This window comes from Sorex fumeus, unplaced genomic scaffold (genome assembly GCF_029834395.1).
Source record: "Sorex fumeus unplaced genomic scaffold, SorFum_2.1 ptg000131l, whole genome shotgun sequence".
NCBI classification, from domain to species: domain Eukaryota; kingdom Metazoa; phylum Chordata; class Mammalia; order Eulipotyphla; family Soricidae; genus Sorex; species Sorex fumeus.
In genome coordinates, this window is record NW_026606188.1 from 39,478,275 (window position 1) to 39,728,901 (window position 250,627).

The 250,627-nt window shown below is 52.1% G+C and overlaps 8 protein-coding genes and 2 non-coding genes across 13 annotated transcripts; 5 read left to right on the top strand and 5 right to left on the bottom strand.

The window, feature by feature from the left end:
• Positions 1 to 17,162: 17,162 nt before the first annotated feature.
• TAF13 (TATA-box binding protein associated factor 13) lies at positions 17,163 to 31,505 on the bottom strand. 2 transcript variants are annotated; one of them, XM_056139054.1, is made up of 4 exons: positions 31,433 to 31,505; positions 30,188 to 30,266; positions 25,851 to 25,948; positions 17,163 to 18,767 (listed from the first exon to the last, which is right to left on the bottom strand). In XM_056139054.1, the coding sequence occupies exons 1-4, from the start codon at positions 31,457 to 31,459 to the stop codon at positions 18,597 to 18,599; spliced, it is 375 nt and encodes a 124-aa protein (XP_055995029.1). In that variant the 5' UTR covers positions 31,460 to 31,505; the 3' UTR covers positions 17,163 to 18,596. The 2 variants fall into 2 exon arrangements, with proteins under 2 accessions (XP_055995029.1, XP_055995028.1); XM_056139053.1 differs by lacking the exon at positions 31,433 to 31,505 and adding an exon at positions 30,943 to 31,013.
• A 9,404-nt stretch (positions 31,506 to 40,909) lies between these two features.
• TMEM167B (transmembrane protein 167B) lies at positions 40,910 to 48,001 on the top strand. The gene is given in 3 exon segments (XM_056139090.1): positions 40,910 to 41,053; positions 43,628 to 43,841; positions 45,206 to 48,001. Coding segments are annotated over 3 exon segments (387 nt in total). The 5' UTR covers positions 40,910 to 41,043; the 3' UTR covers positions 45,369 to 48,001.
• A 484-nt stretch (positions 48,002 to 48,485) lies between these two features.
• Positions 48,486 to 48,902, top strand: LOC130015822 (small Cajal body-specific RNA 2). The gene has a single exon (XR_008791150.1). It is a non-coding gene; the product is annotated as a small Cajal body-specific RNA 2 (non-coding RNA).
• A 1,781-nt stretch (positions 48,903 to 50,683) lies between these two features.
• CFAP276 (cilia and flagella associated protein 276) lies at positions 50,684 to 59,786 on the bottom strand. Its single transcript, XM_056106548.1, has 5 exons — positions 59,551 to 59,786; positions 53,349 to 53,462; positions 52,698 to 52,813; positions 51,208 to 51,344; positions 50,684 to 50,796 (listed from the first exon to the last, which is right to left on the bottom strand). Exons 1-5 carry the CDS (start codon positions 59,626 to 59,628, stop codon positions 50,726 to 50,728), a joined length of 516 nt encoding a protein of 171 aa, XP_055962523.1. The 5' UTR covers positions 59,629 to 59,786; the 3' UTR covers positions 50,684 to 50,725.
• Positions 59,787 to 60,831: 1,045 nt separating this feature from the next.
• Positions 60,832 to 150,101, top strand: ELAPOR1 (endosome-lysosome associated apoptosis and autophagy regulator 1). Its single transcript, XM_056139052.1, has 22 exons — positions 60,832 to 60,988; positions 110,688 to 110,808; positions 111,531 to 111,723; positions 118,300 to 118,447; positions 118,862 to 118,942; positions 119,553 to 119,658; positions 119,773 to 119,922; positions 126,816 to 126,904; positions 128,919 to 129,096; positions 130,237 to 130,365; positions 130,699 to 130,789; positions 137,320 to 137,425; positions 137,676 to 137,813; positions 138,925 to 139,188; positions 140,342 to 140,515; positions 141,942 to 142,122; positions 142,368 to 142,464; positions 143,145 to 143,246; positions 146,060 to 146,186; positions 146,274 to 146,452; positions 147,657 to 147,822; positions 149,773 to 150,101. The coding sequence occupies exons 1-22, from the start codon at positions 60,857 to 60,859 to the stop codon at positions 149,839 to 149,841; spliced, it is 3,021 nt and encodes a 1,006-aa protein (XP_055995027.1). The 5' UTR covers positions 60,832 to 60,856; the 3' UTR covers positions 149,842 to 150,101.
• On the bottom strand, positions 109,487 to 109,590 carry LOC130015862 (U6 spliceosomal RNA). The gene has a single exon (XR_008791179.1). It is a non-coding gene; the product is annotated as a U6 spliceosomal RNA (small nuclear RNA).
• Positions 150,102 to 154,989: 4,888 nt separating the features above from the next.
• Positions 154,990 to 175,805, top strand: SARS1 (seryl-tRNA synthetase 1). Its single transcript, XM_056139059.1, has 11 exons — positions 154,990 to 155,211; positions 162,014 to 162,084; positions 162,830 to 162,910; positions 164,827 to 164,985; positions 166,112 to 166,255; positions 166,902 to 167,057; positions 171,833 to 172,054; positions 172,521 to 172,650; positions 173,381 to 173,538; positions 174,747 to 174,876; positions 175,524 to 175,805. The coding sequence occupies exons 1-11, from the start codon at positions 155,076 to 155,078 to the stop codon at positions 175,679 to 175,681; spliced, it is 1,545 nt and encodes a 514-aa protein (XP_055995034.1). The 5' UTR covers positions 154,990 to 155,075; the 3' UTR covers positions 175,682 to 175,805.
• Positions 175,806 to 187,063: 11,258 nt separating this feature from the next.
• CELSR2 (cadherin EGF LAG seven-pass G-type receptor 2) lies at positions 187,064 to 209,856 on the top strand. Of its 3 annotated transcripts, none has more exons than XM_056106562.1 (34): positions 187,064 to 190,584; positions 194,650 to 195,297; positions 198,245 to 198,467; positions 198,695 to 198,810; positions 198,908 to 198,996; positions 199,211 to 199,368; positions 199,683 to 199,846; positions 199,957 to 200,082; positions 200,345 to 200,511; positions 200,920 to 201,207; positions 201,286 to 201,460; positions 201,574 to 201,715; positions 201,983 to 202,103; positions 202,637 to 202,820; positions 202,947 to 203,048; positions 203,452 to 203,546; positions 203,749 to 203,958; positions 204,363 to 204,546; positions 204,619 to 204,747; positions 204,824 to 205,004; positions 205,085 to 205,252; positions 205,683 to 205,809; positions 205,929 to 206,129; positions 206,309 to 206,483; positions 206,595 to 206,707; positions 206,795 to 206,874; positions 206,956 to 207,082; positions 207,176 to 207,298; positions 207,747 to 207,874; positions 208,091 to 208,179; positions 208,279 to 208,464; positions 208,549 to 208,719; positions 208,819 to 209,053; positions 209,253 to 209,856. In XM_056106562.1, exons 1-34 carry the CDS (start codon positions 187,263 to 187,265, stop codon positions 209,278 to 209,280), a joined length of 8,775 nt encoding a protein of 2,924 aa, XP_055962537.1. In that variant the 5' UTR covers positions 187,064 to 187,262; the 3' UTR covers positions 209,281 to 209,856. The 3 variants fall into 3 exon arrangements, with proteins under 3 accessions (XP_055962537.1, XP_055962538.1, XP_055962536.1); XM_056106563.1 differs by having other exon boundaries at positions 209,660 to 209,856; XM_056106561.1 differs by having other exon boundaries at positions 208,279 to 208,719.
• Positions 209,857 to 212,368: 2,512 nt separating this feature from the next.
• On the bottom strand, positions 212,369 to 217,586 carry PSRC1 (proline and serine rich coiled-coil 1). The gene is made up of 5 exons (XM_056139011.1): positions 217,555 to 217,586; positions 217,419 to 217,476; positions 216,399 to 216,834; positions 214,040 to 214,136; positions 212,369 to 212,409 (listed from the first exon to the last, which is right to left on the bottom strand). The coding sequence occupies exons 1-5, from the start codon at positions 217,571 to 217,573 to the stop codon at positions 212,369 to 212,371; spliced, it is 651 nt and encodes a 216-aa protein (XP_055994986.1). The 5' UTR covers positions 217,574 to 217,586.
• A 392-nt stretch (positions 217,587 to 217,978) lies between these two features.
• On the bottom strand, positions 217,979 to 244,698 carry MYBPHL (myosin binding protein H like). Its single transcript, XM_056139012.1, has 9 exons — positions 244,523 to 244,698; positions 232,338 to 232,426; positions 231,755 to 231,950; positions 230,070 to 230,209; positions 229,779 to 229,938; positions 229,565 to 229,701; positions 227,884 to 228,070; positions 218,195 to 218,260; positions 217,979 to 218,121 (listed from the first exon to the last, which is right to left on the bottom strand). The coding sequence occupies exons 1-9, from the start codon at positions 244,659 to 244,661 to the stop codon at positions 217,979 to 217,981; spliced, it is 1,257 nt and encodes a 418-aa protein (XP_055994987.1). The 5' UTR covers positions 244,662 to 244,698.
• Between the last annotated feature and the right edge of the window lie 5,929 nt (positions 244,699 to 250,627).

Genomic DNA, 250,627 nt, shown 5'->3' on the forward strand with positions numbered 1-250,627 from the left:
AAAAGAACGAGCTTCACTTGCAGAAACCCAGGCTTTGCATGCAGTGGGCCCTGGTTACACCCACAGCACCTCTAGCTAAGATACTGGTATGACCGAAAAAGGAAAAGAAATCATAGGTTGAGGGAAAGGTTCTAAGAAAATATACATATATGCATATTCAGGTAAGATAATTTAAGCACAAAAGCTTTGTTGCAGGGCTGGAAGAATAGCACAGCGGGTCAGGCGTTTGCCTTGCACGCAGCTGACCCGGGTTCAATTCCCAGCATCTCATGTGGTACCCCCCACACACACACCACAAGCACTGCCAGGAGTAATTCCTGAGTGCATGAGCCAGGAGTAACCCCTGTGCATCGTGGGGTGTGACCCAAAAAGCAAAAAGCAAAAAAAAAAAAAAAGCTGGGTTGTACACCAGGGCAGCAGAGGCATCTAACAGAGGCACTAGTATTGAATGGGGCCTGGTTGGTGAAATATCATCAGAAGTGATCCTGGACCCTAAGCATGGTTCAGGAATGGATCCTCCTAGCCCCTTGCCCCCAACCTGAAACACCACCACCGCCCCCAGGAAAAAAAACAAAACTGAACTGCAAAGCTTCAAATTGCCTAATCCAGATTAACAACTGGAAAAAAAGTCTTCATCGAGAATTTAGAGGGTGAGAATGAATCTGCTGAAAAACCCAAGTCTGAGGGATTTGTGACTGAAATCTCCAGGCTCTCATGGAGTAGGGAATGAGCAACCTTCCTCCATTCTCTCTGTTCTTCCTGAAACCTGGTAGTCACACTCACAAAATTGCCTCTGGTGCAATGTAAACTCATTAACGGCCATGATTCCAGAGACTCAGAATTAAATCTAGGAAGAGAGTCACAAGCTGCAGAGATGCCTTAAGAGCCCAACAAAGTCACCAACCAGTTAAAAATTCAACTTTAGGGGCTAAAGTGATAGCACAGCGGGTAGGGCGTTTGCCTCGCGTGCAGCCAACCCTGGTTAATTCCCAGCATCCCATATGGGCCCCAGAGCACCGCCAGGAGTAATTCCTGGGTGCAGAGCCCTGTGCATCGTCGGGTGTGACCCAAAAAGAAAAAAATAAATTCAACTTCAGCTCTATCACCCTATTTAAAATTTTAGAATTCCTGGAGCACTGCACAGACACAGGACATCTCATTCAGCACGCCACATTTGATGGGTTGTAAAGTAGAAGACAACTAATATTGATAAAAAAAAATACTAGAACACAAGGCCCTATAAAGCTATAACAACATGTCAGTAACATTTTATACAAGAGTTTAATGTCAGGGCTAGAGTCATAGCACAGTGGGTAGGGTGTTTGCCTTGCACGCGGCCGACCGGGGTTCAATTCCCAGCATCCCATACGGTCCCCCCAGCACCGCCAGGAATAATTTCTGAGTGCATGGGCCAGGCGTAACAACTCCTGTGCATGGCAGGGTATGACCCACCCACCCCCCAAAAAAAAGACCTTAATGTCTGCAGGATGAGATACAACAATCTTCACAGTTTTCTCTAAGGAAACTTTTTTGGATCATCTTTAGTGGATTATTCGTAACAAGCAATATAATATAAATTATTTAGGATCTGTCTCTGGGGCAGGCCTGGGTGGTGGTGGGAAAATTCAAAATAATGGTGGTGGGATTGGTGTTGGAATATTGAATGTAATAAATAACCACTGAAAGTATTAACTGTAAAAATAAAAATTTCTTTAATCTTAAAAATGAAAATATGAAAGTAAAAAAAAAACGAATTTAGAGGGCAAGGGACCGAAATGATAGTACAGCAATAATACAGCATATAGGGCATGTGCCTTGCACTCGGCCTACTTGGGTTCCATCCCCAGCACCCCATACGGTCCCCTGAGCCTGCCAAGAGTTACCCCTGAGCATCCAGAGTATGGAACAAAAACAGAAATTTAGAGGGCCTGGGAGGTGGCTCAGCTGTAAAGCCTCTACCAGCCTCTCCCTGCAGGTAAGAGATTTCCATCAAAAAAAAAATTAAGAGCTTGGTAAATGATAAGGAATTGTCAAATAGAAAAATATAAACACGATCTAGAGTTTTCTATTTTAAGACCACAAGATGAGTGTTCTTAAAATAAGAAATTGTTGATGAAAGGAACTGGACCAATAGAATAGCACAAAGCAGACCCAGGTTTGACCCTCGGCATCTGATAGGGTTCCCCAGAGTGAATCCTGAGCACAGAACAGGAGTAAGCCCTGAGCATCTCTGGGTGTTCTCCTCACACCAATTCCCCAAGAAAAAAAGAAATGTTGAAGAAAATGGACAGACATGACACAGACTGTACATTTCAACTATTTTCCCAGGAGAGTTCACATGAAAACCTGCTTCTCAATCCTGATTACTCACACAACAGCAGTTTCGAGGATCAGCGCTATTGGAATAGTTCAATCTTCAATTGGTTTTTTCAAAGTGACCCATCCTCAGAGATGATCTGTCAAACATTTGATCATTCACTCACCACAGAGTGCTTTAAGGGAGATTCTGACCTTCTGCTCCTGGATTTGTTTCAGCACTCATTAAAACCTCAAATGAAAGCACTTACCCTCTGTTCCTCTTTAAGTCTCACAAACCTATTTAAATGCCTCTTAATTATTGCCACTTGAAGGGCCAAAGAGACTCCTGGGTGTGCCTCTCCCACGCCCCTCCCCGCCAAAAAAAAAAAAGTCTTGTAATTATTCCTATTTTAAAGGAAAAACTTGTTCAAATTCAAAGATTTAATTTGTAATTGAAACAAAATTCTGTTTGGTTTTTGGGGGATTTTTTTTGGGGGGGGTGCAGAGCTTGGAATCAAATCCAGAACTTCATACATATAAGTGCTCTACTACTAAGATACAGCCTCAGTCCCCTTATTATTTTATTCTATGTGTTTATATTGGGGGAGCATACCTGGCTGTGCTCAGGACTGACTCCTGTCTTTGTGCTCATGGATCAGGCTAGGGAGACCCTATGTGGTGCCAGGGATCAAACCTGGTCCATTTCATGCAAAGCAATCTCCTTAAGTCCTGTGTTATCTCTCCAGCTCACCCATCATTTTTTTTTAAATGTATGGGATTGGAAGCTGGAGCAATAGCACAATGGGTAGGGAGTTTGCCTTGCACGCATCCGACCTGGGTTCGATTCCCAGCATCCCATATGGTCCCCCGAGCACTGCCAGGTGTAATTCCTGAGCGCATGAGCCAGGAGTAACCCCTGAGCATTGCTGGGTGTGACCCAAAAAGCAAAAAAAAAAAAAAAATTAAATGTATGGGATTGAAGCTGAGAGCTAGCACAAGGGTTAAGGTGCTTGCCTTGTACGCAGCCCATTGGATTTGATCCCTGGCACCACATAGGGTCTCCCTAGCCTGCCAAGAGTGGTCTCCGAGCACAGAGCCAGGAGTCAGCTCTGAGCACAACCAGGTGTGACCCCCTCCCACCAAAAATAAAAAAACTGGAGGTCAATACTGGCAGTGTGAAGGGACCATGTTGTGCTGGGAATTTAACTCAGTCTCACTGAATTAAAGGCATGTACTTTGAGCCAAATCCCCAATCTTTTCTTTTTCTCTTTGAAATTTCAGTTATATTACAGCTTTTTCTCTCTAAATCAATCCTTTTTTACCTTTAACTTTTTAATTGAATCACTGTAAAATGGACCTTACAAAGCTGTTCATGATTGGATTTCAGTCATACAGTTTCCCAACACCCATTCCTCCACCAGTGTACATTTCCCAGGACCAGTGTGTCCCCAGGTTCCCTCCCATCATCCTCCACCCCCTACCCCTGCCTGCCTCTATGGTGCTTTCTCTCTCTCTCTCTCTCTCTCCTTTTTGCACATTCCCAATTTTTTTTTTCTTTTTCGGTCACACCTGGAAATGCACAGGAGTTACTCCTGGCTCTGCACTCAGAAATCACTCCTGGCGGTGCTCAGGGGACCCCATAGGAATCAAACCCAGGTCGGCCTGCATGCAAGGCAAATGCCCTACCCGCTGTGCTATCACTTCAGCCCACATTCCCAATCTTGAAACGTGTTTTTCTCACTCTTTCTTGCTGTGGAGCAATGGAAATTTTAACTTGAAGAAAAAGGACCTTACTACGACAAGGTGGGGGAAATAAGAGGCTTATCCAGGTTAACATTCCCCCATAGCTTATGGCATAGTGTTATTTGCATCTAAATCTTCAGTAGTCATCAGAATTTTTAGAAGGAAATATAAAGACATTACATTTCCAGAAACAGGAAATGAGAGGAAGAAATGAAGCAGATACTGAAACACAAGACATATGAGACACCTAGTACATCTTGTACATTGATAAATACATTGACTGAATATTTTCTTCCTAATGTCACGTCCAGTTTTACACTGCAGCCTTCATAGCTGTTAGCCGAGATATCACCTTTCCTTCTATACTGAGCCGCACGGGTTAAGATTAGATCTTCTTGTGTTTCACTCTCCATGCTGCTTAGCGGTGAATTGTTGTGAAAGACAAGGCTTTCTTAGATGAAGGAGTGTCCTCAGAGCCCAGGTACTGTTTTAATCACTCACCAGATATTTATTGAGTGCCTTTTCTGGATCAGGAACTAGGTTAGGCATCCTTTGAAAATACAGGTTCCAACTTGACAGTATGATTCACGGGACCTAAAGACTTAAATGCCTATGGGCTAAGGTGGGTCTCGTTTAATGTGATTCTTAAGTTTCCCTTCTTAAAAAGAGAACACGAACTTTTGATTTTCTCCATATACAGGAAGGAATCTGAATCCAAACTTAAGTTCAGAAATCTTGCCTCTAGCTCTCTAAGGCAAGTTCAGCGGGGATAAGGAAACTCATTTTAAAAGTTCCACTCTAGTTAGAACTCATGCATATAAATGCCTACACCGAAGATCTGTGTAATTAAGAAGTCAGCTGTACATAATACACTCGCTCTTGGAAAAGTGTCATTACTGCTTCTCCTTCAAACGAGTTTAATGATTCTATAGTTAGAATACCTGGGATTACCAAGGGCTTATTTAGTGACCTAAATAATAATCTAAATTATTTGATTGTGGTTAAACATAGTAAAGAAAAATAATTCTTTTTGGGAGATGAATAGGTACAATATCCTGTGGTATTCAGGGTTTAGTCCTGGCTCTGTGCTCAGAGATCACTTCTGATGGGTTATCTGGGATTGAACCCACCCGTACTATCACTCCGCCCTCTCCCCCAATTCCCCAATATATTCTTTAGTTTGTTTTTGGCTTTTGTTTTATGTCATACCCAGTGTGCTCAGGACTTACTCCTTGCTCTGCACTCAAGGGTCAGTCTTTTTTTTTTTTTTTTTTTTTTTTTTCTTTTTGGGTCACTGTCACTGTCCTACTGTTGTTCATCGATTTGCTCGAGTTGCCGAGCAGGCGAGATACTCTCGGTAGCTTGCCAGGCTCCCCGAGAGGGGCGGAGGTATTGAACTCGGGTTGGCCATGTCTGCCGCATGCAAGGCAAACGCCCTACCCGCTGTGCTATCGCTCCGCACCCGGAAATGTACAGGATTACTCCTGGCTCTGCACTCAGGAATTACTCCTGGGAATCCTGGGGGATACTAGGGATCAAACCTGGGTCAGCCACATGCTAGACAAACGCCCTACCCGCTGTGCTGTTGCTCCAGCCCCTCAAGGGTCACTCTTGGCAGGGTTTGAGGGACCATATGAGTTGCCAGAGATCGAACCCAGGTGGGGTCAGTGCAAGGCAAGTGCCATTCCCAGTGTAGTATCACACCAGTTAAAAAAAAAAAATACTTTCGCACTTTAACATAAGCAAAAGGTCTAGGTTTGATCCTGAGCACTGCAGGGTATGGCCCAAAGTCCAAAATAAAAGAGATGTATTTCTATATATTACACTAAAAACATTATCTTATACTAGATATCATACTAAAAAATAAAAACTATTCTTCTTATTTAATTATTATTTTGTTTTGTTCTGGGGCCACACACGGCACTATTCTGGGGTTATTCCTGGCTCTACATTCAGGACTCACTTCTGGCAGGACTCCCACTTGGGGGATCATATGGAATGTCAGGGAATGAACCTGGGTTGGTTACATGCAAGGCAAGAGCCTTACCCACTGTACTATCTCTCCAGGCCTATTTTTACTTTGGGGGTTTCATTTTGGGGTCCTACTTCACATGCTCAGGGCTTAGTCCTGTCTCTGTGCTCAAGAATTTTAATGACAAGGATCAGGGGATTGTATGAGGTGCCAGAGATAGAACCCAGATCAGTCACATGCAGGGCAAGCACTTCACATACTGTCCTATCTCTCTAGCTCTCCAAAATTATTTTTAAGAAAGTTGATGGGGATGTAGCTCAGGGACAGAATATTTGCTTGACATGTGTGAAGCCCTGGTTCCTGTCACTGAGAAATAAACAAAACCTAAACAGAAAAAATTTTAAATGAATGTTTTAGGGCCTAGGAAGATCACTCAAAAGGGTAAAGGGCTTGCCTTGCATGCTGAAGGTCCTGAATTTGATCGTTAGCATCTGATGATCTCCCAGTGCTGCCGTATGCTGTCCTGATGGCCAGAACAGTACCACATACCTCCATTTCTGAGCCCAAACCATTAGTCCTGCTCTGCTGGGCTGAATATTGCTAGAAATGGTTCCAGGTCTTCAGTACAGAACTCCAGGAGAGAAGAGAACCCCATTTCTTTTTTTTTTTTTGCTATTTTGGGGGGATCATACCTGGTGTTGCACAGGGGTTACTCCTGGCTCATGCACTCAGTAATTACTCCTGGTGGTGCTTGGGGGACCATATGGGATGCTGGGAATCGAACCTGGGTTGGCCGCATGCAAGGCAAATGCCCTACCCACTGTGCTATCGCTCTAGACCCCGAAAACCATATTTCTTAAAAATATATATGCTTATATTTTATTTATATATATTTTATGATGTCATTTAAATACTTTAAAGAGCTGGAGAGCTAGCCCTTTGGGTTGAGCACATGCTTTGGATGCAGGAGTTCTGGGTTCAATCCTTGGTCCCCAAGTACGGCTGGGAGTGGCCCCTGGGCAGTGTTACAGTAGTCCCTGAGCACCTCTGGGTGTGACCAAACAAGCAAAACCCCTTAGATTAAACTTCAATACTAGGAGAAACAAAATTAGTGTTAGGAAATATTGATAATACGTATACACAAAGTACATTAAGTATCATAATTATTGGTGCTATCTCCAGGGCTGGACCGATGGCACAGCAGGTAGGGCGTTTGCCTTGCACATGGCCAACCCGGTTCAATTCCTCCGACCCTCTCAGAGAGTTCAGCAAGCTACTGAGGGTATCCCGCCCGCACAGCAGAGCCTGGCAAGCTCCCCATGTCGTATTCAACATGCCAAAAACAGTAACAAGTCTCACAATGGAGATGTTACTAGTGCCCGCTCGAGCAAATTGATGAACAAAGGAAGGACAGTGCTACAGTGCTACAATTAGTGGTGGGTGTTTTAGGATAAAGTAAATTTCCAGTATAAGCTTGAGATCATTTAGTAGAACTTGCTGTAATAAAGGAGGTAAAGCAGAAAAGTTCACAAAAATGAGTCTGGATGATTTCCAAAAACAAAATCCAGATTGGAGAGACAGTTCAAAAGACTGGAAGCCAGCACACAGGGTCCACCCAACACTGCTGAGAGCAGAGCCAGGAAAAAGCCCTGAGCACCACCCCCACCACCACCATCGCAGAGAAAAAAAAAGAATTTCAAAGCAGGGACTGAAAAATTAGTACAGTGAGTAGGGCATTTGCCTTGAATATGGGAGACTAAAATTTAATCTCTAGTACCCATAAGGTTCCCCACACATAGCCTAGGTCTGAGTGCAAATCCTCTGCACAGCAAGTGTGGCCCACTCACTTTTAAAAAAGACAAATTTCAAGGCTATTTGAAAAGCTTTCAATGTAATGAATAATAAAATTACCTTGTGCATATGAATCTCCCCCAAAAAGGTAGATTGAAACTCATCAACCTACTATAACCTTGAAACTCATCACTACTATAACATATTTAAAATTTGTTATTTCTATAACTTTAGAATTCCATTTATCCAGATAACATAAGGCAAAATGCTATTTATGTTCTATCTCAAATACAAAAGCTACCGAATCAGACTAGAAGAGAAGAAATAAGCAGTTGCATTTACGATTACAGAGACGAGCGAGCCAGTTCAACACACTTGGGGTGCAAGATTTACATGCAAGAGGCCCAGGTTTAATCCCTAGCAGCACTGAGCACCACTGGGTATGACCCCAAATACCCAAATTAATTAATTAAATATAATAAAACAGCAGTGCTTGGAGGGCAGTGTGTGGTGGTCACGGTCACGGTCCTCCCGTTATTCATCGATTTGCTTGAGCGGGCCCAGTAACGTCTCCATCGTGAGACTTGTTGTTACTGTGTTTGGCATATTGAATATGTCAATACATCACAGGTAGCTTGTCCCTAGAAATGCAATCTTGACAATAGCTTACATGTCACACAGTCATGGCTTTATCCCTGTATCTTCACTAAATTTCTAGGCAAGGCATTTATCTATATCCCTCCATTTTTTCTTTGGCAGGGGGGACTGGTTTGGTGCTCACGGGTTGCTCCTGCTGGTGCTGAAGGAATCAAGTGGTCCCCAAATTTCCCTCATCCTGCTAGGGATGCTTCATAATTACGCTTTCGTTTCCCAGGTATCTGCCTAGAAAGTAAAGAATTTGCTAGTCATGCAGATGGGAGTTCAACTCCGCTTTCAGACTTGGTAGCCATTTTCATGTGAGCTTGTTTTTCTGAGTTCCACCCTAAAAATATGGCTCTGTTCTCCTTTCATGGGAATTATAGAAATATATTAGATGCTCTGCTTAAGCATCTTTTAAATACATTGGCAACCACATAAAAGCTAGCTTTCTTGCTTCCTTCTTTCTCTTTTTCTTTCTAGAAAGAGGAGAGAAAGAGCTTAAAGTAGGGGAGGGAAATTAGTATCTATTAAAAGAAATGTAGGAGACAGAGAGATTGTACAACTGATAAAGCGCTTGCCTTGTACAAAGCTGACTAAGGTTTGATCCTAAACATCCCATAGAGTCCCTCAAGTTCTGTCAGAAATGATCCCTGAGGGGCTGGAGCGATAGCACAGTGGGTAGGGCCTTGCACGCAGCCCACCCGGGTTCAATTCCCAGCATCCCATATGGTCCCTTGAGCACCGCCAGGAGTAATTCCTGAGTGCAGAGCCAGGAGTAACCCCTGTGCATTGCCAGATGTGACCCAAATAGCAAAAAAAAAAAATCTCTGAGCAGAGTCAGGCATAAACCTGAGCACTTCTACGTGTGCCCCCTATTAAAAAAAATGACCCACCAAAATATGTGCACTCCCAGTCCCTGTACCTGTGAATACTACTTAGCACAGAAAAACAAAGAGCTGTGGAATTAAGTACCAAAAATGGGAGTATTTTCCTGGTTTATCTAGGAGGGTCCAATACAGAGTCACCCTGAGGCAGAACCAGTAATAAGCCTTGGGCACAGCCCGGAGTAGTCCCCAAAACACAAAAGAAAAAAAGCAAGAAACAGGTGAATCAGATACAATTATATAAGGTAAAAGGTAAAGGCCCTCCCGTTGATCGTCGATTTGCTCGAGCGGGCCCAGTAACGTCTCCATTGGAGACTTTGTTGTTACTGTGTCTGGCATATCGAATACTCTCGGTAGCTTGCAGGGCTCTCCGAGAGGGGCGGAGGAATCGAACTCGGGTCAGCCATGTTGGCCGCTTAGTAAGGCGAACGCCCTACCGCTGTGCTATCGCTCCAGCCCTTAATTATATAAGCCCTTAAAAGCAGAGCCCCTTTCCCAGGCAGGGAGGTTGGGGGGTGAGGACATAGGTCAGAAGACATATGAGAGAGAAGGGTCAGAGAGATACACATAAGCAGCTTTGAAGACAGAACAGGCTCCAGAATGCAGCCAACGGAAGCGGAAAAGGCAGGTGAAGCCTCTCCCCTTGAACATCCCTCGGGAAGAAAGGCAGCTATCCAAAGACACAGCAGAAAACACCATCTGCACTTCTATGCTCATTGCAGCGCTCTTCACAATAGCCAGAAGTTGGAAACAACAGGAATGCCCAAGAACATATGTACGGAAAAAGAAACTATGGTACGTCTACACAATGGAATACGATACAGCGTTAGGGAAAATGAGGTCATGAAATTTGCCTATAAATGGGCGATAGCTATAGAATGACTATTTATTTGTGATATATGTTCATTCATTCATTCATCATCCTGTTATTCGTCGATTGCCTCGAGCAGGCCCCAGTAACGTCTCTTTCATCCTAGCCCTGAGATTATATTCAAGGCTCTTTAGGAGAATGAGACCCATCATTGTTACTGGTATTTGGCATATTGGGTACGCCACAGGGAGTTTGCCAGACTCTGCCCTGTGGGCAGGCTACATTTGATAGCCTGCAAGTTTGTCCAAATATGTATATGAAAAAAAACAGTATGACACGAATATCCAATGCCAGGGAAAACAGGCCAGAAAGACTAATCAATGATCAGTCAATGGTGTGTGAGGTGGAGGGTAGTTAAAATAGAGGACAATACTAGTTAGAAATGATCACTCTGAACAAGAACTAAATGTTGAAAGCAAGTAAAGGGATACACATGATAACCTTTCAGCATCTGTATTGCAAACCATCACTGTATCACTGTCACTGTCATCCCGTTGTTCGCTGATTCACTCGAGCAGGTGCCAGTAACTTCTTCATTCCTCCCAGCCCTGAGATTTTAGCAGCCCCTCCCTACTCGTCTTTTCTCAACGATTGTACGCTCTTTCAGAGTCAGGGGAATGAGACCTGTTGTCGTGACTGGTTTTGGCATATCGAATATGCCACGGGGAGCTTGCCAGGCTCTGCCCGTGTGGAGAGGATACTCTCGGTAGCTTGCCGAGCTCTCCGAGAGGCATATATTTATATATTTCTCTTTATGATTTGTTGCTTACTGTCTAAACACCATTAAATATGGTGTGGCAATTATGGAAAATGGGTAGAAAGTGTCCTATAATGTGTCTCGCGTGGCTGCATGGTTCGGAAAGTAGCCTGGAGTGTGGTGGTAGTTGGGTAGTGGAGGTTGGCGGCCGGGGCTGGGTCCTTTAGGGTGAGGAGGGCTCTCACCCGCCGCACTCTGGGGCACCCCAAGTGAAAACAACCTGGCACGGAGTCCAGTGGCATGGCCATGGGGGTCTCGTTTTATACTTCTGTTTGGGAGGAGCAGCTGTGAGTTATTGCAAACCATAATATCTAAAATGAGAGGGAGAAAGAAAAAGAGAGATAGAGAAGTGCCTGCCATAAAGGCAGGCTGGGATGGGGAAATTGCTTGAAGGGGTGGGAGAGAAACTGGGGACATTGGACATTGGGAAATTGCACTGGTGGAGGGATGGGTGTTGGAACATTGTATGACTGAAATGCAATCATGAAGAATTTTGTAATGGTCTGTTTCACAGTGATTCAACTAAAAAAATCAAAAAATTAAAAATAAATAGATTTTAAAACTTAAAAAACAAAGTCTTAGATGACTTGTACTCTGCCAGCCCAGGTTCAATCCTGCTCATCCCATACAGTCTCCATCTCCCCAGGAGTGATCCCTGAGATCAGAACTAGGAGTAAACCCTGGGCACCGCTGGGCATGCCCCTGATTAAAAATATATATATATATATATATATATATATATATTTTTTTTTTACCTTCATTAAAAAAAACTTTTAAAGGCAGCTATGTTAGTACCTTGATTTTAGCCCAGTGAGGTCAATGTTAGATTATGGGGTCAGAGAGATAGCATATGAAAAATAGTGAGGTAATGGAGTCAGAAAGATAGCACAAGGGTAAAAGCACCTTGCACATGGCCGACTGGGGTTTGAACTCTGGAATCACATGCGATCACCTAAACCCCACCAGGAGTGATCTTTGAGCTCAGAGCCAGGGATAAGCCAAGAGCACACCCAGATGCGATCCCCAAATAAACAGAGTAGGATAACTGTGTTGTTACAAATTTTAGTAACTTGTCATCACAACAAAAGGAAAAACAGAAACTCAAAAATGATTATTTGGGGGCCAGGGAAATAATACAAAGGGCCAGTGGACATGTTTTGCAGGCCATTTTGTAAACAAAATGACAATAAAAAACATGGGGCCAGGAGATAATACAGCGGTTAGCATGTGGCTGAACCCAGCTCTATCCCTGGCCTCAGATGGTCCCCTGAGCATCATCAGGTGCAGCCTTGGTGATCCCAGCACCGCAGGACCAAAATAGCATGGCCTAGGGTCCTAGCAGTATATTGCCATCCTGGTTGCTTGAGTATCACCAGGAGGACGCTCCCCTCAACATTCAATGGAAAATAGAAAAAAATAAAATAAAATTTCCTCAGTTCTTGGAAACCAGTCAACCCTGAATTTGTTTGGAGGTCACACCTGGGGGTGCTCGGCGATCACTCCTGGTGGTACTTGGGGTGACATGCAGTGGCAGGGATTAAACCCCAGGTCAGCCTGGGCAAGGTAAGCGCCTTATTCCCTGTACTATCTTTCTGGCATCTCAATCCTGAATTAACACGATCTCTTCTTTCACACGTTAGATGGTAAATCCTTTTTTGTTCATGCTGTTTTGAAAAAAAAATTTTTTTTATGGCCACACCATGCTGTGTTTTAACTCTGGCTCTGCACTCAGGGATCACTTCTGGTGGTACTCAGGGGACCATATGATTGCTGGGCATCAAAACCTGGTTGGCTGCATGCAAAGCAAACATTCTACCCATTGTGCTATTGCTCCAGCCTGTCTTTAAAAAATCTTTTGTTTAGAATTTTTAATGGGCTGGAGCGAAAGCACAGCGGGTAGGGCGTTTGCTTTGCAAGCAACCAACATGGCCGACCCAAGTTCAATTCTTCCGCCCCTCTCGGAGAGCCCGGCAAGCTACCGAGAGTATTTCGCCCACACGGCAAAGCCTGGCAAGCTACCCGTGGCGCATTCGATATGCCAAACACAGTGACAAGCTGTCACAATGGAGATGCTACTGGGCCCGCTTGAGCAAATCGATGAACAACGGGAGGACAGTGACAGTGACAGAGTTTTTAATACCCTCTCCCCTCTCCTTGTAGTGACTCCCAGGATCACACAGGCTTGGTTGTGGTGCTGTGGAGGTCACAAGTGCTTGCACACATACCAACCAGGGGTCACTCACTTGTGGTGCTTGACAGTGGGGAACGAGGAGGCCACTGTGGTGCTCACTGGGGAACTGCAGCCCTGATCCAGTGTCCCAGCATCTTTTCAATTTCAGTGTTTGCACACATCTGGCTACGCACTCATCTCACACCTGATTGTGGTACCAGGGGGTCCCAGATAGCAAAGCTCCCATGGTCATGCTTACAAGGCAAACGCTTTTAGCCACTCAGCCACCCTCTATCACTTTTTTCCTTTTTTTTATATTTTTTTATTTTATAAGTTACTTCACAATATTTGATTACATTTGATATTCAAACACCAATCCCACCACCATTACACCTTCCCACCACCAAATTCGGGATGTTTCCATCCCAAGCCCCAATCCCTGTCCCAAAACACAAACAAAAGAATATATTTTGTATTGTCTACTATGGAGAACTGCTAAACAAGCTTACAAGAAAGTGTTCATATAGGAAACAGTGTGAAGATTGTTCTATTTTGGCAGGAGCCATTAAGACATTCTATAGGATATCACTAACATGTTGTTAAAGTTTGGGTGATGTAGGCTCTGGTATATATGTCTGAAAACATGTATATATGCACATATATATTTCCCTCTATGATTTGTTGCCTACTATCTGAACCCGATCAAATATGGTGTGGTAATTATGGAGAATGGGTAGGGGGTGTCTTATATGTCCAGGAATATGTTTACTCATATGTGAGGCTCGGCCAGAGCATGTGGGGAGTGGCGTGGAGCATGGCGGCAGTTGGGTAGTGGAGGTCAGCTGCCAGGACTGGGTCCCTTGGGGCGGGAGGGCTCTCACCCACCCCCCTCTAGGGTGCCCCGAGTGAAAACAACCTGGCGCAGAGTCCGGTGGCATGGTTTTGGGGGCCTCATTTTATGCCCCCTTCTGGGAGAAGCAGCCGTGAGTTCTGGAAGGTGACAGATGAGATTATCTATCACTTGTTTTAATTGAAGTCCTGGGCTAGAGATTTTGCAGGTAAGGCACCTGCCTTGAAAGTAGCTAACCTGTCGCCTTCTCCTCTCTGGAAAGAAAGATGGCGGCCGCATGGGAGCCTTGTGGACAGCAGGTATGAGCCGGGGGTGTGGGGGCGACTAAAACCTCATGGGAAGGGGGGCGTTCCGGTCCGTCCTTCACGCCCTACCGAGGTCACCAGTTGCCCCCCACGAGCGGCTCTCCAGCACGGCCACGGCCCCAGAAGCACAAGGACTTAATGCAGAACCCGGCAGCTTGGAGCAGAAAAGTGAACGGACTATGCGTTAACCCAGGCCATCAGGTCTGTCCGGAGGGGAAAAGGTGTTGCCCCAGTCGCCTTCTCCTCTCTGGAAAGAAAGATGGCGGCCGCATGGGAGCCTTGTGGACAGCAGGTATGAGCCGGGGGTGTGGGGGCGACTAAAACCTCATGGGAAGGGGGGCGTTCCGGTCCATCCTTCACGCCCTACCGAGGTCACCAGTTGCCCCCCGCGAGCGGCTCTCCAGCACGGCCATGGCCCCAGAAGCAGAAGGACTTAATGCAGAACCCGGCAGCTTGGAGCAGAAAAGTGAACGGACTATGCGTTAACCCAGGCCATCAGGTCTGTCCGGAGGGGAAAGGGTGTTGCCCCAGTCGCCTTCTCCTCTCTGGAAAGAAAGATGGCGGCCGCATGGGAGCCTTGTGGACAGCAGGTATGAGCCGGGGGACTGGGGGCGACTAAAACCTCATGGGAAGGGGGGCGTTCCGGTCCGTCCTTCACGCCCTACCGAGGCCACCAGTTGCCCCCCACTAGCGGCTCTCCAGCACGGCCACGACTCCAGAGCACAGAAACCAATTTCTTAACTATCTGACTTTCAGTAGAAATACTTCCAGGGTCAATAAGTAAAATAGCAGAAATCCAAAACCAACATATAATTCTTGAACCCAGCTATAGAAAGCAAATCACTTCACAATGCTTTGTCAGCATGTCTGATTTGGGGGTGGGGGGGGTAAACTCTATATAATAGTGGTGAATCTTTTATTGAAACAATGAATCTAATCAAAGCAGATAGAGTGTTAACTAGAATTCATCTGCCCCACAGGGACTGGGAGGGGTGGGGGGTGGGGTTTTATTGGGGTTCTTCATGGTAAAAAATAAGTATTGGTAAAGGGAAATGTGCTTGATATTTGCATGACTGAGACCTAAACCTGAAAGCTTTGTAACCTTTCCCATGGTGATTCAATAAATAAATAAATTAATTAAAAAAAAAAAAGAAAGTAGCTAACCTGGGTTTAACTCCCCAGCCCCACAGACTGTCCCCCAGCACAGGCCAGGGTCGCTCCTGAGCAGAGAGCCAGGAATAGCCCCAGCACCAAAACGTGTGACCCCCAAACCAAACCAAGATAAAAAAAAAAAAAGTCTCATTTAAAAAAACAAAATCCTATTATCCAGCGTTAATAGCCAAAAAGTAATGCTAATGCCAGTAATAGCACTGCGACCAATTTGCTTGGGAATTACTCCTGGCTCTGTGCTCCTGACAGGCTCGAGCAAACAGGGTGAGTGTGCAAGGGCCCAACCTGTTGTACTACCACTGTAACCCCTTAAACTCTAATTCTTAAAAGACTTCCTTTCTTGGCATGCTGGGGATTGAACCAAGATCTCACACTGAAAGGTAAGTGCTCTACCACTGAGCCACATGGGGGTGCAAGGGGGAGGTCACACCTGGCAGTGGTCAGGGATCACTCCTAACAGGACTCAGGGGACTATAAAAGGTGCTAGGGATCAGCCCAGGTTGGCCCCGGTTAGGCAAGCACCTGCCTACTGAACTATCTCTCCAGCCTCTCTGCATCTGCTTTTATTAGTGATGGACACTGAGAAGGCAGCCAGGGACAATTTGGGGAGAGTACTCCAGCCTCTGACCACAAAAACACCACATCTGACTTTCAGCCTCCAGAAGTGTGAGATTTACATTCTATGGTTTAAGCCCCCCTGTTGAGGATATTTTGTTAGGGAAGCCTGAACAGTCTAATAGATATATGAGGATGAACCCACAGTGCCAATTACTGCAAGTTTCTTTCAAGGAAAAGCCAAGCCTGCTATTTTATTCTCCTATTCCCTTTCCTATTTTCAGCTTACATACAAGAGTTTTTCAATTTTGTTTTTGCAAAAGATTTTTTAAGATGTCACAAAATAGAACATCCAGACCCCGCTCCAGGCTGTCTTCACCAGCGCAATATGGAGGAGGGCAGGTGAGTTTCCCTTCCCCTCCCCAACAGAGCCCCAGTAGCTGAAAACTTCCAGAACTCAACCGCCACCATGCTCACAGCCACTGTCCACAGGCTCAGACAAGCGTCACCCATGAGTGGATCTACAGAAAAACCCAGATATGTGGGACCTATGACCGAAATCTCCAAGTTCACTCAGAGTGGGAATGGGACTCCTCCCCCAATCTCCCAAGTTTACCAGTAGCTTGGCTGCCACACCCACAAACTGCCCCTGGCACCACATCATCTCATCAAAGCCAAATTCCAGAGACTCAGAAATAAAGCTGCTGGGCTGGAGAGATAGCACAGCGGGTAGGGCATGTGCCTTGCACGCGGCCGACCCGGGTTGATTCCCAGCATCCCATATGGTCCCCTGAGCACCGCCAGGAGTAACTCCTGAGTGCAGAGCCAGTAGTAACCCCTGTGCATCGCCAGGTGTGACCCCCCCCCCAAAAAAAAGAAATAAAGCTCCTGAAAGAGAGCAACACAGGCCTCACCCATGAGTGAATCTGCTGTAAATCGTATTCTGAATTTTAGAATTCCTGGAGTGCGTGGCAGTGAACCTCTCATACTCTATCCCACTGATGTACCAAGAGTAGCACACATACAACGGGGTTTAACAAACATGTTAGTAATCTTTATATAAGGGCTTAAGGTTCCATGATGAAATACAACAATCTTCACACAGAGAAAAAATAAAAACAAAAAAGCTATCCATTAAATTTTATGATCACTTCAGAAGCATTATGAGAATAATTAGAATGTTTTTATTGAGATTAAGCAACTTTTTAAAAAAGCTGATAAATCACATATTTAATTTTGCATCATTATTTGTATCAGAAAGTAAAAATTTTCTAGGTACTGATTTATAATGTCTATAAGCAAACAAAAGCATTCAGTTGTACAATTAGTAATCCCTTTAAGTGAATTTTTAATCCTCAATTTAAACTGAATGCAATAATTTAGTATAATGAGCTGAATACACGCTTAACCTGTAAATCCTGAACTACAATACTGGTTTCCATAGCCACATATGGTTTTAATCAAGCACACATTTCCACACTGAACAAGTACTAACAAATGTTAATAAAAATGCCCCAGATGCTTATCCTGCCATCTGCTTTTTAAGCAATGCAATTCCTATTACACAAAGCATATATTTTTAGAAATCAGAAAAAAATCAGTTCCACTAACACTTAACAAATAGCATGTTATAAACCCCAAAGGGTTTAAATTAAAAAAGCCTTCTACAGTCTACCACTGTTCAGTTCTTGGCACCACATGGTCCCTCAGGCATTGGCGGTACTGCCCTGAAGCTCACCGGGGCACTGCCCCTGCTCCCTTCCAGCGCTGCTGGGTGGCCTGAACAATCCTCAGCACCACAGGGCCCAAGGAGCATGGCCCTCACACAGCACCGCAAGCCCAGGGTCCAAGAATCACAGAAGGAGCACCCTGAGGACTGTGAGGCCAAAACACAAAGGCCTTTTTTCCAATAGGGAAGCAGTCAAATGAAACTTCTGGTTTCTCAAAAGCAAATTACTCATGTCATCTGAAGAATAAAGTATATTTAAGATGGAAGCATTCCCACATAAGACTGTTTTAACTTCTCTCAGAAGAAGCAAGAAAAATCACTCACTACCTTTAATAAACCTCTCAACCCCTACTATTAAGATGGAAGCATTCCCACATAAGACTGTTTTCTTGTAACTTCTCTCACAAAAAAAAAAAACAGTCACTATCTTTAATAAACCTCCGGACCACTACTGTTTAAAAAAAAAAAATCAAAGAATGATACACATGTCTCAGCTATCATAGTTAATGGTATCATTTATAATTTACATATTAAGGAGCTACAGTAGTTTACAATGGCACAATAATATCTAATAAATATTACATTATCATTCAAAATAGTGATAAGTCAGGAACTTCATGGTTTCCAAGATATTTCAATGACACATCACTAAAACTTGCTAAGTAATTCAAGTACAGTCATATATAAAGGCAGGCAATTAAAGGCTTGATGATCACTGTAAAACTGAAGACATGAAAATAAAGGCTGAAAATGCTTCACTTCAAATTTCATTTACATAGCTACATACCAAGACCTTATGAAAAATACAGTTATTAGATATGGCTTCCCAAGAAGATAATGAAGCGTCAGGCAGTACAAGGCGTCAAGATCCATAGTTCGCTTCATCAAATGCTTTTCTAGCTCGTTTTAATTCTTCATTCATAGTAAGCAAGTCTTTAACCCTAGCAAACTTCCTTGGATCCTTTCGGATCAAGAAGACAATATCTTCAACTTGGACTCGACCTTGTCTTCCAATTGACATTGCCTTGTGAGTCTGTTACAAAAAAAAAAAAAGAGTATTTAAATCAATGAATTTGGAATAAGTAGTATAAAATAAATTTGTTATGTGCCAAAGGGAGCAAGTCAGGATTGGGAGGGAAACTGGGGATATTGGTAGAGGGAAGGTCAAACTGGTGGTGTTGGAACATTAAATTCTTGAAACAACTGTATAATGAACAACTTTATAAATTATGGTGCTTTTAATAAAAATTGGTTTTGAAAATCAATTACTTTTTTAGGAGGGTGTCTTTGGGTCAAACCCAGTGGTGGGATAATTGTGCCAGGAACTGCTCCTGGCAGTGTTTGGGTAAACACGCGGCACTGTGGACCACAATGGGGTCAGGAACATGCAAGTAAAGCACCTTAATCCCCATACTATCTCTCTGGCCCCTATGTTTAGTTCAATTTATATGTTGGGGGTAACACCCAATGGTGACCAGGGGCTTCTCCTGGGTCAGGGTTACTCCTGCCAGTACTTCAGTCTCCCACATGTTCCAGCTCGCTATTTCTGCTTTATTGATTTAATTTGTATTTAATTCTGGTGGGCTGGAAGTACTCTAATTATTATAGCTACTCATTTGTAAGTCACCTTTCTATTCATGTCTTTTGATAACTTTCTACTGTTTTATTTTGGTCAATACCCTGCATTTTTAGGGATCCCTCCTGGAGGTGCTCAGAGGAACATATGTGGTGCTGGGGCTCAGAGTGGGGTTAGCTGCAAGCAAAGCAAGCATCCGTATGGAGAGCTCAGGGGTGAGCACCGTCAGGAGCGACCGAGAGCACCGATGGGTGTGGCATGTGCACACACAATATAATGAAAGTATTATTTTTACTCAGAGACAGTGAATATCAAGATTCTGGTGACTGTTCGGGGGCCATACCCAGCTGTGATCAAAGATCACTCCTGGTGTACTTCAGGGGACCATATGTGGTGCCAAGGATTGATCCTTGGTTGATATGATGCAAAGGAAGTGCGTCACACACTGTACATTCTCTCCAACACAGACAAAAAAAATTTAATGTGTACACTTGTAAAATCTTATCACGCCGAAGGTTGTATGTTCACGGGCTCACTGGACGGCACTGTTTCACCGCCTGCGTTCGGTGCTCTTGAGCCACTGTGTGTGGCCTGGATCGGAACGGCTGTTGGCCAAGGGCAGACGGAAGAAAAAACGGGGGCCAGGCCGGACTATATCAATAGTAGTTTATTCCAATCCTCTTCACTCCTGTCTTTCTCTGCCTCCTTCTCTCCTGGGCCCCAGTCTTAGAAGCTCTCTCCTTCTGGCTCTGACTCTGGATCTCTGGAGCCCAAGCTCTCTCGCTTCTGACTCCCCTCTCCGAGCTTACGTCTTAGTTTATATAGCAGTCACATAAGGCGGTGACATAAAGGTGGGTTGAATACTGACGAATCAACAAAGAGAGGTAAGACCACTCCTCCAGGAGATTAACTCAAGGATAAAATCTCATCTACAGAGATTACTTCAGATTACTAGGAGATCCGCCCAAGGGTGGGATCCCAACAAGGGTGTGTTCTTCCTTCAGTTAGTAATCTACTTAAATAGTTGTAATAAATCTACTTCTAATATTTCTAGCAATGTCATTCTGTATGAGCACAGTAAGGTAAAGGTAAAGGTAAAGGCCCTCCCGTTGATCGTCGATTTGCTTGAGCGGGCCCAGTAACGTCTCCATTGGAGACTTTGTTGTTACTGTGTCTGGCATATGGAATACTCTCGGTAGCTTGCCGGGCTCTCCGAGAGGGGCGGAGGAATCGAACTCGGGTCGGCCATGTTGGCCGCTTGTAAGGCGAACACCCTACCCGCTGTGCTATCGCTATCACTGTGCTATCGCTATCGCTGTGTTATCGCTCCAGCGTTCACCTTATAAGCGGCCAACATGGCCGACCGGAGTTCGATTCCTCCGCCCCTCTCGGAGAGCCCGGCAAGCTACCGAGAGTATCTCGCCCACACAGCAGAGCCTGGCAAGCTCCCCGTGACGTATTCGATATGCCAAACACAGTAACAACAAAGTCTCCAATGGAGACGTTACTGGGCCCGCTCGAGCAAATCAATGATCAACGGGAGGGCCTTTACTTATGAGCACAGTAAGAGATATAAATTTAGTTTGGTTCTTCCTGAGAACATCTCACTATACATTTCGCAGTCCTCAGGCCAGGTTAATCTTCCTAGCTCCAGCAGGGTCCTAGTCTTGTCGTTACTTACTTTTGGATCACGACAGCATTTGTCCATGATCATGCCCTCAACTTATAGTTGAGTATCGTGGCTCTTTGGCCTGGCCCATTTCGATGCCAGGGTAGCTCACTGCTTGCCCTGGGTCCATTCAGTCCCTCGTCGGGACCCTGCTTTTAGGGTGCTAGGAACTAAGGGCAACTGAGTCAAGAAATCAGATGTCCAGGAGTAAATATTATTCGGAGTCAATCAACTCCCAAGTTACAAAGCATAATATTAACTATCTTCCTGTGTCCACACAGAAAGGACATTGCTTACAAGTTCAGTGTTCTTAGATGGGTGTGACCTGACAAACCTAAGCTACCTGAGGAAGGACAAAAGAGTGTTATCCTACATACATTGAGCGATAGCACAGCGGGTAGGGCGTCTGCCTTGCACGCAGCCAACATGGCCGACCCTAGTTCAATTCCTCCGCCCCTCTCGGAGAGCCCGGCAAGCTACCGAGAGGATCTCGCCTGCACGGCAGAGCATGGCAAGCTCCCCGTGACGTATTCGATATGCCAGACACAGTAACAACAAGTCTCATGATGGAGATGTTACTGGGCCCGCTCGAGCAAATCGATGAACAACGGGAGGACCGTGACCATGACATTAAGCTGGTAATTCTTTTATTATTTTGTACTAAGCAACGAATTCAGAGGGAAAATTGTTATAAAAAATGAGCACAGCCAGGGTTGCAAGAGCAAAGCAGGTAAGGCACTTGCTGGGCACATGTCCAACAAAGGCTCAACTGCAAGCACTGCATATCCCTAATATTTTGGGTGACAGGGATTTTGATCCCCATTCCCGGTGCAGCTTGAAAGCCACCTCATGGGGCTGGTGGGGCATTGTATAGGTGATAGAGGTGCAGGTTTTAGTAGTCCTAACTCAATCCAGGAACTTCCCCAGGGGACGAAGTGGGTCACACAGAAAATGAGAGCATTAAAACAATCATTCAAAGGGCATATGTAAGCCATTACTCATTGCAGCACTCAGCACTATAGCTAGAATATGGAAGCAACTAACAGTTCAATGACAGATGAGTGGATACTAAAGGTATGGACATACACACATACACACACAAATATATATACACAATGGAATACTGTGCACCTGCAAGGAATGATAAAATGATGCAAGTGGATGGATTTGGAAGACACCACGTTAAGTCAGGTGGAGGACAAAAATCAAATGATCTCACTTATCTGCAGTATACAGAGTAAGAGGATGAAGAATGCAAGGTTGCAAAGGGGGGATAGTGACTGGCAGGCTCTCCGACCAGCATGCACAGGAGCAGCACTGAGTATGACCTCCTGCCACTGCAGCCACAGAGATGGAAAGGGAAGGGAGGGAGAGGTAAGGAAAGATAAGTGCAGGGGCCAGAGAGTCAGTGCACTGGGGAAGGCGCTGGGAGAGGCGCCTGCATTGCACACAGATGAACAAGTTCAGTTCCCCGGCACTGCATATGGTTCCGGTTCCCTAAGCACAGAGCCAGGAGAAAGTCGGAGTACAGCTGGGTGTGGGCCCACCTCCCCAAGCTCCCACCCACTCCCACAAAAAAAAAGTACTTAGACACATACACACTCAGAGACAAATAAATGCAAATACATTCAGAGTGAAATACATTTACTTGCTGAAATACTAGTATTTCTGTAAGTTGAGTCAGTGTTCATTTAAAAAAAATTTTGGTCAAATTGTTGACCAATATAGAAATAGATTATAGAAATTATAGAAATCTTGACCCTAGATTATAGAAATGAAGACAGGGAAGGAAATAGAGGGAAGAAAATAAGAAGCAATAGGGGCAGGGGCCTAGGGAACATTGGTGGTGTAGAAGTATGGCATACCAGGGCACTGGTCTTGCACACAGTCAACCTGGGTTCAATTCCTGACACCCCATGTAGTTCCCCAAAGTCCCCTAGAAATGATCCCTGAGAGGAATAAGGCCCAAGCACCGAGAATTACCCAGTGTTAACAACCAAACACAAAACAAAAATAACTAAAAAGAAGTGTGGTATATCTGTATTACTAACCACAGAGCCAACAATACTGAAAACATGACACCTAAACAACCAATCTTAAAGCTGTGCCTGCCAGGAGGCTGCTGGGAGGAACCTGTGGTATGGATGCAACGAAGCTGACACTGCTGATGGGTTTGGTGCTGAAACCCTGGATGCCTGAAACTCTCTTAACTTCGTAAATCACGGTGCCCTAATAAAATTTTAGGTGCTGAAACAGCCACCCCGAGTGATCCGTGAGTGTAATGACAGGAATAAGCCTTGATCACCAGTGGGGGGTGACATTCAGCATCAACCCCGCCCCCCTATAAAGACAAAAAAAAGATAAAATTTTAAAAGAAAACGGGAGTACTCTTCTCTTGAGGCGAAATTCATTTTTATTAAGTGAATCACTATTAGATTTCATACAGTGTTCTAATATACATGCTTGCACCAGTGTACTTTCCCAGCACCAGTGTCCCCAATTTCTACCCATCACCTCCTACCCCACCCCAATGTCTGTCTGTCTGTCCGTCCGTCTCTGTCTCTGTCTCTGTCTCTCTCTCATTGTGGTTTGCAATACAGATACTGAAAGGTTGTTTTATATATCCTTTTACACACTGTTAACACTCAGTTCTTGTCCAACGTGATCATTTCCAACTATTACTGTCATACTGGTGCCTTCTCTATCTTACCTATCCTCGGCCCCACACACATTTGTGGTAGATTCCAACCACTGACCAGTCCTCCTGAGGCTAAATTCTCTACACCACACTTCACGCAAATGCAATACTGTTCAAGATAACCCAGTGTGTCAGGTGATCTGCAACTTAATTTGTAAGCCACCCACTTTTTGGTCCCAACTTTTTAAGGCACGGAGCTCATTCTTCGTCTTGGAGATTCACACCATACATCTCAACCTGAGGTGTGTAACTTTTCCTTTACAATTCCTTCTCCACCCTGAAGATTTGCCCACATCTCACTTGAGGTGTGCATGCTCAGTTTTCCCCCGGGAGTCTGTATTTTCTCTTGAACATGTATCTCTCTCCCCCTCATAGTTCTCTAAATAAAAACTTCACTTTGCACACACAAGAGAGATACATATATAATACGTGCAGACACACATGTATCTCCATCCCTGTAGGATAACACTGGTTTGTCCTTTCTGCCTTGCCAGAGAGCTTAGGTTAATTGGGTTACTCCCACCACAGTGCTTCCATTCCTGTATTTGTAACTTCTTTCTTTGTGCTCTGTTAACTTGTAAATATTGCTTTTCTCTTCGCTTCTCTTAAATTCTCTGCATAGTTAATTCAGATCAATGTCCTTTTTGTCTGGACACAAGAAGACAGTAAATGCCATGCTTTTGTAAAGTGGGAGTTAATTGAGTCTCAATGATATTTAGCCCCTGGGCATCTGTTCTCTAGAATTAAGCCTCAGCTGCCCTTACATTTTAGCATCCCAAAAGCAGGAACTGGATGGACCCAGGGTAAGCAGTGAGCTATGTGCTACCCTGGCATCAAAATGGGCCTGGCCAAAGTGCCAAAATGCTTAACTATAAGAGCTTGGTCATGGACAAATGCTGTCATGATCCAAAAATTATTAACTAGATTCAGACCCTGCTAGAGTTAGGAATGATTTATCTGGCCTGAGCACTGTAGCCTGAGTCTGTGGCGAGATGTTCCCAGGAGAGCCACAACACAAGCCTCAATGTATCTCTTACTGTGTTCATACAAAATAACTAATATTAAGAAGTAGAACTAAGATGTTAATTAAGATGTTAATTGAGTTATTGGACTGAGGAAAGGAGAAAAACACCTTAAGTGTTATTTTGTCCTTGAGCAAAGAAAGGGCTTTCTTATGTTGATTTTGCTATGGAAATGAGTGCATAGCAGACTGGGTATAGGTCTGCCTCCAGGGCTGGGAGTTGGGGAGAGGGGAGAGGGGAGAGTTGATGGGAGAAGAGAGAGCAGGGCAGCAAGATGGAGCACAGAGAGATGAGCGGGAGACGGGAGACCGAGAAGGGAATGAGGGGAGGTGTGAGAATAGAATGGGGGGCTCAGAGAGACCGGAACAGGCGTGTGGGGAGAATGGGATAAATGGCAACTGATCCATCAACTGGCTTGGTCCTCGTTTCCTCCTCCATCTGCCCCATGGCCTGGGCCGCAGGGCTGGGGGAGCAGCCTGAGGACCCCCCTTAATGTGGGTGGTCCTCGTCCCTGGGGTCTTCCCTGGTCGCCCTTGGAGATTAAACACATCCTTAGTAATATTTACTAACCAATCATTTCCACAAAACAGGTATTGAATTAGGTCAATATTCTTCACCATTTTCACATTTGCAGGCTAGGAAAAATAAAAATATTCCATAGGCCAGCTGACAGCTAAAACAGAAACAGAAATCAATATAGATAGTATTTTATTTATTAAGCCCAGTGCTATAAAGTTGTAATTCTTAGGTAGTATGTCTGTTGCTTTGACTGGGGGGAATTTGTGTGTGTATGTGTGTGTGTAGGGGGTGTGTACACACATGTGCACATGATTTTAGATCATATGTGGTGTTGCTCAGGGCTTACTCCTGTGCTCAGGAATCACTCCTGGATGGGCCCAGGGGACTCAGGTGACACTGAGGACTGAACCAGGGTCAGCTACAATCCAGGCAAAGCACTTTATCTGCCATACTATCTCTTCGGCTCCAAGGTGGAAAACTTATGATGAACCTCAGGATATTTCCATAGACTGGTACTGGCCCACAGACCACAGGATGAAGTAGAGGAAGGTACAGTATTTTTAAAGGAAGCAATAATTCTAGTCTTATCTAAAAGAACTTTAAATCTATTTATTAATTATAAAGAACCTTACCATTTCAGTGATGAATTCTATGACAAGGTCTTCAAGAATATCCACTGATTCTGTATAGGGATTCTGGTCATCGCCAAACCCGTACATCATACATCGCACTGGAAAAGAAAATTTCAAGTCTTGTTTACTTAAACATTATTAACAGCCTGATCAACTTTTTTTTCTCAAATTAACACTGAATCAACTTACAGAAATACTGGTATTTCAACAAGTAAATATATTTCACTATGAATGTCTTTGCAGTTATTTGTCTCTGAGTGTGTATGTGTGTAAGCACCTTTTTTTTGTGAGGGGGTGGGAGTTTGGGGGGCTGGGCCACACCCAGCTGTACTCCGAACTTTCTCCTGGCTCTGTGCTCAGGGAAACATATGCAGTGCCGGGGAACTAAACTCGTTCATCCGTGTGCAATGCAGGCGCCTCTCCCAGCGCCTTCCCCAGTGCACTGACTCTCTGGCCCCTGCACTTATCTTTCCTTACCTCTCCCTCCCTTCCCTTTCCATCTCTGTGGCTGCAATGGCAGGAGGTCATACTCAGTGCTGCTCCTGCACATTCTGGTTGGAGAGCCTGCCAGAGTTGCCGTACGTTTCCTGGCTGTGGAGTTTGTACATATTTTAGGGGTATTCAACAGGAGTCCCCTGGTGAACACCCCTAAAATATGTCCCAAAGTGTCTTCAGTTGTGGAGCTCAACACATCTATCTGTGGTGTGGCCGGAAACCATCATGGCACCAGGGATTAGAGAGCAGAGCTGCCGGTGCCGGGATGTGGTGGCACCAGGGATTCTAAGACCTGGCTTTTGCCAGGAAAGTGTTTGAAGCTACTGGGCTATAGCCACAGGCCCCTGGTTTGGGAAAGAAAGAACACCTGAGCCCATTATCAAAGGTAGGAGTTTTATCCTTCTTACTGCTGCCCAAAAGAGTCAATCCTGGGGCCAGAGAGATAGCACAGGGGTTAGGCACTTGCCTGGCATACAGCAGACCTGGTCTGATCCCCAGCACCACATATGGTCCCCTGAGCACTGCCAAGGATCACTATAGAGCACAAAGACAGAATAGCCCCTAGCACCCCTGGACATGGCCCAAACCCCCTCTCCCCCCAATCCAACCAAAAAGGTCAATCTTGTAGACTGAGTAGAATAGACAAAAAATCAGAATCTTTATGCCATCTCGTATCTCACTGCTCACCGTCTTCCTGCCTTGTCCATTCCCTTTATCCAAAGCTCCAATTTCATTTTTACTCCAGCTCCTGGGCAGGACCCATGTAACTTTTGGATTTTAGCTACCCTCTGCTCCTACTGCTACAGAGCAAGAAAGAGTAAAATTAATGGAGACAGGGCTGAAGCGAGCACAGGAATTTAGGCACTTGTGTTGTATGAGGTTGAATCCATTCAATCCCTTGCACCACCAGGAGTGATCTCTGACACAGAGACAGGAGTAAGCCCTGAAAACTGCCAACTGTGATCCCCCCAAAAATCCAAAAGTGTAATACACACACACACACACACAGGAAAATATGTGCTTCAGTCCCAGAATTACTATCACTATCACCCCGTTGTTCATCGATTTGCTCAAGCGGGCTCCAGTAACGTCTCCATTTGTCCCTGTCATGTGCTAGTGTAGCCCGATGACATATTGGGGGCTCTTTCAGGGTCAGGGGAATCAGGACCATCATTGTTACTGTTTTTGGCATATCAAGTACGCCACGCGTAGTTTGCCTGGCTCTGCCGTGTAGGCAGGATACTCTCAGTAGCTTGCCGGGCTCTCCGAGAGGGATAAAGGCTTTTGGAGCAGCCTCTAATCACCTTTACAAGTGATCCCAGTCAGCATTATTTGTGGGCATGATACTCTCAGTAGCCTGCCGGGTTCTCTGAGAGGTGAGAACTAGAGAATAAGAGGTTCATGGCTGCATGCTTTCAGGAGCTTGGTTTTATAGTCTCTGGATCCTGGCCATTGATGGGGTTACATGGCAGTTGGTGGGTGTAACTGTCTAGCTACTGGAAGATGGGGGATCTGGGTGGTGGAGGCCCAGTCCCGAACTGAGCAGGCTTGGAGATCTCAGCCCCAGGTCCCGCACACCTGGGTTCCTCTGCCGGTTCCTTCATGCGTGAGGCTCATCCAAGCGTGTGCAGAGTGGCCTCAGCATGGCTGTGACTGGGTCCAGGAGGTCTTCAGCTGCCAGGGCTCTGCTCGGGCCGAAGGGGAAACTCAAGGGGCCCCGGTGAGGACAGCCAGGCACGGGGGGGCAGGAGACTCTAACTTGTTCTCTTCCGGAAGCTTGGTTTTATAGTCTCTGGATCCTGGCTGTTGATGGGGTTACATGGCAGTTGGTGGGTGTAACTGTCTAGCTACTGGAAGATGGGGGATCTGGGTAGAGGAGGTCCAGTCCAAAACCGAGCAGGCTTGGAGATCTCAGCCCCGGGTCCTCTGCCAGTTCCAGAATTACTGTCACTGTCCTCCCATTGTTCATCGATTTTCACGAGCGGGCCCAGTAACGTCTCCATTATAAGACTTGGTTGTTACTGTGTTTGGCATATTGAATACACCACGGGTAGCTTGCCAGGATCTGCCATGCGGGCGAGATACTCTCAGGAGCTTGCCAGGCTCTCCGAGAGGGGCGGAGGAATCGAACTCAGGTCAGCCATGTTGGCCACTTGCAAGGCAAATGCCCTACCCGCTGTGCTATCACTCCAGCCCTAATTAAAGATAAATATCTAAGTTCATTGCTTTAAGAAAATATCAATCTCTGGGCCAGGAAGTAACTCAGCATACTAAGTACACACTCTGGATGTGTGCAGTGTCTGGGTCTGATACCCAGAACCACATGGTCCAGGCAACTTCCTGCCAAAAGCAAGTGCTGCAAGTAGCCCCTGAGCACCATGAGGTGTGGCCCAAAATTATAAAACTAAAGTATCAGGCTGGAGCGATAGCACAGCGGTAGGGCGTTCGCCTTACAAGCGGCCAACATGGCCGACCCAAGTTCGATTCCTCCGCCCCTCTCGGAGAGCCCGGCAAGCTACCAAGAGTATTCGATATGCCAAACACAGTAACAACAAAGTCTCCAATGGAGACGTTACTGGGCCCGCTCAAGCAAATCGACGATCAACGGGAGGGCCTTTACCTTTACCTTAAAGTATCAGGACCCAAAAAAAGTCGAGCAGATATTATGAATTTGTCTTACATGCATATAACCCGGGTTTGGCCACAAATGACACACCGGCTCCCCCGAGCACTGCCAAGAATTATCTCTGATCTTTGGCTATACCTGAGCTCAGCTGGGTGTAGCCAAATCCAAAAGATGAATAAAATCTAGTTCTTACTTTCTGCATTTATGACTTGGGTGAGTGGGGGTGGGGGGATGGGGGATGGGAGACAGGCTGATCCATACCAGCAACACTCAGGGACTTTTCCTAGCTCTGTGCTTAGGAATGGCCCCTGATGGTATTCAGGAGATTGTAAGTGGTGCCAGGGATAGAACCAGGATCAATCACATGTGAGGCAAGTGCTTAAATCCTGATACTATCTCTCCAGCCCTGCATTTTTGTGACTTTCTTTTTCGGTACCATAAACTAAGATTTTCACATAACATTCTAAAGGGTCCCAATTTTTAAAATGACCACGTTTTTCACATGAAAAAGGTACATACATATATAAACTCAAATGTACACATAAATATATCCATATACATGGGCTATGATCACTAAAAGTTAAATACCTGGGGCTGGAGAGACATTACAGCAGGTAAGGCACTTGCCTTGCATGTGGTTGACCTGGGTTCATACCCCATCATCCCAAAAGTACCTCCAAGCAACTGCCAGAAGTGATCCATGAGCACAGAGCCAACAGTAAGCTCCCGAGCATGGCTGGGTGTGTATGTGTACCCTCTCCGCCCCACACACACACACAAAAAAGGTTAAATTTTTTGTACGTGTGCAGTTTCAGGGATCTAACTCAGGGCCTCAGACCTGCAAAGCAAGAACTCTACCATCATGGAATCATGAAATCATGTCCTTTAACTCTAAACAGCACTGAGAGAACCTCCCAAGCAGAGTGCAGAGGCCCCAGAGTTCGGGGGAGAAGGAGGCCACTCTCTGTGACCAGGATTGTTCAGTGCTTGGCTATGATGTGGAGTCACTCTCTACAGTGCTCGGGTGACTGTGGGGAACCAGGAGCTGAACTCTGGCCCTCTGCAACGCAAAGCCCTTGAGCTATTTCCCTGACCTCTAGAGGATATTTCTCAGTTTGAGGATACTGTCCTCATAAGGGAAACATATTCAGGACATAAATCTACTTTGAACAAACATGACCGAAAATGACTATCATAAAATTTCCGTCAGACTTACATTCTTTAGAAAACAGTCTTTTTCTTTTACCCTGTCCACCTTCAGCACCTCCTCCGATTTCTTCATTTTCTTCTTCAAACTAGAAGATGCACATACAGAAATGTCAAGAATTGTATTTGATTGCGCGCGACTTTATTTATTTATTTATTTGCTTTTTGGGGTCACATCCGGCGATGCTCAGGGGTTACTCCTGGCTCGTGCACTCAGGAATTACTCCTGGCTCGTGCACTCAGGAATTACTCCTGGCTGTGCTTAGGGGACCATATGGGATGCTGGGATTTGAACCAGGGTCAGCCGTGTGCAAGGCAAACGCCCCACCCGCTGTGCTATCACTCCAGCCCCTGCCCTCGACTTTTAAATACATATGTGAGTATAAAAACATACACATAGGTGGCATTTTCAACACTAATATCTCAGGAAGCCCAAAGAAAGTGGCAAAAAAGAAAAAAATCAGGAATCTGGCATTTCAGGGGCTTTATAAACAATGTCCCTAACAATCTGACAGCTTGCACAGTGGTCCCAATGACCTTACTTTTTAAAAAAAAAAAAAAAGAAAGAAAACAAAAACCGTGGTTGAGAGAGAGAGCAGAATCTCGGAGGCTTGCCTGGCACGCTGCCCACAAGGTTAGATCCCCGGGATCACAAATCGAATCCAGCCAGGAACGACCCCACGGGACGGAGCCAGGAGTAAGCCCGGAATAACGCAGGGTGTGGCCCAAACCCAAAAGTCCGCCTGTTGCCACTTCCGTTATTACCGTGCGCGGGTACCGGGCCGAGGCTGACATTTACTAAAACACCCCCTGATGCAGTTCCAGGAACGTTCTCGAACACCCCTCCTCTCATCCTCAGAAACCCGAGGCTCTTAGAGCAGAACTACGGGCTGCGATGCTTGGCTCACGGCCGTGTGACCAGCCGACGTTACAAGGCTGAAATGCAGCCGGCGAGTACCCTGTACCCGAGGGAATCCTACTCTGATCGCTGCTGCCTTTCCTTCCGGTGGGGCTCCAGGTGGTATCGAAGCAACGCCAGGGCGAGGGGGCACCTTCCCAGTCGTGCTTCGCGCCCCGCACTCCCCGCACTCCCCGCACTCTGGAAAGAGGCATCCCCGGGCACGGGCGAGCCCGGCGCGAGGTCCCCGCGCTCCCGCGCCAGAACGCGCCCCGGAAGCCGCCTCCGACCTCAGCGTCCGCTACCGTGCGCGAGGGGACGGAAACAGGGCGGGTGGGGACAGCGGCGCTCACTCACAGTAGGGTCCTCCTCCTCGTCGGCCATGGCGGCCTGGCAGCCCGCCCGGACTGAAGCCCCGCGCCGCGCGCCTGCGGCCTTATACCACTTCCGCCGGCGCGCTTCCGGTGACGTCAGATGTGGGCGTGGCCCGGGCGTGGTCCGCCTCCGCGAGAAGCCCGGTGCCGGGCTCAGTGGCAGTTCGTAGGGTGAGCCCTGTCTGCAGAAATCCCTTAGCAGGAATTAAGAATTAGCCAAGGTTGAAACCTTCAGGAGTGGGCCCTGGCTTCCCTGAACACCGCTTGGAAGGCCAAAAGTTAATCGATTAAAAAGACTTTGCAGATCATCAAGAACTAATCATCAAGAACACTAAAGTGTTTAAATAAAGTGTAGAGGGGGGATGTTTTACATACATAGACCTTGCCTATTTCATGTCACTGTCACTGTCACTGTCCTCCCGTTGTGCATCGATTTTCACGAGCGGGCCCAGCTCCAAAATATATTAGCACAGAGTTTTTTAAAGTTTTATTAATGACAGGTAAGACATGATTATTGCCGTAAAGAGATCCAAGTATAAAAATTTAATGCTATGTATTTTTAGATCCAGAGTTGAAAACTTGCTTATGTAAATGAAAATAGGTATTTTATACTGTATTAAACGCTTGTGGGTTTTTTTTTTTTTTTTTTGCTTTTTGGGTCACACCAGCCGATGCTCAGGGGTTACTACTGGCTCTGCACTCAGGAGTTACTCCTGGCAGTGCTTGGGGGACCATATGGGATGCTGGGAATCGAACCCGGGTTGGCCGCGTGCAAGGCAAACGCCCTACCCGCTCTGCTATTGCTCCAGCCCCTGTATTAAACGGTTTTAATTTCCTTGTTTACATAGCTTAAAATCATAGAAAAATCACATATTGGCTCTTACTGATTTCTTTTCTGATCGTTCTATTTGCCATGTCTTGAAGTTTTGTTGGAGCAAGCAAAATAAAGTAAATTTATTATGTGTCGAAAGGGCAGGTTGGGACTGAGAGGGAAACTGGGGACATTGGTGGAGGGAAGGTCACACAGGTGATGTTGGGAACACTAAATGCCTGAAACAACTGTATTATGAGCAACTTTGTACATCGTGGTGTTTTAATGAAAATAAAATATATACAAATAAAAATTATTTTGCAAAGAGATGCAAGTTACTGGCTAGGCACTGTGTATCTTGAAATTTTGTGGGAGTGTTTATGCTTGTAGGCTGGGGCATTATGAACCAAAATCTAGGGCTGTAAGAGGTTTTGTAAACGGGCGATGATGACACACAACAGAAAGCTATCCCCAAATACATTGTTCTTGAATGTTCAGCTTAAATAGTAATGTGAATGAAAAGTCTGCTTATAATTATCTGAGCCTAGAATCCATCTTTATTAGCATATAAACACAAAGCATTTCCTATGTTCTTAAATTACATTAAATTTTCTAGGAATGGAACTCTCCTGAAGTTTGCTGAGATAATGTACTTTATTTTATTTGGAACGTGCTAAGAACTGTTAATTATATCACAACATTAACCCACAGTAGGATACTCACTGAAACCTGTGTGCATTTGTAGCTTCTCTCTGATCAATACTACTTATAGGTACAACCATCTGAAATTGTTACTATACCTCTGCATTCCTAAAAAAAAAAAATGCTGAAATAACTGAATTAAAAAGAGGGGTTTTCTTGGCAGGAAAAACTGCTTAGTGGGCCAGAGAGAAAGTACATGAGGTAAAATGCCTTTGCCTTGCACACAATTGACCTGGATTGATCCCTGGCACCACATATCAGAGTGATACCTGAGCATAGAGCCAGGAGTAAATCCTGAATACTGCTGGATGTGGCCAAAATAAATTAAAAAGTAAATTTGTGAGGGGATGATGAAGGGTGAAGTTGCAGAAAAACCTTTGACACCCCCTAATATTGTCATGTCTGAACATTTACATAAAAGACATTACATTTTATTTATTTTACTTTTTAGTTTACTGCTGTGCAGAGGAAAAAACCCAGGGTCTCATCAAGGCCCCACCACTGAGCTACATCCCCAGACCTTTATTTTACTTCTAAGTTACATTTAGTCCACTATCTATTTTTATTTGATTTTAATGGGAGTGGGTTACACCAGTGATGCTCATGGGCTCTGTGCTCAGGAGTGATCCCTGGCAGTGCTCAGGGGATTTGAACTGGGGTCAATGGGAGGCAAGATAAGTGCCTTAACTCCTGGACTATCTCTCCAGCCCTAGGGTATTATGTGTTTTTAAATTATGTGTGTAGTTAAGTATATTAGTTAATCATATGTGATAAATTATACCAAAAACATAGCTTAAAACAGTGAAACATTTCTCCATCTCCCATGGTCCAAAAATTGGTACAGATTAACTGGGCACCTCGAATCAAGCGCCTTGAACTTCAGTTGGGGGTGTAGGATGGGATCCTGGTCTCTTTTGAAGCACTGATGGCTGAAGAGCCTCTTCCAGAAGTGCTCCCACAGCTGTCAGAGGGATTTTTGTTCCTTGTAAGTCCTTCCAGTTGTTGGACGAGGGCTGTGGTTCTTTATGACCATCATCAGAGGCTTGTCTCTATTCTCAGTCCCTTGGTATTCTCCACAGGGCAGATTACAACATGGCAGCTGATTTCCTTCTGAGCAGATGAACCAGAAGCCCAGGAAGAACACTCAAGACAGAAGCCACATTTTTGAGAAAAAAAAAAGTTTTTTCCATTTTGTGTATCTCTGCCTCAAATGTGACATTCCATCCTTTCTTTCCCATCTACTCACAGAAGTCAGTAAATGCAGCCCACCTCAGGGAGAGATGACAGAAGGGCACCACTATTCAATAGCAGAGATCAGTTAAGGCTGTCTACTCACCAGAGTGGGCTGCACTCCCTGAATGTCACTCACAATAACAAAATAACAACACGTGTATTTGAAGGACTGTTAAATCTGATAGGCCGGAGAACAGCACTATTAGATTATAATGAAGTGTTAGCTGTGTGACAGCAGCCGGGACAAACCCCCACAGTGCCTAGCAATAGAGGAGCAGATATCAGGGGCTCCCAAACTTATCTGACCTACCACCTTTTCCAGAAAAAAAAAACTATCTAGAGCACCTCTAAAAATGTATCTTCTTTAAGAGAGAATGAAGTGCTCCCCCAATTGCATCCGAGGCTATTATTATTCCAATGCCCCTGAGGGGTTGTATCACCCACTTTGGGAAAGACTGTTCTAGATATATATCAAGGAATACTATGCAGCCATCAGAAAACTAAGATGCATAGAGCTTGAAAACATGGATCTGGGGCAGGAGTGATAGTACAGAGGGTCGAGGTGTTTGCCTTATACATGGCTAGCCCAGATTCAATCCCCAGCACCCCGTATGGTCCCCCCAACCCTGCCAGGAGTGATTCACCACAGGGTGTAGCCCCCAAATAGGACAAACAAATGAAACATACAGCTGTTTAAAGAAAGACAGTGAGGGGCTGGAGCGACAGTACAGCGGGTAGGGTATTTGGCCTGCACACGGCTGAACCGGTTTGATTCCCAATATCCCATATGGCCCCCCGAGCACCGCCAGGAGTGATTCCTGAGTGCAAAGCCAGGAGCAACCCCTGTGCATCGCCGGGTGTGACCCAAAATGCAAAATAAATAAATATTTAAAAAATAAAGAGACAGTGATAAAGATGAGACAGTATATATATATATATATTTATACATATGTATATATATTTACACTAAATATGCAAACTAAAAACATACAACAGTGCACATTTGATAGGAACATATGAAAAAGCATAGACATTTGATACATTAGACAGGTTGAGGGGTAGTAGAAATGAAAATAGGGATGAAAGGAATGCGTGAATTGAAGGACTTTGGATGGGTCCATAATAATAATAATATTTAATCAACTTGTGTACAATGACAATAACTCAATCTTCAAACCTGAGGTTCAAAATTAAGTGCAAAATTACTGCAGTGTTGCCGCTGGAATTGTGAGTCAGTGTGAAGTACATGCTTGACATGCAGAAAACCTGGGTTTCATTTTCAGTTCCTTACACACTTCTTACTTGCTATTGCATTTTCTGGTTATTTACATACACACTTTATCAAGTCTTCGAAATTGTATTGAGAACAATCTGTTTTTCATTCGTCTTTGAGTTCCCAAAGGCTATCTCATTCCTGAGTCTGAGGAGTCCCTGCAGCAAACAATGGTAGCATAAATTAATGCCTGTTTAACATCCCTTTTCAATATGTTGTGATTCAAATGAAGCTTCTTGCAAGCTGTGCCTTGGGGCTGAACTTTCTCTTTGGTGAAACCAGAATGCCACAGTCCTGATCCCCATGACTGATCAGCATTAGCCACAGTGACCACAACCCTAACAAACAAGCCACTGTTCTTGGCTGATTGGCATTTGGCAACAACTTCCCGTTCCCCAGTGGAAGCAGAAATGAATCCAGAAAGGACTATCTGAATTGTGTCCCCAGTCAGTGGAACTTAATTTATTCCCTGTAGTCGAGCTACAAGAGCCAATGACCCACACTTTGGCCTCGTGTGAGGTTATGGGCTTCTCCAGGGTGACAGAAACACAGTGCTTGGAACAAAATCAAGGCAGATCACTGTTAGTGGAGAGTTTCCTAATTCTAGGTGGTATGAAAATAGGAAAGTGAGCTTTGAAGTCGGACAGACCTGGGTTTGGATCTTACAGCTATGTAACCTCATCCAGGGGCCTTCTTTAGGCATCAGATTTCTTATGTAATTAACATTTTTAATTTGGGGGGTTTTGGACCATACCCCCAACTCGGTGGTGCTCAGTGATTACTTGGGGATCATTCCTGGCGGGGCTCAGGGGACCATATAGGATGCCAGGACTGACAGGTCAGCCACATGCAAGGCAAGTGTCCTACTCACTACACACTCTCTCCAGTCCCTTGAATGACTCCTTCCTTCCTTCCCTCCTTCGTTTCCTTCCCTCCCTCTCTTCCCGCCTTCCTTCCTTCCTTCCCTCTCTTTTCTTTCTTCCTTTTTGGTTTTTGAGCCACACCCAGCTGTACTCTGGATTTACTACTCCTCACTCTGCGGTCAGAGATTACTCATGGCAATGCTCACGGGAACCGTATGGGATACCAGGGATTGAACTTGGGTCAACTGTGTGCAAGGCGAACATCCTACCCTTTGTACCATCACTCTGGCCCCTGGATTTCTTATTTTTTAAAATCCTGCAAAATATGAGGCTGGAGATGTGGCTGAACCATATAACTAATGCCTTTGAGTTTATCTGACCTGGGTTCAAATCCTGGCACCACCACCACCACAAAATAAAATAAAATAAAAGTCTTGGTAAAAATACTGTCAGGGACCAGAGCAGCAGCACAGCAGGTGGGGAATTCATTTGTCTCACATGCAGCTGATCTGGGTACACCCCCGGGTGCCCCAAATGGTCCACCAAGTCCTGCCAAGAGTAAGACCTGAACACTGCCAAGTGTGGCCCAAATATCAAACAAACAAACAAACAAACAAACAAAAGTAGATAGAAAAGGGTATCTGTTGCCACTCTGGTTTTTAGGTCACGCCTGCTGTGCTGGAGTTGGGGGTCCCTCCTTTATTGGTGCTCTGGGGAACATGTTGTGTCCTGGATAGAATCTGGGGTTCCTGCTGCAAAGTCTATATTCCAGCCCTATAAGCTTCCTGTCTGACCCCAAAAAGAGTAAGCTTTTAAAATACTTTTGTTGGGTATTGGGCACTCCTGTGGTGCTCAGGGGTTACTTTTTGTTTTTGTGTCACACCCGGCTGTGTTCACAGGTTACTCCTGGCTGTGTATTCAGGAATCACACCTGACAGTGCTCTGGGGACCATATGGGCTGCTGGGGATTGAACCTGGGCTGGCAGCACGCAAGGCAAATGCTCTACCAGCTGTTCTATCTCTCCAGCACTCAGGGGTTACTTCTGTGGTAATTGGGAGAGCTCAAGGTCCAGGGATCTGGCCTGGGCCTCCCCCATGCAAAGCCAGCTATTGACCTATCTCCCTGGCCCCTTAAAATTATTTTTCTTTTTTTTTTGTGAAGTAACACTAAATTACAATATATAAATTTCAGGTGAGCATCACTGAAAATCAGAATGTGCGTATACTACATTAAGGTCTCCACTGAAAGGCTAACTACACACACACACACACACACACACACACACACTCACTCCATTCATTACTCTCCATTGTTCTGCTCTACCCAGCCATCTTCCTGCTCCAGGATTACTCCTGGAGGGGCCTGGAGGACTATATGAGGATCAAACCCAGATGGACCATGTGCAAGGCAAGTGCCCTACCCATTGTATTCTCACTCCAGACCTGTTTTAGAGTTCTTTTTTATTTTGGCTTTTTGGGTCACACCTGGCAATGCTCCTGGTCTCCTGGCTCTGCACTCAGAAATTACTCTTGGCGGTGCTTGGGGGACCACACGAGACGCCGAGGCTTGAACCCAGGTCGCCTGCATGCAAGGCAAACGCCCTCCCAATGCACTATTGCTCCTGTCCAGTCTTAGGGAATTCTTGATGAAAGGTTCCAATGCCAAGACAATTAGGGAGTTTTGTTTTTGAGCTCTGAGCAGTTCTTTTTCATTTTCCATGTGTATGTTAATGCTTATATCTGGATTTGTCTTGTGTCCTGCTGCGTATATCTTCCATTTTTTAAAAATTATTTCTGGAGGCTGGAGCGGTAGCACAGCGGGTAGGGCATTTGCTTTGCATGCGGCTGACCCGGGAGTGATTCCCAGCATCACATATGGTCCCCTGAGCACCGCCAGGAGTAATTCCCTGAGTGCAGAGCCAGGAGTAACCCCTGAGCACCGCTGCGTGTGACCCAAAAAGCAAAAAAAAATTATTTCTGCATCTTCGTTTGTTCTTGGGAGGGCGTCTATCTTCTGCATCAGCCCTTTTGGTCACATTTCTCCATCCTAGCTCCAAGGAGGCGTTAGCAGCTTTTCTTCTTTTGAGTGTAGATGCGCACTGCGGCCAGCAGAGGACACTGCAGCCGGCTCCACCCCCCCACCCCACCCCCGCACCGTCCCCTCCCCTCCCCGCCCCAGAACCTGAGCCACAAAGGAGAAACCCCTGCAACTGTCTCAGCCTGAAGATTGAAGCAGGTGGGGCTGGGCGTAAGGAGTTCAGTGTATTGGGATCTGTGGCTTGGCTTCCTCCACCTGATGCAGGCAGGTAGGTTAGGGAAGCGCCCCCCCAACACACATACCACCACCACCATCACCATAATGGCAAAAAAGAAAATGAAATTTCTGGGATGAATAAAGCCACTAGTCCTAAGTCTGACCCACTTTATGGATACAGAAAGCCAGACCTGATAAGACCTTCTCCAGCAACAGACCCCTAGGAAACTGGGCCCCTCCCTATAGAAAGAACCTGAAGGAAATTACTGGAGAACCCTTAATTCCTTCTTTTAATCCAATTACCCCGCAGCTAGCCCAGACCAGAGAAGTCTTCCATCCTCTGAGAAAAAATCCAGCAAAACCAAAGGTGAAGAAAAGGAATTTCGGGGGCTGGAGTCATAGCACAGCGGGTAAGGCATTTGCCTTGCAGGCGGCTGACCCAGATTCAATTCCCAGCATCCCATATGGTCCCCTGAGCACCGCCAGGAGTAATTCCTGAGTGCATAAGCCTGGAGTAACCCCTGTGTAGCGAGATGCGACGCCCCTCCCCCCCAAAAAAAAGGAAGAAAGAAAAAAAAAGGAGTTTCAAAGGTCACATCCAACTCTACCCACTTAGCAACAACCCTAGCAATGAACTCTTGTCTAGGTAGAAACCCCCTATGTAACAAGTATAATTAGCCACCTTGAACAAAGAAAGGGTGTGCATAAGCTGCCTTTTTTTGGGTGGTCAGGCCCAGGATGCACAGGGGTTACTCCTGGCGGTTCTCAGGAGACCATATGGGATGCTGGGAATCGAACCCAGGTCGCCTGCATGCAAGGCGAACGCCCTACCCGCTGTGCTATCACTCCAGTCCGCATCTCCCCTCTTGCAATGTGTACTTTCATACTTTTGTGTCTAATGCTGAGATACCTGTCGGGGCTCTCTCTGACCTTGGAAAAGCCCACTTTCTCTCTTGAGCAATTACTCTCCAGTCTCTCCCACTTTCTCTTCCTCCTCGCCTTCAAAACCTCCAAATAAAATCTTTTACTTCACTGCTCGTCTACTCTTGAAATTGCTTTCTGTGAGGTAAGACAAGAACCCAGTTACCCTGGGTCCTGGGTGGCAGAGGATTGGGAGAAACTGACTTTCTCCTCGGAGCTTCACATAGTCACCAGAGAAACCCACCGACATCAAACCCACCTCTCCAGCTGTCAATCTCCGTTCATAAAGCGTTGTCGTGAACCGGTGTCCAAATACCGGCATTCCCGGTAAAAGTTGAAAGTGACCCTGTTATTGGTCGATTGGCTCGAGCAGGCCCCAGTAGGCCCCAGTAACGTCTCCTTCATCCTAGCCCTGAGATTATATTCAAGGCTCTTTAGGAGAATGAGACCCATCATTGTTACTGGTATTTGGCATATTGGGTACGCCACGGGGAGTTTGCCAGACTCTGCCGTGTGGGCAGGCTACATTCCATAGCCTGCAAGTATGTCCAAAGTAGGAATGAGATAATAAGATGTCATAAAAAATGACCCTAGTGTCAGCTAAACACAGGAGGGCATCAAGGCTCTCCTTAGAAATACCCATGCAAATAATCAATTATCTGACGACTTCCCGACGGGACTGGTTTTAAAATCTAAGATAGGGCATGTGCGCGCTCCCTCCCTCTTTGGGGGGCAAGAGCCGGGGGTGCTCAGGGCTTACCCAGGCTCTGCACTCAGCTCGGGGCAGCAGACAGAGTGCTCGGGACTGAGCCTGGGCCGGCCACGTGCAAGCAAGCGCCCCGCCCGCTGCTGGGTTCTTTCCGACACGACGTTCCTTACTCCATCCCGAGGGTCAGGCTCGGTCTGACTTTTCAGCTTCCCGATACGCGAGTACGACAGGCACCCGGGCTTGCTCCCTGGACGCGGGCCCGCACCCCGCCAGCACCAGCGCACTAATAAACGACACAACTGCAATTTGCGAGCGCCAAGACGCAACCGGTGCAGGCTGCACCCCGGCACGAACTCCGCGGAGCGGTCCAGAGCGAGACCTCGGAGAGAGAGTTGCAGGGGGTCGGGCGCTGGCTTTGCAGGCGGCTGACCCAGGTTCGATCCCCGGCGCCACTTGTTCGATCCCCGGATCCCCCCAGGAGTGACCCCCTGAGCACGGCCGGGTGACCCAAGAGAGAAACTTGGGTGCTCCGGCCGCACAGAAAACCGCTCGGACCCCAGACGCCCCAGTCTCGGCTATCCCGCCGCGCCTGAGCGCGCTCGGGGGCTCGGCCCTCTGCTCGCCGCGCCTGAATGCGCTCGGGGGCTCGGCCCTCTGCTCGCCGCGCCTGGCCCCGCCCCGCCTCGCCCCGCCCCGCGCCTGCGCACTACGGCCCCTGCCCGCCGCCGCTGCCGGGATCGGGAAGTGTCAAGCGGCCACTGGGCCCCCCGCCTCCGCCCGGACCGCCGCGGACCCCGGAGCCTGTCGTCGGGCCCGGGCCCCGCCGCCATGACGAACGGTGAGCGCTGGTGCCGGGGGCGCGGGTCGGGGCGGAGACGTGGCGGGCGGGGCCCGCTCTGACGTGGCCCTTCCCTCCGCCCCCTCCAGCCCGGCCCCCCTGGGCCTCTGGGCGCCCCCGGTCCGGGCGCCCCCGAGCCTGCCCGTGCCCGCTCGGCGCCCGCCGGCCTCGGGGCCCGAAGCTGGGCCTTTTCTTTCTGGACCTTCGTCCTGGGGAGGGCAGTGCCCACTGGAACCGGCGCAGAGAGAGCGCCTGCCCCCCCCCCCAAGCCCCCCGGCGATCTCAGCCCTCCCCAGCGCGGGCTCGCTTCCGGGGCGCCGGACCTCGGGGGGCGCTCCCCGGCCCGCACTCTCCGGCCGCAGCGAAGGCGGAGCCCAGCATAAGTTCTCCTGGTTTTGCAAAGTCTCGCCTGAGTGACCCGGCCCAGACCCCCTCGAGGGGTGTAAGGGGGGGCTGCTTTTCGACGCCGCTTTTCCTGCGGAAGGGCAGTTACTGGGGCCCGTGGGGGAGGACGCGCGTGCCCCGCACGTAGCTGACTGGGGTGCCACCCACCCCACCTCCGAGTCCTGCCAGGAATGATCCCGAGCACAGAGCCGGGAGTGAGTCCGGAGCGCAGCCCGGGTGTGATGCAAAAACAAAAATCCACAGAACCAGGACTTGCCAGCGGTCACGGCCACGGCCATGGCGCTCCCGTTGTTCATCGATTTGCTCCAGCGGGCCCAGTGCCGTCTCCATCGTGAGACTTGTTGTTACTGTGTTTGGCATCTCGAATAGATCGCAGGGAGCTTGCCAGGCTCTCCTGAGAGGGGCGGAGGAATCGAACTCGGGTCCCCCAGGTTGGCTGCTTGTAAGGCAAATGCCCTACCGGCTGTGCTATCGCTCCAGACCCCCTGGCTCTGTTCTTGGAATGTCACTCCCATCAATACTGGGGGACCATGGAGTAATGGGCATCAGACCTGTCGCACCCACATCTACAGCATGTGATCCAGCCTGTTACACTACCTTCCTGGCCCGCTTTTTTGGGGCAGGAGCAATAATACAGCGGGTAGGTCGTTTGCCTTCTACACAGCTGACCCCAGATCACTCACTGGCACCCTGTATTGTCCCCTGAGCCTGGCCAGAAAGAACCCCTGAGTATACAGCAAGAATTAGGCCTTGAGCACTCTAGGTGTGACCTCAAAACCAAAAATAAAAATAAACGAGAATCTGTGGACTGAAGAGATAGTAACAGTAGGTGAGATTCACCTACTCATTGGCTCAGGGGACCATACATGGTGCTTGGGATTAAGCCCTAGTAGACCACTTGCAAGGCAAGCACCCTTCCTACTGTACTATGGCTCTTTTGGGGGAGGCCATCTGTGGTTGTTCCCAAGGGCTATTTGCTGAGGGATGCCCTGATGGTGCACAGTTATTTCAGGGACTGTGGTGCTGGGATTTAATTCAGGGATTCCACATGAGCTGAAGCCCTTTAAATCATCTCACCAACCTCACATTTTTTTTTTCTTTTTGACCAGATTCAATGCTCTCGGAGGTCAGTTTTGGGGATATGGGAGTTCCATGCAGTGCTACGGAGAGAACACAGACTCTAGCATCAAAGCATGTGCCCAGCCCTAGCTCTTTGCCTTAACATATTTTCACGAGCAGATGAAGATCTCAGATACGTGGTGAAAATGCCAGACTTTCCTTTATCACATGAGTGATTTACAATAAGAAGAATACATAGTTCACATCCGAAAGGTGTTTTTGTTTTGTTTTGTTTTGTTTTGTTTGCATAGGGAATTGGCAGAGAGTCTTTGGACCTCACCCAGCTGTGCTCAGGGCTTTCTTCTGGCTCTGTGCTTAGGGATCACTATAGGGAGCTGGGAATTGAACTGAGGTCAGCTGTGTGCAAGACAAGCACCCTACCTATGCTGTACTATCTCTGCAGTCTCAATTCCAAAAATGCGTAGACTTCTCAATCTTTTCCCATCCCTAGCTGTTCTTGGGCTGGAGCGATAGCACAGTGGGTAGGGCGTTTGCCTTGCACGCAGCCAACATGGCCAACCCGAGCTCAATTCCTCCACCCCTGTGGGAGAGCCCGGCAAGCTACCGAGAGTATCTCACCCGCACGGCAAAGCCTGGCAAACTTGGGTCAGCCAGGTCGACAATATATACACAATATATACACTATATACACTACCTGTGACATATTCGATATGCCAAGCACAATAACAACAAAGTCTCACAATGGAGACTTGACTGGGCCCGCTTGAGAAAATCGATGAACAACGGGAGGACAGTGACAGCTATACTTAGGAGACTGATTTCACTAACTCCTAGCACTTTCCCCAGGATTATAGTTTTTGAAAGGTACAGACACACAGTGAAATGACTCGACAGATATCTGCAAGCAGTTTTGGGGAACAGTCATTTAAGCGGATAGCCCCAGGGCCTTGGCTATGTGCTGTCAAGGGCTGGTACGCAGGCAAGTGTCCCATCTTGCTAGTATCACACACTCTTCTTTCCTTGGTGCTCCCATGTGGGTTTCACCTGTCCCAGCCAGACCCCCAGCAAAGATTTTCTTTTTTTTAACAGTGTACTCCTTGGATGGGATTCTGGTGTTTGGTTTGCTCTTTGTTTGTACCTGTGCCTACTTCAAGAAAGTACCTCGTCTCAAAACCTGGCTGCTATCCGAAAAGAAGGGAGTCTGGGGTGTGTTTTACAAAGGTAAGGTAATATCAGGATAGGACAGGGGATTTCCATCTCCGGGTGGGGAAGTACAAAGGGAGGTGTGGGGGGGGGGGAGAAGGTCTATTTCTGGGTCTGTGCTCACAGGTCACTCCAGGAGGTGCTGAGGGGACCAGGAGGTGCCAGGGAAGACTCTTTTTAGTTTTAGTTTTACTGTCTCAAATGCTTTTTAACCTTTTATTTTGGGCAACTTCAGCTGAAATCCTATCTTCTAAAATTTTTCAAAATACGGCATAATGTAAGCCAACAGCATGCTCGCCTGGAACTTAGAGATTAAAGGTAGTATTTTTTGGTGGGCTTTGGGGCCACAACGTGATGCTCAGGGCTTACTTCTAGCTCTTGGCAGGGCTCAGGTGACCACATGCAGAGCTGGGGAGTGAACCAAGGCAGCTCTGTGCCAAGCAAGCGCCTTACTTGCTCTAGCATCTCTCCAGTCTTCAAGGTGGTATTGCAGTTCATTTGTGGATAGGTTTTGCATGTGGGGAAGGAGCTCCCAAACAGTACTTAGCAACCCAGGGCTGCTCCCAGGGATTTTCAGCCAGTCCATGTTATGGTTCGATGCTAGGGCCCCACAGTGCAGTAGTGTGTGAGCTGCTCAGATCTGGGGTGCCCAGGACCACCAGGGCCATGCCAGCAGTGTGAGGGGCCCTCACTTGAATAGATTCTTGATTAAATATATATATAGCACTGTAGCATTGTCCTCCCATTGTTCATCAATTTGCTCGAGCGGGTCCAGTAACATCTCCATTGTAAGACTTGTTGCTGTGTTTGGCATATTGAATACGCACAGGTAGCTTGCCAGGCTCTGCCATGTGGGTAGTATACTCTCGATAGCTTACTGGGCTTTCCGAGAGGGGTGGAGGAATCAAACTTGGGTCAGCCGGGTCGACAATATATACACAATATATACACTATATATATATATGTATATACAATATATACACTATACATATATAGATAGATAGATAGATAGATAGATAGTGTGGATTTTGGACCACATCCAGCGGTGTTCAGGGCTTACTCCTGGCTCTGCACTCAAGGATCATTCCTGGCTGGTTCAGGGGATCATCCAGGGTGCTGGGAACCAGCCCAGGTTGACTGCTTCCTAGGTTTTGTCATCTTTGATCTTACTTTAGCTTGGTGCTTGGGCCACTCTCTGCAGTGCTCAGGGGCTGCTCCTGGCAGTGTTAGGGAAACGTGGTGTGGGGAATCCAACAGCAGCAATCTGCATGTAAAGCATGCACTCGGCCCCTTGAATTCTTCTCTGGCTCCCGTGACTAGAGATTTTAAACTATCACTTTGAAAATGGAGACTCTTTTCAGTGTGTGTGTGTGGGGGGGGGGGGGGGGCGGGGGCCAGAGAGAGAGAGAAAATGAAGACTCCGAAGGACAAGATATGATTTTTCTTTCTGCTTCTTCCCGGCAGCCGCAGTGATTGGAACCAGACTGCATGCTGCCGTGGCAATTGCTTGTGTGGTAATGGCCTTTTATGTCCTGTTCATAAAATGAATTCCAAAGTGTCAGTCTCAACAACCGCCAGTCAAGGGGACAAGAGCAAAGAACCAGTCGACGGCCAGAGTGCAGCCTAGAAGAGTTGAGATAAAATCCTCATAGTCCCCAGGATGATGCCGCAGCACCTGCTCCTAATATTTGTGGGGGGAAATTCCTCATGGTTACATTATTATTTATGCTTCAGGGGATCCCAGAAAGCCAGCTTCCTTTGGCCTGTGTATAAATCCTTGGCAGAGAGCATAAAATGCCCAGATAAATCACATCATCCGGTGATAAGATTGCATACTTCCTGCTTAAAAACCTGTCACCTGATTTTGTTCTTTCAGCTCTTCTTCAGAATCTTTGTAAACTGAGGCTCCTTAGGGAAGGATATAGGTGTGTTCAAACCTTTTGAAAGGAGAGAGAATTTACAGGATAATTTGTGTGTGTGTGTGTGTGTGTGTGTGTGTGTGTGTATGTGTATGTTTGATTTGGATTTGGCACATTGGGAGCTGGGGGTGGAAAACAAGTTAGGAAGATGCCAAGAAATTTTCTGGCTTTGGAACTTGATGCCATGTGGGAACATAAGAGGCACAGTGCTCGCTGCCGGAAGAGAACAGATGACATGCTCTGCTGTGTGCTGGCAGTCTATAAGTTGTGCAGAAAGAACCTGGGCCTCCATAAGACTGGAAGTTACTTTTCTGTAATGAGACCAGAAGGGAAAAACTTACAAAGACAAGGTTCACCAGTCTCCCCCCAAAGATGACTTCAATCAAACAGTCTGAGGAAAATGAACCTACTCTTTATTTCCTTTTTCTAAGTTTTCTGAATTACAGAGTTCTGAATACAGTCAGTTTTAAATGTCACCACTCGGGAAAGAGAAAGTATTGAAAAAAATAATTGTCTAATATATTTGCTTGTAGAGTAGTGGAAATAAATATACTAGTATATTAATTCATATACTAGTAAGTTCATCTAGTATAAAAATATTGTGTTGTAAGATGTTTTTCAAGATACACACTTAATCTTTGTTTAAATTGGTTTGTTAAGGCAATTTTTAATTGATGACTTGTTTTTCTAAGTGTACTTTTTCTTTTCTTTTCTTTTTTTTAAGGAGAGAGCTTAGGGGCCACAGCTGCCAGTGTGCAGGGGCTACTCCTGGCTTTGTGCTCGGGTAGCACTCCTGGTGGTGATCAAAGGCCTGGGTATATGTGGTGCTGGCAAATTGAATTGGGGTCAGTGGCATGCAAGACAAGCGCCTTAACCCCTGTACTATCTCTCTGACCCCTAGGCCAACTCTTAGTTCTCTTTGATGACAATACTCTTTAAGAGCTGTTGAAAATAGAAATTCTGTTTGTTTTAAGAACATGAAAAAATCAGACTGAGCAAGAGAAGTCACTGATATTCATAGGCATGATTGCACAGGTCATAAAATCCATAAATAAAACGAGGACAGAGAAAAATAGAGGCTTGCAACTGAGATTGAAACATTTGTCCAGAGAGTATGATAACTCCTAGACAACTCACTTTAGAAGGAAAGACTTCTCCATTTCTTCCTATACTTGCAAGAGGTTGTTACATTTACAAAATCTAGAATTTTTTTTTTTTGCGGGGTCGGGGGGCACACCTGGCTCAGGGCTTACTCCTGGCTTTGCATTCAGGGATCACTCCTGGCAGGCTCAGGGAACCATATGAGGTATCAGGATCAAACCCAGCTTGGCCACGTGCAAGGCATGTACCCTACCCATTGTGCCATCTCTCCAGCCCTTAAAACGTAGAATTTTTTTTAAGAGTTGGTTTCATATCAGATTATTATGAAAAGAAAACATAGACACAGGTCTGCCAATAAAGTTCCTGTCCATTAAACTTGACTGAGGACTGTTAGCTGCGGCTAGTACCTGTGGCAATAAACTATCTTTTGTCTTACTCTGAAAGAAGAAAACTGCTCCAAAGTTTAGATTCTGACATAGGCAGTTTAGTGCCTTGAGGATTCCTAGTAGCATAGAAAGTCACCAAGTAAACACTACATGTTTAATCATCTCTTCAGGAATTGATCCACAGGGTAAAGTTGCCACAATTCACTGTTTTCCATGGTCATGTCTAAGGATCTTTCACGTGAGAGAAAGGAAGTTGAAGGGGATGGAAAGAGTTACACTTTGTGGGTGTAAATTTGGGACCTGGTGACCAAAGGGAATGTAACCCCCTAAAAATGCAGGTTTTGCACTTGTTATTTTGTAGCTTTAAAGACTCATTTTCTAATAGAGCTGATATGATTAAGCTGATGCTTAGGACTGTTTGATATTTTTAAATGGACACCATTTCACAGTTCTAGTTCAAACCAACTTCAAGTTTCTTGGGTTATCGTGACTTACACTCTTGAATTGTTAAATTTTAAGATGTTTTCATACCAAACTACCAAAACGTGCAGAGTGAAGGTAATTTGAAGCAGGAAGCTGTTTCATTTCTTGACTTTATGTAAGCAGATAACCTGTTTTAACTCATTACTTCGATGTGTCATATACTTTTGACTGAAAGTATAGGAAGTTGTTCCTTTGGGGGAGTCTTTTAGGAGTAGAGAAATGGGGACAGCAATAATGCCTCGGATTCAAACTGGCATCGTCATAAATCTTGTATGTCAGGGTAGAATGAAGTGAGCATTTTATAGTTGAAATACAATTTTTATTCCTCATTGTCTGTACAAATCCTTGAAAATAAAAATCTGTTTTCCCTATTATTACTGTCCATTTGTTGGTCATGTGCTGAATTTATTGAACTTAGTTCAGTACTTTGGGTTCTGCCCCCCAAGTATACCTTTATCCACATTAAGTGAATGCCATCAGGCCTTACGATGGTCACACATTGTCACTACGAGGTAGTTGCTTCTTCGTTCGGGGGAGCCGGTGTGTGTGCATCTACCTGAAAACTCTGTAGACGGAGTTACCTTATGCCTAGAACTTGTATCGAAGGTCAAAGAAAAACGAGATAATACACTAAAGAGGCAGTTTAGCTACTCGGATAAAAAGACAGCCTGGACTCCAGATTGGAGGATTTGTCCCACCTTCCTGTGCGTCCCGAATTCCCCTCTGAGCCTGGCGGGGGCGCTCTCGGTCAGGTTGGTTGTGGGGGGGGAAAGGAAGCGAGCCCGCGCTCTATGGTTCTTCCCAGAGTCCTTTGCGGGGCGGACGCAGGGGCTTTAAAGGCGGGCGCGACTTCCGCTTCCTGCGGGGGAGCGCGGCCTGGGGCGCGGCGGCTGTGCTTGGTCCCGAGGTGTGGCGTGGAAGGCGCGTGTGTGTGTGCGCGCGTGTGTGCGTGTGTGCGCGCGAGCGTGTGCGTGCAAGGCGAGTGCGTGCGCCCGCCCCTGCGCCCTTCCCCCGCCTACACCTTGATCTTATTTGATCGGGCCGGGACCCCCGCCCCGCCGGGCCCGCCCGAGATGAGAAGCCGTTCCTCCCGCGAAGCCCGGCCGGGCGCTGTGCGGCGAGGCCTCTGTGGGCGGCGGCGGCGGCGGCACCGCGGCCCGGGCGCTCCCGGAGCCGCCCCGCGGGGCCCGGTGCTCAGACGTGATGAATTGATCAGATAGACGAGGCCGGGCGCGTCCCGGGCCGCTGAGTATCGAGGCGATTCTGATCTGAGCGGGCCGCGGGGGAGGCAGAGGCCAGGGTGACCGAGGCCTGTGCGCCCGCCGCCGCGAATTCGTCCTCCCCTTCCTTTTCGCCCTAGGTCGGGCTCGGGTGATGAATGCATGGTGCCAACATTGGCACCCGCGGATGGGGATGGGCATGGGCATGGGGGAGGGGAGGGCGGTCAGTGCACGCCCGGCGGGGCCCAGAGCTTACTCCTGGCTCTGGCCCCTAGAGTACCCGTTAATGTAAAGGCAGTAACACTGCGTGCGCCACTAAGGTTATATATGTTCGTGTGTGTGTGTGTGTGAGAGTTTGTAGTAGTTCACATTCCGGGTACCCGTCCCAATTTACTGATTTAGGATCACCCGGTAGGTCTAAGAACCACTTTTTTTTTGGGGGGGGGGGAGGGTATTGTTTGGGTCACACCCGGCAGTGCCCAGGGGTTACTCCTGGTTCTGCACTCCGGAATTTCTGCTGGCAGTGCTTGGGGATCCATATGGGGTGCTGGGACCCGGGTCAGCTGCATCCAAGGAAAACTCCCTACCTGCTGTACTATCACTCTGGGAACAAAGAACCGAGCTTTTTTTTTTTTAAAGCTGCACTGCATGCACCCTGATACTTTTTGATGTTCAGTATTTATTCAATAGTGCATATGCTTTCCAAACTTAATGGGGATTTAGCTAGGGATATAGCTCTGCAGCATTGTACTTGTCTTATGTATGAGTCCCTGGTATTTCAAAAAAACTGGGGACAAGGGCAAGGCAGTGGTGAAGCTTCTGGTTCACTGTGAAGCCCTTGATTCCACGGCACACTGCACCCAAAGGGAACGTAGAGAATGTTGTAAAAAGTGGGCTACCTCCCCCTTGTCCATTCAAATAGCAGGTTCTTATTTCCCCCTTGTCCATTCAAATAGCTGGCCTTTACAAGAACTTGGCCTTACTGAGCTCTCTCTTACCCTCATCTACATGTTATTTTTTTTTTTTGCTTTTTGGGTCACACCTGCCAATGCTTAAGGGGTTACTCCTGGCTCTACACTGAGCAATTACTCTGGCGGTGCTGGGGGGACCATATGGGATACCAGGGATCAAACCCAGGTTCACCACATGCAAGGTGGGTGCGCTCCCCAACTGTACTATTGGCTCTGACTCCATCTGCATTCTTTTAAAATGTATTTTCAACTCCAGGACCTTACTATTGAGTCGTTAATAAGAAACAAGGCTGATTGGGGCAGGAGCCATACCTTGCATGTGGCCAACCTAGGTTCAACCCCCGACACCACAGAGCCCCCTTCAGCCCAAACAGGAGTGATGATCCCTGAGCACCACCAGTTGTGGCCCCCCTCAACAAGACTGAACGGGAAAAGTCTGTATAGGAGGATCGACTCTGGTAAAATAGAAATACCAGTTTCTTGGCTCAGTGCTGTTACATTTCTAAGTCCTGATATTTTCAGCAAGATGACTTTCCAACTTGCAAATAATGCCCAACAGGACTAGTTCTTAGAAATTGGAAAACTTGGGTCGGAGTGATAGCACAGCGGGTAGGGCATTTGCCTTGCACGCGGCCGACCCAGGTTCAATCCCCGGCATCCCATATGGTCCCACGTGGCCCCAGCACCCCAGCACCACCAGGAGTAACCTCTGAGCATCGCTGGGTGTGACCCAAAAAGCAAAAACACGGAAATTAAAAAACTTCCTATCCATATTATAAGGGTAGTCAAATGACAACGTGTAGTCCGTGAGAAAGATACTTGGGGCTAGGTCCCACGGGTCAGTTTAATGGAAGGGGCAGCAGGATATGACATTGCGGTTACTTAGTCCAGGGACCCGTCAGCGCTAGGTGGAGAAGAAGCCGCCATCATTTTTTCGGGAGTAGCCTCTGTTTGTGGCTGCAGTGTGAGGGGACACTGGAGGAGAGAGAAGGGAGCAGGCTGTGAATTTCAGATCCTTGGCTTTGGGAGTCTGATCACTCAGGCTGATGAGTGGGCACGAGTCATTCTTTCTGGACACTTGGTGAAGGTTCTTAGAACAGCTGGGAATCGAACTGACCGTGGACTGGTGGGCAGGAGCTCTGGGCTTTCAGCCTCCAGTTTTCTGCCCTGTGGCTGGCAGTTTTTGTTCCCTGGACGTAAGCCTGCTGGAAGTGACTTCATTTCATAGCTCTGCATGTCCCCTGGTATAAGGCTCGTATGTGTCTCTTATCACTGCAGTTCTAATCCTCTTACGTGCCCTATGTTCCCCATCAGCCAGCTGCCTGTTTCAGATTCAGTTAGACAATCTTGCCCAATCCGTCTGCCCTCCAGTGTTCTGACCCTTACCTATGGACCCCTGGATACTGTGGATGCATTCCTTCTTGGGGTTCACCCACTGTCTGATGTTATCTCGGGTAGTGACAAAGGCTTGTGGGGTCTGGACTGGCTGTTCTTCAGGGGCTTGCAGTCTAGATGACGGTGTGCTGAAGGGGAAAAGGGGAATAAAGTCGGAGAAAAGACAAGGAGGAAAGTGGCCACATGAAACCCCATGCTTACAAAGGCCCTTTGCAACCTTCTGGAATTTATGCGAGAGTGTTTCTGGCACAGTCCTGGAAGATTTTCAGTTTAGACAATAAAAACAAGATGCAGAGGATCTCAAAACCTTAGGGCTGTGCAGAGCCCCTTAGAGTGAGGCTGCCTGGGTCACTACAACATACATGCCTTGAGACCACCTGGACAAGAGTTTCCCAACAGACTTGTCCCCACTGTGGCTCCCTGGAGAGCCCCTATGGGGAGCGGGACAGACAAGCCAGGTGGTCTCCTCTCGCTGGTGCTCTTTTCTGCAGTGTGGTGGGAACTGAGTTCAGACACGGGTGCAGCCACCCAAGCTGGCTCCGTGTTCAAGTAGTTTTTAATCCAGGGAGCATCTGCCTACTCAGTTTTGTGCGGAATGACCCACTCTGGGTCCCCCCTCACCTTTTCCCAGGCTCTGCCCCACCCAGAAGCCCTTGCTCCGAGCTGCTTCTCTGGTGGTCTGGGAAGCTGATGGTTGAGACCCTTTGGCTGTGGAGGCTGGACACCCCGAGACTCACTGCCATGGAGCTCCAAGTTGGCTGGTAGTGCCCCCGTCTACCCTGGGCATCAGGACCTTTCCCCAAAGGGATGCAGTCCAATGGTTTTCTGGGATGGGAATGTGGGAGAGGGACTCATCACTCCCCACCCTCACCTTCAGGACAGAAGAACGGAATGAAAGCATCTGAGCATTGAAAGACCAGAGCTACAGGACAGGAAGTAAGGTGCTTGCCTGGCATGCAGCCAAACAGGGTTCAATCCCAGCACTGAATATTAACTCCCGAGCACCCCAAGGCAGGGGGCCGGGAAAATAGCTCAAAGAGCTAGTGTGAATGCATTGCATGCTGGCCTTCTGGCTTGATCCCCAATATTGCATTGTCCAAGAATCACTGGGAATGACACCCCCACCTCCCCATCCTGAACAAGTAGCTCTTGAGTATTATGTATGATTCACAAAAATGAAGCAGGGCCAGGGAGATAGGTCAAAGGGCTGGAGCACATGCATGCTTGCTGGAGGCCCAGGTTTGGTCCCTGGCACTACGTGGGCCTCTGAATGGGGATGTGAAACCCTACCCCCAGTCTCTTGCTGGGAATAGCCCCAGAGTGAGTACCGCAGGGTCAGCCCCTCCCCATCAATGTATAAGTGTGGGGGGGGGGGGAGGGGGCGGGGAATGTACCTGTTGATTTGCTATTTCTCAGGTGACAGTTGATCTTATAAAATTGAGGGGGAACTTCCTTAGGGTGGCAAGGCTCTGGCTTGTTACCTTTGGGTACTCTGGACAGTCTCCTTTTGAAGAAGTATCTCACATTTGTTCTTGAATGCCCCAGAGTGGTGATCATATAAGGCTGCTAATCGGAAATCCAGGTCATCCTTTGGTACCTGTAAAGGAAGTCAGCCTCTCAAGCCCCACCTTCTCCCAGCTCTCATTAATTTCTATTGGGCTCTATTCCTTCCCCAAAGGTAGAGTGAACCCCATTTGGTCCTCAGATCCACCATACCCCATACTAAATTATCCATAGATAGTGATTTCTTAACACTTGTCAAGAGCGTACTACCTCTCGGTTGGATCAAATCACGTGAGCTTCACTGGAGGTGGCGGAATCACCATGTGGTCCCTGATTTGGACTTAATTGGGCCTTACCTCAATCACGGTTGTCATCAGAAGAGTGAGGAGTCCGGTGAGAAAATGATTTGTTCTAGATAACTCTGGAAGGAGCAAACTCCTGTCTTCCCAGAGGCCAGAGAAATTGATACCTGGTTTTACATTTGGTAGATTCTTGGATTGGGACGAAAGGGAAGAAGATGCTGAAGCAGTCAGGGACAGACTCTTGCAAAAAGGATATTAGCAAGTCCTAATATCCTTTATTAGGATGCAAAGAGAGGTAACGGGAAGTAGCATTTCAATGCTAGGTACCTCGAGATCAAAAAACCAAATACCCCGTCGCATGGAGGTGATTGTGGGAGTAGAGTTGAGCCGGTCCCATGGTTCCTGGTACTGAGTGAAGTGAGTTGGGTTCTTAGGCGTTTTCTGCAAAAGTGAAACCACATTCAGAATGGGATTGCAGGAACACTTGCTGAGAAGGTTCCTTGAATGTCATCCATCCCTGAGGCCCATTGTACCATCGTTGAATGTGAGAGGAACATCCATGAAGAGAAGGCAGGCAGGAGACAAGACTCTGCAACAGCTGAGCTCCTAAGTCTTCAATCTAGAACTTTCAAAATGGGCCAGGAGGAACCAGTACAGCATGTTGGGTGCTTGCCTTGTATGTGGCTGACCTGAGTTCAATCCCCAACATCCCCTATGGTCCCTGAGTGATCCCTGAACATCACCAAGTGTGCCCCCTCCCCCCAAACAAAATAAAAACAAAAGAAATGGGCAAGGAATAAAGAGAAAGGGTGGAGTGGAACAAGAGGCAAAGCCTGGAGGGCAGCTAGGAACTCTGGCAAATTCTGGCCTAGGTGTCCTGAGTTTGAGAAAAAGATAAGACATCCTTTTGACTGGCACTGCCAAGGACTAATAAGATATCCTAATGCAAGTAGATAGAAAATCAGGTAGAAAGTAGGAAGTATACATACAAATATGGCTTTTATTTGGTTTGTGTTTTGGGTCAAACCTGGTGATAAGAAGATGCTTCTTGCTCTTTGGGGTGGGGAGGAGGGAAACCATGTGGTGCCAGGGCACCCCAGAGGGGATGGACTCACCCACCCAAAGAGACCCAGCAGCCCTGAACCTCCAGAAAATCCCCAGAACTTATGCTCAAGGTCGATCTTCACAGTCCTTTAAATAACTCCCCCAAGCATGAATATGAAAAGCATACGATTGATCGCTTTGTTACAGTGAAATTTCATATTGCCTTCCCTATACCTATCATAGTGACCCAACACATGGGACTCAAAAATGAAATATCAGTTGAATCAAAGAGTGATTGAATCAGATTAATGGAATTGAATCAGTTGAATCAAAGTTCCAGTGAATACAACTACAACTGAGTGAAAATCTCAGCAAACCAACCTCATAACAGAACCCCTAGATATCAGAGGGCTGGATGGCTCTGTTCAAGTAAACATTGACAGGTTTTGTGCTACCACCAAAAGAGATGAAAAGAAAGTGTTAAAAACTCATGATTCAGAGACTCACAAATAAATCTCAGAAGCAATCATCAAGCTGTACAGATGCCTCCAGACCCTGTGCCAGGCTGAATCTCATTTCTGGAGCATCCCAGAGGGGATGAATGGAGGATTCACCCAGCCAAACAACCTGCACAGCCAAAACTCTCCAGAACGCAATCATCGCCATGTTCACGGCTGATCTCCACAGGCTTGAACAAGCCTCATCCGTGAATGAATCCATTGAAAACCTCAGGTATGCAGGTTTTGTGACTAAAATCTCCAGACTCTCACGGAGTCAGGGATGGGAGACCTTCCCCCATCCCCTTGTTCTTCTGGGAGTGTGGCATTCATGCCCACGAATTGCCTCTGGCTCCATATAAGCTTAACTGGCCATGATCCAGAGATTCACAAATAAATCTTGGAAGAGATCAACAAACTTCAGAGATGCCTCCAGACCCCAAAGTCAACGTTCAGTTAAAAATTTACCTCCACCCACATCCAAAAGAATAAAAGCAACCGGTGTTGGTGCAGATGTGGTGAGAAAGGGACCCTCCTTCACTGCTGCTGGGAATGCCGACTGGTTCAGCCCTTTTGGAAAATGATGGATGTTTGGACGATTCTCAAAAAATTAGAAATTGAGCTCCCTTTTGACCCAGCAATACCACTCCTGGGAATATATCCCAGAGAGGCAAAAAAGTACAGTTGAAATGACTTCTGCACTTCTATATTTATTGCTGCACTGTTCACAATAGCCAAAAGATGAAAAAAAAACCCGAGTGCCTGAGACCAGATGACTGGTTAAAGAAACTTTGGTACATCTACACAATGGAGTACTATGCAGCTTTTAGAAAAGATGAAGTCATGAAATTTACATACAAGTGGTACTACCTGGAAAGTATCATGCTAAGCGAAATGAGTCAGAAAGAGAGGGATAGACATAGAAAGATTGCATTCATCTGGGGAACATAAAGTAACAAAATAGGACTAACACCCAGGAATAGCCGAGATAAGTACCAGGAGTTCACTCCATGGCTTGGAGGCCAGCCGCACATGCTAGGAGAAAAGGCAGCTCAGATAGAGAAGGGAGCACCAAGTAAAGGGTGTTGGGAGGATCCTCCCAGGATAGGAGATGCATGCTGAAAGTAGGCTATAGACCGAACGTGATTGCCATTCAGTGCCTCTTTTGCAAACCTCAGCAAACAAAAAGAGAGAGAGAACAAAAGGGAATGCCCTGCCACAGAGGTGGGGTGGGGATGGAGGGGATGGGGGGTGGGAGGGATACTGGGATCATTGGTGGTGGAGAATGGGCACTGGTGGAGGGATGGGTACTCGATCATTGTATAACTGAAACCCAAGCACAAAAATTTATAAGTCTATAACTGTACGTCATGGTGTTTCACAAAAATTAACTCCAGCTGAATCACCTAATTTAAAATTTTAGAATTCCTGGAGCACACAGCCACATTTGTGGCTACACAACTTCTCATACTCTTTACGAGTTGATGTACCAGGAGTAGCACATCACATTGGGTGGGATGTAGAGTAGAAGGTAGCCAATCTCGATTAAAAAAATATTAACACACAAGGTCAACCTGTAACAACATGTTAGTAATCTCATATAAGGGCTTAATGGCTCTAAGGTGAGCTGTAACAACCTTCACACACTTTCTTCTAAGGAAATCTTCTTTGATCATTTTTAGTGAGTTATTCATAACAAGCAGCACAAAAAAATAAATTATTTTGAGCCTGTTATTGGGGCAGTCTTGGGTGGTGGTTGGGAAAATTGTAAATAATGGTGGTAGGCGTGATGATGGTGGGATTGGTGTTGGAATATTGAATGTAATGACTTATTGTGGACAACTATGTAAAAATAAAATAAAATTTCAAAAATCGTGATTCAAGCAGAGGCAGCTCTCCTCCTCTTCCTCAAAGGTCCCTGAATGTCCCTGTTTTAGCAGCAGATTGATTTGATTGTTTTTTTTCTCAGAAAGTTCAGTTAAGTACAAAAATCTACTTTCCTTCCATCTCACACGAAGGAAGCATACTCCTCTTTCTTTCTCTCTCCTCTTTCCCTCTTTCCTCTCTCTTTTGTCTCTTCTCTTGTCTCTGTCTCTGTCTCTCTCTGTCTCTGTGTCTCTGTCTCTGTCTCTGTCTCTGTCTCTGTCTCTGTCTCTCTCTCTCTCTCTCTCTCTTCCCCTTCCCCTTATATCCCATAAGCCCAATCTTTTTCTTGTATGTCATCATCAGGCTGGTCCTTGCGGTCCTCAGTTTTTCTCTCTTCCTTTTTTTCTGTTTTTGATTTTGTGTCCCATTTGGCAGTGCTCAGGGATGACTCCTGGAGGGACTCATGTAGTTCCAGGATCAGACCCAGGTTAGTTGTGTGCAAGGCAAGCACCTTACCCCATGTATTATCTCTGGTGTTCTCTCTCTCTCTCTCTCTCTCTCTCTCTCTTCCTTCCTCCCTCCCTCTCTCCTTCTCTCTCCCCCCCCTCATTCTTTATCACTGTCTGGCTAGAATGGATCTTTCCCTACGGTGTTAACCTTATTCTGCTATGTCCAAATTCTGCTATTATCCAAATTCTGCTATGTCCTCTACCTCCTCACTGTGAAGTACAGTTACAGACTTTCAGACTTTTGTGATTCCATTTCAGTCATACAATGATTGAATACCCACCCCTCCACCAGTGCCCATTTTCCACCACCAATGGTCTCAACATCCCTTCCACCACCACCACCCCATCCCCCTTCCACCCCATGCCACCCCGCCTCTGTGGGAGTGCATTCCCTTTTGCTCTCTCTCTCCTTTTGGGTGTTGTTCTCTACCTCCTCTTGCCTTCTCCTTCTACCTTCTCCTGCCTATACAATCCGGCCACTGAGACCATTCTTGGTGACTCAGGGTCTTTGTGGCTAGGTCAGGTGGATCCTTTCCAGACTTGACCTTATTTTCCCTTTACAATTTCCGGCAGTGATTCTGGTCCATGAAATGTTCTCTCCATCCTCTGTGGGTCTGACTCCTGGTTTGCCTCCTGCTGTTACTTCTCAGCTCTGCCTTCTCTCTGCTCTCAGACAATGATTTTTTGCAATTCCTTCATTTCTGCTTTCTTGCTCTCATAATAACTGGATGGACTCATTTCTTCCTACTGCTGCGGGCCCAGAGCCTCCAGACGGACATCTTCAAGACAAAACTCTAAGCCACTTGCCCTTTGTCTGCCCGCAACATGTTGTTCTCAACATCTTTCTCCCCCAAACTGTTTCCACTGACTCTTCATTCAGTAAATGGTATCAATAAGACCCCCAGAATCCTAGGAGTTATCCCAGATTCAGCTCCTCCCTTAGGCTCACATCCAATCGCCAAGTCCCATTTATTCTGCCCTCTGTATCCTTCTCCCATCTGCATGGTCATTTCTTGCATTATGTTAGATCCATTATCATTCCTCCTGAGACAACTGCCTCCGGAAGCCCTGTTTCCTCGTCATCCCTCTCGTTGCACTTCCATCCTAGTCAATCCCCTGCCATTATGCTTTCTAAAATGTCCATCGTCTATAACACCCAGGCATCACTCCAGTGCTTAAATTCCTGGCATGGTTCCCAGTACCTGCAGAATGAAATTTAGCTCCGTTGCACTGGTGTCCAGAGCACACCCAGCCCATGAATGCTCTGCCAGCTCCCGCTCTCTCCATGGATGCTCCATACTCCAGCCATAGGGGATTCTGCCCCCAAACAAGGCTTTTTGTTTTGTTTTGGGGACACACCTCATGGTGCTCAAGGCATCTTCCTAGCTCTGTGCTTAGGGATCACTCCGGGTGTTTGGGGAACTATATGTGGTGGTAGGGATCAAACCAGGGCTGGACAAGGCAAGTACCTTAACGACTGTAGTATCTCTCCATTTCTCTTTTCTCCTACTTCTCCTTGTTTTTTTTTTGGGGGGGTAGGGGATATTAGGGCACATCCAGTTGTGCTCAGGGCTTCCTCCTAATGCTTAGGGATCACTCCTGGTGGGACTCAGATGACCATCTGGGGGTGCTGAGAACTGAACCTGAGTCAATCTCCTGCAAAACAAGTGCTGTACTCATTGTACTATCTCTCTGGCCTCTGTTTCCTTCTTTATAAGACACATTCCATCTTTTTCCTTACTGCTAATTCATATTTTCAGGTTGAGACACACATGTACTAGAAATTTTTCTTTGAGGTCCCAATTCTCAGAATATACTACTTAAAGTTTTTTCATAAAACATGAGTTATTGGGAAGCTTTATTTGGTGGGTGGGGTGGGGATTCACACCCAGCAGTGCTCAGGGGTTACTCCTGGCTCTGTACTCAGGAATCACTCCTGGAAGTGCTCGTGGGCCCATATGGGATGCTGAGATCAAACCTTGGTGGGCCACGTGCAAGATAACACTCTATGCTCTACCCACTGTACTGTCACTCCACTCCATGGGCAAGCTTTTTGCTTTTGTTTTTGTTTTGAGGCAATGTTAAGGGCTTACTCCTGGCTCTGTGCTCAGGCGCATCACTCCTGGCAGGGCTCGGGGGACCATATGGGGTGCCGGGTATCGAATCTGGGTTGGCAGTGTGCAAGACAAGTGCCCTATCCACTATTATCTCTCTCTGGCCCATGGGCAAACAATTTTTGCCGGTGCTGTAGTCCGTCCATCCCTTTTACGAGGATTTCTTGAGAATATGACTGTATCTGATTTGCTATATTTCTCAGTCTCTAGCAGGGAGTCTGGCATTATTATAGTGAGTAATAAATGAAGAAACAAAAGGTAAGCAGCAATTGTGATATGCGTAGTGAAAGTCCCCTGTGCCTTTGCACTAGAACTCGACTTCCCTCTGCTCAACATCCAAGCTGCGTGGAGATACAGAAGCAAGTAGCGAACAGTCATCTTCAGGACCTAACAGAGCGTCATCACCAGGGTTAAGTCACCGTCTCCGCCCATCTCGCTGCCAGGAAGAACAGCAGAGCGGTCCATCCTGCAGGGAAACCGGGAAGAAACCACACAATACCTTGGAAGTCTGCAAGTGAACCACATGGGCATCGCTGTCCTCTGTGGGGCGCTGGGATGGCTCTCGGGTGTGTGGCATGGTAAAACACACAGTGGGAGGCGCTCTTACAAGGCTGATGGCAGGCCCACACAACCTCACGCGCAGGGCCTAGGACCCCAGATGTTTGCGACGCCCAGAATGGGTTGCCAGGCAACTGCGATGCCATCTGTGACTGAGCTGAATTCCCTCGGAGAGGGGCTCCCTCTGGCGGTCCGACGCGGAAGGGCCCTTTGGGGACGCAAGGAGAGAGCGCGCGGGCGGCCAAAGGGACTCCCGAGCTACTGTAGATTTACACGCAGGAGCCTGAATTGCAAAACGTCGGCTTCCCGTCGCATAGGAAGACTTTTGCAGAAACTTCAGTGCAGGAAAGAAAATATCATAACATGACTCCAAAAGTTTTCTTGCATGGAACAAAAGGATTCTCCCCTCCCCCCGTCTCTCAAAAGTCACGACAGATGTCAAGAAGAGCCCACGTGCTGTGCTTGCAACGGTGCCACTTGCTTACACCTCGGTTTGTACGGACCCCCGAGCTTCGCCCAGAACTGGTTGTAGAGGCACGCATGGATTTAGCAGGACGGAAGTCAGATCTGCGACGGGGGGACCTCCAGTCGCTGAGGTATCCCCTGCTGGGGGTGGAGGGGGGGGGTCTTTCTTCCAGGACCCGGACCTCTCACTTCTAGAGAGGCGGCGATGCCAGTCTTCTGTGCCACACAGGAAGCACTTCACCTTTCTTGGGCGAACGCCACGTCTGCAAAACGAGGAGCGCTCCCGAGAAGTCCACGGCCCCGGACGGGTCGCGGGAAGATATGCACTGGACGGCGATGGCTGGGAAGAAATTTCTAGCGCCTTCTGGACGCGAGCCCCCGTTCGGACCCGTTGGGGGCCGGTGGCAGAACCCCCCGCGCGCGTGTCCTTGCACGGCGCCAGCGCCCGCGACGGCGGCGGCCCGGGCGCCCGGCAGGTGAGCGGCGGGGAAGCGCGTGGTCCCCGCCCCCGCCCCCCGCGCGCACCCAAAGGGGAAGCGGTTGCCAAGGCGACGTGGGTAGGAGGCGGAGGAGAGGCGAGAGGAGGGAGGCGCAAGGATGGGCGGCCTCGGCGGCGTCCCAGGGAGGTGACCGAAGCGAGCCCAGCCCCTTGCACCCACCCCCACCCCACCCCGTGAACCTCCCTCCCTCTTTCCCGTCCCCCACCTCCCCCATCCCCGCGCCTGGCCGCCGCCGCCGCACCTGAGCCGCCGCCGCCGCCGCCGCCCGCCCGGGACCGCGCGATGGCCCAGCCTGGGCGCAGCCTCCGTCCCCGAGCCGGGCGCTCGCTGCGGCTCCTGCGGCTGCTGCTGGGGCTCGGGGCCGCCTTGCAGGTGACCGGGGCCGCGGAACCGCAGCTCCACGCCTGCAAAGAGGTAATGTCCACGCCGCGCCGACTCCGCGGCGGGCGGGAGCGGGCAGGGCCCCGAGGCACGAGCCCGCGGCAGGGGCTCCGGAGTTGGGGTCTCTTTGGGGGGTGGGAGACCTGAGGGTGGGAGAGGGGGAGGCAAGAGGAGCCGAGGGGCGTCACGGAGGGACCAGCCCACTGCCAGACCCGGCAAACGGGTGCGAGAAAGGCTCCGCGGGAAGGGTCCGGCGCTCGGGCGCTCAGCGGGGACCTGGGTCCCCGGAGTCGGGAATGACGGAGGAGGAAGACACAGCTTGTTTTCCAGCATGGGTGGGTTTAAATGAACCCTGAAAAGTGGGTCCGAACAAACGAGAGGGTGTTCGGAGGGGCACAGACGAAGTGGCAAGTGGGGAGAACTGGGATGAGAAGGGAGTTTGGGAGGCTTGGGACAAGCGGTGGAGTCAAATCTTTGATCAGGACTTTTGAGGGGTGTGTGTTTGTGTGTGTGTGTGTGCGCCCCCCCCCCCCCCCCGCGCGGACAGGTGGCAGAGGGCAGGGGACCTGATCGATCATCTCTCTTCGCCCAGTGTCAGACACCCACCTGCAGGCCCAGGGCCAAGGGGGGAGCCTTTCCTACTTCTGCCTCCTACCTGGGCACTTGATTTAATGTTCGGGTGGGCTCACCACCCGTGTTTTCCTTTAAAACTTTATTTCCCACCAATCTCGACCCCCCTCCCGGGGGTTTCCACTGACATATGCCTTGAACTTTTTGCAAGGCTCTCCAGATAGGGGCTGACTGTCTTCCCATCGCAAATGCCTTTTGAAATGTTCTCTTTGGAGGGACATAGACAAGAAACAGAACCTAGTCGTTTTCCACATAATTGAAACAACTCCTGGGCTGTGCTCTTGAGGATCTTTTTCCTTGACCATATGGCAGAGGCAGCAACTCAGTATTTATGAGAATTACATCGGAGAAAGCAACATAAAAGTTGTTCTTGGCTTGGAGAGATAGTACTGGAGGTGAGGTAAGTAATGCGCCTTGCGCGATTGGTGGCCAGTGGTTTGAATCTCCGGCGTCGAATAGTCTCCTGAGCACCCAGCCCAGAGTAAGCCCTGTAATGTCCAGATGCAGCCCTAGTATCTCCGTCTCCCACCCACAAAAATACAAGTTGTCGTTTATCTCTGTGAAATGTGAAAGACCTGTGAATATATCCAGATCCAAGATCCTGCTTGGCTAGATTTTGAGCAGTTGAAATATTTTTTAAGTGAATGTGTTGTCAGCATGAACTGATTAGCCATAACTCTATTCCATGTGGAAATATATTATTTATACCGGTGCTCTAGCCAATAGACTGTTTACAACATAGCAAAGCATGAAAACAAGGAAGGGAAAGGGGGCAAAAGGAGAGAATTGTTATGTGGATGAAGATGTTTGACTTTATTCATAAATGTGGTACAAGTGACCCCCATCATCCAGACATCTGATGACTATAACCAGCCCCCAGAGAGGACCTGCTGTGGGTCACTGCATTTCTGCCGCTGCCCATTCCCCAGCCACCTGATGCTGGGGACAGAATGACTTTCATCAATGACTGTGGCCCACTGTGGCCTTCCTGTGGTCGAAAGAACCAAGATAATCCTTTCAAGCAAGTCCACTTCCCTAAGAATCCAATTTGGGAATATCCTGAGTTGTGAGACTCTCACCATTCAACTCCCACTTTTACTGACATCTTTGTCAACTAAGAAAAATAGGAAATTAAAAAAATACTTTGTATCATCTTGCTTTGGAGACCAGGCAGACTACTGAATCCTGGAGAATTCTAATTTGTTTATTTTGTTTCGGTGCCCACTCAGAGGTGCTCAGGGTTTGCTCCTGATTCTGTGCTCAGGGGTCACTCCTGGTGGTGATCAGGGGTTGATAGTATACCCTGCCTGCTTAATTATCTCTCTGGCCCTGATAATTTTAATGTGTTTATAATTTTACCTCATCTTTTTGGCTTTTATTTACTTGTTTTGGCTTTTGGGGTCACACTCTTGGCTCTCTGCTAAGGGATCACTCTTAGCAGTGCTGGGGGACCATGTGGTGCCAGGGACCAAATCCAGATCTTTTGCATCCAAGCATGCCCTCAGCCTTTTGAACTCTCTCTCTCTCTCTCTCTCTCTCTGGATCTCCTTTTTGTCCTTTTACATTTAAATGACTGACCTTGGGGCTGGAGCAATAGTACAGAAGGTAGGGTGCTTGCCTTGCATATGGCCGACCTGGCTTCGATCCCTGGAATCCCATAGGACCCCTAAGCACTGCCAAGAGTGCAGAGTGCAGAGCCAGTAGTAACTCCTAAGCATCACCAGGGTAGCCTGCCCCTAAAATAAAATAAAATAGAATGATTGAACTGGGGCCAGAGAGATAGTACAGGGGGTAAGGCCTTTGTCTTGCAAGGCCAACTGGGATTTGATTTCTCGTACCCCATATGGTCACTGAGCCCTTCCAAGAGTGGTCTCTGAGCACAGAGCCAGAAGTAAGCCCTGAGCACTTCCAGGTGTGGTCCAAACACACACACACACACACACACACACACACACACACACACTTATATAAACAAAAGACTTTACTGCGAGTATGATCGTGGGCCAGAGCAAAGCTATGGACTCAATGTACCAGGGACCACCCAGGCCTACCCCACCACTTTTTTAGACCTGGAGAATGGGTACTTCAATAACATCTTCCTCGAAAAAGATTACTTTGAAGATTAAAACAGAACGTAGTAATAAAATATAACTAGGCTGACCTAATCCCCTTCCCCATTGAGTTATTTTACAGTCGGATTCACACCTCCTGCCAGAATGAAAGTGGTGTAGGAGCCGCACAGCAGCCGAGAAGCACCAAGTCCAGTTTACTCTCTTGAGCAAACAGTCACTGCTGATACCTCAACCCCAAAACAATAAGGAAGAGAAAAAGAGCCACCATTTTTTAATATTCTTCATTTGGCTATCTGCACTCACCCAACAAGTTTGGGACCCTCTAACCCTATGCAGTAAAAACCCCATTCAGGGTAGACCAACCCCTTTTCTGTGCTAACTCTTCACATGCATTTCCAGTGAGCCACGGCTGGGCGGCTGGGCTTCCTCTTCATGCCAAGGCTGGCTCTGCTAGCACAGTGCCGCTCCCATCCCCATTTCTGCACGCGGACCTGGCCCTGGATATCACTGGGAAGCAGAGGGCTATAGGTTGCACTGAGTGGCAGAGAGCTGGGAGTTCTAGATTATTAAATGTGTGCTGGGACATGGCGTTCCTTTCAGAGTTTTATGATGATCATGGTCTCCGGTGGAACTAAAAACATCCTGGATGGTGTTTGTCTTCATGAATCATTTTTTTCATCCTATGGAGCCCAGACTAAGTGCTGACCGACAGCCCAAGGAATGGTTCCTATCGCACAATGGGTCAAATCAAATATGAAGGGGCAGAAAGCTGCATTGAAAACTGCCTTGTCTGGAGACTCCTGTGCTAATTATCCCCAAAGGGACTTCCCAGTCTCTACTGGAAGACCCACGGAGGTTAGCAATCTGGCAGACATGGATTGGAATAAAATATGTTCCCACTTAGGTTGCTTCTCCAAGCAATGCTAATTAGTTAATAATTAAACTCATGTGACAGACCCAGATTCTGGATCTGTACGGTAGGGGTGGTAATACTTGTCTCATAAGGCTAGCGTGAGCATAAAATTGAATTACATAAAAGTAACTAGCACAAGCAGCGAGGGAATACCACAGGTGAGGCACTGCCTTGCAGATGGCCAGCCCCGGTATGATCCCCAGCACCCACCACATACGTTCCCCTGAGCTCTGTCAGGAGTCCCTGAGCACAGGGCCAGGAGTAAACTCTGAGCAGCACTGGGTGTACCCCCCAACAAAAGATTTTTAAAAAAGTGTCTAAGAACTGTTGGGAGGGACCTGAGCAATAGTATAGCGGGTTGAGTGCTTGCTTGCATGTGGAAGACCTGGGTTTGATCCCTTACCACCACATATGGTGCCAGGAGTGATCCCAGAGCACAGAGCCAGGAGTAAGCCCTGAGCACTTTCAGGAGTGCCTTAAAAAGTACGGGGGATAAAAGAATTTTTGATAGGCAGGGCCCAAGAGGTATTAGAGCAGGTAAGGTATTTGTCTTGCATGTGTCTGACCTGGGTTTGATTTCTGTTACCGTATAAATATGGTCCCCTGGGCACCTCATTAGGACTGTTCCCTGACACACACACACCCCCACCCCCCAAAAAAACTACTAATAGGCATGGGTGGATCGATAGTATAGCGGTAGGGTGTTTGCCTTGCGCGCAGCCAGCTTGGCTGAGCCGGGTTCGATTCCTCCACCCCTCTCAGCAAGCTACCAAGGGTATCTCGCCTGCACGGCAAAGCCTGGCAAGCTCCCCGTGACGTATTCAATATGCCAAACAACAAGTAACAAGTCTCACGATGGAGACGTTACTGGGCCCGCTCGAGCAAATCGATGATCAACGGGAGGACAGTGCTACAATGCAGTGCTACTAGTAGGCAGAAAAGGGAAATGGGCCAATAATGACACATGAGTAATGTCATAAAGTTAACATGTGCTGAGCTACACAGGAGTGGCTACACAGGAGTGGCTGCACAGAAGTTGATAGGAGAAGAGGTGCATTTATTTAGTGGTTGATATTTGACCTGCTTCTGGAATAATCAGTAGTGTTTCACTGGGCAGCGCTGGAGGAGGGTTGCTTTCTAGACGGGGGAGAAGCCTGGGATCATAGGGGGGAAACATGGAAGATCCTGGGAGTACAAGCACAGAGCAGTAGACTGAAATGCAGAGTTGGGGCTGGGGTATAGCAAAGGCTGGAATGGGAAGCAGATATGGGGCGCAGTGGATCTCAAACCTGGGAAATTAGAATGAAGCCGGGGATCCCTGGGGTCTCCTGCAGAGAGTAGCCTGCTCAGATGGGGTAAGCGTCACTAGAAAGAGAGCACAGTGGGGTGGAGGGAGGCCAAAAGTGAGAGCAGAGAGCTGGGGGCATAGAGACCTGCTGAGATTTTACTGGTGTCCAGGAGGAGAGTGACAGATGAGTGGCAGAGGGGTGAGGGCAGCAGTGCCCAGGAAAGGACACAGATGTGGGAAATATGCCGAAGGTTAAGGTTAAAGGATTTAGCAATTAAAAGTACCCGGTGTTGGGGCTGGAGTGATAGCACAGTGGGTAGGGCGTTTGCCTTGCACGTGGCCAACCCGGGTTTGATTCCCAGCATCCCATATGGTCCCCTGAGCATTCAATCATCATCATCATCATGCCAGGGGTAATTCCTGAGTGCAGAGCCAGGAGTGATCCCTGTGCATTGCCGGGTATGACCCAAAAAGCAATAAATAAATAAATAAATAAGTAAAAGTACCTGGCTAGCCGAGGATTCTGATCAGGTGTGAGAATGATAAAAAGAAATCCTTAAGGAGCAGAATGTCGGGCTGGAGCAATAGCACAGTGGGTAGGGCATTTGCCTTGCACGCAGTCAACCCGGGTTCGATTCCCAGCATCCCATAGGGTTCCCTGAGCACCGCCAGGAGTAATTCCTGAGTGCAGAGCCAGGAGTAACCCCTGTGTATTGCCAGGTGTGACCCAAAAAGAAAAGAAAAAAGAAAAGGAGCAGAAGATCTTCCTTTCACGGCAGAAACTGAAGCTCTGGGAGGCAAAGGTTGGGAGATGTTGGCCTGCAGCTTCACCCGGCACAGGCGCTCACACTGGGTCCTCCTCCTGCAGGGAGTTCTCAGTTCTCACACACCATGCAAGGTTCAGATACCACAAGGGAATGGGCAGATCTAGAAAACACAAAGAATCCTTCAGCTTTTCATAAATATTCCATGGAAAAGTATAAGATTCCTTTTGTTAGAAACCAGCGAGCTTGGGTGTTTAAAATATCCTACCATGTTTGATGAGGGGGAAACAATTTAAATCTTCATTATGCTTGACAGGGTAGCAAGATACTCTGTGTTAATTTTATATAAGGGGGGTAAGGAATAATTGATTCTTGGACTGGGGGTGTAGCTTAGTGGTAGAGCATTTGCCTTGAATGGTGAGGTCTGTGAGATCTGAGTTTAAACCCCTGCACAATTAAAAAAAAAAAAAGAGCAAGAGGAGCTGGAGAGATAGTACAGCAGGTAGGGCTGACCTGGGTTCTGTCCCCAGCATCCCATATGGTCCCCTGAGCACCGCCACGAGTAATTCTTGGGTGCAGAGCCAGGAGTAACCCCTGAGTATCACTGGATCTGGCTTCAAAACAAAACTAAACTAAACTAAAAAAGGAGAGAAGAAGGGAAAATGGATTCATTTTGTTTTTGGATTTTGGGGCCACACCAAGTGGTTCTCAGGGGCTATGCCTGACTCTGTGCTCAGGAAGGACCCCTTGCAGTGCGTGGGGACTGCATATGTGATGCTGGGAACTGAGCTGGGTCAACCGCATGCAAGGCAAGCACCTTCCCCACTATACTCTCTCTCTGATCCCCAAAGAAGTAGATTTTTGGTGAAAGTCAGTTAACATGGTATTGTAGGAAAAATTATTAAGAATTTAGTGGTGTAAAGTGGATTGAATTAAAAGGAAAACGAAAGTGTGAAAGTGTGATAAAAAATTGATGTAATTTGACATAAAGAAGCAGGAGAACATAGGAGTTAACAGTCAGGGAGATAGTTCAGCGGTTAAGGCACTTGTCTCGCATGCTGCTGACCCTGGTTGGAATCCCAGTACCACATGATGTTTTAAGCAACTTTAGGAGTGACGTTGAGCACAGAGCCAGGAATAGTCCCTGAGTACTTCTGGGTGTGGCCCCAGCCCCAGAATTCCCTGCAAAGAGTCTGGAGTTGTGCTGTCCAGATACGGTAGCCAGCTACCGCTTGTTGGCCATAGAGCACTTGTGAATGCAGCTAATGCAGAAAGAAAGAGAATTTACTTAAATATCAATAATGTAAAATCTATCAAAGTTGAAATAATTATTGGGAAATTATTACCTGTGCTTGGGACAACTTGAGTTCATGAATTTTTTTTTAATCTGAAAGCCCTTAGAAATCTTAGAGTTAAGATAATTGAGATGGCATGCGGCTGATGCCGGTTTGACCGACCCTTATTCAATCCCCAGTTCCACATTTGGTCTCCCAAGCACTGCCAAATTAATCCTTGAGCACCACTGAGTGAGGTCCAACAACAAAGTCAAGCAAAACCAAAAAACAAAAAAAATATACCTAGTGGAAAGTAAAACAGTCTTGTCTCTGGCTTGTGCTGTTTCTGTGGAGCAGTTTTGGTCCGGGAGCAGTGGCTGTGCACGTTTGGAGCCTCTGACAGAATCGAAGTGACCATTTCCGCTCCATTGTCTTTTTGTTTGTTTGTTTTGTTCCAACTACAGTGTCTTGAGCAAGATGCTCATCTTTGTCTGCCTACATTTTTCATGGGACTAATTCATGGGGAACCTGGGAATAATTTCATTCTTTAATGAATTGGTGAAAGAATTTGGAGATCTTGCTTAAAGTGCTTTGCAAGTGCAGGCATAGGCTTTGCTTGCTACTACATTGTGATCCATTTCTAAAAACCCTAGCAGGAATATCAATCTAGATCTCTAAATTCTAAGTCATTAAATGCATCATTTTAATGGGGAACTGGATGAACTTGTCTGGTTAATCTGTTTTGCTTTGGTCCTGAGCATTTGGCCCATCATCTCTGGAGTTGTCTCTTCCCCTCCTCTAAAGCATTCCAGTCTTCATGTGTGCTGTGAGTTCTCCTATCTTGAGAGAGAGAGAGAGAGAGAGAGAGAGAGAGAGAGAGAGAGAGAGAGAGAGAGAGAGAGAAAGAAAGAGAAAGAGAGAGAGAGAGAGAGAGAGAGAGAGAGAGAGAGCGCCTCGGGGCCAAGGCTACCTTGCAACAAAGTCTTGTTTAGTTTTATGTTGACCTTTACAAAAATATCATACTGCATGTCTTTTTACAAGATTGGTACTGTAATGCAGCATTACCGGTTTTAAGTCAACAGAATGTTTTTTCCACTTTTAGTGTTATAAAATGCTCTTTTGTGTGACTATTTACAATTTTAAAATCATTCTTGGGCCAGAGAGATAGTAATGTGGTTAAGGAGCTTGCCTTGCACATAGTGGACCCAGGTTCAATCCTGACCCCACACGTGACTCCCTGTGCCCCACCAGAAGTGAGTCTGGGGCTGAGGCAATAGCACAGTGGGCAGGGTGCTTGCTTCACACGCAGCCAACCAGATTTAATCCCCAATACTCCAGATGATCTCCCGAGCTTTGCCAGGGCTCATTCCTGAGTGCAAAGCCAGTGCACAGCTTTGCCAGGTATATCCCCCAAAGAACAAGAACAACAACAAAAGAAAGAAAAGAAAAGAAAAGAAAAAAGAATAGAAAGAGAAGTGAGCCCTGAACATAGAGCCTGGAGTAAACCCTGAGCATTGTGGATGTGGCCCCCAAACTGGGGGGAAAAAACTTTTTTACAGCAGCTTAGAGAAGGAAACACCAAGTAAAAGAAACAGCATGTTCGGGATGGGAGATGCATGCTGAAAGTAGATTATAGACCGAACACGATGGCCACTCAATACCTCTATTGCAAACTACAACACCCTAAAGGAAAGAGACAGCAAAAGGGAATGCTCTGCCACAGAGGTGGGGTAGGGGGGATGAGGGGTGGGTGGGAGGGTTATTGGGTCATTGGAGGTGGAGAATGGGCACTGGTGGAGGGATGGGTACTCCATCATTGTATAACTAAAACCCAAGCACGAAAAGTTTGTAAGTCTACAACTGTACCCCATGGTGTTTTACTAATAAAAATTAAATTTAAAAAAAAGAAGAAAAAAAAGAACTTTTTAAAATAATACAATTTTATTCTTCTGGCAGGGCAGCTGGTTCAATTGGAGAGACTTATCTAGCTGTTCCAGACTTGAGTTCAAGCCCTATGTTGCATTACTGCCTCCCAAACACTGATGGATAGTTCTAGTAGCCCCCTCGCCCCTAACTCTGAGCTCTGAATTGTTAGCTCTGCAACATGGGACAGAGAATCAATGGGAGTGACCACTAGGTCTCCTGAATATACTTGGGGGTATCCCCTAAAATTTTTTCAAATAGGGGCTAGAGAGAGCAACTTACTGTGCTCTTGGCCAACCCAGGTTTGATCCTCAGCACCATTCAGGGTCCCCCAAAAGTCTCCTGGAGTGGTCCCCAGACACTGAGGGACTCATTTCAGAAAGCAGAGCCAGAAGGAAGTCCTGAACACAATATGGCCCACCCCAAACAAAAAAAAACAAAACAAACACCATCCTCCGGTTGTTCGATCGGGCCCAGTAACGGCTCTCCGAGAGGGGTGGAGGAATCAAACCTGGCTTGACTGGGCTGGCTGCACGCAAGACAAATGCCCTACCGCTGTGCTATCGCCCCAGTCCCAATAGCACAGCAGTAGGGCATTTGCCTTGTGTGCAGCCCACCCCCAAATTAAAATAAAAAATTCCTGAGGCGATGACTCAGAGGAAGCTAGCACGTGCTCTGTATGCGGGAGCCTCTAGTTTGGCCCCAGCACCACGTGACCCTGCAGACACTGTCAGGAGCAACCCCCAAGCACTGTTGTGAGTGTGACCCAAAACCCCAACCTCCCCCACCCCAGTTCACCCTTCTGTTGATAGACGTTTGGGTTTCCTGTGTCTTGCCATTCCCAACAATGTTGTGGGGTATATACATGCTTGTCTTTACAGAAGAACATCAAACAGTCTTCCCGAGTGAGGGAACTATTGGTAATTTGTTCATGCGTGCGCGCGCGTGTGTGTGTGTGTGTGTGTGTGTGTGTGTGTGTGTGTGTGTATTTGGGGCCAGTCTTGGTAGTGCTTGGGAGCTCATGTGGTGCCAGGGATCAAACTTGGCTCTTCTGCATGCAAAGTACCTGCTCCAGCTCTTTACATGCACTGCACGCTCTAGCACCTGTAACTTATTCTTTATTTTTTATTTTAATCTTTGTTTCATTTTCATGTTTCCCTAAGCAAAACTCTTTTACCGGACTGGAGAGGTAGTTGAGGGGGTAAGGCCTCTGCATTGCACATAGTCAACCTGTGTTAGATTCCCCAATACCCCAGTTGCTCCTAGCTCCGCCACAAGTGATTCCTGAGCAAAGCCTTGTGCACTGCTGTGTGTGCCCCCTCCAACACACAAACATTAAAAAAAAAAAACAACTTTAAAGAATTTTTTTATTTTATAAAGTAGTTCACAATGGGTTGGAGCAATAACACAGCGGGTAAGGTGTTTGCCTTGCAGGCGACCGACCTGGCAGACCCAGGTTGGATTCCTCCGCCCCTCTCGAAGAGCCTGGCAAGCTACCGAGAGTATCTCGCTCCCCGTGATGTATTTGACATGCCAAACACAGTAACAAGTGTCACAATGGAGACGTTACTGGGCCCACACGGGCAAATCGATGAACAACAGGAGGACAGTGACAGTGACAGTTCACAATATTTGATTACATTTAATATTCAAACACCCATCCCATCACCATTACACCTTATTTTGGATGAAAAACCATCTGTTTTTATAACTTATCAAAAATAAATAAAATAAAATGAGTGAGGGGCATAAAACTGCCTTAGACACATTTCAGAGGCAGGAAGATTCCCAGACACTGTCCTGTAGAATTTAGATACTTCCTGCAAGTAAGATCTAGTTCATACTGACAGTCCAGTACTGGAAGTCATCTTCTTCTATGCCCACGTCATCTTCATTTTAAAGAGTGTAGATAATCTGCATCTAGTTTCTTAACTATGGAGTCATGTAACTGACCTAAGGGTTGTGAAAAATTTGTTTAAAATACATTCATGGTTGGGGCTGGAGCAATAGCACAGTGGGTAGGGTTTGCCTTGCATGCAGCCGACCCGAGTTTGATTCCCAGCATCTCCTATGGTCCCCTGAGCACTGCCAGGAGTAATTTCTGAGTGCATGAGCTAGGAGTAACCCCTGTGCATCGCCGGGTGTGACCCAAAAAGCAAAAATAAATAAATAAAAATACATTCATGGTCAATTATCAGTAAATGTTTGATTTGTTTACCTGGAATTGTATAAACATTTCTGAGACAAAAAGGGGACATGTGTAGAAAAAGTGTAGAAAATCCTGAATTTGATTAGTTTACCGGTTTGGGATAAATAGCATATAAAAAGCATATATCAAAAGCAAAATAGTATATAACATACATGCACAAGTGTAGTATATGAAATACAGTAGCACTGTAGCACTGTAGCACTGGTTGTTCATCTAGTTCATGTTTTGCTGGAGCGGGCCAGTAACACTGTGAGACTTGTTGTTACTGTGTTTTGCATATCAAATACATTACAGGGAGCCTGCCAGGTTTTGCCTGCAGGCGAGATACTCTCAGTAGCTTGCCAGGCTTTCCTAGAGGTGCGGAGGAATGGAACCTGGGTCTGCCAGGTCGGTCGCATGCAAGGCAAACACCCTACCCGCTGTGCTATTGCTCCAGCCCTTGAAATACAATAGTAGATTGAAATCTGGAGATAGTTTTAATAAGTAATATAAGGGGTCAGAGATAGTATAAGGCTTAAGGCAAGTACTTGCCAAGCAGGTGGCTTACCTGGGCTCAGTCTCCGGCACCCCATATGCCTTGGTCCCTGCTAGGGTCATTCCTGAGCTCCGAGCCAAAAATAAGCCCTGAACACCCTTGGGTGTGTCCTAAAAACAAACAAAAATCAACCACTTTGAACTGCACAATTGTGTAGATTAAGCGGGTAGTCTTCTGGTATTTTCAGCTCAGTGACCCCTTTGGGGGCTGCATTATGCTACTGGGGTCATCTCACTACAAGCTAGATGAAGTCAAGAGGGCCTCGGGTGTCTGGTAGTGAGTGGCTGTAGATTGGGCTTGCCAGATCTCTTCCGAGAGGAAGTTTCTTTTTTCTCATTATCCAGCACACTAACCCAGATTCACTTGTGCCTCCATGTAAATGTGCAGTAAGAGACAAGCTCCACAGTGCAAGCTCTAGGGGGCTGGTGAGATAGGACAGGGGCTCTGGCCTTGCATGTGGCTGATCATGGTTTGATTTCTGTGATCAGTGTGGCCCCAAAATTGAAGAGAGAAACAAGATGCCAGCTCTCGTTAGGGCTTTGTCTCTGTCACATTTGCTAGTGTTGGATGAGCTAAAGAAAAGTACATGGTCAGGCCATAAATTTGATGCCACCTAAAGCAGGTTGGCTACGTGCAAGGCAAGTGCCCTACCCCTTGCGTTATCTCCCCAGCCTTCTCTAGACACTTTTTGAGTTTGCTTCTGTGAAATGCAAAGTTGATGTTCACAAATAACCACTTCAACCAGCTTATGGACATAAATGAAATTTCATAGCATGTGGAATACAGCCATGCTATGAAGAAGGAGAGGACGGGATGAGAAATTCCTCCAAGGAGACCTTGGGATCTTTTCTCTATTTTCACCTCCTTGAAACATCTTATTTTATTTCCCCCCTCCCTCATTGGAACATCTTGCTGATGACATGTGAGACTTTTAAATCACTGCATTTTCGGTATGTAGGTCATTACTTTCGAATACAACAAGAAAACCATAGCACAGTAGAAAAGCATCACACTGCAGGCAAAGCATATTAAATATTGATTTTACAATAGATTGAATTCCAGATTGCCTTGTTCCCTTTTGATCTACTGAATATTGAGTTTAAATAACTTCATTATCATTATTTTAACAATGAAGCATTCGTATTGTAAAAACTCAAGATATACAGAATCCCCCCCACCCCACCCCCAGGACTCAGAGAGAGCGCTTGTTCTCTGAGCTGAGGGGTCTCTCTGTTTCTTGAGAAGAATCTGCATCTCTAGACAGAGTATTTCTGAAACTATCACGGCAGCAAAGACATGGAATGCTTAATTTGTGCCTTAGCAAACACTCTAACAGTCTCTGACATTAATCCTTATCTAAATCCGTATTTCAGGTTTTGGATGTTGGACCACTCCGGGCTGTGCTCAGTTAGTCTGACCGCCTCTCCCTGCCCCTAGCCAGGCCTGCAGGGAGAGGCGGTCGGAGTAACTGAGCACAGCTGGGAGTGGCCCAACATCCAAAACCTGCTCTTCACTATGCTCATTCCTGTCTCCCCAGTCTCTCTCTCCCCTCTAAGGTGGGTCAGGGGAGGGGAGAAATTCCTCTGGCTGGAAGATTTAGTACTCACAAATAACCACTCCAATTGACTTCCAAATTTGGTTAAGTGCTATGAAAGAAAAGTGAAGGGTTTGCTGAGTGCTTATGACAAGGAGACCTAATTTAGACCAAGAAGGTTAGCAGAGGCCTCTCTGAGGAGCGCGTTTAAGTGGCTAGTTAATGGATGTGGAGGAGCTGGGCAGGGGGGCCAGAGGGGCCAATCAGACAGGGCATGGAGGTGGACATGAGTGGTCTACCACTTTACACATATTAAAGTGAACGGATGTTCCATTTCAAAGCTTCAACAACTATTAAGATGTAAAGTTTTAATCAAAGGTACCCGGGGCTGGAGCAATAGCTCAGTGGGTCGGGCGTTTGCTTTGCATGCAGCCAACCCGAGTTTGATTCCTTCACTACTCTCGGAGAGCCCCTGGCAAGCTACCGAGAGTATCCCGCCTGCACAGCAGAGCCTGGCAAGCTACCTATGGTGTATTCGATATGCCAAAAACAGTAACAACAAGTCTCACAATGGAGATATTACTGGTTCCCGTTGAGCAAATCAATAAAAATGAGAGGACTGTGGACAGTGGACCTGGGGTTTCTTTTTAAATTTTATTTTTTAAAAAATTTTTTATTAGTGAAACACCATGAGGTACAGTTATAGACTTATAAATTTTGTGCTTGGGTTTCAGTTATACAATGATCAAGTGCCCATCCCTCCACCAGTGCCCATCCTCCACCACCACGGGTCCCAGCATCCCTCCCACCCCCCATCCCCCCACCCCACCCTGCCTCTGTGGCAGGGCATCCCCCCTTGTTCTCTCTCTCTTCTTTTGGGTACTGTGTTTTGCAAGAGAGGCATTGAGTGGCAATCATGTTTGGTCTATAGACTACTTTTAGCATGCTTCTCCCACCCTGGGAGGGTCCTCACAACACCCTTTATTTGGTGCTCTCTTCTCTATCTGAGCTTCCTTTTCACCTAGCACGTGTGGCTGGCCTTCGTGTCATGGAGCAAAATTCCTGGTACTAATCTCAGCCATTCCTGGGTGTTAGTCTCCCTTTTTGTTGCTTTATGTTTCCCAGATGAATGCGATCTTTCTGTGTCTATCCCGCTCTTTCGGACTCATTTCGCTTAACATGATACTTTCCATGTAGTACCACTTGTATGTAAATTTCATGACTTCCTCTTTTCTAACAGCTACATAGTACTCCATTGTGTAAATGTACCAAAGTTTCTTTAACCAGTCATCTGTTCTCGGGCACTCAGGTTTTTTCCAGATTGGCTATTGTAAAGAGTGCTGCAATGAACAAACAATTGCAGATGTCACTTCGACTATACCTTTTTATCTCTATGGGATATATTCCCAGGAGTGCTATAGCTGGGTCAAATGGGAGATCAAATTCTAAATTTTTGAGAATTGTCCATACTGTTTTCCAAAAGGGTTGGACCAGCCGGCATTCCCACCAGCAGTGAAGGAGGGTCCCTTTCTCGCCACATCCGCGCCAGCACCGGTTGCTTTTGGGCTGGATAGGTAGTACAGCAGATAGGACGCTTGCTCTACACATGGCTGACCATGATTTGGTTCTCAGCACCACTTAGGGTTCCCTGAGCACCACCAGGAGTGGAGTGATCCCTGAATGCAGAGCCAGGAGTAACCCTTGAGCATCGCCAGGTGTGGTCTCAACTTTCCCCTCAAATAAAAACAAAAATAAATCTCTCTTTATATATATACACACATTTTATATATATCCATTTATATATTTATCCTTATCTTCTAACTAAAGTATAAACTTTTTTTTTTTTGCTTCTGAGCCACATCCAGAAGGGCTCAGAGGCTACTTCTAGCTCTGTGCTTCGGGTTCATTTGGGGTTCACTTAGTGTCCTCTCTGGCCTTACAGAGTAAATTTTTAAAGAAGTTATTGGTAGGATTGGCAAGATAACAGTGTTTAAGGCACACTTGGCTTGCACATGACTGGCCCTGGTTCAATCCCCAATACTGCATCCTGGTCAGTAGTGATCCCTGAGCCCTGCTGGCTGGATGTGGCCCTTTGATAGACCATACCTGGCGGTACTCCGGAAGTCACTAGGGCTGCATCTGGCACTGCCTACGAGGTTCTGGGGTTAGACTTGAACCCAGGGCATTGCCTGTACTCAAGCTGCATCCCTGGCCCTCAGTATAAACACTTTGAGGTCCTGTATACTTTATGTTTTATTCACTTTTATATTTCCATTGCCCGGCACATGGTAGATACTCAGCAAGTTTTCTGGTGGATTCCCATTTTGTTGACCATGAAACAGACACCAAGCGACTAACCCAACTGAGGTTTCTTGACTAGTGAAAAACTGCCAGGTTTTAGGCAGGGGGCACTTTCAGCCACCTTACTGCTCACCTTCTCTCTGCACTAAAACTTCAAACAGTGCAAAGATAAGTGGAAAATAAAAATGTCTCCTTCCCTGCAAAGCTCCAAAGCCTAGCCTCTGTCAACACTTGCTTGAATATCCTTCTTGAGACATGTCGTGCCTTTCCAAGCACATCTGTCTATTCACTTCTACGTGCTGAACACATTAGATCAGAATATTTATCTTTTCTTGTAATTCCGTTTTCAATACTTATAGCTCTATCCAGTTAGTCATCTGTTTAGGTTTTGAGGCCACAGCAGGTGGTGCTCAGGGCTGACTCCTGGCTCTGTGCTCAGGGATTATTCCTGGTGGGACTCAGGATACCCTATGGGCTCTTGGGGATCAAACCTAGGCTGGCTGCGTACAAGGCAAGTGCCTTCCCACTCCATTTTTGTAACAAATTTTAGTAAAGTTGGGATGTATTATATGCATGTGTGTTAGTATTTAATTTATTAGAATTGCTACATATCTCTATGTCCAATTAGTCATTTCTTTGAATGGCTATTTTATAGAAAATACAGAAATGAGTCACTTCAATGAATGAGCAGATTCTAGTCTGGGGGGAAGTTCTAAGGTGACACCCTGCTGTGTGTGTAGGTGCAGACATTTGTGTTTCCGTCTCGGAAACACAGTTACAGCTCCCTCCCTAGTCTGTAGACCAGCTGTGCTGAGCAATACATTTGGCAACTTGGGGTGGATCCAACCCAGGTCCTTACATGCGCCAGGTTTACACTGTATCCACCCTGATTGATTCCCTGCAGGATAAATCCTTCACTGGAGAAACAGTGGGTCAGGGTTGGAGGGAGGTCAGTGGGCTGGAGCACTTGTTTTGCCTGCAGGAGGCAGACTCAGTCCCCAACACTGCAGAGTCCCCCCCCCCCAACACCACCAGGAGCATTTCCAGACAACTAAGCTGGGAGTAGACCCTGCGCACCACTGGACCTGACCCCAAAACAAAACAAAAAGAAATAATGACTCAAAGAATCTATGTATTTATCTTTTCAGTGGACACAGCAAAAGTGTGTCAAATTGGTAACATGGAGTTTGCCTTTGGGATTCTTTCATTCCCTTTCCCTCTTCCTCCCTCCCTGTGTTGGTGGTGGTTCAGGTGATGATGATAATGATGATGATGATGATGGTGATACAGTGAAGAAGGGCTCACACACTTCTGGTTGTGGTGTTCGAGGGGGTTGAATGTCAGGCTGGGCTCCTTTGGGGTTTATACCTCATTACTGGGGTGCTGGTCCATGTGCTCACCTGGACTTACACTCCTAGTTGAGGCTCATGAATTAGAATCAACCATGGTGCCCAGGCAGTGCTCGCTGGACAGTGCCCTTCCCGACGCTGGAGCTCACATGCATTTTTAGTTGTGCTCCTCACTGACTCGCCTCTTTATTTGGTGCTCACACATGTCTGACTGGGCTGTTGCTGCCAATCTTGGGTCGCAGAGCTGCCTGTGTGTGTGGAATACCGGAGATTTGAACTTGTGACCATACACTGGTAGAGCAGGTGATCTACGTCACAGCCTATTCCAATGCCTTGTTGCAGTGACTTGGGATCCCCCAAAGTGGGGCTGCTAGGATTGTCCCCAGAGGTGGGGGTGCAGGGGTTCCAGGGCCAAACCTGAAGCCCTAAGCTTATGTAGCAGCCAGGCCATCCCCTGCCCACCCCCTCACCTGCCACTCAGCCTAGTGTGGAGTTTGGGGGGTTTTGTTTATTTGTATTTGGGGGCAGTAGTGCTCAGGGGACAGTTTAATGCTGGGGATCAAACCCTGGGCCCCCTCTGTAGAGCAGACCGTGAGCTGTTTGAGCCATCTGCCTGGCCCCCAGCGTGGGATTTTAGAGGTGACCTTTTCCATGTGCAGTCAGGGAGGCTGCAGCTCAGAGGGATGGAGGTTCAGAGGCATCTCCCTGAGGCATGGAGGGCCTGGCTGAAGAACCTGCTCATGTATCAGGCTGTCACCCTCTGCAGCAGGGCCGTGGGCCAAACTTTCTGAGATAAATTGGTCAGACTCTTCGCTTTCCCTTCATCTGTCTAGTCCCTCTGGTAAGCAATACAAATTGGATTGGTTCAGAGATAGCACAGCAGGCAGGGCACACGCAGCCGACCCAGGTTCGATTCCTGACACCCTGTATGTTCCTCCAGCATCACTAAGAGTGATTCCTGAGCACAGAGCCAGGAGTAGGTGCTGAAAAAAGTCAGATGTGACCCAAATCCCCCAACCCCCCCTGCCGAAAATATTGTGCTGTTTGTCACATTTGTTCTTAAGTTTTACTTCTGTGTCATATCGGATAAAGCACAGAACAGATAATTATAGTTTGTGCTTGACAGCTGCTGAAAGGAAATGTAGCTCTTATACTTCCTGTCTCTCCACTTTTCAAAATATCAGAAGTCTGAGATGCCTAATAGGAGGTTCTCAGCCATTTTTCTCCTTCAATTTGTCATGTGCTATTGAAGGCCTTTTTAAAAGACCCTCAAAACCAAGCAGTGTGAAAAAAAAATCAGAGTTTCTTAGTCTTGGTATGTGATTGTCTAAATCTGGATCTCACTGCTGATACAAAATGAAAGACAAAAAAATAAAAAAGGCAGGAGGGGAGCTTTAACATAAAGAAGCCCTGCATGCGAATTTAATCATGGCTCTCTTTTACCCTCCCTCAAAAAGATGAAAAAATGTCTATTTCTGGGGCTGAAGAGATAGCTACAAGGGCCTGAGTGTGTGGGTTTTTTGTTTGTTTGTTTTGGGTCTTTGGACCACACCCAGCAGTGCCCAGGACTTACTCCTGGCTCTGCACTCAAGGTTCAGTCCTGGAGATTATAAAACTGGGGGAACTTATGTGGTGCCTGGGATCAAACCCATACTGGTCACATGTAAAACAAACACCCTACCTGCTGTCCTATGGCTCGGCCCTTGGAGCAAATGTTTTGTAGGTGCAGGCAGGGGTCCCCCAAGCACCACTAGGTGTGGCCCCAAAAGAAAAAAAGGCTATTTCTAAATTAGAAAACAAGTTGGCTAACTCTTGCTTGAAATGGAAGCGCGTGGCTTCCAGTGTCAATCAGAGGAAAATAAAAAAGATGTTAATAAGTCACCCAGAGAAAAGATACAAGGAGCATGAGTTTTATCTGTCTGTCTGACTTGGTTCAGCTTCTTACAAGGAAGATTCTGTTTTTGTTTGTTTCTGTACCATCACTCTGGAGCGATAGCACAGTGGGTAGGGCATTTGCCTTGTAAGCCGCCGACCCGGGTTCGATTCCTCCATCCTTCTTGGAAAGTCCGACAAACTACCGAGAGTATCCTGCTCACATGGCAGAGCCTGGCAAGCTCCCCATGGTGTATTCAATATGCCAAAAACGGTAACAAGTCTCACAATGGAGACACTACTGGTGTGTGCTCGAGCAAATCAATGAACAACGGGAGGACAGTGCTACAGTGCTACCATCACTCTGGCCCCTCACAAGGAAGTTTCTGGCTCATAATAGTCCTGGGGAAAAATTAGGAACATCAAACTCATTGCTCCACACAGATTAGTAAGCTTTGAATTAATGCATCAACTTCTTCTTCTTCTTCTTCTTCTTCTTCTTCTTCTTCTTCTTCTTCTTCTTCTTCTTCTTCTTCTTCTTCTTCTTCTTCTTCTTCTTTTGTAAAAACATACATAAAAGATTAGTACTAGAGTCTCCATGTGCAAATCTAAATTCAACTGTTTGTACCATCTCTGAAAGAAGAAGTCAGGGGTTGGGCCCAAATATAAACAAATTGGCCAGAGCACAGCCTTAAGCAGTATGCAGTAGTTTTGTTCTGTGTCTCATAAGGAGGCAAGCCTTGGGGGTGAGAAGAAAACTTGGGGCTTTGGTGGAGGGAAGGTTATACAAGTGGTGGTATTGTATGCCTGACACAACTGTATTATGAAAAACTGTACTATGAACTTTGTAAATCATGGTGTTTTAATAAAAAGAAAATTTAAATTTAAAAAATAGTACAACCTTGCATGCAGCTGACCTGGGTTCAGCCCCCCCAGCACCACATTTGACCCCCCCAATCCCTGCCAGAAGTGATTCCCTGAGCACAGAGCTAGAAATAAGCCCTGAGCACTGCTGGGTATGTCTGTAAAAGAAACAAAACAACCCAGATATCAAGTAGCCATATTGGTATTTACCAATATCAACGCAAATTCCGTGCCACAGGAAGTCTGATACTATGAAGGGCAGAGCCTAGAGCAGCGGGAGGGCGTTTGTCTCGCACACTGAGGGGTTCAATCCTTGGCACCCCGTGTGGTCCCCTGAGCATTGTCAGTACTGATCCTTGAGTGCAAAGCCAGGAGTGAGCCCTGAGCACCACCAGGTGTGGCTCAAAAAAAATTTTTTTTCTTTAAAAAGAGCAGATTTGGGTTTGGGAAATAGTGTACCAGTCTGAGGCATGTGCTTTGTGTGCAGGTGGCCTGGGCCGGTTCCCATCATTGCATGGTCCCCTGAATGCTGTTAGACGTGAACCTGAGCACACAGTCTGAGTCTGAGTCAGGGGTGTGTCGCGCAACCCCTCCCCCCACCAAGGGCAGAATGTTCATGAAAAGTGGTGTCTAGAAATCTATTATCTAAAAGGCTATCTTTGGGGTTGGTGTTGGGGCTTAGTGGTTGAGGATATGCCTTACACGGTTTATTTCATTCCCTGCCCTGCAAAAAAAAAAAAAAAAGAAAGAAAAAAAAATTTTTTTCTCCCAAGCTGAAGGAATATTGCAATGACTTCAGATGCTGCCCTGAAAACTTGTACTCACAAGTTCAAATCCTTGGTGTGCACTTGGCAGCCAGCACCAGGGCAGCAGCTCTGCTCTCTGTGAGCCCCGGCTTTGTGGGCAGCTCACAGCCAGGGGTGTGTAAGACACACAAGGGACACAAGCCACCAAAAGGGAAACAATGCAGCACCATGGCCAGGAAGTGTGACCCTGGTGCAAACCTCGGGGAGCACTGTAACTGTGGGGCAAAGTTCGGGGAGCACTGTGGCTGTGGGGCAAACCCCAGGGGTCACTGTGGCTGTGGGAGGGATGGAGAGGGGGGAGAGAAATGGAGAGAGAGAGGGAGATAGGGATGGAGAGAGAGGGGGGAGGATGCAGAGAGAGAGGGAGAGGGACAGAGAGAGGGATGGAGAGAGAGAGGGAGAGGGACAGAGAGAAGAGATGGAGGGAAGGGGAGAGAGGGGGAGGATGAGGGGGAGGGGATGGGGGTGGGAGGGAAGGAGAGGGAGGAGAGAGAGAGGGAGATAGGGATGGAGGGGGGGAGGATGCAGAGAGAGAGGGATAGGAACAGAGAGAGGGATGGAGAGAGAGAGGGAGAGGGACAGAGGGAAGAGATGGAGGGAAGGGGAGAGAGGGTGAGGATGAGGGGGAGGGGATGAGGGTGGGAAGGAGGGGGAGGGAGGAGAGAGAGAAGACCCGGCCATTGAAAGCACATCATTAACAACCAAAGGAAGGAAAGGGGAAAGAAACAGAAAAAGAATGGAAGATGACAGACCCTGAGGCTTGAACTTGCCTGCTGGTTTTTCCCATCTGAGATGATTGTGTATGATTTTAGAGAAAAGCATGAGTGCGGCCCACACCCTTGGGCTGTTTTCACTGCAGGCAAGTGCTTCCACATCTTTAGTCAGATGCTGCGTGACCTGGAGGAAGCAGGTGTGAATGAGTTCTGAGCCGATAAAGGTGATAGCATTAGGAGCAGGCAGAAAGAGTGTTGGGATCTATTGGCAAAATTTAATTTCTAGATAACTTGTGAAAGCACTAAGGTTTGCGAGGGAGGTGACTCAGAAGGGCTGGAGCACAGGTTTTGCATATGGAAGGCCTGGGATTTGGGCCCTGGGACGGCGAGTTCCCAGAATACCAAGCTGACAGCGACCCTGAGCATTGCCAGGTGTGCACCAAAGCCCAAAAAACAAAAGAAAGAAAAGTCTGAGGCTTTTAAAAAGTCACTGATATTATCCTTTCTTAATTAAGATCTTAATTTTAGACCTGCAGAAACTGAGAACTTACGGAGATGAAGAGATTGGTTCATTCTGCGAAGTGTCTTTTAAATACAGAATTGTGTCCCAATCAAGGCGCAGGACCAGGGTAGAACTCAGTGCTCCTGGCCCACCACCCAGTATCTTCACCAGCCCCTCCCTACAGACTGTCCTCAGTGGTCTCCTAGTTTTGTTTTTTCAGGGTTTACTCCTGGCTCTGTGCTCAGGGATCACTCCTCCTCTCCTGGTGTGCTCAGGAGACCATGTCGGCATGGAACCCAGGTTGGCCTCATGCAAGGCAAGCGCCCCATCTGCTGTGCCATCTCTCTGGCCCTTCCTGTTTAACAAAGACAAATGGTCTGGGCCCAAGACATGGCATAGGAGGTCAGGTGCTTTCCTCACATGAGCTGATCCCAGTTTGATCCTCAGCACCCAACTGGTCCCCTGAATACAGCACAATTGGGTGTGGCCCCTTAAAAAAATGAAAATGGCTAAAGAAATAATACCTTTTACCCTGGGTATGGGCTGGAGCGATAGCACAGTGGGTAGGGCATTTGCCTTGTGCGCAGCCAGCGCGGTCAGCCCAGTTTCCATTCCTCCGCCCCTCTCAGAGAGCCCAGCAAGCTACCGAGAGTATCTCGCCCGCACGGCAGAGCCTGGCAAGCTACCCGTGACGTACTCGACAGGACAAACACAGTAACAAGTCTCATGATGGAGACGTTACTGGGCCCGCTCGAGCAAATTGATGAACAACGGGAGGACCGTGACCGTGACCGTGACTGGGTCACCCAATGGCCCCCATTATTTCTGACATTCATTCCCTCCACGTTTTATCCTTTCTGGCTTTCTCCCTCATGGGAATATTGACAAAGATTGTTCCTGTTGCTAACTGGTTTCAGAGAGCAGACGTCACTGAATTTCTCACAGTTCGAAAATATTGAAGACATTTCCTTGAGAGATCACAGCCAATTTCATGCTTGCTTCACCATTCATTCCTTAGAAGCCGACATCATTTTACTCCCCTGAACTCTAAAATAATTTGTTTGGGGGCAGGGAAAGAGCTCAGGGAGCTGGAGTGTGAGGCTCTGCATGCAGAAGGCTCCCAGGTGCAGTCCCCGTACCCCCTGTCCCTGAGCTCGGCTGCGAATGACATGCCCCCCACTTCAGCAAAAACTATTTACTTACAAACATAAGATCAGGCCTAAGAGCACTGGAAGAGGGAACGGACATTCTGGTGTGAGACCAGCCCTGGGAACATGCAGGCACAGCCAGAAATCAAGTGCATGATGGAGCGAGGCCAGGGAGGAAGGAGCCATGGGCCGTGGCTTGCTGGGGCCTGAGTTCAGCCCAGAGGAAGCCGTCCAGGCTGGAGAGCCGCTTACCAAAGGAGCAGGTCACATTTCAGAGGACAGGTGGTGGGACAATGAGAAGTGCACGTTGTTGGGGAGCACGACGATGACTAAATATCCTAAGCAGGACGTAGTGAATCCCTTCTAGTGTGTTCCCCCCAATTCTGGGGACTGCAGGTCCTCTGAGCTCTGGAAAGTTCTCCTTCTCCACCTCTTCCAAGCTTCCAGTCGCTGCCAGCAATTCTTTTTTTTTTTTTTTCTTTTTGGGTCACACCCGGAAATGCACAGAGGTTACTCCTGGCTCTGCACTCAGGAATTACTCTTGGTGGTGCTTGGGGGACCATATGGGATGCTGGGAATTGAACCCGGGTCGACCTTGTGCAAAGCAAACACCCTACCTACCTGGTGTGCTATCGCTCCAACCCCAGGCCAGCAATTCTTGATGTCCCCAGACTTGCTGATGGCTCCCCTCCTGTCCCCCCTCCATAACCCCACCCCTCAGCCTTCCTCTGGGTCTTCTCACAGCCTCCCTTTTCCCCACCACTCCCTGCCCTCCACTTTCATGCCACCACGCCTCAGCACCTTCTCCAGGAAGAGCACAAGGGTAGAATTCTGGCTGGGGTCTTGCAACGGGCCCTTTTTGATCCCCTGGGGATCCAGGCCTGTCCCTTCTGCCGGTGTCCAGCTGCCACCCTCACTTTCCACCAAGACCCTCAGAAAGCAAAGCGTCTGCCTTGCCGGGGGAGGGGAACCTTTTCTTCTGCAAGGACTATTTGGGTATTTATTCTTGGCCACACATTACAGGCAGCTGGACCAAAGTAGTCAGCGAAAAGCTCGCTTGTCTGCCTGGTCATATACCAGGGCCAGACCCCAGGATTTCGCAGGTGTCATATGGTCTGTGGGCTGGACGTTCCCACCTTTGTGACAGTTCTCTCTTACAAAGGTTTCCTGGGGCCTGGACCTCTGCAGTGAACAGCTGGCTTTTATGACTGTTTGCTCTTGATTCCCAGATTAAAAAGAAAGGATATCTGTTTTTTTCTGTTCTGTTGGTTACTGCACCTGCTTCTCTGAGCTTTTTTTTTTTTAGGGGAAGGCTGCATACCAGATGGTGCTTAGGGGACCATATGGTGCTGGGGATCAAACGAGGAGTTCCCATATGCAAACACGGGCACCAGTTCTTTGAGGCATCTCCCTGCCCCTGTTAATGCCTCTTAGCTTCTCTCTCTCTCTCTCTCTCTCTCTCTCTCTCTCTCTCTCTCTCTCTCTCTCTCTCTCTTTCTCTCTCTCTCCTGCCTCAGGGGTTACTCCTGGCTCTATTCTCAGGAATTATTCCTGGAAGTGCCCAGGGGACCAGATGGGATGCTGGGGATTGAACCTGGGTCAGCCACGTACAAGGCAAGTACTATTTCTCCAGCACCCCGTCTCACCCCTTAGCTTTTCTGTAATGATCGTGGAGATGTGCTTCAGCAAAGTCATCTTGGTTCTACCTTTTTCATCACTTCGCACAAGCAGCTTTTGAAGCCTCTGACCCAGAGAGGATCTTCCTTCTCTCAGAGGAAAAGCTGCCTCTGAGCTCAGGGGCTCTCAGTGAGGTTTTCAGCAGCACTTCTCCTGGGGGGGGGGGGGTGGATCAGAAACTGGGAGGAAGAGTTGGAATCCCTGGTTGGGCTGGGACCTCCGGATACATCTGGGCCTTCACTTTATACAGTTCCTTGAACACCACAGGGAGTGGGCCTCCAAAATGATCAATAATAATTACCCCAGAACTCTCTAGCTTGACTTCTCTCTTTAAAAAAGCTGGGGGCCATCAAAATTTCAGAATTCCTGGAGCACGTGGCCACTTTTGCTGCCACGTGATATCTCCTACTCGGCATCACCGATATATCGAGAGTAGCACACCACATTGGATGGGAAGTAAAGTAGAAGGCAATCAATCTTGATTAAGGAAATATTAACACACAAGGCTTAACTTGTAACAACATGTTAGTAATCTCTAGTACAAAGTCTCAATGACTCCAGGATGAGTTACAACGATCTTCACACACTTTCTTCTAAAGAAGTCTTTTTTGATCATTTTTAGCAAATTAATTATAACATGCAATACAAAATAAATCATTTTGGATCTGCTATAGGGGTAGACTTGGTTGGTGGTTGGGAAAATAGGAAATAATGGTGGTGGGAAGGTACAGCGGTGTTGGGAATGGTGTTGGAATATTGAATGTAATAAATCACTAAGCAATTCTACAAAAATAATTTAAAAGAAATGGAAAAAATAGAGTCAGGGGTGAGAGAGGTAGTACAAGGGTAAGGCACTTGCCTTTCATGTGGCAGACCCAGTTTCAATCTCTGGAATTACACATGGTTCCCTTGGCACTGTCAGGGATCACTCCTGAGCACAGAGCCAGAAATGGCCTCCAAGCACTGCCGGTGTGCTTCCCAAATCAATCACTATATAAATAACATTTTAAAAATAGTGGGACCCTGAGGTAAGAGAGTACAGTGGCTCAGGTGCTTGCCTTGTATGTAGTGACCCAGGTTTGATCCCCAGCACCCCATATGGTCCTCGAATTCTGCCAGGATTAATCCCTGAGCATAGACCCAGGAGTAAGCTATGAGCACCTACGAGTGTAGTAGAATCAAAATAAAACAAAAATAATCCAGTGTGACTCATCAAAGAGGTAAATTTGCACACACACACACACATATGTGAAAATGGGAGTTATATTGCCAGGGACCCTGGAGAATTGCTGCCCATTATGGGAAATGAAGAGAGATTCCTCTCAGCTTCAGAAGGGATCAACCCAATGTCACCTTAATCTCCTCCCAAGAACAGCTAAACTAGAAGTTTATATGGTTTATGAAGATAACTTGTACCTAGTTTGTGGTATCTTGTCACAGTGGTACCAGAGCACAGATCATTAGCAGGGGCCATGGAGAAGGGAACCCTTTTTAAAATTTTTTTATTTTCTTTTTTATTAGTGAAACACCACGAGGTACAATTATAGACTTACACATTTTTGTGCTTGGGTTTCAGTTATACAATGATCAAGTACCCATTCCTCCACCAGCGCCCATCCTCCACCACCATGGGTCCCAGCATCCCTCCCACCCCCCATCCCCCCCATCCCACCCTGCCTCTGTGGCGGGTCATTCCCTTTTGTTCTCTCTCTCTCCTTTTGGGTTCTGTGGTTTGCAAGAGAGGCATTGAGTGGCAATCATGTTTATAGTCTACTTTCAGAATGCTTCTCCCATCCTGGGAAGATCCTCCCAACACCCTTTATTTGGTGCTCGAGAAGGGAACCCTTTTTAAAAAAATTTTTACATCTTCTCCATTACATATCTTTATTATCTGAAATTTTTCATAAAGTGCTTGTATTTAAAACCTCTTCAAGGGAGCCTGGAAGATCATTTGTCACTTAAAGCACGTGTCCAGCAAGCACAAGGGCCATCTAATTGCCCCACAGAAAAGGGACGATTGACCAGAGGGAATGTTGACTTAAAGGTCAGGCGTCAGTACTGCTGAACACGCTTCAGAGAGTAAACTTCTATCCTCCTGCATCTTCTCATTCCTCAATCACTCACCAGCTCTGACCACATCAGAGCTCCAGGAATTCTGCATTAGGCTGGAGCTTGTATTGGAAGACGTTGCCCCAAATCTAACATAATACGAAACTCCAGACATCTCTGCGAGATGCCTTGCCAGGCAAATCTTTAGACATTTGGGTGTTGCCACAAATATCTGAGTCAGAGTTTGCCATCAAGAGGGAAGCAGAACTTAGAAGGAAAAATAGAGCAAGATGGATCATCTCCCCATGAGTGGTGGAGGACAGAGGTCTTATCTTCCAGAAGGATTCGAGACCTGAAGAGTCAGAGAAGGGTATTCCATGTGGCTAGAGAGACAGTAAGGGGAGGGCGCTTGACTTACATGCTGCCAACTTGGGTTTGATCCCCAGTATGCCATATGGTCCCTTGAGTCCCGCCAGGATTCCTGAGTGCAGAGCCAGGAGTAAGCCCTGAGCACTGCTGGGTGTGACTCCAAAATGAAACAAATAGAAAAGAAAAGGGTGCAGGGGGCTGGCTAGGCGTGCAAGTGGGGAGGACTCTCTGGCCCGCTTACCCAGAGGGCCGGTCACCAACACCCATAACCTGTCTGTGGGGGTCGCTGGCAAAGGTAGGCTCTTACCCTCAAAGAGATATATTCTCCTTTGAATTTCGTCTCTAAACAGGTACACGGCTGCATGAGAAGCCATCCAAAAGGCTTGCAGGGCTCATGAGAAAGCCATGCGGTCTGCCCCTTTGCACACGTTCAGACTTCCTGGAGGTTTTAGCTATTTCTAGAATGAAGATGACATTCGTTGAGGCCCTGCATGACAAGATTCCAGCTCAGTGACAGGACTCTACCAGTACCGAAGTGACATCGGGCTGAGAATCTTCTGGAAAAGCACCTACTCAAGCGCTATTAGGTCTCAGGCAGGACTGCATCCAAGCCTGGCAGAGCAAGAGCAGGGCACAAAGATGAGAATTTCAGCCTGTGACAGGAGGCCAGGGCCAAGGACAAGACTATCCTAGTATTGGACAATGGCTTAAGTGAGACTATCTCTTTTTTTTTTTTTTTTTTGAGCCGCAGCTGGCCTTGCTCAGGGTTGACTTCTGGCTCTGTGCTCAGAGACCACTCTTGGAGTGCTCAGGAGACCATATCAAACCCAGGTCAGCTGCGTGCAAGCCACGTGTCCTCTCCCCTGTTCTAGCACTCCGGTCCCCTGTCTGGAATTTTTCATCTACCACTTTCACAAACCCCACTCAGCCCTCGGCAGCTCTGCCACAAGGTTCTGCCGGTTTCTTTTTTCTTTTTTTTTTTTTTTTTTTGCTTTTTGGGTCATATCTGGCGGTGCACAGGGGTTACTCCTGGCTCATGCACTCAGAAATTACTCCTGGCAGTGCTCAGGGGACCATATGGGATGTTGAGAATCGAACCCGGGTCCACTGCTTGCAAGGCAAATGCCCTACTCGCTGTGCTCTCTCTCCAGCCCTGCCGGTTTCATCTTATGTAACAAGTCCATGGCCTTCATAAGTGCCGGGAGCTGATAAGATCCCTCGAGGCACGGATGAGAGACACTGAGAAACTGTTTCTGTCTCACTCCCTGCCCCTACCAAGCCAAGATTCTTTATTTCCTCTGCTCCACCTTGTCACCATAGTTCAGTGTCACGTGAGAGAGACAATGGCCCCATGAGCGCCCACTCGTGTCATGTGGGTCAGAGAGATGTTGTTGCTACTGCCCTCCCCACGCCCCCAGCTGTGAAAAGCCTTCTCGCAAGAACAAGAGTTAAGCTTCCAGAGGGACACAAGCTCACACAATAACACGTGATTACAAAACTACTTTTCATGCATGTGCTAATCAATGAAGGGAGTATAAGGCGAGGGCCAGGCAGATGGCTCCAAATGCTGGGGTTCTTCCTCTGCGTATTTGATTCGCAGAACCCATTGGTCCCCAGAGCACTGCTAGGAGCAGCCTCCACGCACAGCCCTGAGCCTCGTGTAGCCCCTGAGTCATGCCAGTTCTGTAGCTCAAACTTTAAAAAATAAAAAGTGTCATGCACAGGGTCCAAGTTCAGTTCCTGGCTCTGCCGGGATGGCCCTGGTGGCCTGCAGCTTTTCATAGCCACAGCGAAACTGAATCACCTAGCATTGAGCATCCAGCCAGACAGACACCCTGAACACTGTTAAGAGGCCCCTCTCAAAAGAAGTCTGGGGTGCGGATGGTTCAATGGCCAAACCTCCGTGGCAAGCCCGAGGACATAAATTCAATCCCCAGAGCCATCTACTGCTCCAAGTCCTGCAAGCTCTGTTATCTGCTCTCCTAGTACAGCGAGTTATTCCTCACCATTCCTGCCCAGGTGTAGGTGGGTGCCATAAGTATAGGTGAAGGTCCTCTTTGAGCACCAGAACCTGAATGTCCCATGAGTATCGTAAGAGGAGAAGAAGAATGAGAAGAAGAAAGAAGAGGATGAGGAGAAGGAAAAGGAGGAGGAGGAGCAGCCCTCAGTTGAGTGTGTGAACACCACAATCAATAATAACAAAATGGGTGATGGGGCTGAATCCATAGTATTGCAGGCAGAGTATTTGCCTTGAATGTGCCAACTCTGGTTTGATCCCCAGCATCCCATATGGTCTCCGGAGTCCCACTAGGAGGGATCCCTGAGCATAGAGCCAGGGACACTGAACACTGCTGGATGTGGCCCCAAAACAAAACAAAACAAAACAAAACAAAAAAGTGTGAACCTGGATCAGCAGAACAACATCAGCAGAAGGAAGGGGTGGGAAAGAATGAACAAAAAAGAAATACGAGGAAGTGTCCTTTAGCAAATATGTCCTTTCACCTCTGGACCGGTCACTAGGTCTCTGAGCAGGAAGCGGCCCCTGCTGCCTTCAGGCTTCCATGAAGTTGGTTTGCTCTGGGGATTCTCCTGTAGACCTGGGGTTGCACAGAGCTCTAAGTGGCAGCCCTCACTGCAGGTGTCTCTCTGGGAAAACAAAACCAGAGGCAGGAGAATGCATGGAACTGCAGACTAGTCACGAAAGCATTGCAAATCCACAGGTTAGGAGGGATTCTTTATTTTAGTGTGTGTGTGGGGGCTACGCCCAACCTACCTCTTGACTCTGAGATCAGGGATCACTCATGCCAGTGCTCAGGGGACCCTGTGTAGTACTGGGGATCAGACGGGGGTCGGCCACGTGCAAGGCAAGTGCCTTAACTCCTGTGCTATCTCTCAATACTCTTTTTTCAATCAATTTATTTTTTAATGAATTCCATGAGATACAATGATAGACTTAGATACTTTTGGTGATTACGTTTCAGTCATACAAATGATCCAGTACCCATCACTCCGCCAGTGCCCATTCTCCACCACCAATGATCCCAGTATCCCTCCCGCCACCCCCCCACCTCTGTGGCAGGTGCATTTACTTTAGCCTCAATACTCTTATTCCCTTCTGTCTTTGGGGGAGGCTCCCAAAAAGTGCTCAGGAGGCCCAAGAGCCCAACCTGTTGATAACTGCCAACTGGGTCAGTTCTACGGCCCTGGGATGTGGCACTGTTCTGACCCATAGTTTCAAGGCCCACCTGGGCCAGACCAGTGGTTCTTAGTGGCCTCCAGGGTTACACCCGGCAATGCTGGGGATTGAATGGAGGGAGACCCGGGGCAGGTAAAGCATGACCTCTGATCCCTATGTTCTTGCCCATCCTATATGAGGAACTATTACAAATTGAGTTCAGTTATTCATATTGGGATAGGAGGCTGAATTTTAACAGCATCTCTAAGTCAGGAAATTGTAGATATGGACTGGAGGCCAAATGAAAACTCGAGGATACTGAGAAATAAGAAATAATTCATTCTTTTATTTAAAAGGGGCTGGAGCGATAGCACAGCGGTAGGGCGTTCACCTTACAAGCGGCCAACATGGCCGACCGGAGTTCGATTCCTCCGCCCCTCTCGGAGAGCCCGGCAAGCTACCGAGAGTATTCGATATGCCAGACACAGTAACAACAAAGTCTCCAATGGAGACTTACTGGGCCCGCTCGAGCAAATCGACGATCAACGGGAGGGTCTTTACTTTACTTCATTTAAAAAATTGATTCTTAACACTTAGAAAGTATAAGTTTTTTATCTTTCACTTTCTACCTGATATGTTTACCTCGTAGCGTTCTTATTTTATCACCTAGCTTATCAAATTGTCCCTTGCATGCTGTTGTGTTAATTGTGTTCCTAGGGATCATGCAGGGCACAACCTACACAGCTGCCAACAGTGGTTCTTGGACAAGCCAGGGCTGCCTCCCATCTTCCTTGTATTCCCACGCCGTATTACTTAGTGAATCTCTCTCTATTGAATTCCTTTGAAGTAAAATGAGCCGTATCTTGGAGTGGGGCAAAAGGTGGGGATAAAGTGCAAGAGACTGGGGAAGCGAGGGGGGGGGGGGGGGGCGTCAAGCCATGAAAGTCAGCCCCTGTGAGCCTGGCCCCAGGCTGGTGCTTCCTCTGAAGGCTACAGCTGGAACGTGAGAGCTTCCCTTTATGGTTCCTACGGGTGAGTCAGCTGGAGCCTGGAGAACCTCCTGGCGTTTGGTGGCTCCTCCTTGCTCTGTGCTGCATGAATCACAGCAGTGCTCAGGGGACCATGTGGAGCTGGAATCTGGGTCTCCCACATTCACAGCATGTCAGCAGCCGGTTTAGCTTTCTCTCAGTTGACTTAATCGGCAGTGTCAGTGTAGAGCTACCTTGGAGGTCTTGAGGCTGGAGAGAGAGCATAGGTGTTCGGGTGTGTGCTTTGCTCGGTGTGGCCCTAGAGGTGTCTGAGTGCTGGACTGGCCCTGATGGTCCGTGGCACCACGTCCTCAGGAAATTACTCCTGGCTGTGCACTCAGGGATCACTCCTGGTGGTGCTCCGGAAACCATATGCGGTGCCGGGCTCAAACCCAGGACAGCTGTATGCAAGTCAGATGCCCTACCTGCTATACTATCATTCTTATCCCTAAAATACTAGTTTTGACACTGCTCTTTTAGCCTGATGTTTCATTTAGCACCTGATAAATTCAGGAATAGTGTCTTGTTACCTATTTCTCTTAGGTCCTTCCTCAGCCTGCAGGAGGGTCCAATTCTAGAACCCAAGCCCAGCAGTGTTTGAGCTCTGGCATGCAAATAAAAGCACGTGTCCCAACTTTCTGGGCTACCTCCCTGTCAACGAACAGTTTTTATTATTATTATTATTATTATTATTATTTCTCTTTTTGAGTTATACCCAGTGATGCACAGGGGTTACTCTTGGCTCTGCACTCAGGAATTACTCCTGGCTGTGCTTGGGGGACCATATGGGATGCTGGGAATCGAACCTGGGTCAGCCACATGCAAGGCAAACGCCCTACCCGCCATGCTATTGCTCCAGCTCAAGAACAGTTTTTAAATGTTGGCTCCCAGTTCAACTCCTGCCACTATATAGTTCTCTGAGATAGAGCAGGTTATGGCTACAGAGCCCTGGCATGTGACCCAAATCCCTCCTCCATATGCCCGCCCTACAGAAAAATAGCAATATTGGAGCCAGTAGGTCTGAAGAATCCCCTAAGGGCGCTAACATAAAAGGGTTGTCCCCCTCCCTCACTTCTTGATTGTGAGGACAGGACTCGGCGTCAGCATATAAACTTGAGATCATCTCGTCATGAAGGCAGTTCAAGCTGGGAAGTACCTTTATGTAAGAGGTTCTGTGGATTTTTAAGATTGTTTTTGTTTTGGGGCCACACTTAGGCCTTACTCCTGGTGCTGTTTTCGAGGATTACTCCTGGCAGCCTCCAGGGACCGTAGGGTGTACCAGGAACAATCTGGAGTCTGCCACGTGAAAGGCAAGTACTCTACCCACTGTACTATCTCTCTGGCCCTTGCGTAAGACATTTTGAGCAGAACTTTGGAAAAGGCAAGGATTGTCACTGGGGAAGTGTTTTGGTGGAAGGGTGAATTTACAAATTAAAGAAAAGAGAAAACAAGATAAACTGTTGAATCTAGGACACACTCAGTGCCAGGTTGGTGAATGAGAGGGTAAGCTGTGCTTTATTGTGGTTGCTGGGCCATGACGTGTTGTGGTGTGAGTACCCCATCATAGTCAATTTCAAGCTCTCAGTGTCACTGAGCATGGAGTTGAGAAGAGGTGAAAACTCGGGGCACCCCAGAGGGGGATGGGTGAGAACCCTCCCCTCCCCAAGGGACCCAATTCTGGCAGCTGGAAACCTCCAGAACTCCACTGCCGCCCTGCTCACAGCCCCTCTCCACATGCTTGAGCCAAGCCTCACCCACGAGTGAACCCCCAGAAAACCCAGATATGTGGAACTTTGTGACTGAGAACTCTGTGTTCAATACGACCGGGAAAAGAGATCCTTTGCCCATATTCCACCCCCCCCCCCACCCCCCCCCCCCCCCCCCCCCCCGCCCAGTGCCTTCCTGGAGCCAGATAATCTCATCATCTGCCACCATCCAGATAACCCGTCCTTTTCTCCTGGAAGAGAGCAACATGACGCATGCCATAACCATGCAACCATGCCGCTGGACCCCCGTGCCAGGCTGTTTCACTTGGGGCACCCCAGAAGGGGGGGGCGGGTGAGACCCTTCCCCTCCCCAAGGGACCTAACCCCGGCAGCTGAAAACCTCCAGAACTCCGCCCTGCTTATGGCCGTTCTCCACATGCTCGGGCCGAGCCTCACCTACAAGTGAACTTTTCTCTGGACAATTTATAGGACACCCCTGCCCATATAGTCCAAGAGTACCACACCACATTTGATGGGATTCAAAGTAGGAGGCAACCAACCTTAGAGGGAAATGTTATATTATTTTGGTTCTGCTTTGGGGCAGGGATTGGGGTTGGGAATGGAAACACCCGAACTATGGTAGTGGGAAGGTGTCATGGTGGTGGGATTGATGTTTGAATATTAAATGTAATCTAATATTGTGAACTAACTGTCACTGTCACTGTCCTCCCGTTGTTCATTGATTTGCTTGAGTGGGCCCAATAACGTCTTCATCGTGAGACTTGTTACTGTGTTTGGTATATCAAATACGTCACGGGTGGCTTGCCAGGCTTTGCCCTGCGGGCGAGATACTCTCGATAGCTTGCCGGGCTCTCCTAGAGGGGCAGAGGAATCGAACCCGGCTTGGCTGGGCTGGCTGTGGGCAAGGCAAACACCCAAACTTAAAAAAAAAAAAAAAGAAGAAGAAGAAGAAGAAGAGGTGAGCACTTGTGAGCTCATAAAAACCACAGTTGGAAACTGGGCTTTGAGTCAGCCACAAAACGACCCAGTCATGTGGCCATAAAGACAGAGTTGGCACGGACGTGGAGAAATGGGAACCTTCATTTATTGCTGGTAGAAATCTAAAACAGTGCAGCTGCTGTGAAAGAGAGGTTTGGCAATTCAGGAAGTTCAACACCGACTTACCATCTGACCCAGCAAATCCTGAGTATATTCCAAGAGACTGGGTAACATATGTCCACACAAACTGTACAAAAAGGTTCATGGGCTGTTGTTTTAGAATAGAACAACAGAGTGATAGCACAGTGGGTAAGGTGTTTGCCTTGCACGCAGAGGGACAGAGTGGAAACAACCCCAGTAGAGTTTATTTGGTGGATGTAATAATAAATGTTAAACATCCATACATGGAATCTTGTCAAGTCATAAAAAGAAATTAAAAACACACATCCTGCCATACACATAATGAAAACATTATACTAAGTTAAAAAAAAACAGATGCAAAAATGCCATAATCTATTCGATTTCGAGGAAATGGAGCCAGAGCTAGCAGAGTGGCTAAGGCACTTGCCCTGCATGTGGCCAACCTGGGTTCAATCCTTTTTTTTTTTTTTTTTTTTTGCTTTTTTGGGATCACACCTGGCGATGCACAGGGTGTTACTCCTGGCTCTGCACTCAGGAATTACTCCTGGCAGTGCTCGGGGGACCATATGGGATGCTGGTAATTGAATCCAGGTTGGCATCGTGCAAGGCAAACACCCTACCCACTGTGCTATCACTCCAGCCCCTGGGTTCAATCCTTGGCAGCCTATATAGCACCCCACCTTGAATAGCACTAGGACTGATTCTCTCTCTCTCTCTCTCTCTCTTTCGGTGATGGGTGGTGGTGGGTGGTATGGGACACACCTGGCTGTGTACCCAGGGATCATACCTATCGGTGCTCAGGGGACCCTGTGGGGTCAAACCGGTCAGATGCATGCCAGGCAAGCTCCCTCCCTGCTGTACTATTGCACCACCCTGTCAGGACTGATTCTTGAGCACTGACCCAGGAGTAATCCCTGAACACCACCGAGTGTGGCCCTCAAACAAATTAACAAATAATTTCTAGGAAATGTCCACAATCGGTAAATTCAGAGATGAAAAGTGGGTTTCTGGTTACCAGGCAGCAGGGCAGGAAGAGACAGTGAACAGTCGCTGATAGATCGCTCGGAGGACTTCTAGCACCCTGTTTGAGAAATGGTGTTCAGGAGGTTGTGGTTTTGTGTCACTCAAATATATTTGTTCCTACTGCCCCAGGCCTTCTTGGCACAGCTTGGGAGCCTCCCTGCCTTGTCCCCACCCCCCAAAAAGCACCTCTGATTATTTCCTCCAGGGAGATCGGAAGCGCATGTGTTGACTTGGAGCTCCAGGCTCTGAGCACATCCTTCCGTCTATAAGCAGCTAACACGGCCAGTCTGAGCCATCCTTGCAGGATTTTGCAGAGAAGGACCTAGTTGACCAGTTCTTTCTTGTATGATTACAAGTGCAGAAAGTGCAAGTGAAAAAAATTAATGGATCATTTTAATCTCCTTAAAAACCAAGAAAAGCACATCTTTTGAAACACAGTCTCATAAAGCCCCGCCTTGTAGACAGATGTGTGTACTTGAACACTGGCCTATCAGAAAGGGATTGGGATTTATAAAGGGACATTTTGTCTCCCAGCTACAAAGCCATTATGGATATTTACAAATCCTGGGGATATTTACAAGCCGTACCTCAAGGCCCTTGTACCAACTGCTCTAAATGTCAGCAAGCCCCAGTTCTGCCGAAAAGATCAGCTTTGGGGGAGAAAAAGTGGGAGAGAGGGACAGATGATATTCCATATGTATGAGAAGATCCAGCTCAGAGAAGAGCGCAAAAGAGGGTGGACAGTTACCAGCAGAGAGGCCGCCTCACCCCCGGCCACCTCTCTCGCTCCACCAGGCTCCTTTCTGCCCCATCCTGTCACCAGGAAGAAGAGAGAGGGCTACTGCTAACACCCTGAGCCCCTTCAGGCCAGTCAGCACCAGTAGCTGCTGCTGCTTTAAAAAAGAAGAAGCAGGGGCCAGAGAGATAGAGCAGTGGGTAGGGCCCTTGCCGGGCATGCAGGCAATTGGGGTTCGATCCCCAGCACCCATATGGTCCCTCAAGCACCGCCAGGAATAATTCCTGAGTGCAGAGCCAGGAGTAAGCCCTGAACCCCGTTTGGCCCCCAAACCAAAACAAACCAAAACCAAAATAAAACAGGAAACAAAAGTAGCTTATGAAAAGCTTTCTTGAGCACGCTCTCCTAGTTGTCCTGAAATCTGCTCTTCTATTAGCAAGGGAGCCAGAGCATGCGATCGAAACATTGGTCCAGAACCCTTGAGTTTGGCGATGGCGGGGCCCTGACCCAGAGCTGCACTGGGGTCCTGTCCTTTCCCCCCACTGCACAAGCACTTGTGGGCCCTGCTCAGAGCCAGGCTGGGTTCCAGAAACTTGGGCCAAGCCAGCCTTTCCAAGCTGGGAGTGCAGCAGAGGCAGCAGTGGACATGGACAGTGCGTCCAGTGACTTGCCAAACTGTGGGCTTGTAGGTGCACTGGGCAAACCGCCCTTCTGAGGGCCATGGGACAGGGAAGGGATGACAATTGTCAACCTGGGGGCAAGGTGCAGGGACAGCAGGACAGGCTTTTGGAGGCCAGCCGGGCGACACGCTCAAAGCCCAGCCCAGCAGTTGGCCTGCACCTCTCAGGGCTCCCCACCACTCATGGAGGCCCTCATATCTGCTTTGTGGGGTGTGCTCATGACCAAGGCCTCGGAAGGGTGCTGCTGGGGTCACTAAGCGCCATCCCTGCTGTTCCAAATCAAAGCGGAAGCTGGAAGGAGGGATGTGAGTCTGGGCTCCCCCATTCTGCCTCATGCGAGGTATCCCAGGGCTTGGTAGGGGGGTTGCTAGGTTGCTAGGCAACAGCAGAGGGCTTGTGTTGCTGGGGCCGCTGGTCTGGACTCTGTTTCTCTGGCCTGTTGCTGCCTCTGGCGCCTGCTCTGAGGGTGATGGAACAGCTAAGGGGCCAGGAGAGAAAGGTCCCAGCAACATCCTTTGCCCCAGAGCTTGCAATTCGACCATTAGTGATTTCTTTCAAGTAAAGACTGTGGCATTAAACTGCAACCTCCCACCGTAAAAAAATTTTTTTGAAATTTTTAAACTGTTCATAAAGTTGTTCACAACAATTGTTTACATTCAATATTTCAACACCAATCCCACCACCATTGCAAAAATTCTAAAATTTTTAAATATCTGGAGTTCAGAGGCATCTCTGTGGTGTGCCGTTCTCTTCTGAGATTCATTTGTGAGTCTCTGAATCATGGGCCTTCACGTGCTTAAATGATGCCCAGAGGCAGTTCTTGGGCATGACTGCCAGGGAACCGGAAGGGCAGGGAGATGGAGGAGGCTGCCCATCCCTGAATCCGTAAAGTCTGCAGTTTCAGTCACTGTCCCACATATCTGGGCTTTTCAGCAGATTCATTCTCATGCATGGGGGCGGGGGGCGGGGAACGGGGGGCTGGAAGTCAGGATGAGCCTGTGAAGGTCAGCCATGAGCTTTGGACCTGGCCAACCCAGGTTTGATCCCCACTATCCCATATGGTCCTCTGAGCACTACCAGGAGTGAATCCTGAGTACAGAGCCAAGAGTAACCATTGCCAGGCATGGTCTAAAAACAAAGGAAAAATAGTCTGGAGTACACAATTTGAAATGTCTTAGGCTAAAGCATTTTATTCCCTGTCCAAAATGGAACAGTTTTTTTGTAAAATAGTTCATTTGAAAATATGAATACATTATGGAAGATTTTAATGTTGGTTTTTTTTTTTTCTGTGCAGGTATGGGGCAGGGTGAATAACAGATTTTTTTAAGGATCCAAAGGAAAGCTATGAACTTTCTACCTAGAAAAACACACATACCTGAAATTCTGGGATCATGGGCCTTAAAAAACGCGTGGATTAAGGACAAGGGTCTTACGGGCAATTTGCTTGTCTGATTTACTTCAAAAAGGGATAAATATTTATGTCTTAAAGCCTAATGTGAGTTGTGTGTGTATGTGGTAGGGATAGGGATGGGGGTGGGAGGGCAGTACCAGGGATCTAACCCAGAATCTCACACATGTGAGTCAAGTGCTGCTCTGAGTCCTGCCCAATGAGAGGTTTTGGTTTTTACTTTTTTGGTGTTTTGTTTGGTTTTGGTGTTTTGAGCCACACCCAGCTATACTTAAGGTTGACTCCTCGCTCTGTGCTGAGGGATCACTCCTGGCGGTATTCAGGGGACCCTATGGGGTGCTGGGGATCAAACCTGAATAGCCGCATGAGGGCAACCATTCTGTCCTCTGTACTATCACTCGGGCCTCAGTGAGAATTTCACAAGAGGGAGAAAGGGAACAAAGATCTAGAATCTGGGGTGGGCTGGAGCTCGCTGGGGCCAGGAACCTGCATACGCCCACAGGCCACAGAGCACGGGCACCCATGGCTGAAGCCTTCTGCGTCTGAGTCCGCAGTCTTGGATGGTGGGAAAGATCGGGGAGCCCTGCTTTATGTCTGGAAGCCCTGGGTTCCATCCCTGACGCCACCTGGTCCCCTGAGCACCACTGGGAGTAACCCCTAGTACAGTGGGGCATGGCCTAAAAACAGCAAAATCTGAAATAAGGTGGGAACATCCTGGTCCTCTCCTAGGCTGGAGAACAGTAGAAACGGCCCCATGCTTCACCCACCCTTCAGGAGGGGACCCTGTGAGGTCAAGGTTCCCCTGAGCCTAATCAGGACCCCAAATCTACATGAGGGCACTTTGAAGAAGAAAGCTCAGACGATGGGAGTTTAGGAAACTGTTTATCTAGGGTGGGGCCTAAGAGAAAGTTTTATTTGGGGCCCAGAGGTTCACAGTCTCATAGTTCTGGGCCAGAGGGATAGTATAGTGGGCAGGGCACTTGCCTTGCAAGTAGCGGACGTGGGTTTGATCCCTGACATCCCATATGGTCCCCTGAGCATTGCTAGGAGACCTGAGCACAGAGCCAGGAATAACCCCTGAGCATCGCTGGGTGTTGGCTCTCACACCTCTTCTCAAAATGCTTCTTTCTCCCTCCCAGCTAAAGACCCTTCTCTCCTTACCAGCTCTGATTGTCTGCTGGGTCTGTGTGCCGCCCCCCTGACCCCCCCACTAAGTATTTTCCAAGCAATAAAGCAGTGTAACAGAATCAGCAATCACCTGTGGATCCCACTCAGCTGAGCTCAGCTCTCCCTGCCCCCAGCTGGATGGTCGCCCCTAAAGTATCTGCTTTTCATTGGGGATGAGAGCAGGGGGGAGGTGGGGCGGGAGAGACTGCAGCTGGGGGAGGAGCAGGAGCCGTTCCCCTCCTCCCAGCCCCAAAGCCTCCAGTCAACATTTGGCGCTAATCAGAATCCGGGTTTGCTTAAGAACCTGTTTCTGGATGCAGGCTGGGGCCCTGCCAAGACAAACCCAGGTGTAGCTGGGCCCCTGCTAGCTGGTGACTGTGACTTTAGGCCACAGAGGCCCTTAGTGATGCCAAGATTCAGGCTGTGAGACATCGGCTTGACTGTGGGATGGCGGTAGGCGGGGGAGCTGTATTCCCTCCCCCACAGGAGCCTTCGGCTGTGCCAGAGTTTTACTCAAGTGTATCATGCAGTGAAGATTTGTACGGAAGATGCATCTCAATGTATGTGCATTTTACCTTAAAGGAGGAAGAAGAGGAGGAGGAGGAAGAGGAGGAGGAAGGTACAAGTGGCAAAGGCATTTGTCTTGCATGAAGTTGACGAGGTTTTGATCCTTGGAACTGTAAATGATTCCCAGGCCCCAGCAGGAGCGATCCCAGAATATAGAGTCAGGAGTAAGCCTTCAGCACTGCCAGGTGTAGCCCCCAAACCAAACAGAAAACACCAAGGCCTGGACTAGAGAGTTAGTACAGGAGTTGAGGGCCAGCCCTGCGTCCTACTCACTGAGGTTTGAATTCCTGGACCTCCAGATGGGATCACTCCTGAGCCCAGAGCACGGAATAGCCCCTGAACACCACTGGGTGTGATCCCCAAACAAACAAAACATTTTAAGAAGAACTTTATTAGGCCACAGGGATGGTAAAGAGGTTAAGGTACTTGCCTTCAGTGTGCCTGACCCGGATTGGAACCTCAGCATCTCATAGGATTTTCAGAGCACCTCCAAGAATGACTCCTGAGCACCTAGCCAGGAGTTATTGCTGAGCACTTCTGGGTATGACTCAACAACCCCCCCCCCCAAAAAAAGAAAAATATATAAATAAATAACTAGCAATGTAGCACTGTCCTCCCATTGTTCATCGATTTGCTTGAGCGGGCACCAGTAACGTCTCCATTATGAGACTTGTTGTTACTGTTTTTGGCGCATCGATTACGTCAAAGGGAGCTTGCCATAACCTTGGAGACCAGGGAGTTAACTCGAAGGATTAGTGCATGCATTTTTCTTGCTGGAGACCCTGGTTTGATCCCTAGTACCACGTGGTTGTCTGAGCACTGCAGGCAGTGACGCCCTCCCAGAGTGTGTCTGGAGTAGCCTCTAAGCACCTCTGGGTGTGGCCCCCAAACCAAAAATAGCCAATTAAGTCAATACATCGCCTCCAGTGAAGAAAAGTGGGTAAAGGTAGAAGACTAAGAATGGCAGAAATTGATCAATATTGAAGGAAGATTATGGATATGTATATGTATTTTTTTAACTTGTCCTAGTGAAAGGTAAAATAAAGGTTTATTGATGTCTGTTTCCTCTTAGAAACCCCCTTTACTGATTAAGACTCTTGAGGAAACTCATACTCTTTAACCTAGTAATTCCACTTCTGGGAAGCTGGCCAGAGGGACTAATCAGCAACACACTGAGAGCTCATTGTGGTATGTTTAAAATCAGGAAAAAAAAAAAAACGGACAAAAGCAATGTCCGATGACAGGGGAACCAGGATGCAACGGCTACAGACATGGGAAAGTGGCATTACAAAATGTTGTTCAATCACCTGATCTTTGTTCTGTTTTTAAATGCAAATGCATGGGGCTGACAAGGTTGGAGCACAGGCTTTGCATGCAGGAGCTCTGGGTTTGATTCTGGCTCTGCAGGGTCCCCTGAGCGCCACTGGGAGTACCCCAAACAAGCAAGCAAAAACCAAAGAACATGCATCTGCATGGGGCCAGGGAGAGAGCTCAAGTACAAAGTGGGCCTGAGCCCAAGCCCAGGCCCCACAGGGCCCCAGAGCTCTCTCATGTGATCCCAGTGACACTGTACCTTCACGCCACCCTGCTAGCCAAGTGTCGCTGAGAGTGACCCCCAACACTCTGGACTCTCCTTGAGAGGATTCTTCCCTTCAAACATTTTTTTGGAAGAAAGGGAGAAAAGGCTAGAACAGATTTCCATGCAAGTCCCAACCATCCATCTTAGAAGGTACTGAAACTGGAAGGAACCTCAGACATTAGAAATGGCCCCCGCCCAACTTTCTCACTGAGCTGAGAAAGCTGAGCTGGGGAGTCAGAGATAGGAAGCCCAGAGGAGTGACTAATGAGGTGACCTTAGCACCCTGACTAACTCTCACCTCCTCAAGGACCTGTGCAGCTGGAGGAGTGTCCTGTGTGGCCCCTGGAGGTCCCTTTTGGGGAGCAGCCCCTTAATTCTCTAGCCAGTCAGGGCTGACTTGAGCAGTGAGCAGGAGAAACATCCCTTAGGGGAAAGTGTGACCTCTCCCAGAAGCTGGCACGCCTCCCTCTGGTGCTCCTCCCTCTGGAGCTCCTCCCTCTGGTGCTCCTCCCTCTGGAGCTCCTCCCTCTGGAGCTCCTCCCTCTGGTGCTCCTCCTTCTGGTGCTCCTCCCTCTGGCGCTCCTCCCTCTGGCGCTTCTCCTTCTGGAGCTCCTCCCTCTGGCGCTCCTCCTTCTGGCGCTCCTCCCTCTGGCGCTCCTCCCTCTGGCGCTCCTCCTTCTGGTGCTCCTCCCTCTGGCGCTCCTCCCTCTGGCGCTCCTCCCTCTGGTGCTTCTCCCTCTGGAGCTCCTCCCTCTGGCCTCCTCCTTCTGGTGCTCCTCCCTCTGGCGCTCCTCCTTCTGGCGCTCCTCCCTCTGGCGCTCCTCCCTCTGAAGCCCCTCCATCTGGTGCTCCTCCCTCTGGTGCTCCTCCCTTTGGAGCTCCTCCCTCTGGCACTCCTCCCTCTGGTGCTCCTCTAGAGCTCCTCCCTCTAGCGCTCCTCCCTCTGGAGCTCCTCCCTCTGGCGCTCCTCCCTCTGGAGCTCATCCCTCTGGTGCTCCTCCCCCTGGCGCTCCTCCCTGGATAGACCAGACCACCTGCTCTGAGTCTCAGCTTTGCTATTGCAGAAGTGACTTCCTTCTAAGGTGTCAATTCTAGACTAAATGTGCTTTTCAAACCATCATTCGTTGAAAAAGAAACCATGTGTTCTGTGGTTAGTGCTGGGCTGGGAGGGAGCAGTGTTTGGTTCCTGGCACCGTCTGGTTCCTGAGCATTACCAGGTGTAGGTCTGATGGCCGCTAAGAACCGCTAGGGTCACCTGGTAGTCTCTGGCGCTGCAGGGTCTGAGCAGCATCAGATCTTTGGGTCCTTGCTTTGAACCCCCAGTTAACTGTCTCTGGAAGTGCCTGCCCCCTCCAATCCCATGCCTCTGGGTACAAAACACTAAAGTCAGCTCACAGTGAAGATGTGGTACTGGCCTCCCCAGCATCCTACAATGGTCTTTGCTCATGCTGCTGACAGGGAACCACAGCCAGGGAGTCTGAGACACGGTGCTGCAGTGATGATGCAGTGATGGCAGAGAGCGTCTCCTGCAATGCTGGCGAGGGTTCTCTTGTTGTGACCACGTGTGGCTGGGAGAGGGGCCCACGGATCCTCTGAAAGGATGTTCCCCCCATCCTCAGGGCTCTGCCAGCCCTACCACCTAATTACCTCCCAAGGAAGCCACCTCCTGGACCGTCCTGTTAAGAGTTCAGCACAGGAATTGGGGGAGTGGGGAGGGGGCACATATATGCCATCCACGAGAGACATCAGGATCCTCCAGTGGGTGGCAGGAGCTTGCAGCGATGCCTCCTGGAAATTTGCTTATTTGCAGGTGTGTGTGTGTGTGTGTGTGTGTGTGTGTGTGTGTGTGTGTGTGTCATCCTTCCCCTGCCACAGACACTCCTGAGCGCCTTGACCCAGGGACTGTCTCATATATCCCAGCTTACCCAGGACCTCTAGGCCCTGCCTAAATGCTGTAGGTAGAAGGACCAGCCTCAATTTCCTGAGGCAGAGCCAACTGACATGGCCTGAGTTGATGTATCTAGAGTGTAAACGCTTTTCCAAACTAATGTTTTATACCTTCCTGTGCCTTGGGAGTGGTGGCGGAGACAGAACTGCACACACGCCTGGCTGTGATGCTCCCTCCCTCGGCCCGGTGCTCCCTGGGGTGGTGGGGGCAGCCCCTCCCCTTTGGTTGTGGTGCTCACACACCAGAAGGTGGCAGTGCTTGCCAGGGGGCCCTGTGGTGTTCGCCAGGGCTGGTGTTCCCTGACCAGGATGCTCCCACCTCTCTTTTAGCTGTGTGCCTCTGTGTGTGTGTGTGTGTGTGTGTGAGAGAGAGAGAGAGAGAGAGAGAGAGAGACAGAGACAGAGACAGACAGAGACAGACAGAGAGACAGAGAGAGAGAGGGAGAGAGGAGAGAGGCTGGAAATCTCTCTTCTTAGCTCTGACCTCACGCCTGACTGCAGTGTGACTGGGGGCAGGTCATAGGCAGACAGCTGCCAGGCACCACCAGCAGGGCCCAAAGGAGCAGAAGGTTTGACAAAAATCCTTGTAGCACTTAATATCTATTTGCACAACAGCTTTCTAGTTCTATTATCTCTGTTTATAATACCTGTTTGCACAGCAGTGCTTTTAAGCAGCTGTCAATGGCCAGCTCACGGTTGCAGGGGCCTGCCGTGGGCAGTGACATGGGCAGCCCGTCTGCTCTGCGCTGTGCGGGGCCCTTTTCTTCTACTCTCCTTGAATCTGGCGAGTCATTTGGATTATCATTAATTTTTTTCCTGTTTGTACAAAATATATTTTATATACAATATCAAATACTTAGCATATATAGTTGCCAGATGCGTTTATTCTTATTTGGGAAATATTTCTTTTTATTCCTTTCCTTTTAAAAATGTGTTTTGTTTTTTGGGGGGCACAGCTGGCTGTGTTCAGGGCTGACTCCTGGCTCTGTGCTTAGGAATCACTATCAGTGATGCTCTTGGACCATCTGAGGTCCCAGGGACTGAAGCAGGGTCGACCATGTGTAAGACAATTGCTTTAAACCCTATGCCATCTTTCCAGCCCATATATATATGTATATATATACATACATATACACATATTATATATACACATATATAAAATATGTATTTTTGCTTTTGGGGTCACACCTGGCAATATACAGGGGTTACTCCTGGCTCATGAACTCAGGAATTACTCCCGGCGGTGCTCAGGGGACCATATGGGATGCTAGGAATAGAACCCGGGTTGGACACGTGCAAGGCAAATGCCCTACCTGTTGTGCTATGGCTCCAGCCTCATATATATATATAATTTTTTAAAAGTTACTTGTGGTGGTGCTCAGGGGGTTCTCCCCTTGTTGCTGGGGTACCATGTGATGCTGGGAAGGAAACTTAGGGTTCCTGTTTCAGAAATTTCACTCCAGTCTTTTGGGCATCTCCCTGGATCCTCGTGCTTGGTTTCTTAAACATAAATGATGAGCCTGTCAGGTTTCCGCTCTCTTGGATTCTTAGTAGGATGACTCAGTAATTGCACGTGCTCCTTTAACCTCTCTCTCTCTCTCTCTCTCTCTCTCTCTCTCTCTCTCTCTCTCTCTCTTTCTCTCTCTCTCGGCAGGGAAGGTTTACATCTTGGAGTGCTCAGGAATCACTCTTGGCGCTACTTGGGGAACCATATGTAGTGTTAGGTATCAAACCAGGGTCGAGGGGCTGGAGTGATAGTACAGTGGGTAGGGCGTTTGCCTTGCACCCGGCTGACCCAGTTTCCATTCCCAACATCCCATATGGTCCCTTGAGCACCGCCAGGAGTAATTTCTGAGTGCATGAGCCAGGAGTAACCCCTGTGCACCACCAGATATGACCCAAAAAGCAAAACAAACAAACAAAACAAACCAGGGTCGACTGCACACAAGGCAAGTGCTTTAACCCCTGTGTTGTCTCTAGCCTGAGCATAAACATTTTAAATTTGGGGGAGGGGAGTAGTACACACTACTACTTTTAACTAGTTTTAGTTTTAGTTCTGATTTTGGGTGACCCAGCGCTGCTTAGAGGCTACTCCTGGCTAAATGCTCACTCCTGCTGATACTCTGGAGACAATACAGGGCCAGGGACCCAACCTGGGGCTCCTACAAGCAAAGGATGTGCTCCAATGATTTTTGGTATCTCCTTGGCTGTCTGGTAATTTGGCAGGGCAGGGGGTAGGGTTGGTGGTCTCCCAAGCAGTGCTAAGTGGGCCTAGGGGCCACTCTTGGTCACCTTGGGGCAGTGGTTCAGTGTGAAGGCTGAGGTTCCCTATGGAGCCATAGCTGGCTGTGCTTGGGGTTAAATAGGGGGACGTTAGTTTAGAGAAGGGACCAGCATGACAGTGATGGTTGGAATTGATCACTCTGGACAAGACTGTAAGTTGAATGATGGCCTTTCAGTATCTGTATTGCAAACCATAATCCCAAAAAGAGGGGCGCCGGGGAGAGGGGGAAAGAGATGGGGGGAGGGGGAGAGAGAAAGAGAGAGAGAAGGAAAAATACCTGCCATAGAGGCAGGTGAGGGCCAGATGGGGCTGGAGGGAAATGTGCATTGGTGCTGGGAAATGTGCACTGCTGAAGGGATGGATGTTGGAATATTGTGTGACTGAAACCCAAATATGAACAACTTTGCAACTGTGTATCTCACTGTGGTCCCATTTTTAAAAAAAGTGTGTGTGGGGGGGTGGGGGTTCTGGGGATTAAATCAGTCAAGACATGCACTGTAATCCCTGTACGAATCCCTGGCCCTGTCTTGGCAATGTTTTGTTTGATTTTTGAACCGTCTCCAGTGCCCTCAGGGATCACTCCTGCCAGTGTTCAGGAGAACATATGTGGTGCCGGGGATTGAATTAGGGGAGGTCACATATGTGCAAGGCAAATCCCTTAAACTGTACCATTTCCCAACCCTGTCTCAGCAATTGAAAAGAAAAACAAAATCATTTCAGCAGCCCTCTCAGTCCCTAGACAGCAAGGACTTAGACGGTCACGGTGTGCAACGGAGTGAATCCTTCTCCTGGACTGGAAGAGCTCCAAAAGCTCTTTGTGACTTCAGGAACTCATGACTTGCCAGTGCAGAGGTCAGCCTCAGGCCAGGAGGGTCCCAAGCTCCAGGCTTCCTCCGCTTCATATTGCCAGTAGCATTGCATGGGGTGAGAGGAGATGGGCCGAGGTGTTGCCCACCACGTTCCAAACCTTTCCCTTCTCCCCCGATACAGAGGCCATGGCCATGCCTACCGGGTGAGGATGTGAAGGTGTCTGTGTGCCTCCCTGGGGGCTCTGCGGCCTGTGGACCGAAGTTCAGACAGAGCCCTGGATGGAGGGAGGGAGGCGCTCTCAGAGCAGGGAGACGTTCGCTGAATATCGTTGAGGGGGCTGCCAATTCCGTCTCTGTTTTAACTGTTGTCGTTTGCTTGTCTTGAATGGGAAAATCTCAGCATGGCTCAGAAATGAGACAGCCGCTGCAGAGCCAGCTGCCTGGGACGGCGTAAATAGTCCCTAGTGACATGAAGTCAATTAGCACATATTGAAAGGGAAATTTTCTAAGGGAAATTTTCCAAGGCTTCATGGAACCACCATTTCCCCCCTGCAAAACTCCCATCCAAGGGGGCTGGAGTGATAGCACAGTGGCCAACCTGGGTTCGATTCCCAGCATCCCATATGCTCCCCTGAGCACCACCAGGAGTGATTCCTGAGTGCAGAGCCAGGAGTAACCCCTTAGCACTGCTGGGTATGACCCAAAAAGAAAAAAAAAAAAAAACTCCCACCCAGTGGACCCAAGGGAGCCGAGGTGAGGAAGAGCCCTAGATCTGAAAGGCCACAGTCCCCGAAAGACCACAGGCCATGTGAACAAACCACAACAACCCATTCATATGGGAGCTATGTCAGGTGGAGGCCTGGCAACCAGGCAACTTTACTTGGTTAGCTTTTAGATTTTGCTGTGAAATTTGGCCCGTTTGAAGATCCAAAGAGACGGGGTGTGGGGGGGGACCAGAGACACGCTTTGACTCACATCGTTCTGCTCATGGGCAGATGCTGGGTCGTGCCTATGTGCTGTGCTCCCTCTCCTGCTTCACGTGGTAAACCGTGACCCTTATCACCCTCTCTCGCACACAAGCGTCTCGAGAAGCTCGTCCTCAGATCCAGAGTGACCTAGAGTAGGTGCCCTGGTTTTCTTCAGAGCCCTCTCGGGGAAGGAAAAGACTGAAATTGTGAGAAAATAAAAAACAGATCCAGGGGCACAGAGAATTACCATCCCGGGGTTCATTCTTCCTCAAATGACACTTCAGATGAATCTGGAGACTAAGATTCTGGCCCCAGAATCATGGTTTCCCAAACGGTCCTCACCCTCAACTTCTCCCTCTGGGAAGAAAGGAAGAGTTTGTGTGTTCCAGCCCCAGGCTGCAAATCCTGGTGATTCTAACCTAAGTATTGTGCGTATATGGTGTGTGTTTAACAAATATTTACAATAGAGGAAAATAAAAAGAAAATTGATCTCTTAGCATCCTGAGTTTCTGAAACTGCACATCAAGGAATAACACGTTTATCATATTTCCACAAGTCTGAGATGCCATTTCCTGCAAGGCATCATCATTGTTCCGGTCTTGTAAAGAAAAAAAAAAGGCTCTGTGTGTTCAAGTGTGACACCGTGCCTCCTTTTTGTACCAATTTGGAGCCACGTCTTGATTTCACTGATATTAAAAAGCGAAAGAGATGATACACAGAATGTTGAACCCTCCCCCAAAGCCCCAGGACTGGGGCTCAGAATTGGCCCCCGTGCCCATGACACAATGCCTTGGCATGTGTGAGAACTGTGTTCAAGTCTCAGGACTGCAGGTGAATAAAGATATTTCTTTTGGGGGGAAGGGGTTCAGGGGCTTCACCTAACTCTACTCAGAGGTCACTCCTGGTGGTGCTCAAGGGACTAGATGCAGTGTGGGGATTCAAACGAGGGTGGTGGTGGGCTAAGTCAAACACTAGGCAAGTGATTTCATCTTTGTACTTTCTCTCCAGCCCAAGCTCTTTTTGATTCTGATGCATCTTAAATTAGCAAACTTGTTTTCAGTTCTCAGCTCCTCCCACTTATATACATTATGCTGCAATGTTTTCATTTACAGACTGAAGGGGCCATTAACTCTATTTTTCCCTGTGGATCCCGTAATACAAAGTATTCCTGGGCTCAAACACAGCTTTTGTCAGCGCAGATTGTGAAACAGTTGTCAGGACCCAAATCGTATTAATTTGAGGGTCTGTTGTTTATTGCAAGATTTATGAGAGTAAGAAATTTTTTTACTTTAGGGCTGGAGCGATAGCACAGCGGGTAGGGCGTTCGCCTTACAAGCGGCCAACATGGCCGACCCGAGTTCGATTCCTCCGCCCCTCTCGGAGAGCCCGGCAAGCTACCGAGAGTATTCGATATGCCAGACACAGTAACAACAAAGTCTCCAATGGAGACGTTACTGGGCCCGCTCGAGCAAATCGACGATCAACGGGAGGGCCTTTACCTTTACCTTTACCTTGATTTAAAAAAAAAATAGAATGCTTCATACATTTGCCTGTCATCCTGGTCTAGGGCCATGCTCATCTTTTCTGTATCCTTCCACTTTAGTCTATGTGCTGCTGAAGCAAGCAGAGAGTAAGAAAATTTTAAGGGCATTTGGCATGTCGATGTGTTTTCTTTGTCCCGCTTCTGTTTGTGCTTTGTTTTGTTTTTAAATCATTTTTGTTGTTGCTGGTGGCGTTTTACTTGAGGTGGCTGTTGTTCTGTCAATTCGTAGCTCAAGCGGAGACGCTGCACTGCGAGTTCACGCTGCGTAGAGGGATGGGTGTGAATGGGCTCGCGTGATGAGAGCACAGGATGACATTTTCATGAAATGCAAGGTGGGGACAGCATGGGGAAAGACTAATTTGCTGCTCTGACAAGCCTTTGTAAATTTTTCTTGCGCCCGTTCTTTAGTTTGGATTTTCCGTGTCCATATATCCTACGGTTTGAAACCAAAAAAAGCCTTAGTGATCTCTAACTTGTTCTTCAGTATTTGTGTGTGTGTGAGTGTGTGTGAGTGTGTGTGTGTGTGTGTGTGTGTGTGTGTGTGTGATTTTGGGGAACTAAACCCAGGTCCTCACATATTTGAGACACATGCTCTACCACTGAGTCACATCCCTGGAACGCAGGTTTCTTTCCACATTTCTCCCATATATTGGGGCATTATTTACACACAATAGCAATCTCTCTCTCTCTCTCTCTCTCTCTCTCTCTCTCTCTCTTGCTTTTTGGCTCACACCTGGAGATGCACAAGGGTTAATCCTGACTTTACACTCAGGAATTACTCCTGGCAGTGCTCAGGGGACCATATGGGATTCTAGGAATCGAACCCAGGTCAGTCATGTGCAAAGCTGTACTATTCCCCCAGCTGTACTATCCCCCCAGCCCCCCACCTCTCTCTCTCTCTCTGTGTCTCTCTGTCTCTGTCTCTCTTTAACACACACACACACACACACACACACAGGATTTCTAAAGACTAGATCATGCCTGAGAGGAGAAGAACGACTCAAACTCCAAGCTCCTGTATTTCTGTGTGTCCTTCCTAGTGCTAACTTTGGCACCAGGACTTGCTGCCCTCTGGCATCCGGGGGCCCCTGCCCGGGCCTGGGCACTGCGGGCAGTCATGGTGCTGGCCAGGACGTTTGCTCACCACTAATCACGATTCATCCACTCCTCTCTCCTGCAGTCCGAGTACCACTACGAGTACACCGCATGTGACAGCACGGGCTCCAGGTGGAGAGTCGCCGTGCCGCACACCCCGGGCCTGTGCACCAGCCTCCCGGACCCCGTCAAGGGCACCGAGTGCTGTAAGCTGACACCCATTCGCAGGCCTCTGCCCCAGCTGAGCCCTTCCTGACAGTCCCGCCCTCAACGCTACAATTTGGCCTCGAAATGCTAGTTTATGAAATCAAACTAAGAACTAGAGCTTATTTTTATTTATTTATTTTTGGTTTGGAACAAGATAAATTAAGTTCCCAGAGCTTACTCCTGGCTCTGTGCTCAGGGATCACTCGATGCTAGGGGAACCGTGTGCAACTTGGAATGGGAGTTGGCTTAGCTGTTTGCAAAGCAAGCGCCTTAACCCCTGTACAATCTCTCTGGCCCAGAACTTGATTTTAGTAATAATATTAATAATGATAAAAAGTGACCCCACAGGGCTTAAAGGGATGAATTTCAGAAGCCCCATATGGGTTTCTGTGCACGTGTTTCTTCCCACCTGTGTCTGTCTCCGATCTCAGACATAATCCGCCCTTAGGAGAGATTGCAGTCCTGTCCCTTCTGAAAAGGAAGCTAGAGAAGCCAGGTTTCTGCAGACAGGCCTGTACAGTGTCTGTGCACGAGTAACCTTTTCCATGCCCCCAGCACCTGGCCGTCTCCTGCCTTTGTGGCTTCACCCCGTCAGTGCAGCTGACAGCCCCCAGAGTCCTGCCTCTGGGCCTCAGTTCCTCCCTGTAGGATGATCCCTCACTGCCCCCTCTCCTTGTCGGCGGTGCTCAGCCCCTGCCCCTGTCCCCACTCTGTGCTCCAGCCTTCTCCTGCAAAGCGGGGGAGTTTCTTGACATGAAGGACCAGTCGTGTAAGCCGTGTGCTGAGGGCCGCTACTCCCTGGGCACGGGCATCCGGTTCGACGAGTGGGATGAGCTGCCCCACGGCTTCGCCAGCCTGTCCACCAACATGGAGATCGATGACAACACGGCCGAGTCTTCTGAGAACTGCACCTCGTGAGTCCTCCCCACCACGCCTCCTACCCCTCACCGTGCTGGGGAAGGGCTGCAGGGAGCACTCAGCAGCTTCCTCCTTCTCGTCCTTGTCCTCGTCCTCCTCTTCCTCCTCTTCCTCCTCTTCATTCTCATCCTCCTCCTCCTTGTTCTCCTCCTCTTCCTTCTCCTCCTCCTCCTCCTCCTCCTTCTCCTCCTCCTCCTCTTCCTTCTCCTCATCCTCGTCCTCGTCCTCATCCTCGTCATCCTCCTCCTCCTCCACTCTGGCTGGCAGAAGGCTAGGCTGCCAGGGCCAGGGCTGAGACAGCTCTTCACAGCACTGTGGGCTATCACATCCACCTTTGCCGCCCACCTAAGCTTCCCACTTACTGGCTGGCATTCAGAAGAGAAAACCACGAGGTTTTGGGGCTGGAGCGATAGCACAGCAGGTAGGGCATTTGCCTTTTACGTGGCTGACCCTGGTTCGATTCCCAGCATCCCATATGGTCCCCCGAGCACTGCCAGGTGTAATTCCTGAGCGCATGAGCCAGGAGTAACCCTTGTGCATTGCTGGGTGTGACCCAGAAGGGAAGAAAAAGAAAAAAGAAAAAAGAAAACCACGAGGTTTAAAACAAAACCCAGGAGCCAGGTGAAGTATTGGGTTACAAGCCTGGCATTTCAGGGTGCTGGGGGTTGAGTTTGGGGCCTCCCTGTACCTGGCGTGCATGCCTCCCCTTTGCACTCTCTCCCTGGTCTCAGTACACAGCCTTTATTAGAAGATAAGGGAATGTCATCTTGTGGGCTGCAGTAAGGATCCGATGGGGGGATGTGGGAAGACCTTAGAGCCAGGCTCAACCCGGGTCCTGTTGTTATCGTTGAACGTGAAATGCGCTTCACAGGGACAGCTCTAACAAAAATCAGAATGGCAGTGTGTTCTGCTGGAATAACCCACTTATAATATGCTTTTAATTATTCATTCAGTTCCAGGGGTTATTTTAGCTGATGCTGTGGACCCATGTCAGCAGTAAATGTTGTCTCTTTGAAGGAGGATCAATACCTTGATGTCAGGCGGGCTTTCTTGGACAGGTTCAGCATGTCTCTACGTGATTATGTTATTGAGGAGCTGGACTGGCCACATTACTCTGACAAGTATCTGGAAATCAGTGCCTAATCTAAAATCCCCTTAGCTGGCTATTATTAATCACCAATGGACAACTGATCTCAGGCTGAACAGTGAATTAATGGGATTGTCCTTTTTTTTTTTTTTTGCCTTTTGGGTCACACCCAACAATGCTCAGGGATTACTCCTGGTTCTGCACTCAGGAATAACTCCTGGAGGTGCTCAGGGGACCATATGGAATGCCAAGGATCGAACCCACGTTGGCTACGCGCAAGGCAAATGCCCTCTCCACTGTGCTATCGCTCCGGCCTCAATGGGATTGTCTTTTTATTTTGTTTTGTTTGGGGGCTACACCTGGCAGTGCTTAGGGGTACCACCTGACTCCGCACCCAGAAATCACTCCTGGTGGACTCAGGGGACCATGCTGGGAATCAAACCCAGGCCAGCTTGTGTGCTCCTTCCCTGCTGTACTATCACCCATTTCCCACATTCAGCCACTTAATCCTGTGCCTTCCTATGTGTGAGCCCCAGGGCTCAGGACTGCAGAGAAAGAGTGGCTTAGCATCTGTCCACACAGCATCTACAAGCCAACAAGGAAGACAGATATTTAAAGAGGAATCTGGAGGGAGGAGGAGGGAGAGATAGCACATCAGATATAGGGCACTTACCTCGCATGTGGCCAACCTGGGTTCAATCTCTCACACCTCATATTGTCCCCTGGCTTTCCAGGAATGTTCCCTGAGATCTGGCTAGAAATAAGCCCTGTGCACTGCAAAACCAAAAAAAAAGAAGAGGAAGAGGAGGAAGGGGAAGGAGAAGGGAAAATGGAAGGGGGATGGTGGAGGAGGAGGAGGAGGAGAGGGAGGAAGATCATTTGGGTCCAGAGAGAGAGAGAGAGAGTACAGTGGTTGAGGTGTTTCCTTGCATGTGACCAACCCAGTTTGATCTGCAGCACCAAATATGAACCCCTGAGCACCACTGGGAGTCACCCTGGAGCATACTACATATGATTCCCTGGGGAAAGAATGAGTAGTAGTCCCTGAGTACTACCAGGTGTGGTCCAAAACACACATATCCCCCCAAAACATAATCAAGAAGAAAGGATTATGGCTGGCAAGGTAACCCAAAGGGCCTGTGCACAGCTTTTACATAACTGGAACATGTTCTGCTTATTGAACCCCAGGGCCACATAGTCCCATGAGCACAACTGGGACAACCCCTGAGCACCAGGCCAGGTATGCCCTCCCCCCAAAAAAACCCCTCTAAATTAACGAAGAATCAAAGTATGATCATAAAAGATACCAAGCTACAAATTAAAATATACGCAGTCCTATTACTAATAATGAAATCAGATTTCAGGCCCCAGGGCTAAGGATGTGGCTCTGGTGAAGTGCACCCCTGGCACGCATGAGTCCTGGTTCAATCCCCAACCATAATGGAAGGATTTAAAGATCAAGGAGACTTGCTATCCTACCAGATTACGATGTCCACAGTTTCAAAGTCCAACTATTCCAAGTTTGCGAAGGATATGGAGCAATGGGAACTGACATATTTCCGATGGGTGTAAATGGATCCTGACAGTTTGGAGAACAGCGTGGGGCAGTAGCTGGTGCACTGGAGGTTCAGGTGTCTCTAGCCCACCAGTTCTGCTCTCAGGCATTTCGTTCAGACATATGTGTAAGGGGTAGAAGCAAGAATGCACCGAACAGAGCGTGTCCAATGGCAAAAACCCTAAACTACACACAAAACCAAACCAAGTGTCACCAAAAAGCAATGCCTAAGGACTGGAGAGATAGTGCAGGGGCTAAGGTGCTCACCTTGCATGCGACACCACATAGGGTAGTCCAGACCCCCCTAGGTAAGGCATATATAAATATGGTAAGCCATACCATCCATATACCATGTTATAATCCTATTACACTGCAGCCAAAAATTTTAAAAGAGGGGCTGGAGAGATAGCACAGCGGGTAGGGCGTTTGCCTTGCACCTGGCCGACCCAGGTTCGATTCCCAGCACCCCATAAGGTCCTTTGAGCACCGCCAGGAGTAACTCCTGAGTGCAGAGCCAGGAGTAACGCCTGAGCATCGCCGGGTGTGACCTAAAAAGCAAAAAAAAAAAAATTTTTTAAAAGAGCTATATAAATAAATATGAATGGCATATTGAAAGGGAGGAACAAAACAAATTTCAGGTATTACACCATCTACCTTATATTTTAAAGCATGCATAGCTTACAAAGTTAAAAAAATAAAAATAGGGGCTGGAGTAATAGTACAGCAGACAGGGCTTTTGCCTTGCACGTGGCCGGCCTGGGTTCGATTCCCAGCATCCCGTATGGTCCCCAGAGCACCGCCATGAGTAATTGCTGAGTGCAAAGCCAGGAGTAGCCCCTGTGCATCGCCTGGTGTGACCCAAAAAGCAAAAAATTAAATAAAATAAAAACTACATAGCATTATCCTACAGTATGTGGGTGAGAGATACATACAGCAGATCCCCTGACTTGCTGATCTATTATTATGGTGATGGGTCAATGTTGTTCAAAAGGGTGTTATTCGAGGAGCTACTTTCATTACATGTCATTGGGCTTAAAGTAACCATTTCCGAGAACCTCTCAATGACATCTGTCGAGGATCCACTGAACGTAATCAGAAAAGGACAGTGACAGGCCTGTGAGGGTGTCACACAGGAATTTCAGGACAGGGATACTCAGAAGTGGGGGAAGGAGGGTGTGGCAGGACAGGAGCTGGGCTAGTGAGAGGCACTGCGTGCGCCTGCGCTGTGGAAGGATTCCTCAATGAAGGGGACATGTCCCAAGAAGTGCTTTCATAAGTGTGTGGCTGCATCTAGATTTGGTTAGTTTAGGGGCCATGATGGGCTGGAGCGATAGCACAGCAGATAGAATGTTTGCCTTGCACGCGACCGACCTAGCTGACCCGAGTTCAATTCCTCTGCCCCTCTCAGAGAGCCCGGCAAGCTACCGAGAGTATCTCACCCACACGGCAAAGCCTGGCAAGCTACCTATTAGATATGCCAAAACACAGTAACAACAAGTTTCATGATGGAGACGTTACTGGGCTGCTTGAGCAAATCAATGAACAATGGGAGGACAGGGGCCATGATGATCAAAATAGCACAAAACTGAATGAAATAGATGGGAGAATGATGTCCTCAAGGGACACAGAAGCATGAAATGGATGAGCTTGTTTGGATGCCAAGACATTCCTAGACGACAGGATTTGGGGGCCCACCATCTTAAGTGCCAACCATCAGGGCTCAGGGTGCCATGGGGTGCTTCCTTGGTTGTTATAGCCCATACTGGGCCAGGGGTTAAATTCAGGACCTGAGCACATGCTGGTTTTAATGTTTGTTTGGGGGTCATACCCGGCAGTGCTCAGGGTCTGCCTCTGGCTCTGTGCCAGAGGGGGAGCATATGGGGTGCTGGAGATTTGAACTCAGGTGAGCTGCATGCAAGGTAAATGCCCGACCCCCATGCTATCTCTCTGGCACCCCCTTGCTCATGCTGGACCTGAACTTCACCATTTAAGCTGCATCTCTGGGCCCTGCATGGTACTAAGACCCGTCACACTTAAGCAGAGCGATGGGTATTAAATATCTTTCACATTTATGTGAGCCAAGAGTCGGATGGGAAAGGGAAACAGGAACATTTGGGACGCATCCAGCAGAGGCATGGAGGATGTCTCAGATTAGGTAACATTAAAGACCCAAGTAGGAATAAGTGGGAGGTTGTGGGGGGAGAGTGGCACTTGTTCTGACAAGCAGGATCAGTGCGTGGGAAGACTCGGGTTGGAGAAAGGTCAGCAGGGGGACTGACCAGGATTCTCTGGGGCTTGAGTCTGGAGAGGGCGTGAGGACCTGGCATCTCTGTGGAGGGACAGCAAGGAAACCGATACGGCAGGCAGTGGTGGATCAAGTTTGCTTCTGGAGGACGTTTCCATCAGCAGCGCAGCATGCAGGTGTTGGGGTGCATGGAGCCGCAAGGAGACTGGTTTAAGGGGAGGTGGGGGAGTACAGAGGGCCCAGAGTCAGCATCAGAAGATACCACGACACCCGCACTGTGGCTAGATGGTCTCTGGGGTTCTCTGTTCTTCCCTCCCCATAAAAACCATTGACATGGGGCTGGAGCAATAGCATGGGTAGGGCGTATGCCTTGCACGCAGCCAACCCAGGTTCGATTCCCAGCATCCCACATGATCCCCCAAGCACCGCCAGGAGTGATTCCTGAGTGCAGAGCCAGGAGTAACCCCTGAGCATCACCAGATGTGACCCAAAAACAACAAATAACAACAACAACAAAAATTTATGTGAAACACCTTAAAGTGGGATTTCCTTCCAGGGACTAGAGAAATAATGGGCAAAAGTGCTTGCTATAACTGCCCCAGGTTCAATCCCCAGTATCATATATGGTCCCCCGAGTGTTGCCAGAAGTGAGCCCTGAGCACTGCCAGGTGTAGTCCCCAAACCAAAAAACTAAAAATATATTTAAAAAATATGAAAGTAGACCTTGTGGCTTTGAAGTTAAATGTGGGTTTTATTGATTTATTTCTGTTCTTTTAAGATTATTTTTGGTACTGGGGATCAAACCCAGAGCCCCACACATACCCAGCAAGGGCTCTGCAGAACCACATTCCCAGCCTCTGCTTTTAAACCTTAGCCCCATCATTTGCTGCCTTGGCAAGCATGGGCCAGGTACTGAATCAAATTCTGGGTGTCACCATTCATTAAATGGAGCAGGAAGAAGAGGAATAGTGTGTCCCTTACTGACATAAATGAATCAGAAAGGCAGGGACTGGAGAGAGAGGCCCGCAGGTGAGACACTTGCCTTGCATGCAGGTGGCCCCAGTTCAATCCTCGGCACTGCATATAGTATCCTGAGCCCCATCAGGAATGATCCCTGAGCACAGAGCCAGGAGTAAGTCCTGATGAGCACAACTGGGTGTGACCCTGAATCCACCAAACCCCCAAAAAAGAAAAGAAGAGAAGAGTGGGACTGGAGTGATAGTACAGCAGATAGGGCACTTGCCTTGCATATGTCTGCCCCCGGTTCGATCCCCAGCATCTCATATGGTCCCCTAAGAAGTACCAGGAATGATTCCCAAATGCAGAGCTAGGAGTAACCCCTGAGCACTGCCAGGTGTGGCCCCCAAACAAAAAGGCAAAAATAATATATGACAACAGAAAGCTAAAGCCTGGTAGCTGGGTACCTGGGAGATGGTGACTGACTCATGAACGTTCTTCCTCTCCCTTTCCCCCTGCACCACCCGCTGGATCTGTCTCCCTAATGTCATGGGTTCTTCCCCGTGGCTTCCACTTGCTGGCTGTGCCCTGGTGCCCTCTGATTGGGAAATCATGCTTCCACACAGCAGCCCGCATTGGAGCTTCTGCCATGGGCTCAAGTTGAATATCTCCCAACTATTCGCAGCATCAGGCCAGGGCCCGGCCCATGATCCCCATTTTCCTCCCAGGTCCAAGTGGGTGCCTCTGGGCGACTATATCTCCTCCAACACCGACGAGTGCACGGCCACGCTCATGTACGCCGTGGACCTGAAGCAGTCGGGCACCGTGAACTTCGAGTACTACTACCCAGACTCCAGCATCATCTTTGAGTTTTTTGTAAGCCCCTGGCCAGGAGGGTGGGCGGGCAGCCATGCCTGGGAAATTTCCTGGTGTTTTCCTCCCCTGCAGAGAGAACTGGGGGCAAAATGGCTTTGAACAGGGAAGGTGGTGCGAGGCTTCTGCAGGGCTGAGTAGAGACGGGAAGGAAGCTGGGTGTTGGTCCCAGTTCCCGCATAGAAACCACACGTAAACATACAGGTGACGACATGCATGATGCGGATGCCTTATGGTCCGTGCCCACTGGTGTTTTATGTGTCTCAGTGGCCTTGGGCCCCTCCTGCAAGGCTCGCGTGTTCTGCACTCGAGTCCCTGAAGGATGAGGAGGAGTCTCTGTGGGGCTGGGCGGCACGGGAGAAAGAACACACGTTCTTAGAGAGCTGAGAATTTTCACCCGAACTCCTGCCGCTTCAGGTTCAGAACGACCAGTGCCAGCCCAACGCAGATGACTCCAGGTGGATGAAAACCACAGAGAAAGGATGGGAGTTTCACAGTGTGAGTCTCTCCCCTGGTCTCTTCCAAGTTCTCAGAAAGAGACGAAGAGCCTTCCCTCCACTCGGGGATCCCCCTCACCTGAGGCCTCCCTTCACCGATGACTGCTCCCCTCACCTGAGGGTCCTCCCTCCACCCATGGATCCCCCTCACCTGAGCTCTTCCCTCCACCCACCACTGCCCCCTCACCTGAGGGCCTTCCCACTACTCAGGGCCTGCACTCTGTGAGTCTAACACCGAAACGTTCTTTTGTGTCTGAGGCTGTGGGTTCATCTCTTGCTCGTCTGGCCTAATCCCCAAGGACTCAGCAGCTTGCCAACTTTGAGGGTTGGGTCCTCTGGAATGAGGAATGTGCCAGAATAGAATGAGGGAAACTCTGGGAGCCTCAGGTCCTCCATGGTCTGAGGGAGAGGTGGGAGAGGGCGTGAGGGCGTTGTCTGACGAGGTTAGAGTTGCTGAGCCCAGACAAATGGACAGGTAGATACGGGCAGACAGGAGGAGAAGCACAGGGGCGACCATGGAGGAGGGGAGCAGGCACGGCCAAGGGTGAGCCGGAGGGTCGAATACCTCCTCTCTCCACAGCTGACTCTCTCTGTCTGTTCGTGGACTATAGGTGGAGCTTAACCGAGGCAATAACGTCCTCTATTGGAGAACCACGGCCTTCTCAGTGTGGTCCAAAGTGTCCAAGCCCGTGCTGGTGAGGAACATCGCCATCACAGGTACCCTGCAGAGGGGGCCGTGGGTGGCGCTGACTTCCTGCCTCAGGACTCAGAGGAGTCCGGTGTCACCCCAGGAGGCACCTCCACTTCTCAGTGCTCCTTCTTTCTCTCCAGGGGTGGCCTACACTTCCGAGTGCTTCCCCTGCAAGCCAGGCACATACGCAGACAAACAGGGCTCTTCCTCCTGCAAACTCTGCCCGGCCAACACTTACTCCAACAAAGGAGAAACGTCCTGCCACCAGTGTGACCCCGACAAGTACTCAGGTGAGACGCGCTGTGGCTGGGACTCACCAGCCCACATGAGGGACGGAACAGGGAGCTGAGCCTTCCTGACTCAGCAGAAGAGGAATTCTTCCTGTTCCCTGGCTCTTCTGGGCCTCGGCAGAGGCGGCCAGGGCACACTCTACTACTTGCTCTAGAGATTGAAGCAAAATCAGGCCTCCTGGGGGGGGGGCTTGGGTTATATCTATGAATGAAGAAATCAAGGTCCCTGTCCTGATGAAATTTAGATCCTGGTGGGGAAGGGAAGGCGGACAATACACAGTGACTGTGTAGAGGTGGTGCAGCGGGTAGGGCACTTGCCTTGCGTGTGTCTGACCCCGGTTCTAGCCATAGCATCACATCTGGTCCCCAAGCACTGCCACGAGAAACCCCTGAGCATAGAACCAGGAGTAAAACCTGCTGTGACCCCAAAACCAAATCCAAACCACACACACACACAACTATAATAAACATAGACTGAATTGTGTAGTTTGCTAGGTAGTGAAAGGGGCATAGTTTTGTGGCAGAAAGCACCCCCCACTCAGGGGCTTCAGGGATTAGGAGAGCTGGCTCTGGAGCTGCATTTGTTTCTCTAAAGCAGTGAAGTTTTTTATTAAAAAAAAAAAGTGGGGGAGGGGTGCCTACAAAGCAGTGCTCAGGGCCACTTCTGGTGGGTGATACTCAGAGCAGGAAGGATGACTCAATGAGTGATGAACCAGTGAGACCCTGATGTCGCTCAGACCTCCAGAGCCAGGCTGGGTGCTCAGGAGCCTGGTGGGGCTGGAGTTCAGATTCTGGGCCCTGCACATTACAAGCCATGTGCCCCTCACCCCTGAAGAGGTATCTTCACCGTACCCCAGCCAGTGACACCTGGCAGTGTTCAGGGCTTACTCCTGACTCTGTGTTTAGGAATGGTTCCTGACCGTGGTCAGGGGATCACACATAATTCTGTGCTCAGCCACATGTAAGACAAACATCTTAACCCCTGTACTATCCTCTAGTTTAAGTGGTAAATTTCTTTAATGCAAACTTTAAGATTATAACTGGTAACTGTAATCAGGTAAAAAGATACTTTTATATATTTCCTTCCTTCCTTCCTTCCTTCCTTCCTTCCTTCCTTCCTCCCTTCCTCCCTCCTTCTCTCTCTCGTTCTCTCCCCCCCCTTCTCCTTCTTTCTTTCTTCCACACCCAGCAGTGCTCAGGGCCTACCTCTGTCTCTGCACTCAGGGATCACTCCTGGCAGGGCTCAGGGAACCATATAATGTGCTTGGAATTGAACCTGGGATGACCACAGGCAAGGCAAGGGCCTCTTATCTCTCCAGGTTTCCCCTCCTTTCCTCCCCTCCCCTCCTTTCCTCCTTTATTTGAAAAGTACTGCTCTAAGGGACACCAAAAGAACAGATGGAAACAGCCTGTCCCACAGTTCTGGGCAGCTCCTTCAAGCACCCCATCTTGAGAAAGAGAAGCTGGTTGTTTTAGGTGGACCCACACAGCAGGGCTCTGGGTGATACGCTGGTATTTCTAGAGAGCCATGAGCAGGTTTGAAACAGGGGCCAAGTTCCAAGACAGGTTTGACTGGGTTTGGTTCTGTTGTTTTGGGCACCACCCCCGGCAATGTTCAGGGGCTCTGAGTACCTGGCTCTGTGGTCCGGGGTCACTTCTGGCTGTGTTTGGGGAGCAAACCAGGATCATTGCATCGCAAGACAAGCCCCTTTGCCCCTGTCCTATCTCTCCAGTCTCAAGACACATCTTGAAACCAACAGCAGAGAGAGTGAGTCCCCTCTAGCCTCCTGCAAAGGCTCATAATTATTCCCGTTTTCCACAGAACCACGTAGAAGCCTAACTTAAGTCCCCCTTTTAAGCAGACAAACACACACACACACACACACACACACACACACACACACACACACATTCCCTTCACACAGATGTTGCCATAGGTGTTTGCTTAGCCAGACCTGCCATTGACCTCACTGATGCCTTATTGCCACATAGTCTTAAAACAGAAATCCTATTTGTCTTAGTTCTTGCCAAGTGAGTGTCACTTTCAGCAAGAACAGGAATGTTTAGCTCTGGAGGGGAGGGGGCAGTTTTGAGTGGAGGTCTACATTCCTGCCTTTCCACTGGAGTTTGTTCCTCCTCTCTGCCAGCTATTAGTGGCTGCCTTTGTTTCCCTGAGTGACCTGTTCCCTTGAGAATGTTGAAAGGTGACTACTCTAGAAGGAAGCCTAGGAGTGCTTTGATGAACTCAGTTGTCAACTGATTTGTTTTTCATCCAGAGTGCTGTTATGGAAGGGGGAATTGTCTGGAAGTCTGAAGTTGTGGGATCTATACTGTATCATTTTCTCAACCTGCTCCTCTGAAGGGGAAATGGGTTAATGACTGACTTAATAAAGAACAGGTTTTGCCTCGTGGCCTCACCAGCTTGGGATCCAAAGAGATTCACCTTTCTTGGTAACACCAGGTCCATGGGAGACTGGGGGAGCACAGAGAGGGTCTGCTGCACACCTGGGCTGGGACGAGTGACAGGGGGTGACCCCGTGGCCATCTGGTCAACCATTTGCATTATCTTCCGAGTGCTTGCTTGGTGCCAGGGATGCTGTGCTCTGGTCCACTGCCTGTGCCGCCGCTTGTGTGGAAACATGGACATCCTGGTTGGGGGCATCCCGGGGAGGCAGATCTTGGGGTGGAAGCACTGAGTGTCACATGAGGTGGAGGCAAGTGAGGGAGGCGGCCAGGGCTCTCAGGCTTCACCAGCTGTGCTCTTGAAAGACGAGCTGAGTCTCCAAGGATGAGGTAGTGACTTGATGGGGGCAGGGTGTTCTGGGAAGAAATGTGAATCAAGGTCAGAGGCCTGGGGAACTTGCAGTAACATTCAAGTGGGAGGATCAACACTTCTGTGCCCTTGCTGAAACAAACAGGCCAGTAAGGATGTTAAGGAGGGGACCAGAGAGATAGAACAGCGGACAGGGCACTTGCCCTGCACATGGCTGACTTAGTTCCATCCCTAATATCCCATGAGCACAGAGCCAGGAGTAAGTCCTGAGCACTACCGTGCCCCCACAAAGAAAGAAAGAAAATGTTTAAACAAGAAGTGGGAGGGTAGGTGAAATAGTACAGCGTGGAAGGCACTTGCCTTGCATAGGGCCAGCCCCAGCCCCACCTATGTTGCCCTGAGTAGCAGAGGACTGATCTCCGAGAGCAGAGCGGGAGTAAGCTCTGAGCACTGATGGGTGTGAGTGCTCCCACCAAAAAAGGTTAAGCAGGAGAATGGCTTGGTCTGCTTTGGGGATTTGAGCAATGGATGAGGAGAGAAAGAGCTATAGGCAGAGTCCCGGCTGAAAACTCAGTAACAGGCTTCACTGCACTGCTGGGATCCAGGATTTAGATAAAGACAGAACTAAAAAACCTGAAAGGGCTTTGGCTCTGTTGGCCAAAAATAGCACAGAGCAATTGTAAAGGGGGTCTTTACTGGCAAGGAAACAGCTTCATTGAGGGGCGTGTATAATGAGCACAGCCTGTGAAGCAGAGGCGTAAGGGTCAGGTTTAAGGCTTGGTGGAGTCAGGGTGAGGGACCCATCTGGTTTGTGCATATTCAGTCGTTTCCCAGGAAGTTTATACATATTTATGAGAGGAAAAGGTAACCACCCCCAGTGAAAGAACATACAAAGAACATTCATCCCATGCATAGAAAATGGTGGAGAAACGGCATCAAGGTGTGTTTAGTGTGACAGTGAGGACAGAGGTGTCAGTACCCAGGTATGTGCAAGGCTCTGTCTGGGCGCCATCAGAGCCCAAAGAATGTAGCTATAGTGGGGACTGGAGGAATAGTGCAGGGGTTAAGGGAGTGTCCCCTGAACACAGAGCCGGGAGTAAAACCTGAGCACTCTTGGGTATGATTCCCCCCCCCAAAAAAAAATAAAGATAAAAAGAATGGAACAAAGTAATTTCTCCAAGGGGGATGTCCACATCCTTCAGCTGAATGCCTCAGTGCATCTGGTTTTAGCTTTCTTCACCCCAGAGAGTCCTTGTGTACTTGGTGGGGGAAGGACAGGGGACACCAACTTCAAGAAGTTTTGATTATTCCATTTCTGTTCAGATTACTGCTACTCTGGGCCCACTGGGACCAGTCACTTGCCTACGTAGGTCTCGTTCTTTATTTTTATTTTTTGCTTTTGGGGTCATACCTGGTAATGCTCAGGGGTTACTCCTGCATTGCTCAGGGGACCACATGGGATGCCAGGGTTTGAACCTGGGTGTGCTGCGTTCAAGGCAAATGCCCTGCCCACTGTACTATTGCTTCAGTTCCCAGTCTCATTTTTCTTATCTATAAAATGGACAAAAATCCTGTCTACCTTCCCAGTGTCATTGCCTAGATTATTTGATACAGGCAAAGGATTTATAATGTCTGGCATGTCATAAGCACTATTCAGCCATGTTCATTAAGATCTGCCCCAGTAATCAACCTTGTAATATCAAGACTTCTAAGTACTCTTGACTCTGATAATAATAAGTCACTTGTGTATTACTCTTTAGAAAAACTTGATTCCATTTATTACTTATAGGTTACTGCAGGAGTGATTTCTCCATTTGTAAATGAATAGAGAACAGCCTAGGGAGATTAAAGGATTTCCTCAAGGTCTGGGATGGTAGCTGAGGTGGGCCTTGTGTTCCTCTGGTACTTAAATCCTCAGGGAAAATGTTTTCCTTTGATAAAATGACGCAGAAGGAGGACAGAGAACCTCCTGGAGGCAGAAGGAGAGCAGGGAAATTGTTGGTGCCCCAAGATGAATTTATTGATTAGCCCTGAGCCAATCATGCAGAAATCCCTTGTCACTTCCTCACCACACTTCTAGGCATCCCTTTCAAATTTTCAGGGCCAGGGGCTACAGAGATAGCACAGGGGTTAAGGCGCTTGCCTTGCACAAAGTGGCCTGCCCTGGGTCGATCCCCATTTGGACGTCAAATGGTCCCCTGAGCACCACCAAAGTCACTCCTGAGCACTACCAAGTATCACCCATCCAATTCTACTTCCTTCCAAAAAAAAAAAAACAGAAACAAAACAACAACAACAACAACAACAACAACAAAACACCTTCTTCATAAGTTCTCAACTTGATTTAAATACCTTGATGAAATTCGAGCTAGCAAAGTGAGAGGCCTGTCTGGGCACTAGAGTTAATCATTCATGAACACAGCTAAGGCATCGTAGTGTAAGCAGCTGTAGCGTATTTGTTGAAACCTGGAGCTGGGGTGTCAGATTGAGCAAATATTGACAAGCAGGGAAAGGTTCTCATGGAACGCATGTCTAACATGCACCTTGTCAGAAGCAATCTGCAAGGTCCTGAGAACTGGCGTGATTTCAGCATCTTTCCCCAAATTTTTCCTGGCGTGTCTCTGAATCCTGCTCTACTGAATTAGGCTTTTTGACTGGTTAGCCAAGAGAACGAGCTGAAAAGACCCCAGCTGCTTCTCAGCCAACAGTTCCCTCCTGCCCTGGCTAATGAGACAAAGACAGAAGAGGTGTGGAAATGGTGGTGAGGGAATTCCCCCATGCAGGCCTGCATAACTGTAATTAGTCGATTTTCTGGTCTAGAAACCCTTTTGGGGCCTGGGGAGGAAAAAGGGATCAGTTGACAAGTAGCCCTTAATTGGGAAGGAAAGCAAGTGACTTATTTTTGTTTATTTGAATTTTATTATTATATTGTTCCCACAGTGTATAACTTTATTTATATGGTAAGATGCCAGGTAATGCATGTGAGTGTGTAATGATGGAGTAGACCTGGGTCTCGTTCTCCATCTCAGACCCCTCCACAGATAGGAGCAGACATCTGAACAGCTGATGTAATTAGACCAGCGAGACCAGCACGGCCCAGGCTGCACCGTCTTGGAGGCCAGATGTGTTTCCTATCACGAATAGGGTTCCTTGATATTGAATTTTATTATTGTCAATTATTTTTACAATGAAGTCCACCACCTTCTCTCACACCGTATGTTCTCCCATTCCCCCCACCCCGTCTTGCCTCAGGTAACCACAGTGTTCACTGGCTTATCTTACTTGGTTTTGTCTGTTCATCAATTTTATATCCTTATACTGCACTGTCGCACTGTAGCACTGTCCTCCCATTGTTCATCGATTTGCTCAAGCGGGCACCAGTAACGTCTCCATTGTGAGACTTGTTACTGATTTTGGAATATCAAATACGCCATAGGTAGCTTGCCAGGATCTGCCATGCGGGTGGGATGCTCTTGGTAGTTTGCCAGGCTCTCCAAAAGGGACAGAGGAATTGAACCCACATCAGCCATGTGCAAGGCAAAGTCAGGAGTAGCCCCCAAGCACTGCCCCATGTGGCTCAAAAACAAAACAAAATATTCCATCAGCTGGGGAGATAGTTCGAAGGGCCAAAGGGTCTGCTTTGCACACCAGAGTCCTGGGTTCAATCACCAGGCACCCACATTCTGAAGAGTACCTCCAGGAGTGGCCCTGAGCATTGATCCTGGACTAACCCCCTGAGCACTGTCAGGTGTTTCTCCTAAACAAGCCAAAATAGCCCCACAAATTCAGGTACTTCATAGTTGCCACTGTTTAGTGGGTCCCTTCTTATATCCCCTTCAAGGTAGGTGTCCTTAAACCTTCTGGCCAGGTGAGCACACTAATCCTCAGTCACTCGCCAATAGTGACACAGCTAATAAATGAGTAAGTGGACTCAAACCCAGATCTGCCATGTTATCTTCTATACAGTGAGGTCATGTATCAGTGGGTTTCCCATGTCCTGTGATATCTGTGCCAGGTTGAACACCCAGGAACTTGGGGTGTGAAGGGGGCCCGAGGGTTAAAAGCAGGCCTCCAAGAGCCCTGCTTCACATAACTCTTTGTCTTTGCTTTTGTGATTTAGAAAAGGGATCGTCATCCTGCAAAGTGCGCCCTGCCTGCACAGACCAGGATTACTTCTACACGCATACAGCCTGTGACGCCAACGGAGAGGTGGGTGGCCATCTCCGGGGACTCTCCCAGCCCTGCAGTGCCCACAGTCAGGGACCCACCCCAGGGAAATCCCACAACCTTTCAAGGGAACCCCAGGGCCAATGAGAGGGAAAATGATGAAGGCATCTCGTTCACTTCCAGCTCAAAAAAGGTTCCAGCTGCTTTTTCGTTTTTTTTTTTTTTTCCTTTTTGAGGTCACACCCAGCTGTGCTCAGGGGTTACTGCTGGCTCTGCACTCAGGGATCACTCCTGGCAAAGCTCAGGGGATCATATGGGATGCCAGGGATCGAACCCCGGTCAGCCGCGTGTGAGACAAGTACCTTACCCACTGTACTATCTATCCAGTCCCCATCTGCTTTTCATCATCACCCCTGAGGGGGCCCGTGTTTTCTGAGAGTTCATCACTGTGCTGGGCACCACCTGCCGGTGGAGATCCCAAGATGCCTGAGAGAGGCCCTGACCCTCAGGGAGCTAAAACTGTGGGTGCATGCGTGTGTGTGGGGGGGGGGGGGTGGGGAGGATGTGGGTGTGGGTATGTGAGAAAGAGAGAGAGAGAGAGAGAGAGAGAGAGAGAGAGACAAACAGACACAGACACAGAAACACAGAGAGAGAGAGAGAAGAGACAGAGACACAGAGGGAAAAAATGAGCCTGACCACCACTAGGAGTACCCACAGCTACCAGCCAGGGCGCAGGGAGGCCTTTGCACCTTGAGCAGTCATCGGCCGACCCTGGGCATGCCCAGCCTCACCTCCTGCCACAGGCATGAGCGAGAGGGTAACCCGTATGCAGCTTCTCACCAGCCCCAAGACTGTTCTCAGCACCTACCCCCATCTTGGCTGGGTCCGGCCTCTCTCAGTTTAAGGCCCTGCCACCAGGCTGCTTTGATCCATTTCAGTTCTGCTCTCGCAAATGCCTGCCCACGTCCCTTCGGTACTGCAGCTTTACGGTGGTGCAGAAGTGTAAGATCTCTCTGAGCTGGCATGGCCCCCGCCTAATACTGGGAGCCCGTGTGACGGCCGCGCTGCCCACTGCACCTGGGGCTCCTGTGTCCCTTGGGCTGGTGTCTCTCCTCTTGCCCCGTCCAGCTGATACTTGTGCTTCCCCACTGACGGTGGCTCCCAGCACTCTGGCTCACAGATAACTCTTGGCCTTTTCTATCATGCTACCATATACACACAAAAAAAGGCAACGCGAATTCTTAAAATACACGCTGGGACCCTCGGTCAGTCCTGGCTGCAGCCGGTTGCCTCTGCTCCTCTGTTTGTGTTCTGGGTTTTTCTTGGGGTGCTTTGCCTATGACCTATGACCTGAAAGCAGTAAGAGTCTACATTAGAATCAAGGCTTCTCTGGGACAGTGACCATCCCCTTCCCTCTGTCATGTGTCCCCATTAAGTATATTCTCTTCATCTAGTTGAAAATTACTGACCAGATTTTGTTTGCTTCTTTCTAACTTTCTTTTGTTTGGGGGTACTACCCCTGCTGGTACCCAGGACTTACCCCTGGCTCTGTGCTCAGGTACTCTCTTCATGGGCTCATGGGACCATGTAGTGTGCCTGGGGCCATATCCAGGTCAGCTGCGTGCAAGGCAAACGCTTTACCTGCTGAACTATCTCTGCAGCTCCCTTTCTGTATTTCTAATAAAGGCCACACCTGGCCGTGCTCAGGGGCCTCAGGGCCTGTCCCAACAGTGCTCACTCCAGCTATGATACTTGGGAGCCACTAGGGCCACCCCCAGTGTGTTTTAGGGGGAGAGGGTTTGCAGAGCCTGGGATCAAACTCAGGCCTTGAGCATGCTGGGCTCTGCCAACTCGAGCCGTCTCCCGGGTCCCTCACTTGCTGAATCAAGTCATGTGCCAGGCTCTACGCTGTGTCCTTGGGGGCATCAGTGACCGGAACAAAGTTCCCCACATTGCATGGAGCTATTCACCGTTGTCCAGAATCCACCCATCAGGGAGCCTCCCAAGGACCGGTTCACTCCACACAGGCTCATCTCTGTCCCCTCCCTTTCTGCAGACGCAGCTCATGTACAAATGGGCCCAGCCGAAAATCTGCGGGGAGGACCTGGAGGGCGCGGTGACGCTGCCCGCCTCGGGCGTGAAGACCGTCTGCCCGCCCTGCAATCCCGGCTTCTTCAAGACCCACAACAGCACATGCAGCCCCTGCCCTTACGGCTCCTACTCCAACGGCTCTGGTAACCTACTCTCCACAGCGCTCTCCCCAGCCGCACACCGCCTGGGAGCTCAGAACATTTGGCTGCGTGTGGATCATGCAGGGCAGGGAGGCACCAGGTCACCCCTGAGAAGGACATCCCAGGGAAGCCAGGGTCCCAACAGTGGCCCCCAGAATGTGTCCGGGACATTAGTGAGAAGGACTGGGGGTGACTGGCCTCACCCACCAGAACCTGTCACAGAGCTGTGGAAAGGGGTGTGGGGTCCGGGGGACCTGACTGGAGTGCAGCTGCGTTTACTGAAGTAGTAACAACTAATAGAATACTGAAGCTGCATCTAAGTTTGGAAAAGGGAAAATACTGGGTAGGCAAGTCGGGGAGTTGTGGTGTTAGAACCAAGGGAGAGGGTTGGCGTCTGTTGACTACACTGTAAGAATGTTTCTGAGGGGCCAGGGAGATAGTGCAGGGTTTGGGACACCCTGAATGTGTAGCTTTAGTGGTCCCCAGGCTCTGCAGGGCCTGAGCAGCACTGCTTCCTCAGGACAGTGCCAAACATCCCACGTGGTGGGCTGAGAACTGCCAGGAGGGGCCCCGTTTCCCCCTGAACACTGCTGGAGGGCCCTCCCTGTTGCCCATAAAAGGTTTTTTTGTTTGTTTTTTTTGCTTTTTGGGTCACACCCAGCAATGCTCAGGGATTACTCCTGGCTTTGCACTCAGGAATTACTCCTGGCAGTGCTTGGAGGACCATATAGGATACCGGGGATAGAACCTGGGTTAGCTGTGTGCAAGGCAAATGCCCTATCTGCTGTGCTATCACTCTGGCCCCGCCCATAAAAGTTTTGAATCAAGTTGATTCCACTGTGCAAAGGAGCCCCTCGTAGTGCTGGAGCGATAGCACAGCAGGTAGGGTGTTTGCCTTACACACGTCCGATATGGGTTCGATTCCCAGCATCCCATGTGGTCCCCCTGAGCATCACCAGGAGTAATTCCTGAGTGCAAAGCCAGGAGAAACTCCTGTGCATAGCTGGGTGTGACCCAAAAAGCAAAAAAAAAAAAAAAAAAGCTCCGCACCCTGCTGCTTGACTGCCTGCCTCGATGTCACTTTCTGAGGGAGTGGGCAGCCCCAACTGAATATTCGTGCTTGTGCCCCCCCCCTCCCCCCAGACTGCAGCCACTGCCCGGCTGGGACGGAGCCTGCAGTGGGATTTGAGTACAAGTGGTGGAACACGCTGCCGGCCAACATGGAAACCACCGTGCTCAGCGGGATCAACTTCGAGTACAAGGGCATGACAGGTAACAGCCCTGCCAGGGGCTAACAGCTCACGGAGGAGGGCTGGGGCTCCAAATTCACCTGTCTGGAAGAAAATGCCCTAAGCACCAGGCCAGATGTTCCCTTCTTGGAGGGCAGATAGTGTGCCAAACCCCAGACCAGGAACAGAAAAAGAACCGGAAGTAATAGCCCACAGCTTGAGCACCGTGCTTCCTGCTTGACCGTGACAGTGCCACCCCACAGGATGGCGATGCTCCCTGTCTCTCTCGTCTCTGTCTCCGCCTCTCTCCCCCTAGAGTATCGCCTGGGTCCGTGTGACCCTTCATCTGTGCTCACTCTTGCTCCTCCCTCTGCAGGCTGGGAGGTGGCTGGTGATCACATTTATACGGCTGTTGGAGCCTCCGACAATGACTTCATGATTCTCACTCTGGTCGTGCCAGGGTTTAGGTGAGGAATGAGGGCCACGGGGGAGCCCAGTCCCCCACGTCCCACACATTTTGGGGTGTCCAGGCATGTAACAGAGTCCAAACCATGGGGAGGGCTGGGCGGGGGACTTTGAACCCTGCTTCAGGGGCTTCGTGACTGCCTAAACTTACCTTCCTGCTGTTCTCTTGTCCCTGGAAAGCAGCTCAAATTCTTCCTCCCCAGCCTCATACACACTTTTAGAAAGAGGCACACAGGGCTAGAGCAATGGTACAGAGAATGGGGTGCTTGCCTTGCATCTGACCCAGGTTCAATCTCCAGCACCCCATATGGTCCCCCAAGTCTTTCCAAGAGTGATCCTGAGCACATAGCCAGCAGTAAGCCTTGAGTAACAAACAAAATTTCAGCATCAAAACTATAAAAAAGAGGGGCTGGAGCGATAGCACAGTGGGTAGGGCATTTGCCTTGCACATGGCCGACCCGGGTTTGATTCCCAGCATCCTGTATGGTTCCCTGAGCACCACCAGGTGGAATTCCTGAGTGCAGAACCAGGAGTAACCCCTGTGCATGGCTGGGTGTGACCCAAAAAAGCTATATATATATATATATATATATATATATATATATATATCATTGTATCACTATCATTCTGTTGTTCATCAATTTGCTTGAGCAGGCACCAGTAATGTCTACACCTGTCCCTCTCACATGCTAGTGTAGCCCGATGGCGTACTGGGGGTTCTTTCATGGTCAGGGGAATGAGAACCGTCATTGTTACTGTTTTTGGCACATCGAGTAAAGAGGGCCCAAAGGGCCAGAGAGAGGGTACAAAGGTTCAAGGCTCTTCCCTAGTGAGTCTGCCAACCCCACCCCTGATTCAAGTCTCAACAATGCATCTAGTTCCCTGAGCACTGCCAGGCCGGGACCCAAGCACAGAGCTAGGTGTGGCCCCCAAGCACTGCTGGGTGTGGCCCTGAAACAAAATGGGAGGGTCAAGAGACTCTGCCACAGGTCTGGCTTGAAGCTGGCTCAGGACCCCCTCCGCCCTACTTCTCCATTCTCTGAGCCAGGCACAGGCTCCTTGACTGAAGAGGAGGTCCAAGGGGTACCTCTCACCCTGTGGTGAACCATTGGAACTGTCCAATTGCTGAAAGTAGCCCATGTGACTTTACAGCAACGCTTTATCCCTTAGGATCTAATATAGCCTCGAATACGATCTCTCCGGTGTTTTGCATGAAACATTTCTCTATGATTTCATCTTAATGGCATCTTTGTAGAATCAAGACACATAACTTTTCTTTTGTGTTTTTGTTGTTGTTGTTATTGTTATTGTTGTTTGGAGGACATTCCTGGTGGTGCTCAAGGGTTACTTCTGGCTCTGCACTCAGGGATCACTCCTGGCTGTGCTCAGGGGACTATATGTGGTGTGGAGGATTGAACCCATGTCTGGCACGTGCAAGGCCAACACCCTACCCTCTGTACTACCTCTCAAGGTGCCAAGATGGACACCAAGATATGACTACCCTCTGTACTACCTCTCGAGACACCAAGATATAACACCAAGACGCATCACTTTAAAATAAGAGAGAAGGTCAAAAGTGTCCTTTGATGGACTGTCTTTATTTTGGGCAAGTTGATTTGGATCAATTTTACGGTCGTATTTATCCCCTTATCCCAGGAAGACCTGAGACAACAAACCGTTTGTTTTGACTTTTCAGAACCACTGTGGGTGGGTCAGAGAGATAGTGTGGTGGTTGAGACACTTACCCAGCATGAAGCTGTGGCCACAGCCCTGGTTCAAATCCCGCACTGCATAATGTTCCCTGAGCACTGCTGGCTGAAGTCCCCAAACCAATGGGGCTGGAGAGAGAGTGCTGCAGATAAGGTACTTGCCTTGCATATGCCCAACCCAGGATCAATCGCTGGCACCCCATATGGTTTCCTGGACCCCACCAGGAGTGATCCCTGATGTCAGGGCCAAAAATATAAGCCCTGAGCAGCATAAAGGTGTGACCCAAAAGCAAAATCCAAACAAACAAAAACGTCACTGCAGACAGTGTGGTGTGGTGGAAAGGTGCTGAACGTGCCTTTTACTGAGTGTACTTGGGAAAGTCACCTTGTCCCTATGGTTTCAGGCTTTATTTATCATCTGGGAAAAAATGGAAATGACAGTTTGTGATTTGGACTGAGGCAGGTTGCGCTGATTTTTTTTCCAGCCCACTTGGTTGGCAGGTTGTATAGACAGGTGCTGACTTGGAGTGAACACATGAAAGAAGTCATAATTGGATTTCCAAAGCCCAGAAAGCACATCTGCTCATATGTGCTCTTAGGATGAAGGGGAATGAGATGGGGGTGGGGGAACAAGATCTCTACTGGCTGAGCATGTGCTTCGAATACGGGAGGCTGGGACTTGATTCTTGTACCCCATGACGCCCTGCACTGCCAGGAGCTGTCCTCTTGAACAGTAAACTGGGAGCATGCCTGCCATCTGCCATCACCACCACCAGGGGTGGCCCAAAGAACAAAAAAGATAAGGGGGAGCTGGGGCCAAGGAGATAGACTAGTATGTGAGGCCCCAGATTCAATCCCATGTACCACATGGTCCCCCAGATACTGCCAGATATGACCCTGGTGGCCCCCAATCCACTGGGAAATGCCCTTCCCAGCAAAATAATAGGAAAACATGGAATGTTTTTTTTTTTCTTGCCAATTTGACTTCTCCATCCTCTCATTTAAAAGCTTTCTCATGGAGAGAACAAAAGGGAATGCCCTGCCACAGAGGCAGGGTGGGATGGGGTGTTGGGGGGTGGAGGGATACTGGTATCAGTGGTGATGGAGAATGGGCACTGGTGGAGGGATGGGTACTCGATCATTGTAAAACTGAAACCCAAGCACAAAAATTTGTAAGTCTACAACTGTACCTCATGGTGTTTCACTAATAAAAATTTAAAAAATAATAATAAATAAAAGCTTTCTCACAGAGGGCTGGAGCAATAGCACAGTGGGTAGGGCATTTGCCTTGCACGCAGTCGACCTGGGTTCATTTCCCAGCATCCCATCTGTATGGTCCCCTGAGCACTGCCAGGAGTAATTCCTGAGTGCAGAGCCAGGAGTAACACCTGTGCATTGCTGGGTGTGACCCAAAAAGCAAAATAAGTAAATAAATAAAAGGTTTCTCACCGAGCCCAAAAGAGAGCTTAGTGGGCTGGAGCTCACGTTTTGCATGCAGGAGGCCTGGATTCCATCCCGAGAACCACCTGATTCCCCAACCACCACTGGAGAACCCCGTGAGCACTGATATGGAAGTAGGTCCAGAGCCAGAAGTAAGCCCTGAGCAGAAGCAGGTGTGTCTCAAAAACAAATAAAAAAACTTAATTTTTTTTAAAAGTTAATTTAAAAAATATTCCCAGACAGTACAGTGAGTAAGGCACTAGCCTCTTATGTGGCCAACCTGGGGTCTGTCCCCAGCACCACATACGATGTGACCCAAAATTTGAAAAAGATAAAATGATTTTCCTTGTCTCCTTAATTTACATTTTTTAAAACTGTGCAGATAAATCCTTGGTTAGCCAGGTAAGCAAACTTTTTTTTTTAATGTAGGAGTACTGCTATTTATTCAGCCATTGATTAAGCTGATTGAACTGGGCGTGAACTCCACATTACATTTTTTTCTTTTTTTCTTTTTAAATTTTTATTAGTGAGACATCATGAGGTACAGTTGTAGACTTACAAATTTTTGTGCTTGGGTTTCAATTATACAATGATCAAATACCCATCCCTCCACCAGTGCCCATTTCCCACCACCATGGATCCCAGTATCCCTCCCACCCCCCACCCCACCCCCATCCTACCCTGCCTCTGTGGCAGGGCATTCCCTTTTGTTCTCTCTCTGATTGGGTGTTTCCACATTACATTTTTAAAATTTTTTTTAATTGGATATCCATGAGATAGACCATTACACAGCTGTTCATAATTGGGTTTCAGTCATACAATGATCCAGCACCCATCCCTTCACCAGTGTACATTTCCCACCACCAATGTCCCCCGTCTCCCTATCACCATCCCCCACCCCTACTCCCTACCCCAGCCTCCCTCTATGGGCAGCACTTTCCTTCTTGCTCTCTCTCTTTTTCCTTTTATGCATAATGGTTTGCAATGCAGGTATAAGAGGTTATGGTGTTTGTTTAGGGCATTCAGTATTTTTTTTTTGGCTTTTTGGGTCACACCCGGCGATGCTCAGGGGTTACTCCTGGCTCATGCACTCAGGAATTACTCCTGGCGGTGCTCAGGGGACCATATAGGATGCTGGGAATCGAACCTAGGGTGGCCATGTTGGCTGCGTGCAAGGCAAACGCCCTACCCACTGTGCTATCGCTCCAGCCTTGGCATTCAGTATTTTTATCAGGATGGTAAGACTGGAATAGCTTTTCAATTGGGTGGCAGCTTTGGGGTGTAGATGTAATTGCCAAAGCTTCCGGAAGTACAGGGAAGTGGGGGGAGATATCCCATCCCGACCCCAGGAAAGCCTGGGGATTTCAGTCACAAAACCCACATACCAAAATTTTCAGCAGATTATATCTTGGTGAGGTCCATCCTGAGACGGTGGAGTCAGGCCAGGAGTATGGTGGTGATTTTGGCTTGTGGAAGCAAGTGACTATCGGGAGTTCTGCTTGGGTGGGCACAGGCCAACCTGCCCCCTTCTAATTTACCCCAGTCTATTCAGCCATGCGCGGTTTTGAGTTTAACTGCAACTTTTGATCTCTTTCGAGATTTATTTATTGTTCTCTGAAGCAAGGCCAGTAGTAGAGTTTACGGGATGGCACTGGAGTTGGTTAGTGGGGGTGACTGCCAGTGCTTCCATGAGTATTCGAAGTGGCGGAAGGAAGCCCACCTCAACTCCAAGAAAGCCTGGAGATTTCAGTCACAAAACCTGCGTACAGAATTTTCAACAGATTATATCTTGGTGAGGTCTGTTCTAAGATAGTGGAGTCAAGCCGAGGGTATGGGGGCAATTTTGGATTATGGAAGCAAGTGGCTGCTGGGGGTTCTGCTTGGGTGGGCCACCAAACCAACCTTCTCCCCTCCAATTTTCCCAAGTCTGTTCAGCCATACGTTCAGCCAACATTAAAGTGGCTTTTGATCTCTTTCAAGATTTGTTTATGGATCTCTGAAATAAGGCCAATAAATGAGCCTGTATAGCTGAGCCGGAGGTGGTTTGTGGGCCTGGCTTCCACATATCTAACTTTTGACCATTTCATTTCTTGGTGAACTTGGTCCCAAGTTGTTGAGGTCTTGCCAAAGGCAAAGCAGCAATTTTGAGGTGTCAGTAAGCCTGAAGGCACCATCAGGCTTCTGATGCACTCACCCCGCAGGTACAGGTTGACCTGTTGGTGGCACCATACTCCCTAGGTAAGCAAACTTTAAGCTTTTTTTTTTTTAATCCCTCCTGGGGGAGTGGGGATGGCTAATATTCCAAAAAGGCACTTTTCAATTTGCAGAGAATCTATTGCCACAGACTGAGGGTTGCTGGGGGTTGCTGTAGAAAAATCTCTCTTATGATGAAGATAGTGCCCACTCATTGCCTAAGTTGCAGGTTCTTTTTTGGATATTTGTTTGTTTTGTTTGGGGGCCACACCTGGCTGTGCTCAGTGCTTACTCCTGGTTCTGCACTCTGGAATCAATCCTGGCTGGACTCTAGTATCCAACCGAATGGAGTGCTGGGGATCAAACCAGGGTAGGCCGTGTACAAGGCAAGTTCCCTACTCACTGTCCTAGGGCTCCAGCCTAACCTGAAAATCTTTTTTTTTTTTTTCTGGTCTTTGAGCTGTACCTGTAGATGCTCAGGGCTTACTCCTGGATCTTCACTCAGGAATTACTCATGGTAGTGTTCAGGGTACCTTATGGGATGATGGGGATCGTACCCAGGTCGGCCACATGCAAGGCAAACACCATACCGGCTCTCCTATTGCTCCAGCCAACCTGGAAATTCTAACTTAATGGATTTGGGGTGGAGCCTGAGGGGCATATGTCTAATAAGTTCTGGGTGCTGCTGCTCGGGGAATACACTCACAGAGCGACTGCATAGCAGGGAGCAAAGCACTTCCACATTTAGTACTATTATTATTATCATTTGGGAGGGGGCTACACCTGGCTGGATGTAGGGGCTCCTCCCAGCTCTGTATTCAGGGTTCATCCTAGAGGTACTCAGGGGACCACACAGTCCTAGGGGTGGAACCGGGCTCCTACATGCGAAGTCTGTGCTCCAGTCATTGAGCTCCCTCCTTGGCGCCAACGTCCACATCAACTCTATCTTTGGCTCTCACGGCAGCTCAAGGGGCAGATCTGAAATAGCCATCACGTCTGTCTTACATAGCGTAGGAACCTGCAATTGGGCTAAGTCAAGGCCACAAAGCTAGACTGGCAGGATCGGACTGAGTCTGTGCTGTTTCCTATAGCTTGAAACTTAATCCTGGATCCCAGCAGACCCAGGACTGCCACTGGCCTCTACCACTAACTGACTTTTCATCTCTGTCCCCCCTCCCCTGCCCACAAAGACCCCCAAAGTCGGTGATGGCAGATACAGAGAATAAGGAGGTGGCCAGGATCACGTTTGTCTTTGAGACCATATGCTCTGTGAACTGCGAGCTCTACTTCATGGTGGTATGTCTGTCTGCCTTCCTTGGCCTATGCAGGGGCTCCCCAGGACCACCAGGAGGGCTGGCCCCATCTACCCCTGGGGTGCACCCACAAAAGGCCCCTCTCTGCTTTTCCCGAAGTCACAGAATGAGGGCCCAGACTGATATCAGGGGTCTTCGCAACCCAACCTGGGTCTATTCCACCATGATGAACCCCTCCAGCTCCCAGGGCCCCCAGCCTATGTGCCCTTCTCACTCACCTGTCTGGGGCACAGGGTATGAACTCCAGGACCAACACTCCCGTGGAAACGTGGAAAGGGAACAAAGGCAAGCAGTCCTACACCTACATCATCGAGGAGAATGCGACCATGAGCTTCACCTGGGCCTTCCAGAGGACCACCTTTCATGAGACAGTAAGCCCCTCTGCACCTACATCCCAGGCAGGAGAGGCTTCCTCGTGTTAGCTAAATCCAGAATTCAAGTGCTAGAAGAGTTTGAAGCAGCCAGGCAGATCCCGGCCTTTCCCAGCCCTTGGAGGAGCACCCTTCGAGGCTTGTCAGAGGACCTCCAGGAAGATGTCACGATGAGCTGCTCCAGGGATGTCCCTGCCCGGAAGTCCTTGGCCTTAGGACGTGGCTGGTGCCTGGCCAGCCCTGATGGCCCAGTTGTTACTTCAACTAATGATAATAATTCCAGGGGCTGGAGAACCAACTCCTCAGTTGGTACAGACTGGTATCCTGGGTTTGATTCCCAGCACCACCCAGAACAGCTAGTGAGCACAGAGCTAGAGGTAGCCAAGTGGCACCTCCAGGAGTAACCCAAAATCCAAACAAAATGAGATAGGGACCAGAGAAATAGTATAGCGTGTAAGGCCTTCGCCTTGCATGCAGCCAACCAGGGTTCAATTCCCGGCATCCCATCTGGTCCCCCAAGCACCGCCAGGAGTAATTCCTGAGTACAGAGCCAGGAGTAACCCCTGAGCATTGCCAGGTGTGGCCCCCAAACAAACAAAACCAAAACAAAAAAAGAGATAATAATAATAATAATAATAATAATAATAATAAAATAGTATCAAAACTCCAGTTTTCTTAACTCAAGATCATGCAGGATTATTGCAAGAAACTTGGAACATAGAAAGAGGCAAGAGGAAAGAAAATCATTCATAATGATCCCTCCCAGGGAGATTCCCTTTAACATCTGAAGTATATTCTCTACATTCTTGATTCCACTACAAGTGAACTTCTTCTTTTACAAAGAAAAGAACCTTCTTTTCCCATATAATAGAACCCAATGCGTATTTCCCCTCTGGCACGAAATAATTTCTCTGCATCCTTTTAAATTGTTTAAAATGACCCAGCGTGCACATAAAGAGCTACTGTTAAGTGAGAGGAATGGGATGCTTTAAAGTTTGGCTCAAGCGGCGTGGGGGGGAGGGGGGGTGCAGGGGGGAGAGGGATGAAGTGGCTCTTTATCACTTTCAGAGGCCTCAGGCCCCCGCCTTTCCTCTTGTCTCCTTGTGTGCAGGGCAGAAAGTACACCAGCGACGTCGCCAAGATCTACTCCATCAACGTCACCAATGTAATGAACGGGGTGGCATCTTACTGCCGTCCCTGTGCCCTGGAGGCCTCTGACTTGGGCTCCTCCTGCACCTCTTGTCCTGCTGGCTACTACATCGACCGGGAGTCAGGCACCTGCCACTCGTGCCCCCCGAACACGATCCTGAAGGCCCACCAACCCTATGGCTCCCAGGCCTGCATGCCGTGTGGCCCAGGCACCAAGAGCAACAAGGTGCTTGCCATGTGCCCTGCACCCCAACACGCACCCTCTGAATGGAGCCCTGCTGAGGGCACTGGGTTCCCCGTGGGGTTTTTGAGGGTTTCACCCCCAGCCCCAAGCCCTCCCATTCAGAAGCTCCCAGAAGAAGAGGGCCTGGAGATGCCAACCTGGGTTCTTAGCCATAGCTGTTGGTCATCAGGGCTTTAGCCTCAGTTGTGGACAAGTTTCATCTTCAGGGCAGGAGAGGTGATCGGTGACCGCCTGATTGATGATCAGTGGCTGGCCCAGAGGGTGACTTGGCCTCAGTGCAGAGGCGGAAGTGGAGGAGGAGGGAGGATTCTGTGGCTCAGACTTAGACTTGATGCAGCCTGCTACCATGGGCAGGAGCTGCCTTCGGGGACACAGCCCTCCTCCACCGGCCCGCAGTTAGGCGGCATTGCCCCTTATCCCCCAGCAGGCGGGCACTGCGGCAGCCCCACCTACTGTCTGACTCAGCCTAACAGCCAGGAGCTGTCTAGTGCTCATTCATGCTGTCAAGTGAATGTGTGTTCTGCCACACCAGCCGAGTTCACATGCCTGGAAGACTGACTTATACCCACTGCCAATGGGGCTTGGTTTAGCTATGCTGTAAATGCAGCAGTAGACAGACCCCTGACAATCTCTTGGGGCCTATATCCTGTCCATCTACTTATTTTCCAGCGGTGCCAGGGGTAGGATGCACAGACAGACAGACTGACAGACACACACACACACACACACACACACACACACACACACACACACCATACACTGGGCAAGTGCTCTGCCACTGAACCAAAACTTAGCACCTGGCCACCTCTTTTGGGTGCCTTTGCCGCAACCTTCTTCCCCTGGTGCTCTCTCTGCTACCCTGTACCATGGCAGGGAATGGCAGTTTTGAAAGGCTACTGCTCAAGGGTGACCCCAAAATGGAGCCAGGAAGGGAAACAGGTGCCCCCTTTGGAGTTCAGTGGCTCGGGAACTCTGTCCTACTTCTTTGAAGGCCCACACCCCCCCTAATTCGTGCTTCCTCTTCTTCCACCCCACAAACTGGGCCAGGCAGGTGTGTGGGGGTTAGAGGGCATTCCTAGGCTGGGAGGGGAGACGCCTGGCCTGAGCCACAGCCTTGGGGGTCCTCTCCCCGCAGATCCACTCTCTGTGCTACAACGACTGCACCTTCTCCATCAAAACTCCCTCCCGGACCTTCGACTACAACTTCCAGGCTCTGGAAAACACCAGCTCTCTGGCTGGTGGGCCCAGCTTCACTTCCAAAGGGCTGAAGTATTTTCATCACTTCACCATCAGTCTCTGTGGGAACCAGGTGAGGGGCGCAGTGCCCACCACAGGGAAATGGCCAGGGGACCCCAGCAGCTCAGAGCCCAGAAAGACATGGTCGAACAGGGAGAAAAACCCTAAGAGGGGTCACAAATGATTGTTCGCCCATATGCCTCTTTCCCCAAAAGCTAAATCACAATTTCCTAGTCATAATTTCCAAACATTTATATAAGGAAAATAAAAGTGTTCGGAAACAAGGTTCTTATGTATTCCTACCTGACCCTCAGTCCTTCCAACTGCCTAGTGAGAATCAGCCGGGAGGAAGTTGTTTTCTTTCAAGCATCATTCTTTGGTAACCATGGGGTGTGCCACTTGTTTTTAAGACAACAGTAAAAGAAAGTAAAATAAATGGATAAAAGAAATGGGTCTTGGTTCACCTCCATGTTTATTTGTTGATGCAACAAAGCAAAACAGCGTGACAGGCCTTATCAGTTAAGCAGAGAACCTTAGGGGCATACCAGCAGCCAGCAGCCTTGTCTCATCCTTGCAAATTCTTAGAGTCCCAAAGTTCAAGACAGAAGTCCAAAGTTCCTCAGCCCAGTATCTGCAGGGCGATTTCATCACAAGGAAGCCAGAGTTAGCAGCTGGCAAGTGGGCAGAGCAAAATGCAGAGAATTCAGAACCTTTAGTCCTCCTCCATGTGGTGTTCAGGCCTTGACGCCAAGGCCCTCACAGCTCCTTCCTGTCTTCTGCAACATGCAAGGACATGCATGTCTCTGGAGATGACACGCAGGATCCCGCAGTGGAGAGACGGCTTTGCAGGCAGGAGACCCAGCTTCCATCCCTGGCACCCAATGGCTCCCCCAGAACCACCAAGAATGACCCCCCTCTCCTAGCACTAAGCCGGAAATAGCCCCCAGCACTGCGGGGTATGCCCTAAAAACAAAATAACAAAACAGAACAGAAAACTTCAGTTATGTGTCATCTCCTATAGGGCATTTGCTTTGCATGCGGCTGACCTAGGTTCGAGCCCTGGCAGCCCATATGGTCCCCTGACCACCAGGAGTGATTCCTGAGTGCAGAGCCAGGAGTAACCCCTGAGCATTACCAGGTTATCTTTGCCAGAACCAAAGATTTAAAAAAAAAAAAAAGAGGTCCTTAATGGGCAGGCAGGTAGACCAGATCTCCTCATCAGCACCCCCACAACAGCTTTTCTCAACAGCGCCTCCTACTGACTCAAGGAAATAAAACACCTGGGGACCCCTGGGCCGGTGTTCCAGAAATGAGGGTGCCCCGGCGGTAATTCTGTCTTCTCGCCCCACTAGTCTGCTTTGCAGTTAGATCTGGGATGAATCCCTTCGTGGAGGCTGACAGAGAAGTGAAAACACTGCTCTCGGTCCCCTTTGGGGGCAGTGGGGCTGAGGGGATATTTCTCTAACTGCTCCCAACTTCCTGCCCACCCCTGCCCCCAGGGTAAGAAAATGGCTGTGTGTACTGACAATGTCACTGACCTCCGGGTGCCCGAGGGCACGCCAGGTTTCTCCAAGTTCATCAGCGCCTTCATCTGCCAGGCTGTCATCATCCCCCCGCAGGTGACAGGCTACAAGGCCGCTGTGTCCTCACAGCCAGTCAGCCTCGCCGACCGCCTTCTGGGTGAGTGAGTCCACTGCCCACTGCATGCCAGGAAGAGGGTGGAGCTCCTTGGTACCAGGGGAGCCCGTACCTGTTTCCTGTCCCATCCCTTTGGGTCAGGCTCCCCTGGGGACCTCTTGGCCCTCCTTGGCCTCTGGCTCACCCTCTCCTGTGACTGCAGGTCAGGGAGATGGGACAGTGAAAGGTTCTAAGAGCTCCCTCACCTGAGGTGAAGTGAGGACTAACTGGGAGCTACCTGTTGGCAGGAGTGACGACAGATATGACTTTTGATGGCATCCTGTCCCCCGCCGAGCTCTTCCATCCGGACTCCGTGGGGATCCCAGACGTGATCTTCTTCTATAGGTGGAGACATGAGATCAGCCTCTCTCAACAAAAACTGGGGGCTCCCCTGCAGTTTCTTTTCTTTTTTTGGTGGGGTGGGTGGAGGGGGAAGCGCACACCCAGCAATGCTCAGGGGTTACTCCTGGCTCTATGCTCAGGAATCACTCCTGTCAGTGCTTGGGATGTCGGGGATCGAACCCAGTTCGGTCATGTACGAGGCAAACACCCTTCCTGCTGTGCTATCACTCCAGCCTCCTCCCCCACAGCTTCTGTCACATCCCTTTCTCCCTGCCCCAGACCAGAATGAGTCTGAGGTCTAACAGAAATGACAGCGAAAGGCTGTAGTTGCCCTCAGCCCAGCTTTTTTTTTGGGGGGGGGGGGTGCTATTGGGGGCATGCCAGCCCTGGAGGCAGAGAGAGCTGTGGGGTCCCCGGGCTGACTTCCCTTCCACTGTGGAGGCTCTGGCTGGTCCTTTTCTCTGGGTCAATTTCCCCATCTCTCATCCCTGTGTAAGTCCAGGCCCCTGTCGTTCCCCCCCCCCACACACACACCCCAGTGTGTCAGTCTAAAGCCCATGTATTGTCTTCCTGTGTGAGGGAACCAATTTGTGCTGGCAGCCTCAGTGGCTCCCTTGTGGCACACCGTGACCCCTCGTCCCCACCCCCACCCCCCCACCCCCCATGGTGGGCTTTCTCTGCAGATCCAGCGACGTGACCCAATCCTGCAGTTCTGGGAGGTCGGCCACCATCCGGCTTCGATGCAGCCCACTGAAACCAGCCCCTGGAATTCTGTCGATACCCAGGTAATGGGATGTAACCAAGTCTCCCTTCCTCGGGCTCCTTCCATCCCGAGAGCTGGAGATCACCGAGGAAAGGAGGAGCAGAGGAGGATGGTCTGTGGCTCTGGTGGTGTAGGATGGGGGCTTCTCAGGGTCTATGGGCCACAATCCTGTCTCCTATCTTCAAGTGGCAATAACCAGGCAGAGGGCCAGAGAGATCTCATAGGTGTTAAGATGCTTGCCTGGCATCGCGCTGACCCTGGTTCAAATCCCCAAGTTCATATATGGTTCCCTGAGCACTGCCAAGGGTCCTTCCTGAGCATAGAGCTGAGCCAGCTCCTGAGTGTCACCAGGTGTGACCCAAACCCACCTCACTCGCCAAAGAAAAGAATGAGGCCAAAGGAAGAGCAAAGTGATTCCTCTGATTCCCAGGCCATTATGGGGACAGGTACAGAGCACAGTGGCTAACAGCTAAGGTTGAAAACCAGGTGGGAATCTTATCCTCTGTAACTGTAACTGCATTTCTTTTCTTCCTTAAGCCTTCCCCTTATCTTACCTAGAAAATGAAGTGATAATCAAATCCTTCGGGGCCTGGAGAGATAGTACAGAGGGGAGGAGTGCCTGCCTTGCACAAGGCCAACCCTGGCATCTCACATGGTCCTCCGAGCCCCACCAAGAGTAATTTCTAAGGGCAGAGCCAGGAGTAAATCTTGAGAATGACCGGGCGTGGTTCAGGGGTAAAAAAAAAATCAATCCCTCAGTGGATTATTGTGAGAATTACATGAGACACTTGAGGACTTCTCAAGATATCTGATATGTGCTTATATTATTCAAATGAGGAAAGATTTCATTGATCCTAGGAATTGCTTGATAACTAAAATACCCAGCTCTGAGTTTAATCTCTGAACACACTAAATCCAGAAGTCCTAAATTAATTTGACTACATCAAATTTTTTTACCCTACCCCATTTAAAAAATTTTTTTTCACATAATGCCAACAATTATCTTTTTGTTGTTGTAATCATTTGGGGGCCACACCCAAGAGTGCTCAGAGCTTACTCCCGGCTCTGTGCTCAGGGATCACTCCTGTTGTTGCTCAGGGCACCAGATGGAATGTCAGGGATGGAACCTAGGTCAGTCGCCTGCAAGGCAAACATGTGTAAGATTGCTCTAGCATCCCCCCACCCCACCAAAATATCTTGAGGCATTCCAGTTTCTTGAGGAAGAAGGTCTGGGAATGATGGATCCTAGTAAACAACTGCTCGAGAGAATGAGGAGCCAGGCTGGAGAACTCGACACAGCAGCAGTCACAATGTCAAATCACTGTGATCGAGAGCATCACAGTGAAGTACCGAACAGACAACTGTGGCCCAAAGGCATCTCCTGACCCCTCTCCAAGGAAGCTCCAGCAGACTGGCTTCTGACAAAGGTCCCATGGCCTGGGGAGGACAGACACCTTTGGGGGCTGGACAGCGAGACTACCAGGCCCAGACACCACGCAGTTCTCTGGGAAAGCTCAATCGAGGCCAGAAGGTCTCTTTCCAACAGGGGACCAGGAGAGCGATCCTGGATTAAGGGTTATTTGCAAAGATCCTGGTAGGGCCCACAGTTTGGCCTTTTTTATTTTTTCTTTTTTTTGGGGTGACACCCGACGATGCTCAAGGGTTGCTCCTGGCTCTGCACTCGGGAATCACTCCTGGTGGTGCTCGGGGGACCGTATGGGATGCTGGGAATCGAACCTGGTCAGCCACATGCAAGGCAAACGCCCTACCACTCCAGCCCTCCATCTTTTTTCTTTTCTTTTTTTCCCCCCTATGATTTGCAAAGTTATGCATATTTGGGGTTCAGTGTTCTAGCACCAGTCCCTGTGTTCACTGGCCTCCCCCCAGCCTGTCGCAATGACAAGCACTGTAATTTTTTTTTTATTTTTTAGTGAATCATCATGAGTTGCAGTTACAGGCTTACAAACTTTCTTGCTGCATTTCAGTCATACAATGATCGAGTACCCATACCTCCACCAGTGCCCATATCCCATCACCAGTGATCCCAGCATCTCTCCCACCACCCCCACCTCGTCCCCTCCACCCCACCCTGCCTCTGTGGCAAGGCATTCCCTCTTGGTCTCTGTCTCTTTGGGGTGTTGTGGTTTGCAATAGAGGTATTAAGTAGCCATCGCATTCGGTCTATAGTCTACTTTCAGCCCACATCTCCCGTCCTGAGTGGGTCCTCCTGGCACCCTTTACTTGGTGGTCCCTTCTCTATCTGAGCTGCCTTTTCCCCCAGTATGCGAGTCTGACTTCTAAGCTGTAGAGTGATCCTTCTGGTACTTATCTCTACTATTCTTGGGTGTTAGTTTCCCATTCTGTAACTTTATATTCCACAAATGAGTGCAATCTTTCTATGTCTGTCTCTCTCTTTCTGACTCATTTCACTTAGCATGATACTTTCCATGTAGAACCACTTGTATGCAAATTTCTCAAAAAATTAGAAATTGAACTCCCATTTGACCCAGCAATACCACTTCTGGGAATATATCCCAGAGATGCAAAAAGGTATAGTAGAAATGACATCTGCACTCGTATGATCATTGCTGCACTGTTTACAATAGCCAAAATCTGGAAAAAACCCGAGTGCCCGAGAACAGATGACTGGTTAAAGAAACTTTGGTACATCTACACAATGGAATACTATGCAGCTGTTAGAAAAGATGAAGTCACTTTTTTTTTTTTAATTAATTGGCGAGGAGAAAATGGCACCGGCAATGGCAGGGCTCCCTCCCGATCCCCCCCGCCGCTCCCGGAAGGATGAGTGCTCACGTCTCCTTCCCACTTTGCCAGTGCCTGCTCCGATGGGACCTGTGACGGCTGCAGCTTCCACTTCCTGTGGGAAAGCGTGGCCGCCTGCCCGCTCTGCTCCGCGGCCGACTACCACGCCATCGTCAGCAGCTGTGTGGCCGGTATCCAGGTAGGTGTCCCCGTGGGGGCAGGGAGAAGGGAAGGTGGTAAAAGGGCAATTGAGTTTCTCATTCCTTTGTTTTTCTGCCCCCCGCAGAAGACGACATATGTGTGGCGGGAACCAAAGCAATGTGCTGGAGGCATCTCACTGCCCGAGCAGAGAGTCACCATCTGCAAAACCATCGATTTCTGGCTGAAAGTTGGCATCTCTGCGGGCACCTGCACTGCCATCCTGCTCACTGTCTTGACTTGTTACTTTTGGAAAAAGAACCAAAAGTATGTGATGGGAGGCTGGCTTCCGGGAACCTGTTTGGGCAGGGTGGGAGGAGGGTTAACTCAGGGGTCTTCTCGGGAACTGGCCATGGACTCCATTGTCCTGGCCAGAGGACTTTCAAGCCTCCTGTCCTGTGCCAGCCTTTTGCCCAGGGATGGTGCCATGTGGCATCGCTGTGTCAAGAGGAAAGGGAAGAGTAGCCTTGATTTATTGTTATTTGTAACAGAAAGGAATGTTTTCGTGATTGCAGTGGTATTGTGGGGTGGGAGAAGGCTGGGCCACACCCAAGGCAGCTCTGAGCTGTCCGTGGCTTTGTGCTCAGAAGCAGCCCTCAGCTGTGACCCATCTGCAGGTCTGGGGGAGCCAAGTGAGCACCTGACTTCCTGCATTTTCTCTCCAGCCCCAATTTCAATTTTTTTTTGTTGTTGTGTTGTTGTAGTTGTTGTTCTTTTAATTTAATTTTTATAAAGTTGTTCACAACAGGGGCTGGAGCCATAGCACAGCGGGTAGGGTGTTTGCCTTGCACGCGGCCGACCCTTAGTTCAATTCCCAGCATCCCATATGGTCCCCTGAGCACTGCCAGGAGTAACTCCTGAGTGCAGAGCCAGGAGGAACCCCTGATCATCTCTGGGTGAGACCCAAAATGCAAAAAAAAAAAAAAAGTTGTTCACAACAATTTATTACATTCAATATTCCAACACCAATCCCACCACCATTACTCCTTCCCACCACCATTATTTCGAATTTTCCCAACCATCACCCAAGCCTGCCCCAATCGCAGGCCCTAGATCATGTATTTTGTATTGCTGTTTACGAATAATTTACTAAATATGATCCCAAAAAGTTTCCTTAGCAGAAAGTGTGTGAAGATTGTTGTATCTCACCCTGTAGCCATTGAAGCCCTTGTGTAATGGATTACTAACATGTTCTTACAGGTTGAGCCCTGTGTGTTAGTATTGCCAATTTCATTTTTTTTTAAATTAAGCTTTGAGGTCTCAGAAATGGCAAGACTAAAGGACAAAAGATTACTGAAGGGGGCCCCAAGATTCCCTAGCTCTGTGCCCAGCCCGAGACCTTTGGTTTTGATTTTGGTTTTGCTTTTTGCTATGCTTCTGGGCCCTTAGCCTGGATGCGGGGCTGTTTGTGGCTTCTCTGGGTATCTACTGATAGCCCACCTGCCTTGTCCTCCCCCTGCCCGTGCCACAGACTAGAGTACAAGTACTCCAAGCTGGTGATGAATGCTACACTCAAGGACTGCGACCTGCCCGCAGCCGACAGCTGTGCCATCATGGAAGGCGAGGACGCGGAAGACGAGCTCATCTTCACCAGCAAGAGATCACTTTTCGGGAAGATCAAGTCATTCACCTCTAAGGTAGGGGAGTTGGGCCACACGGCTCAGTCCGGGGACACTGAGCGGCCTGACCTCTGTACAGAGACCACTGCCCTACCCACCATTCTACTCTGTCCCTGCGCCCTGAAAATGCTGGCTTTAGTCTTAGGTATTTCCAAAATAATACAGCCTCCCTTGGGCCCACGTCTGTACCTGTCCCAACCCGCTCTCCAGCCTATGGGCTTGAGCCAGCCCTCAGTCACCACCATTGTGGCTTTTCAAGGGGGTCAAGGGGGTTGCTTAGGGCAGGGAGGGATGGAAGCAGGGGTGAAGGGTCAGGGGTGACCTTTTGAATTCACTTCTTTTTATTTTCTTCTTGGGTTTTGGGTCACACTCCCGGCAATGCTCCATAGAACCTGAGTCCAGGTTCTATGCTCAGGAATCTCTTCTGGTGGGTACAGTGGACCATATGGGATGCCGGGGATTGAGCTTGGGTTGGTCACATGCAAGGCAAGTGCCTTACCCACGGTACTATCACTCTGGCCCTGTGAATCCACTCCAGAGAGCAGGCAGGCTCTCCTTTGACCAGGGTGGGGTGCTGTCTTCCAGCTGTCTGCCTGGGCCCGGGCCTTGGGCTGGAGGGTGCGGCTGAGTCATTACCAAGATCCTGTTGTTCTGGAGCAATTCCCAGCTGGCAGGGCCAGCTCTGTGTGGGCGGGCAAGGGAGTCTGAAGCTCATAAATGCAGCACAGACAACATGGTCACTGGGTGTGGGACCAGCAGCTTCCCTGGCATACAATAACCATAGCCTGCTTGGCCCACACCTACACCCCATTTCTATTCTGAACTGGTTCATCAAAGTCAGAATGGCCTGGGAGGTGGAAAGGCGGAGGGATGGGGAGGGAAGGAAGGGGTGGGTATGTGTGTTCAGTTGCTGAATTTCATTCTCTTTGTGCTGAATGCTAGGGCAACATCTTGGCCTTGGGTATATATATATATGTATATATACACACTCATAAATATATATACACATAAATATATATACATATATACACATATACATATTTACATATAAACAATGTCCTGTCTGTCACTGTCCTCCCATTGTTCATCGATTTGCTCGAGCAGGCCCAGTAACATCTCCATTTTGAAACTCATTGTTACTGTGTTTGGCACATTGAATACGTCACAGGTAGCTTGCCAGGCTTTGCCGTACAGGCGAGATACTCTTGGTAGCTTGCCGGGCTCTCCGAGAGGGGTGGAGGAATCGAACCCGGCTCGGCCGGGCTGCCTGCGCGCAAGGCAAATGCCCTACCACTGTGCTATCGCTCCAGCCCCATATAAACAATAATATATAATAAAATTTTGGTCCGTCTCTATCGGGGAAGACTCAGAGACTATAAAATCCAGATCCTGGCCGCGCGACATCTTATCAGAACTTTTCTTTATGACATCTTATTATCTCATTCCTACTTTGGACAAACTTGCAGGCTATCGAATGTAGCCTGCCCACAGGGCAGAGTCTGGCAAACTCCCCGTGGCTTACCAAATATGCCAAATACCAGTAACAATGATGGGTCTCATTCTCCTAAAGAGCCGTGAATATAATCTCAGGGCTAGGATGAAAGAGACGTTACTGGGGCCTGCTCGAGGCAATCGACGATTAACAGGATGATGAATATAATAAAATAGATATATAACTGTGTATTATGTGTATATAAAATACACACACACACATATTTAACCAATGGGAGAGTAATTTACCCCAAGAACCTTGAGTCTTCCTGGAACTTCTAGAATTCAGCAAAGATGCAAAGCAGGAAGTGGAAAACTTTTCTTCTCTGACTGGAGGGGAAGAACAAAGGGCCTCAGGTATACCTGTGCCACAGAGCCCTGGGCGTAGGCCTTCCAGCACCTGTTTTCCATTTCTCTCCTTTGTTCCCACCCTCGGCCCCGTGCGACGGCCAGCTCCTGTCACCCTCTCTCTTTCAGAGGACCCCTGACGGATTTGACTCGGTGCCACTGAAGACATCTTCGGGAGGCCCGGACATGGACCTGTGAGAGGCACTGCCCTGCCTCGCTGCCTCCTCCCTGTGGCCGTCACCTTGCAAGCCTGTGGCACTCGGGGCGGTAGCTTCCTGCAACACCCAGTGCTGGGCAGCTCTTCACTGTGGCCTTATCAGAAGAAGATTGAATTTCCGATCTTTGTGGTTTTATTTCAATATATATTTCTTTTTTTTTTTTTTTATGGAATACCAAACCTTCTTTCTGCTTGCCTCAGACCTGCCAAATATACCCATACTTTGTATGTATATGACTCCTGCACTAGTGGCTTGTGTCTCAAACGGCCCAGAGCAAATGCTGGAGCTGTGTTCCCTCATCACTGCGCTGGAGTGGAAATTCTCTACTCAAGCATCGACATCATTGCGCCTGCCTCTGGTTTTAAGGGCAGGGCCAGCTAGGAGTGTTCTTGGTCACGGGCCCTCAGCCCACCGTCTCTTTAGAGAGACGCTGGGGATGGAGGGCACTGGCATTCTCCAGTGGACCCTGGTAGCCTAGATTCAACTCTCCCTAGAGCCAGTTCAAACTTGGTGTGAACGCTAGCTAGGCTGAGAGCAAGGTAAGTGAGGCCTCGCCAAGGAATGGCTTGAAAAGGGGCATAAAGGAAAGGTCTTTTGTTGTTCTTACTTTGGTACTACATTATTCCCTTTTCATAAGTGATGCATATTTTCATTAGAAGACCGAATGGACAAATTTCAGGCCACAGAGGTAGTTGAGGGGGTAAGGGGCTTGCCGTGCATGTGGTTGACTGGTTCCATCTTCAGCACCACATCTGGTCCTCTATCACCACCAGGAATGACCCCTGAGCACAGAGCCAGGAGCCCTGATCACAGCTGGGTGTGGCCCCAAGACAACAAACAAAAGAACTAAAGGAGAAAATTCATCAAGATAGCATGCAGTGCGCACAGTGCCCAGGTGGAGCATGTGTCTTTAGTGGATTTGATCCTCAGAATCACAAAAACAAAGAGAAGGAAAAAAATGCCCCTAGTTCTGGCCTCTCAATTCTCACTTGACCCCTTTTTTTTTATTTGTTCTAAGGCCACACCCAGCTGTGCTCTGGGATTACTTCTGGCTCTTCACTTAAAAATTAGTCTAGGCAGTGCTCAGAGGACCACAGGGGATGCCAAGGATCAAACCCAGCCACATGCAAGGCAAACACCCTACCCACTGTACTATCTCTCCAACCCCTTGACCCCCTTTTTTTTTTTCAAACTCCCCATCATCTCCTGATGACGCTGAAGAGAGCCAGGTAAACCCCAAACCTGGATATTCTAATCTTATTCTGTTTGCTCTTACTCACAGAGATGACAAACACTGTCAGTAGGAAACATTCCCCCTCTTTGGGTCAGAGAGATAGTGCTGGAAGCAAAGCAGTAAGCTTCCATGTGGCCTACCCAGGTTCGATTCCCAGCACCACATGGTCCCTAAGTAATGATCAGAAGCACCACTGAACACAGAATTGGGAGCAGCTCAGGTCACTGCCGGGTGTGGCCTAAACCGGGACCCCCTGCCAAAAATGAAAGAATGGAAGAAAGAAGGAAGGAAGGAAGGAAGGAAGGAAGGAAGGAAGGAAGGAAGGAAGGAAGGAAGGAAGGAAGGAAATTCCTGATCCTGGGCGGGGAGCAATAGTACAGTGGGTAGGGTGCTTGCCTTGCACATGGCAGGCCCAGGCTCAATCCCTTTCACCACATGTGGTCCCCTGAGCACTTCCAGGAGTGATCACTGAGTGCAGATGTGGAAGTAAGCCCTGAACACCACTGAGTGTGTCCCAAAAACAAACAAACAAAAAGAAAATAAGAAAGAAAACCCACAGAGTAAAAAATGAATTTTGAACAGCTAGAGAAACTGAGGTAGGGTTGCTTATTCTAAACTTTCTGAGGACTGTGGTGATAACTGAAAAAGTTAGATTGTAGAGCCAGTGAGGTAGTGCAAAGATTAAGTCTGAGCCTGCAGCTGCAGCACGTATTCAGAACCTAGCACTATATAACGGTTCCCAGCGTTATATAGTGCTATACAGTTATATACTGCCAGGATTGTCCCCTGAGCACCACTGGGCATGACCCCCCCAAACCGAAAAGAATACTGCATGCTTTGCAAAGGCCCTGGGTCCTCCTCCACCAACATTGTGGTCCCAATGGCTCCTGAGCATTCCTAGGTGGTCCCTGGAGACCCCCAGCACTGCTGGGTCTGCGCAGCACCAAACTGCAGGACGTGAGCTGTGGGATCAAGAATTCCCAGAATGGACCCTGTCTAAACTGTGCTTGGGAACCACCCCCCCCAAAAAAAATCAACTCTGGATGATATGAGACGTTCAAGGAGAATTTGGAACCATGTCAGTGCTAAAGTTAACCTGTATTAAAAAAAATGCAATTACCATAGGGCACAGTGTGGTAGGAGAATTGACAACTCATTCAACCCCTCACCCCCAAATCCTGACAGCTTTTCCTGACCTGTGTGGGGTTTTTTTTGGGGGGTCACACCTGGTGATGCACAGGGGTTACTCCTAGCTCTGCACTCAGGAATTACTCCTGGCGGTGCTCAAGGGACCATATGGGATGCTGGAGATCAAACCCGGGTTGGCTGCATGCAAGGCGAACGCCCTACCCGCTGTGCTACTGCTCCAGCCCCTGACCTGTGTTATTTTTAAGGGTTCATTGTTAAAGGGAACATGAGATTACTTTCTTATTGTGTTTCACTGATAAAAGGGAGCAGGAAGCCAAGAACTAAAGATTAAGTTGTCAGATTCACCTGAAATTGCATGATCAAATGGCTGTGGGAACCTGAACAGGTACGAAACCAGTGGGGGAGGGGTCGTGTGTAAGAGGGTGTTATGGAAGATTTCAGTCAAGGAAAAAGGAACTACCCAAATTAAAGTAACAGGGGAGGGGAAAGGAGTATCTAGGACAGAGAAATGTGAGGCAGAACTAACTCAGGAAGTGCTCAGTCAGGCCAGCGGTCCTCAGATCCTGATCTGGGAGCTAGGTTCATTTGTTCTGCACAGGAAAGAACTCAAGGACAAGTCAGAATCTGTTTTTTATTTAACTTTATTTATTTATTTTATTGCTTTTGGGGTCACACCTGGGGATGCACAGGGGTTACTCCTGGCTTTGCACTCAGGAATTACCTCTGGCGGTGCTCAGGGGACCATATGGGATGCTGGGACTCGAACCTGGGTTGGTCACATGCAAGGCAAACGCCCTACCCACTGTGCTATCACTTCAGCCCCCAGAATCTTTTTTTTAAATAGAAAAAAAAAATACTAAGGACTAAAAGTGATCGTGTGCACTCTAAGTGTCAGAATGTAGCATACTCCAGAGAGCACAGTGTCATTTCTTACAACTATCATGTTTATATAAGTATAGGAATAGGGCTAATAATTAGGGATGGAATATTCATGTTTTAGGGAAGAATGAGGACTCTGGAATGTGTAACCCAGATTCTGATTATACTTGGTTACTCCGGGAGGTTACCTGAAAAATAGCACAGGAGGGTGTGGTTTTTATGTATGCAAATTATAAATTATTTTATAATTTATATAATAATATAATATTATACAAATTATATAATATATATTATAAATGGATTTGTTTGATCAAGCACCTGGTCCTTCACCTCAAATTCCCTTGGTTCCAACCAGTATAACACAAGTCTTGGTCTTCATTGTTCTCACCTCTTTGGGTCATACCTCTTCCATGTAAAGTCTGTGCTCTGGCTGTGTTAATCTACCTGGCCCAACATGAAAACTTTTTTTTTTTTACTTTTATTTTCCCCTTACACCTTATACAAACATTATAGTTTACAAAGTTCTTCATGTTACACATATTCAATATTCCAGCACAGCATGAGAACTTTAAAGGGGAAATGTTGGGTAAGATAATAAGAGTAGTGGTGAAAACTTCTAAGGGCCTTTGGAGAGGCCAGAACTTTAAGGTCACCCTTCCAGTTATACTGGGGAGTTACTTAAAGGATCAGCCCAGTGGCCTCCTCCCCTAAGCCTAGCCCCAGTACAGACTCAGGAACATCCATCACTGTTTTGAAACAGTAGACAGTCCCCTAGGGCAGTGCCTTCATTGTTACAGAAGTGGTAGTCCCCTTAGAAGGGTTCAGAGCCTTAGAAGGTTCCAGAAACCCAGGCTTCCTGCATGTTTTCTTCCCTATATTCTTTCCCACAATTTCATACCTCACTTGCTCTGCAAGATGAATCAGGAAGGGGAGCAAACCCAAACAAACCCGCTTTCCTCCCTCTGATCTCAGCTGGTCAGCTTCATCATTGTCACTGGCTCTGTTCTCATCCCAGAGCTGGCTGCAGAAGCCGGCAGCCAGGCATGGGGAGAAACAGCAGCGCCTCATCACAGCAGGTCATGCACGTGGTGTAAAAAACACAAAGCACAGTAGCTTTGAGGCTGGGAGGAACACAACACCCAACCCTCCAGACCATCTCTTGTTCTCAAGAAGATCATTCCATCGCTTTGGTTCCCAACAGAAACTAGTGTGTTTCACTGTAAAAGGACGATTTTAAAAGTAAAGATCATGAAATCTTCAAAAAGATTCAAGATAAATCTTGAAGGGCTCAAAAAGATCCAAGATAAGGCCTCAGTAGCTTGCACTGCCTTCAAATCTGCTAGAAATTTGCAGATTTGGAGACTTGGAAAAGTCTCATGTCTCTTTCAAAGATTTCAGGACTAGGGAGGACCAGACAGATGGTTCAGGAGTTAAGGTGCTTGCCTTGCATCCTTCCCACCCAGGTTCAATCCTCTGCACCTCATATGCCACACCACCACCCCCCAGCACTACTAGGAGCGATCCCTGAGCACAGAACCAGGAGTATGCCACAAAATACACCCGTAAAATATATAGCCATCCTCTTGTCTCAAGATTTCTATCAACGTTTTAAGACAGAAACTGGCGTCCACTGGAGGTACAAGCTCTAGCCTAAACAGCATTGACAGGTTCTGCCTAACCTGAGATAGGCTCTTAAGCATCCGAGGCACTCACTTCCAGGGGGCAGGCAGCACTCCTACGGGGAGCGTAGGAGGAGCCCTCGGAGAGGCCACGCCCACCAGCCCCGCCCTCCGCTCTAGCTCCGCCCCCTGCACGGAGGCTTCCGGCCGGGAGGGGGCGCCCGCTGCGACTGCGCGAGGAGGGTGGGTCAGCGCGCCTGCGCAGTGCGTGGTGCCCGGCTGCGGCGCTCGACCCTCGGTTTCCCTTCGCTTTGGCCTGTGCGCGCGGGGAAGATGGTGCTGGATCTGGATCTGTTCCGGGTGGATAAAGGAGGGGACCCAGCCCTCATCCGAGAAACGCAGGAGAAGCGCTTCAAGGACCCGGGGCTCGTGGATCAGCTGGTGAAGGCGGACGGCGAGTGGCGGCGATGTGAGTACTCGGACGCGCGGGGAGAGGGGGGAATCTCAGGCGGGGTCTCGCGCCCGCGCCGGGGGCTACGGCGCCCGCCCCGGGGCCCAGCTCCCGGGCGGCGCCGCCGAGCAGCCGCCCCGTCCCGCGCCGGCTCTCCCCGGCCACGCGCGCGCCGTCCACGCCCGCTGGCCGCCGGCCGCCGGGAGGAGGCTGTGCGCATGCGCGCCGCAGCTGTCAAGCCTCGGGGCCCCCGGGAGCCGGAAGCCAGCCCGGAGCCCCAGCTCGGAGCGCCGGCGGGGTGGTCTCTTTTGAGTTTAATCCTCTCCCTCGGCAGGGCCGGAGTGGGCTCCCTGCTCATTTGATCCGCGCGAGGCTCCAGCCTGAGCCTGAGTCACCTCCGCAGCGCCTGGCCCGGCTCCACCCCGTCTTGCCGTCCTTCGGGGACCGGGGAGAGGCCGCTCCCGCTCCCGGCCGAAATGCAGGGAGCCCGGAGCTTTGGTGAAGCCCGTCCCGCTCCGAGCTCCGGGCAGGCCCTCTGGGGTCGAGGAAGGGCTGTCCGAGGTAGATCGCATAGCGGGCAGAGGAGGAGGGAGAGGCCAGAAAAGGCTCGCGCTCATCAAGGTTGTTTGAAACACACTGGCGCGCTGAGACTTAATCCCAGCACTGAGCCCGCCGCTCGGAACAGCCCCGGGTGGGCAGGACGCTGTCAAGCACATGTGACTCGTTTTGTCTGATGCAATAGTGCGCAACTCGCGGAGAGCTGGCTTTAGGCCCGCGCCCTGCAAAGGCGTCTGCTCTCCCAGAATCAGGTGGGTTTCCGGGAGGACGGTTGTTTTCCCTCGATGTACACAATGGACTCCGTGCCTGCTGATTCTCAGTCCTTCAGATGGAGATGGTGGGATCCCGCTGCCCAAATCAAAACTTGAAGATTTGAATTCTAGCAGATTAAGTGGGGAAGGGAAAAGTGGAACTGGACACCTTTCTTTATGGAATTGAAAGTATCCTTTTTTTTTTTTAAATTGAGCCATTGTTGTTCAACTGCAGAATGACTTTGACTAAAAATCTGAGTCCCACAGTACTTTATGTTCATCTGTATGGTTTGTGTACGCTTTGACAAACACACAGACAACTCCAGGACCAACCACTACACCTAGGCCTGAGCAAGGGTTGGACAAAGATTTATTGAGAGGTGGAGAGATGGTACAGCTGGTAAGGCACTTGCTTTGCATTTGCTCAGCCAGATCCCTGGCATTCCATATGACCCCCCCGAGCAGATTCAGAAGTAACCCCCGAACATTGCTGGGCGTGACCCCAAAACAAAACAAAAGTTTTGTTGAATTTCTAGGGCACAGTGGTCTTCTGGATGAAAAATTCATGTATCTTATTTTCAACATACCTCTTGATTTGGTTCTACCCGACATCCCTTCTTGGTGGCCAAAGGAGTGCCTAGCTTTTCCGAAAATCACATTGACAGATGTATCAAGATTTTTTGTACATTCAAACCTCAGGTGAAAGGTTAGGGTCTTTCGTCAAGCTGCTACAAGGATTTATAATCCAGAACCCATCCTGGTTCCCAGCTGTGCACACAGCCTCAGTTGTAATTCTCAGTTAATATCCTTGATAGAGTCTGGAAACCAACTTTTTGTTTTGTTTTGTTTTGTTTTGTTTGGGCCATACCCAGCTGTGCTCAGGGGAGCATATGGGGTGCCAGGGATCAAACCCAGGTCAGACACTTTTGTAAGGCAAGTACCCTATCTGCTGTACTATTACTCCATCCTCTAGAAACTGCAGCTTTAAGTGAAACAACATAGGCAAACCCAGTTGGTTATAGGCTGACTGATAGAAGCAAGAGTTGAGTTCCTAAGACATAGTTCTGGTCATAGAAACATCACCAAGCTTGTACTTAAAGTGCTAAAACACTAAAAATATCAGTTATTCACTTATCCATTTTCCAAACTGCTTTTTCTAATTTAGGGGTATGGGTGGCCAGAGTTTATCTTAGAAGCTCGGGAATTATAAGTTGGGGTCCCAGCCCTAGACAGGATGCCCCTCTGTATTTATTCAGTGGTGTGTGTGTGTGTGTGTGTGTGTGTGTGTGTGTGTGTGTGTGTGTGTTGGGGGGGGGGCTGCTGGAGATTGAACAGGACCTCACAGAGACAAGGCTTGATACTTAAGCTCCATTCCTGCCCAAATTCATTCATACCAGAACCTTTCAGACACACCAGCATGTGCATCTTTGGGCTGTGGGAGAGAACAGGAGCTCCCAGAGAAAATCCTCACAGACACAGGAAGAACAGGCATGTTCCACACCAACAGTGATTTGGGCCTCAAGTCAAGTCTTCCTTCCTCATCAACACACAGTGAGAACACGCTGAACACAGTGACCGATGTGAGGGCCCGCTCTCTACACTGCCTGCCGTTCTGTCCCGCCTCCGTTCTCTTTGAATCTGGCCAGGCCTTGTGCCGTCACAGACTCTCTCATACTGTTCCTGTCTCTTCACTTTGCCAGGACTTAGTGGGGAGGGTTTGGGCCAAACCAGCAGTGTTCAGAGACCGTTCCTAGCTCGGTATTCAGGAGTGACCCCAGGTGGTGCTTGGGGTTCCGGGGACTTGGTGCTAGAGATTAACCAGGAGTGGGCTTCACGGAAGGCAGGCATCAATCCATCTGCTTTCTCTCCTGCCCAGTTCTTTCCTTGAAGTTAACTTTCAGGGTGCTGCCCCCGTCTGCCCGCTTTGCCACCCAGGTCTTTTCTCCGTATCACTCCCTCATTTGGTGAGTGTTCTTCATGCGGATATTAACTTAGGTAGCTCTATTGTGGCATTTAATGCTACATTCTGTTTGTGTTTTGTTCTTCTACCATACCTAGAGATGCTCAGGAGTTACTTTTGGTTCTGCACTCAGGAATCACTCTTGGCAAGCTCGGGGACCATATGGGATGCTGGGGATCAAAGCTGGGTCGGCTGTGTGCAAAGCAGGCATCTTACCTGCTGTGCTATCTCTCCAGCCCCTTAATGCTACTTTTAGATAAACTTTTAAAATGCGGGAAAAAAAATTCAGATGTCATGATGTAATATATATTCAACGCACTTTGGGGGTTGGGCTGGTTCGGGCAGTGCTGGAGATTCAGTAATCCGGAGTCTCACAGTGCATGGCAGGGGCTGGCCCCTGAGCTGCATCCCTGGCCCCAAAGAACGTACTTTTTTTTTTCCCTTTTCGGGTCATACCTGGCGATGCTCAGGGATCACTCCTGGCAGTGCTCAGGGGACAATATGGGATGTTGGGAATTGAACCCGGGTTGGCCACGTGCAAGGCAAACGCCCTACCCGCTGTGCTATCACTCCAGCCCCCAGGACGAACATCTTCATGTACAAGCTGGGTATGGGGTTGGGCTATGTGGTGTGTGGGGGGGATTGAACTTGGCCACGAGCATGACAGGTGCATGTTAGTGATGGAGAGCTACAATTCAGGGAACTTTGCAGATCTGTTTGCCCATCCAACCGCCACCCAAATCAAGATATCAGACCTTAGGGCAAGTTCTCAGAGTCTCAGCAATTCCACGGGTTCCCTTTTGTTCTTAGCACCCATGTTACCCCCCCCCTCCAGCTCCACTACCCCCACCAAGAGAACAGTCTTATTTCTCACCATAAATTACTTTCATCTGGTTTTGAGTTTCAAAGAAGTGAACTTTTAAAAGATACAGTATTTTGGGCCAGAGCGATCCTATGGGTAAGGCTCTTGCCTCGCACACAGACAACTTGCAGTCTATCCCCATCATCCATATACTGCTGCTGCCAGAATAAGTCCGGAGCACTGCTGGCTGTGAGCCCAAAACAAAACAAACAAACAAACAAATAGATATACCATTTTATGTGTTTTCTTTCCCTCATATGGATGTGTATGAAGATTCTTCATGTTGCTGTGTTTAGCAGTGGGGTTTTTTTTTCCCCACAACTGCCTGGGGTCCCAATACAGAACTCTACCCACCAAGCCTGCTGATGGACGTTGCCTTGAAACCTGTCTCAGGGTGCATGAATGGTGCTTTTTGTGTACCTCCAAAATGAATGGAAAGGGGCTGGATCGGCAGTGCAGAGGAAGCATCTTACCTGCTGTGCTATCTCTCCGGCCCCTTAATGCTACTTTTAGATAAACTTTTAAAATGCGGGAAAAAAATTCAGATGTCATAATGTAATATATATTCAACGCACTTTGTGCAGAGAGGGCTGAGTGCCTGCTCTGTCTGCAGGAGACCCAGGTTCCATCCCCTGCCCTGGACAGCGTGGCTGGGAGTGACCCCTGAGCACAGAGCCAGGAGAAGCCCCGCAGTACCACTAAGCATGGTCCTAAAACAAAAAATAATAAAATACATGACTGAAACCTAGAAAAATCGTTCTACACAATAATCAGGATGTTGTTTGTTTTCTTTTATATTCTGAAAATGTAGCACTTAAGAACAATTTAAAAGCATCGGATACCTCGAGATGTCGTTAATCAATAATATGTAAGATCCCTAACTGAAAAATCCAAACATTACTGGAAGAAATGAAAGATAACAAAGACATAGACTATTTCCATGAAAACATTCAGCATAGTTGAGAGTAGTTTTAAATTTATATTTTGTTTGGGGCCAGAGAGATAGTACAGTGGGTAGGGCGCTTACCTTGCGTGTGGCCAACCCCAGCATACACCCACACACACAAGAAATAGGCATTGTCACTTATATTTGTGCTTTTCTTTCTTTTTTTGGGGGGGGGGGTTCACATCCAGTGATGCTCAGGAATTACTCCTGGCTCTGTACTCAGGAATTATTCCTGGAGTTGCTCAGGGGACCATATGGAATACTGGGAATTGAATTCAGATTGACTGCGTGCAAGGAAAACACCCTTTCCACTGTACTATTGCCCCAGCCCCATTTTTGAACTTTTTCATTTGAAAACAGACTTACAAGAGTTCTGCGTACCCTTCAGGCAGATCCATTTTCCCAAGTGACAATGTGTAACATAACTAGTACAGTAGCAAGACTAAGAAATCAACTTTGCTACAATCTGTAAACCTTATTCAGATTCCCCAGTTGTGTGTGTGAGTGTGTGTGTGTGTGTGTTTGTGTGTGTGTGATTTTGTTGTGAGAATTTACACTGGGCCAGGTATATGAGGTTGGGGCGGGATGGGAGACATGTAGTGCCAGGGATTGAGCCCAGGATTTAGTACATGCTGCATACATGCTCTACCGCTTGGTCCATATCCCCGGCCTCAGTTCTGTGTGACTTGTGTAACCACTGTCATATGCAAGACACAGAAATCATTGCATTACCCAGAGATCCCCTCCTGCTTCTCTTTGTAATTCACTCTCCTCCCTCTCCCTCTCCCCCGTGGCCCCTGGCAGCCTGATTACCAATTGTGTGTTCCATCTCTGTCATCAATGTGAATGTGTGAATGAGAGTGTAGTATGTGTGAGTGAGCATGCCTGCACACACATGCACTGAAGTTTAGCTTATTCCTTTTGATGGGGGAGACATCACCTAAGCAGTGCTCACAGTATTCTGTAGCTACTCTCTTAGAAATACTTGGCCAACCAGGCCACATAGCCTGGGCCCCATCACACAGTGCTATTCAGGCCCAGAGGTTTTGGGAATACCAGGTCCACTCAAGCACTGTGGTTTGTTTATGTATGTGTGTGTGCGTGGGGGGGGCGGAACACATGCAGTGTTGGGGTCAGACTCGGGCCGCTATGCCTGCCAGGCCTACACCCTACCCCTGCAGCTGTCTCCCTGGCTCTGGAACTTTTAATTTAGTTTATAGTTGTCAAATCTGTAAATAGTTGTCAAAACTAGAATAACTATGTCTAGATAGTAATTTTTAGCTTTCTTTTACCCTGTGGAAAGTCCTACCAATGCACCAATGTGTTCAAGTTGGACACAAGCTGTAGGCTGATCAGTGCTGCCTTCTCTAAAGAAAACCAATGTTTAAGAAGCGAAATTGTTCTTGAGGGGCTGGAGAAGGAGTACACTATGTCAGGTAAGCTTACCTTGCACATGGCTGACCTGGGTTCAATCCTGGCATCCCATATGGTCCCCTGAGCCCACCAGGAATAATGTTTGAGTGCTGAGCCAGGAGTAAACCCTGAGCATCTCTGGGTATGGCCCAAAACCCAAAAAGGAAGAAAGAAACAAAATCGTTTTTGAGATTGCCAGATGAGCATAGCGTCAGCCCAGAGAACGTCAGTCATTTCTAGCACAGAGATGAATGAGTAAGTTCAGGGAACCGAGCTACCATCTTGGCCACGAGCAGTAGTACATGAAGTAGAGTTCTTGCCTAGCATACAGCTGATCCAGGTTTGATTCCAACCATCCTATAAGGTCCTCTGAGCCCCACCAGGAGTGATTCCTGAGTGTAGAGCCAGGGGTGAGTCCAGAGTATCACCAGGTGTGACCCCAAACCAACAACAACTAAAAAGAAGCGGCCTTTCTAGAACTCAGTTTGTACCCCAAAATTTCTTTGAAGAATCAAGAGACTCAGCAGGATCCATTTGCTTGAATCACTCAAGTCCCTGCAGCCGTAGCTCCAGTTTCAGGGCTTCTGCATTTCCACCATAGAATGATCTTCTCCTTGTCAGCAAATGCTAGGGAACTCTGGTCACCACCAGTGTTTGCAGCGGAACTTGGGGTCCTAAAGCTCCCAGAGTCCTCACGTCCTTCTGGCTGGTCCTCGAGCTACCTGCATCTTGGCAGGGCCCGGGGGTTGTTCCTTCGGGGTGTATCAGGAAGTGGAGGTACTGTTGTTATGTGCTTACCTTTGGTATATTCTTGGATCTTCATTCTCCAGGCAGATTTCGGGCAGACAACTTGAACAAGCTGAAGAATCTCTGCAGCAAGACAATCGGTGAGAAAATGAAGGTAAGAGAAGCAAGGGGCAGTCTGGAGAGCCTGAGCAAAGCAGAAGGGTGATGGCACCCGCCCACTGTCCCAGCTCTCCAGCCCCAGGTTACATCCCTTAAAGAGTCATGTCGGAAGAGCCAGATACCAATTTGATGCACACTCATTAATCTGTCAGGGGCCTGAGAGAGCACAGTGGCGAGGGCACTTGCCTTGCATGTTGCAAACCCAGGTTCGATCCCCGGCATCCCACATGGTCCCCGAGTCCTCCACAAGTAACCCCTGAGCACAGAGCCAGGTGTAAGCCCTGAGTAATCCCAGTGTACCTCCACTGCCCATACCCCCCCCCCAAAAAAAGATAAAGATAAAAGATAAAGGCCCTCCCGTTGATCGTCGATTTGCTCGAGCGGGCCCAGTAACGTCTCCATTGGAGACTTTGTTGTTACTGTGTTTGGCATATTGAATACTCTCGGTAGCTTGCCGGGCTCTCCGAGAGGGGCGGAGGAATCGAACTCGGGTCGGCCATGTTGGCCGCTTGTAAGGCCAACGCCCTACCCGCTGTGCTATCGCTCCAGCCCCCCCCCCAAAAAAAGAAAGAATTTTTCTTTTATTTAGTAATAGATTTACTTTTTACTTTTTTTTTTTTTTTTTGGCAGGGGTGGGGGGAGCGCTATTCATGACTCTGTCCCCGGGGTTGCAGTGCTGGGGACTGGACCCCACATGTGAGCCCTCACCCTTTCTGATAATGAATTTTTATTCCCTGCAGAAAAAAGAGCCGCTGGGCGATGACGAGTCTGTTCCAGAGAACGCAGCAAACCTTGATGACCTCACCGCAGACACGCTGGCCGTGAGTCACCGTGGCCCGGCTCGGGGTTGCTGCTCGTTCGAGGCCGCTCGCCCCCTGCAGTGCTACAGCACCCTCGGGTTTCTCTAGCTGGGACACAGCTCCTTGGCTCTGACAGTGTCCCCTGGCAGTATCAGCAGCAGCAGCGGAGTCAAATGGAGGGGGGAGTCCAGGGTGGGAGGAGAGAGCGGGCAGGCTTTCCTTCGCAGAACTTGATCTTCACAGTCTAGATGTTTTCCGTGTATCAGGAGCTGGTTAGCGTTGATGACCACGGGCCACTAATAGCCATCTTCAGATTTTTTAGGCACCAGTCCTTAATCTTAAAACCCCAAACACAGGAGTAAGGGGTGGTGGGAAGGAAAGTGGGGACCCTGGCACTGGGGAATAAGCAGCGTGGGTGGAGGGAGGGGTGTTGGAACACTGACTGACACCTAACCCGGCGCAGCTTTGTAAGGGTCTATCTCAGGGATTCAAGAAATAATAAATAAATGAACCCAAATATAGGGCCTGAGCGATAGTATAGTGAGTAGGCCACTTGCCTTGCATGTGGCCAACCTGGTTTGATCCCTAGCACCACAGATGCCCCTCCCGTCCCCCCCAAGGACCGCCAGTAGTGATCCCTGAGCACAGAGCCTGGAGTAAGCCCTGAGCACAGCTGGGTGTAACGCCAAACCAAAACACCCTTAATACAAGAACATAAGCAAAGCAAGAACTAAAGACAGGGAGGCAGAGTGGCTGTGCTGGAAGGGACGCATGAGAAATTCAAGTTTGCGGGGCTGGAGTGATAGTACAGCAGGCAGGGCATTTGCCTTGCACGCTGCTAACCCGGGTTCAACTCCCAGCATTCCATATGGTCCCCGAGCACCGCCAACAGTAATTCCTAAGTGCATGAGCCAGAAGTAACACCTGTGCATCGCTAGATGTGACCCAGAAAGAAAAGAGAGAGAGAGAGAGAAATTCAAGTTTGCTGTAACGGTTCAGTTGAATGGCCCAGACTCCCCTTTTTCCTGTGAGCAGCATCACTCATCTGCCCCCCCCATCTGCCCCCCCCCCCATACCCACTCCAGTGTCCAGCTTTCTAAGTCCTGTTCCCCACATCCGAACACGGGGCCTGGTCTTGTCCCTGTGCCCCCTCCACCTGGAGATCCCTTTCCTAGTCTGGAGTCCTGCCACCGAGTCTCCTAGGACTAGCCCCGTGGCTCCCTGTCACTGGCTGTGCTCAGTGTCCAGCCACAGCCACATGTGTGTGGGTGACATCCAGGGTTCTGTGCCTGTTTTCTCTCCGCACTAAGAGCCTACCTGGTTCCTTTGTCTGCCTGGACGTAGGTGAGCGGATGAAAAGAGTGCCCGGCTGGGGGCTTCCTTTTATCTGTGGCATCTCCCACTCCCAACCACCCCATCATCTGTTTTGATTGGATTTTTTTCATTGGCTATTTTCAGTGGGCGAGATAGATTTAAAGTGATCGATTGATTAACTCGCTCCCGGGTGCCTCCACCTCCACCCTCCCGCAGTATGATCGGGACCATTTGGAACACCTGCAGGAAGGGGTAAAATAAGCCAGAGCTGAGGTCTCTGGCTCCTAATGAGTTTATATCTTTCTAGCGAGAACCATTTAAATGCAGAACATAATCAAGTGCCAAATTGGTTTAATCAGGAGAATGAGACAGCACCCAATCAGGGCAGCCGCAGTATTCCCATTCTGGAGGAAGATGGGAGCACCGGAGGGGTCTGAGTTTCCCCTTCTCTGCCTTGGATACCCCAGGGAAGGAAAGCAGCGGGTTGGGCTGCTGGGGGCCACGGGAGTCAGTCTCTGCCCTTGGGAAGCTTTGGCTCTGCAGGGCCCCAGGGAGTCAGGGCAGGGGCTGCAGAACCGTCTTCCTGCTGGCCAACACTCACTGTTCCCGTGTGCTGGCCGCAGGACCTGCAAGTCTCCCAGATCAAGAAGGTCCGGCTCCTCATCGACGAGGCCATCCTGAAGTGTGATGCTGAACGCACCCGCCTGGAAGCCGAGCGGTTTGAGAACCTCCGAGAGATCGGGAACCTTCTGCATCCTTCGGTGCCCATCAGCAATGATGAGGTAGGCGCCTGCCTCCTGCCCCTTCCCTTCACACACCCACACCCCAGGCCGGAGGGACACTGGCCCTCTCCATGTCATGGCGCGCGCACACACACACACACACACAAACACACCCCAGGCCTGAGGGACACTGGCCCTCTCCGACACACATACACACACACACACACACACACACACACACACACTCCGGCACTGGCCCTCTCCGAGACACACACACACACACACACACACACACTCACGCGAGCCTGAGGGACACTGGCCTTCTCTGTGTTATGGTGTTATGCGCGCGCACACACACACACACACACACACACACACACACACCAGGCCTCAGGGACACTGGCCCTCTCCCTGTCATGGCACCTGGAACCCTGCCAGTTCTTTGTGCGTTTCCTCTGCCGGCGGGTGGGTATGGAAGGAGTCAGACACCGCAGACAGGAGACCCCAGCACAGAGCTGGGGTCTAAATCAGGCCTGGCCATCCTCCGAGTGGGTTGCCCTGGGCAGCAGGGAGGGATCTGCTCACCCCTCACCCACCCCCTGCTGGGGAGCTGCAGGTTGGAGGCGAATCTGCATGATAAAAGTTTCCTGCGGGGAGGCAGCTTCCCCAGCACAAAGCTGCTCTGAGCCCGGCCTTTGTTCCCTGACACCCCAGCCGCGGCCAGGCCCATCTGTGCCTCTTTCTTTCAGTCCCTGGTGAACGTGAAACTCCCTGGCGGGGGTGGCCGACCCTGGAGGTCAGGGCCCAGAGCCCGCCCTCCCGGGGCCCCGACCAATAAGAACCCAGGGGGGAAAATCTCCATTCTCCTAGGCGCCTGCCCCAGACTTGCGGATTGTCTGTGGTTATCCTGGGGCAGGGTTTCCCAGGAATTCTTTAAAAGGGTAAACTCTGGGGGTGGAGAATCCCTCTGGTCCCCAGGCAAATCCTGGCCTCAGTTCCTAGGGTACAGTCACTTGTCGGGCTCAGCAAGCATTATTTCCTGATCCGGCACCAATTCTCTGGCCAGTGCCCGTAGCTGCCACGCAGAGGGCCTGAGTTAGGCACGGGCTCGCCTGAGTTCTGGGGGGTCCTTAGGGTTGGGGTGTGGCCATGAGTGTGTCTTTCTCTCCTGCTCTGTTTTCCTTAGGACGCAGACAACAAAGTCGAGAGGGTCTGGGGTGACTGTACAGTCAGGAAGAAGTACTCGCACGTGGACCTGGTGGTGATGGTGGACGGCTTTGAGGGCGAGAAGGGCGCCGTGGTGGCCGGGAGCCGCGGGTACTTCCTGAAGGTGGGCACTGGGCCCCCTGGGGGGGGGGGCGGGCGGTGGCCCTGCCACCAGAAGCTGCTCCAGGGAGGCCCCCGAATGCGCCACTGGCACCCCCAGCCCCCACTTCCCCTGTGTATGTTCTGGCAATTTCACGCAGCTCTCTGAGGCAGGAGCACGTATAGCAGGGTCCCGGGGCAAACGCTGTTGTGTAACCTAGAACGAACAAGTTTTACCAACTGAATCAAGGCCTCTCTGCTTCTAAAGGTGCTCAGGATAATTGGGTAGTCAGACAGAAAAGTCATGGAGCCTGAGCCCACGGAGGGCCAGTAGCCCTGACCACTGGGAGAGTGACAGGCAGAGACGACAAACCCACATCACCTGGGGCAGGCAGCAGGTGAAATCAGGGGTGGCTTCCAGGAAGCCGTGGTCAAGTAATTTTGTGTGTCATGTGTATATGTCCTAGAGAAAGGCGAGCCCTGCAGACACGGGGGCGGGGGAGGCCTGGAGGTGGCCTCAGTGGTAGTACACCTGCCTCTGCAAGGCCCCGAGTTCTACCCCTGGCATCTCACGTTCTGTGGGGCGTGGCCAGGTCTGAGCATGACTGGGGTGCCGCCATGGAGAGAGGGGCCGTCCGCTGCAGCCACCCCGTGCCTTCCTCTCCTCCCAGGGCGTCCTGGTGTTCCTGGAACAGGCTCTCATCCAGTATGCTCTTCGCACCCTGGGCAGCCGGGGCTACACCCCCATCTACACCCCGTTCTTCATGAGGAAGGAGGTCATGCAGGAGGTGGCGCAGCTCAGTCAGTTTGATGAAGAACTGTACAAGGTGAGTAGACCCGGGTGTGGACTGTGACCCAGCCGCTCCACTTCCAGGCACGGCCGAGGAGTCCGTCGGTTCTGTTTGAACGGGCTCCGGCATGAGGGTAGCAGCTCAGGGAGGGCTGGGTGTCGGCTCTTCATCCCCTGCTCCCCCAGCACAGCCAGGAGTGACCCCACCCCCCCAAGCTCCAGGCTTGGACTATCTCTTAGCACTGCCAAGTGTGGCCCTGAAACAAAAGCCGGACACATGTGATTAATGGCTACCCGATGGGACAAAACAGACTCGGAGGGCGCTTAATTTTCACGTCCAAACGCGTCTTTATTTTCACATCCAAATGAGGGTGCTTCCAACACAGCCTTCAGCCTCCATAGGGAGCTCTCCTCCCTCCCCCCTCCCTTCTTCCCCCCTCCCCTTCCTTCTTTCCCCCTCCCCCTCTCTCTCTTTTCCTTTTATTTCCTTTTCTTCCTAGTTTCTGTTCTCCTGAACTTCATCCTTCACGGTTTTGACTCCAAGACCTTCAGCATAAATGTCCACCATCAACTGGCATCTCCATCTTGATGTCTCTGTAGATCTTTGGTTTCCAGCACAGAGAGAAACTGAACGGGGAAAGGCAGAGGGAGGTGTGGGGGGAGATCAGCTGTTGCTGGGGGCTGGGATGCTGCTCAGTTCTCTCGGGAGGTGCTCAGGTGCCGAGCCATGGTGAGCAGAGGGCTCGATTGGAAGTGAAGAATCTCTTCAGTAAACAGACTCTGAACTCAAAAAAGAGGCACGTTTGGGGCCAGAGACATAGGATGACAGGCAGGACACCCGCCTTGCTGACTCAGGCTCTGTCCCCAGCATCTCATATGCTCCTCTGAGCCCTACCATGAATGATGTTCGAGCACAGAGCCAGGAGTAAGTCCTGAGCACAGCCGGGTATAGCCCAAAAAACAATGATGTAACACTTCTCTAAAGTCAGCAAGTATTTAACTTAGAGCCTGCCTGCCTTCCTGTCTTCCTTCCTTCTTTCTTCCCTTCCTTCCTCCCTTCCTCCCTCCCTCCCTCTTTCCTTCCTCTCTTTCCTTCATTCCTCTCTTCTCTTTTCTTCTTTCTGTCACACCCAGCAGTGCTCTGGGCTTACTGCTGACTCTGCGTTCGGGGATCACTCCTGGCAGGCTTGGGGGACCATATGGGATGCTGGGACCGAGTCAACCAAGTGCGAGGCAAACTCCTACCCACTAAACTATCTCCCGCTGTGTTACTACTCCCTGCCCCACACTCTTTCCTTTAAGGAGACGAATCTGTTCCGGTCTCCCCTGAGAACTCTTTTGTCTTTTCCTTGTGTTGCTCACTTAAAGAGTAAGCTGGTGGGCGCTCTGCAGGTAACCCTGGTAGAAGCTTAGATTGAAGATCAGGAGCAGCCTTTGGCAGTATGTACCCTGCATTTCTTGCCTCTTCCAGATGCTTCTTGGATCCACAGGCAGGGAGAGTCACTTGTCTAATTGGTGCGGGATCTGCCCAGCACTCCTGCAGACTTTAGTTTGTTCATTCTGAAGAGCAGTGTGTTTTTTTTTTCCATAGTTATATAAATATAAAAATCGACAGAGCCTGGCAAGCTCCCGTGGTGCATTTGATATGCCAAAAACAGTACCAATGATGTGTCTCATTCCCCTGACCCTGAAAGAGCCTCCAATGCGGCACCGTTGGGAAGGACGAGTAAGGAGAGGCTGCTAAAATCTCAGGGCTAGGACGAATGCAGAAGTTCCTTGTGTCCGCTCGAGCAAGTCAATGAATAGCGGGATGACAGTGATACAGCGAAGAGCAGAGTTGCCCTGTAGAACTTCTGCAGTGATGGAAAGGTTCTCCCGGAGCTACCCAAGATGGGCAGCCCCTGACCTTGTGGCTGGTGCAAGTCAAGGAACTAAGTTTTCATTTGTTAAAAATTAGTATCATTTGTTGCTGGAGATCTCAGCCCCGGGACCCGTATGCCTTTGTTTCTCTGCCTGTACCTTCATGCGTGTGGAGAATGGTCTCAGCATGGTGGTGGCTGGTTCTGGAGGTCTTTGGCTGCCGGAGCCCTGGTCGGGACGGGGAGGGAAACTCAACCCGCTCCCCTCCAAGGGGCCCCGGCGAGGACATCCAGGCACGGGGGCAGGAGACTCTTATTATCTCATTCCTACTTTGGACAAACTGGCAGGCTACCGAATGTAACCTGCCCACATGGCAGAGTCTGGCAAACTCCCCGTGGCGTACCCAATATGCCAAATACCAGTAACAATGATGGGTCTCATTCTCCTAACCCTGAAAGAGTCTTGAATATGGCACTTTTTTAAAAATCTCAGGGCTAGGACGAAGGAGACCTTACTGGTGCCTGCTCGAGGCAATCGACGAACAACAGGATGGTCGCTGTGATCATGGTCGCTGTGATCGTTGCTGGAGAGATAGTACAGTGGGGAGGGTGATCACATTGCACACGGCTAACCCGGGTTCAATCCCTGACATCCCCCCAGCACCACCAAGAGTAATTCCTGAGCACAGAGCCAGGAGTAACCCCTGAGCATTGCTGGGTATGGGCAAAAAAGAAAGAAAGAAAGAAAGAAAGAAAGAAAGAAAACAACATGAAAAAAAAAAAACCACACCCAAATTGCAAAGTTCCATACAACTACAGGGCCGCTGCTGTGACTCCAAGGTCCCTGTGCTTTTCTCCATTGTCCACTGTGTGTGAAATGCGCCCCGGGGGCTAGAATGCCCTTTTCCTGGTGGTATGTGGTTCTGTTGGAATCTTCCTTCCCTCTATCCAGCCCCTCTGAGCTGAATCAAAGCAATACCTCCCGGCAAGGGGCAAGGGGTAGAGTCCTCTCCTCCCCAAATCTCTACAGCTGTTGTTTAAAATACACTATTGGAGGGGAGGGAGCCACCGTACAGTGGGGAGGGCCCTTCCAGGACCAGGTTCGATACCCAGCATCCCATACGGTCAAAACAAACCACAGACACTGTTGGGCGCCCCTCACACGCGTGCCCCTTTTACACAGCTTGACCACGGCATCTGAGCATTGTGTCCAGGGCGTCCTTCACGGCCCTTGCTGTGTGCTGCCTGCGTGCCCAGACGCAGGCGAGGCGGCTCTCCTGGGGAGCAGGCCAGGGCTCTCCTGTTAGTGCTCGTGTTATGTCAGGCTTTGTCCCATCTTAGTGGTTTTTTTTTTTTCCTTCTGTTACCTTTCGTCAGCTGAACACCAAATTGATGAGGGGCTATAATTAACCTTAAACTAACAGAACCCGTAAGCACCGTGAAAGCAGAAAAGCAGAGACTGTCTCCTTCGGCCCAAGCCCAGCTGAAAAGACTCGGCCCTCGGTCAACGGCTGACATTTTTTTGAATGGATTTATTTCCATTGCAACTGGCTCATTTCATTGCAACCCAGCCCGGCTTTTTGCACTTTGTTGTTTATACATGAATGCACTCTTCTGTATGTTGTTTGTCAGTGTCCCACTTTTCAGATGGTGATGGGGTATTTTACTCCTTTTGATCTTAGAGACCTATCTTGGATTCATCTGTTCTGCCCTTGTCTTTTTGTTGTTGCTTTTTTGCTTTGCATGTTATGCTGAGGCATGCTCAGGGCTCCCTCCTGGTGGGGCTCGGGGGACCATGTGTGGTGCCAGGGATTGAATCCAGGTTGGCTGCGTGTGAGGCAAGTGCCCTGCTCTCTGTAATGACCCCTCTGGCCCCAGCTCACTCCCGGGCTGGAATTAGAGACAGTCCCTCCGGTGCTTTCTTGTTCTGGGGAACGGGCTTCTTGGCCACACCCTGCAGTGCTCAGGGCTTCCTCCTGGTGGGCTCAGGGAACCACATCGGGTGCTGGGGATCCAGCCTGGGTCAGCCACTATAGCACTGTCCTCCCATTGTTCATCCATTTGCTCAAGCGGGCACCAGTAACATCTCACAACAAATTGTGAGACTTGTTGTTACTGTTTTTGGCATGTTGAATACGTCACAGGGAGCTTGCCAGGCTTTGCCGTGCAGGCAAGATACTCTCAGTAGCTTGCCGGGCTCTCTGAGAGGGGTGGAGGAATTGAACCCAGGTCGGCCATGTCGGCCGCATGCAAGGCATCAGCCACAGGCAAGGCAAATGAACTATCGCTCCAGCTCTTTCTTTATTCCTGACCCTTACTCCAGTGGAGCTCCTGCGCCCCCCCCTTGACTTTTTTTTTTTAATGTAGGAGTACTGCTATTTATTCAGCCATTGATTAAGCTGATTGAATTGGGCATGAACTCCACATTACCTTTTTTTTTTTCTTTTTGGGTCACACCCAGCGATGCTCAGGGGTTATTCCTGGCTCTGCTTTCAGGAATCACTCCTGGTGGTGCTTGGGGGACCATATGGGATGCCAGGGATCGAACCCAGGTCGACTGCATGCAAGGCAAACACCCGACCCTCTGTGTTATCACTCCAGCCCCTCCACACTACTTTTTAAAAAATTTTTTAATTGAATATCTGTGAGATAGATCATTACAAAGGTGTTCATAATTTGGCTTCAGTCATATAGCAATCCAGCACCCATCCCTCCCCAGTGTCCATTTCCCACCACCACCACCAATGTCCCGTTTCCCTCTCACCATCCCTCAACACTCCACACCACCCCCATCCCCAGCCTCCCTCTAGGGGAGGCTCTTTCCTTCTTGCGCTCTCCTTTTCCTTTTGTGTATTCGGGTGTGCGGGACAGGAGCTAGGAGTTCATGGTGTTTGTTCAGGGCATTCGGTCTGCCCCCCTCACCCTGAACTTGCAAAGATGCCTCTTCCCACAGGTGATCGGCAAGGGCAGTGAAAAGGCGGATGACAACTCCTATGATGAGAAATACCTGATTGCTACCTCTGAGCAGCCCATCGCGGCCCTGCACCGGGACGAGTGGCTCCGGCCCGAGGACCTGCCCATCAAGTACGCGGGCCTGTCCACCTGCTTCCGCCAGGAGGTGGGCTCGCACGGGCGCGACACGCGTGGCATCTTCCGAGTTCATCAGTTTGAGAAGGTGCGTAGCTGGGGTGAGCAGTCAGGGTGCTTCTTGTCTGTCTGTCTATCTGTCTGTCTGATCTGACCCAGGCAGGGAGAGGAGGGCAGGGGGTGGGTGAAGTCCCCTTCCTCCCGCGGCTTCCCTTTGGAGGGTGGGCAGGGCTGGCTGGGCTGGCTCTGAGCCTGCTCTGGGGCCCGGCTGCCCGTTTGCCAATGCCGCCTCCCCCCTAAGCCCCCATTCCCGCTGTGTGGCCCGGACACGCTGCCCGACTCTCCTGATCGTGGGTGCAGGCGCTCTCTCTGCCACATGCCGTGTGGGGGCCTGTGCTCGTCCCCGACCCATCAGAACTCCCTCCCCCCCCACCCGGGACTGGGTCCAGCCCAGCCTGCATCCCGGCACCCTCGCCCTGGGTTCGGATGGGAAGGCCGCTGCCCCCATGCGTCCTGCCTCGTCCCCACTCTGCCCACCGTGCTCCTCTCTGCAGATCGAGCAGTTTGTCTACTCGTCGCCACACGACAACAAGTCCTGGGAGATGTTTGAAGAGATGATCGCCACGGCCGAGGAGTTCTACCAGTCTCTGGGCATCCCCTACCACATAGTGAATATCGTCTCAGGTAGCGGCCCCCACCAACCCCACCACCCCCACTTCCCACCCCCGCTGCCTCACCACAGAGGCTGAGGGTGTATCTAGTCGCCCACCGTGATTGAAAGATCACTCTGCTCCCCTGGCGGTGCTGAGACTCTGGGCGCAGTTTCACTGCCAGGGTTGGGGGGGGTGGGGAGGGGTGGGATGTGAATCTGAGAATTTTCCAGGGCTCAGGCAATACGGGTCAAAGGGCTTCTGTGCGTGTTTTGTGCATAAAAGGCTCCAGTCTGCTCCTGAGCACCGCAGTTCCCCAGGCCCATCACCAGGAGTGACCCCTGTTTAAGCCCCTTGAGGCTAGAAATAGCCCCTAAGCCCACCTGATGTGACTCCCAAAATTACATATATCTGTATGTGCTGCGCGCGCGCGCGCACACACACACACACACACACACACACAAAATAAGGATTCTCCAACCCAAAGAGAATGCAACAGACTGGGCACATGCTTTGCATGCAGGAGGCCCAGTGTTGCTCCCCAGACCTGAATACAGTGAGAGTGACCCCAGCCCACTGCCAGGAGTGGCCCCTGAGCACCACTGTGTGCACTTCCCAGAACATTTTTTAAGGACTGAGGCGTCAGCCCAAGTTGACAGAGTATCGCCGGGAGGGACCCCCAGAAAGGGTCCCCGGGTGTGCTGAAGGTCAGCCTCGAGCCTTCTGACGTGCCTCCTTTGTGGGTACTGGGTCTGTCCCCACAGGGTCTCTGAATCACGCCGCCAGTAAGAAGCTTGACCTGGAGGCCTGGTTTCCAGGCTCCGGAGCCTTCCGCGAGTTAGTCTCCTGCTCCAACTGCACCGACTACCAGGCTCGCCGGCTCCGAATCCGATATGGTCAAACCAAGAAGATGATGGACAAGGTAGGACTTGGGGGTCTGCGGGTGATGTGCCTGGGTTGTCGTATTTTCCAGCCTCTTGGGACAAATACCAGCGGCTCAGTCTAGAGCAGAAAAGGAATCTGAGGGGCTGGAGCGATAGCACAGTGGGTAGGGCGTTTGTCTTGCACACGGAGGACCTGGGTTCGATCCCCGGCATCCCATATGGTCCGCCAAGCACCGCCAGAAGTAATTCCTGAGTGCAGAGCCAGTAGTGACCCCTGAGCATCGCTGGGTGTGACCCAAAAAGCAAAAAAAAGAAGAAAAGAAAAGGAAACTGAAAATGCTTCCCAGGGCCGGAGCTGTGGTCCAGCAGGGAGGGCGCTTGCCTTGCACATGGCTGACCGGGCTCGATCCCCAGCATCCCATATGATTCCCCCGCACTGCCAGGAGTGACCCTGAGCACAGAGCCAGGATCTGGCCCAAACACACACACACAAAGACAAAAAGGCTTTCTGCATGTGGGTTGATTTTTCTGCATGAGGAGAGGATCCCAAGCGCGGGAAACCCAAGCCTCCAGCCGACAGAGTCAGTCTAGCATTTCTTTCGGGTCCGTATTTCCCATCATGCCAGGTGAGATAATCCCCTCTTGTCTACACGGAACAGGCAAGAAACAGTGTCTGCTCTGCACCCCCGCCCAGTTTTAGGTCCTGATCTTGTCTGAGTCAGGCTTGGAAGGGGTTGAAGGAGAAGGCACCTTGGGGCTGGGGGCTGGCACAGACGACGCAGCGCTGCTTTGCATGCCAGAGACCCTGGTTCCACCCGGGTACCACAGGGACCCCCATAGCACTGCTCGAGCGACTCCTGAGCACAGAGCCAGGAGTGTCCCCTAAGCACCGCCAAGTGTGACCATGAAAAAATAGCTACAAAGAGGCCAGACTGGAGCGATAGTAGTGGGTAGGGCACTTGTCTTGCACGCAGCTGCCCCAGGTTCGATCCCCAGCATCCTACATGGTCCTGTGAGCACAGCTGGGTGTGGCCCAACCCCCACCCAAAAAAGAGGGGCCACCTTAGAACTTGCTTCCTCCACTCAGAGGGCCGCCACTTGTCATTCTGGACACACGAGTGAATTTCCACAGTGATCTAACAGGCCCTCTGTACCTGGAAGTTCAGGTATAGCAATGATCAGCATTAGCTGGGGGGCAGGGCAGCCCCTAGCCGAGCTCACCCTGCCCCTTGGACCCTCCCTGCAGGTGGAGTTTGTGCACATGCTCAATGCGACCATGTGTGCCACGACACGCACCATCTGCGCCATCCTGGAGAACTACCAGACAGACAAGGGCATCGTGGTACCCGAGAAGTTGAAGGAGTTCATGCCACCAGGTCAGCCTTCCCGCCCAGCTACCTCCCTCTGCTGTATGGACAGCCGGTCCCTCCCTCCCCTCTCCTGCAGCGATGAGAAAACAACACACACACACAGTATTGACGACACAAATGTGGCTGTGATAACTGCACGCACATGCTTCCCATTTATTTTCTTCATTGTTGCAAGGATACACGTGCACATACACACAAGCACACATACACGCATACACACATATGCACGCACACACTGCATGCACAAATACACATGCACACACGCGCACACACATCTGCTGCTGGGCAGATCCCAGGCAACAGAGCCACCAGGATCTTGCCCGGAGCCCACGGGCAGCCCTGGGGAGCAAACTCGTGACCTCCTGGCGAGGCCGGCACTGTTCTGCTCCTGAGCGAGCCCCAGGCCGACTTTTCTTAATTCAGACACAGCTTCCCAGACTGCCCCGGCTCCGTGCCCAGCATGGTTGGGAGCGCATCACCAAGGTGGCGTGTGGAAGCCAAGGGGGGGAGAGCCAGGAAAGCAGAGCCTGGTGGCAGCCCCTTGGTTGGGGGGAGTGTGGACCTGTCGAGCAGTCATTTTGCCCCTCCCCTGCGGCTCTGGCGCTTGTGGCCCTGAGAAGCCCTGGGTGACCGGAGGGCCCCTTCCCTTGCAGGCCTCCAGGAACTGATCCCGTTTGTGAAACCTGCGCCCATCGACCAGGAGCCGTCAAAGAAGCAGAAGAAGCAGCACGAGGGCAACAAGAAGAAAGGGGCAGCCAGAGACGTGGCCCTGGAGAGCCGGCTGCAGGCCATGGAGGTGGCGGATTCCTGAGCCTCCGGGCGCCCCCTCGCCGCCCGCCCCATCTGACTTTTAGCATGGCTAAAAGGGGAACCGCCTGCTGAGGCCGCGCAGGGGTCCCATCTCTCCGGCGGGGGCCCCGGGACCCCGTTTCCGCCAGCTCATGCAAGCGTATAATAAAGCTCCGGGGAAGGCCGGGGCTGCTCCTGCGCCTCCTCCCGGTCCGGCCACTCCCCTACACCGGGCTCCGCTGCTGTGTGTGCAGTCAGGGTGGGCTGGGGGGCCGTGGGAGGGGGACATGGGGGCCACGTGTGAGCTGGAGACTCCAGTCTGCGGGACAAGGGCTCCTGCTTCAGAAAGCCCCGCACGAGCCTCCGGCTCCTGGGCAGGAGACCACCGTGAGGCGGAATTTAACCCAAAGGAGCTTCGACCCGCGGCAGCGACTTCTGTCTGCCCTGGCCGGGCGGCTTGTGGGCTGGTGTTTTCGCCCTCCTCCGGCGTGCGCCTGCTGAACCTGAGAGCCAGTTCACGCGTTCCCGGGGAAGGGGCTGTTTGAGGCTCCTGCCGTACCTGCCGCTTTCATCAGCTATCTGCAAACACGGCGCCGTAATGACACCCTTCCTGCTGCTCCCCAAGGAGTCAAGGAGCTCTTTTATCTCCGTGCCAGTCCTGGGAGAAAGGGCGGGGCGTGATTACACTCCTGCCAGCCCCCTGAGACCATGCTGGGTGCCACGAGCCAGCGTGGCCAGGCCAGGACATCGTGACTTCGGAGATGCCGAGGTGACGTCTCCTGGGGAGGATGTGCGCAGACCCTCCACTTGGTGGTCACTAGGGAGCCCCTGTTTCCTATTTCATCTCAGTGCCAGGGGCGGGGGTCCCAGGATGGACCCATTTACCTAGCCTCCCACAAGGCCTTAGGTGGCCCACTGTGGCATGCTTAAACCCAGTCAGAACGGGGGCGCCCCTATGAGTGACTCCATTTCCTTTTTTGGAGTGGTCGAGGGTTGGGGCCACACCTGGCAGTGCTCAAGGGTTACTCCTGTCTCTGTGTTCAGGGACCACTCCTGAAGGGACTGTGGCACCGGGGATTGAAGCCAGGTTGGCCACATGCAAGGGAAGTCCCTGTCCACTACTCTCCACCCCTCCAGGCCTCTTCACCAGCCAGCCTTACCCGCTGTTGGTTATCTTTGGGGACGCAAAGCTCAGGGTGAAAAGAGAAGCACAAGCTGCTCCAGATTCTTCTGGAGAATTCGAAATGCCCATTTCCTGTAGCCGCCCCCCCTTCGGACTAGAGGAAGGCTGTTGGCACAGTGAGCGGGAGGCTGGCTATGCCCACCACCCCAGGACTCCCCCATTTAACCTTAGAGATCGCCACAGTGCCCTCCTCCTCCTCCTCTCGCCCTCATTCGCGCCTGGTGCCTGCCTCAGCCTTCCTTCCACTAGGAGGTGCTGCTTCTCCCCAGGGCCCTGGGAAGCCCCGGTGGGGCAGTGCCAGGCTCTGTGCCCCAGGGGCCCGGCTCTTGGCTGCGCTGCGCTGGTGACTAACCTTCCCACCTGACTAGTTTCTGAACCAGGCTGCACCTGGAACCTGGGCTCCCTGCTGCTGCTGTGCAAAGTGCTCCTGCCCCACTCAGCACCACCTCCCACCCCCCGAGGCTGGGTGGGTGTACAGACAGGCCCAGGGCCTGCGTGGTGCAAGCCTGGGACACAGCTGCTGTGGGCACCAGTGCGCCTCTGCAGAGTCTGCCGGGCCTGGAGAGGGCTCAGCGGAAGCGCTTGCTTGCTCACAGGGCCTGTGTTGGATGCCCTGAGCACTGCCAGGTGGGGCCCGAAAGTGAAGACAAGGTTGAGCCCCTTTCTTCCCGAGGGGGGTTGGGGGCTGGAGTGATAGCACAGCAGGTAGGGCATTTGTCTTGCACACAGCCGACCCGGGTTCGATTCTCAGCATCCCATATGGCCCCCTAAGCACCTCCAGGAGTAATTCCTGAGTGTAGAGCCAGGAGTAACCCCTGTGCATCGCCGGGTGTGACCAAAAAAAAAAAAAATCAGAAGGGAATGGGCAGTCAGGTCCTTGTGACAGACGATGTGGCCATGGCCAAACACTGGGGGCTTGGGGGCAGAACGGGGCTCTCTGGTCTCCCACCATCTGGGGAAAGGCTGGCTGCCTAGCTTCAGGATGTACCCGCCTGGAAACCAGCCCAGGTAACCTTGCCTCTGCCCTGCACTTGTCTCCACAGCCCACAGCCGATGCCCTCATCCCTGGCACCTGAGCTGCCCCGTCGTCAACCTTGGCTCCCCAGGTTACCTCAGCAAACAGCCCCCACGGGCGCGCTGGGGTGAGTCAGAGCCCTGGGTCCTTGGGCAGCCCTCGGTTCCCACACCCAGGAATTCTGGGCCCAAGAAGCAGGTCTGGGTGCTGCAGGCAAGAGAGTGGGGCTCCAGGCCTGTGGGGAGGGGAGGGCCCCGGAACCCCACTGCCAGGGAGCCCCCACCTGGCTCAGCCTCTCTCCAGGGATCCGGCCTCCTTTTCCTGCTGTTGGAACTACGGGGTCCAAAGAAGCTTTCCACTGGGTGCTCCTGGCTCGGGGGACGTCCTGGCTGCTCCCTAGACTGAGTCCCACGGGCAGAGCTGGGCCCCCCGGGGCAAATGCGCAAATGCTTGGCAAGTCTCAGCCTGTGCCAGGACGGGCGGGCGGCTTCTCCCCAGTCCCCTCCCAGTGCGGGGTTCCCTGGAAGCGCCTCCCACAGATGCGCACGCGGGGAGGGGCGCGCAGGTCCGCGCCTGGCCGGGAGCACCGCGGACGCATCGCCCCTTTAAGGGGCCCCCCAGGAGGCGGCGGGGGGCTGCGGGCAGCCAAGTGCGGATTCCCGGGACCTGCTGGCCAGGGAGGCCCGAGCCCGCGCTGCGGCGCTCGGCGCTCCACCGGCAGGTCCGGACCCGGGCAGCGGCCTGATTCCGAGAAGCCCCTTTTTCTGGGTCCCGCGCGGGGTGCGGGTCCCTTCTCCAGCTTGGAGCTGGTCTCCTGGGGACTTGCCCCCTGCAGTCGGAACTGGCGGGGAAATGAGTTCCACGGAGGTGTAAATTACCGCCGGGCAGCCCGGCCTTCCCCGGGGACTTGCTTTTTAAAGCCAGAGAGAGAGGGGACTGAGCAGCCTGCACCCCGCGCTCCTTCCATCTCGTCTCCCAAAGCAGCCTTGTCTCCGGGCCACCCACGCACACATCGCCCCATCCCTTCCGGAGTCTCCCCTCGCCCTCCCTTTCAGGTCGGTGCCCACCTGCCTCCCTTCCCTGGCATGAGGCGGCCTCCTGGTCTCCCGCCCAGTCACCACGCCAGAGGGCCCTCTCCCCCTCCAGGACTAATGCACAGTGGACACTTGCAGGTTCTGCTACCCACCTGGGGGCCCTCCCCTCCCTCACCCCCTCAGCGGGAAGGTGGAATGTTCCAGACTAAGGGAACAGCACAAGGAGGAAGGGAACAGGCCTGGGCAGTAGAGGGTAGACTGAGGAGATGACGAAGTGGCAGGGTCAGAGTCCCTTAAGTCGGCCTCTGCATGGACATCATGGTCACAGGGTCTCAATGAAAGGATCTCAAACTTGAATTCTAGTCTGTCTCCATAGCTGCTCCCTGCCTTCCCTCCTGGGAACTCAGGGCCCCTGTAAACCCCAAACACACCCTGCACCCCTCACGACCGCCTGCCTCATGCTGTCACTCAGACATCATCCATGGCAGCCCATTCCCAAACCCTCTCCCTCCCAAGGACCCCAGGACCTCCTGCCCAAATGCTTCAGGCCAGAGGATAGCACAGCTGGTAAGGTGCCTGCCTTGGTCACTCTACTTCATACCCGGACACCTCAGATAAGCCCCACCAGGAGTGATCCCTGAGCACGGTGTCAGGAGTAGTCCCGGGTGTGGCCCCCCCAAACCAAACATTTCTGGAGGCTTCCCCAGTCTCTCCTTCAAAGCCAGAATCCAGTCATCAAGCTCCGGCTCTGGGGCTGGAGATGGTCCAGCTTGTACAGCCCTTGCCTTGCACGTGGCCAACCCAGAATTGCTCCCAGAACCCCACCAGGAGTGATCCCCAAGTGCAGTCAGGAGCAAATCCTGAGCACAAGCAGCTATGGCCCCAAAACAACAAATTGGGACCAGGGTGATAGCACAGCGAGAAGGGCTTTTGCCTTGCATGCAGCCGACCCAGGTTCGATCCCTGGTATCTCATATGGTCCCCTGAGCACCACCTGGAGAGAATCCTGATGCAGAGCCAGGAGTAACCCCTGAGTATCTCTGGGTGTGCCCCCCCTCAAAAAAAAATAACAAAAAATTTTGGCTGCTGTTCAGCTTCACCAGATCTTTCGCACTTTGCAACCTCCCAAGCGGTCTGAGTTACGGTGCTGTCCGGTGCTGTCCCCTTCTCCCCCCACTGCCCACCCACCTCCCCCTGCACTCTCTCCTTCCTCCTGTGGTTCCCGGGAGTTGCCAGTGTGTTTGGAACCCCCCTTTCCTTTCAGGGTAGTTTTCAGAGCCTCCCCATGCCTTCCCAACACACACATAGAAACACCAGTGAGTGCAACCCATCCCACCGTTTGTCTCTAAGGCCAGAGGATAGGATGGGGTAAGGCCCTGGCCTTGCATGTGGCCTGCCCTGGGCCAATACCCAGCATCCCATATGGTCTTCTGAGTCCCCCCAGGAGTGATCCCTGAGTGCAGAGCTGGGAGTTAGCTCTGAGCACTCACAGGTGTGGCCCCCCAAAAGAAGAAATGTCTCTGTCCACACCAGACTGGCCACTCCTTGAAGCCTTGGCTGGAGAGGAGTTCCTGTGTGAGCCACACTGAGCCCATGCTGGGAGCATGGCCAGGGCGAACAACGGAGTCAGCGCAGCTGTAGCTTTGGGATTTGTTGCTTACAGCTCAGCCCCAGGCTCCATCTCTTCCCCTCTGTGCTCAGGGGCCACAAAGAATCTCAGCTGGATCTCAGCGGGACAGTACATCCACATGCATGTGCTGGGTCTGTCAAGTCCTCCTCAGCAGACAGGACTGACACTGGAGGCTGAGCCTGTCGGTGGGGCAAGGAAGCCAGTACCATCTCTCCGCAAGACCCAAAGATAGTGTTGAATGTAGCTGCTAGGACCTCAACCATACAATTCCTGTTCAGAATACAGTTTCATAGTAAAAGCAATTGACATCAAGGGGCTGGAGCGATAGCACAGTGGGTAGGGTATTTGCCTTGCATGTGGCCAAGCCGGGTTCAATTTCGATTTCCAGCATCCCATATGGTTCCCTGAGCACTGCCAGGACTAATTCCTGAGTGCAGAGCCAGGAGTGACCCCTGAGCACTGCTGGGTGTGAACCAAAAAGCAAAAAAAAAAGTTGACTTTAAGACTGCTCAGAGCCTGAAGACCCAACAGGCCTCTGATTGTGGAGGGGACATCAGTCACCCCTCTGGGCCCTTCATCCATCCATCCATAGATCCTTCTAGTCATCCATCCTTCCGTCAATCTATCTTTCCATCTATCCATGCATTCATCCATCCATGAGTCTATCCAACCATCCTTCCTTTATCCATCCATCCTTCCATTCCATCTACCAGTCCATCTACCTCTCCACCCACCCATCCATTTATCCATGCATATTTCCTTCATCCATCCACCTAACCTTCCATCCATCCATCCCTGCATCCATATGATCAATGTGCCTGCTCTGTGTCAAGTGCCAACACTTTTCCTAGTGCCAGGTATGACAGATGCTGGCCAGTACATTAAATACCTTAACTGACTATATGTTGTCATTTATGCCATGAGGGAGGGGCTCTCTGGACAGCCAGATTCAACCTCTGAGAAGAAGCCCGAGTGCCCAGAAGGGAGGGAAGCAGGAGGAAAAAGCTGACCTCCCCTTTCCAGGCCTTGTGCAGCCTGGAAAGGAGGAGGAAGTTGAGCTGTGCTCAGACGCAACTTTGCAGTGTGACTCTTGGAGACGCATCATACAGCCGAGTGCAAAGCACAAACTTCTGGCTTGAAGGTTATCAGAGACCTCAGAAGGTCTCAGGGGTGCCTGCTGACCCACTTCATTCCCGGACACCACAGATATAAGCCCCTCACTCGGAAATCTGAACGAGACTGATGCAGACTTGAGCACTCAGCATCCTGCTTCCGGGCACAGCTGCAGTTCTGTGGGACGGGGCTGCTGACTCAGGAGCCGCACTCTGAGGGGCGCAGGCGTGAGGGACAACAGCGCTTCCATGCGCTATCCCTCATTCTCCAAAACCGCGACAAAGAGCAGTGCCAACAATTTTTAAATCTAGGGCAGAGAGGTGGTCCAGCTGAGAGGGCACTTGCCTTGCTTGCAGCCAACTTGGGTTGGATTCCTGGCACCCTGTATGGTCTCCCCAAGTTCCGCCAGGAGTGATCCCTGAGCAGAGAGCCAGGAGTCAGCCCTGAACACTGCCGACTGTGACTCAAAAGCCAAGAAACAAACCAGAAAAAATAATTTAAAAAAAGAAAAATTAGGTGGAAGGCACCTAGGGAGATCTTGTTTCATTTTGGTTATTATTACAAATGCTGGACATTTTCTGCAATTAATAACTGGGAGAGATTATTTGTTTGTTTAGAGGTCACACCCCGTGGAACTTGGGGTTACTAGGCAGTGCTCTAGCCTCTAAACCGCCTGCCGAAGAGACTGGAAGTCTCAAATGCAGTTAGGGGCTAAGGAAATAGCTCAAAGGGTGAAGCATGGGCTTTACAAACTTGGGGTCCTGAGTTCAATCCTGACACCACATGGCCCCCGAGCCCCGCTGGGCCCAAGCACTGAACTCAATCAGTCCTGCACTACTGGGCCGAGCAGGTCCCGGACCCCAGAGCTCTGCTAGGGCAGCCTCGTTTAAATAAGGAAATGCATATTTTCAAATGGTATAAACAAAGCACCCTTTGGATATCGAGTGGTTTGGACTGGAAACATCCGCAAAACTCTGTGTACATGGTCTGTGCTAGGTCTGAAGAGGGGTGAGGGAGCAGATGGGGCAGACAAAGGCCGTGTGAACAGAGCCCTCAGGCCTCCGGCCCAGCCCTGCCCAGCCCAGCTCACAGTCCAGACCCCACAGGGAGCTGTGCCCCCACCACACCTGTCTCCTCTGCGCCTTTTTCTAGAGCAACACTGGGGGTCCAGGAAGAGGGGCTGATCCCAGCCTTTCCCACCAGAGTCTGTTCTGCGGCTCCCCCACCCCACCCCCAGCAGGTCACTGTGACCCACACCCCTCCTTCCAGCTGGCCCCAGGACCTCAGCCCACAACGATCTGGCCCTGACAAGGTGCTTCCCAAACTGGTTCTTCCCACAGAGGTTTTGCCTGCCCTTCTGGGCACTGGGCCACAGGGCACTCCACCGTCTGGGCTTCCACACTCAGCCAAGCGTTTCATGCGCTTGGGGGCTGCGGAGGAGGCTCCGGAGGGCTGAGTTACGGGCTCTGCATGTAGGACTCATGGGACCACATAGCTCCTGGCACTAGGGGGGCCACTGAGCACCAGTGAGAGTAGCCGGCACCACTGGGTAAGGGCCCTCCAAAACAACAAAACAGAACAAAACCCAACAAAAACAAATTGCTGGGGTTGAAATGCCAATTCACTATTTACTAAGTGCAGAACCTCAGGAAGACCCTTAACCTGAAGGTGAGATGGGCTTGCTGAGTTCCTCTGGCCAGCAAGGCTGCACCTGATGGCAGGAAGCAGCCCAAGTCCCCCGGATGCCTGGCACACAGCCAACCTGGATTCAATCGCTGGCAGCACACAGCCCTCCCTCCCCCCCCCCCCCCCCCCCAGTCTGCTAGGACTGATCCCAAAGCACAGAGCCAGGAGTAAGCCCCGAGCTCAGCCGGGTGTGTCCCCAAAACCAAATCAACAACAACAACAAAAAAAACCCAACAGCGTCAGCATCCCTCCATCCTGTTCCAGTTCCCCTTCCTGTCCTCTCACCCCCGTGATATATGCTTCCTGCTCAAGACAGTTTTCAGTTCCTGCTGCCTATGGAAACAACAAATATATATATATATTTTTTTCTTTATCACTTACAAAGGAGATCATTCTGTGTATCTCTCTCCCTTTGACTAACTTCACTTACGATACTCTCCAGGACCATGAACATAGCAGCAAGTGGCATGATTTCAACTTTCCTTATAGCTTATTAGTATTCCATCATGTATATTTCATTATTTAGTCATTTGGGTTTTTTTTTTTTTTTGCAGGGGGAAGGGGGAAGGAGTGGTGGTCACGCCTGGAGGTGCTCAGGGCTTACTCTTGGCTCTGTGCTCCTGAGCACAGATCACTGATCTCTGATCATTCTGGTGGGTTCAGGGACTATACGGGGTGCCAGGGACTGAGCCCGGGTCAGCTGCAGGCAGGGGAACCGCCCTGCATTCTGCGCTATTCTGGCCCCTGTCCAGTCATTTGTTCTTGGACACTTCGGTTGTTTCCTGATTTTGTGAATAGTCCTACAATGAACACAGGGATGCAAATGTCTTTTCTGAATAGAGTGTTGGGGCAAAACGTGAAATTGCTGGATCATATGGGAGATTGGTTACAATTTGTCCTGTTTGGGGCCCAGAGAGAGAGAGAGAGAGAGAGAGAGAGAACAGATGCTGTCTTGCTTATAGGAAACTCTGGTTGCATCTCTGGCCCTGATATGCATCTCCAGCCCCACCAGGAGTGATCCCTGAGCAGAGCCACAGGAGAGACCTGAAAACAACAACAACAAACAAAAAAACTGTTCTTGTTCTGTTGTGTTCTGTTTTATTATTATTAATAAATAGTTGTTGTTGATCTCTTCCCACATCTAAGATATGTGAAACCTGATCAAAGACATGGTTGAGGAAATAGGGAATCCAAATAGGGTACCTCAAGTCTAGGCACCTACCCGGGGTCATGTGGGTAATTCTCCATATATCTGGGGGCTCTCAGGAAGCTACAGTGCTGAGGCTGACCCACGGGAACAGGGAACAGAGCCCAGGCTAGCCCAGCAGGTCACTTTCCCTCTTGAACATCCTTTGCAAAGTGAAAGGTTTGACCTTGAACGGCAATAAATTCCCTTTGAACAGCCTTGGAGGAGGGAAGCTGGAAATGCCCACAAAGCCAAGCTCTCGCCCTGAGGGTCAAGGCCACAGCAGCCAGTGGGAGGGGGTGGTAAGGCAGGGATTGAGGACAGGAAAGCTTCCTTCCGGCTGAGAAGGTGTGGCGGATTGGGGAAGCAGCCCTGTGCCCCTGGGCACCGGGTACAGGAGAGGATTAAGGAATATTTACCAGACGGGTTTGGAGGTGAAGGGAGGCGGGTCCTTGCATCACCCAGCTGGTCAGTCCTTGGGCAGAAAGGACACCTGCCTGGAGGGGGTTTCTGGTACCCCATCCTTCCCTGCCCCCTCTGTCTGGGTTCCAGGCTCCAGGTCTGCCTTCCAAGGCCCACAGCCAAGACTGCTTGCTCCTCCTCCCCATCCAGAACATTTATTTTAGCACACGGGGGAAAGAATGAATGGAGAACAGGAGTTTCTCCATGGTTTGGCTCAGGTCTTCATCAGAAACGAGAGTGTGATTACCCAAGCCCGATTCAAAGGGTAATTAGCAGATGGTATAATTTCAGAGCACTCTCCCCACACATGGCTATTAGGTGGCAAGCAGAAGGCCCACGTACCCCCAGATCCTCTCCAACCTCCCCAACCGGGAGGACAGAGCCCAGTGCAGGCTGCCTCGGGGAACTGAGCTCCTGTTCCGTGGAAACGGGGTCACTCTCCAGAGTCAGGGATGTCCCCCGCCCGCCTCCTCCCCTCTCCCCTCAGGCCTGCCAGAAGAGCCAGGAATAACCTCAATCCCTCTTGCTGCCCCGAGGCTCACCTATTGCTTGTCCATGGGGGACTGAAGAGACCAGGCCTTGTTCTTGTCTCAGCATTGCTGTACCCATGTGGTCACACAGTCCCCATGGGGGGTGCCTCGCCTGGGACCAGAGGGGACACTAGGTCCAATACTGTTCTTGCTTCTGCTGCTTCTTCTGTGTTTGTTTTTGTTTGGGGAGGGGGCACACCCGGCAGTGCTCAGGGCATACTCCTGGCTCTGCGCTCAGGGATCACTCTGGTGGGGTTCTGGGGACCACACAGGGTGTCTTGTGCACTAACCACTGCACTCTCTCTGGCCCACTGCTTCACTCAGTACCAGCCTTGTGAGCTTAACAAGTTTCACACTCACTGGGTCTTGGGTTTGGGGTTACAGTGCTTTACATTAAATCGTTTCCTTTCTCTGGGCTGGAGAGATCAGTTATAGGATCAGTTATCAGTTATGCTAGCCAAATGCCCAGTTAGAATCCCCTGAGCACCACCAGAGCAGAGTCTCTGAGCACTGCCCGTGTGTACACCACCCCCATATCCAATGTTCTTTTCTGTTTTCTGTATTATTTATTTATTTGTTTGAGGGTTCCCCAGCCAATGTCCTTGGGGTCTAGGGGGCCATTCCCGCCACCCAGAAGGAAAGACTCAATGTGAGGGCCTGTGAATGTCAGTATTGAGGGCCATACAGGACCCAGAATGAACCAGGCTCCCCGAGGGAACCGGCTTCTCCAGAACATTCTCAGCTTATTTCCCCCACCCCCTCCCCAACCCTCACAAAAGCTGAGGTGTCCAAATAGAGACAGGTGAGCTGGAACCTGGCTGAAGGGAGCGGTGGGCTCAGGGTCTCCCTGCAGTCTCAGAGAGCTGGAGTGTCTGCCCAAGACACGGGGAGGCTTTATGCTGCTAAGCAGGGGGATTTGGGGGCCAGACGGTGCTGGGGGGGGCTACTCCAGGCTCTGTGCTGGTGGAGGGGGTGCTTGGGCCAGTGGGGTGGTACTGAACCAAGGGCTTGGTTCTTTATTTTGCCCACTATCTTCCCGCCGAGCAGAGGCCTTTATTTTATTTTAAAAACTGGGGGGAGAGAGGGCCACACCCGCCGGCGCTCAGGGGTCCCTCCTGGCTGGCGAGGGGGTCCAGGAGCCGCGCAGGGCCCCGAACCCCGCGCTGCGCTATTGCTCTGGCCCAAACAGGCGCCTCTGAGCCCTCGAGGTGAGACAGCAGCCGGGGGTGGCCCTGCCCCGCGGCGCGCGGTGGGCGCCCTAAAGGTGGGCGCTCGGCCGCAGCGTCCTGCAGAAAGCGCCGAACACCCTGCGGCCCGCGCCCCCGAGCAGGGCGAGGCGCGGCGCGGGGCAGGGGGCGGCGGGCGCCGGCCGGGGGGCGGGCCGGGCGCGCGCGGAGGCGGCGCCGAGCCGGGCCCACCCCCTCCGGTGCGGCGGGCATCGCCGCTTTAAGGCGCGGCGGCGCGGGCAGGTCTATGCTAACGAGCCGCCGGCGCGCCGCAGAGCCGGGCGCCCGCCGCGGAGGCGAGGAGCGCGGGGCGGGCGCGGGCCGCGGAGCAGCGGCGGCGGGAGCAGGTGGCGAGCGCCGCGCGGGCGGGCGGAGGCGGCCGGGGACGCGCCCGGCGCCCGGCGAGGACGCGGCGCGCTGCGGCAGGGCCCCCCGGGAGCGGCGCCCCGGCCCGGGCATGAGGCGCTGCGGGGCCGGCCCGCGCCGCAGCACCAGCCGCCGCCGCCGCTGACCCGGCCGGAGCCGGGAGCCCGGAGCGATGCGGGGCCCCGCGGCCCGCGCCCCGCCTCCCGCGCCGCCGCCGCCGCCGCTGCCGCTGCCGCTGCTGCTGCTGCTGCTGCTGCTGCTGCCGCTGCCCCCGCTGCGGGGAGACCCGGTGGGGCCCTGCCGAGCCCTGGGCAGCGGCAGCCGCGCCTCCGCGGCCTCGGGGGCCTGCGACCCGGCGGGCTGGCTCTGCCCGGCCTCGGGCTCCAACCTCTGGCTCTACACCGGCCGCTGCACCGACCAGGGCGTGGAGCTGAGCGGCCACCTGGTGCCCCACCACTACGGGCCGCGCGTCTGGTGTCCGGAGTCCGGGGCGCACGTCCCGCTGCCGCCCGCGCCCGAAGGCTGCCTCTGGCGCTGCCGCCTGCTGGGCACCGGGGGCCAGCTCTCCCCGCAGGGCCGGCTCACGCTGCCCCGCGAGCACCCGTGCCTCAAGGCCCCGCAGCTGCAGTGCCAGTCCTGCCAGCGGGGACCGGCCCCCGAGCGCCCGACGGCCGAGGGGGCGCCCGGGGGGCGGCGGAAGAGGAACGTGAACACGGCTCCGCAGTTCCAGCCGCCCAGCTACCAGGCCACGGTGCCCGAGAACCAGCCAGCCGGCACCCCCGTGGCCTCCCTGCGGGCCATCGACCCGGACGAGGGCGAGGCGGGCCGCCTGGAGTACACCATGGACGCGCTCTTCGACAGCCGCTCCAATCACTTCTTCTCCCTGGACCCGGTCACGGGCGCCGTGAGCACTGCTGAGGAGCTGGACCGGGAGACCAAGAGCACCCACGTCTTCAGGGTGACTGCTCAGGACCACGGGATGCCCCGCCGCAGCGCCCTGGCCACGCTCACCATCCTGGTGACGGACACCAACGACCACGACCCCGTGTTCGAGCAGCAGGAGTACAAGGAGAGCCTCCGCGAGAATCTGGAGGTGGGCTACGAGGTGCTGACCGTGAGGGCCACCGACGGCGACGCGCCCCCCAATGCCAACATCCTCTACCGCCTGCTGGAGCCGCCCGGGCGCGGCCCCTCCGACGTCTTTGAGATTGACCCCCGCTCCGGTGTGATTCGGACCCGCGGGCCCGTGGACCGGGAGGAGGTGGAGTCCTACCAGCTCACAGTGGAGGCGAGTGACCAGGGTCGGGACCCCGGGCCTCGGAGCGCCACGGCCGCTGTCTTCCTCTCCGTGGAGGACGACAACGACAACGTCCCCCAGTTCAGTGAGAAGCGCTACGTGGTCCAAGTGAGGGAGGATGTGACGCCGGGAGCCCCCGTGCTGCGAGTGACCGCCTCAGACCGGGACAAGGGCAGCAACGCCCTGGTGCATTACAGCATCGTGAGTGGCAATGCCCGGGGACAGTTCTACCTGGACGCGCAGACCGGCGCCCTGGATGTGGTCAGCCCCCTGGACTATGAGACCACCAAGGAATACACCCTCCGCATCCGGGCGCAGGACGGTGGCCGCCCTCCACTCTCCAACGTGTCCGGCCTGGTGACCGTGCAGGTACTGGACATCAACGACAACGCCCCCATCTTCGTCAGCACCCCCTTCCAGGCGACCGTGCTGGAGAGCGTCCCCCTGGGCTCCCAGGTCCTCCACGTGCAGGCCATCGACGCGGATGCCGGCGACAACGCCCACCTGGAGTACCGCCTGGCTGGCGTGGGGCCCGGCTTCCCCTTTGCCATCAACAACAGCACGGGCTGGATCTCCGTGGCCGCTGAGCTGGACCGGGAGGAGGTGGACTTCTACAGCTTCGGGGTGGAGGCCCGCGACCACGGCACGCCCGCGCTCACTGCCTCGGCCAGCGTCAGTGTGACCATCCTGGACGTCAACGACAACAACCCCACCTTCACACAGCCCGAGTATGCCGTGCGGCTCAACGAGGACGCTGCGGTGGGCACCAGCGTGGTGACGGTGTCAGCCGTGGACCGCGATGCCCACAGCGTCATCACCTACCAGATTGCCAGCGGCAACACCCGCAACCGCTTCTCCATCACTAGCCAGAGCGGTGGCGGGCTGGTGTCTCTGGCCCTGCCGCTGGACTACAAGCTGGAGCGGCAGTATGTGCTGACCGTGACCGCCTCTGACGGCACGCGCCAGGACACGGCCCAGGTGGTGGTGAACGTCACGGACGCCAACACCCACCGGCCCGTCTTCCAGAGCTCCCACTACACCGTGAACGTGAACGAGGACCGGCCGGCCGGCACCACCGTGGTGCTCATTAGCGCCACAGATGAGGACACGGGTGAGAACGCCCGCATCACCTACTTCATGGAGGACAGCATCCCCCAGTTCCGCATCGACGCCGACACGGGTGCGGTCACCACGCAGGCGGAGCTGGACTACGAGGACCAGGTGTCCTACACCCTGGCCATCACCGCCCGGGACAACGGCATCCCGCAGAAGTCTGACACCACGTACCTGGAGATCCTGGTGAACGACGTGAACGACAACGCGCCCCAGTTCCTGCGGGACTCCTACCAGGGCAGCGTCTACGAGGACGTGCCCCCGTTCACCAGCGTCCTGCAGATCTCCGCCACCGACCGGGACTCAGGCCTCAACGGCCGGGTCTTCTACACCTTCCAGGGGGGCGACGATGGGGACGGCGATTTCATCGTGGAGTCCACGTCGGGCATCGTGCGAACGCTGCGCCGGCTCGACCGCGAGAACGTGGCGCAGTACATGCTGCGGGCCTACGCCGTGGACAAGGGCATGCCTCCCGCGCGCACGCCCGTGGACGTGGCGGTCGCGGTGCTGGATGTGAACGACAACCCGCCCGTCTTCGAGCACGACGAGTTCGACGTCTTCGTGGAAGAGAACAGCCCCATCGGGCTGGCCGTGGCACGGGTCACGGCCACTGATCCGGACGAGGGCACCAACGCCCAGATCATGTACCAGATCGTGGAGGGCAACATCCCCGAGGTCTTCCAGCTGGACATCTTCTCGGGGGAGCTGACCGCCCTGGTGGACCTGGATTACGAGGACCGGCCCGAGTACGTCCTGGTGGTCCAGGCCACGTCGGCGCCTCTCGTGAGCCGGGCCACCGTGCACGTCCGCCTGCTGGACCGAAACGACAACCCCCCTGCACTGGGCAACTTCGAGATCCTCTTCAACAACTACGTCACCAACCGCTCCAGCAGCTTCCCCAGCGGCGCCATCGGCCGCGTGCCCGCCCACGACCCCGACGTCTCCGACAGCCTGACCTACAGCTTCGAGCGGGGCAACGAGCTGAGCCTGGTGCTGCTCAATGCGACCACGGGCGAGTTGCGGCTGAGCCGGGCCCTGGACAACAACCGGCCCCTGGAGGCCATCATGAGCGTGCTGGTGTCCGGTAAGCAGGGGCAGGGCCAGCCTGGGCAGCTGCTCAGCGCCTCTGCCTGGCGCCTGGCACAGAGGTCAAGGGGCAAACGCAGCCTAGAGAGCAGCCCCGGAAGCCTCTGGCACCCCTGCCTGCTGCCTGGGCGTCCTGCTCCCCTGGCTGCCCTCTGCCTGCCAGCCTAGGGTGGGCGAGGGGTGTGTGCCAGGCTAAGGCTGCCAAGAAAGGTGGGGGAAAGGCCTGTGGAATCCTTGGGGTGCTGGTGAGCTGGGGAAGGGTGGGGGGCCACCCCCTTCAGGTTATCTCTGTGATCTCATGGGGGCTAGTGGAGTGGGGGAACAGGACTCCGGGAGCACAGGGGTCAGAACCCTACACACAGCCCTCACCCCACCCCCCGGCCCCCAGCTGAGGGCGACTCTGGCACATTCTTTGCCCTCCAGGCAGAAAAAACCTGGGCTGGCCCCCCACCCCCACCCAGGGCGCCCACAGGAAGTGAGGCCCCGCTCATTGTCTCTGTCCGAACAGACCCAGTCAGAGGCCAGCCTAAAGTTTGGGGTCCAGCTTAGTGGGAGAGGCTGCTGCCCAGTCTGGGTCCTCTGGGGCTCCCTGGCCCCCCTCACCCCCATGGTTGCAGGCCTTCCGGCTGGCTGTGTGCAAATGGAGCACAGGGATTGGGCGCGGGGACTTGAAGGAGAGTCCCCAGGCAGGCGCGGGAGCCTGGCGGGCACCCAGGCGGGCATTCCTGCTGCCCGGCCAAGCGCTCAGCCTGCGCCACGCGGTCTTCCAGGCAGCTGTGGAGAGAGAGGGCCAGAAGCAAGGAGGCCGCCCCCCCCACCCCCGCCCCCGCCATCAGCAGATCCCCTTCTCCAAGCCTGGGAACAACCTGGACCCGCAGGCAGGCCTGGGGGAGGGGTCTGTGGGGGCAGCCAAGTGTGGCAGGCTTTGGGGTGGGTGAGGGGTAGGGAGAGCCAGGGCACCCCTCCCGCCGCTCCCAGCCCCCCCGACGTCCCCCCTGTGCAGATGCTTCCTTGTGCCCCTTGGGTGCTTGGTGTTTCTCCGTACTTCATTTCCCCTGCAGCTGCAGGAAGTGGAGGCTAGAGCCCCCTCCTGCACCCTAACCTGTGCTGGGGGGGACCCTCCCGTGGTCCTGCTCCCATTCGGGGTATGGACAGACTCTGAGGGATGGGGACAGGGGAGGCTCCCGCCCAGCCCCGGGCTCCCCGCACACAGAGGGGCCCCCTTGGCCCCGGCCCCCACCGTTTCGCGTCAGCCCTGACCCTTGGAGGCAGTCACCAGGGCAACCCCAAAGTTCAGGGAGGCTGGGGTGAGGGGAGCTGACTCCCCCCGCCCTTTGTTTCCCTCCCCTTGTTCTTTGTCTGTCTTGGTCCCGGCCCCTGTCTGGGGAGGCTCCACACTGGCCCTTCTATTGTCCCCTCCCCTCGCCCGCACGGCTGCCTCGGCCTGGCCTTTGTCTGCCCCGGTTTGGTGCCCCGTGACTTCGCCCTCTCCCGTTCCCTGCCTGTGGCGATGGCTGCCCCGGCGTGGACCAGGGAGCGCACCCCAAGTTTGAGTTCTCTCTCGCTCTCTCTCTCTCTCTCTCTCGGGACACACAAGCACCCCTTGTCCACGGCCTGGTCAGCCCCAGAGTTGCAGGGTTTATTTACACCTCTGTGGCACAGCTGGGCTTCGGAGAGTGGCAACGCTGCTGGCAGTGTTTCCCCCCAATCCCTGGTCCTGTCGGGGGAGGCAGCTCGGGCTGCGCACGCCTCCCAGCCCAGTCCCCACCACCACTTCTGCACCTGAGCGGTGCTCGGGGTCAAGGCAGGAGAGAGGGACAAAGAGGAAGGAGGGAGCAGTGTCCGGCCGGCCAGGGATGGGGCAGTAGCGGAGGGGCAGGTGGCCGCAGATGGCGGACCAGATGGGAAGCCACGGAAGCACGGGGCGAGGGGCACAGGCGGGAGTGGAGGCAGGGAGGGGCCGTGCAGAGCAGCAAAGTTCCTGCTGGCTTGAGCCCCTGTCCCTTCGCAGTTGGGTGCCCCCTGCGTGAGAAACTCCTGGGCCCAGGCTTGGGTGTCCATAAGCATGCATCGTGCCAGCTCTGTATCAAGGGGCACAGGAGAGGGGTGTCCAAGAGAGGGACGATGGGAAGGCCTGAGGTCATCAATCTGGGTAGGCTTCCAAGAGGAGGTGAGCTTCGGGCAGGTTGTAAAAGTCGGAGGGTGGCTGGCTGGCACAGGGAGAGTAGGTAGGAAGAGCCTGTTCTGTAGCTTCCAGACCAGAGTGGGCAGAGCAGGCCTGGGCGAGGACCTCAGGCCGGCCAGGCAGACTCAGTGGCGAGGCCGCGAGGGTGGGCGTGCCGTGGGCAGAGGGCAGGGCCACACGGTGTCTGCCTGCAGCCTCCCAGGCTCCCGGTGGAATCAGCCACCTCGACTGGGCTCAGAAAGGCCCAGAAGTGGAATGGAGGGCTGGGGAGGTACGGCAGGGGTTAGGGCAGGGCGTTGCCTGGCACAGGGCAGCACCCCCAGCCTCTCGGGGAGGGCCCCAGACCTCCTGAACACAGTTTGGGAGGCTACCCCTACCCCCCCATAGCAAAAAGCAGGGTCAGTTCCCAGGTGGCCTCCCCACCGCCCCAGAAACGGTGGGCCTGCTCGGGAATGCTTTCTGTACTCACGGAGCCCCTTGCCCATGTTCATTTATCTGTTTATTTATTTGTGGGGGGACCACGCCAGCAGTGTTCGGCAGCCACACGTGATTCTGTGCTCAGGGCTTCATCCTGGTGTGCTCGGCAGACCCTTTGGGATGCTGGGGATCGAACCCGGGTCTGCCGCATGCAAGACCAGTGCGGATGCCCATATGCCAGCCTTCCTGCATGTAAGACTGTTTCTGCCCGCAGGGACAGGCCAGCTGCTCGCTGGTAGCTTCGTGTTGACCTGGCACGTACCCTGTAGGGGCCTGTGGGTGCTGTCAAGAAAAGCAAAAAGTCCTCGCAGCTCTACCTCTCCCGGGCTGATGGCAGTGCCCCATCAGCTCCCCCCTACCGGGGCCTGGCATGTGTGGGTGGAGTGCCACCAAGCGGGTGTGTGGTCTGGGGTGTGGCAGGCATTGGTAATGGTGGGGTGCTGAGGGCTGGGTAAAGGCCCTACCCGCAGAGGCCATCATCTTGTGGGGCTCCATCCCCGTCGCAGGCTGCCCGGACCCGTCTGCCCCCCTCCCCCCACAGCACCAGGGCAGTGGGGTGGTGCTGCCACTGCTAAGGTGGCTCGGCTGGATTTCCTGGGGCGGGGCCCCCCCAGGCTCCCCGCACCCTCCCTGCAGCCCAGAGATCAGGCGTGAAGAATGCTTTGTGTGGGCTGTTGCCATGGGGATAGCAGGCCTGCACCCCAGCAGCCAGGGGGCTTGGTGGGAGGGGCACTGGGTGCATGCTTCATCCGATTGCCCGCGTCATCCAGAAGGGGAGGGGAAGCCGGAGCCCGCCACGATCCAGTTTATAGTGTGGGGGCAGAGAGGTGATGTTCCAGGCAGGGGGCCCGTAGGAAGGTCATTTTTCTGGGCCTCTCGTGTGCCATAGAGAGGGAAGTGAAAGATAGAACAGGGAACAAGGGGGAGGGCCCTTGGCGTGGACAGGAAAAGGGGCATACACTGAACAGAATATGGTTTTTGGGCTGGAGTGATAGTACATGGGTAGGGTGTTTGCCTTGCACGTGGCCAATCCAGGTTCGATTCCCAGCATCCCATATGTTCCCCTGAGCACTGCCAGGAGTGATTTCTGAGTGCAGAGCCAGAAGTAACCCCTGAGCATCACCAGGTGTGACCCAAAAAAGCAAAAAAAAAAAGGAAGAAGAAAGAAAAGAAAAAGAAAAGTATACGGTTTGTATCCCAGGAGAGGGCCTGGGAAAGCCTGCAGAGAGAACTTTGGGAAGTCCCGTCCCTGAAGGGCCACCTTGCAGGAAGGGGTGAGGATGTGATGCGTCAGGAATGGATGACTTGCCCCTTTGCCCCGACGGAGCAGTGCGGGACCCCTGGCCCTGGCTCCTGGGGCGCTGACCACCTCCCTTCACCCCCACCTTGCTTCCCCCGCAGACGGTGTGCACAGCGTGACGGCCCAGTGCGCGCTGCGCGTCACCATCATCACGGACGAGATGCTCACGCACAGCATCACGCTGCGCCTGGAGGACATGTCGCCCGAGCGCTTCTTGTCGCCGCTGCTGGGCCTCTTCATCCAGGCGGTGGCCGCCACGCTGGCCACGCCTCCCGACCACGTGGTGGTCTTCAACGTGCAGCGGGACACGGACGCGCCCGGCGGGCGCATCCTGAACGTGAGCCTGTCGGTGGGGCAGCCGCCGGGCCCTGGGGGCGGGCCGCCCTTCCTGCCCTCCGAGGACCTGCAGGAGCGCCTCTACCTCAACCGCAGCCTGCTCACGGCCATCTCGGCCCAGCGCGTGCTGCCCTTCGACGACAACATCTGCCTGCGCGAGCCCTGCGAGAACTACATGCGCTGCGTGTCGGTGCTGCGCTTCGACTCCTCGGCGCCCTTCATCGCCTCCTCGTCCGTTCTCTTCCGGCCCATCCACCCGGTGGGCGGCCTGCGCTGCCGCTGCCCGCCGGGCTTCACGGGCGACTACTGCGAGACCGAGGTGGACCTGTGCTACTCCCGGCCCTGCGGGGCGCACGGCCGCTGCCGCAGCCGCGAGGGCGGCTACACCTGCCTGTGCCGCGACGGCTACACGGGTGAGCGCGCGCGAGGCCCCGCGCTGCCCCCAGGCGCGTCCCCTGCCGCGCGCATCCCAGCGCTGCCCACCAGCCGCGCCCCCTGCCCGCGCTGCCCCCAGCCGCGTCCCCTGCCGCGCGCATCCCAGCGCTGCCCACCAGCCGCGCCCCCCTGCCAGTGCTGCCCACCAGCCGCGCCCCCCTGCCCACGCGCAACCCAGCGCTGCCCACCAGCCGTGCCCCCTGCCCGCGCTGCCCCCAGCCGCGTCCCCTGCCGCGTGCATCCCAGCGCTGCCCACCAGCCGCGCCCCCTGCCAGCGCTGCCCACCAGCCGCGCCCCCTGCCCACGCGCATCCCAGCGCTGCCCACCAGCCGCGCCCCCTGCCCGCGCTGCCCCCAGCCGCGTCCCCTGCCGCGTGCATCCCAGCGCTGCCCACCAGCCGCGCCCCCTGCCCGCGCTGCCCCCAGCCGCGTCCCCTGCCGCGCGCATCCCAGCGCTGCCCACCAGCCGCGCCCCCCTGCCCGCGCGCATCCCAGCGCTGCCCACCAGCCGCGCCCCCTGCCAGCGCTGCCCACCAGCCGCGCCCCCCTGCCCACGCGCATCCCAGCGCTGCCCACCAGCCGTGCCCCCTGTCCGCGCTGCCCCCAGCCGCGTCCCCTGCCGCGTGCATCCCAGCGCTGCCCACCAGCCGCGCCCCCCTGCCCGCGCTGCCCCCAGCTGCGTCCCCTGCCGCGTGCATCCCAGCGCTGCCCCCCCCAGCCGCGCCCCCTTCCCGCGCGCATCCCAGCGCTGCCCACCAGCCGCGCCCCCTGCCCGCGCGCATCCCAGCGCTGCCCACCAGCCGCGCCCCCTGCCCGCGCTGCCCCCAGCCGCGTCCCCTGCCGCGTGCATCCCAGCGCTGCCCCCCCAGCCGCGCCCCCTGCCAGCGCTGCCCCCAGCCGCGCGCCCTGCACGCGCGCATCCCAGCGCTGCCCACCAGCCGCGCCCCCTGCCAGCGCTTCCCCCAGCTGCGTCCCCTGCCCGCGCGCATCCCAGCGCTACCCCCCCAGGCTCACCAGCTGCCCAGCGCTGCCCCCAGCCGCGACCCCTGGCCACGCGCATCCCAGCGCTACTCACCAGGCGCACCCCCTGCCCGTGCATGGCCCAGCACAGCCCACCAGCTGCGCCCCCTGCCGCATGCATCCCAGCGCTGCCCACCAGCCGTGCCCCCTGCCCCGCCTGCAGTCTAGGGCCCTTGAAGACTCTTGAGGATCAGGCAGTGAGGAGCCCTGTCCTACCCCGCCCCCTTTCTCTCAAGCTCAGTGCTGGCCCCCTCTAGAGTCAGTCCACCTGGTTTTGCACCCCGCCCCCCCCCCAACTTAGCTAGGAGAGAGAGGACCAGGGAGAAAGGTTTAACCTCCCTATGCCTTCCTTCCCGTTGGAATCGTGCCAGTGGCTGTAGGGCCTGAGGTGGTGGTGGGGGATTCATTTGCTCTCACAGGAGCAGGCCTGAGTGCACCCCCCACACACAACACTGCGTACGGCCTTCTGAACAACTCTAGGAGTAGCCTCTGAGTTCCTGTACGGTGTGGCCCAACAATTCCTCATGACAGCCACCCTACTTCCCCACAAAAAATCCCCAAAAAACTGGCCAGTGGGAAGTGTCTCCTGCAATTTAAGGGAGACTGAGATGCGTGAGCCACTCCTGTAGCCTGTGAGCCACGCCTACCTTTCACAGAGCCAGTCACCTTTTCCACGTTAAAAAAAATCCTGGGGGCTGGAGTGATAGCACAGCGGGTAGAGCATTTGCCTTGCACGTGGCCGACCTGGGTTCGATTCCCAGCATCCCATATGGTCCCCTGAGCACTGCCAGGGGTGATTCTTGAGTGTAGAGCCAGAAGTAACCCCTGAGCATCACCAGGTGTGACCCAAGAAGCAAAAAAAAAACAATCTTGTTTAGGAGGACACAGCTGGCAGTGCTCAGGAGGCCATGGCAGAGCCGGGAGTGGAGCCCGGGCCTCTTGCATGCAGAGCTGTCACTGCGGCCCATCCCCCACCTGGGCAGAGCTGGGAGGGGGCTGGGTAGAGAGACTGGGCTGTTTGAGAAAATCCTAACCCCTGCGCAGGTGCTGAGCCAGAGGCCTCCCAGGTGGCCAGGGACACATCCTGACCCTGCCTCTCCCCAGGGTGCTCCATACTCCTGAGCACTCTTGCAGGATCCTGTATTTGCTCCCCCCCCCCCCAGCACATTCCACCATTCACCCCTCACCCCCTTCCAGCCTTCCCAGGGCTCTGCAGCAGCAGGGTCTGTGTGGTCTTCCCTCCCGCCTGCATCTGTCCCTCTGCCCTTCCAGAACTTGCTCGACTTGACTTGTCCCCATGCCTGGGCGGGGGAGGGGAAGGGGGAGAGGGAGTCTTTGTCCACAAGGATGGGGAGGGGGCTCTTAGAGTCTGCAGAACAACGGTTTCCATGGAGACAGAGCCAGTCGCTAGGCCCAGGAGCTGAGAACCTATCTCCAGAATCTGGGAGGGGGCGGGGAGAAGGGGGCGCATGTCTCCTGTGGGAGTTTTCAGCACTGAGCTCCCTCTTGGTTCTCACCCAGAGCTCACTGCCCCTCCATTCTCTGCAGCACCTGCACCCCCAGCACCCCATGGCTCCGCGGGGCAGGGGTCCCCCATACTGCCCCCTCCCTCACTGACAGGTCTGAGTGGAAGCCAGGCCTCCTCCCCAGGGAGGGAAACTGATCTCCACTGCTGACAAAAGCACCAACAGGAGGGAGGAGGGGGTGACAGGGTGGAGGAAGGGGAGCAGCCCGGAGAGTGAGGATGCCACAGTGGGGCCAGCACAGGTCCAGGAGGGCTGGGCTTTTGTGTCTGTCAGACCAGAGGAAGAGGAGTGCCTGGGAGTCCGGGGGGATCGCGGGGGTGAGGGGTGATAGCCGACCTTGGGAGGCCCCATGACACTTGCCTGTCTTTGCTGTTGCCCAGGCGAGCACTGTGAGGTGAGCGCCCGCTCAGGCCGCTGCACCCCTGGCGTCTGCAAGAACGGGGGCACCTGCGTCAACCTGCTGGTGGGCGGTTTCCGGTGCGCCTGCCCCCCGGGGGACTTCGAGAAGCCATTCTGCAGGGTGACCACGCGCAGCTTCCCCGCCCGCTCCTTCGTCACCTTCCGAGGCCTGCGCCAGCGCTTTCACTTCACCCTGGCACTCTCGTGAGTGGCGGGCGGCACGGAGCCGGGATGGGGGGCTGCTGTTGGCAGGGCCGGGTGGGCACCCCGGGTGCAGGCAGGCCCACCCCTGCCGGCCCGTCCAGGTTCTGGTTCTGACTCAGCTGTCCTCGCTCAAGGCTGAGGTGTCAGCAGAGGCGGCTGGGGAGTCCTGGGGCGGGTGGCATTGGTGTGACTCCAGGTGGGTGCCCTGCTCCCCGGCCCGCCCCCAGGTTTGCCACCAAGGCTCGCGACGGGCTGCTGCTGTACAACGGGCGCTTCAACGAGAAGCACGACTTTGTGGCCCTCGAGGTGATCCAGGAGCAGGTCCAGCTCACCTTCTCGGCAGGTGAGCCTGCCGCCCACATCCCTGCCTCCGCCCATGTCACCCACACCCCCAGTCTCACCCCCCGCCGGATCCCCCTCACGGAGGCATTCTTCCCCAGGGGAGGCCACCACCACTGTGTCCCCGTTTGTTCCCGGAGGGGTCAGCGATGGCCAGTGGCACACGGTGCAGCTGAAGTACTACAATAAGGTGGGTGCGGGGCAGGAGCTGGGGGGCCCTGACGGTGGGCACGGCACATCTGGGTGGAAGGGAGAGGAAGGTGCCCCTGGCTGGGCCACCCACTTTTGCGGGGTGGTCCTGGGACCCCTTTAGGCAGGAACAGACGCAGGGAGGGCGTTGGGCTGTTTGGGTGAATGTGTGTGAGGGTCAGGGTCAGTGCTGAGCTCTGCCTTCCCCACCCTAGCCCCTGCTGGGCCAGACCGGGCTCCCACAGGGCCCGTCCGAGCAGAAGGTGGCCGTGGTGACCGTGGATGGCTGTGACTCAGGGGTAGCCCTGCGCTTCGGAGCTTCCCTGGGCAACTACTCCTGTGCTGCCCAGGGCACCCAAGGTGGCAGCAAGAAGTGAGTGGGGGGCGGGCGGGTGGCGAGGGAAGGTCCAGAGTGGAGCCGGCCCAGAGGGGGGCCGCCCCCACCCTGCTGTCCTGCACATCCCTCTGAGGGGGCGCGGTGAGGGGAGGGCTCAGGGAAGAGTGTCTCCCGGCGGGTACATTAGATTCCCCTGGGGCTGGGGGAGTGTAGAGAGGGAGAAGTTGGTTTGGGGGAGCCTCCCCTGCCCCGGGTATGGCTTTCAGGGCCCCTGGAGTCCGCCCAGCCCATCCGACCTGGTGGCTGCCCGTACTCTCCCTTACGTCTCCACCCTGGGTGTTGCTCCCCAGGTCTCTGGACCTGACGGGACCCTTGCTGCTGGGCGGGGTGCCTGACCTGCCCGAGAGCTTCCCGGTGCGCACGAGGCACTTTGTGGGGTGCATGAGGAACCTGCAGGTGGACAGCCGGCACGTGGACATGGCCGACTTCATTGCCAACAACGGCACCGAGCCGGGTATGGGGGGCTGTCATGACTTGGTCAGGGCAAGGGGCTGTCCACGGGGGTCTCAGACCATCAGGCTGCCTGCTGGGAGCCCCGCCTGAGACCCCTCTGTGCCGCCCTAGGCTGCCCTGCCAAGAAGAACGTGTGCGACAGCAACTCCTGCCACAACGGGGGCACGTGTGTGAACGAGTGGGACACCTTCAGCTGCCAGTGCCCCCTGGGCTTCGGGGGCAAGAGCTGTGCCCAGGGTAGGAGGCGCCGTCAGCAGCTGGGAGCACAGGCGGGGCCAAGCGGGTGCGGGGCCGTGGGTGGAGAGCGTGTCTGGGCAGGAACCCGAGAGGGGAGCACAGGACACAAAGGGCCCAGTCAGAGGCAGGCCTGGGCACAGTGTGGGCGGGCTCCGCGCAGGTAAAGGCCCAGGTGCTGCGTGCTGCCGGGAACCCCGCCTCCGAGCGTGCATCGCGTCCCCTCCGCTCCCCTCCGCTTAGCCCCCCGTTTCCGCCTTCCCAGAAATGGCCAACCCACAGCGCTTCCTGGGCAGCAGCCTCGTGGCCTGGCACGGCCTCTCGCTGCCCATCTCCCAGCCCTGGCATCTCAGCCTCATGTTTCGCACGCGCCAGGCCAGTGGTGTTCTGCTGCAGGCCGTCACCAGGGGGCGCAGCACCATCACGCTGCAGGTGCGGCGGGGCGGGGCGAGGGCGGAGAAGGGGCGTGGCCGGGGCGGGTAGGGAGTCGCTGCGATGGGACGGGAAGGTTGGGGGCGTGGTTGTGAGGGGCGTGGCTGCTATGGGGCAGGGAGGGGCTGTGTGTGGGCGGGACTGTGGGCGGGGCGGTCCGGGGTCTGAGCTTGCCGCTGGGCTGGACCGCTCCTGGGAACGTTCCTGGCATGCGCCGCCTCTGCTGGCTCCGTCTGGCGGGTCTCTGATGCCATCTGTCGGGGCCTTAGGGAAGTAATGCCTCTGGCTGCCCCTGGCCTCCGTCGGGTGGAGGGGTGGGTGTGGTGGTCCCGAAGGGGGCTATAGACTGCAGAAGAGTTCCCCCCCGCTGCAGTCTGCCCACCCTCTGTCTTTTTCTCCCGCTTCCAGTTGTGGGAGGGCCACGTGGTGCTGAGTGTGGAGGGCACAGGGCTCCAGGCCTCCTCTCTGCGTCTGGACGCTGGCCGGGCCAATGATGGCGACTGGCACCACGCACAGTTGGCCCTGGGAGCCAGCGGGGGCCCGGGCCACGCCATTTTGTCCTTCGATTATGGGCAGCAGCGGGCCGAGGGCAACCTGGGACCCCGGCTGCACGGGCTGCATCTGAGCAACATCACGGTGGGCGGCGTGCCTGGGGCAGCTGGAGGTGTGGCCCGCGGCTTCCGTGGCTGCATACAGGTAAATGTCCAGCACAGGGAGAGGGGACCACCTTGCTGCAGGTCCACTCTGCCCCAATGCCACCCCTGTCCCTCCCAGGGTGTGCGGGTCAGCGAGACCCCCGAGGGTGCCAGCAGCTTGGACCCTGGGCGAGGGGAGAGCATCAACGTGGAGCCAGGCTGCAGCCTGCCAGACCCCTGCGACTCCAGCCCTTGCCCTGCCAACAGCTTCTGCAGCGACGACTGGGACAGTTACTCCTGCAGCTGTGACCCAGGTGCGCTGCTGACGGGGACATGGGAGAGGTCGGCAGGGCCAGCTCTGCTGTGCTTCTCCTGACTCAGACCCCTCTCCCCGGTGCCTCCTGTGCTCCAATGCATCCCAACTCAGGTTACTACGGTGACAACTGCACGAACGTGTGTGACCTGAACCCGTGTGAGCACCAGTCAGTATGCACCCGGAAGGCCAGCGCCCTGCATGGCTACACCTGCGAGTGTCCCCCAAACTACTTGGGGCCCTACTGCGAGACCAGGTGAGCAAGCCAGGGCCTGGAGTGAGCCCCGAGGACCGGTGCTGGGGATAAGGGGCGTGGCTGGGGCGGATAGGGAGTGGCGGCAGAGGGGGCGTGGCTTTGGTGGGCGGGGATGGTAGGGGCATGGTTGAGGTGGGGCCGGTAAGGGCTGTATATGGGCGGGGCTACGGGCGGGGCAGGCGGTCTGGGTCAGAGCTCGCTGCTGGGCTGGGGTTCAACAGTGTACCGAAGGCTGAGGGAGCTCATGTGTCCTGGGCAACTCTGCAGGATTGACCAGCCTTGCCCTCGAGGCTGGTGGGGACACCCGACCTGTGGCCCCTGCAACTGTGACGCCAGCAAAGGCTTTGACCCTGACTGCAACAAGACCAGCGGCGAGTGTCACTGCAAGGTGCCTCCCATCCCCTCCCCGCACCGGGCACTTGGTGATGGCCATGTGCTGGGTGGCAGGAAGTGCAGAGAGAGCCCCCAGCCAGCCCAAGGCTGAGGATCATGCAGGCAGCTGTGTCCTACTGTGTCCATCCTTACACACCCCAGGTGGCACCCATGTGTGGCTCAATGCCAAGTCTGGAGTTAAATTGTGAAATTTTTCAATTTCAGTTGTGAAATGTTTGCTTCTGCTCCTGGGCCACACCCAGCAGTGCTCAGGACTGCTACCAGATCAGTGCCTGGGGGTTGCTGTCAGCAGTGCTGGGGTGGGGTGGGGTGGGGGTGGGGCGGTCCCTGTGGTGCTGGGGACCCAGCTGGAGCCTCCCACATGCAAAGCCTGAGCTGTCCCCTGGCCTGCGCTCAGTCCACGAGCTGTCCCCTGGTTGCAGCAGTGAGATGTTTTCCCTGTGCCTCTCTCCAGAGGGGCCCCGTGGGGAGCATCCAGGCGGGCGTGGGCAGGAGGGCCAGAGTCAGTGACCCCATCCTCCTGCCCAGGAGAACCACTACCGCCCCCCCGGCAGCCCCACCTGCCTCCTGTGTGACTGCTACCCCACGGGCTCCCTGTCCCGAGTCTGTGATCCTGAAGACGGCCAGTGCCCCTGCAAGCCGGGCGTCATCGGGCGCCAATGTGACCGCTGTGACAACCCGTTTGCTGAGGTCACCACCAACGGCTGTGAAGGTGGGGCTCCCCTGACCAGGGTGCCTGGCCTCTGGGGCAGCAGAGCCCATCCACACAGGGAGTGCTGGGAGCCCAGGCAGGGCTACAGGGGGACAGCACCCCGGTGACCACTGTCCTTTCTCGCAGTGAACTACGACAGCTGCCCGCGAGCCATCGAGGCGGGAATCTGGTGGCCCCGAACCCGTTTTGGGCTGCCCGCTGCCGCCCCCTGCCCCAAGGGCTCCTTCGGTAGGTGTCCAGGAGGCTACAGAGGGGGCTCACAAGGGTGGGGAACACCTGGGACCCCACTTTGTGTACTCTGGGCCCAGGGACTCCAGACCTCACCATTCCCTGGCTCACTGACCCCCGGCTCGCCCAGATAGGGGCTTCCCTTGTCTCCCAGTGACCCCCTCAGGGATTCAAATAAACCCCAGAACTTTCTTCCACTCACCCCCTGAAACTAAAGTTCTACCCCTGGAAATTTGGGAGAGCAGGACTGTGGGGTACTCTCCCGGGGCCCCCCATCCTCTGGTTTTTGAGCATTGTCTGGGAACGTGGCCCCACTCCTGCAGTCTCTCTCCCAGCTGTGTCCCCCCAGGCTGCTGACTCAGGGGTCTCCCCCTGACCTGACCCGCCTGGCTCCCCTCCCCAGGGACCGCTGTGCGCCACTGTGACGAGCACAGGGGCTGGCTGCCCCCCAATCTCTTCAACTGCACCTCCGTCACCTTCTCAGAACTGAAGGGTCTGGTAAGCGAGCCTCCTCCCCACCCCCGGGTCCCTCACTGCCCACCCCCCACTGCCCACCCAGTTTTGAGAGAGAAGCCTCTAGAATCTTGGCTCTGGGTCCCAGCTGGAGAAGCCCATGTTCCCTTTCCTGGGGCCCTGGCTCTGCAGAGTCCAGCTCTGTCCCCGCGCCCCTCACGGCCCCTCCCTGCTGGCCCTGTCCCAGGCCGAGCGGCTGCAGAGGAACGAGTCAGGCCTGGACTCGGGACGCTCCCAGCGGCTGGCCCTGCTCCTGCGCAACGCCACGCAACACACAGCCGGCTACTTCGGGAGCGACGTCAAGGTGGCCTACCAGCTGGCCACGCGGCTGCTCGCCCACGAGAGTGCTCAGCGGGGCTTCGGGCTGTCTGCCACGCAGGACGTGCACTTCACTGAGGTGGGCGGGGCGACGAACAGTGGAGGGTCGGCCTTTAGTTCGGTTCTGGGGCCGCACCCAGCATGCCCAGGAGCTGCCCTTGGCTCAGAGCTGGGGATGGGGCTGTCACCTCCTTAAGGCCTGTCCCCAGCCCCGTTTGTCTTTCCTTTTCGATTTGAGCCACACCTGGCCATGCTCAGGGCTTACTCTCGGCTCTGTGCTCAGGGATCGTTGCTCACCACCCCTTTTGTCAACTTTTTTGCCCCTGTGGCCAGCAGCAGTCGGTACAGTGAGAAACACTGATGAAGAGCCCCTCCCCCCGGGCGGTGGGGTCGTGCGCCCGGCTGGGAGGGGGTCAGAAGGCCAGGGCTGGGCCCCCCACTCTGGGCCGTGGGCGCACCCACCGTGCCTGTGCCCACCCCTAGAATCTGCTGCGGGTGGGCAGCGCGCTCCTGGACGCGGCCAACCGACGGCACTGGGAGCTGATCCAGCAGACGGAGGGCGGCACGGCCTGGCTGCTGCAGCACTACGAGGCCTACGCCAGCGCCCTGGCCCAGAACATGCGCCGCACCTACCTGAGCCCCTTCACCATCGTCACCCCCAACATCGGTGAGGGGGGGCTGGAGAGGCGGGGCGGGGCGGGCAGAGGCGGGCCGGGCTGACCTGCGGCCCCGCCCCCAGTCATCTCCGTGGTGCGCTTGGACAAGGGCAACTTCGCGGGCGCCAAGCTGCCGCGCTACGAGGCGCTGCGGGGCGAGCGGCCCCCCGACCTGGAGACCGCCGTCATTCTGCCCGAGTCCGTCTTCAGAGGTCAGTGGGGGGTCTCCCGGCGGGCCGGGGGCTCCTGGTAGGTGCCCGCCCGCTGAGTGGACGTGTCTGCCCCCAGAAACGCCGCAGGTGCTAAGGCCCGCGGGCCCCGGCGAGGCCCCGGAGGCCGAGGAGCTGGCGCGGCGGCAGCGGCGACACCCGGAGCTGAGCCAGGGCGAGGCGGTGGCCAGCGTCCTCATCTACCGCACGCTGGCCGGCCTGCTGCCCCACAACTACGACCCAGACAAGCGGAGCCTGAGGTGGGTGCCGGGGGCGGGGGGGCGGTGGGGAGGCGGGTGACCCGCGGGCCTGGGTGACCCGTGCTGCCCGCCCGCCGCAGGGTCCCCAAGCGCCCCGTCATCAACACGCCCGTGGTGAGCATCAGCGTCCACGACGACGAGGAGCTGCTGCCCCGCGCCCTGGACAAGCCCGTGACCGTGCAGTTCCGACTGCTGGAGACGGAGGAGCGCACCAAGCCCATCTGCGTCTTCTGGAACCATTCCATCCTGTGAGCCTGCCCTGCGCGGGGTCCCGTGCCCCAGCCCCGCGCCTCCCCTAGCCCCTACCCCGCGCCCCTGCGCCGCGCCTCCTCCCGACACCCCAACCCCACACCTCTTCTGCCCCCACCCCGCACCCCTGCCCCGCGCCTCCTCCCCGCACCCCAGCCCCAAACCTCCTCTAGCCCCCACTTCACACCCCTGCCCCGCATCTCCTCCCCACACCCCAGTCCACAGGCCTGCCCTGCACCTCCTCCCCACACCCCAACCCTACAGCTCCTCTGCCCCATGCTTCTTCCCCACACACCTGCCCTGCTCCTCCCCACCCACCTTGCAACCCTGCCTTGTGCCTCTTTGCCTAGCCTTGCACCCCTTCCCTGCACCCAGCCACCTGCCTCCCCGGGTCTCCCACCCACTCTGACCTCCCTGCCCCTGGAGCAGGGTGAGCGGCACGGGAGGCTGGTCGGCCCGCGGCTGTGAGGTTGTCTTCCGCAACGAGAGCCACGTCAGCTGCCAGTGCAACCACATGACGAGCTTCGCCGTGCTCATGGACGTGTCCCGGCGGGAGGTGGGCACCCTAGGCGACGGCGGCAGGGGGTGGGAGGTAGGTGGGACCCCCCCCCCAGGCTGCAGGTCAGGGCCGGCCCTTCTTCATTCCCTTCCCACCCCCTACGTCCCCTCCTGCAGAACGGGGAGATCCTGCCGCTGAAGACGCTGACCTACGTGGCCCTCGGAGTCACCTTGGCGGCCTTGCTGCTCACCTTCCTCTTCCTCGCCGTGCTGCGGGCCCTGCGCTCCAACCAGCACGGCATCCGCCGCAACCTCACAGCCGCCCTGGGCCTGGCGCAGCTGGTCTTCCTCCTGGGCATCAACCAGGCCGACCTCCCCGTAAGCCCTCCCACCCCCCACGCTGGACCCTCGTGTTTCCCCCTTTCTCCATCCCCTCCCAGGGCACAGCGTGATCCAGAACCGCCTCCTGACAACCCCCAGCCCTGCCCGCCCCTCTCCCGCCCTGCCCTGCCCCCGGGAGTGCCGACTCGGCCCTGACCTGTGTGGCCTGCCCCCAGTTTGCCTGCACGGTCATCGCCATCCTGCTGCACTTCCTGTACCTGTGCTCCTTCTCGTGGGCGCTGCTGGAGGCCCTGCACCTGTACCGCGCCCTCACCGAGGTGCGGGATGTCAACTCGGGTCCCATGCGCTTCTACTACATGCTCGGCTGGGGCGTGCCCGCCTTCATCACAGGTACCCATGCCCACGCCTGCCTCTGCGGGATCCTCTCGGCCCCCACCACGCCCCTGCGACCCCCTGTGGGGAGAGGCCCAGGCCACCCTGTGCTGCCACTTGCCTCCCAAGGTCTCGCTGTGGGCCTGGACCCCGAGGGCTACGGGAACCCCGATTTCTGCTGGCTGTCCATCTACGATACACTAATCTGGAGTTTTGCCGGGCCTGTGGCCTTTGCTGTCTCGGTACGTGGCCAGCCCTGGGGGCAGGGGGAGCCCTTGAGAGTCCTGGGGAGGCCCCTTGTGGCCCTCACACCTGGCCTCCCCCGTTAGATGAGCGTCTTCCTATATATCCTGGCGGCCCGGGCATCCTGCATGGCTCAGCGGCAGGGCTTCGAGAAGAAAGGCCCTGTGTGAGTGTGGGCAGCGGAGTGGGCGGCGGGGGTGGGGGGACCTAGGGAGGCGCCACCCACCTATGGTACCCCTGCTCCCAGCTCGGGTCTGCGGCCGTCCTTCGCGGTCCTGCTGCTGCTCAGTGCCGCCTGGCTGCTGGCGCTGCTGTCTGTCAACAGCGACACCCTCCTCTTCCACTACCTCTTCGCCGCCTGCAACTGCATCCAGGTAGCGCCCGCCGGGCGTGTGGGGGCCCCGGGAGATGGGGGTGGGGCACCCAGCCTCCAGGCGGACACTCAGGGGCTGCCCCCCACTGGCCAGGGCCCCTTCATCTTCCTCTCCTACGTGGTGCTCAGCAAGGAGGTCCGGAAGGCGCTCAAGTTCGCCTGCAGCCGAAAGCCCAGCCCCGACCCTGCCCTCACCACCAAGTCCACGCTGACCTCGGTGAGGGGACCTGGGGGGCCCTCTGCTCGGCAGTCTGGGACGCTTTTGCTCCATGCCCAAGTCCACCCAAAAGGGTGCCCGTGGCGGCAACCGGGAGCAGGGGTGGGGGCGGCGTGTCGGCAGAGGGGGGAGGGCTGTGGATTGAAGGAGGCGCCATGAGGAAGGAAAGGTGAGGAGATGGCCTGGACAGGTAAGTGACCCTGCCCGCCCTCTCCCAGACCTCGGGCAGACAGCAGAGCCCAGCACAATGTTCCCGGTACCTTCTCTGACCATGAGCTCCTATGCAGCCCGAATCCCGGGTTCCAGGAGGCAGGTGCAGACAACCCATGTGGCCACAGCTCAGCTGCCAAGAGCAGGCCTTGGGGTGGGGGTGGGGGTTGAGCCCAGCTCCTCTGTCCGGGCGTCCAGCTCCCAGCCTGCCCCTGACCTCTCCCTTCCCTCTGCCCAGTCCTACAACTGCCCCAGCCCCTACGCCGACGGGCGGCTATACCAGCCCTACGGGGACTCAGCCGGCTCCTTGCACAGTGCCAGCCGCTCCGGCAAGAGCCAGCCCAGCTACATCCCCTTCCTGCTGAGGTGAAGCCACCGTGGGGGCGCGTAGGGGGCGTGGGAGTGGGGCTCCCCGGGAGGAGCGTGGGGGTCCTGAGGGGTCAGGGTCAGCATGGTTCTTTGTTTGGGCCACACTGGGTCCTCCCGGGCTGCTCCCAGCTTGCCGCCTGGTGCCTCTGGTGGACCTTGGTGGACCCTGTGGCCCATCTTTCCGGCTCTTCCATCGCAATCTTGTCTGCTCAGGGAGGAGTCCACGCTGACCCCTGGCCAGGGGCCCCCCGGCCTGGTGGACCCGGGAGGCCTGTTTCTGGAGGGGCAGGAGCAGCAGCACGGTGAGGACACGGAGGCTGCCCAGGCGGGGGACGGGGGCACCAGCCTGACTCACGGTGGGGGAGGCAGCTGGACCACCCACCATCTCTCTGTCCCCCCAGACCCGGACACGGACTCCGACAGTGACCTGTCCCTGGACGATGACCAGAGCGGGTCGTACGCCTCCACACACTCTTCAGACAGCGAGGAGGAGGAGGAAGAGGGGACCGCCTTCCCCGGGGACCCGGGCTGGGACAGCCTGCTGGGGCCGGGCGCTGAGCGGCTGCCCCTGCCCCGCCCGGCCAAGGGTGCGCCCCAGCGAGAAGGCGGGGTGCCCAGGGCCGGGGCCACCTGCCGCCTGCCCGCGCCTCACCCCTTCCTTGCTCCCCTAGAGGGGGGCCCCGGCTCTGCCAAGGTCCCCTGGCCAGGAGACTTTGGGGCGGCAGTGAAGGAGAGCGGAGGTGGCGGGGCCCCCGAGGAGCGGCTGCGGGAGAACGGGGACGCGCTCCCCCGGGAGGGCCCCCTGGGGCCCCTGCCCGGCCCTGCGGCGCAGCCTCACAAAGGTGAGGGGCACCGGGCGTCCCGGGGAGGGGGTGCTCCGGGATGGACCCCCGCCCCACCCAGCTGCTCAGGGCACCTCCCGCCCCGCCCCGCACGCACAGGCATCCTCAAGAAGAAGGGTCTTCCCGGGGCCGGCGGGGAGAAGAGCAGCCTCCTGCGGCTGCCCCTGGAGCAGGCCACGGCGTCCTCCCGGGGCTCCTCGGCCAGCGAGGGCAGCCGCGCGCCCCCGCCGCGGCCCCCGCCCCGCCAGAGCCTGCAGGAGCAGCTGAACGGGGTCATGCCCATCGCCATGAGCATCAAGGCGGGCACCGTGGACGAGGACTCCTCGGGCTCCGAGTGAGTGGGGCGGGGGGTCGGGGGGCAGGCCCCGAGGACCCCCAGGCGGTGGGAGCGCAGCCCAGGCGGGCCTGCGGGTGAGCCGAGCCTCTGCGGGTGCTTCTTGGTTTCTTCTTCTGGCGGGAGCAGCTCGCCTCTCTCCTGTCCCCCACTAACCCTCCGTCTGCCTCTCTGTCACTCTCCTCTCCTGCCTCTCCAGATTTCTCTTCTTTAACTTCCTGCATTAACCCCGGGCCGGGTCCCTCCACCCCGGCGCCGCACCCCCCAGCTGCACTCACGCCCGCTCCTGTCTTGTGCTTTATCCCGCCCCTGCTCTCGCGCCGCTGCCCGCCGCCTGCTCAGCGCTGAAACGTCCATCTGAGGAGCCTGGGCCCTGCCGGGAGGGGGTGTCCTCCCCGCCCCGGCCATCTAGTGCCAACTCCCCCCACCCGCCATCCCCTCACTGCACTTTGGACCCCTGGGGCCAACATCTCCAAGACAAAGTTTTTCAGAAAAGAGGAAAAAAGAAAAAGATTTAAAAAAAAAAAAGGATCTCTACTCGTCATGACTTCAGGGATTGAGTTTTTTTTATACGCTGGAAACTGACGCCCCTTTCCCTCCCCAAAGACGATAGGACCTTCCCGGATGCTTCCCAGCCTCTCCTCAGTTTCCCATCAGCTGTGCCTCTGGGAGGAGAGGGGCCCTGGGGGGCCCTGCCCCCGCCCCTCTGATGCCATCACCAAAAGCAAAGGACGAAGCCACATGCACCCGGGGCGGGGTGCCCTGCAGGCTGCCCCCTGGACAGGGAGGCTGGCATGCCTCCTCTCCGGCCTGCACCCCCCACGCCACGCCCCCAGCCTCCCAGGAACTGGAAAAGCCCCATCCTCCAGGGGGGGCCAGAAGGACTCAGCACCCCCGGATCCCCAAATGCTGCATGAACATTGTGAGGGGAAGCCACGCCCCGGAGCCGCCGGCCCCCTGCCCTCTCCAGTCCCTGGACTCTGGGTGCTGCTGCCCAGGCATTTGCTCAGTTTGCTGACCCCAAAGTGCTTCATGGGGCCGCCGGGAAGGCCCCGCATGTGTTCTGTTGCGCTTCTTTGCCGGGGGTGGGGGGATGGGGTGGGGGGACGGGGAGGAAGGGGAAAGTGGTCTCAAGCACAGGGTTCGGGTCTGAGTTCCGGTGTGCATGCCCCTCTCGCCCCGCCCGCCCAGGAGCAGACCGACCCCCGTTTTGTCTGACCCGCCATGGCCTCTGAGACGTGTTCTATTTTTAACCCCTTCTTGGAATTGGCTCTCTTCTTCCAAGGATCAGTCCTGCTCCTCTTTGTCGGCACCACCTCCCCGCCCCTCCCCCGCCCTCTGCGAAGAGAGAGTTAATATATATTTTTTTATTTATTTGCTTTTTGTGTTTGGGGAGGAGTTCCTGTCAGGGTCCCAGAGGCCTGCTGTGGCTGTGGCAGGCCTGGCGTGTCCTCAGCATCCTGGCGTGGGGGTCCCCAGGCTCCGCCCTTCAGCTCCAGGCTGTCATTGCCTGTCTGCCCCCACCACACACACACTGTTTTTGCCAGTGCTCCTCACAGGAGCCCCCCAGTGACACTGAGCATGTATCCCGAACTCTCTACCTGCCCTCTGAAGCCAGTGGCTAGAAGTCAGAGGCTCTGGGCAGAAAAGCCCCTGTCTCCGCTATAACGCTCATCTCCCTGGCTCCCCTGCGTGGACCCTCCCCTTTTCCTCGCCCCTCAGCAATTCCTGCAAAGGGTTAAAAATTTAACTGTTTTTTACTACTGATGACTTAAGAAATACAAAGATGCTGGATGCTAACTTGATACTAACCATCGGATTGTACAATTTGTTACTGTAAATAAGGTAGAGTTCTGTGTGGTGTTCTGTTCTCATTTCCTCCTCCTACCGAATAAAAACTAGTTCTGTGCGGGTTGGGCCCATGTGTCCTGGGTGTCGGTGGTGTGTGTGTGTGTGTGTGTGTGTGTGTGTGTGTGTGTGTGTGTGTGGTGTGGGGGGACTCCCTGGTCCTCCAGAGGGAGGGAGACCAAGAATGTGGGCAGCAGGGGCAGACAGGGGCCTCAGAGGGTCAGACAAGCAGGCAGGGACCCCAGAGGGTCAGACAAGCAGGCAGGGACCCCAGACTCAGGCGAGCCACCCCTCTGCCGACATCTGCTCCTGACATTCCCGAGGAAGGTGCAGGACTAGGAGAGGGGCCTTCCATCAGGACAAGAGAGCTGCATGCTTGGGGAAGCTGCAGAGGGTGGACAGTTTACCAGCCTGGCCCTGGGGCTCATCCTACAAGGGACAGGGATTCATGCGACAGGGAGGGCTCACGGGATTCAGAAGGGCTGAATGACTGGGACCTTCCAGCTTCTCTGGGTACTTTGTTCCTGAGAAGCAGGTCAGTTCCTCGCTCTGCACCCACAGCATTAAATCAGGTCTCAGGTTTTGTTTCCTGCAGGTTTGTTCGACAAACTAGACCAGACACAGCCATGGAGGAGAGCCACCAGGAACTCAAACCTCAAACCTGAGCTTTAGGGACTTTGCCTGCAAAGCAGGGAGGATGTTAATAGAATCCCCCTAATTGGGCTTTTATGAGGATTAAACGAATTAACACATGTAAAGTGCTCAGAACAGTTCACAGTGCATAGTAAGAGGCAAAAAGAAAAAAGAAACTCACACCACCCCAAAATAGAACTAGGACGGCCGACGAGGGAAGGAAGCAGGAATCTGTACACGCCGGCGGTCCTGGCAGACAGGCCCGACTGGACTGCTGGAGTACGTGGCTCCTGCAGATCTGAGGGGGCCTGGGAGTGGGGCTGGAGCCATGAGCCAAAGAGCCTGCCTTTCCCTCTCTGACCACCAGGTGGCACCAGCATATAGGCTGCAGCCTGGCCCACATCCAGGTCATCCAAAGTGCCATCTGGTGGCTACCCCTATGCGTGTCTGGGCAGGCGGAGCTGTCGGTCCTCAACGCGCCCTGCTCACTAGGTGCCAAGGCAGCTGGAAACCTCACCTGAACGTTTCCAGTTAAACTTACAGCGTTTGTCTCCAGGACCCCACTCCCAGCTCTACTCCCGCAACCCACCTGGCTGTCAGAGGCTCAGAGTGACTGTCCAGGCAGCTATCACAGGGGTAGAGGTGAATGTGCTCCGTGAACCTGAAGATGAGTCACAGAGAATGAAGAGAGCAGCGGAGGGTCCCTGACCCCGGAGAGCCCAGGAGTCTGTGGGCATGTGGGGGTGGGGGGGGCGGCTGGTACTCCCCCTCCCTTTACCCTGTGGCCCGGGTACATCGGGGTTTGAACTCCAAGAGGGCAAATTCCTTAAAGGCTCACAGGGAACTGAGCTGGTTCTGGAAGGAAGCGTTAAAGGCTGTGGGAAAGGGGAGGCCCAGGGCTGAGTCCGTTAAATGAAGTCTTTGTCATTCACTCAGCAAACATCCCCTCTCCTGCACTCAAAAACTTTTCCATGAAGGAAATTCGCTGCCGCATAACAGAACACTAATAATTTTTTAAATTTCCTTTTTGGGGGGGTTGGGGGTCACACCCAGCCATCTCAGGGATCATTCTTAGTGATGTTTGTAGGCTAATCTGGATCTGCCAAGTTCAAGGCAAGTTCCTTAAACCCTGTTACTATCCCTTTGGCCCCAACACAGAGAATTCTCCTGCCAGATAGGATGTAAGGAGGATGTAAAGGCTGGGAATAGGGTGCACCTCCAGCATGCACCTTCTGAGGGGGAGAACTGAAATGCTACAGGACCCCCCCAAACCCACCCCATAAATAGAGCAGATAAGAAGTGGGAATTCCTAATAGGCTTCACTGCTTCACCAGGAAAGGCTAAGTTTAGGATCTAAGTAATTTACTGAGACCGACCCTGGCTTGAAAACATCACATACTGCGAATTAAACTTTATTAACTTTGATCTGAACCTTCTAATAACATAAATCTTGCTCGCCCCTCCCCCTCACCCCCCAAAGTCGTGAGATGAGCAGCCTGTCGCCAATTAATATACACAAGGGAGAGAGTCATGTCAAATGGAACCCTTTGTTGGGGAGGGGTCCTTCCCTGCAGTGCTGGGATCAAAATCGGGGTGCCTGGCAGCCTCGAGGGCCTCCAGCCCCATCAGGTGCCTGACGGGGGGGAGGTGAGGGGTCCTCCTGGCTCCCTCACTGGAATGACTCGAGTTAGTCCAAAAGTGTTAGAAATTGGTGCAGGATTTTCCACACAGAGGCAGCCTATAAAAATACATTTATTTAGTTTTAGAAAACGGCAGACCAATGGAATGAACTTATCAGAAACTGGTCGGTAAAAAGTCACAAGTTCACAACATTCCCAGGAAAAGGGTTCTGGGGCCTGGCCCGGCCTCTCCAAATGGGCTTGTGGCCAGCAGAGGAGATGGCTGTGGAAAGGGTGTGATGGCTCCTCAGAGAGCCAGGGAGGCTGACTGCATAGGCCATGCACATGGAAACGTCCAGTGCAGCAGAGCCTGGAAGTCAGATGGCACTCTCGGGGCTGAGAGTGAGGGCGGGCTGAGGACAAGCCTCCGCCTGCTTGTCTCATTTCTTACTTGATTTCGCTGCTGATGGGAGCTCTCCTCCAAATCTCTCAATCCAGAGAGTCCAGTCCCCCTCCAGCTGACCCCTAACATGCCCCGAGCCCGCCCTGGTCTCTCCTCCTGGGGGATCAGGCCGTTGGCCTCTTCCTCCCATCTCTGGGCCAGAATCTGCAAGAATCCGGGCCTGCCTCCAGCGAGAGGGCCAGGGAGGCTGGGAAGCGGCAAGACCAGGCGGTGAGTGGACGGTATACTGCTGAGTTCTCACTGGTTGCAGTGTTTCTTTACCTGAAGACACAGAAGAAGGGCCCTCAGCTCCCTGTAACTCTCAGCTGAGTTCAGCCTCCCCGCTCTTGTCTGGCACCCAGGATCAGGGCTGGCAAGCAAAGCAGCCAGGAAGCTGGACGATGGGGAGAAAGAGTCGGTCTCCACCTCTCTAACCAGTCCTACCTGGCAGGTGCTGCAGACACAGCCCCTTTTGGCCGGGGCTGAAGATTGCTGCGAGCAGAACCAAGGCTGGGAAGATTTGGTCTCTGCGAAACAGGAACTTGATGGGTGTGAACAAAAGGAAAGGAATTAGAGGCTGGAGCAATAGCATAGCTGGGAAGGCGTTTGCCTTGCATGTGGCCAACCCACTTTTGATCCCTGGCATCCTGAGTCCACCAGGAGTGATCCCTGAGCATCTCACTTGTCGGGTGTGGCCCCAATGCACCCCACCCCTACCCCCCAAAAAACAACAGGAAAGGAGTTAATGGAATGCTCCAGTGATCATCTCAAAAAGAAAACCTCAATGAAGGCCAAAGATATATAGGATCAGTGCCATGAATTGGGCACCCCCAGGCCCCTGCCCACTCCCAGGTACATCAGGGATCTGAAAACCCAACATTTTGCCCAGGTCCCCATTGTCCTCTAAACTGGGTCTTTCCATCTTCAAACTGCCTCAAAGAGCCAGAGAAAGCTATTACATGCTTGGGATGGGGGACCTTCCTCCAGTTCCCACCCTGAGGGTCCCCTGCCGGACCACCTCACCTCTGTGCCCCACGGCACTGGGCTTGGGTAGTCCTCTCCGAGCAGACAGAGACTCTGGGGGTGTGGCCCCCCGGCTGGGTGGCACACTCCGCCTGGCCAGTGGCACTCGGCTGGTTGGCCTGGGGATGGCTGAGGGGACAGGCAGCCGGCTGGAGGCTTTAGCAGCGGCCCCCTGTGGCCGAGCCAGGCGCTGAGAGTTGCTGGTGGCGGGCTGCAGGGTCAGGGTGGGCCGGGTGGGGTTGGGGGATCCTGCATGGGGGACAGGAGAGGCGTTCCAGGGCCAACTGCAGCTCTACCCGCTCCCGTGCACGCACACGTGGCTGCCCAGGTTTTCTCACTTGCTATCACTCGCCCACTGGGCCCAGCTCGGCCCTGGATGGGAGGAGTGGGCCGCACAGGAGGCGTTGGTCGTCTGCGAGGCGTTGATCGGCTGCGAGGCGTTGATTGGGCAAGAGGAGAAGCTGGGCTTTTGGATGCGGGGAACAGATTGCAAGTGGGCGACTCCTGAAACACAAAGGGAGAAAAAAACATCTAGAGTGAAAGAAGAATCTGTTTTGCTGGCTGGGTAAGGGATGGAGGCGGAGAGTGGCCTGGATACCAGCAAGGACGGGTAGACGTCAACTGCCAAGGTCCTCGTCAACACCACGGCGGACAGCTGATAACTGACGCTAGCTCGCCCCCACTGCTCTGCTCTGGGGTCCCATTCAACCTCAACAGTTCCAGAAGGCAGAATTCTACTACTGAAACTCACAGATCGAAGGCAACTGTCCTTGCCCCAAAGCCTAAAGATAAGGACAATTTATCCTCAGTTTACCCCAAAAGCCTAACCCAAGACTCTGTTTCAATTTGTAGATAAGAGAGTGTGCCTCAGGGCACCAGCCCCCCAAGGGCTCTATTGCACTCCAGTGCCCACTGGTCTGCAGCCCACCCAGTCTTCCCCGGTTCTTTCCCAATTAAAAACTTTTTTTTTTTTTTTGGTGATGGTGCAGACCAGATGCTGAAGATTTTCTTTGTTTTTTTGTTTTGTTTTGTTTTGTTTTTGGCTTTGTTCTGGGGCCACACCCAGCAGTGCCCAGGACTGATTCTTGGCTCTGTACTCAGGGATCACTCCTGGTGGGCTTGGGGACCACACGGGATGCTGTGGATTGAACCCAGGTTGGCTATGTGCAAGGCATGCGGCCTACTGGCTATACTATCACTGATGTGGGTTTTGCGGACACAAGTCCATTACCAGTAAAAACTCTTTTGACCCTTCCCAGAACCTGTGTTTTACTGGCCTCCAGCTGTAATGCAAACACTGGTTCCATCACCCTCAGGGAACGTAAGCACCTGCATCCCAGCCCACTCTGTAATTTGGACTCACAAATCAAACCCAGCCTTCGGTGACCTTTTGTTGTTGTTGTTGTTATTTTGGTTTGGGGGCCACACTCAGCAATGCTCAGGGATTTTTTTTTTCTGGCTGTGCACTCAGGAATCACTCCTGGTGGGATCAGGAGGACAACATGGGATGCTGGACTCAGGGCAGCTACATCCAAGGCAAGCACCCTACCCATTGCAGTATCTCTCTGGCCCCAATTAAAAAGCCAAAAATGTATCTGTTTATTTTGTTCTGAGGCCACACCCAACAATGAGCAGACACTACTCCTAGCAGTGCTCAAGGCCTCTACCTGCTTTACTATCGCTCCACTCCACCCCCTTTTTAAGGGTGGGGACCATACCCATGGTGCTCAGTACCCAGAGCCAACACTGAGCCCAGCCCCAGCTCAGCATCTGGACTCACCCTCTTTGTGCTCAGGGCCTTCTTCCCAGACACGCTGCGGAGGGCTCTGGCCGACCCCTTCCGATCACTGCTCCCCAGTCGGGGTGTGAGGCTGCTGGAGTGGGGAGTGCTCCGCGCCGACGAGCTCACCGTGGGCAGCAGGCCCCTCATGGGACTGTTCTTCAGCACAAAGGTCTCTCGCCGCAGGCTAGGCGTCACCCTGCAGGGTGTTGAGCCCTCACTTGGGGGCTCCTGAAGGGAGCACTGCTCCAGCTGGGCTGCCAGCCGCTGGCCCTCAACCAGGATCTCCTCCAGCTTCTTTGGGCTGAAGGGGCCCAGGCTGAGCCAAAGACCTTGGGGGGTGGGGGCCACTGCATTCACGTCACTGCGGTGGGACAGGGCACGGCGAAGGGGCTTCTCCGGAGTCGCCACTGCAGCTATGTCTTCCTCCTCCCGGCTGAGACAGACAGAGCACAAAGCAGGCGCTGGGCCCACAGAACAGAGACAGCAGCAAACGGTGCCATCCCCTTGCACAGAGGACGGGGGACCCAGGCCCAAACTCCCAGGCCCACCGCTGGCTGGGAGAACTGGCCACTAAGTGTGGAGAAACTGGTCCTCAGGAGGCCTAAGATGGCTTTCAGAATGAATGTTGTGGCTTTGGAAACAATGGTGGGATAAAGAGGCAGCAAATCCACTTACCTATCTTTGTAACACCCTGCTTAAGCTTGGTGTTTCTTTTTGGACCCATTATTGCCAGTACAAATCTTTTTAAATTTTAATTAAAAAAAAGAATTGGCCACACCCAGCAATACTTAGGAATTACTCCTGGCTCTACACTCAGGAGTCACTCCTGGAGGACTCAGAGGACCATAAGTGGTGCCAGGGATTGAACCCACATGCAAGGAGGCAAGCGCCATCCCAGCTGTACTATCCCTCCAGTTTCACCACTACAAATCTTCCCCAGAGGCAAATAATTCAGCATGGGGGCGTAGATAAAATGGCAAAGTCCGAGGAAAGAAAGTAGGAAAACGAAGCTGGTACCTGTCAGATGATGACGACTCTACAAAGTCCAAGGTCTCATCCGCAATAAACTTTACATCTGAAGTGGAAGACAGGAGGGACACCATCATAGGGTCTCACTCGTAGGCCCTCATCGTCCCCTCCACGGGCTCCTTACCTTGCTCCAACTCTTCCATGTTCCAGTCCTTAGGATCATCAAGTCTGCCTAGACCCGAGCGGGAAGAGAAAGCAGTCCTTTGCTCGGGTCTCCGTCCTGTCCAAGGCCCCCGGATCTCCAGGCTGCAAGGCGGGAGGATACGGGCATGCTGGGCGCGAGGCAAGCTTCCCGGGAGTAGCACCTGTAACTGGCCCTGGTTCACGCCCGGGAGGATGCTAAGAGCCGCATCCCTCTCCACAGCCGGCCGTCACGCCCCCTCTGCAAATCGGCCTCTCCCCAAAGCCTCCTCCCCGCCACCGTCCTCCGGGCACATTCTTCTCCCGGAGCACCCTGCGCTTCCTCGCGGCACCACACCCACACCACCCCTCCAACCCACCTCCAATCCCCAAGCTCCCGCGGACGGCGCTCGGCCCGCGCGACGGATTCAGTCCGGGACGCGGCTTGGGGGGCGGGGCTCCTTTCGAATCTCCCAGGCCCCGCCCATCGCTACCGCAGGCGCACACTGATAGGCGAATTCCTGCATTCCCCGCCCCTCGGGGCGGAGCGGCGGCTGCACCAGCCGGAAGTCTGCGGGCGGGGGCCCAGTACGAGGCCCGCGGGAGGACCGCAGCTGCGAGGCCCCGAGCGCGAGTCCGCGCACTCTGATAGGCGAATCCCTGCATTCCCCGCCCCTCGGGGCGGAGCGGCGGCTGCACCAGCCGGAAGTCTGCGGGCGGGGGCCCAGTACGAGGCCCGCGGGAGGACCGCGGCTGCGAGGCCCCGAGCGCGCGCTCGCCCGGGAATCGGCCTTTGGCTCCCAGTCGCGAGCCGATTGGGCGGCACGGCGAGGGAACGGGCCAATGAGGATGGCTCTCGGGCCCCGCCGTCCGCTTTTCCCGCCCTGCCCCCCTCCTGGGCGTAGTTGAGCAGGGTCTCTGCATGCCCGGGCGACTCCAGACCCTCCTGGTTTCCCAGCATCCCTCGCATTCCTCGCAGTGGTCGTCCCCTCAGCTAAAAAGCACCAGAAACGTTCATTCTTATAGACTCTTCTTATGTGCCAGCGCTTCGCTGGCCTAATTGCCTGGCTAGTGGTTTTCCGAGTTACAGAAACATCTAAACCTTTATATTTTAGCTCTTTGCTTCTCTCTGCGTAATGCCATTGTCTTTAGTTTTGGTTTAGTTTCTTCTTTTTTAATTAATGGAATTTCTCCTGTCTCCTTAATGACGGCGAGAGTGACAAGAGCATGGTTTCTGGTGTTGGTGGACATCCCTTTTCCTCCACCTAATGTGATGGTGAGGGCTTCTGAAGACAAATCTGATTGTCTGCATCTGCAGAGCTTAGAGTTTTCCTCCTAAGAGGTGGTTGGGATACAGTGTCATCCACCTCATAATCTGTTAACGAAAAGAGTGATTCTTTCGTCCTAGTCCTAGTAATCTATAAACCCTCTGTTTTCCTCTTCCAGCTGTTAGTTTTCTTGCAAAGTACTGGGACTAGGTTCACAAGTCCTGGCAATCTTAGAGCTTTTATACGTCCCAGGCTACTCCTTAAGCGCTTTCTCAGTTTCAAGAAACACTTAAAACCTCTGAAGCAACACCTGGAAGTAAGGCCCCTCTTGATAAACCTTCATTAATGAATGATTTCATAATCAAAGAAGGGGTCATCTCCACAGAACAAGAGATCAAGTTCACCTCAGCTGTAAAGGATCTTCCTGAAGGATCAGAGGTTTCATGGCCTTCTGCTGCCAATAGGGCATTCAAGATTGTGATGTCTAGTCCCTTAAATGATAACCATGATGCAGCTTCTTTAACATCGATGGAATGGCGTCAAGGTCCACAGATAGTGGCTGACTTCCTGGTTTGACCACAGCATATAATGCATTGAACCTCCTGCTGACTTGAGACTTAATTTTCTTGGCTTTCTGATCATATACACATTAAAGCTGTAAGGTCCCTTGGGACCCCAAGGGAGATTCCAGAGTTAAAACTCTACTAATTAGTAACTCTCCCTTTCCTGCCCCCTCCCTAGTAGAGCCTTAGCTGTGAAGCCCTTCCTTATTGGGGTATAAATTCTGAAACCATTTGTTGACTCTTCCCTGCTGGGATGTAAATTCGGAAGCCATGTGTTGGCCCTTCCTTATCTGTTACCTCTGTTAGGAACTTTTCCCTTATCCGCTTCCACAGGATCAAAGGGAACCAGGTTATAACCTAATGTCCAGTTACCAGATGCCCACTAGCCACAATGCTTATGTACGTAAATGCTGATCTTTGAATCTATAGGCTAAGGAGTGATGTACTTTTAAATGGATTGGTTAAGAAAGTATATGTTGTTACAAGTCTATTGGCTATGAAATGCGCAGGCTTTGCTGTAACGGCCAGTGAGGGCCTATATAAGATCCCCTTTGAAGAAGTTCAAAGACTCAGAGACTATAAAAACCAGCTCCCGGAAGAGAACAGTGCAGTCTCCTGCCCCTGCGCCTGGCTGCCCTCGCCGGGGCCCCTTGGAGGGGAGCAGGTTGAGCTTTCCTCCCCACCCCGACCGGCAGCTGAAGACCTCCAGGACCAGCCACCACCATGCTGAGACCACTCTCTGCACACCTGAAGGTACCGGCAGAGGGACAAAGCCACGTGTGTTCCGGGGCCGAGATCTCCAAGCCTACTCGGATTGGGGCCGAGCATCCTTCACCCAGATCCTCCAAATTCCAGTAGGCGGGGGTCACACCCACCAACTGGCCCCCTGGCGCCTGTAATCCCATCGACGGCCAAGACTCAGAGACTATAAAAACCAGCTCCCGGAACCGCGCGCACGGCCGCGTTTGCGGCCACGCGACATCTTATTATGACATCTTATTATCTCATTCCTACTTTGGACAAACTGGCAGGCTACCTAATGTAGCCTGCCCACACGGCAGAGTCTGGCAAACTCCCCGTGGCGTACCCGATATGCCAAATGCCAGTAACAATGATGGGTCTCATTCTCCTAAAGAGCCTTGAATATAATCCCAGGGCTAGGATGAAGGAGACGTTACTGGGGTCTGCTCGAGGCAATCGACGAATAACAGGATGGTCGTGATTCGTGATTCGTTGAAGAAGTTCGGGGTCTTGCCTCCCCTATCTCACCTGCGTGTCTGTGTAGGCGGCTCGACCCTGGCTAGCCAGCCTCACAATCAACCTTGCTTGCTGTTTGCAGTCTCTGGAGTCTCTTTGTCGTTAAAGGGAGATCAGGATCCGCGTCCTAACAAAGCCAATGCTCCTTTGATGAGGCTGCTCACAACATCAGGTCCGAGTCTAAGGCCTACAGATGCCCAAGGCTGAGATTCTCCTTGTGTGTTCAGTATTCCTCTGTCATTACTTATGTATTGATAAAAAGGCCTTCCACTCTGGGGACATCGGTGGTGGGAAATGTACACTGGTGAAAAGTTAAGCTGCTGGGATGTATAGGAAATGCCACAGGGGGGACATGATATGACTGAAACCCAACTATGAACAACTTTGTAACTGTGTGACTCTCTGTGGTGCAATAAAAAAGAAGGGAAAAGAACTTACAAACAAACAACAAAAAAAGGGCTGGGGGAATACAGACAACGGAAATCCAGTTGCAGCTGAGCTGCTTCTCCCTGTGAACAGAACAACTGAGCGAGGCTTCTTAAGACAACTGTAGAGGCTCCTAAAAGAGCCTCTCAGCGAGGTAAAAACACAGCTTTGTCTTCTATTTCTCCTATCTCTAGGGTAAGTGTCATGGTGTCCGATTTAGTTTTGTTTGTTGTTGCTTTTTTCAGCAACACCCGGCGGTACTCAGGGCTTACTCCTGGCTCTACATTCAGAGACCATTCCTGGCAAGCTCTGGGAGTCATATTGGGTGTCAAGGATGCAACCCGGGTTGGCCTGGTTCAAGGCAAGGGGGCCAGGCTTTCAGAACTGGAGGGCAACCAAGGCGTTTTCTTTAAACAATGAACAGCTCAGAGAAGGATGTGGTTGAAATGTGAGCCCAGCTCCGTGAGTGTGAATCAGTCTGACCTTTCTGTGATTGTCTGACCCCTGCTTATCTAGGAGGCAAGGAGGCTCTATCTAGGAGGCAAGGAAGAGGAAGGGGAGGAAGGGAGGTTCTGAGGTTCATGACCCTCCTGTTACAAGATTAGAAGGATAATTACAAGCATCAGTTTTTACACCACATGCCTTGCGACTTCTGAGCGGGTGTTGCAGCAAGCTCCCTCTCAACTAAAGCTGTGCTTGTGAAATGCTTAAAGCTGACTTACTTGGGATTTTCTCAAATGATGCCTGTGAACAGGCTGGGCCACCCCTCAACCAGCTTCTTAGAAAGGCTCTAAAGCTTTAAGGTGTCCCTAAAAGGATGGCTGAGGCTCTTTCCTGATCCGTAGAGCCTGAGTTTTGAACCTTAAGCGTGTATGACCATTCCTGTGGCCATTTACAAGCTTTGTTTTGCTTCCTAGTTTTCCATGGTGGGCTGAGCTCCTGGGATTTCTAAGAAATGCCACAGGGGAGATGGATCCTTGGGATTTAGCAGTGTAATAATAGGAGGCAGGGAGGCCCAGAATTTGGAATTCTGTTAAGCTAGAGAGATTGAATCGTTTCCTATAGGCTTGCTGGTAAAGAGGAATTTAGTAGCAAGTGGGGTTCAGCGAGGGCGGTCACAGCAGCACCTGTCTCCAGGTAGATGGTATAGATGCAGATCAGAGTCTTTGAAGCTGTTAATTACATGCTTCTTCCCCTGGAGCAGCTTGCACTTTTGTGGGGAAAGTGGGTTGGGGGTTTGGGCCCCATGCGGTTAGGGGCTACTCTGGGATCTGTGTTCAGGGATTCCTCTTGGTAGTGCTCTGGGGAGCATATTCAGTGCCCAAGAATTTGACTCGGGCACTGTCATCAAGCCAGGCAAGTGTCTGATCTTCTGTATGATTACTCCAACCTAGCACTTTCTTCACTCACCTTTGGGAGAGGGGAGAGAGGAATGGAAGTTTTAGCAAATTAGAAGCTAGTTTCTCCTAAGTCTCTAATTTTCTATCCCCAAATTAAAAATTTTAAAGTTGTTAACAAAAAGCCAACGGCAGCACAACGGCCAAATTATCTTTGTGTGGTTCTCTGAGCACGGCCAGAAGTGACCCCCCAACCCCCCAACAGCAATAAGTTGTGAGTATCTCCTGAGCACATCCAGATGTGACCTCCCCCAAAAAAAAAATGAAAAAGGAAGGTTTTCCAGAGTGTTGAATGCATGCATGCAGCTCTTGAATGCAGTGGAATTGACTGTGACTTGTCCAGACTAGAGATTAATTCCTTTACCATGGAGATTGAGAATATACTGACATGGGATGCCAAGGATGGAACCCAGGTTGGCCTGCTGTACTTTCTGCCTGGCCCCTTTTGTCTTTTAGCGATACCTGTTAGTGCTTGGGACTTATTCACAGCTTGGTACTAGAAGTGGGGTCCCTCCTATAGTACTGGGGATAATGAAGTTCTGGGAATCTGGCCTGCAAAGTGTGTGCTCCAGTCCACTGAGTCATCATTCTGGTCCATTGTTGCTATTTAGTTTTTGTTTGGTTCCAGCAGGCTTCATCACAGAATGGTTTGAGGAATTTTTTTTTGGGGGGGAGGTGGTCATATCTGACTATGCTCAGGGATCACTCCTGGTGATGCTCAGGGGACTGTGTGTGGTGCTGGGATCATACTGGGATCAGTTGTGTGCCAGGCTAGTGCCTCACCCGCTGCAGTGTCTCTGCAGCCTCCACAGTGTTGTGTGTGTGTGTGCGTGTGCGTGTGTGCGTGTGCGTGTGCGTGTGTGTGTGTGTGTGTGTATCTCCCCCAGCGATGCTCAGGGGTTACTCCTGGCTCTGCACTCAGGAATTACTCCTGGTGGTGCTGGGGGAACCATATGGGATGCTGGGAATCGAACCCGGGTTGGCCACGTGCAAGGTATTCGCCCTCCCCACTGTGCTATCGCACTGGCCCACCACAGTGTATTTTAAAACCTTTCTTCTTTTAAGACTGGAGACAAGCACGGCCAAGGGCACTCACTTCTATCCTGTTCTGCTTGGATGAAACTCTTCTCTGACTTCTGCGGAATCCCTCAACCCTCACAAGTAGCTTGTCCACATTTATTCGTCCTGCTGCTTTCAGTGTGTATCCTGCTGTCCAGCTGACCCCAACCAGCCCCAAGATAGAGAAGCACCTTCCACGTCTTCTACCAATGCTGTGGTGGGGAGCTTTACTCAGCTAGCAGTGGGTCATGGAAAAGCACTTTGAGAGAAGAGAAAGAGGAGCCGGAGGCCCTGAGTTCCACGCACTCTTCCAGAGTGTCCCAACTCTCTGGCAGGGAGGCAGCCCAAGAGTTAAGTGCACACAGCGTGGGACCCTGGTCTGCTCCAAGCACGGAGGGCCTGAGCAGCGCCACAGCTTCAGGCCTGGGATGGAACCACCTGGCCACTTGGCTGAGACTCACCAGAAATGGCCCCCAAGCCTCCTGGACATTGCTTGGGAGGCTTCCCTCGGGGAGAAACCCAACAATAACAGAATTCTAAGTTCCTAAAAGCTTTTCCCAGTTAAAAGTGTTAGAAGACAAATGGTCACATGCACTGAGGAGCACACGTTTATTTAGATGTGACCAAATCCATGTGGTGCCAAAGCTTCTTAGGAACACGGAACACGGTCTTGCCACAGTGTTTGCTTCCTGGAGGCAAAGAAAAGAGATTAGGAAGGTGTTTCCACAGCAAACAGCCAGGCACACGCAGCTGCCTCACTCTGGCAGAGGAAGCTCTCTGCACGTTCCCTGCTTCCTTCCCAGGTCCAGCCCGGGGAAAGACCAGAGGACAGCGACCACTCAGGAGAATAACGCCAATCCAGCACCAACAGGGCAGCTGAGGGAGCGGAGGGCACGGTCTGGGGGAACCAAACCGACAGAACCCTCAGACGTGTTTCCCTCAGGGGGTCGTTCGCTGTGTCCCAGCGATTGGCTTAAATAAAGGCCTTCTAGGATCAAATTCATCCTCCATTTATTTTTCCCAGCCGGGAGCTGAGGAGACTTGAGGAATGTTTCCCCAGTTGCTTCACACATGCACTAGTTTGCACACAATGGTTCTACAGTGAAAGGTTTACAATCTGGACCTGGACGGATAGTCACATTCTAAGCAATGATTAGTTTCCTTTTGCCAGAGATATGCAGCTTGGGATCACCTGCCCAGGGCTTGAACTATTATTAATAGGATGATAATGGTGGATTCCTTCTCTTGGACAGGAAGGAATCCATAAACTTCAAAGTAGAAAGACAGAAGGAACGAATGTGTCTCTCAGCACACTTCAAATACTGAGGAAGTAACAATTGGGAAGTACAGCTGCTTCTCTCCTTTGCACACAACCTAGGTCCACCCCACCCCCAGTTGTTCCCTGGACACCTTTTCTTATTTTGCCTGTCTCCCTCCTTCCCATAGGACACCCCCTCTCGCCAGTCTCCCTTAAACTGAGGTGGAGGCTGTAGCTGTTTTTCAGAGAACTCTAATTAGCATCATCCCTTTTATCATTACAAAGGTAGCCTACACCTGGCTGCATTTGTGTATCCAAAAAGCATGGCCTGTCTGAAAGAAAAGTTGTCAATGGGGTTGAAAGAAAATGAGTCAGTGGGGTTGAAAGGCCCAGGACAGGGGCCGGAGCATCGTACAGGGGGTGAGGCATTTGCTTGCATCCAGCAGACACAGTTCAATCCTCAACATCCAATACAGTCGTCCCCCAAGCACCACCAGGAGTAACTCCTGAGTGCAGAGCCAGGAGTAACCCCTGAGCATCTCTGCGTGTGACCCAAAAAGCCAAAAAAAACCCAAAGACCCTGGACACATTAACCCAGACTCAACTACCCTCACCATCAACCCGTGGCACTTTTGCGACCCACTTGGGGCCCCTCCCTTACCTCCACACAGCGCTCATGTTCTCCTAGGGAGCCTCAACCGGAGCTGCAAAAATTCCAACATTGTTTAATGTTGACATGTCAGAAATCTCTGGGAAAACTTTGGGGCCTCACGGGAAGGATTTTCTACCTCAGATTTTTGGGAGTCCTGTAGGAGTCACTACAGAAGTTCATCTAGGACATTTAGTGACCCACTCATTATTTCTGCACACATTTATTCTCTTTTGGACTGCAGGGGTTGCCTCCAAATACTGTTGGGGTAGGGGGATCAAAGGACCATTCCTGATTAATACTCAGGCAAGTGGGCCAGATGGTTTCAGTGCTAGGGCTCAGTGATGTGGGGACACTTGGGGCCACCAGGACTGGCTCCAGTGCTTAAAGGATCATGTGGTACCCGGAAGTGAAGTTGGGGCCCTGGACATGCAAAGCATGTGCCTCTGACCCCTCAGCTTTCCCCTCAGCCAAGCCTGCACACATTTTGAGATTGTTCATGGTGTGTTAGGAACTGGGCTGGACTCTGAGAATGAGGCCGACTCAGCTCTCTCTGAGGTGCTCCCGAGTGAGGTGGAAATAGACCACAGACAATTGTGAAACACAAGGTCATGTAGCCTCTCCAAAAGACAGGATGGGAACATTGCAGAAAACCAAAAGGAAAGCTGCCCTCTGATCCAGCCAGTCCACTCCCTGGTGTCTATCCCAAGAACACAAGAACATTTGTTCATAAACATCCATGCACATCTATGCTCACCACAGCGCTATTTGCAATAGTCAGGGTCAGACAACAACCCACAACAGGTGAGTGGAAGGAGCATTTGTGGCCTAGAGACTCACTGACACACTGCTCAATTGTAAGAATGGCTGGACTCTTGCATTTCCCTGCATTGTGGGAATAACTGGAAGGCATGATGCTAAGTGAGGTGAGTCAGAAAGGGGACAAACATTGGGTGATCTCATTAGTAGGTGCAGTACAAAGAAACAAAGCAAGGAAACAATGTCCAGTGAAAAAAAATCCTGAGATAAGGCCGTATATAACTGAGGTTGCCAGCCTATGTGGGTGGAGGGAGACTGGCACGAAGTGGCAGGGCTGGGCAGTGCAGCTAGCCTGAAACAATAAGAGGAATACTTTTCTGTTTGCTTGTTGTTAGGCTCACCTGATGATGCTCAGGCATTACTTCTGGCTCTGCACTCAGGTATTACTCCCGGCTGTGTTCAGGGAACCACATGGGTACCAGAGATCAAACCTGGGTCATCCGTGTGCAAAGTAAATGCCTACACTCTGTCCTATAACTCAGGGCCCTTAATACTTTCTTTATCTCGTGTGTGTGTGTGTGTGTGTGTGTGTGTGTGTGTGTGTTGCCAAGGATTAAGCCCAGGGCCTCACACATGTTAGGCAAATGCTCTACCTCTGAGCCACATCCTGACTCAAAATCTGTTTTTCTATCATCATAACTCAAAAAAATATTTGATTGGACGATTGAACTGAAACACACACACACACACACACACACACAAATATAGGCGTGGAGAGCAAAGTAAGGGAACAGGGATGGAGAAAGGAATGAATGCTTTCAAAAAGGCAGGGAGGGAGAGAGGGGGAGAGAGGGGGAGAGGGAAAGAGAGAGGAGAGAGAGTGGAGAGAAAGGAGAGAGAGAAGAGAGGGAGAGGAGAGACAAAGACAGAGAGACAGAGGGAGAGAGAGAGTTCAGAATTTTTTCAAGAGACTTGACAGAGAAGTAAAATAAACCTAATAATCGAACAGCTGCAGCTTTGCTGGACTGAATCAGGAAATCACTGAGTTGAAAGAAAAACTATTTGGACGAGAACTTTGGTGCTTTCACCATCATGCTCAGCGATACTGGAAATGTTTCCCGTATGCATAATGGAAAGAACAATTCTTTCTGTGCTACAGAATTTTGAAAAGGCTCCTCAGGACCAGAGCGATAATTCAGTGGGCTAAGCATATGTTTTGTAATTCAGAGGCCGGGGTTTGATTCCCAGCACTGTATGGTCCCCTGAGCACTGTGGACAATGAACTCCAAGTACAGAGCTGGGAGTAGTCCCAGAGCACTGCTGGGTGTGGCCCTCAAGTAAGACAAAACAAAACCCAAAAAAAGGCTCCTCCAATATATTGTGATGATGGAGCTTTAGTACTGAGTTAAGGCGCGTGCCTTGTATGCAGCTGATCCAGTTCAATCACCAACAGCATATGTGGCCCCCCAAACACCACCAGGGGGCGCTCCTGAGCACACAAGCAGGAGGAGCCTCCGCGCACCACTGGGTATGGCCACAGGATTGAACTCCCCCTCCCACCCCCGCCGTAATAAACTCCCATTTTAGTGGGAGTTTGGTGAGAACCAGAGGGTCAAACCAAGCCAGAACTGCGCCCTGAGGCTGGAGCGTGGAGAGGAGGTGGCGGCACCGGGTCCCCTCCACACTCCTGCCCTTACTCTGCATGTCCACCCGACACTCCACGGACGCCTCCCCCAGGGCGTTGATGGCCTTGCAGGTGTAGATGCCCCCGTCGAAGGGGCCGGGCTTGCGGATCTCCAGGGAGCAGATCCCCAGCTGTGTGAGGGCTCTGTATTTGGGGTTGTCCTGGATCTCCATCTTGTTCTTCAGCCAGATGATCTTGGGCTGCAAGAGGAAGACGAGGGATCAGCAAGGAGTAGCAGAACCCGTGCTCCTTGTGGGCCTGGTACCGTCAGCCCGTGCAGGAGGCTCAGGGCACCCGGCCCGAGAAGCAAGGGGCTCAAAGCGTTTTGTTGTGGTGGCTGTTTTGACTTTATGGTTTTGAGTTTTGGGTTTGAGGGCCGTATCTGGCAGTGCTCAGGGTTTGTACCTGGTTTTGCGCTCAAGGATCACTCCTGCCAGGGCTCAGGGAACCCTGTGTGGTGCCAGGGGTTGAATCTGGGTCAGCTATTAGAAGGCAAATGCCTTACTGTTGTACATCACTCAGCCCCTGAGAGTGCTTTAAGAACAGACATCTGTTCTTCCAGGATGCTGCAAGGGACCACGGGCTTCTCAAAAGCGCCTTGTCCCTAGGATTCTGCTATTCACCTCACCAGCCTCCAAATCTCACTCCCTCCGTGAAAAGGATCATGTAATTGTCGTATTTTCTGTTCCATCACCAGCAAGCAGCCCCTCAGGGATCTGAGGAACTGGGGACAGGGCTCTCTCTGCGTGTGGCGTTGTTCAGTCATTCATATTCCAGCCCCATGATTGTGTGGGAGTCACCCTCTCCCCTCCACGTAACAGATGGAAAGTCTCCATCATGGACCAACTGTGCTCTCTCTCTCTCTCTCTCCCCCCTCTCTCCCCCTCTCTGTCTCTCTGTCTCTGTCTCTGTCGCTCTCTCTAGATGTCACCCCTTCTAGGCTGGCTGACCACTCATCACCCACAAGGTCCCCGGCACAGGGTTCCACTGTGGGCGGTGCAGTGGTAGGCATCTACATGTCGCATCATCACAGGGACCTGCTCAGGGCGTGGCCAAAGGATGAAGTCAAGGCGGCACTCAAATGAGCAGCCTGATCAAGGCCCTGGGTACTGGGCCTGACGGGGCAAACAGACAGCTCCATCCTCCCTGCCAGATGGACAGCCAGGGGCTTGTGCCCACTGCTATAAGCCACTGGCCGACACGAGCAGTAAGCCAGAGGAACAGCAGCCACCTCAGTCCCCTCAGCCCGCCCTGGCCTCCAGTGCTGGGTCAGAGCCCACAGGAGGTGTGGGAACAAATATCTCGGTTCCTCTGTCATTTCGGGTGGGGAGTGAGGGTGATCAGGCCACGCTCAACACCAACTCGGGGTTTACTCCTGACTTTGTGCTCAGGAGACCATATGAGCATCCAAGGACCGAACTAAGGGGTTGAAGCGATAGCACAGGTTCGATTCCCAGCATTCTATATGGTCCCCTGAGCACCGCCAGGGGTAATTCCTGAGTGCAGAGCCAGAAGTAAACCCTATGCATCGCCGGGGTGACCCAGAAAGAAAAAAAAAAAAGGACCGAACTAGGATGGGCCCCAGGCAAGGCCAGTGCCTCTCTGTTGTACCTTCTCAGACCCCAAACGTGCTGGTTTGGAAACTCTCGAGGCTGGAGGAAAGGGCAGGTAGGAGCAGGAAGCGACGGGCTCACCTTGGGGGAGGCACGGACACAGCAGAAGAGCTGGGTGTTGTAGCCAGGGACAGGGGTGCAGTCGGTCAGGGGCTGCGTGAACCTTGGCGCTTCCCAGAACTCCCTCAGCGCAAACCCTTCTGTCTTGTACACAGCCACTGCGGGGGAGGGTTGTGTGCTCAGGTCCGCGCCCCCAACCACCTTCTCCCGTGCCCCCCAGGTGGCTCCGGCCTACCTGCCTTCTGCACATGGGCTACATCGGCCGTGACGGCGGCCGTCTCGCTGAGCCCACACAGATTCTCCGCGAAGACCCGGAAGGTGTAGGAGTTGCCCACGATGAGATTGGAGATGACGCAGCTGGTGCGGTGGTAGCCCTCAAGCACCGTGAACCAGAGCTGCAGGGGACAGGAGACGCAGTGCCGGGGGCCCTGCCTGGGGGGCCCCAGCCCAGCCACCAGCCTGCCCACAGCCCTGCAACCCCACAGCCCCCTTCTGCTCCCACCTGACTCCCCGCCCCCCAGCTCACCCCAGATTTCCTGTCAGCCTTCTGCACCGTGTACCCCAGGAGGACAGTATTGCCTGTGTCTTGGGGAGGGGTCCACTCCAGGGTTGCGCTGGAGCCCCAGACATCCACCAACTTGATACTCTGAGGAGGTCCCGGCCTCTCTGCAGAAGCAAAGCATGGAGGCTGAGGGGGGCCCCCGAAGGGCTGGAGCGTGGGCATAGCACGGAGAGGGCCCGGTCACCAGCCCCGGCACCCCCCGTACCGCCGGGCATGGTCACCGTTCCACTGGGCTGGCCACTGAGTCCTCAGGTCTACACCCCATACTGAGCATCCCCCTGGAGTGAGCCTGGAGCCCTGACAATCCCCTAAAACAAAGGGGAAGCCTGGCTGAGGGCTGGTCCAGCCTATCAGGTGTGCTCGGAAAGCACCTCTGGAGTCTACTTTCCCCTTCCACTCGGCTGCTCTGCTCTTTTTTTTTTTTCAATTTTTTTATTTTATAAGTTAGCTCACAATATTTGATTACATTTGATATTCACACAAATTCCACCACCATTACACCTTCCCACCACCAAATTCAGGATATTTCCATCCCAAACCCCAATCTCTGTCCCAAAACCCAACCAAAAGAATATATTTTGTATTGTCTGTTATGAAGCACTGCTGAACATGCTTACAAAAAAAGTGTTCATATAGAAAACAGTGTGAAGATTGTTCTATTTTGGCAGGAGCCTTTAAGATATTCTATAGGATATCACCAACATGTTGTTAAAGTTTGGGTGATGTGAGCTTCGGTATATATGTAGCACTGTCCTCCCGTTGTTCATTGATTTGCTTGAGCGGGCACCAGTAATGTCTCCATTGTGAGACTTGTTGTTACTGTTTTTGGCATATTGAATACGTCATGGGTAGCTTGCTAGGCTTTGCCGTGTGGGCAGGATACTCTCGGTAGCTTGCCAGGCTCTCCGAGAGGGGCAGAGGAATCGAACCCGGGTTGGCTGTGTGCAAGGCAAATGCCCTAACCACTGTGCTATCACTCCAGTCCTTTGGTCACTGTCACTGTCCTCCCATTGTTCATCAATTTGCTCGAGCGGGCCCAGTAATGTCTCCATTGTGACCATTGTTACAGTGTTTGGCATATCGAATACGTCATGGGTAGCTTGCCAGGCTTTGCCGTGAGGGCGAGATACTCTCGGTAGCTTGCTGGGCTCTCCCTTTGGTATATATATGCAATATGTATATATATATATTTCCCTTTATGATTTATTGCCTACTGTCTGAACCCCATCAAATATGGTATGATAATTATGGAGAATGGGTAAGGAGTGTCTTATGATGTGTCCAGGAATAAGTTCACTCATCTGTGAGGCTCAGCCTGAGCGCGTGGGGAGCGGCCTGGAGTGTGACGGCGGTTGGTAGTGGAGGTCGGCTGCTGGGGCTGGGTCCCTTGGGTCAAGGAGGGCTCTCACCCATCCCCCTCTGGGGAGCCCCGAGTGAAAACAGCCTGGCGCAGAGTTTGGTGGCAGGCTATGGGGGCCTCATTTTATGTTCCCTTCTGGGAGAAGCAGACATGTGATCTGAAGTGTGGCTGCCCTGCTCTTGACCCATCACTGTGTCCCATATGTCCCATACCCGATGTGTGGGCTCAGCTCATCTCCCCCAGCTCTCTGGGGAAGCCCCCCAGGCCCGCATTTCGCCCCCCAGCATACCCACGACCAGGATGTCGATGGTGGCCGTGTCCTCCAGCCCGCCTAACTGCAGGCTCAGCTGGTAGCGGCCCGAGTCCGCCCGCTGGGCCTCACGCACGAAGAGGACAGAGTCGTGCTCCCCGTCCCGCACGCTCACGCGGCTGGTGTCCAAGGCACGGCCATCGTGCGTCCAGGTGGCTCGAGGTTTGGGTCTGCCCTGGAATAGGGGAGAAGGCTGTGACTGCCCCCGCCCTGGGCCCCTTGGTCCTCCCTGCTGTGGGGGTTGGGCCCCACCACGGGGTCACATGGGGTGGTCACTTGCAGCTGTGAATTCCTGGGGTCAGAGAAGTCCCAGAGTTTGACTTCCTTTCGGCAACAGCCGAGGATGCTGGAAAGGGCAGGTAGATGGGAGCCCCCCACTCTGACCGGGACCCCTAGGGCAGTGGAGAGAAGCAGACAAAGGCCACGAGTCAGCATGGCACTCATGGGCACCAAACCCCTCTGCAGGAAGATCAGTGGGACTCAAAGTTCTGGGATACGTTCCCCCTCCTGAGTCAGGTCTCTGTCCCCATCACAGCCCTGGCCCCCCACAAGGCCCCAGCACCTGGAACGGGATGAGCAGGTTCACTGTGTCCCCCACCTTCCGGATGTAGGTCTGCTTCAGGAACCGAGGGAGCCAGATTTTGGGGGGCTCTGAGGGATGGAAAGGAAGAGAACAGGGGACCAGGAGCCCCCGGTTGGCATAGGGAGGGAAGAGCTCAGAGGAAGCGACTGCTGACTCCAGCTGTGCTTCATGGCCTGCAGCCCTGAGGGACTCCGTGGTACCCTGACACCGTGGCACTTTGATGGGAAGACAAGTCCCGGGATGCAGGGAAGCCATGAGCTGGAGGAACCTTCAGAGAACACAGAAGTCTTGGCAGAGAGAGCTCTGGTGCATGAGTCCAGGGTTTTATTCTTTGAAACTCCTTCTCTCTCTCTCTCTCTCTCTCTCTCTCTCTCTCTCTCTCTCTCTCTCTCTTGCTCTACCTCTCTTTGGTTTTTGGGCCACACTTGCTCATGGATCAACTTATTACTTGCTCTGTGCTCAAGGATCACTCCTGGAAGGCCCAGAGAACCTATGTGGTGCCTGGGATCAAACCTGGGGTAGTTGTCATAAAGGCAGGGGGAGGAGTGGATAGGGAGATTCTGGGGACACTGGTGGTGGAAGATGTGCACTGATGGAGGGATGGGTGTTCGATCACTGTATGACTGAAACTCAAACATGAAAGCTTTGCAACTGTATCTCATGCTGATTCAATTAAAAATTAATAATAATAATAATAAATAATTTTTAAAAAGCTCAGGTTAGTTGCGTGCCAGGCAAGCGCTCTACCCACTATACCATGGCTCCAGTTCTGTCACTAAACCCAACTGACATTTCATCAGCTGGGTTTCATCCGCCTGCCTGACTGGGGCACAGACCAGCCCAGACTCCGCCGTGTGGCTGCTTCTCCACCCCTCTGTGACAGCCGTCCTACACAGCACAGCCTGACCTGGGGAGCCCCACCCCCAGGGAGCCTGGAGGGAGAAGTGTCCCATTCTCCCCAGCACCCCGGACAGCACCACACCCCAGGGAGGGAGCTGCCAACTCCTTGCCCCCGCAGGCCCCTGCACCGCACCCTCCGTCCTGGAGGGTCACTTTGTACAGACAGAGTGGGAGAGATGAAGCCCATGCTCCCAGCCCCTGTCCTCCAGACCCTATTCCGGGACAAGGAGATTAGAGGATGTTTCCTAGCTCCCGGCATGAGGGCAGGCCAGAGATGGTGGAAAGTGCTGAGTGTTTGGAGAAGGACCAGGTGTGGCCCAGCTGACCGCACGCAGAAAGCCCGCCCGACTTCCCCTGGGGCCTGGCTGGCCCACCCCTATTTTCTTGGCCACTTCTGTTTCCTTTCTCAAGCAGAGACAGCCCCCTGCTGCTCTGTCTGTAGAGGGATGTACCAGCACCTCGGTGGCCCCCCTGTGTCCCACTACTCATCCCTAGCAGCAGGGGAAATGCCGCCCTAGGACCCGGCAAACCACTCGGCCACGCCAGAGGGTTCTAGAACATCAACACTACCCTCTGCCCTGGTGCCACAATACTGAGTACCTACTTAGACATGGAACTGTTTAAGGAGCTCATACAGAAGGCAGTGTTGGCATGAAACTGGTCAGAAGTAGTTAGAAACATGTCACGGAAGAGAGTCCAGCGGTTCAGACACTCTATTTGCATGCCACTGACCTCAGTTCCATCTCTGGCACCATAGGTGATCCCCTGAACCCCCTCCAGGAGTGACCCCTATGCACAGAGCCAAGAGTGAGCCCTTAGCACTACTGGGCCATCTCCCCACCCAATAATTTAAAATATTGGGGCCTGAACAATAGTGCATTGGGTAGGGTGTTTGCCTTGTACGCAGCCAACTTGGGTTCAATCCTGGCACCTCATCCGGTCCCCTGAGCCCCACCAGGAGTGATCCCTGAGCACTGCCAGGTGTGACTCAACAACAACAAAAATGGATGAAGAGGTCTAGAGAGCAAGTACAAAAGGTAAAGTGCTTGTCCTTGTCCTGTGTGCAGCTGACCCTAGCGTCAGTCCCAGCACTACATCTGTCCCCAGGTACTACCAGGGTCTCTCCTGAGCACAGAGGCAGGAACAGCCCCCGGGTCCTGCTGGGTGTGGCCCCGAGCCACCACCTCCTCCGTCCTCTCCAAAAATCGAGCGGAGGGGCCCGGCAGACAGCTCAGCAGGCGGGAGCATAGTCCTTGCATGCTCAAGGCCCCACGGCATGGCTGGGTACGGCCCCCGGGGCCCGGTAGCCCCTTGCAACTCTGAGTCCTCAAACCATCAAGCTCCTGCCAGGAGTGGCCCCAGGCCACTGAACATGTCTGGGTGGGCCCCCAAATAAATAAACAAATATGTAGATTTTCTGCTTTGCCCTTCCTACTCCTCAGCTTGTAGGTCATGATTCAGAGACCAGGAACTTGCCTGCCAGAACCCCCGTGCCCCCCGCCCCCGCCCCCGCCTGCCTGCCTCTCTCTCCTTGGTCAAGGGAAGATGGACACAAGTACTCAGCACACACTGACCATTTATCATTTCTTTTTGGCTGCGCTTCCCTCGACCAGACCCCGGGCTGCCCCGGTGAACAGGCACTCACAGTGTCTGTGCTGCTCAGACTTGACAGCGGCGCCCGACCGGGCCTCTGTTTCCCTCAGTCTGGGGCTGGGGGGCCGAGAGGAACAGAAGCTGGTTTGTGTGACCCGCTCCTCGCCTGTGGCCGGCTTGGCAGGCGACCAAGGAGCTGAGAATGGGCGGATATGACTGAAGGGGTTTTTTGGGGGGTGGGGTGGAGAAGAGGGTGGCTATTGAAAGGGAGGGTCAAAACCTCATCTGGTTAGGCTGGCTTCCCCGGGGATGGGTGAGGAAGTAGCCCTTTGCCCTTGTTGGGGGCTCCCTGGGCCAGCCACAGAAGAGGGGGTGAGAGGAGAGGGTAGCTGACACAAGCAGGGCGGCAGAAGAAGAGGAAGGAAACGCGCCCAGAGAGAAGCCCCTCACCGCCGAGCAGATCACGTGGCTGTGAGGTGGCGCTGACACCCTCACCCCGGGAGTGTGGGTCTGAGGTGTGTGTGCCTCTCACGTGCCCCCCCTTCCCGCCCCTGTGATCTGTCCCCTCCAGAGGGGAGGAGAGCCACGGGGAAGGCAGAGGTGGTCCTCAGACTGGGGAGGTGCAGGAGGAGATGAGGGCTGGCCAGCGGGTCTGTGCTCAGGCTTCTAGGCTCGTTCACACGGGTGGATGCAGCGTTGCCATGTGGCGTTTCCTGCTTTTTCCCTCCTTCCCTCCTTCCTTCCTTCCCTCCTTCCTTCCTTCCTTCCTTCCTTCCTTCCTTCCTTCCTTCCTTCCTTTCTTTCTTTCGTCATACCCGGCAATGCACAGGGGTTACTCCTGGCTCTGCACTCAGGAATTAGTCCTGGCAGTTCTCGGGGGACCATATGGGATGCTGGGATTCGAACCCGGGTCGTCCGAGTGCAAGGTAAACTCCCTACCCGCGGTGCTATCACTCCAGCCCCTCCTTCATTTCTTGGAGTGGGAAAATCCTTGAAATGTTGGGGCTGTTCTGAAGTGGGCAGGCTGAGAGGGTCCTCTGTGAAGACCTTCTCAGGAAGTGCTCGAGAAGTTGCTCGTCATGGGTCCTGACTGAGGTGGCCTGAAGCCCCGAAGGCCCCTTCAGAAATGCAGAGACAAAGGTGCAGACCAGAGAGAGGTGGACCCCGTCAGGAAGGGAGAAGACTGAAGAGAAAGGGGCCAGGGCTAAGGTGAGAGGGCCACCCCAGAGCAAAGTCGCTCCCTGGCAACACCCTTGTCAGACTTGGCAGCGAAAGGCCAGGGGGGCAGTGTGGGAAAAACCTAGAAGCCTCCCCCCCCCGCCCCCCCCCCCCGGCCGCCATCCTGGCAGCCACATCTTGGCCTTTGCTGTCCTTCCTCTCTTTATGAGCCCTGGTGCTCTCCGCCCGGAGAATCACAACTTCTCTTGAATACATCGCTATAGCCTCCTAGTCTCAAAATAAAACTGTTTCACTTTGTGATTTGTCTCCTGAGAGTCTTTTCTGCAAGGGTCAGCTAAACCTTAGAAGCCTGGACAGAGGTCAGGACTGACTTTCCTTTCCTTGCAAAGAGCAATTCCCAGTCTGAGGCCAGGGCTTCCCTTGGGGGTACGGATGCTCCGGTGTCCAGAGACCAGTGGCCATAGGTGCAGATTCACGCTGATTGTGGGACTGGTGGTGGTGAGTGACCCTTCCTTCCTTCCTTCCTTCCTTCCTTCCTTCCTTCATTCCTTCCTTTAAAATTATTTGGTTTGGGGGCCACACCCGTAATGCGCAGGGGTTACTCATGGCTCAGCGCTCAGGAATCACTCCTGGCAGGCTTGGGGACCATACGGGATACAGGGATCCAACCTGGGTTGTCAGATGCGAGGCAAATGCCCAACCTGCTGTGCTATTGCTCTGGCCCCGACCAGGATCTTCTTGGGGACTGGGTTGGGGATCGAGAGTGGTAGCACCTCCATGACTCTCCACTCAGCCGATCACCTACTGAGTTAGGGAGACAGCCCAAGGTCAGGTGACCTGCCAGCTTCACCTGAACTAAGAGAATAATGGAAGAAGTGGCTTTGTGACAGTATAGGTTCTGCTCCTCAGGAGGGACCAGATGAGCCATGAGGTCCGGAGGGAGCAGAAAGACCAAGGCTGAGGATGATTACTGTTACTATTATTACTATTGGCAGAATCTCCTGCCCCTGCGCTAGGCTGTCTTCAGGGAGGCCCCCTCAGAGGGGGGCGGTTGAGTTCAGAGCAAAGGCAGCCAAAAGCCTCCAGAACCCAGCCACAGCCACGCTCAAGGCCAATCTCCACACGCTCGGACGAGCCTCACGCATGAAGAAGCTGGCAGAGGAACCCAGGTGTGCGGGACTGGGGGCTGAGATCTCCAAGTCCGCTCAGATCGGGACTGGGTCTCCTCCACCCAGATCCCCCATTCTCCAGTAGCTTGGCAGTCACACCCACAAACTGCCCTCATCAACGGCCAAGATCCAGAGACTATAAAACAAAGCTCCTGGAAGAGAATGATGCCTCCGTCTCTCTCAGAGAGCCTGGCAAACTACCAAGAATATCCCGGCTGCACAGCAGAGCCTGGCAAGCTACCTGTGGCATCCTCTATATGCCAAAAACAGTAACAATGATGGTCCTCGTTCCCCTGACCCTGAAAGAGCCCCCAATAAGCCATTGGCCTACACTAGCATGAGACAGGGATGAGTGGAGACATTATTGGCGCCCGCTCGAGCAAATCAATGAACAATGGGATGACAATGACAGTGACAGTGACATTATTACGATTACTATTGGGTCTGGGGACCACATCCTACAGTGCTCAGGGCTTATTCCTGGCAATGCTTGGGAGAATGTGCAGTACCAAAGGTTGAATCCAGGCCTCCTGCATGCGAAACATACACTACACTCTAACTCTTTGGGGTGTCTTCCAGCATTATTATCTGAGGTGGGGGCTCCCCAGAGATTTTAGGGACCCCGGGGCTATCCTCACGCAGTGCCAGGGTCCCGTATGTGGCAGCAGGTGCACCGGCCCTTTGAGTCGTCTCCAGTCTAGGTCGGGTCAGCTTCTGAGTCGGATCCTCGACAAGAGGCTGAGTCCGCACATCACACTTTCACGACTGGGACATTCTGACTCTGAGGGAGGATTCCAAGCGGGCAGAGAACTGTGCCCTCAGCAGGCTCCAGGGGTCAAGGCTGAAGGCTCGGAGCTATGCTGGATGGCTGAGCGCCTGCAGGTCCAGATGCAGCGCGGCCTCTGACCATCTCAGCCTGGTCTCCTGTGCCCAGGCAGCAGCAACCTGAACTGGCTACGAAGAGCTCTAGGAGGGCTTATGGGGGGCGGGGGGGGGGGCATCTCCTGTCAGCCAAGCAAGGTGTTAATTGTCCTGACCTTGCGGATGCCTGGCTTTCCCCAAGCCCTGTGTGATGCCCCGCCTCTTTCTCCTTCTCAGACCCTACCAAGGCTGTGAACCGAAGATGCATGTCCTAAACAGAGCCAAGCAGAGGACTGCTGAGAGCAGCAAAGGGGCGAAGGTGGATGAGGCATTTTGAAAGTCCATGGAGGGCCACTGGCTCCCAAGCTGCTGGCTATCAGGACTGTATTTCTCTTTCCTTTCTTTTTTTTTTGCTTTTTTGGGTCACACCCGGCAATGTTCAGGGGTTACTCCTGGCTCTGCACTCAGGAGTTACTCCTGGCAGTGCTCAGGGGACCATATGGGATGCTGGGGATTGAATCCCATTGACCACGTGCCAGGCAAACGCCCTCCCAGTTGTAGTATTACTCCAGCCCTCAGGGTTGTATTTCTTTCAGAAGTCTCATGGTTTATTAAACTTTTATTTAAGGCTGGGGCCATAGTACAGGGGGTTAAGGCACTTGCCTTCCTGCTGGCTGCCCTGGGTCCAGTCCCAGCATCCCAAATGGTCCCCTGAGGCCTCAGGACTGATCCCTGAGTACAGAGCCAGGAGTAAGTGCTGAGCACACTGGATGTGGTCCAAAAAACAAAACAAATAAAAAATTTGGTGGAGGAAACTTCGTGTGGGAATTTTATCCTGATTTCATTCTGCTGAGGCTTATGCCCATTTCCTTCTTCTATTCTCACGGAAATTGATGGCTTCTATTTTTTCAAAATTCCTTTAACTAGCTAAAGACTTTCCCTCAGCAATTCCCTGAGGTCCATAGAGTTCTGACTGACCTGATTAATCATGGCTCGGAGAGTGAGGAAAGAGACACAGATTGAAAGAATGGAGGGACTCTGTGTGCAAACGTGTATGTGCATGTCTGTCTGCATGAACACACATGTGCAAACACGAGATGAGCATGTTTGGCACATGGCTGTGGAAATACGCACATCATGTACGTGTAGGTACACATGTGCATATATGTGCATGCGTGTGTGTGGGTGTGGGTGTGGGTGTGTGTGTGTGTGATTGCCCCAAAGGACGAAAAACACACGAGGCCAACTCTATCTTGAAACAAAACCAGAAATTTCTAGAGAGACAGAATTCTTAGAGAAAAATATAAGAAGATGCCTGGGACGTGACCAGACCTGTAAGAGTCTGTCTGTAGGATGGAAAGGGCAGGTGGTCACCTCCAGGCACTTGTGAAGGACAAGAGTACTGTCTCCTTGAAGATCAGGAAATAGCTGAGAGAGAGGAGGTGGTCCCAACTGAGCTGCTCTGAGAAACGTTTCCCTGTGTCCTGTGGCATCTTCCTGCTGCCACTGGGCCCCACACTCTCCCCTAACTGCTCCAGCCCCTCCTTCCCCTCCCTCCCGCCTCCCCCCCTTCCCCCTGCTGCAGCCTGGGTTGCTGAGTAGTGGTTCCCTAATCAAAACCACCCTCTCAACTCCATCTCTGTAACCCAGACAGCTGGTTGCTCACCCAAACCTCCATCACCCCTTGCCGCCATAGTTACCTCTGAGCAGGGCTGCCTCCTTTCATGGAGGACCATAAAAAAGCCAAAACTAGGTTTTAAAAAAAATGGGGGGGGGAAGGGGCTGGGCGACACCCAGCTGTGCTCTGGCTCACTCCTGGTGGGGCTTGGGGGACCTTATGGGGTACTGGAGGTCAAACCTGTGTCAGCACACGCAAGGAAACACCCTGCCCACTGTATGTTGCTTCAGCTCTAGCTCTTGCCACTGAAACGTGAGCAGAAAGGAGAGGAATCAAGCCTGAGACAAGGTTTTAAAGAGCTGAGTTCCCGGGGTTGTGCCTGCTGGGGAGAGAAGCCTCCTCGCAGGGGTGAGGCAGAGAGTTTGGCCCCCTGGCACCACCCCACGTGCCTGGAGTGATCCCAGCAGCACTGTCATTTGTGATTCCTGGTGTCATAACAAAAATGTGTGTGACCCGCTGGTGATCCCTGCTGATCCCATACTCAAGGGTGTGTGATTTCCAGTCATCATAAGAAGAAACAGAGGGAAGGGAAGCAGAAAAATTAAAAAGAAACAGGACCCAGAGGAACAACTCAGTGGGGTCATGAGTTCAAATCCTTGGTGTTCCACATGTGCCGTATGTGATCCTAGCAGCTTGGCTTGGCTGTCTGTGACCCCACATACACACATACTGTAAGTGATTTTGGGGTGCACCCACAGCCAGGCGTGCGTGAGCACTGCCAAAGAGGGGCATGATCCTTGGCAAGCACCGCAGCTAAAATGAAGAGGTCAGGAAGGGGCCTTGAGATGCACATTGCAGCTTTCACTGACCTCAGAGAGCCGCGAGGCTAAGGGGAAGCCCCCAAGCTGGTGTGTGGCACCTCATGAGGGTCCCAGCGAACCATGGAGCAAGCTCCGTTCTGCAACAACACAGGCAACAAAGAGGGAAGGGAGGCAGAGATGGAACCCAACACTGTCGGTCTTTCCAAATACATTCTCAAACCTGACCAAAAAAGAAAAGAATCACATTCTCTTTTCTGCTCCAAACAGATGATCACAGGGTCCAAGCAGGAGGGGCGGAGGGAGCCACCTGGTGCTTGAGGAGACATTTGCTTTCAGGTGTTTTGTTGGTCAAAAATAAGCACAGGCCTGGCTGAGGCTTAAATGCTGAGGTCTGTTTGTTTCTTGCACTCAAGCCTCTTCATGTACCCTTGGGTGCCCCAAGGCCTGGGCTCCACCCCTCCTCCCCACTGCCCTTCATCCCCCCCACCTTGGCCCCCAGGGCCTTATCCCTCCCCCGTCCCGCTCTGTCACCTGCTGTCACCAGCTCAGAATCAGGGCCATCCTTACACTCCCTCCCTGCATAGCAACACGGATCCCTTAATCCAGTCTCTTCACCTCGGCTTCATCCAGTGACCTGAGTCCAGCTAAGCGCCCGCTCACCACTCACCACTCGAGCTTCACAGGCACAGCTGACGCCAGGGGACGACGGGACGCAGGGACACCGCTGAGTCCTGCTGGCTCCTGTGGCAGGCGGCCCCAGTGACCTGAACTCCAAGCAGCCCCTGGCAGGTCTGCTAGAGATTGTGCATCCAACCTGCAATTGCTCCCTCCACTGCAGCTAAGTCTGCCATCGCAGAGCCCGAGTGAGAGAGAGTCCGGGGATTCAGTGTTTACCGTGCCCGCAGCTGAGCTGGGCTCGGTCCCTGGCATGGCATATGTTTCCCTGAGCCCCGCCACGAGTGGTCCCCAAACAAAATAAAACTTTCACCCCTTCTCCTTCATTCTCCTTTTCCTTCTTCTCTTCTCCCTGGGGGATCTTGGTGGTGGCTAAGGACAGCGACTGTTCTCTCAGCTGCCTGAAAGTCCTGAGAAGCTGCCTGACCACTCGGCTCTCCCTGCAAACCCGAATGGGAGCCTCAGGGCTGAGTGCAGCTCCCCAGCGTCCAAACTCAGCCCTGTGCCTGAAACTCCTGGACCCAAAGCCCACTCCTCCCTCCCTCCCTCCCTCCCTCCCTCCCTCCCTCTGCTGCAGCCACTGGGAGCACAGCCCAGCAGCCCCCCTCTGCAACAGGCACCCCAGATCTCTGCCTGTGTGGCTCAGATGGCACCTCATCATGCAGCCCGCCCCCCGCCCACAGCACTCTCAGTGTCTTCTGGCTTAGCGTTTATCACCATCTGATAGTCATCCACTTCACTTGCTTATTTTCTGTCTCTTTATGCCAAGTAATAACGGGGCACGTTATTTTTGCTGTTCTGTCATTTCTGTACCAGTGCTGGGTAGAAAATAGGCCCAACACAAATGTCTGCAGAAGGCAGGAGGAGGAGAGGAAGGGAGGGTGGGAGGGCAGAGGGGGAGGAGGAGGGGTCACTTTGAGCCATACAATTTGGCCTGGAGCACTGCGTGGGAGTCCCCTGTAGCCATGACACGGAGGTCAGCAGGTGTGCTTCCCGTGGGGGTGTCAGGGGCTCATGATCCCCACTCCCAGGTGCAGCCTCTTCCCCTCCCTTGCTCTTTGGAGTCTTTGGCTCTGGGCATCACCTTGGGTACTCAGTACCTGCATGGCACTGAGGGGGACACATTTTGGGGGTCCCACTCCTGGCTGTACTCAGGAATCAGTCCTGGTGGTGCTCAGGTCTGCGATGCCGCGCATCAAGCAAGGTAGGCTAGTTCACGGTCAATGCTTGACCGCTGACTCTCTCTCCAATCCAGGGTACACACAACTTTGCCAGGCTGGCCACTCACTGCTTACTCAGCAGTAAAGGGAACCCTGAGGCGGGGTGGGGGCGGGCGTTTGGAAGTGTTCTGGTGCTGGGAACTCCCGGATCTGATTTCTGTCTCTCCCCAGAGCTTTGCTAGGATTTTCCTGGGAGTCCACATCCATCAAGACGCCCAGCGGCCTCATTCAGAGGGAAGGGAGTTTATGGAGGAGAGACGGGGGCCTGAGAGGTGGCTCAGCTGGGAGTGGAACTCGTGTAGTGGGGTGTGGGGTGAGTGCAGGCCTGTGGGGGTCAGGAGAGTCAGGAGGCTGCACCGTGGTGCACAGTCAGCCTCATCATGAAGAAACTGGCTTCCTGCTTCCAGAACATTCCAGCTGGATGCATTCCCAGGAACTCTGCTCCCCTGTGTCTGTCTTTTCCATCAGAGTATGAAGAGGCCACTTTCTCTGCACAGGGGGCTGGAGTTGGGCGCCTGATTCGGAAGGACCCTTTCCACATCTTGCCTCGCCCTCGTCCATCTTGCTGGACTGTCTCAAGTGTCCTTTCCCTGAGGCTGAGCCGGGAAGAGCCTCAGCGCCTTGCAGGAGGGAGTGAGGGCAGAGCATGCACTAACGGCTTCGCTGAGCAGCCAGAGGCTGGGGTGGGAGACAGATGCTCTGCTTGCTGGGGCCCCGGCTTTGGTCCCTGGCACCACATGGACCCCCGACACTGCCGTGAGTGACCAGAACAGAGTCAGGAATAGCCTACTGAGCACTGCCAGGTGTAGTCCCCCCAAGAAAAGATAATAAATACACAGATAATAATACATAAATAACAATTAAAAAATAATAATATGTAAACTAATAATAATGCTAATAATCCTGTTCTGTCTGCTCTCCACCCTGGAATCCTGTGGGATTCTCCTTGCTGGTCTCTGTACTCTCTGCACTGGGAACCTCCACCAGGGCCTGGAGAAGCAGTGGGGTGCTTGCTTTGCATGCAGACGACCCCCGTTTCACCCCCAATACTGCATGTGGCTCCCCCAGCACTGCCAGGAGGTCCCTGTGCACAGAACCAGAAGTAGCTCCTGAGCATGGCAGCATGTGGCCTCAAAGCAAACAAATGCCTCCAGGGCTCGGGTTTGGCTCAGCAGGCTGAGGGGGGCTCTGCATGCAGGGAGCCCAGATCTGACCCCCAGCCCCCTTCCGTCCTCCAAGCCCCGAGTGACCCCAAGCACTGAGCAGGGAGTTGCCCAGCTGGTGAGCTGGGCGCAGCATTGGCTGTGTGCCCCGCACCCCACCACCCCGAGAGAAATAAACGCCTCATCAGTTCCAAGGCTCATTTCTGCTGTTGCCAGACTCTCACACTGAAGAGGGGAAGCTCTAGCTTCTACTTGGGTCAGACACCCCCGCCTCTGAAAACATTGCAAAGGTTCGGGCCAGGGGCAGTTGGGGGGCGGGGGGCTAGGCTGCTGGCAGTGAAACCCAGGACTGGGAGAAGTCCCCACCACCTCCTCTTAGCAAACGCCTCTGCAGAGGGACCCATGGGGAAGGGAGTGGATGTGTTTTCCTGCAGGCTCACCTGAGGGGTCCAGCCAGGAGCCTGGGGAGGACCCACAGGACAAGGGCACAGGGGGAGGTCCTGGACACCCACCACTGCCAGGGAGAGGCCAAGTGACCTGGGCATCACCACTCAGCCACCCACTGCCAGCTGTCCATGTCCCCCCTCTGCTAACGTGGACGCCCCTGGTTCCCCAGACCCGGACCCCAACCCTGCACCCAGTACTGAGACAGACACTCTCACAGACACACTTAAATGTCCTTTGCAGCCAATGATCTCTGGGCTAGCCCAGAGCCCAGGCTGCTCTCAGTTTCCCATGTGGGAGCCCCAGGCTCCACCCAACTCCCCCGAGGGCCTGACACTGCAGGGATTGACCCCAAAACCATAAATAAATTAAAGCATAACCTGGCGAACACTTGGGCGACAAGTGAGGAGGCCTTGAGGAAGAAGTGGGGGGTCCCTAAGGGTTTGTATCCTAAGCACTGAGACCCTGGAAACCCACCCCGACACCCCCAGCCCCCACCCCTCCACGCCCTGCCCCGTCACCTTCCACAAGGGGTGCAGGCCGCAGACGGGGGCTGCCGGCGCCCTGTCCAGCTTGGGGTCCTGCGGTGTCCGCAGCACCAGCTTCCTGCACCTTTGGGGCGACTCCTGAGGTCAACTCGGGAGCTGCGGCTGCCTCCATGCTGGGCCACCCCGAGACTGGGCTCAGGGGCGGATCTTCACGCCTGGGGGAGGGAGGGGCTGAGCACCTGCTCCCAGCCGCCTTCTGGGGTCCCCGCCATGGGATTATGTAACTGGGCCGCCTCCCCCCGTGGCGGGACTGGAGGGGGCTCTGGGAGAGGGGCCACCCAGCCCAGAATAGCCACAGGAGGTGGCAAAGAGGCTGTGATGCGGGGAGCTGCCCCCATCACGTAGCGTGGGACAGGAGATTCCAGCGCCTCCCACCTCCTCAGTAGAGGGCCAGGTCCAGAAAAGTGGGCGCAGCCCAGGGGACCTGCTCCACAGCCAGTGGGTTGTCAGGGCTCTCCAGGCGACCTGCCCAGCTCCCCCCCAACCCCCCTTCACCTCCCTTCACTGCACCCCCGGGCGAGGTCTGCCCTGAGCCGCCCCGGCTCCTCTGCCACCTCCTGCAGTGACTTGTGACCTCCAGCTCTCTCCTGGGTCTGGTTCCTCATGCGTGCCAGGGAGATAAGCAGCTCCCGGCGTGTGGCGGGGGCTCAGGGGCTCATCTGCAGCGGGGCAGGGGGGCAGGGGGCTGACTAGGCGTGAGGGACAGGCACTATTCTTAGCCAGGCCACCGCTTCCTTTCTGAGCAGAGCCAGTGCAGAAGCCCTGTGTGCAGGGAGAGGAGCCCACGGCGACCAGGCTCATTCCTGAGCACAGTGACCTGGGCAGAGATGCTATGGCCTGAGAGGTGGGGGCGGAGCGAGACAGTCAGAAGGGCACCAGCCCCGGCTGCTGCTGACATGCGGGCCGAGCCCTGCACGACCCCCTCCATGCCTTGCCCTCGTCTGTGGCACCTGGTTCCTGGAAGCCTCAGTTCCTCTTTCTTCGCCTTTCACCCCTGGCCCTTCCTTGCTATGGTGTGACATCGTGTGTCTGTTGTGGTGGCCAGGGTCCTGGACAGGAGACTCTGGGACTGAGCGTGGTGTTTGGGGGTGGCACCGCCAAACTCACTCATCCAAGGCAGGAGCTTCTGCCATAGAACCGCTTTGGGCTCACCGGCACACACCTGTTTATTCCTTCCTGGCCATGCCCAGGGTCAATCTCAGGGTCTCACACATGCGAGAGACGTGCTCGAAGGTTGGGTCACACTCCAGCCCAGCAGATATTTTTGTATTTACTTGATTGCTTGGGCTGGATCAATAGCACAGTGGGTATTTGTTTGCTTTGCACGCGGCTGACCCGGGTTCGATTCCTCCGCCCCTCTTGCAGAGCCGGGCAAGCTACCGAGAGTATCTCACCCGCACAGCAAGGACTGGAAAGGTACCCGTGACGTATTCGATATGCCAAAAATAGTAACAACAAATCTCACAATTTGCTGTGAGGCGTTACTGTTGCTCGCTCGAGCAAAATCGATGAACAACGGAAGGACAGTGACAGTGACAGTGACTCAATTGCTTAGTTTTAGGTTCACAACAAAATCGAGCAAATATGCCTTTTTGTTGCTTTTGGATCGTGGTTGGTGGGACTCCAGGGGTGCCCTGTGGCACCTCATCACTTGTGGCAGTGCTCAGGTGACCATAGGGGATGCTGGTGATCGAACCTGGATCCGCCAAGGATCAAATCTGGGTCACATACAAGGCCTGTGTCCAGTCTGTTGATCCATCTCCTCCAGTCTCTCATGAGAAAACAGTGAGCGTGGTAGAATGAACAGACTCTTTACCCATTTCCCCCTTTTTCCCCCTCAATTTGGAGGCAGACTCAAAAGTCCCTGCCAATATTTTGGTCTGGAGGTTGAGACCAGGGAAGCTGAAGATCCCCTACAGGCCCCAGACCCTGTTGGCAGGGCTGGGCTGCCTGAGGGGTGGGAGGCAGTGGTGGTATGGCTGGGCAAGGCCACCAGAGCTGACACATCAGAGGGCTGCCTCAGGGACTAGTTTCTCTCTCTCTCTCTCTCTCTCTCTCTCTCCCCCCCACCCCCTGCTCTCTCTTTTTGCTTTTGGGTCATACCGGACTATGCTCAGGGGTTACTCCTGGCTCTGTGCTCAGGAATTACACCTGGCAGTGCTGGGGAACCATGTGGGATGCCAGGATTGAACCTGGGTTGGCTGTGTGCAAGGCAAATGCCCAACCCGCTGTACTATCTGGTCCCGGGACTATATATTTTTTCAATCCACACAAGGTCCGTTAAGGAGAAGTAGTCCTGAAACCGGGGGACACCAAACATGCCCTTCTCCACCCCATTTCAGTATCTTTTAGGGAGAAAGGCTGTTAGTTTAGTCCTAGTCCTCTGCTGCAATGAAGGGGTGAAGAAATAAAATGCAAAAGGCAGATTTCTGGGGTAGTTCAAGAGGTAATGGGGGAAGTACCCTGGAATCTTTTATGTTTTAAATTTTTAAATTTTTATTTATTATTAAAAATTATTACTTTGGTTTTTGGGCCACAGCTGGCAATGCTTAGGGCTAACTCCTGGCCCTGTACTCAGGAATCACTCCTGGTGGCACTCAGGGAATCATATGGGATGCTGGGGATCGGGCCCAGACACACACACACACACACACACACACACACACACACACACACACACACACAGAGCGGCCTGAGGACTTTTCTGGGATGTGTTCAGCAGAGTGCAGCGCTCTGAGCATCAGGGCTCAGACATGAGGCCAGAGCCAGGCTCGGTTGGCAAGTCGCTCTGAGCTCGAGGCGACAATGCTGAAAGCCAGGGCAAAGGCTGTGAGGGTGTGGTGGGCACTCCTAAAAGGAACACTTTAGGGTCTGCTGATAGGAGTAGGGAGCTTGCCTTGCATGCAGCTGACCGCTATCTTCCACATACAGCCCCTGAGCACCCACAGGACGTGGCCCCCAAAGCCCCAGGCAGACTGTTGTTGGGAGGAGACCAGCAGCCATGCGGGGTACTCTGTGGAGCTGACCAGGACAGCCTCCAAGTAAGAGGACGAGAAGCATGGCAGGAGGGGCTCAAACGGGGAGCACCATGGCTGGGGCGTGGGCCTGAGTCAGACCCCTGAGAACGCAGAGCGCTGGGGAGCAATCGATGTAGCTGGGTGTGGGGGAAGTGAGGACCGAGACGGTGTGTGAGGCTGAGGGCCCCAACATGCTCTTCCATGCTCATGACGCCCATGGAAGGAGTGTGTGTTCTGAAGCGCTGTCCCGGGGCCCGATAATATCAGGCAGTTCCTGGCAATACATGGCCTGGCAGTGCCAGCCTGCAGATTTAATGCCTGGACTGGCCTGCATGCCTGGTCTGGGCCAGCAGTTCTACTCCTGATGGTCACACTTGGACCTCGGCATGCAAGGCTCAAGCTTTGTATGTCTTTGAGCATCCTCCCTGAATGAGAAAAAGGTGAGCAGTTTCTCCCATAAGTGATCTCCCACTCTCCATGCTACCAATAAACAGTGCTGGCTCTTAAACGCATCATTCTCTCTGGTTGCTGTTGTCTGTATATATTCTTTTTCTTTTTTCTTTTTGGGTCACACCTGGCAATGCACAAGGGTTACTCCTGGCTCTGCACTCTGGAATTACCCCTGGCGGTGCTCAGGGGACCATATGGGATGCTGGGAACCGAACCCGGGTTGGCTGCGTGCAAGGCAAACGCCCTACCCGCTGTGCTATTGCTCCAGCCCCTCTGTATATATTCTTTTAAAGCTACAACACTGGAAAAGTTATCCCATTAACAAACTATAACCCGGTCATTCAGCAGGTCAGATAACAAAGTCCAGTCTGGTTTATTTCTAGCCCAAATATTTCGAATATACAGAAAATTACCGGTACAAAGTTAAACACATCCAGATTTATTTACACAATGCTAAAGAAATTTGAGTTTTCATGTTGTGGACTTTTATTGGGGGGGGGTCTGGCTTTGTTAGGTAACTGACAGGGGTTGCTGAAACTTGATTCTCCCACCTCACATGCAATTTCTGTTCCAGAGGAGCAGAAAACTTGGGGTGTTAGTGCACATGCAGTAATGATGTAATACTGCTTTACACTTTCCTCGGGAGGTGGCTGAGGGGGGACAGAGAAGTTACAGAGCAGGGGGCAGGGGAACCACATGCTCAGAAAGGGAACAAGAGACGAGAGGGGACTGGACACCAGGCACAAGGGAACCCTGAGCATTTCTGTGCAAGAGGGTACGGAGGGCATGGCCAGACCCTCCTCCCGAGACGTCCAAGCTGGAGGTGGGCAGAACCCGGGCACATTCGAGTCACCTGACCATAAACTGAGGGCATGCGAAGGGTGCCAACAGCATCAGAGATCGAAGACTTATCAATAAATCATTAACATGTACACTATACAGTTTATACATGTGTCTATTTACACATCTCTCTATATAAAGGTACTGATTAGTTGTATTATTCTATATAAATGCTCAAGAATGGACTTGTGTGAAAAAATGCACATAGCAAGTTGGAGACGATTTCAAATGAATGCTCTGATTTGTGTGATGAGGCAACGGGATCGAGAAATGGACACGCTCCTGCCTCCTCCAGGATCCCTGCGAGGGCGGCCCGCGTCCTTCCCGCACACCCCTGTGGCCAATCTGAAACTTTGGTTTGGTTCCAAGGACATTAAGTCCGTGTTCATTTTCCTGCCTGGGGGGGAGGTAGGAGCAACTGACAAGCAGAACCTCTTCCTATTCAGGCACTTCCGGCATCCAGGCACCTGCCCCTGGAGGAGGGGAGCGCCGGGTCCCTGTGCAGTGTGGAGCCAGGATCCCTGGCCGCGGCGGCCGACAGCCCCATGTTCCTTTCTCCGCTGCAGGAGGTGCGAAGGCTTCGGGAGAAAGCTAGCTTTTGCAGGCGGCACAGAGCGGGGACTGTGGTCAGCAGGCGGCTGGAGGCATGCGGAGGCCCGGAGGAGTGAGAGCCGCACCAGGAAGGGGCAGATGCTGGGGGCAGATGCTGGGCTCCGCTACACCTCCGCTCTCCTCTGTGGCAGTCTCTGCGGGGAACCACCATGGTGGGCACCTCCTGGGCTCTGGGCTTGCTGAGAGTGGGAAGGTGGAGCCTCCCTGACCCGGCCACGTACGCTGACCACTCCTGGTGTCAAAGGCTCGTCTCCCTTACAGAGCCCTGCTCTGGTGCCATGACCTCCGGAAACGACCTCTCCTGCCACCATTAAGTCTGGGCATTTACAGGTCACGCTATTTGTTTCAAAGATAATCCTCCCAACCTCACATCAGGAGGACAGATGAGAAGTCTTTATTTTTTCTCCTTAGAAGGGCTCGTGGGTACAGCAGCTCTACTCTGGCTGAGGGCTTGCGTTTATGTAACGGGGGAGCAGGCTGAGAGGGGCTGACCCAGCGTGCCAGTCACCCTCAGCCCTGCAGGGCCTGGCAGACTGGGGGGGCTCCGGGCAAACCCTCCTCACGCCCACGTTCTCCACCCAGGCCCCTCCGTGAGCCGAGTGGCAGCAACTAAACACACATTTAAAATCGCCTCCAGTTTTGTTTCAGCATGATAAACGGGAGAAGAAAAAGGGTTGACCAAGGCAGCAAAAAGGCGCTAGATCCGCTCTGAGAGAAATGCCACCGATCCCTGTCCTGAAGAACCATCTGGGAGAGTGTCCGGTGGTGCCCAGCACTCTGGCAGTGACACACGGGGACTGCAGTGACAGTCAACTCGGTATGTGAACCCCACTCCAAAAGCATGGTGATGCTGGCCTGAGGGGACACCAGGCTGTGACACAGTGAGGTACAGCCCTCTGGGCATGGCCAGGTCCTCCAGTCCCCCGAGACTAAGGGCCCGTACCCTGTTCAGAGCACAGAGACCTGCTTCATCGCGGCCCACCCAGGGCGGTGCCACCCGCAGCACAGGGCACAGTGCAGAGGGCCCGGTGCCAACAGGCCTTTCCTGAACACACTCTGGCGCAAGAAGGCGGGACAAAGGCCCCGTGCCATCCCACAGGAGCGGCTGTATCTTTGGAATTATTTTGAATTTAAAAATCAAGAAAATACACAAGCTTTT

Excerpts from the sequence above, each read along its gene's own strand:
- TAF13 (XM_056139053.1), bottom strand. The coding sequence starts at position 30,972 with ATGTCAGCCTCGGCCCGGTACCCGCGCACG. Across the intron at positions 30,267-30,942 it reads CGGCCCGGTACCCGCGCACG|TTTGAAGAAGAAAATGAAGA; the intron begins GTAATAACGGAA and ends TGCATCTTCTAG. Across the intron at positions 18,768-25,850 it reads TAGAATTCATCACTGAAATG|ACTCACAAGGCAATGTCAAT; the intron begins GTAAGGTTCTTT and ends TTTTTGTAACAG.
- CFAP276 (XM_056106548.1), bottom strand. The coding sequence starts at position 59,628 with ATGCCACACACCCGAGAGCCATCCCAGCGCCCCACAGAGGACAGCGAT. Across the intron at positions 52,814-53,348 it reads TTTGGTTTTTTGATCTCGAG|GTACCAAAGGATGACCTGGA; the intron begins GTACCTAGCATT and ends CTTCCTTTACAG. Across the intron at positions 50,797-51,207 it reads CAGTATCCAGGGGTCCATAG|TGTCCCCTCACACTGCAGCC; the intron begins GTAAGGGTCAGA and ends TCTCTCCTCCAG.
- ELAPOR1 (XM_056139052.1), top strand. The coding sequence starts at position 60,857 with ATGGCCCAGCCTGGGCGCAGCCTCCGTCCCCGAGCCGGGCGCTCGCTG. Across the intron at positions 126,905-128,918 it reads CCTGTGACGCCAACGGAGAG|ACGCAGCTCATGTACAAATG; the intron begins GTGGGTGGCCAT and ends CCCTTTCTGCAG. Across the intron at positions 142,123-142,367 it reads CCTCGCCGACCGCCTTCTGG|GAGTGACGACAGATATGACT; the intron begins GTGAGTGAGTCC and ends ACCTGTTGGCAG.
- SARS1 (XM_056139059.1), top strand. The coding sequence starts at position 155,076 with ATGGTGCTGGATCTGGATCTGTTCCGGGTGGATAAAGGAGGGGACCCA. Across the intron at positions 172,651-173,380 it reads CATAGTGAATATCGTCTCAG|GGTCTCTGAATCACGCCGCC; the intron begins GTAGCGGCCCCC and ends CTGTCCCCACAG. Across the intron at positions 173,539-174,746 it reads CCAAGAAGATGATGGACAAG|GTGGAGTTTGTGCACATGCT; the intron begins GTAGGACTTGGG and ends CCCTCCCTGCAG.
- CELSR2 (XM_056106561.1), top strand. The coding sequence starts at position 187,263 with ATGCGGGGCCCCGCGGCCCGCGCCCCGCCTCCCGCGCCGCCGCCGCCG. Across the intron at positions 200,512-200,919 it reads GCAGCACCATCACGCTGCAG|TTGTGGGAGGGCCACGTGGT; the intron begins GTGCGGCGGGGC and ends TCCCGCTTCCAG. Across the intron at positions 207,299-207,746 it reads CCAAGTCCACGCTGACCTCG|TCCTACAACTGCCCCAGCCC; the intron begins GTGAGGGGACCT and ends CCCTCTGCCCAG.
- PSRC1 (XM_056139011.1), bottom strand. Across the intron at positions 214,137-216,398 it reads AGGCCCTGAGCACAAAGAGG|TTCCTGTTTCGCAGAGACCA; the intron begins GTGAGTCCAGAT and ends ACACCCATCAAG. Across the intron at positions 212,410-214,039 it reads GTGTCTGCAGCACCTGCCAG|CCTTTAACGCTTCCTTCCAG; the intron begins GTAGGACTGGTT and ends CCTTTCCCACAG.
- MYBPHL (XM_056139012.1), bottom strand. The coding sequence starts at position 244,661 with ATGGAGGCAGCCGCAGCTCCCGAGTTGACCTCAGGAGTCGCCCCAAAG. Across the intron at positions 232,427-244,522 it reads GCCTGCACCCCTTGTGGAAG|AGCCCCCCAAAATCTGGCTC; the intron begins GTGACGGGGCAG and ends TCCATCCCTCAG. Across the intron at positions 230,210-231,754 it reads CATCGACATCCTGGTCGTGG|AGAGGCCGGGACCTCCTCAG; the intron begins GTATGCTGGGGG and ends TTGCTTCTGCAG.